Source organism: Mytilus edulis, chromosome 6, assembly GCF_963676685.1.
Source record: "Mytilus edulis chromosome 6, xbMytEdul2.2, whole genome shotgun sequence".
In the NCBI taxonomy this organism is placed as follows: Eukaryota; Metazoa; Mollusca; class Bivalvia; order Mytilida; family Mytilidae; genus Mytilus; species Mytilus edulis.
This window is the reverse complement of record NC_092349.1, coordinates 82,177,336-82,425,659: the sequence shown is the minus strand read 5'-3', so window position 1 is coordinate 82,425,659 and position 248,324 is coordinate 82,177,336. Positions and strand designations below refer to the sequence as shown.

Genomic DNA, 248,324 nt, shown 5'->3' with positions numbered 1-248,324 from the left:
TTGAATTCCCTTAAAAATCATAAGATATTGAATTGGTTACTTCTGGTCACCCCGGCAACCCTTCACAGATATTGAATTTCGTTAGATCTTGTCACTTTTTTTATAATTAATTGTGGTAACCTCTGATCACCCTTTACATATGTTGAATTTACCTACAATTAATAAGATACTGAATTTTGTAACCTCTGGTCATGATCAACCTTGCCACCCTAAACAGATATTGAATTTTGTTACATCCTGTCACGTTTCAGATATTAACTGTGGTGACCTCTGGTCACCCTACACATATATTGAAATTGGTTACCTGTGGTCACCCAACACATGTATTAAATTCTCTAAACATTAAAAGATATTGAATTTGGTAACTTCTGGTCACCCCGGCAAGCCTTCTCATATATTGATTTTTTTTACATCCTTGTCACCTTTTGCATAAATAATGGTGGTGACCTTTGGTCACCCTACACATATATTCAGTTTTTTATCTTTAGACACTATGCATAAATATTGAATTAAGTTACCTTTAATAACCCTACTTAGATGTTTAATTTGGTAATATATGGTGACGCTACCAAGATGTTGAATATGGTTAACCCTAGTCACCATACAATGATGTTGAATATGGTTACGCCTGGTCTCCTTACATAGATATTGAATATGGTTACGCCTGGTCTCCTTACATAGATATTGAATATGGTGACCTCTGGTCACCCTGCCAAAACGTTGAATATGGTTATTTCTGGTCACTCTACACAGATATTGAATAAAGTTACCTCTAGTCATCCTACAAAGATATTGCATATTGTTACCTCTGGTCACCCAACACATATATTGAATATGGAAACCTCTGTTCACCCTACACAGATTTTTGAATTAGTTATAAACTTGCCATTCTTCACAGATAATGATCACGGTTATAAATATCTGGACACCTTTCACATACTTTTAATTGAGTTACGTGAGGTAAAAAAAACCGTATATACTGGCTTTTACTACCGTTTGTCATAGGTCTTGATTTTGGTAATCTCTGGTCACCCTACTAAGACAAAAACAATCAAAACCAAGGAGTAAACAGATATACCAAAAGACATTTACAACAACATTAAAAGTAAGGAACAACAGGAATCTTCTTAATCATGTGAGTGAGTAAGATGCCTTGAACGCTCCTATCGTATGAGTTCTTTTGTAAGTCGGGTAATAATGAAAGTGTACTGATGACTGTGGAAGAGTTTTTATATAATTAATTATACATGTTTTACTAAAATATTGAATTTGTTGACCTCTGGTCACCCTATACATATATGAACTTTAAAAACCTCAAGTGACCCTACACATAAACTGAATGGGGTTACCTCTGGTCACCCTTCACATATGTTGAATTTGGTTTTCCTCTTATCATACACAAATTTAAAATTTGGTTATCTCTAGTCACCGTGCATACATATTGAATTTGGTAAACTATATTTAGCCTACTTAAATATTTAATTTTGTAAACGTCGGTCACCCTACTCATATATTGAACGTTGTAGCCTCTGATTAATCTACACAAATATTGAAAAAGGTAACATCTGGTAAACCATTACAGATATCGAATGTGCTTACCTCTGGTCATCCTATACATATATTGACTATGGTCACCCTACAAAGATATTGAATATGGTTACCTCTGGTCACCCTACAAAGATATTGAATATGGTGACCTCTGGTCACCCAACCAAAATTTTGAATATGGTTACCTCTGGTCACCCTTTTGAATCAGGTTACCTCTGGTCACCTTACAACTACTAACACAAAGGTTCCTGGTTCGATTCCCGTTTGGGATGAAAATTTCAGGAACTCAATTTTCGGCTCTCCCTTGACATCATTTGCGAGTATGGTCTTAAGGAAACGATGAAAGTCCGTCGGAAGGGGACGATAAATGGCTGACCCGTGTTAAGAGAGAGCCATATCTCTTGCACGTTAAAGACACCCTTGTAGATTTCGAAAAAGAGTAGGCTAATGCCGCTACAAGGCAGCACTCGCACCCGCAAAGTGGAAAGGGATTAATATAAGTTGCAAAACTTGTTTCCCAATCCACTATAAATAAATATGTTTAAACTAAACCTTACAACGATATTGCATATGGTTATCTTTGGTCACCTAAAAAGATATTGAATGTGATTATCTCTGGTCACTCTACACATATTTTGAAAATGGTTACCTCTGGTCACCCACACAGATATTGGCTATGGTTACCTCTGGTCATCCTACACATATCTTGAAAATGGTTACCTTTGGTCAACATTCAATAAATTGACTAATGTTACCTATGATAACAATTCACAAAAAATGAATTTTGTTAGCATCGGATATCTCGATTCACGCTTTTTGCGCTACTTTTATAATTGATATAGTAACTTTTGGTCGCTGTACACATATATCTAACATTGTCAACAAATATATAAAGCACTTGGCTTTTTTGGAATGTGGTTACCTCGGACCACAGATAAAAAATTATTTTTCTTTAGACACAATTCATGAATATTGAATGTAGGTACCTTTATTAACCCTACTTATATGTTTAATTTGGTAATCTCTGGTCACACTACCAAGATGTTGAATGTGGTTAGCTCTTGTAACCATACATAGATATTGAATATGGTTACCTCTGGTCACCCAACACATATATTGACTCTGGTCACCCTACCAAAATTGTGAATATGGTTACCTCTGGTCCCCCTACCAAAATTGTGAATATGGTTACCTCTGGTCCCCCTACACAGATATTGAATAAGGTTACCTATGGTCACCTTACACAGATATTGAATAAGGTTATCTTTGGTCATCTTTAAAGATATTGAATATGGTTACCTCTGGTCACCCTAAACAGATATTGACTATGGTTACCTCTGGTCACCCTACATATATTTTAAACATGGTAACCTCTGGTCACCCACATAAATATTGGCTATGGTGACCTCTGCTCATTTTACACAACATATTGAAAATGGTTACCTTTGGTCACCCTACAATAAATTGGCTTATGTTACATTTGGTTACAATTCATAAATAATGAATATCTTTGGTCAACTTAAAAGATATTGAATGTGGTTACCTCTGGTCACCCTACACAGATATCGAATTGGGTAACCCTTTCATATTATTGAATGAGATTACCTCCGGGCATCGTATACATATATTAACTTAAGTTGCTACTGGTCACCCTTTAGTGGAATGGGGTTACCTTTGGTCAGCATACACAGATATTAATTTTAGTAACCTCCGGTCACCGTTCAAAAATATTGGCTTTGGTAACCTCTGGTCACAATGCGTAATTAATAAATCTTTATTGGAATTGGTTATCTCGTTATAAGCATCATCTAATTATTATCTATTTGATAATAGTAACTAATTATATTTTATTTTGGGGATAAATTTCTGAACTGTCTCTGTTTTTATGACCTGAAGTATAAAAAGTGTTACACTTTGTCTAAATCCTACTTCTTCGTGGGTAACGTAAGACTTAAAATGATATAAACTATACAATTTTTTAACTATACGGAGAGATTATTGCCGTTCTTTCATGATAGGGATATGCAAATTTAATACAAGAATCATAATCGTCAATGCAAGTCGATAATTACATAAAAGCAGACAAAATGAAAAATGTAGTCTAGCAAAACCTGATGTGTATGAAAACATTAAAAGAAATATATAATTCTACTAATAACATTCAAATGTATGCACATTCAAATTTTATGTACCTTCTATTTGTTCATTCAAACATAAATCATAAATTCAAAGTCATTAACATTTTGTCATTTTCAGGTTTTTCTTGGGCATTAATTACCATTCCCTTGGTGGGTATGCCAATATCAGAGTGAGGACTTAATAATCCTACTCCATGGAAATGTAAATATGTTTTATGAGTAAGTAAGTTTAAATTTGTCACAATCCTGTTCTTCTTATCGTTCACTTGAATCGTCTGAAATTAGAAAGATAATTTTAATTAAAGATGCAATTACATTGAATATTAAATACTGTGAATTCAATTTTTTAAGAAATAATTTATTAATAGATCTTTGAATTATGTTTTCAAATAAAAAAAAAACATCGTTATTTTAGCTATCTAGATGAACTCGCAAAAATTAGTCGCCTGAAAAATATGGGAGGACAAAGGGAAGACAAAAGTAAATTGACAGCAGAGAATATGCTCAAGGCAGAACTTGAACAAACGGTGCAATGGACTTCATCCACAGAATGCACTGTTCCATCACAGACAGCATTTGGGACGATTTATAATGTGGACATTGTCAATGTAGTGTGCAATCGTCCAGCTGCAACAGCAAGAGGTATGTTTTTTTTTATCTGAAGTCAGTTCAACAATGTTTAAAAGTACACCATCAAGTAAGAATTGTTGGAATCAAGATTATTAATTTCGCGGGTGCCGTATATGGTCCCACAAATGCTTAGCCTTCTGGAGCATTTAATTCTACTTCAGGTTTTTAGTGGAATTCGTGTTGTTTATTATTTTATTTTTTTACTGTTGTTGTGAATGTCTTTTGGGATTAGAGTCTCCTCGGGTTTGATTGTTTTTGTCTTCCAACAAGGCGTTAATAACCGTCATCAGGTTATACAAGTGCAAATAATCATTTGACTCATCAATTTTTCTAAAACAATGCAATTTAATTTAAGTTAATCTTTACTGAATGTTCATTAGTGGTTTTGTTTGAAGTTTGTACAATTGAAAATAAACCATAAAGGTACAATGCAGTTATTTATGTTCCATTCTCTCCTATTTTTTAGGAATGTGTAAGCTTGTTCATTTAGCTGAATTGATTGCGTCTAAAAGGAACATCGACCTCACTGTAAGGCGCAGATCTAGAGGTTTTGTCCAGATTGGGAAATGTATAAGTGGTTTATTTGACCTCATTTAAATGTACATGTTTTGCCAATAGCCATGGTATACATTGTATTTGTGTGATGGTAGCAAAAAATGGTATTTTCATCACCTGACATAGAGTCTACCCTAATTGATGAAACAAGACAACAATAAAAGGAAGACAAAGAAACAACCGACCAGGCTATTAAAAGAAAAAATAAGGAAATCAATATATATGTAAACAATGATAATTTCCTGATAATTGACGTGAAAAAAAGAAGACTATGTTACAAGCAATCACAACGGCATAACATATTTGTAAGACAACCAACTTTTCCAAAACAACAAGAAAGCGAAAGCAACAACCGCTGTTTCCAAGCAGAAAATCCAAAAGTTCAAAAACTGATCATGACTCAAGGTCAAGGATTTTCCTTAGATTTGTTTGTAGATGATCATGAAAGATAATTTTCATTGTGTTAAGTTTTATAGGCATATCAAACTTCATGTAACAAATAGAGAATAATACATGGCAAAATCCGTATCATATGTCGTATCATCCCGAGGGCTGATATTGGTCGAGGGTGATACGGCATGTGATACGGATTTTGCCATGTATTATACGCTTTATCATATATTTCAACAGAAGAATATTATAGTATATGAACTGTTTTCTGATCCATAGCACTGGGTTACCTTCAGTTCTGCTTTTGTCTTGTTTCAAAGCTTTAAAATAACTGCTCAATTATTTATACGAAGCACCTAGGTTACCTTACAATCTGCTGTTTTGAAAATATTTTGTTTATTATTGTATACATTTAAGTGTTTTGTATTTTTTATAGTTGCATTGAGTGTGCCAAAAAATATGTTGTAAAAACTTGATATTCGTGACGTCACATACAATATGAAAACTTGATGTACGTGACGTTACATACCAAACAATGACGTAATTCCAAAAACTTACCTATTTTAGAAAAAAAATTCTTAAGCAAAAAAAACCCCTAAAAAACTGACTTTAGTTAAAAAAAAAAAAAAAAAAAAAGGTATGCGATACGGGTTTTACCATGCGATACGGGGTATGCGATTCGGGTTTAGCCATGCGATACGGGGTATGCGATACAGGGTAGGTGATACAGACTGGAAAAAAGAACCTTTATTAGATATACAAAATAGCTGTATTTTGTACTAAATATATGATAATATTCTATGACATAAGGTGACTAGATATACATTTGTAACCAAATCCAATATTAACATAAGGTGACCAGAGGTCACCAAATTTAATATTAACATAAGGTGACAAGAGGTTACCAAAGCCAGAATAAACATGAAGTGACCATCGGTAACCAAATCCAATATAAACAAAAAATCCAATATAAACAAAAGGTGACCAGAGATAACCAAATCCAATATAAACATATTAAGGTGACCAGAGATTACCAAATACAATATTGACATTAGGTGACCAGAAGTCACCAAATCTAATATAAACATAAGGTGACCAGAGGTAACCAAAGCTAGAATAAACATAAGGTGACCAGAGGTAACCAAATCCAATATAAACATAAGGTGACCAGAGATAACCAAATCCAATATAAACATATTAAGGTGACCAGAGATTACCAATTACAATATTGACATTAGGTGACCAGAAGTCACCAAATCTAATATAAACATAAGGTGACCAGAGGTAACCAAAGCTAGAATAAACATAAGGTGACCAGAGGTAACCAAATCCAATATAAACATAAGGTGACCAGAGGTTACCAAATCCAATATAACATACTAAGGTGACCAGAGATTACCAAATCCAATATTAACATTAGGTGACCAGAGGTCACCAAATCTAATATTTACATACGCTGACCAGAGGTAACCAAATCCAATATAAACATAAGGTGACCAGAGATAACCAAATCCAATATAAACATATTAAGGTGACCAGAGATTACCAAATCTAATATTAACATTAGGTGACGAGAGGTCACCAAATCTAATATATGAATAAGGTGACAAGAAGTAACCTAATCCAATATTAACATAAGGTGACCAGAGGTCACCAAAAATACTAGAGGTAACCAAAGCTAGAATTAACATAAGGTGACCAGAGGTTACCAAATCAAATATAAACAGAAGGTGACCAGAGATAACCAAATCCAATATTAACATAAGGTGACACCAGAGATCATCAAATCCAATATTAACATAAGGTGACCAGAGATAACCAAATCCAATATTAACATAAGGTGACACCAGAGATCATCAAATCCAATATTAACATAAGGTGACCAGAGATAACCAAATCCAATATTAACATAAGGTGACCAGAGGTCACCAAATCTTATATATGAATAAGGTGACCAGAGGTAACCAAATCCAATATTAACACAAGGTGACCAGAGGTCACCAAATCCAATATATGAATAAGGGGGCCAGAATTTTCTCCATTCTAGCATGCTAAGGCCACTAGAGGTTATCAAATCCCATTTCTGGTTAAGATGACCACATGTAATCAAAATAAATATCTGTGTAAGGTAATCAATAAACAAAAAATGATTCGTTCAATCAAGCCTGAGTGGCCATTTTACCAGAAACGATTGCAATTATTAAGTTCAAAATGAATAATAGTTGAATAGTTGCAGCATTATATAAACACTGTGTATGTTTCCATCATGTTAAAGGTTTAATACAATAAATTAAATGCATACATACCACTCCCGTCTACATTTTCTGACGACTTCTGAAAAAAAAAATTAAACATATGATAATTGTATAAGTAAATTCAATTTCATTTATCCAAAAGTGTCTGATGAGGATAAGTAGAAATTGACTAAATTATCAATTGTCCATGGCCTTGGCAATATTTGAAAGATCAAGGATTTTCCTTAGATTTGTTTGTAGATGATCATGAAAGATAATGTTCATTGTGTTAAGTTTTATAGGCATATTAAACTTCATGTAATAATATTCTATAACATAAGGTGACCAGAGATAACCAAATCAAATATTAACATAAGGTGACCAGAAGTCACCAACTCTAATATTAACATAAGGTGACCAGAGGTAACCAAAGCTAGAATAAACATAAGGTGACCAGAGGTAACCAAATCCAATACAAACATTAGATTGTAGCTATAGAACCAGGTTTTATCCACCATTTTTCTACATTTGAAAATGCCTGTACCAAGTCAGGAATATGACAGTTCACGTCATTCGTTTTTGATGCGTTTTGTTTTTTTGATTTTGCCATGTGATTATGGACTTTCCAAATTGATTTTCCTCTGAGTTCAGTATTTTTGTGATTTTACTTTTTCCAATACAAACATAAGGTGACCAGAAATAACCAAATCCAATATAAACATAAGGTGACCAGAGATTACCAAATCCAATATTAACATTAGGGGACCAGAGGTCACCAAATCTAATATATGAAAAAGGTCACAAAAAGTAACCAAATCCAATATTAACACAAAGTGACCAGAGGTCACCAAATCCAATATTATCAAAAGGTGACCAGAGGTCACCAAATCCAATATATGAAAAAGGGGGCCAGAAGTTTCCCCATTCTAGCATGCTAAGGCCACTAGAGGTTATCAAATCCCATTTCTGGTTAAGATGACCACATGTAATCAAAATACATATTTGTGTAAGGTAATCAATAAACAAAAAATGATTCGTTCAATCAAGCCTGAGTGGCCATTTTACCAGAAACGATTGCAATTATTAAGTTCAAAATGAATAATAGTTGAATAGTTGCAGCATTATATAAACACTGTGTATGTTTCCATCATGTTAAAGGTTTAATACAATAAATTAAATGCATACATACCACTCCCGTCTACATTTTCTGACGACTTCTGAAAAAAAATTAATAAACATATGATAATTGTATAAGTAAATTCAATTTCATTTATCCAAAAGTGTCTGATGAGGATAAGTAGAAATTGACTAAATTATCTACTGTCCATGGCCTTGGCAATATTTGAAAGATCAAGGATTTTCCTTAGATTTTTTTGTAGATGATCATGAAAGATAATGTTCATTGTGTTAAGTTTTGTAGGCATATTAAACTTCATGTAATAATATTCTATAACATAAGGTGACCAGAGATAACCAAATCAAATATTAACAAAAGGTGACCAGAAGTCACCAAATCTGTTATCAACATAAGGTGACCAGAGGTAACCAAAGCTAGAATAAACATAAGGTGACCAGAGGTAACCAAATCCAATACAAACATAAGGTGACCAGAGATAACCAAATCCAATATAAACATAAGGTGACCAGAGATTACCAAATCCAATATTAACATTAAGGGACCAGAGGTCACCAAATCTAATATATGAAAAAGGTGACAAGAAGTAACCAAATCCAATATTAACATAAGGTGACCAGAGGTCACCAAATCCAATATTATCAAAAGGTGACTAGAGGTCACCAAAGCCAATATTTGAATAAGGGGGCCAGAAGTTTCCCCATTCTAGCATGCTAAGGCCACTAGAGGTTATCAAATCCCATTTCTGGTTAAGATGACCACATGTAATCAAAATAAATATTTGTGTAAGGTAATCAATAAACAAAAAATGATTCGTTCAATCAAGCCTGAATGGCCATTTTACCAGAAACGATTGCAATTATTAAGTTCAAAAAGAATAATAGTTGAATAGTTGCAGCATTATATAAACACTGTGTATGTTTCCATTATATTAAAGGTTTAATACAATTAATTAAATGCATACATACCACTCCCATCTACATTTTCTGACGACTTCTGAAAAAAGAAGATAAACATATGATAATTGTATTAGAAAATTCAATTTTATTTTTCCAAAAGTGTCTGATGAGGATAAGTAGAAATTGTCTAAATTATCAACTGTCCATGGCCTTGGCAATATTTGAAAGATCAAGGATTTTTCTTAGATTTGTTTGTAGATGATCATCAAAGATAATGTTCATTGTGTTAAGTTTTATAGGCATATTAAACTCAATGTAATATTATTCTATATTCTTGTTGAACCAATAATGTATATTAAACCGGTTCTTCTTCATTTGTCTCTTTCTTTGATTGTCTCAAACTTTCTACAAATGATATGAAAAACATCAACTAGTTGTATGTAAATGTTTATTACCAGAGATAACCAAATCTGAAATCTACATAAGATGACCGGAGGTAACCAAATCCAATAGTAACATAAGGTGACCAGAGATCACCAAATCTAATATTTACATAAGGTGACCAGAGGTCACCAAATCCTATATATGAATAAGGTGACCAGATGTTACCCCATTCTAGCATATTAAGGCCAACAGAGGTTAACAAATCCCATTTCTGGTTAAGATGACCACATGTAATCAAATTAAATATTTGTGTAAGGTAATCATGAAACAAAAAATTGATTTGTTCAATCAAGCCTAAGAATCCATTTTACCAGAAACGATTGCAAGTTTAATGTTCAAAATAATTAATAGTTGCAGCTTTATATAAACATAGTGCATGTTGCCATCATATTAAATGTTTGATACAATACGTTAAATGCATACATACCACTCTTATCTACATTTTCCGTTGACTTCTGAAAAAAAAAGATTTCCTTCTAGTCTGTGATTCGAACATTTAAAAAACGTGTCATAACAAATGACAAATAATGCAAAATGGATGATACAAATATTTTGCTTTAATTGACTTAATTAAACTGAAGTTTGTGTTATTAATTGTACTCAATTGCTCAGTATGTTAATTTTACTTACAGATAATACAGACGATGAGAGGCTCTAGATATATGGTGTATTGCTAAAAAGAAAGAAGAATTGTCTATTTTTAGTTTTCTATTTTTAGAACTACAATATTACTACACAGAAGAGTACTATTTATAGGGTGACCAGTGGGCACCGTTCAGCGTAACTATTATCCTTGTGCCAGGTCTGGCTATTACAATGATGCATCTGTGTCTAGTGCAAGGTCATAATGTACAGTATTTAACGTTTATTACAGACCCATAACAGTGCTACAGTTTTGTAGATATTTCTTTCCGAGCGTGAACTCGAGTATCACACGGTAAAACCAACGAATACCCGAATAATACTTTTCGAGCGACTTGACGTCTGTGTTGTCTTTTAACGAGAGGGGATTTCTATAAACGATTTGATCTTATCATAATTTTCACCATTATCAGTAATTTGACCTTGATTATTTTTGGACAGTACCCGGAAAAAGTTAAACGATTTTGTTCCTTACAAATGGTTTGAGAGTAAAATTAAATTTCTTAAACAATCTCTCCCACCCCACGAGTGTTTTGTGTTTCTACTGGAGGATGTTTATCAAAATCGTGTTTCACATAATACATAAAACATGCTTGTATATAAGTGTATTATTGTGAACGAGAGATAAGATGTATTGAAAAGTAAAAATACTTTATCAATGAGGACATTACTTAGATTGAAGGACTGATATGGCGACATCTGTGTTTATGTTAATTTTTGGCTTGACTTTATCGATTGCAGGTGACAGCAGCCACGAGGTTTCTTCTAATGGTAATATATAATGCGCTATGTTAATTATATATAATCGATTAATAACTAATAGAAGAATTCAAATAGAGAAACATATTATGTTGTCTGCTTTTTGGTCGGGTTGTTGTCTCGTTGACATATTCCCCTTTTCCATTCTCAATTTTAGAATATTCAACGAGTGACTGAACAATATTTTAATTCACGAATGCGCGTAACGCATCAGTTAATATATCAGTTGTTTTTGGTTACGAGTTGATTATTTTTCGAAATGAATTCTTTGATTAGTTTTCTTAATGTAATTGGTAAATGTTTTTATTATGGAATTGAAGTAAAATATGAGTGGAATATATATTTTTCTACGCACTCACAATTTGTTTTGATCCGACGTCATCGACGTTTTGGCAACGTCTATTGTTGTATGACGTCAGAGGCGTGAAATATAAACTTGTTTATTTCACATGTGAAATTAGTATAGAATTAAACGCCCTTTTTAAGGAATTAATTTGTGTATAAACTCGACCAACTCGAAGGACTTTTATGATATGTTTGTGAGTGACTTGGTCCAGTTTTTACACCAATAAGTTCCTTTAAAAATGCGTTTAATCTTTTAAAATTGGAGATGCAGTTGGAAAGCAAGTCATTCGATACGGCCGTTGTCGTCAAGCTCTATCAGCAACAATAGCAGGGGGAATTAATTAGGTGGCGCTACAGTCGCCTGTAACGTCAAAAAGTCCGCCAAATCAATCGGCTAAAAGATTGACGTTTAAAGTATTTTTTACAACTTGTCATGCTTTTATTATAATTAAATTTTAAAATTTGTAGGTTTTGTGACCAATATAATTTCTTTACGACATACAAACATTACAAAAAATAGCTTGTTATTGCTATTCCTTCATCCTGTCAGTTCTAAAAAAAATAGCCATCTTTTTTGTTCGCCAAAAAAAATCGATTTTTCCTAATTTGACGTTTGCGTATCCAAATACAGAAAAGAACGGTTATAATCTTAAATGAAACCGGGAAACCTATTTCAAATTTATACACTGTTTTGAAGCCATCATTTTTTACTTTTATACATCAATTTTAGTGACCACCAGCCATGTCAATTTGTATCTGGTTTTAGCTACGTTTCTACTTCAAACAGTGAAGTTTAGCTTCTTGTCATTGTAACTGTTTCAAAGTGCTCTAAAATACTGATTTTATTAAAGACATGAATGAAATTTTGATTAAAAGTTGTGGATTTTCACAATTTCATACAATACTTGTATTTTAAAGTAACTAAAACCCCTTTTGATCCCCTACACAAATTGACGGTGACATTGTTTTTCTTTTTTCAACATACGTCATGCAACGTTTATAACAAAATATGTGTCAGGGTCATGTGCATAGTAAAAATTTACACATTGGAAAAGTGAAACAACAAACAAAGATCTTCTTTACTGCGTTTAAAGCTAAACGTCTTGGAAAATTCTAAAAGATCTGACAAATTATTGATAGCTAGCTACTGTATGGATGGACTAAGCACAAAAATAGCTGCATTGCACAGGAAATTCTGTAGGGAAAAAACATATGAAAAAAGGAAATGAAGGTCAGTTTACAGTTAATAAAATCTTGCTTATATTATTATCTCTTTACTTAGTAAGCTATATTTCCATTCTCAATTTTATAGTAATAAGAGCAAAAACTAGCTTATCAAGCCAAGTCAGCCAAACAAGAAGTTAATTCATAGAGATGTGTTCTTACAAAATTGAATTTATTCAAATGGCAAATTCTTGTCAAATTTAAGCATCATTGATCATTATTGAAGTAACATGCACAAAATTTGTCCCACCAGTTTCATTTCAATTCCTATTACTAGTATTCAGGTAAAGTATATATACAATACTTTGTTTATAATTTTTTTATATGTAATTGAACAGCTGATACAGCAACCTGTTCAAGAGAAGAAGACCCATTTTTTCCAAAAAGTTTACTTTCATAATCTATAAAATACACTGAGAAATAAGACAAAGGGCTACTGTGCAAGCTAATCTAATAGTTAAATTTTACAATAATAATGATTCTGAAATTAAAAATTGTGTCACTTTCACTTATAATTTAAAGCATATTTTTTTACAGAATTTCTGTCAATATTTTTGGTATAAAACTTATAAATCCCTTTTCTGTATTTTACTGTTCAACTAAGAAACATAGGCTTGAGTTTAAAGGCTCTCTTAATTTGAAGAAATTTGTTGTGACTCTTGGTCACACTTATAGAATATAAAATATATATATGATCAGTACTATTTATTTAATAATTATATCAATTTTCAGAAAGATTATTCAAATTGTATAAACTATGTTTTATTGCATTAAATATTATCAGAAGTGTTTTAAAAAATTCTGCTAGGAATGATCCCACATACAAAAATTACATGTAGTATATTTCATCCGCCAGATCTAATTTCTTTTCAATATAGCTAGGTTTTTAGTTTTACATGTAGGTGTCATTATCCACACTTCTGAATTGTTTTTTTTTACTACAGTAATATTTTGTCTTTTAATTTTTTACATTTAGTCCTTCTCTGAAAAATAGGGAAGTATCTCTTTTTTATATTATCATAACATAGTTATAAATCGAGTTTCGTTTATTTTCTTTCTAATTTTTGTAAAGTAAACTCCTTTTTTAATTTTTATGCATTTTGCTGGGTTTTTATTTTTGACTGGTGATATAAGGGGAGATAACCACTTGCACAAATCGGCATAAAAACCACCGCTTCGTTTTGAAATCAATTTGACGTTTGCGTATCCAACATTCTATTGCCGAGATATTCATATCGAGTGTTTGTCTTAATAAGATGCTTTATTAAATTTAAATTCAGCCCATCATTTTTAGTTTCCTCGTAAATATTTAGATTTTTCGATCAGGAGACTTGACAATTTTCACCCAAACTCCAAGTTTGCAGATAAAATAAAGAATAAAGGACTTTGATTTGATGAGTGAGCTTTGACGAGAATAAACTATGGATACTCAAGATTAGTTAGGTCAATAAGTTTTTATTACGACAATAGTATTTAGTGAGTTAAAAGGAGGTTTGTCTCGTCCGTTTTTTTACTGAATTTTCACGGTCACGTGACTCTATTGTTGCTGATAAACTTGGGGTCAAACCGTGACCTGCTTTCCAACTGGATGAGGAATTCAATTTCCCCTCTTTCACACATTAATTATATATTTGTGTCGTTGAATTGGCCTGTTACAAAAATATATTTGTAAGTTACCGCAAAAAAACGTACTCCATGCATTTTGCTTTTTGATAAAAACTAAACTGCAAAATGACTTTATCATTCAAATGAAGGTTTATGAGTTAATTTAGAATCATATAAACAGTATGATAAAGCGCCACTAAAATTAGTTCAAAAATATTTTTTTTTATCTTTAAGGTTTTGTCCACCATATTTTGTCAAACGACAGGACTAAAGCCAAAAAAACTTAATCAAATGGTCCGAGAACACAATTAATTCGTAGTGCATTTCTTTTAGAACATAAATGAAAATAAAAAAAATCCCACCTGCGCTTTCTCAATGAAATTTTTACAGTGTGTTGTACTACTTTTGGGACAAATTATATCAAAATTATAGAAAACTTCATCGCCTCTAACTCAAAATATGGACAATTTTGAGTTTAGGGTGTCTTGAAATCTTTTGACAGCTTCCGAAGTGCTAATTTTTAACCTTTTTCAGCTGGACCAAATCGCTACTTTCCTGTAAAATTCTGGACCCAAACTTTTTTACAGTGTAATTTCACCCCCTACTTACAATTTGAGGCATTAAACATGGAGAAATAAATTTGGAAGGGGTATAAAAATTATTGGCAAGTAACCCACTGTTAACACTAGGGACTATATTCGTGAACAACGAAAATCAAGGGACGACAATTGTGGTCTCGGACCAAATTGAATTTTTTGTTTTTGTTCATCTTTAGATTGCAGGTCAGATATCGTTGTTATGAAGAGACAACTCTATAGCTTGCAAAGAGAGAACTCGGAAATACTAAGACAAAATGAAGAAATATTGACAAAATATGAAAAAATTATCAAACTTCTTGGAAATGAGGATGGGGAGGAAAAATTGTATGGAAAGCGTCTATTAGTTCCAGCCTCGAGTAAGTAAAAACTGGAATATAACCTCCTCTAAATAAATTTCTTGTAGTCCATGCCAGAAAACTACTTATCTGAGTCGCTTTTCTAATAACTGATACCGAAAGATATAATAGTTCTTTAATATAATACTAGTAGTTCGTAAAACATTTGATTTTGTAAATAAAAGCTTATGAGAAAAACGTTAAAAGTGTCAGACAAAAAATGTCTGGAAGTTTAAAGAAATCAAAATAATAATTTTTTTGTTTCAGTTCTAAGTAAACCGAGGAATAAATCGATCTTGTTTTTAACAGTTATAGATCAACAATGACATATGTCCTTTTTGTTAATTGCAATTGAAGGTTAACATTAAATTGAACAATGGAAGGACACTCAATTTACAATTATCATGTTTTGGGAATGAACTAAGATTAATTTAAAAAAAAAGGATTAAAAAGCCGGAAGAGCATTAGCCCAATAACAAAATAAGATAAACTGTTGATGGGTCATGGAGCTTTTTTTTTTCGAGATATTTTATATTTTAAATATGGCGGGAAAAAGCTGACTTGGACTTTTACCTTATATTGTAACTTGGGTCTCAAATAAAAAGAAGAGAAATCTAAGATCTGCTTGGTAAACGACCTTTTATGATGTGTTAAGTCTTAAACGAAGTCTTAAACGAAAAGACAAACAGACGTTACTGGGCAAAATATTTTACCTTGTATCGTAGGGAGAACACTTATAAGGATTGTGAACATATGACACACATTAAAAAAACATCACCCAAGTACATCCTTAAAACATCAATGTACTAAATACGTTGTTTTAACTAGAGATATATTATTCCAGCAATCGTACCTGCAACAGCAGTCGCCTTTTCTGCAGCACTAACACATAACATACAGCTTGGTCAGGATCAGATTGTAGAATTTGACAAAGTTATAACTAACACTAGAAATGCGTTTGATTCTCGCCACAGTCATTTCACTGCTCCGGTAAAAGGAATATATTTATTCTCTTGCTCACTTTTTGCCGAAGGTAGTAACTATGTCCACGTTGATATTGTAAAAAATGGAAATGCAATTGGTTATCTATATGCAAACAGCAATCACCACATAAGCACTGAAACAGTAGTTGTTGAGTTAAAGACTGGAGATATGGTTTGGATGAAACATAGAGGAGATACGATCGGCAAAGCAATAATTTATGGTAACCCAGTAGAACAGTTTAATACGTTTTCTGGGGTGCTCATACATCAGCTGGTATAGATGCTTTCTTCGAAACATTCCTTCTATTCCATTATTAAAAATATTAAAATTTGACGTCTTCTCAGCACTTTATCACATATAATAGATGAAATGAATAGTGAGCCTCTGGCCTTATGTAGTCTGGTTTTTCTTTTAATTTTAGCTTCTTGTGTACTATTTGGAGCTTAGTATGGCGTTCATTATCACTGAACTAGTATAAATATTTGTTAAGGGTTAGCTGAAGGACGCCTCCGGGTGCTGGAATTTCTATCTGCATTAAAGACCTGTTGGTGACCTTCTGCTGTTTTCTGTTCTATGGTCGGGTTGTTGTCTCATTGACAACCCCATTTCCATTCTTAATTTCATCTTAGATTAACAACACATACAATCAAATTAAATAAGTATCATTTACAATAATTTGACGGTGGTGAATGCACAATAAAATACCATTGTGGCTGCATTAATTATAATTAACAGTTCTCAGTCAGTAGTTTCCGAATTTTCTGATCGTAAAGACCTGTTCCTTAAATGTAATTTTTTTTTACCAAACTCAAAGGAAAATTCAAAATAGAAAGTTCCTTATCAAATGGCAAAATCAGCAATTCAAAAATATCAAAGGAAGGGATACAACTGTCATTATTATTAATGTCCTTATGTACAAAGCGTTCATAGGTAGCTGAACCTCTTACTTATATAACAGTTGCATAATATTTCATTATACTTACAACAATGTATACACAAAACAAATAGACATAATAGATAATAATGTCAAAAATAGGGGTACAACAATCGACATTGTGTTATAATCTTAATTACTATAAAATCAAACATATATGTACACAAGGAAATAAAAATGGTTTATAGACAAATCAACTAAAAAGAAGAAAAGTCTGGAATACAAAACGTAAACCATAGGACAACACAATGACGGGATGTGATGAAATATTACCAATAATTGACTCAACAGTAACTTGGTAGGTTAATAAGTTACAAATAAAATAACACATTAACGCTTAACTAAGTTGATAAACAACGACAGTACCAAGAATCTATACTTCGAGACATCATGAATTATTTGTGAAGTTGTTACTGAATATCTATCAACAAGATCTTGGTATATAACGATGATTTTTTTTTTAAAAAGAATATTAAATTATTTGACACAACCCTGTTGGTAAGACATTTTTGACGCTTTATAGAATCTGAGTACCACTGCAAGCTTTAGAATACAGAATGAGTCGAAAAATGTATATCCCATTTGCAGGTTTTACATTGCTTCTAAAGTGGGGAAACTGATAACTTAAATAATTTAGATAATATTTGGTTATCAAAGGTTACGATACTGTTGTCAAGTCATTAAGGATGGCATATTTTGGTACTAGTATTGATATCGATTCGCTCATATGGTCTTGTCTACGGAAATAAGCATATTTATTCTAAAACCAGTCATTGGCATGATGCTTGTTATGTTTTTCTCATATATTTTATGATGGAATGAAACTAAACCCCTAACATGAGGGATTTTGTTTGATTTTCATATGATTAAGACATAATATTTCAATTAGCTTAGGTGAGGTCTGGAGCTTGCATATCAGTAACTGCTAGTAGTTCTTTGGTTAATTTGTGTACTATTGTCATTTTGCTAAGTTTCTTATGTTACCTATTCTGACATTGGACTTGGACTACTATTAAACTGAGTTTTACTATGCATATTGCTTAAGTTTCTTTTTTCTATTGACTAGAGGTAAAGGAGAGGTTTGAGATGCTCACAGAATATTTTTAATCCCGCCGCAATTTTTAGGCCTGACCCAAGTCAGAAGCCTCTGGCTTTGTTAGTTTTGTAAGTTTATTTATATGTTTTTTAAGTTTAAGTATGAAGTCCATTATAAAGAACAACAAAGATTGTTCTCATGATTATAAAATATCCAACTTATAATAATTCTTTTAGTAGTTATAAGTCTTATTTATACCATTTCTTTTTTCAATTACATTGCTTCATTTTAACTTCCTTTAACTGCTACTACCACAGTTGCAATTAAATTAAAGAGAAAAACAACAATATTTTCAGATCCAAAGAGGAGACATAATGCAATAAAGTAGATGGTATCATAACATTATTTCGGAAATTATTGCGTGCATTTATAATTGCGATTTTGTCATTTAAGTCTAATGCAGGAATCTGATGAGTACAGTAGTTGTCGTTTGTATATCATCCAAATATCTAAAGGTTATCAAATTTTTGTATCAGGTGTTGTTTTGGTGACTCTTTGCTGATTTAAGGTTGAAAATTTGAAAATTTGATGTTCAGCTTATATGTATATATTTTGGAAAATATTCAAAATCAACGATTGTGTGATATATTGTCCATTTTGGTAATCAAATATTTTCATCATGTGAAAGAAAAAAGTCTACAAAAATTATCAAATTTACAAAATTTTTAAACGAAAAAAAGTCACCAATCAACTCATTTATCCAGATCAATTAAACTTTTTTACTAGGCCCATATTATGAATAAATATCAATAGGTAGATATCTACAATGTTAGAATATTCCAATGGTTAGTTATTGTACACTACGTCTATCCGACTTGTTTTTGTACTCATGTAAGTAGCACAATTCGTTCAGAACCTTATTAAAGTCAACAAGAAAGTGCACCTTGACAAATCCTTTAATCTAATTTGACTTTCATATAAATTGATCATCCACATTTCAGTCAGTACTTGCATCTCATATATCCCAGTAAATTTGAAAGTAAGGATACTATTGATACAAAAATGGCTACTTCATACCTTGACTTTCACTTAATATTGACACAGATAAACGACTTCACATTAAATATAGGACAAACAAGATGATTTCAAATATCTCAGCTGAAACATACACTCTGCCTCGTTGTATGGTGTTTACATGTTTTCAAATGTTACGTTATGCTCGTGCGTGTTTACACTTTACTGACTTAAAAAAACGGAGCGTACTGCTAACGCAAAACTGTACATTTAAAATAACACTCCATTAATTTTATGAACACCATCACATATGTTGTCATTTTAATGTTGTATGCCATCAAAGCGGGAGATTTAGCTTGCAAAAAAACAAACCAGGTTCAACCCACCATTTTTATCTTAAAATGCCCTGTACCAAGCTAGGGAATTGTTATATTATAGTTCGTTTCGGTGTGAGTTACATTTTAAACTTGTGTTTCTGTCTCGGTACATCCAACATTCCTGTATTTTATTTTTCATGATTCTGTTATGGTTTTGGTCGAATAATGTGTTATGTCTCATTGTTTGCTGTACATGTGTTGTACGTGTTATGTCAAATTGTTTGTTGTAAGTTGTTTTATCGGGTAGTGTTGTCTTTTTAGCGACAAATATCATTTTTTAAGATAACTTGGGAGGTTTGGCTAGCCGTGACACCAGGTTCAACCCACCATTTGTTTTCTTAACATGTTCTATTCCCAGTCAAGAATATCGCAGTTGTTATCAAATAGTTCGTTTTCTATGTACATTGCACTTCAGTATTCCTGTAGTTCATTTGTTATTCTCATATAGTTATGTATATTGATCTTGGCTTTATTTTTTATATGAACATGATTACTCATACAAGAGTCCCTCTTTCATACAACCTTATAATATGCTGAAATTTATAAAGATACACATGACAAACCGCGCAATACCGCTTCTTAGTTGACTCATAACTTAAAAAAGCTGCGTTTCTCTGAACAAGGTAAATCAGTCTTTAAGACGGATCGCTGAGTTTTCTTACTTTCGGATTTACGGTTTTAATATGTGTTATACCCGTACTAGTAACCATTTTATAACACTAACAATCCACATTGACGTTCTTCTTTTGCTCTTATATCATATTGATTTAATGACACTAAAAGATTTTAATTAGATACGAAAGGTACCAGGCTTATAATTTAAGACACCAGACGCGCGTTTCGTCTACATAATACTCATCAGTGACGCTCAGATCAAAATAGTTATAAAGCCAAACAGGTACAAAGTTGAAAAGCATTGAGGACGCAAAATTCCCCAAAAGATGTGACAAATACAGCTACGGTAATTTATATGCCCGGGATAAGAAAACAACTGACTGATTTCAATAGCTTCATGTACATAGGTCAAATTTGAAAATTGTAGTTTTGGGAATGTTTTGAGCAGGAAAGAATAATTTAGATAAATACCATTGAAAACAGAAATCAATTTTTCATGACAATAAATACATCAATTAAACAAGTCATCAACATGATAAAACTTTATCGAAGATCGGGAATCAAGTATCATCTAATACACGTGTTATAATTTCTTTCTTGTCAAAAACATTTGTATCGTACACGATAATGTTAATATAAAATGAGAGAAACATGCACATAACTGTTTTAGTTGTCTTTGCCAGCTCATACTACGAGCTGACCTTATGTGCCATAAAGAATTTGAACAAAGTATTATCTAAAAAAACCCAATCAGTTCATTGTAGAATGCTGTATGCAGACGTTGAAGATATATATGATATATTATACACACGTTAAATGAGTAAAAAATGTGACACTCTTTTTCTAACCCAACAAATACTGAGTGCTCTTCAAGGACTATTTTCATTTTGACTAGCTGAAAGATATAATATGTATGTTTTAGTCACATTAACAAGAAATAAATACCCATAGAAACATATATAACTATATAATTATTCATAAAGGCTGCTGGTCATATACGACAAAAAGAGATGTTTCATCAAGTAACAAAGAAAATTTCTTTTAGAATTGCGGTTTTGTTTTCAATACAAATGTTCTTGTAATTGTCAACATGTCCAGCTGAAACATGACTTCGGATGGGGGATTTTCGGGCTGTATTGAAGACTCATTGATGGCTTAGATTGTTTTCTGCTTTTTGGTCTGGTGCTTGTTTCGTTGACACATTCCGCATTTCAAATCTCAAATTTATTACACTTTAATGCAGTCAAAAATAGTACAATGTGATACCTTTCCATGAAGGTTTTTAATATGATGTTTATCCCACCTCTATAAAATTTATTTCTGTCCGTATCTAATTTTTGAATATCTGATGAACTTTTCATACGTATAACACGTATTTCTTATTACATTTAGCCGAAATCTATTAAATATAGGTCGAAGTATAGCGCTAAGCAGACATCTTACAATTTCTGTATATTCTAGACTAGTTTAATGTTTAACCTTGATTGTAGCTTTGCTTGTTTGTTCGTTTCTTGCGCTTGTTTCCTGACAAAAAAAGAACATAAACAATTTATACTATCTATATTTTGTCTTTGTACTGTATCATTTGTTATTGGACAACATAAGAATTCCAAAGGTCATAATAGAATAACTGATAGAACAGTTCAAACAAAAAAAAGTAAACAATTTAGAGTGATAATTAAAAATTTAAAAAGAGACAATTGTAAATATGCAAATGCAACGAATAAATAACTATAACAAATTGTACAGAGTTTTAAGAAACACGAGCTCAGAACACTCCGCATGTTTATTATTACTTTTGTGCCAAATGAACCCCATACATTTCGTTATTTTCATTCTAATGGACCTTATTATGATATTTTCACATGACGCTGTTATAATATCTTGTAAGACATGCGTCATTCGTTACGTCAGTCTAGAGAATGAACCTTTTAACCTCCTGTATCATATTTATAACCACTTTATTACAGGTAAATTGTAGTTGTAGCCTTTTCCAAAATTCCTTTGCTCATATCATGAACTTGGTAATGTATGATGGCTTGTTTAGCAGCTGAGACATTCTAAAAATATTGTTAAACATGCGGGCACATAGTGAGATTCATTTTCCGTAGATTACCACAGACCCGAATATCCTTTTGCGGATCCTCGAAGTTTAAAAGAACCTTTTATCACTCAATGCTATAAGCTCTTTTGAAAGTAAGTTCTTTGAATATATCAAATAATTCTATTGTTTATATAGATTATTCTATCGTCCTTAACTTTCCAAAAAACCGTTAAGTTCAGTGACTTGTTAAACAAGAAACATGTTCAATTACACTACACAGGTATATTTTGTTTACGCATACTTTTTTGTTCCTCAATTTCAGGCGCATTAGAAGTATTAACCCATATATGTGGTGCCGCTATAAAATCTTCTATGATGATAAGTGTTGTCTTTTTAAGTAAAAATAAAAGTGTTGTTAATATATTTAATGTATCGATGATAATATTCTAATATCCTTTATGCATTCATATAATAACCATCTAGACCAAAATGAGTTCATCATTTATAGTATTCAATTGAATTTAATGGTTTGTGTGATGTTCTAAGTCTTTTTAGACATGGTAGTGTTGCCCCCTCATTTCGTTTTCAAGATAATTGATGATATTTTTGATTCATTCATGGTATATATCAATTCGTGCACACCATGTTATCGTTTTTTAAAATTTATTATTATAATAATTCTAGTATAACTTACTGCATGTTATGACTCCTACAAATGCTCCTGCTAGAGTTGTTATTGAACCAAATAGTGAAGGAAGTAAAATATTCAAGTCTAAAAAAACGATGAAAACATAAGCAATGTATACCTAAAACGATTCAAAACCATGAACGGGTGATTGTTGTTTTTGTAATGTAATTTGCAAAGATAATACATTTCAGAGTTGATTAGTAAACATTAACTGCACCAGCAGTAAATTTCGACAATACCCAAAATGATTTCCAAAGGTGCAGGACATTATAGTTAAGCTAAATAAGATTTCGTATGACAGAACCGAAGAACACACAATGGACTTGGTAAAAAGTAAAATATCAAAAATACCGAACAAAAAATTTATTTGCCGGTCCCTTATTGAATATAAAAATAAAAACCTCAAAAACCTCAAACAAATGGAAAATGTCACAGTCCGGACTAAGTACAGGCATTTCCTTATGTTGAAAATTGGAGATTAAGCCGATATTTATATCTAACCAAACCGACTACGATTTGAATGTTATATCGTGTATTTATGTGCATGTAAAATCGTTGATTGAAGCAAATTATCTAGGATTCCACAATTCAATTTTCACAAAATTATCGGTTGCAATTTAGAACACAGACGCATGAATATTTTTGCTCTTTAATCTGTATTTAGTCAGAACAACTAAGTTTTTTGTTTATTTTACTACGCATTGTTAAATATTTAACGGACAGCTTGTGCAGTCATAAATATTGCACACTTGCATACTTGGAATGAAAAGTAAAATCACACAAATACTGAACTCCGAGAAAATAGTATATTGCTACTGAGGTAGGAGAAGTTGATAATTTCAAATCAAATATCATCTCGTTTGTCATAGTTTTACAAATATTCGTCCAGATATTTACATTTTTTTTTATTACTTTGCCAAATCATTTCAATGCTTTTAATGTTTTGTTATAATACTGTTTAAGTTGAACTATAGAAGTTGTAAAAGAATTAAAAAAACCACTCAAGATTTAGATTCCTAATTATGCAAATTACAAATTATGTTGTGAACAGTACAAGATTAGGTCAAACGGCACATGTTATGCATTTGGAAAACAAACCTGAAATACATTTTGTTAAGTTAAAGCTTACATTACAGCACTTACCAACAGAACTGCTTTCTTCCTCGATATTCTTCTTTTCGTCGTCATTATTATTAATATTTTTATAATTATAATTATTAATACTGCCGATCGCAATGATTCTATCAAGGAATTCCAGATACATATCGTGTGATGTTGGTATACATGGTCTACAGGTCGAATTGTCACAGCTACATTTACTCATCTGTATAGTCATTCTTTCCATAGCATGAGGACTTAATGCTGAAGTCTTCAGATTCTCAATTAACGCTTAAATAGTTTATACAATAGAATATAACTCGATAAAATGGTGCTCATCAAAAATATATACTAAACATTTACATCTATTTTTCTAATTCAAATTAGATACAAGAAAGAAGTTATTCGCTTATCATTTCCTGAATTCAAATCATGAGCAATTAGATTTATCATTTCAATATATAATGCGTTATATGAATTTTCTCTAAAGAATAATTTTTGTTTTCTTTTTTCTTTAAATTAACCATATAACACATTGTCATTTGCAGGAATCTTTCTCATAACTAGTTTGTAATACATGTATAAGTTTGGATTATCGTGCAACCTCAATTTATAATGCATTTATTTCGTAATCGATATTTGTACTGAAACATTTGAGTTTAAACTGTTTATCATGTAAAAATCAAATGCTTTGTCAGCAATTTGACCTCATTACGACATGCCAATTCGACTGTTTTGTTGAATTGAAAAGACAGAATTCTGGTGAAATAAGATGATATTGTAAATGTTTTTACTTAGTATTTCCTCATATAAATTCTTTAATTTCTCCATTTTTATCACCTCTTCCAACTTTGTCGCCTATTGCCATGTTAAATACTGTAAATATGGTCGAATATCTTCGTACACTCTTTCTAACAAGATAAACTTTATATATGTGCATTCCAAAGAATTTAAAAGGACACGTTAACCTCAATTTGTATTTTCTTAATTGATTCATTAAATTGAAACATTGGTTATCTTCTTTTGTCTCAAGCTTACGACGATAGAGATACATTTGTATATCGTTTTTCCTGTTTGATACTATTTGAAGTTAGTTTGCTCTGTTATGTATGATACCTCAGATGACGTTTCACTTTTAAACAGTTTTCATATGGATTGAGATATTTGGATGAGAGTTTAATACTTCTAAAGCATGTTTCGTTTTAATACTAGTAGATTCCGAGATTAACGAAGGGATGATTTCAGTTCGCTACTTCGAAATATTTGTACAAGATCTTCCCTATGACGAATTTAAACAATACAAACGGTAAACATGACGGCATAATTAAGGTTATGACGAAACAGGCGACCTAAACATGACTAATATCAAAATTCAGTGCTTAATCATGTTTAACCCCAAGACATGCTTCGTATAACTGTCAAATACAGGAGCCTTTGAATCTGTAAGCCGTTTTCTTAAACGTTGTAAACTGTTGAATATGTAAAATTTCTTACCATTTGTACGTACGGTAAGTGTTGTTAACCCTGACGATTGGTTGTATGGACTGTAAAATAATATCTCTAGCATAGATATTTTCTCCCAACAGAATTCATAGATCATTGAGAAGTCTTGTTTATTGTCACATCTTAGTGTTTTTTCTGTAATCAGCTGAAAAAAATCATTTAGGTTACTTATGGTACGATGCGTAGTAGTGATGTACTTATATCTGTATTAATTATCATAAAAATCCTTGGTATCCTCTTAGCTTCCTTTGTTTTTTTTAATAAATATATAGTTCACAAAATAATGCTATTCCTTTTAAGAATGACAAAATAAAAAGCTCAAACACATCTAACGAATGGAAAAGGACTGTCATATTACTGAATAAACAAGTGGATCAAACCTGGATTTATAGCTGGGGTTATATTCCTAATGCGCCTTGAAATGAGGAACTCAAACGTCACGTGTGAACAAAAAATCTCTGTGTAGTGATATTTGGAACTTTTCTATTACAAACAAGTGACTGATCTTAACCATTTGTGTTCATTTATAAAGCTGGGGAACACAGAATAAATGTTTAAATTCTATGAAATAATTAAATGTGTTACTCCAGGGGTAGATTACCTTAGCCGTATCTGGCACAACGTTTTGGAATTTTGGGTCCTCAATGCTCTTCATCTTTGTATTTGTTTGGCTTATTTACTCTTTTGATCTGAGCGTCACTAATGAGTCTTATGTAGACGAAACGCGCGTTTGGCGTTTAAATTATAATCCTGCTACTTTTCAAAGTATTAGATTTTCAAAGAACTTATTGTGTTAAAAATTGGATTTTTTACCACGAGGAGCCGCATCACAAAAAGATACTCCGGGTTTGCGCATTTACAGAAAAAGCAATCTCACTTCGTATCCCGAAAATTTAACCACATATGTGAAAATGTTTCAGCTTCGAAATGAGCAATGACAAATATCCAAGTTAACGATATGGATTGAGCAGCAGAAGAAAACGTTACCATTACCGCCTACGGAGACTAATACGCATCTTGACCCAGATGGCCGAACCTCCCATCTGTATGACAGACCCATTCATTTCCATTATATTGACAACAATATGTGACAAAAACAAACAGATATAAAAGTTCAAAACGTTAAAATTGAATGACTACATAGAGGAGGGTCGAAAGATACCAGAGGGAAGTAAATATCAAAGATAAAATATAAACTGACAACGCCATGGCTTAAAAATAAAAAGACAAACAGACAAATAAACACAAGACACAACATAGAAAAATAGACCAAGCAACATGAACCCATAAAAAAACCAAGTGGTAATCTCAGGTGCTCCGTAAGGGTAAGCAAATCCTGCTCCACATGTGGCATCCGTCATGTTGCTCATGTGATTGTAATCCTGGTAAATAGTCTAATTTGATAGGTTACATTCGTGGTGAAAAAGGAAGTGTATTGTAGTAACGACAATAGGAATAGACTGGATTTCATCTGTGAAACGGTTATTCCATAACGGTCAACCAACTCCTAATGGCGTCTGTAAAATTTACGAAAGGATGATTTCAATATCACCATTTGGAACTTTTGGTTTCATAGCTTCCTTGTCAGCAGCAACCCTGTATATAAAAAAATCATGATAGGAAATACAAGCCCAGGAATATCGTATCAATTGGAAGAAATGTATGTGCTGCTGGATTGATGCTAAATAGAAATGAAAATTCACAAACTGGAAGCTCTAATCATCTCTTCAGGGCAAAAAAAAACGAATGTAGAATTTTATTCATTCATGATCTTGATATAAATACTGAATGAATAACTGAATGACATGAATATGCACAGCACAAAGTTGTAACGAATTGAATTTTGCCTTTGTATTTTTATATCTATACGTTGTTTTTAAGACTTAAAAGTAGTGATTCATCGAATTAGTGCATCATGAATGTATACTACATATATTTCATCGTATGCATATAATAGACAGCACTGATCGATATTGATCTAAACCACAATTATTGCTGCTAAAAGCTACATAAGGGACAATTCATGTTGGATATAAAGTATTGTAAAGATGTTTTCGAGTTGTTGCCTGAGTGAAAACAATGACTTCCGATACTACAATTAAAAACAAAAAATAATAAATGCATCCGGATCTTAAAAGGAATGTGAGTAGATAGTAATACGAGTATAATAAAAATTACAATGAAGAGTTGTGATTGCTAAGCAGATAACTCTTAACAGCAGACAAAGCGATTTAGACTTTAGATGCTAAATGTCAACATTTGGTCTTTGACTGTGTTTTAAGCATGGCTGTAAGTTTTTCTATAGCAATATATTTTATTTCGTTTGAAATTGGGGTTTCCCCGTTGCTATTTGTAGTAATTATTTATAGATAAATAGTATAACTAGTTCTGATACTTGTTCTGTAACAGTATGTACTATTCATAAATTTGATGTTAGGTGCATAAGGCACGAGGAAAGTTTTTGCGGTTTCTACGGGTGGGGTTTAATGGTACTATATAAAGTTTGGCATTTAAATGTATTAATAGCGAAGGTGCTCGCAGTTACGTCGTATAGAAGTTGGTAAGATTGGTATACATGCAGTTGCTGCTATGTTTATTGTACGTACAGGCGTAGGAGGTTTTAGCAGAGGAAAACGAAACGATGTGAAAGAGGAACAATGTTATATGTCATGTATTTAAATGTTATTTCAATCGAAGAAATCTGTACAATGAAGTAAAATAGAATATTGTATCACAAGAGAAAATAATATGTTACGGCGAGTAACTAATCCTATATATGTGTCTGTCTTGTTTATAGTCTATTGAATTTGGAGATAAAATTCGGACGAGCAGGGCGAGGGAGAATTTAGTTTCCAATACCGCGTAGCAAGCATGATTTTACGCACACATGATTTTATTTTTATCATTAATACAGACGCTAGTGTCTGTTCCTTTATATAAACTGTTGAGTATTATTGTATAACCTACTGTAAACCAACTTATTTTAGCGAGCAATTTATTTTCTCGACTTTCGCAATTATAAAAATAACGCGAAGATAAATCGTCGCGAATATGTAAAACTTAGATCTTTCCTTATTAAACTATATCCAGAAATTAGAAAATCGCGAAATTAAATATCCGCGAAATATACTTGAAAGGGTAAAACGCGGAATAAAGTCTTCGCGAAAATAAGTTGGTTTACAGTATCATGTACGTACCATACTCTGAGTTGTATACAATGATATTGGCTTGGTTTTATTTAGGATATCTACAGCCCATCCTCTTATGACTATTGTATCATTTCTGCCGCATGGTATATCTATATCATACACGTTAAAGCACATGCCGAAAAAACGGTAAGTGTTGTTTATATTATTCACACCAATGAAATAAAGTGAGCACGGCGGGTCAATATGAAGCCTATCTGATATAACATTAAATTCTTGCTTGTCTTGTGCAAGTGCAAATATGTCACACATGCTGTTATTCGAAGACCTTCCAATAGAAACTGAAATAACAAAAATTATTCACTTTTAAATATGATTTCACCTAGATAAATTTATTCATCTTATCATTGTGTCAGAAATCTCATCCAAATCCCATTTAAAATCAGAACATGGAGTAGAGCTAAGGGTTAATATTGAATCTCAGATTTTAATAATTTACTTAATTGAGGACAAGAAATTGCTCATTCTACATTTAAACAGCTTTAATATTTACTTCTGATACAAAATAACTTCTTTTTGCATCTCATAATGAAAATAACAAAGAAGGGACCACTTAAATTTGCATATTCTAAAAGGGCTTTGAATGGATTGAATAACGTGCTGTTTTCATTGTTTACAGCACTTAGTTGATACCTCTGCAATTTCTCCAGGGTATCATTAGCTAAGCAGTCAATACATTTTGTACTTTGGTACTGAAATGATTTATTATGAAGCTTTTTTTCTCGAATACTTCATGGATTTTTAATATATCGAGTCTTTGTTTAATGGTTTTCATTGTAACTTTGTTGCTTCCTATTTTATATAATGATAATCTTGTAGTTACCGTTGTAATTGCATACAGGATATGGAGTCAATCGTAGATATTCATGAAGACTGCAAAGCATTATATACATATAATGTTATTAAAATATATTTGGATGAGCAATTCCAATTGAGTTGAATATATAAAAAAAATGTTCGTCCGCAGGTTTGCAATATAACATTTTACACTATTTATTTAAACGGATAATTTACCATGTCATACTTTTTTCCTAAGAATGTATCGTGTTCAACATTTGTAATTTTTTCTTACCATTTTTATGTGTAGTATATACAACGTCTTCGGCGATCATAACCACACCAGTCAACAAAGTTTTAAAGTAAAAACTTGCTACTGCTATTCTACAATGTTTCATTTCAAATAGATACATCAACTGTCCTATAAAGTAAAACATGTCTTTGGTATATTATTTTATCTTTATTGACAATTGATATAATACAGAGGAAGTGATAAAATAAACTAAGGAAACAGAGGGAAAAAGAAATCCATCATATGTGTACAGGAGTTAAACTAAAATTTTTCGTTCCATCAAACAGCCTATGAAAAAGAGAGGAGATAGAGTGAAAGCAAAACATTAATGAAACAAAGCATTACTTTTGTGATGAATCCTTTTCATGAACAACCCGCCCCGCATGAAACCAGTGACATAGCTTAAACGCTCTTCAAGTTTGTACTTGTTTGGCTTTATTTCTATTTTGATTTGAGCGTCGATGAAGACGAAACGCGCGCCTGTCGTTTACATTATAAACCTGGTACACTTGATAACAACACACATGTCGAAATGTACTATCGAACTGTTTACTTGTATATTTGTCTGTCCCGAATGTCCTTGAATTTATTGTCCTACTATAGAACATGGCCATTTGTGTGTTACTAGAATACACCCGTGAAATCTCGGGCATTTCGAGCATGGATGAAATTATGTAAACCGTTATAGGATAATCTTTTGTAAAATAATTTTCGCGTTTCTGTAAACTATGAACATACGTATATTATAATGAGGTTTATTTCCTTTTAGATATCTAACTAAGTTTCTTCTTTTTTCCACGGCGATCACTGCTATATTATATAGAGAGTCTCTTCATATTATAGAATTATAATAATAGTACACATGCTGAGAATAACGCAAAAATAATGTCCTGTCCCCGAGTATTTGTTTCGGATCATGGTGCGGAGCATTTATTTTCAGTCGATATACCCACTATCTTGAAATGGTTATTTATCAAAGATAGGTTTTGATTGGTTGGTTTATGATGCGGCTGAGATACAACAATATCTATTGGTTTAAATGGGATACATTTTGTTACATATTTTTCTGTCTCAGGATAAGACATCAAATGCCAGAAAATTAAATATGTTTTTTTCATGTTCGTTATGTTAAACATATATTCAAATAATACACGATGATATTGATGTATAGATTCTGCGTACTGATGTTGTTTATCATTTAACAACGTGTTTTATAGTTCTTTCATTTGTCTTTGTTCTATTAATAATATTACTTTTACTGTTAAATGGTTTTATTTGATATACGTTTGACGTGGCTCGGTACTTATACATCTCGTCAATGTGTTTGTATTGGCTTTCATTTTTGGTGGTTTGTTTTGAATATTCGACTTTTTGTATTTCTTTTGTTCTTTTAACGTGACATTACTTAAAAATATCCCGTCAGTATGATATTATTCTATTATATGCCATTATGATATTTTTCTATTATGAATTACAATATACATCGAACCACAAACGTCAAAATCATTCAATCGCGTAGTGGAATTCTCACATACTTTTGATTGTTTAACCCTGTATGCTAACATTGCCTATGTAAATTTAAAAATTGTTTTTATGCACATTGAACGACAAATTTATGTGACGTATAAAATTTTCTGACGTCAGACACTCAGCATAATGAATGTGTTCGTAGATAGTAGATGTTTTTGTGTTCTGTTAAATTGTTCCTTTAAAAATTGTTATACATTGTACGATGATGACTGATGTACCCATATTTTGACTATTTAATTTATTGTGTCTGTTTATTTAAAGCATCAATGTTGATAAGACTGTCATTAAAGTGAGAGGGTAAATCTACCATTTTCTACATTTGAAAATGCCTGTACCAAGTAAGGAATCATTTGTTTTTGATGCGTTTTGTTATTTGATTTTGCCATGTGATTTATGGACTTTCCGAATTGATTTTCTTCTAAGTTCATTATTTTTGTGATTTTACTTTTTGTTTGCACACTGAAATTCAATATTGAAAAATCAAGTATTATTGCATGTTTATTTGCCTTGCTATTCTACAATATACAAAATTTGTTTTGCTCAACAATGCTCCTATACAATTTTTACAGTATCTGTATTTTCAAAAAATTCTGCCAATCAAGGGACACTTCCAGAGTTGTGTCTAATTTGAATGCTTTGATTTTTATTACCACATTTCCTATTCTAAATCAACAACCACATGCACACATATTCCCTTAAATTATGATAGAGGTAAGCAGTCCGTTTACGAAAGCTCAAAGTTATTATGAAAATCATGTAAAAAGTCTAAAACTTGAAGTCTTGTTTACGACTTAAAAGTCGGTCTGATGACGGAAACAATACCCGGACTTTTTTTTTTCATTTTTCCCCAAATATAACCAAAACTGAATTATCATAAGATTGGATTATAAATGCGACTATGCATGGTAACTATAGGACACAGCTGCATGATGATCAATTCATTGCAGAAGGGAGGAAAGCGACACACACAATGATGTATTCTCATTTAATAGTTAAGATATTTAACATTGCCATAAAAGGTTTGGCTAGCCCCGAAACCAGGTTCAACTCACCATTTTTACTTAAAATGTTAAGTACTAAGTCAGGAAAACGGCAGTTGTTATCTTATAGTTCGTTTCTGCGTGTGTTGCATTGTCGTTATAATTTGTTCCACTTCAGTGTTTCTGATGTTTCGTTCTTTTCCTCTTATAGTTGACGTGTTTCCCTCGGTTTTAGTTTATAATTTTCTATCAATCGACTTTTGAACGGTTGTGTACTACAGTTGTCTTTACTCAAAGCTGAAAAAAGCTTTTCATTTTCGATTCGGAAACACTGATTATGTTCATTTCGACAATACATGTACAGTTTATCGTGGTTGTAGATATTTAAAATTTTGATACTGTGTTGTATATACATGTATTGCAGTAAATGACCAAGATAATATAAACAAAATATATTGCCATATTTTTTTTTTGGATTCGGATATCATAGTTTCAAACGATAAAACCAAAACAAAAATTAAAGACAAAAGACGATTTATCATTTTCTCGTTTACATTTTCCTTCATAGACAGATGAGAACATGTAGTCAGGAATTCTATGTAACCAAAATGTACATAAATCTCTCATAGATACAAAATATTTCATAGACATATTATTTACAAAGGCCTTTAACTAAGATATGAGTCATTTTATCTCATTGATCCCTTAAACCATTCATTTTAAACGGATATCAAGTCAATGCCGTAGTAAGATATTTAAACATTGTGTTAATAGGTACACCATTAAGAAATGATTTTTAAAAAAGATCAAAACATCGATAAAAGAGGGACGTAAGATACCAGAGGGACAAACTCATAGATTGAAAATAATCTGACAACGCCATGGCTGAAATAAGACAAACAGACAAATAAAAGTATAGAAAACACAACATAGAAAACTAAATATTAACAACACTTAACCTACCAAAAACTGGGGGTGATCTGAGGTTTTCAGGAAGGGTAAGCAGACCCTGCTCCACATGTGGCATATTATAAAGTGCAAATTTTTGAAATTAATAAACTTAATGGTCTTCATTCTGTTGATAATATGTACTTATCTTTTGGTATTGCGCAAATGATACTTTCTCGGACTGTTTTTGACGACTCTCTACTAAATCCTTGGTATACATAGACTATGTGGTATTGTTGCCAATGAGACAACTCTCCATTATATATAAATTGACACAGCATTAACGACTATACGTCACTGTACATCCTTCAATAATGAGCAAATCCCTAACCACGTAGTCTGCTATGCAAGGCCTCGAAAAAACAAATGCACAACAATCTACACGAGAAAACCGGCAAATATGTAAAAATATAAAAAAAGAAGATGTGGCCTGATTTTGCCAAGGAGACATCTCTGCACAAGAGACCAAAATGAAACAGAAATTAACAACTATAGGTCATCTGAAGGCCTTCAACAATGATTAAACCCATACCGCATAGTCAGCTATTGAAGGCCCCGAAATGACAATGTAAAACAATTCAAACGAGAAAACTAACGACCGTATTTGTATTAAAATAATAAACGAAAATCATATATGTAACACAGCAACAAAAGACGACCACTGAATAACAGGATCATGACTTGGGACAGGCATATCATAATGTGGTGGGTTTAACTATTTCAAGTTGCTAACATTCCCCATAACTTTGGGCAGTTGTGTAACAGTACAACATATACAAAACAGAATATAAAAATCAGTTGAGTCTGGCAGAATTTACGTAAAATAAACGATGTTCATTAGATACCTATATCATTCATTGAAATGTAAAAAAAACAAATATTTGACCGATCGAGATACACTTCTATGATATCAGGTGATCAGTATGTATGTTACTATCAATTGACGTTACAATAAACATTATGGTGACTAGGTCTTTAGATTTATACTGTTTAACCTAATTTTGAATGTATCAAGTGTCTTAACAAAAAATCAATAACAAAAGAAATTAGTGGTGTACTCTTGTGTATTTAAACACTGAGAATAAAACCAAAATACACTCTAACATTAGAAGCAATTCGTAAGATACGTCAGTTGATTGATTTCTATTGTAATAAGATTAACTTACGTTCAAGGAATTTTCTTTGCAGTTCAGTATTTTTCTGATTTTACTTTTTAATTCAATTAACTTGGTATTTATCTGCCAAGTGCGTAATTTTTCAGACAAAGTTGAACAAGAAATTGATTACGATGAAAATATATTCCTATGCATTCCTGGAAAAAAAATCTATGAAGTCGAGCGTCTTATCACGTACACAGGGATCAACAATCACACAACCAAGTTTTGAGAAGAATGTTTTGAAATATAAAAGATACAACAATGTGTTGAATGATATATATCTACCTTTTAGTAATCAGTTGGTTATATGAAAACACTATACGAAGAAGACTAAATAGATATACATTTATCTTACTAGATACAATGTATTTATTAGATAACATGCATTATGCAAGCATAGATTATTTAGGGTCGTCAAGCTTAAATACTTGAACGATAAATCTGAAATCTAAATTTATCTTATACTTAAAAATGTGTTGGTTCTGGTATGAATTATAAGCAGCTTTACTAACAATTTGACTGATTTCTATTGTAATAAGATTCACATAAATGTACTTGGTTTACATCTAGTTATTCATTGAAGACAAAGTAAAACGAAAAAAATAATTTATTACTTTAAAAATATATAATAACTATAAGTAATGATAGAAAAAATGATGAAGTCGCGCGTCTTATCAGATATACGGAGAGCGATGCTCACACAAACAAATTGTTCATAATATAAACAACACAACAATGTGTTATATAATTTGCATCCACTTCTTTTATTATTCAGTTGATTATATGAAATCATTATATGAATAAAACTTAATGGATATTATCTTACTAGATACTTTGTATTTACTAGATAATATATATTGGGTAATCATAGAGTATTTATTCCTTGGAAAAAAATTAGAAATCTGATTAATATTTGCCAAACTTAAAGAAATACTTTTGTTATTGTATCAGTTATCATATAGCAGTGGCAGATCCTTTGGGTTGGGTCCTTTTTTTTTCTGGACGATCAATGCATTTGAATGGGGACATATGATTTACACTCCCCCTTATTCTGGGACTGTGTGCCTCATATGTTTACCGATATCTGGATATTGACAATAAGCGTTGGTCATAATCAAAAGTACATATCAAAGAGATTATTTCTATTATGAATTTTCAATTTTTGTGAATCTATATTTCAGCAACGCTTGCATACAAGGTAAAAGATAAATCCATGTCATATTTCTGAGCTTCAGTTTCATGTGATGATTGTTATGATAGAAGATAGAAGCTTACCGATTACAAGAAACGTATTGAACCAATTATTTGACATGTCCAATGTTAAGTTATACAATCGGAAGTTCAAATGCACAACTACATGATTTGATTGCTGTTATGGAATATCTTTGCCTTAGATAAAAAAAAGATTTGCTTCAATTTTAGTTTCACCTCTGTAATTTCTTCATCGACTGTGTTATCATACGAACTACTATACTGATTGAATTACATGTAACATAGCATACGCGAACGTAAAACAAACTAACACAACTACAAATGCATCGTACAAAAATAAGATTTTATCGTGAGATGACGTATTAATATATTTCATACCTAGTGTTCAAAAGGTAATAGAAAAATCAAAGGTTTAATATCTGGTAGGATCGTAGATCCTTTTATCAAGTAAAACACTGCGTGCAAATTAAGTATGATTACTGTATTTGAAAGGTGAGGTTGATCCCTTATTACTGCAAAATAGTTCTGATTTTTAATATCAATGTACAAAAAGGGGTGGCAGATACCGAAAGGATATCCAAACTCATAAGTCGATAACAAACTGACAATGCCATAACAAAAAAGATAAGAAAATAGTATCGATTAAAATAACAGTATACAAAATACAGCACAGACAACTAAAAGCTAAATTACAGGTGATGATCTCGAGTTTTTTTTTGTAGAGTAAGCAGATCCTGCTTCCCAATTATAACCCGGTGAAAATTTTAATTTGGCTATCCTTTTCGAGTTAATCAGACCAGGAATAATATACCGACAATCGAAACATGTCTGTCATCGTCTGTCCAACCCCTTAATGGTCAACCAACCGATTATTAAAGGTATGTGTAGTCATGTATGATCACTTTAAATTCCACACGGGTGCGTTAAAGGTAAGAATTGGAACAACATTTAATTCAGTATTGCAAATTAAAATCATGGGAATAAATTTTACATTTTTAATATTGTAGAATCGAACATCACTGGAGAGATATTAATTGTCGAAATGTACCTATTTAGCATAACAAGTAGTACTGGTAATTTTATTTTGAGGCATATATTTATATTGTTTTACTTCAAAGTAAACGATGCATGATTTTAATGAAACTCTTATGTGACTTATGTACAAATAGAATATAAAAGACATGAAAAGTGTATTTAAGAAACAATTAATATACAATGTTGGTCAACAGTAATCGATAAATATTGCATGTACATCACTTGTGTTTTCACTACGTTCTTTGAAAAATAACATGCACATCATCTTCAGACTTTCTCTGAAATAGAACATATGTATTATCAAAACAATAAAAATAGAACTAAACATAAAATATTGCAGATGCATGGGAAAGTATAAAAACATCTTAAAAGAAAAATAATCTAACTTTCATATGTTCTATCAAATTTGAGTGTTATTGATTAAGCAATCCAGAAAAGCGCGTCTGACAAACATAGTATATAAAATTTAATTTTATTTAATAGCAAAGCTAACAAAGGAAGGAGTTCTTGACAGAACGACGTTAATATCATTAAAGTCATAAATGCATACATAATGTTGTGTTTGTATTTGATACAATGCATACTTTTAAAAACTTACAGTGTCTTCGTTAATCAATTGAAACATAGAATGACTATTGAGCAACAAACGACATGCGTCCATAAAAAAATGTACAGAGATGAACTGGTTCTGAGGTCTGATTGACTTTTTGCGAGTTGCTGCAGGAGTGAGATGTAGGAGCACAATCCGTATTAAATCATTTAAACCGTCAATCAAGTGTTATAATAGATCTATTTTTTAAATAAATCAATTTTGGATGTAACGCGTCTTCTGATTGGCCGATGTTGTTTTGTTTATCAGCTCATAGACATTATTTGGTCATGTGACCGTGACGACATCAACGTTATTTCATGGTTTGCTACGGTTCAAAATGGGATATAGAATTAAATTATAAGAAATGACTGTCATATTATGTCGGTCAATTTGAAATAGCACAAACAAAGTGGTGCACACTTTTAAATAATCCGCTACACGGGTTATTCAGTGTGCGCCACAATGTTGATGTTATTTTTTCATAGACAAAAAAATTATTACATCATTTGTTAAGTCGATAACTCAATCATATTTTTACTTCAGTAACTATCACAAATTAGCACAAGCTTAAGCCCCCTATTCGTCAATTCCTTATATTCAGAAAAAAACACCTTCGTTTTGTTCTACTTCATTGTCTTTTCTGATAGAACATGAAAACGTAGGTGCTTATCATACAGGTTGGTTTGCATACGTTCCGTTTCGTTACGAGAGACAAGAGGAAAACATTATATCATTCTTTGCGGATTGTTTATACTATGATTTAAATTTTTGCTCTGTTTGGGAATATTTTGTTTTCGAATTATCTCTATTGTTAGTTTGTATCATATGGAAAAATTTCGAATGAACATCTCTATAATCTCTCTCTGAGGAAAGTTGCTCACCTTTAAGATTTTTACTTTTGACTTCTTTCTTCTTGTTCCTTTTTTCCTGAAGATTGGCTTTTAATGTATCTATAATACAAATTTAGTTGATTACAAATAAACAGACAGGTAGCTGTAAAACGTCATCATTTCAATAAAAGCGAAACATTATTAAATCTAATTTGCAAATCATATTGTACTTTATTCTCATAATAAATTATCATATAGATATATAAATCAACAAAATTACAAAAAATTAGCGCCAATAAGACAGCCAGCGTGTACAGATAACTACATATAAATAAAACTGCGCAATACGATACAAAATCGGGGTGCAATTGCATGTGCCTTTGGAAGGGTCAGCAGATTCTTTCATTGATAAAGAGTCGATCTAAGTAAGGGTTTTGCCAAGTTGATGATAAACACTTTCAGATCTTCAGTACATTATTATAAGTTATATCAAGGGATAATATTTGTTTGATCTGTTGATCAGCTTCAAATACAAAGATAATGCCATTAACTAGTAGATATATTAACATATCAAATAAATGAGTACTAGTATTCTTGATAATTACAAAACATTGTGTTGTCAGCGTTTTTTTATGGAAAATCAGTAGCAGCCCGGTTTTGATTTTTAGCATATCGAATTGTTTTGCTTCAACTGCTTTGTAATGAATTAGTTCGTTAGTTTACTAAACTGAATTGTTCCATATTTTTCTGTTCGGGATACACGAAAGCCAACTTAATGGTATGGTTTTTTTAAAATTTATTTTTGAAAGTGGTACGGTTGCATATAAATGCTTACGTTCACTTTATGCGCACTTTAATGAATATTTTATTTCATTGGCATCCAAACCTTATACCTCTTCTTTTCATTTTTATATAGTTATACAGATGGCATATTTTCTTATTATCAGCTTGTTTTTTATTGTTAGCAAGTAAGAAATATTTAAAACAATCTGAATCAACCATTAGCTACTATCATCTTTGATTGCAGCCTCAAGGTCTAATTAATTTTATAAATGAATGACTCTATCGTTTATGAAGTCCAGTTCATACATTCAAAAAATTACGTTTAATATTTTAACATTGGTGCTAGATATAATACATCTCCGTGGATAGTCGTAGAATACCAGACGGGATTAAAACATTAAGTGGAAACCATTTGAATGTAACAAAATTCTCCATACAAAAATCGATAATAAAATCATACAACAAACAATCAAACCCTAATAATAATTATAATAACAATCCGAATTAAATAAATGAATCAGCTTTACAATATATGTTCATATTTCATTGATGAAAAAAAAACTTCGTAAAAATAATCAAATTATCTAACGAAAACTGTATTTGACTTAGATGAAGGTATTGACAAAAAATATCTTAATGTATTGAAATTGTATAAAAAAACATTGGGTTTACACAAAATCTCCTTCTACTTTACTACACATTGAGCAACCGGTTATGTAAGTAGCTTAAATTAGATGCTGTACATTAGTGGATTCTCTTTGCGTTCAGGGTTCTAATTAAATCCGTTTCTTCTAAATTTCTGAGACAACTCTTCTAATTTAAGCATCTAAACATTTGTTTGTGTCTTTTAAAATTTATAAATGATTGACGCACAGCAGTAACACTATGACAATGGGGTTTAATTGTGATACCAAATATATTCAACATTTCAAAAGCTACGTCTAAAAATCTAAACCAAATACAACAGCTGAGATGATCCATGAAATAACAAAAAGCCCTCTAAAAATATAAGAAGCAAATATAATTGAGATACTTAGCTCGTTGTTGAAGGCCGTACGGTGACCTATTATTGTTAATGTTTGTGTCATTTTGGTCTTTTTGGATAGTTGTCTCATTGGCAATCATACCACATCTTCTTTTTTATATTAGCCTTATGTCAAAAGATTTATAACAGCCAATTTAAAAAAAAAAAAATGTTATCAGTATTGCTATAAAAGTGCTGGAATTCTAAGTCCCATGACAAATGATGCATCCGTGAACAAACAGTTCAACAGTGATAATAATTACGTTAAACTACGTTAAATGATTGCCAGGTTAAAAAAGCCATGAACATAGTCCTTCTCAAACTTTAGTGAAACATAATGTTTGAATGTATATGACAATGTGTCAATATTTACTTGGTAATTTTGTTGTATTATCGTTGTCATCAATTTTTGAAGTATTACCATTTTCTGAAACAAATAATAACGATTATTAGTAATAACAATGTCAAATTTAATGGTGTGTGACACTGTTTCAATATAGTTTTTATGCATATACATGTATCAAAAAATATAAGAAATATATTCATATAACTATATTAAAACATTCCATGTTTATAAGTAATTTAATACCAATTGACAATCATTCAAATAAGAGATCATATTTAAACATGTAACACAAAAAATATGTTGTTATACTAAAGCAATATTTGATTGTAAAAAAGCCTTATCACAGAAAATGACTAAATGGAAATGATTGCAAATCAGATTTGCTTAAACTTTATCTTTTATACTTGTATTACAAAAAGTAGACAATAAAAACACATCAGGAAATATTATTGTAATGCTAATCGTATGCTTGTGACATCTCTCTTCCTACATTGTTATTAATCAAATAGATTTTAATTCTATCAGTTCCTGTACTACACACATTTAAAGTTACAATTCCTGCACCAGATTTGCGTTCCGACAAATTTTGATCTTTCAGAGAGTCTCGATACCATATACATGTTTCAAATACTCCGGAAAGAGTCATACATTAAGTCTTACCGGATGCGAGAGTATGAGCTTGGTTGATACTATTGTAAATCTCATAACATGTTTCATAATGTTTTACTTCATCATAAAGCATCACAATATTTCTTTAATTTCATAACATTATTGCGTTAATGTGCTACAAGGTAGATAGTTATCATTTGGACTCCAGCTATGTTATCGACATTGTGGTACTAATAAAATATGCATTACCAAACTAGTATGTCAAACTTGTAGTACAGAAAGGCAACAGAAGAATACTAGTGTTAAAAATTCAAACGTCGTTTGAGAGAAAACAAACCTGGGCCACAAACTGAAACCGAGAGAAACATATTAACAAAATGGTGAAAACAAAGGAACAATAGGAACACTGAAGAGCATCAAAAACAAACAATAACTTATATAAATACGTACAAGACATATTCCTGAATTTTTGACATGAAAAGACTTTGTGACATGGTTGCAGGACAAACACATACAAGAAAATCTTTCACAAAAAACGCGCACAAATAAATCATATTATATGATTATTGAAACAACGTGCACACTGCAGAACAATATTGGCAATAGAACGTTTAAAAGTATTGATAAATATAAAAAAAAAAGCAAGTGACAAAATCAAAAGCTCAAACACACCAAATGAAAGGATAATAACTATAATTTTTCTGACTTGGTACAGGTATCATCTTATGTAGAAAATGGAGGATTAAATCTGGTTATATAGCTAGCTAACCATGTCACTTGTATGACTATCGCATACCATTTAATTATATTGATGATGCTGTGTGAACAAAGTAAACAAAAATAAAATACTAGTCAATAAAAGTAACGATACACGACTTTCTTTTTCAAATTAAAGATGAAGTTTTCCGTTTAAAGGACCAATATTGAAGGTAGTAATATTTAATGACCATTGAAATATGAATCTTGTTAAAATAATAATTTTGCTTTCATGAGGTCATTTGGTTAAATTTAAATTTTTTGAAGAAATTTACATAAAAAGACAATTTCAAGAACAGAAGTTTCAACAAATGATGCCAACCTCTCATTTAAATATGAAGACAATGATTGCCATCAATTCTTTTTTAAAAATCAAACAGTTTCTATGTTTATTTGTAAAGCAAAGTTCGGCCCCTCAAGAAATCGTTAAAATGTAAACATTATCAAGATCAAGTGATTCACCATTGACAGTATGTGTAAAGTTAAATTAAAACAACCCGTTAACAATCGTAAAACTAATCCGAAAGGTTCCAACTTTACTTTGTATTGTTTGCATATCTAAAACATTGAATTAAGACGATAACATTTTTTTCTTTTTTTGCATTTTTTGGAGATTTCAAAAAACAAAAACCCCAATATTAAGTACTTAGGAAATTGTGTGTTGATTTAATGTCCAACTTTCCGCAAAAATAGTTTGCACCCTTTGACCGTTTCACAAAATTTAGTTACTTTCCGACAGGTTTTGATTTTCAATATCATATGTGCATACATTGCAAAAAATAGTGTATCTAATTTTGTTTTAGTCCTATTACTTTTTGACAAATTTTATTATAAAGCCGTGTATCGTTTCTTTTGTTGACTAGTATAGGTTAACATGTAAAAAAGGGGTACAGCTATCAACTTTGTCTTATAATGTTAATCACTATAAAACAAACAAATATGTCAACAATAAAAACAAAAATAAAATGTCTGCCAATAACAGATTCAGAAATATTATGATATGCCATATATTTTAACAGCAAAATTATATCTAAGGTATATTTTAAATAAAATATCGAAATACCTATCAGAGAATGTGTTGAATCATTCGATTGACCTGAAGCATCGTCTTCAGTATTTTCTTCAGTATTTGCTGAAAATATTTAAAAGGTAAAACTGATTATTAGTTGTAATCATCTACGTTTAGCAATGGCGTTGTCAGTTTATTTTCAATCCATGAGTTAAGACTGTCCCTCCCTTATATATTTCATGATGGTATAATATTCAACCCCTAACGGAAGGGATTGAACTAGATATTCATATGATGAAAACATAATCTTTCCATCAGTTTGATTAAGGTCCAGTGCTTGCATGTAAGTAATTGAAAGTAGTCCTTTGTTAATGTATGTATCATTGTCATTTGCTTGGTTTCTTTTGTTACCTTTTCAGAACATCGGACTCAGACTTTTTTTAACCGTGTTTAAATGTTGATATTATCATGTGATTCTTTATTCTACATTGACTAAAGGTAAAGGGGAGGGTTGAGATCTTACAAAACCTGTAAACCTCGCGGCTTATTGCGCCTGTCTAAAATCAGGATCCGCTGGTCTTTGTTTAGTCCTGTATGTTTTTTTTTGATTGACTTCATTAATATGTTTTTGAGTTTAGTGTGACTTTCATTTTCAATTAATACACACTGATGACCACCTTCGGGTGCAGGATTTTCTCTCTGCGTTGAAGAGACAGTAGTGGCCTTTGGCTGCTATCTGCTCCTTGGTCGGGTTGTTGTTCCTTTGACATATTTTTTATTTCTATTTCCATTCTTAACTCTGAATTCTTATTATGACAATAGATTATTACCAATATCTCTGCATAATGAAAAAATCTTATTCAAATTGTAATGTTATTAATATGATATTTATTTGTTTTACCTTTTTTACCTTTTCTACCTTTTCTAACCTTGAAGCATTTCCAAGCTCCAACGATTGCTGTTGCTACAGTTGCAAGAGAACCAAACAGAGAAGGTAGCAAAATATTGAGATCTTAAAAAGAAAAGGATACAACTTATGTAATATAGAAGATAAAAAGCCTCAACAAGCATTAATATCATTTTTTAAAATACGAACGAATTAACCTCTCCGGTATGAAAGTTAATACACTACACATAAACACATTGATACGACTTTTATAACATACATATGAAATTCCATACAAGTTCTTTATGTAACTTATTAAAAGAGAAAGGGTAACATGTATTTATAAAAATAAAAATAATGAATACAAACAGTCGGAAACCAGGTTGAAATATAACAAAAGAATCGAAGCTCTTTGTTAGAAAAGGCGATAAATGTGTAATGTAATTTTCTTCTCAATTACGAGGTGTTATATATTTAAAACACTATTTGAATAAGTTTTTAATTGATCTATTACATAGTTAAGCAGAACAATTAGATATCAAGTCGACGACATGGGGTTTCAAGTTGGATGAAGAAAATGCATAACCTCCGATTTTTTGGAAAAAAATACCACGGACGGAAAACATATCAATCTATTAGTTCAGTAATTTTCGTGCCTGCCCTTTCATTATGTGACTGAAGACAAAATTCCAAAAATGGATAACAATTGTATCGAAAAGAGAAAATCGAGTGCACCTTTTTATGTAAGGGCGTTTTTGAGTTGAGTATTTTGTCTTGCTATCGTACAAAGTAAGAATATTTCAAACATCGTCTGGCTTCCGATTCTATCATTTTTATATATTAAAGCTACATGTTGACTTTATCACACAAAAACAATCACAGTACTAAAAGATGAAATATATAGGTCAAGTGAAATACCTATCTTATGAGTCACAAAAACAGAGAAGGTGTGTTCGAATAGCTATGTTTGTACTGAAAGTACTTGACGACAGTCTTTCAAGTTGGATGATGAAAATGCATATTTTCGAAAAATTCTAATTTTGTGTGTGTGATAACTAGGGTTTATAGTCTCTTCAAACACTAAAAAAATCTAGTCTGCCCTTCAACAAAATACAAATACAACTGACATATAAGGATCGTAATGGAGCAATATTGGAAGCGCGTCATCCCTACAATGGCTTCCATTTCTACGATTGTAAAAATGAACTGGCGTAATGGGAAGATAATTTTGACGAAGTAGTATCCTGTCTGCAAAGGCAATTATCTGTTAAGTTTATTTTTGTTCTCTTTAACGACGCATCATTATTGATATGTTACCCGACCTGTTGCAAATCAGATATAGGTCCGGAATCTGAGATAGTTTTTCTCATCGGTAAATTTCCTCAACTGTAGTTGACATCTGCAAATACTATCACATAACTTTTATCTTAATCCACAAGGGGGTACTTTGTGCATCACGTACTATTACTACCTCTCCACGAACATTTACTGGTCGTTAATGTAAAAACTTTATTCGACAGATGCTTAATGAAATAAAGGGTTCATTCGGTTGGAGTTTATCTCTTTCTTTTTTCTACATATTATATCCAAAATTATATATATTCGATTACAAAATAGACATTTCTCTTAAAAATATGGATACATTTGAATTTTCAACAAATCAAAAAAGACGTTCGATTGATACTAGAAACAAAAATATTCACAAAAATACAAGCTATTATCTGACAAATCTTCGACCTATGTTCTATTTTTAAAAAGCATTGTTTTTTTTGAAGCAATACAAATTAAAATTAAAAACTAATTGTTCAGAGAACAATTGAAGGTCTTTCCATTGAAAACAATGTATTTTAATATGAAAGTTGTAAAATTAAGTTTAAAATGTCATTTCAATCGTCAGCTGATAGGTTATTGTACGCTGATTCCAGAAATATATGGTTTCTATACAATATTTTTTTTAAATAAGGGAGATAATTTGTTACTTCCGGTTTGAAAAATGTTACTTCCGATAATATTTGAATATTTAATTGACACTGATTCCAAAATGATCTGGTTCTATATACTTTTTTTATTAATAAAGTACAAAAAATAGCTACTTCCGGCTTACACAAGGTCACTTCCGGTTGTTTTTTTCAAGGTTAAATGGTTTGATACCTTTTGCCAAAAGTCTCATGGCTATATCATGTATACATATGAGCTGAAAGCAAAGGTCAAAAACTAGAACGTCAAATTAATCTATGACCTTGAGATCAATTTCAAGGTCATAAACCAAGGACCTCAAATCAAAAGACCATAGGTCTTAATAATATTTGGTTAATCAGTTATATCACCATACGCGTATTTTTAAATACAAGAGGGGAGAAAACTCACTTTTACGTTTAACGTACCCTTGCAATCAAAATTTATGTGTTACGACATGTCGCAACTAACAATTTATAAAAAAATAATATGTCGATATCTTATACGGTTTCTGGAAATTAGTGGAAATAAGCCAAATTCAAAAATTAGAATATGACCTTGACCTTTGACCTTGACCTAATTTTTATATTTTTGGACCAAGGACCTCAAATCAAAAGATCCTTGGTCTCTAGCACTTATGGTTTACAAGATAGAAATGCATATCACTTATATCAAATGCATAAGGGGAAATAACTCTCATATGGAGCGTTCATATCACTTCGGTCAAAATAGGACAAATCATGCGAAGGATATAACGAGCAATTTTGTAAAATAAATTTGTCATAATATTTTACAGTTGCGAAGGAGTTGCGCTAACAAGGAAAACAGTATTTGGGGAGATAACTCCTACAAAGAAAAGTATTCGTTTACGCAGGGTAAATTTCAAAAGCGCATAAACTGTTCGATATCATATACCAAATATCTAAGCGACATATTGCGAAACAAATGTTTATCGCAAGAAGAAAATTAGGCGGAAGAAAAAAAAAAAAAAAAAAATAATCAGAAGAAAAACAATAGGTCTTTCCACAGAAAAGTGGAAAGATCTAATTATTTCAATGTTTACACTTGTGACGTTTTGTATAAATAACAACGTATTTAATTGGTATATCACTAGAAATAATATCCAATCGTGTTACATGTAGTTTCAGGTTAAAATCATTGTAAAAAAATACCGATGTGTATAGAAACACGACAATGGTCAGTTTTGTCAACAAAACAGTAAAGTGATATCAAAATACTCCTAAATATAAAACGCATTATTTAGAAAATTGGGGTCGGTTACGAGAAATGACTGTACCAGAAACATGAACATCCCAAAATTTTGTTTTTCTTTTTACATTTCTTAGATATTTATATCATTTTAGAATCGTTATGATGAGATGTAAACAGTTAATCGGATTCAAATGCTAAATTAACTGCCCTTCATGCCTTCAGTTCAATTTTCACGATTTAAAAAAAAATAAGATAACTTTTAGGAATTTCTGGTCCTCAAGGCTGGTCAACGTCGTACTTTATTTGTCTTTATCAATTTTTTTTAATTCGAGTTTCACTTATGAGGCTATCATAGGTGAAACGCGTGTCTGACGCAAATACGAAATGTCGATCCTGGTATCTTTGAATTTATTTGACGATGTAAACACCTAATTAATTGAACATCTCTTGAATTAGAATTAGTAAATGACTCAAAACAGATTTATGTTTTGCTTTACTTTGATATACATTTGGGCAAACTAAGATCCGGGAATAATTAGCTGTGTTCGACCCATTTTTGTGTGGTGTCTATTTTGTAGTGCTCTATAACTTTGTATTGTATGTAACATTCTTTCAGTTTTGAGTCATGTAATGTTGGTTAAACACCATTTACAAAGATTTGTTTAAGTTTAAAACCTATTTCTGACAATTGTTAAGGTTCACACATATCAGGCAGACATAATATGAATGTGCAAATGCATAAAACAGTACTGACTTACCAACACTAGCAGAGCTGCTTTTTTCCTTGATATCTTGTTTATCAGCACCATTATTATTATCATTATCATCATCATTATTTCTGCCAATCGCAATTACTCTATCAAGAAATTCGATATACATATCATGTGCCGTTGGTTTACATGTCCTACAGTTGGGATCATTACAATTGCAGTGACTCATCTGTATGCTCATTGTGTCCATAGCTTGCAAACTTAATGCCGGGTACTTTATCATCATAATTGCTAAAAAAAGTGCAAAATACATGCGTGTATACCAAATTAACATACAAATCGATTAAATATACAGTACGAAGAATTTAGTGAAAAAACAAATATGTTTAGAGCTTTTTCAATCAAATCTTAAATGTAATGACAAAAAATAAAAGGTCAATAACAATTCATTGAATGAATACAATCGGCGACAGGGCTACACGTATCTGTTCAATATAGTATGCTATCAATCCTTTTAACAAAGCTACATGCGTTATGGTTAGTAAAAATCTGTGTTTTTGGTTTTATTCAAGTCTCTTTTATTATTTCACCATTATGATATAATTTTAGTAGAACATGCTCTTATTTTAAAATTTACAAATGAACATTTGTTGAGTATATATAATTTAAAAGTCTTACCACGCGTATGAACAGTAAGTGTTGGTAACACTGACGATGGCTTTTTTGGACTGTAAAATAAGATCTCTAACATCGATACTTTCTCCCAACAAAATTCATAGTTCATTGTAAAATCTTGTTTATAGTCACATCTTAAGGTTTTTTCTGTGATCAACTGAAAAAAAAATGAAACTTAAGGTTCAGTTGAGGAAAGTTATCAGTTTTCGAAGTACGAAAACATACGCTCCATAATTCTAAAAACATGATAAAAGCATTGAAAAATCAAATAAATAAGACTGACAAATTCGAGCATTTATTAATATGAAATGTCATGGAACTGTTATTTATTCTTTGGCAGGCTGTTGAGGCATACGATACATGTTTTTTCCCTTTTTTCAATATATTGAAATATGAAACCTTCGTGTTTCTTGCCCAACTTGAAGAACAAATACTTATATTTTTATACTTTTCTTAAAAAATAACACAACGTTCAAAAGGAAAGAGACAATTTCATTGAGTTTTCGGCAAACAGTATACTATTGTAAAGCTTTGCTCTAAACATTTATCTTTCTAGTCGGCATACATATATATATATATATATATATATATATATAACGCATTAAAAACGATTCCTTGCTCAAAGGCAACCTTAAAGTTGCCTCATGTACACTCGTACTTTGATTTATTCAAGATCAATGGTTAATTTGGAATAAATGTCAATAATCTCCAATTAAGAAAAGTTGTTGTGATTTTTTAATTAATTTTGAGCTTTATTGTTTGTATCAAAAATGACTTGACGTGAACGGCTTGTCATAGAAATATAATTACTAGTATATACCTACCATGCTTCGGTTAGTAAACAAAGATACTGACTGATCTGTATATCGGATATCCAACGACCATCCTCTTATAATAAATGTATCGTTTTTGCCACATGGTAATGCAATATCTGACATTTTAAAGCACATGCCAGAAAATCTGTAGGAGCTATTAATTTTATTAACACCGGCGAGATAAATGGAACACGGAGGGTCAATATAATACCCATCGGAATGGATATGGAATGTTTGCTTGTCTGCTGCAAGGGCATATACGCCACACATGCTAGTATTTATTGCTCTTCCTACAGAAACTGCAAAACAGATGATAATGATAAACTCATTTTTTTATTTAATCTAATTGTATTGAATGTTATACAGGCTGTAGGTATGATTCGGTTTTACGACTACAGTCAATTGCAGTTGTCGTTATGAGAGTTGTTCAAATAGATTGCCAAAACCAATTAGTATATAAGACTATATCGAAAAAAAAAAACCTACAAAGAGAGCATACTTCGTAATTATACCATTTTTGTTCAACTTTGATATATAAAGTGGCTTTATAACTATTTTGATATGAGCCTTAAGTAGAATAACGCGCGTCTGGCGTACTAAATTATAATCCTGGTACCATTTACATAGATCGTTTTCAATAATTTTTTTAAACAATACAAGTAATGCCCATCATGCTTAAAAGAATCCTAGTCAATACCAAGAAAAGAACATCCCTATATCTGTACGTTCAAGGATTTGTTTTTCAAAAGTCAAAAATGCAATATATCCTATTTGTTTACATTGTAGTTGATTTGTTTTAGAGTTCAAACATGGCAAACGATAGCATGTTATCTCCTTACTGTATCAAATAATGAGGTATTATGACTGCTGTTGATATTCGCCAAAGTCATTTTCCTTGGAGTTCGTTTTTTTTGTTATTTCTTTTGGTCTTGTTGTTACTATATAGCTAAGTGTTTTCTACAGAAATGAATTCCCATACCAAATAAATGTTCTGCATTTTGGGCATTTTGTTAGCTTTTCATGTTGCCTGCGATTTGTTTTGGGTAACAATAGGACAGACAATAGCGTATTTTCTCTTAACTATATCAAACAACGAACTATAAGGGTATGATGACTTCTATTGACACTCGGCAAAGTCATTTTCAAGATTTGAATATCGTAAACGGATTACAACAATTTTTATATGATCAGGATTAACTCATTCGTTTCATATTTTGCATTCACGTATGTCAGGGTTACAAGATATTTAATACTTAACGGCAATTAAAAAAAAATGTCTTAAAATTTATCTTACTAAGTTCGGAATAATGAAAGGATTGTTACCTATACTGTATTCAAGTTTTAAATACTGATGGTATCTTATCGCTATACCATAGGACAGAGGTGATGTGACGTTTGGGCCAGGACAGATACTGTTTACTCCTACGCTTTGATAGTTATCAAAAGTACAAGGAATATAATTTTATACGCCAGACGCGCGTATATTTGAAGTTTTATCACAATTTTGTTTTAATGAATCACGTTGCTTTGATATTAAGGTTTCTAAGCAGTTTTGTTTTGCCCGTCTAATTTTATATTTTGCTTTTAAAAAGCTTGTGTGTTTTTATTAAACAGTCTTTCAGTATTTTTTCAATCATTCTTTTTTGAAATGTTTTCTTAAGTCACCATATCAGTAAGAGGGATATGAATTTACCTTAGAATGTAATATTCCTATAAAATAAGACATAACAATTTAAACCAGAGCGTTTTTTTTTTTTTTTTATCAAATATACATTGAGATGAGCATTTCAAATCGAACTCTGTGTACATGTATATATTCCTAATTTATTTTTATAAAATGTCATACTTGTAAAAAAATACTTACCATGTTGAACAAATTTTCTACATGACTTACTGTTTTTATGTGTTGTATATCTAAATTCGTTGGTACCGCCAACCATACCAGTCAAGTAACCAGTGAAGTAGAAACTTGTGATAACTGTAATGAGGTATTCCATTGAAATATTGCGACGAATCTTGAAAGATAAAAAGTATAACAATTATTGCATTTTTTATTTAGCTATATTTTTGTCGTTAATTTAACAACAAATTATTCTGAACATGCACAAACAGACTAGGAAGTAAAAATGGTAAGAAATGAGGAAGAGGAAAATAGGTAGGAATTGCACAATAGTTAAATCATAAGAATAGTAAAATTGGTCCGGGAGACGAAACAATGAGCCAGGAAGTAACCAAGTCGCTAAAATTGTCTATGGTTCACGAACGAGAAAAGACATAATTGCACTTCATGCAAGGAATGCTATACAATATGACTTCTTCATCAGATTATCTATTGAACAAGTTGTAGATCGAATTGTTTGTTACTATCGTACAAACCATGATAAATATTTACAAATTTTCATAATGAACATTTTTTGCTATGAACTTTTAACTAATAATTTGTCAAAAGTGTAAAGTCCACAGTGCATATAATGTTAGAATCTTTTAGTCCAATTTCCTTTTAAAATAACAGTCTAATGATGCATACATAATAAAAAGCCAAGCAGTGTGAGTAATGATGAGTACATAAAGGAATATAATAACCAATGTTGATCTCATTTTCATGAATACATCCGATTATATCAATGATATACATGTGTTTGATAATTAGATGGTGTCACGAGTAATTTATCGTCTATCTTGTTAACAAGACATAGATTAACGAGATAGATTATTGTCACGATACTTCTTTCAAAAATTGTTCAACTGATGAAACCTATCAAATCGTTTATCTGTTCATGATTAAATAAACACTAACGGGGTATAATAAGCTAAATGTAAATGTTTGTCCCTAATATTTTATTAGTTCTGTTTTTGCATTCAGGTATCGCAGATCAAATTTATTCGTTCATAGTGTGTGAATTTACGTGTTTTATTTGAGTTCAGCCTTTCAATCGATATTTTATCGTGTGCTTTTCTATGTTGTGATGTCATACTATTGTTCCAGAAAACGGGGGAAGGTTTGGTACCATTAAAACGTTTAATCCCGCAGCAAATGTTGGCACCTGTCCTAAGTCAGGAATCTAATGTATAGCACTTGTCGTTTATCTATGAAGTTCATACCCGTTTTTCGTTTTTCGTTTTTATATAGATTATACCGTTAGTTTTCCCGTTTAAATGATTTACACTAGTTATTGTGGGACCCTTCATAGCTTGGCGTTCGGTGTAAGCCAATGCTCCGTGTTGAAGGCCGTACATTGGACTATAATGGTTTACTTTTTTAAATTGTTATTAGCATGGAGAGTTGTCTAATTGGCACTCATACCACATCTTCCTTTATCTAAATATGACAACATGTATAAAATATTAAGTAAATTTGTCTGTACGGGATTTTGTGGGCTTGTTAGTAAATTCGTCGACTTTTGTTTTTCCGTCATGCTGTTGTCAGTTATACAGCGATTTCTGAGGTTCCGTTGAAATCCAAAGCCTATACAATTACAAATCTTCCTTTGATACATTAGGAATCTATTGAGAAACAAGGTTTTATTTTTCTTAGGAAAAGATGACATAATATTGATTTGGTTCATCCGATTGTACCGGTTGACACTGACAGTCTCATATCTTTGGAGTAATTTCAACTTATCGAATGTTCGATTTGTATTGAGAGTTGCATTTCATGACTTCTACTTCACTAGTATTCTATTGTGAAAACGAAAGTAGACCTTACAGTATGCTTTAGAGATGAACCCTTTTCAAGTTTATTTACAAAAGAGCAAAAGAACTTTCAGTAAATTAGACAACAGTAAAATGAACAAGTACAAAGATACAGAATAATTTGAAATCATTACAGTAAAAATGCGTGGACTACAACACATATGTATATCTTGTAAGCCATTAATTGGAAATTAAAACACAACATATATGAAAAGATGACAGCTGTGTTGATGTTTCTCAGAACTTCAAATATGTCACCAAGACGTCACCATTATTAGGGACAGAAGGGCAATTATTTTACAATGATGATTTTACCTATTCGTGTTTTGCATGGGTAGATCCCACCTATGCAATCGACATATGATATCTAGATAAAAATTCAACATGCCATATAGAAAAAATAATTAAACTACTTGACAATTCATTGACGTGTTAACAATTAACACTTCGCAGTAATTAGATACCTTCATATTTAAATGCTTTTTGTTGAATTGTAATTAGATCATCCAAACGGTTTCTGTCGATAACTATAACAATTAATGTTATTTATGTCAGAAAGGATTTAATCAGTTCAATCAGTTACGCCTTTCAATTGATATTTTATCGTGTGCTTTTCTATGTTGTGATGTTATACTATTGTTTCAGAAAAAGGGGGAAGGTTTGGTACCATTAAAACGTTATCGAATGTTCGATTTGTATTGAGATGGTCATTGCAATGTAAACAATTACCACTTCGCAGTAATTAGATACCTTCATATTTAAATGCTTTTTGTTGAATTGTAATTAGATCATCCAAACAGTTTCTGTCGATAACTATTCATGCTATTTATGGAAGAACGGATTTAATCAATTCTATTTAATCTGATTTTCAACCTATTTATAATTTGCACCACGATATTAAAAAATCGATTCTCTATTTGCATAGTATACCTATCTTAGATAATAGGATTACAATTTTGTATGTCAGAACCGCGTTTCCAAGAAAACTGATTCATCCACGAATCTCGAATTATTTAAAAAAGAAGAACGCCAAATAGATTATTTATTTTTAAAATCACCAGCATTATCATAACAAAACATTCATTGCATGTTTGAATGTGATGACAAATACAATGTAATATTATTCAAACAGACTGCATATATCATACGATATATTATATTATGGAGAAAAACACTAAATTAATATATGTCCTTGTGCTTAAAAAAATCGTTAAACAAATTATTTACATTGCATGTCCTCTGTGTGTTCATGTTATGAGACTTATAAAAAAAGTAGTAAATGATATATAAGTAATAAAAAAAAATCCGGAATACCATGATATACGATTAAACGAATTGTTCCTGTATACATCTTGTACATATATACTTTTTAATCGTGGACTCCTCTTTTCTGGTTAACACAATTTTCATTTATGAGGTATTTGTTCTTACAAAAAATGGTGCAATTATCACTGTATTATTGGTTTGAATATTTTTACTAATTTTATCGTTCAGGAATAGTCATATGTTAAACTATATTTTCAAAGGTCGATTAAAAACGCTGGAAAAGTGATATTGCATGTTTTTGATAGAATATATTAAGTTCACATTATTTGTGAAAGTTTGTTAAAAGTGTAAATTTATGAACGATAACTTAAAAACATATTTTAGAATACATATGCTAGACTGGAAACACAGTTATCGTCTTTTGATTTTTGTTGACTACGAATATAGTCTCTAGTATGTGTTTCTTGCTTTTTTTTTTACACAGATTCCTTATGTTTTTATATTGTATGCCCCAATAATAGCATGAAGGGGTGAAATTACACTGTAAAACTATTTGTGTCATCAAAATTTAAGTAAACTAGTGATTTGGTCTAGCTGAAAAAAGGTTAAAATCGTCCTCTCACAATTTACCTCATTATTTCAATATAACCTGTATCGACTCCGGTCAAAGGTTATAGTTGTATATTTATCACGACGGCTCTTTATCAATTTCATGGTACCCACCTTCTTAGCACGGACCATTAAGTTTTTCTCTTTCCTTTCATTTTTATTTCTTCATTCAGCATTCCATCTTTTTATCATTCCGCTATTCCGTCATTCTTTAACTCCGTCATTTCATCACTCTGTCATTCAGTCATTCTGCTACGGACAGAATTTTTGTTTTTAAACGCTTTCTCATATAATTTGAGCTGATTTGAATCATGAAGTATGTGAGTCTATAACGATGAGTGATAGACCAAGTTAACGTTTTGTCCCTCTCTGCTGATTTGTGCCAAAATTAAGAACTTTGGTCTTTGAATATTCAACTTCTAAAAATACAAAGCTCAAGGCTTGTTTTGCCAGTGGGATCATTTGAATCGTTCTATCACATCCAGTTTATATTGGTGTAAACGTGTTGTGTTTAGTGTTCTCCACATGAAGATGTGTATTTGAAATTCAACAAAATACGATGTTGATAAGAGTTTCGAAAAGGACTGAAGATGAATTTGACATTGATTACCGGCGTAAATAGTTATTAAAGGTACCAGGATTATATTAAAGTACGCCAGACGCGCGTATCGTCTTCATAAGACTTATCAGTGACGCTCATATCAATATATTGATAAACCCAAACAAGTACAATGTTGAAGAGCACTGAGAGTCCAAAATTTCCAAAACGTTGTGCCAAATACGGCTGAGATAATCTATGCTTCGGATAAGAAAATCCTTAGTTTTTCGTAAAATTCAAAGTTTTGTAACAGAAAAGGAGAAGGTCCAGTAAGACCCGTTTTTGGCCCAAAATATAGAAGTTTTACAAAATTGTTAAAATGTACACTTTTAGTTATTTATTGGACCGTAGAATGCTTCTACAACATAAATATGGGCTGATTTTGACAATACAATGCACATTTATCGAGTACTAGCACCATTCAGTCATGCTAAATTACTGAAATCGTCCCAATTCTAGCATTTTAGAAATTTTAGACGGTTTTCGAGTAAAACGAAAGTGGCCGCATTCATGTTCATCCTCAACATTGAAATGCAAGTTGTATTTTATGATAATAAATAACAAATACAAAGGTTTAGGATGAACACGGATGCGGCAACTTTCAATTTTGACAATAACCATCTGAAAAGTGACATTTTTTGGCATAATTGGTAAATTTTTCATATTTGAGCTAGAATCGGATAGTTTTAAATACTAAATCAGTTAAAATCGTTCACATAAACTAATTGATTAAAATGAAATAGACACTTAAGTGTTTAAAAAGTGTTCAAAATCTTTCAACAGATGAACCTGAAATTTGAGGCCAAAATTGGTCCTTATCGCTCCTACTCCATTATAAAAATGACCACATTATTGATATTCATGTCAACACCTAAATTTTGACTACTGGGCGGGATAGTAAACCAAGTATATTCATGCAATTCTATATTTAGGTCTTATTTTCAATTTTTAGAATTTGATTAAATTTTAGATGTTTTATGATTTATTTTGTTGCATTTTATAGATAGATGTTCCTGTCAAACGGACCCAGATGTTAATGTCAAAACATCTATACATTAAACATGTTAAACGAAAATAAAGAAAATTAAATGTCTACAATTTATTTTACTTGTGTACAACAAGGCAAGTTTTAAACAGGTCGATCCACTCTATATATACCTAAATTATATAATATTTAACTATTTTAGGTTGTAAAAAAACACCGTCTTTTTTTAAATTTCAAACACGCAATGTTTAATGAAAATTTCAAAGATCATTTTTCTGTAGTACAATTGCATCCTATCATTTATGCTTATCTATGCATTAACCAGACACTTTTGTTCATATCATTGAAATAAATCAGAACTTATAAAACTATTCTTTTGTCCTTACATTGTTATCTAACTTTTATAAGAAAAGCAAGACAAGATCAAGAAGAAAGAGTTGCATAAATTGCATTATCATATGAGAACAAGTTTGATTAAATACATTTAAAAAATGGGATACTTCAAAGGCTATAATTGTATATTAATCCAGACGGCTATATGCCAATTTCATAGCCCCGCCTACTAAGCACGGACCATATAAATATAGGTGTACCCTTGACTCTCAATTTAATTTCTTCATTCGGCATTCCAGCACTCTACCATTCTGTTATTCTGCAATTCCGTCATTTAATAACTCTGTCATACTGCCACTCTGTCACTCTGTCATTCCGCCATTCAACAATGGACATTCACATATTGAGCTGATTTAAAGTATGAAGTATGTGAGTCTACAATGATGAGTAACAGACCAAGTTTTCGTTCGTCCAGCTCAGCTATTTTTGTCAACATAAGGGACTTTGATTCACCTTTTCACTTAAAAATATAGCTTAAGGCTTGTTTTGCCAACGGGAACATTTTTGTCGTTCTGTAACATCTAGTTTATATAGATGTAAACATTTACGTTACGTGTTCTCCAAATGAAGATGTGTATTTGTATTTTACCAGACCACGATGTTCATGAGCGTTTAGAAAAGTATTATAGCTCAATTTGACATTGTTTACAGGTGCATATACCATGTATTCTTATGTAACTTTATTTTGTAGGTCTAATGGTCATTTTTGGAATTTGATAGGAATCTAGATATAACATGATTTTAGTCTTGCATTTATAAGACAGATTTTTCTGTCAAATGGGCTAAGATGGTTATGTCGAACATCTATATATTAAATGTAAATAAAGAAAACTAAATGTCTACAATGTATATGTTTCACTTAGTTATTTGTTATACCGGTGTGTAACAATGAATTTTTTAAATAGGTCGAACCTCTCTATATCTACCTATTATACAACTGTTTAACACACAGGTTGTAACACATTATGTATACTTCAGACACGTCAGGTTGGATACCAATTTCATTTGATCCGTTTACTGTAATACAATGTCGTCCTAATATTTATGATAATCTATGCATTAACCAGACACCTTTTATTCATATTAATGAAATAAATCAGTACTTGTATACTCTACTTTTATTCTTACATTGTCAGCCAACTCTACATATAAAACAATTAAAAAAATACAAAGTAGACAGAGATGCATAAATTACATTGACATATTTGAACGAATCAAATTTAATACATTGGAACAATAAGGATACTTTTATTGGATAATTGATATTCAACATGTTAAATACCAGACCATTGTTTTTTTAAATTAGTCTTACTTACATCTAGTTCTGTTTACTCAGTTGATCTCTCTCAAATATTTTCCAATACTTCGATCTTTCAATTTTTTTTAAATTTACATTTCAAAATATCTTGTTACGAAGAAATTATATTTTTAGCATTCCACGAAACATAGTGTGGAAAATCTTAGCGGGTAAAGGTAAACAGGGAAGAATAATCACACAAAAGAATAACATGTGACTTAGTCTTTAAATATCAATACACACAGGTATGTGTTTTATATAATGAGTGTATTATATAACTGATCTATCATAACGTTATAAACATTCTTTATATACGAACATGTACCAAGTCAGAAATATAACAGTTGTTATCCATTTGTTTTATGTGTTTGAGCTTTTGATTTTGCAATTTGATTAGGAACTTTCCTTTTTGAATATTCCTCGGAATAAAATGACAAGATAAATATTGACTTGTTAAAATATTATTTCTTTGTACGATAATTAAGTGAATATGGGTCGGAATCAAAAGAAAGCAAAGTTGGTATATATAACAAATGTTATGCGATATTATCATATTGTCTGCAGAAGTTCAATTGAAATATTCCACCATGTTTTGTTTTCTACAAGACTGTTTAATATGTGTAACTAATATTCTATTTTGGGTTTAAGGTTAAGGTTAGATATGTTATTTGGCAAACATTGTGGTTAACAGACAATCATGGAAACTAAATTTGGTTTTCGGCTTTCCGAATGTTTCCTTTCCTACAGAATAGATATAAGATGATTGGTATGATTGACAACTACAAACCCTGTATACCTACATAACCCATGTGAAATTGATCAATCGACTAAAAGAAACATTTCATAATGCTTTTCAATGTACAAATGGTTAATTTAAGTGACATCAAACACAACTTCCTCTGCCTCATTTGTAGACGTATACCTCAAATTTGACTGAAGCGGTAATTTCAAACCAAACCATGACACATGACGCAATTGTTTTTTATTTATAAATTTCCCCGAAATTAGTAGCAATATACCAACTTCATCTGGATATGGGGTATATATTTCCCCATAACTGATGACTCTTATGTAGACAAAACACGCGTCTGGTGTACTTAATTATAATCCTGGTACCTTTGATAACTATTTACACCACTGGGTCCATGCCACTGCTGGTGGACTTTTCTTCCCCAAAGGGTATCACCAGCCCAGTAGTCAACACTTCGGTGTTGACATGAATATAAATAATGTGGTCATTTTTATAAATTTCTAGTATGCAAAACTTTGAATATTTAAAAAAAACTAAGGATGTTCTTATCCCAGGCATATATTACCTTAGCTGTATTTGGCACATTTTTTTGTAAGTTTGGATTCTCACTGCTCTTCAACTTGTACTTGTTTGGCTTTATGAATATTTTTATTAGAGCGTCACTGATTAGTCTTATGTAGACGAAACGCGCGTCTGGCATACTTAATTATAATTCTGGTACCTTTGATAACTATCATTAGGTTTGCAGGTTCTGCGCAAATATCATTAGGTTTGCAGGTTTTGCGCAAATATCATTAATAGTTATCAAAAGTACCAGGATTATAATTTTATACGCCAGACGCGCGTTTCGTCTACATAAGACTCATCAGTGACGTAACGTCACCAGAGTTTAGCATCATGTTGATGAGCGAAGCTTATGTCATACAAACGTCTCGTCCTTTTTAAAAAAAAAAATCCTTGGATGATACTATAATAAAAACAAAAGGTGTTGTATAATTAAAATGTTACATTTTCCCAAATAGACCATATGAAACAAAATCATCAACTATGAACGAAGCCCATTACGCATAGTCAGCTATACAAGCCCCGAAATAACGAATGTTAAACAAATTTAAACGAGATAACTAACGGCCAATTTAATGTTTAATAGAAAACGAACAAAAACAAATATGTAACACAGCAACAAGGTGTAATACCATCACATAATAGAATGTTACATCCGGTTCCATACGAAACAAGTTGATTCTAAATCTAACGTATCTGCAAAAGAATTAATAATATCATTCGTTGTAGTGGGAGATATTATGGACATAATTGTGCAAATCGTGATACAAGCATGAAATTTGGTATAAAGGTTAACTATTGAATTATTCACATGTAAAGAAGGTAGCTACCAAACCTGACAGCTGTTTTTCACCAAAAGAAGGTAAACGAAAAGTTTTCCAGAAAAAATCAGTATTTTCAAACTGAAAAAAAACCAGCCATTTTAGAAAACGGCGGTGGCCATCTTGAAAAAATGATTTTTTTTAATGGCCAGCAGTTGTTTCTTTAAAAGTATATAATAATGATGCTTGGTGGTAATTTTCATGCTTGTATCATCATTTGCACAATTCCCTCGATTTTGCCTGCTAATATCTTCCACTATTGCTGTATCAGAGCTTTATATATTAACTAGGCATGTCATTCAATGGAAGCTAATGGTATAACAAAGCAGTTAAAAATCCTTTAAAACATGTTTTTGGAATCATGAAATGATTAAAACAAAAATCAACATAATGCTTTCCAAACGTCATTCTTCATTCTTATGTACAGGTTGACCGTTCTCCTATTGATTCCTTGTGTCTCTAAATTTCTACAATAAATATGAAACGAATTTGAAGTATATAGATCGATGGCTAAACACAGAAGCTTTCATCCGGGTACTACCGAGCTTTTCTTATGGTTAAAAGACTTGAGAATGGAAATGGAGACAAAGAGATAACATTACGACCAAATTTAAAGAGCAGACAACAGCCGAAGTCAAGCAATGGGTTTTATACGCATGAGAAAATTCCCAACCCGGAGATGGTCTCAGCTGGCCCCTGAATTAAATTATGTACTCGTTTAGTAAAAATGGACGTCACAATTAACTCCAAAACATCTAATGAAAAGTTTATATATGATGAAGACAATAACCTTTTATACCAAGCATTACATTTATTTGCAAATACGTATACTTTTCGACGCATATAAATTACACATATTATTATTTTTTTAACATCGTTTTTAAAAGCTAGATGCATCCAAGTTTTGATGAAGGGACTGTTTTTCCTTGAGTAAATATTTTTGAAGAAACTGAAATCAAAACTTTTTTGCAACTGTCATAACACATTTTCAAACTGGTATCTCGTATTTATATATAAAAAAACATTCACAGAAACATGTGGACGTTAGGCACGAAGGATATCAACAATCAAGTCGCATTTATTCACAGTTAAAGAATTTATAAGCTCGATTGTGAAGAACTTTGTCCGATTTTGTGGATTTGAGTTCACTTCAACTTATCTAATTTGAGTGCAACAGATGAATTGCGCAAATATGAAAATAGAATGTCTGACTGATAAAGGTAAAGATTAAAACACATGCACTATACATGCTATATGAGGTAGTTCTTTTAACACACAAATAAATGATTTTTTTTAACAGATTTGAACTGGACTGACACGCTTACATAAAGTTAATTTGTAGTGACGAAATAGTTTTTGTAAAATACAGCACCACCTAATCGGATGCGGTCACAAAAGCAAATACTTGACAGTAGTATATATTTAAAAAAAATAATAGTTCCTACGTGTAGGTGTAAATCCTAAACTAAGTAACATACATTTTAATAATTGAGGTATCATATGAAAGTCGAATGACATGTAAGTCTTAGAAGAACAGCATTTACCAATAGTTTTGAATAATACAAAAATGTATGAATGAATTTTAAAATTAAGGGCATATTCTTTTTTGTTTCTCAGATATAAAGTGCCTGATTTGGTGAAACAAAAGTTTAAGTAACCAATACCGTACCGTCTAATGTATAAATGCAGGAGTATTGATCCCGCTTCAATAAAATATTTTAAAGTGAAAATGTTAACGTAGATAGAAATTATGAAAAAGAAAAGGTGTTGTTAGTTAAATTTTGTTTTTTAGAATACAATATAAACTGTCCCTAAATTGAACGAATGAAGTAGCACACAAAAGATAAGTTTCCTCAAGAATGAATACGTCATAACTTACAGGAGAGCATGCATATCAAATAATTATTTCTTAAACACGATAAACTTCAGTCTTAGATGCATGATTTTATTATAAGTGGTTAGGGGCTTTGAACTAGCTGTAAGTAACTGCCAGTAATTTCAGATCAGTCTTTATTGTCTTTTTGTTGTTTGGATATACAAGTACCTTGCCACGTCCATATTAGTTGTATTTCTATGTGTGTCAATCTGATGAGTAAAGCATTTTTCAAATGAATTTTATATTTCGTTCTTATGTTGTTTTGTTACACCACTGTCCCATTCAATATGTATGTACCTGTTCCAAATCATGAGCCTGTATTTCAGTTGTTGTCGTTTGTTGAAGTGTTACATAATTGTTAACGTTAATTTTTTGTACATAAAATAGACTGTTAGTTTTCTCGTTGAAATTGTCCTAAGTATGTCATTTCGGGGCCTTTTATAGCTGACTATTCCGTATGGGCTTTGTTCATTGTTAAAGGCCTTTCGGTGATTTAAAGTTGTTAATGTCTATATCACACGGTCTCTTGTGGATAGTTGGGGAATTTGCCATCATACCACATCTTCTTTTTTTATATTTACAGTATAATCATCCAACAATGAAGTTATAAATATCAAATTCTTGTACAGATTTATTAATTGATTTCGTTTGTCAGATATATTTTGCAATGTCTGGAATACACACATACAACATCCTTAAACAAGAACGTCTCTTAATTCGCCCATAATAACTAAACAGATCTAATTTTCTGAAAACAGTAAGCAAGTTTATGTCAACGCTGACTCACAGTAGTTTAAAAAAAAAATACACAGTTATTCTTTTGATGCTGATTACGGCGCTTGACTTCCGATATTTGCTGAAGAAAAAAATGTTGTAGTGTGATACCATATTCAACCAGTTAACGTTATATCAATTCAAAACGCTCTGAAATTAACAGATCATGTATACATATTATGTTTTTCGAATATCTTAATGAATTTAACTTTTTCAAATATTTCAATATTGGTTTCAACATAAGTAATAACACTACTTTGTCTTGAATTCATCAAATGAGGATTTTATTTCCATTACAATTATTTTTAAAGGAAGGACAACCTCAAAAGTATTTATTTCTGTGCTGTATAATTAAAAGAATGACATTTTAAAATAATGTTATTGCTCTTTTATCAAGCAAAAAGTAGGAAAATCATCATTTTATACCTACCAATTAAAACATTGGTATTCTTCGAATTGCTCTCCTGAAAAATAAATTTAGGTCAATGTCCTATAATCTATGACTACTAATTTATCAACCAACGGATCTTTATTTTATTTTGTTGCATAGTTAAAACTTCGAGTATATTGTCTCGTGTCGATGGCTTTTATATAGTTGATGATATTGCTAACAGTAAGTTCAAACCAAGTCCTTGCAAATATTTATATACGTTCAAATAATTTATCAATGTACCCTGCGATATTGCTTTTAACACAGGAGGAAACTTCCATAAAGATAAACAGAAAAAAAATAAAATAAATGAAAACCTGGAAGACAAACAATAAAGGTGATGGCCGGTTTGAAATGTTAGAAGTGTTAAATCTTTCAAATAATATTTTAAACTCATTCCTATAAATCAATACCTTTATATAAAAAATACTTAACTAAAGAAATCATTTAACAAATTAAAAACTGTTCAGCCTGTGCACGTGGATTTACAATCAATTTATACAAGAAAAGCCGGTTTTTCAATTAAAATAAATATTACAAAATCTTCCGTGCATTAAAGCTATTAAGGGGGGTCATGAATGGGAGTCTTTCGCAATCTTGGATTGTAAAAAAAAGAACCTTTGGTCCAGATTTTTATTCAAATTAGCAAAATTTGATGCTGATATGCAGATAATAATGTGAACTTTCATTTAAAAGAACAAATTTATTAGATTCTAACTTCTATTTATTAATATTTTTACAAAGGTAGATTATTTTTGGTTGATTTTTAATGTTTTTAATTGGCATTGTTAAGGGGGGGGGGGGGGTTAACTATGACACAGTGCATTTTCTGAAGGAATATACATGGAATTTTCCTATTTTATAATTTTAGCCGGAGAAAAACGTATGGTGACCCCATCTTTTCTTTTGATATTCTCAAAGTATTCATTAACAGCTATATTTTCGTATTTCATTTGACAATTCTATCGTTTAGATTGGTTTCTAATAATATTATCCTTTCTGTTCCTGTATAAGCCAAACACAATATGTCATTCTGTTACAACCTTAAGATTCCCATACCACCTTAACATCAAAATTTAATTAAACTATTTGTGCCATTGCATTTGCTTGCAAAACTACAAACGTTTGCGCGCAGATTTTGGTTACATTTGTGCACACTATTTGACAGATACACTAAGGTAAATACAGGTAATAATGCTTATTTGTTTGTTTAGTCATTCAATTATTTACAAGTACAAGTACGTGCCGAAAGTTTGAGGTCATATGCTTGAAGATTTTAAAGTGTGTTTACTTCTAATCCTGGTATTCTATGAATTGAATTTTGCCCTTCGAAACTATCATCAAAACATGTTCAGAACTATTAGTTTATAATTAACATTTATCACGAAATTAAACAAACGAATTATAATCGTTTATATTCATCTTTATTCTTATCTGAAATAACCTGTAAAATAATAGCGAGCAAAAATAATCAAAAGCTATGCACAAACGTACAAAAAATATAATCCCCAAATTCGCGCAAACGTAATGCGCCCAAAACATTCCAACATAGTTAAAAGATCTATTTAAAAGTACACTGATTTTTAGCAATAAGAAAATTTTTACTCTTATCCTAAGATATGTAAACAATTGCTTGAAAACAATGTTTTCGATGTTCAAAAATGCAAATACAAGTTGACGGTATAATGTTTTTCAGTAACGGGTCTCTAGTTGGTGATGCATTCATCTTTATCAGTACCATTGCACGCAACATACAAATGTTTTTCCTTTGTGTGTGGAATAAAATTAACGGTACCAATTTTCTTGCACCAGATGCGCATTTCGACAATTCATGTCTCTTCAGTGATGCTCGTGGCCAAAATATTTGAAATCCAAAGCTTATATAAATGATGAAGAGCTATAATCCAAAAGGTCCAAAAAGTATAGCCAAATCCGTGAAAGGAATCAGAGCTTTGCATGAGGGAGATACATTCCTTAATTTATAATAATTTCTAATATTTCGTAACAGCAAATTTAAATAACAAAAAAATCCGTATGTTCATGCCAGTACCGAAGTGCTGGCTACTGGGCTGGTGATACCCTCGGGGACTAATAGTCCACCAGCAGAGGCATCGACCCAGTGGTAGTAATAAAATTAACGGTACCAATTTTCTTGCACCAGTCTTGAAAGACAACCTAGTACGTACTAATTATGCTGATTGGTTGATTTATATAATCTCTTTTATATACATAAATAAAGGCAACCGTAGTATACCGCTGTTCGCAATTTAATAATCAATAGAGCAAAAAAAACAAATCCGGGTTACAAACTCAATCTGAGGGAAATGTAACACATAAAAGAGGAGAACTACGGAACAACAGAAACACAACATTAAAAAGTAACACACACAGAAACGAACTATTATATAACAATGGCCATTTTCCTGACTTGGTATAAAACATTTTAAGAAAAAAAGGTGGGTTGAACCTGGTTTTGTAGCATGCCAGTATATTAAAAAATGCAAACGCTAATTCGGGTTTTAAATTCAAGTTTGCCTACAGCATTGAACTATCTTGCGACTTGTCAAGACATGGAATCATCGGAAAATTATTTCTTCAGAGTAAACTTTTGCGGCAAATATTTTTATAAATTGTTCATGTATCTATATTCTATACTCCTGTGGTTATATTTGACACTTTAAAACGTGAAGAATTCAAATTTTTAGTTACATTTTTCTGTACACTATTAATCTATACACTGTTTCTACAAAATGTTCTATACAAGCTGTTATCTTTACATTTAAAATAAGACTTTACAAAGTCGTTGAGATTTTACCGCATTTCTGAATTTATCTTTAACAGAAAAGTGCATACTAATACATTTGAAATTTCGAAATAAATAAGCTTCTTTAAAAGTCAAAAAGTGCTTTGTGTAATTTAAAAATATTTTGCTTCAGATCGGTAATCAATCTTCATATAATGATTAAATTTAATACGCGAAGCAGATCAACAAAACTATGAAAATTGTTAAGCAGCTGAGGTACAAAGATGTAGGAACACGGCTTAACCAAGTGCTACATGTAAGAGTTCCATTTTATTTTACCAATTATATAAATGGCATTTTTTGAAGCTGCATTAACAATGAATGTTTCATAGTTCCTTATAATATTGACACAAAGAAAAATCTCACTGATTGATTCCTGTTCGATTACAACTATTAAGAAAAGTAATGTTTTCTTAACAGTAGACCGACGGAAAAAGGACCTCATTACTATATGAGTTTTTTTTCTCTCTCAGAAATCACAAATATCAATTGACATAAACATGTAAAGAATACAATATAATCATTTAACAGTAAAATTAAATATTTACTTTGTGTAAAGTTGCATTTTGTGATATCGATCGTCAGATATATTTTTCAATGCCTTAAATATACAAATGCAAAATACTTTAATAAGAATGAAGTTGTATCCCCCCAAAAAATGGAAAAGATCTATATTTCTGAAACAATTAGCAAATAATTTCATAGCTGATTTTGATTGAAACATAGTACTTTTTAACGTTACCTTTGTACTGTCTGGGTTTGCATTTCTGTCTGAAAATAATAATAAATTAAATGACCTAATGCGATACTTAATACAACCACTTAGTTTCTTATGCAAAGCTGTCTGAAATGATTAAATTATAGTATATCGAATTTATACGAATATCTCATTGAATTTATCTGTGACAAATATTTCAATATTTCAATGTTAGATTCAATATTAATGTTAAAACTTTCATTTGTCTTCGTATTCACAAATCAATAATTTCTGCTAACAGTATCCTTGTGTTCAATGTATTCATTTTTTTCCACACGGGTTTTGTCATCCTCTGATAGGTTAGCATATCCATGAAAAGAACCAATAACCAGTACAAAAGACCTGTTTGTCTAAATAGATGTATCGTCACAAGGAGACCGGATGTTTTAATTTATTTTTTGTTGCAAAATAAAAAAAAAAAAAAAAAAAAAAAAAAAAAACGAGGAAAATTCAGAACGGAAAATTCCTAATCAAATTGCAAAATCAAAAGCTCTAACACATCAAACGGGTTGAAGACAACTGTCATATTTCTGACTTGTTACAGGCAATTTCTTTTGTAGCAAAATGGTGAATAAGAGCCGGCGCCATAAAACCTTTTTTTTATTTTACTCAGCTAAGAATGAGAACTTTTTCATCCGCCATAAAAAATATTCTCAACGTTGAGAATATTCTTAGCTGAGAATTATTTTTAATTGCTGAGAATTTTTTTTTTAGTGATGTAAGCGGTAAAATAGATGTTTGAAAACTTAAAAGTATACCAAACTTCGCTAAAACTCAGTTTTTTCTCTTCAGCAATATTGTAAAACATAAAAAAGAATCTATGATAGACAAAATGACAAGTAGCTTTTTGTAAGCATCGGTAAATAGAAAGTTTGTAAACATCTGTTAATGGGCAAAAAGTCACAGCTTGAATACTGTGTATAAATTCAGGATGTACTTAGGTGAGGTTTTGGAATTTGTGTCAAATGTTTGGACTCCTTGGTGTTTTGCCATACAATACAATGTAAAATATGTTGCCCCATGACACCCATTTATTTTTTCATATTAGACTTAATAGCTCATGAAAGGTCATTTACCAAAATTTTAGAAGATTCTTGATTTTCTTTCTTTTGTTTTGAGACCCATTACTACCAATGCAAATATAAGGTAAAAGGCCGAGTTAGCCTTTTCCCGCCATATTATAAATCTCAAATATCTCGAAAAGAAGTTCCATGACCTATCAATATTTATATCTTATTTTTATCCTCAAATGTTGATCTACCAGATTAAAGTATCAATTTTAACTTCTTAATTTATTAATTTTCACCTAACCTCACCTTAGTTCATGCCTAATGAGTTCCTAAGGTGGCAATTGTTTAAAATTATAAGAGATAATTCCTGAAATATTTTGAGTTATTTACCCGTACCTTCTTATAAATATATATATTTTTAATAATCATTTATTGATTCATATTGGTTTTTTTACAGATTAAATGTTGTCTTCGTTGACTTTTATGTGAAGAGTGTTTTCTTTCACGTCCGCACTTCTATCTACATAAGTAATAACACTAGTTTGTCTTGAATTCATCAAATAAGGATTTTATTTCCATTACAATTGTTTTTAAAGGAAGGACAACCTCAAAAGGATTTATCTATGTGCTGTATAATTAAAAGAATGACATTTAAAAAATAATGTTATTGCTCTTTTATACACGCAAAAAGTAGGAAAATCATCGTTTTATACCTACCAATTAAACTATCGGTATTCTTCGAATTGCTCTCCTGAAAAACAAATTTAGCTCAATGTCCTGAAATCTATGATTACTAATTTATCAACCAACGGATCTTTATTTTATTTTGTTGCATAGTTAAAACTTCGAGTATATTGTCTCGTGTCGATGGCTTTTATATAGTTGATGATATTGCTAACAGTAAGTTCAAACCAAGTCCTTGCAAATATTTATATACGTTCAAATAATTTATCAATGTACCCTGCGATATTGCTTTTAATACAGGAGGAAACTTCCATAAAGATAAACAGTAAACAGAAAAGAAAATAAAATAAATGAAAACCTGGAAGACAAACAATAAAGGTGATGGCCGGTTTGAAATGTTAGAAGTGTTAAATCTTTCAAATAATATTTTAAACTCATTCCTATAATTCAAAACTTTATATACAAAATACTTAACTAAAGAAATCATTTAACAAATTAAAAACTGTTCAGCCTGTGCACGTGGATTTACAATCAATTTATACAAGTAAAGCCGGTTTTTCAATTAAAATAAATATAAAAAAATCTTTATTGCATTAAAGCTATTAAGAGGGGGTCATGAATGGGAGTCTTTTGAAATCTTGGATTGTAAAAAAAAAAAAGAACCTTTTGTCCAGATTTTTATTAAAATTAGCAAAATTTGATGCTGGGATGCAGATAATAAGGTGAACTTTCATTTAAAAGAACAAATTTATTAGATTCTAACTTCTACTTTTTAATATTTTTACAAAGGTAGATTATTTTTGGTTGATTTATAATGTTTTTAATTGGCATTGTTAAGGGGGGGGGGGGGGGGGTGTAACTATGACACAGTGCATTTTCTAAAGGAATATACATGGAATTTTCCTATTTTTTAATTTTAGCCGGAGAAAAGCGTATGGTGACCAAATTTTTTCTTTTGATATTCTCAAAGTATTCATTAACAGCTATATTTTCGTATTTCATTTGACAATTCTATCGTTTAGATTGGTTTCTAATAATATTATCCTTTCTGTTCCTGTATAAGCCAAACACAATATGTCATTCTGTTACAACCTTAAGATTCCCATACCACCTTAACATCAGAATTTAATTAAACTATTTGGACCATTGCATTTGCTTGCAAAACTACAAACGTTTGCGCGCAGATTTTGGTTACATTTGTGCACAATATTTGACAGATACACTAAGGTAAATACAGGTAATAATGCTTATTTGTTTGTTTAGTCATTCAATTATTTACAAGTACAAGTACGTGCCGAAAGTTTGAGGTCATATGCTTGAAGATTCTAAAGTGTGCTTACTTCTAATCCTGGTATTCTATGAATTGCATTTTGCCCTTCAAAACTATCATCAAAACATGTTCAGAATTATTAGTTTATAATTAACATTTATCACGAAGTTAAACAAACGAATTATAATCGTTCATATTTGTTCCGGACCATATGAGTATTTGGACCATACGCGTATGGTCATGACCATATGGGTATACTCATATGGTCCGACCAAACGCGTATGGTCCGACCGTACGCGTATGGTCGGACCGTATGACTATAATAATCGTTTGGTTATTAACAGGCCGGACCATATGAGTATTTTGACCATATATGTATATAAATTACCTATATATGAATATGATAGCGTCTTTTTAATGATCGGTCATACCATATATGAAGAGATTAGAAGTATTAAAAGTAAACTGTTACAGAGTGTTAATTACCCCGACCATACGCGTACGGTCGGACCATACGCGTACGGTCGGACCATACGCGTATGGTCGGACCATATGAGTATATACCCATATGGTCATGACCATACGCGTATGGTCCAAATACTTATATGGTCCGGAACATATTCATCTTTATTTTTATCTGAAATTACCTGTAAAATAATAGCGAGCAAAAATAACCAAAAGCTATGCGCAAACGTACAAAAAATGTTATCCCCAAATGCGCACAAACGTAATGCGCCCAAAACATTCCAACATAGTTTAAAGATCTATTCAAAAGTATACTGATTTTTTGCAATAAGAAAATTTTTACTCTTATCCTAAGATATGTAAAAAATTGCTTGAAAACAATGTTTTCGATGTTCAAAAATGCAAATACAAGTTGACGGTATAATGTTTTTCAGTAACGGGTCTCTAGTTGGTGATGCATTTATCTTTATCAGTACCATTGCACGCAACATACAAATGTTTTTCCTTTGTGAGTGGAAAAGTCGCAAGACAACCCAGTACTTATTAATTATGCTGATTGGTTGAATTATATTATCTCTTTTATATACACAAATAAAGGCAACCGTAGTATACCGCTGTTCGCAATTCAATAATCAATTGAGAAAAAACAAAACAAATCCCGGTTACAAACTAAATCTGAGGGAAATGTAACACATAAAAGAGGAGAACTACGAAACAACAGAAACACAACATTAAAACGTAACACACACAGAAACAAACTATGATATAACAATGGCCATTTTCCTGACTTGGTATAAGACATTTTAAGAAAAAAAGGTGGGTTGAAACTGGTTTTGTAGCATGCAGGTATATTAACAAATGCAAACGCTAATTCGGGTTTTACATTCAAGTTTGCCTACAGCTTTGAACTATCTTGCAACTTGTCAAGACATGGAATCATCGGAAAATTATTTCCTCAGAGTAAACTTTTGCGGCAAATATTTTTAAAAATTGTTCATGTATCTATATTTTATACTCCTGTGGTTATTTTTGACAATTGAAAACGTGAAGAATTCAAATTTTTAGTTACATTATTCTGTACACTGTATTAATCTATACACTGTTTCTACAAAATGTTCTATAAAAGCTGTTATCTTTACATTTAAAATAACACTTTACAAAGTCGTTGAGATTTTACTGCATTTCTGAATTTATCTTTAACAGAAAAGTGCATACTAATACATTTGAAATTTCGAAATAAATAAGCTTCTTTAAAAGTCAAAAAGTGCTTTGTGTAATTTAAAAATATTTTGCTTCAGATCGGTAATCAATCTTCATATAATGATTAAATTTAATACGCGAAGCAGATCAACAAAACTATGAAAATTGTTAAGCAGCTGAGGTACAAAGATGTAGGAACACGGCTTAACCAAGTGCTACATGTAAGAGTTCCATTTTATTTTACCAATTATATAAATGGCATTTTTTGAAGCTGCATTAACAATGAATGTTTCATAGTTCCTTATAATATTGACACAAAGAAAAATCTCACTGATTGATTCCTGTTCGATTACAACTATTAAGAAAAGTAATGTTTTCTTAACAGTAGACCGACGGAAAAAGGACCTCATTACTATATGAGTTTTTTTTCTCTCTCAGAAATCACAAATATCAATTGACATAAACATGTAAAGAATACAATATAATCATTTAACAGTAAAATTAAATATTTACTTTGTGTAAAGTTGCATTTTGTGATATCGATCGTCAGATATATTTTTCAATGCCTTAAATATACAAATGCAAAATACTTTAATAAGAATGAAGTTGTATCCCCCCAAAAAATGGAAAAGATCTATATTTCTGAAACAATTAGCAAATAATTTCATAGCTGATTTTGATTGAAACATTGTACTTTTTAACCGTACCTTTGTACTGTCTGGGTTTGCATTTCTGTCTGAAAATAATAATAAATTAAATGACCTAATGTGATACTTAATACAACCACTTAGTTTCTTATGCAAAGCTGTCTGAAATGATTAAATTATAGTATATCTAATTTATACGAATATCTCATTGAATTTATCTGTGACAAATATTTCAATATTTCAATGTTAGATTCAATATTAATGTTTAAACTTTCATTTGTCTTCGTATTCACAAATCAATAATTTCTGTTAACAGTATCCTTGTGTTCAATGTATTCATTTTTTTCCACACGGGTTTTGTCATCCTCTGATAGGTTAACATATCCATGAAAAGAACCAATAACCAGTACAAAAGATCTGTTTGTCTAAATAGATGTATCGTCACAAGGAGACCCGATGTTTTAATTTATTTTTTGTTGCAAAATAAAAAAAACAAAAAAACCAAAAAAAAAAACGAGGAAAATTCAGAACGGAAAATTCCTAATCAAATTGCAAAATCAAAAGCTCTAACACATCAAACGGTTTGAAGACAACTGTCATATTTCTGACTTGTTACAGGCATTTTCTTTTGTAGCAAGATGGTGAATAAGAGCCGGCGCCATAAAACCTTTTTTTTAATTTTACTCAGCTAAGAATGAGAACTTTTTCATCCGCCATAAAAAATATTCTCAACGTTGAGAATATTCTTAGCTGAGAATTTTTTTTCTTTGCTGAGATTTTTTTTCTCAGTGATGTTAGCGGTAAAAAACATAAAAAAGAATCTATGATAGACAAAATGACAAGTAGCTTTTTGTAAGCATCGGTAAATAGAAAGTTTGTAAGCATCTGTTTATGGACAAAAAGTCACAGCTAGAATACTGTGTATAAATTCAGGATGTACTTAGGTGAGGTTTTGGAATTTGTGTCAAATGTTTGGACTCCTTGGTGTTTTTCCATACAATACAATGTAAAATATGTTGCCCCATGACACCCATTTATTTTTTCATATTAGACCTAATAGCTCATGAAAGGTCATTTACCAAAATTTTAGAAGATTCTTGATTTTCTTTCTTTTGTTTTGAGACCCATTACTACCAATGCAAATATAAGGTAAAAGGCCGAGTTAGCCTTTTCCCGCCATATTTTAAATCTCAAATATCTCGAAAAGAAGTTCCATGACCTATCAATATTTTTATCTTATTTTTATCCTCAAATGTTGATCTACCAGATTAAAGTATCAATTTTAACTTCTTAATATATTAATTTTCACCTAACCTCACCTTAGTTCCAGCCTAATGAGTTCCTAAGGTGGCAATTGTTTAAAATTATAAGAGAAAATTCCTGAAATTTTTTGAGTTATTTACCCGTACCTTCTTATAAATATATATATTTTTAATAATCATTTATTGATTCATATTGTTTTTTTATACAGATTAAATGTTGTCTTCGTTGACTTTTATGTGAAGAGTGTTTTCTTTCACGTCCGCACTTCTATCTACATAAGTAATAACACTAGTTTGTCTTGAATTCACCAAATAAGGATTTTATTTCCATTACAATTGTTTTAAAGGAAGGACAACCTCAAAAGGATTTATTTCTGTGCTGTATAATTAAAAGAATGACATTTAAAAAATAATGTTATTGCTCTTTTATACACGCAAAAAGTAGGAAAATCATCGTTTTATACCTACCAATTGAACCATCGGTATTCTGCGAATTGGTCTCCTGAAAAACAAATTTAGGTCAATGTCCTGAAATCTATGATTACTAATTTATCAACCAACGGATCTTTATTTTATTTTGTTGCATAGTTAAAACTCCGAGTATCGATCGTGTCGATGGCTTTTATATAGTTGATGATATTGCTAACAGTAAGTTCAAACCAAGTCCTTGCAAATATTTATATACGTTCAAATAATTTATCAATGTACCCTGCGATATTGCTTTTAACACAGAAGGCTCCATAAAGATAAACAGTAAACAGAAAAGAAAATAAAATAAATGAAAACCTGGAAGACAAACAATAAAGGTGATGGCCGGTTTGAAATGTTAGAAGTGTTAAATCTTTCAAATAATATTTTAAACTCATTCCTATAATTCAAAACTTTATATACAAAATACTTAACTAAAGAAATCATTTAACAAATTAAAAAGTGTTCAGCCTGTGCACGTGGATTTACAATCAATTTATACAAGTAAAGCCGGTTTTTCAATTAAAATAAATAAAAAAAAATCTCTCTTGCATTAAAGCTATTAAGAGGGGGTCATTAATTGGGAGTCTTTTGAAATCTTGGATTGTAAAAAAAAAAAGGAACCTTTTGTCCAGATTTTTATTAAAATTAGCAAAATTTGATGCTGGGATGCAGATAATAAGGTGAACTTTCATTTAAAAGAACAAATTTATTAGATTCTAACTTCTACTTTTTAATATTTTTACAAAGGTAGATTGTTTTTGGTTGATTTTTAATGTTTTTAATTGGCATTGTTAAGGGGGGGTAACTATGACACAGTGCATTTTCTGAAGGAATATACATGGAATTTTCCTATTTTTTATTTTAGCCGGAGAAAAGCGTATGGTGACCAAATCTTTTCTTTTGATATTCTCAAAGTATTCATTAACAGCTATATTTTCGTATTTCATTTGACAATTCTATCGTTTAGATTGGTTTCTAATAATATTATCCTTTCTATTCCTGTATAAGCCAAACACAATATGTCATTCTGTTACAACCTTAAGATTCCCATACCACCTTAACATCAGAATTTAATTAAACTATTTGGACCATTGCATTTGCTTGCAAAACTACAAACATTTGCGCGCAGATTTTGGTTACATTTGTGCACACTATTTGACAGATACACTAAGGTAAATACAGGTAATAATGCTTATTTGTTTGTTTAGTCATTCAATTATTTACAAGTACAAGTACGTGCCGAAAGTTTGAGGTCATATGCTTGAAGATTTTAAAGTGTGCTTACTTCTAATCCTGGTATTCTATGAATTGCATTTTGCCCTTCAAAACTATCATCAAAACATGTTCAGAATTATTAGTTTATAATTAACATTTATCACGAAGTTAAACAAACGAATTATAATCGTTCATATTTGTTCCGGACCATATGAGTATTTGGACCATACGCGTGTGGTCATGACCATATGGGTATACTCATATGGTCCGACCATACGCGTATGGTCCGACCGTACGCGTATGGTTGGACCGTATGACTATAATAATCGTTTGGTTATTAACAGGCCGGACCATCTTAGTATTTTGACCATATATGTATATAAATTACCTATATATGAATATGATAGCGTCTTTTTAATGAACGGTCATACCATATATGAAGAGATAAGAAGAATTAAAAGAAAACTGTTACAGAGTGTTAATTACCCCGACCATACGCGTACGGTCGGACCATACGCGTATGGTCGGACCATATGAGTATATACCCATATGGTCATGACCATACGCGTATGGTCCAAATACTTATATGGTCCGGAACATATTCATCTTTATTTTTATCTGAAATTACCTGTAAAATAATAGCGAGCAAAAATAACCAAAAGCTATGCGCAAACGTACAAAAAATGTTATTCCCAAATGCGCACAAACGTAATGCGCCCAAAACATTCCAACATAGTTTAAAGATCTATTCAAAAGTATACTGATTTTTTGCAATAAGAAAATTTTTACACTTATCCTAAGATATGTAAAAAATTGCTTGAAAACAATGTTTTCGATGTTCAAAAATGCAAATACAAGTTGACGGTATAATGTTTTTTCAGTAACAGGTCTCTAGTTGGTGATGCATTCATCTTTATCAGTACCATTGCACGCAACATACAAATGTTTTTCCTTTGTGAGTGGAAAAGTCGCAAGACAACCTAGTACGTACTAATTATGCTGATTGGTTGAATTATATTATCTCTTTTATATACATAAATAAAGGCAACCGTAGTATACCGCTGTTCGCAATTCAAAAATCAATTGAGAAAAAACAAAACAAATCCCGGTTACAAACTAAATCTGAGGGAAATGTAACACATAAAAGAGGAGAACTACGAAACAACAGAAACACAACATTAAAACGTAACACACACAGAAACAAACTATGATATAACAATGGCCATTTTCCTGACTTGGTATAAGACATTTTAAGAAAAAAAGGTGGGTTGAAACTGGTTTTGTAGCATGCAGGTATATTAAAAAATGCAAACGCTAATTCGGGTTTTACATTCAAGTTTGCCTACAGCTTTGAACTATCTTGCAACTTGTCAAGACATGGAATCATCGGAAAATTATTTCCTCAGAGTAAACTTTTGCGGCAAATATTTTTATAAATTGTTCATGTATCTATATTCTATACTCCTGTGGTTATTTTTGACACTTGAAAACGTGAAGAATTCAAATGTTTAGTTACATTATTCTATACACTGTATTAATCTATACACTGTTTCTACAAAATGTTCTATACAAGCTGTTATCTTTACATTTAAAATAAGACTTTACAAAGTCGTTGAGATTTTACCGCATTTCTGAATTTATCTTTAACAGAAAAGTGCATACTAATAGATTTGAAATTTCGAAATAAATAAGCTTCTTTAAAAGTCAAAAAGTGCTTTGTGTAATTTAAAAATATTTTGCTTCAGATCGGTAATCAATCTTCATATAATGATTAAATTTAATACGCGAAGCAGATCAACAAAACTATGAAAATTGTTAAGCAGCTGAGGTACAAAGATGTAGGAACACGGCTTAACCAAGTGCTACATGTAAGAGTTCCATTTTATTTTACCAATTATATAAATGGCATTTTTTGAAGCTGCATTAACAATGAATGTTTCATAGTTCCTTATAATATTGACACAAAGAAAAATCTCACTGATTGATTCCTGTTCGATTACAACTATTAAGAAAAGTAATGTTTTCTTAACAGTAGACCGACGGAAAAAGGACCTCATTACTATATGAGTTTTTTTTCTCTCTCAGAAATCACAAATATCAATTGACATAAACATGTAAAGAATACAATATAATCATTTAACAGTAAAATTAAATATTTACTTTGTGTAAAGTTGCATTTTGTGATATCGATCGTCAGATATATTTTTCAATCCATTAAATATACAAATGCAAAATACTTTAATAAAAATAAAGTTGTATCCCCCCCAAAAAATGGAAAAGATCTATATTTCTGAAACAATTAGCAATTAATTTCATAGCTGATTTTGATTGAAACATAGTACTTTTTAACCGTACCTTTGTACTGTCTGGGTTTGCATTTCTGTCTGAAAATAATAATAAATTAAATGACCTAATGTGATACTTAATACAACCACTTAGTTTCTTATGCAAAGCTGTCTGAAATGATTAAATTATAGTATATCTAATTTATACGAATATCTCATTGAATTTATCTGTGACAAATATTTCAATATTTCAATGTTAGATTCAATATTAATGTTAAAACTTTCATTTGTCTTCGTATTCACAAATCAATAATTTCTGTTAACAGTATCCTTGTGTTCAATGTATTCATTTTTTTCCACACGGGTTTTGTCATCCTCTGATAGGTTAACATATCCATTAAAAAACCAATAACCAGTACAAAAGAGCTGTTTGTCTAAATAGATGTATCGTCACTAGGAGACCCGATGTTGTTGCAAAAAAAAAAAAAATAAAAAAAAAAGAACGGAAAATTCCTAATCAAATTGCAAAATCAAAAGCTCTAACACATCAAACGCTTGAAAGACAACTGTCATATTTCTGACTTGTTACAGGCATTTTCTTTTGTAGCAAAATGGTGAATAAGACCCGGCGCCATAAATTTTTTTTTTATTTTACTCAGCTAAGAATGAGAACTTTTTCATCCGCCATAAAAAAAATTCTCAACGTTGAGAATATTCTTAGCTGAGAATTTTTTTTATTTGCTGAGAATTTTTTTCTCAGTGATGTAAGCGGTAAAATAGATGTTTGAAAACTTAAAAGTATACCAAACTTCGCTAAAACTCAGTTTTTTTCTCTTTAGCAATATTGTAAAACATAAAAAAGAATCTATGATAGACAAAATGACAAGTAGCATTTTGTAAGCATCGGTAAATGGAAAGTTTGTAAGCATCTGTTAATGGGCAAAAAGTCACAGCTTGAATACTGTATATAAATTAAGGATGTACTTAGGTGAGGTTTTGGAATTTGTGTCAAATGTTTGGACTCCTTGGTGTTTTTCCATACAATATAATGTAAAATATGTTACCCCATGACACCCATTTATTTTTTCATATAAGACCTAATAGCTCATGAAAGGTCATTTACCAAAATTTTAGAAATTCTTGATTTTCTTTCTTTTGTTTTGAGACCCATTACTACCAATGCAAATATAAGGTAAAAGGCCGAGTTAGCCTTTTCCCGCCATATTTTAAATCTCAAATATCTCGAAAAGAAGTTCCATGACCTATCAATATTTTTATCTTATTTTTATCCTCAAATGTTGATCTACCAGATTAAAGTATCAATTTTAACTTCTTAATATATTAATTTTCACCTAACCTCACCTTAGTACATCCCTAAGGAGTTCCTAAGGTGGCAATTGTTTAAAATTATAAGAGAAAATTCTTGAAATATTTTGAGTTGTTTACCCGTACCTTCTTATAAATATATATATTTTTAATAATTATTTACTTATTCATATGTTTTTTTATACAGATTAAATGTAGTCTTCGTTGACGTTTAAGTGAAGAGTGTTTTCTTTCACGTCAGGACTTCTATCGTGTATGGCATGCCAAATAAACATTTATTACGGATTAATAACATTGATAATGTATCCAGACGACATAAGAAGACACCATGTGACAATTTAAAGTCATTTGTTTATAAGAGTGAAACTACCAACACACAACCAAAAATATATATAAAACCAGATGTTTTTAGGCAGCAATCACCTGATTTTTGTGGGGGGGGGGGGGGGGGGGCGATTTTTGAAATTTTTTTCAGTTTTAGGAGAGAGAAAAAATAAATTTTACCCTGAGAAAAAAAAATGTTTGTTTCACCCTCAGCTGCCACTATATTTAAGGCTAAAAGTTTTCGACAAAAAATTTAATTCGTTTTCAATATTCGAGATATTGATACAGAATTTAATAATTTTAATACAATTTAACAATTATGCAAGTAGTAAAATTGCTCTCTGAGTAAAATATCATATTGCCCTGTCAGAAAGAGAAAATGGAAATACGACATCGTGTGAGAAGGCCTTTGTTAATATAAAAAAGAAGATATGGTATGATTGCCAATGAAACAATTATCCACAAAAGACCAAAATAACACAAACATTAACAACTATAGGTCACTGTACGGCCTTCAACAATGAGCAAAGCGCATAGTCTGGTATTATTTTAATTTTATTTTCTTGTGTACAATTTGGTATGTCATTCATCATCACTGAACTAGTATATTATATTTGTTTAGGGGCCAGCTCAAGGAAGCCTCTGGGTGCAGTAAAATATAAATTCTCGTTACATTGAAGACCTGTTGGTGACCTTCTGCTGATGTTTTTTCTCTGGTTGGGTTACTATCTCTTTGACACATTCCCCATTTCCATTCTCATTTTTATTGCATATCATATTGGTCATTTCATTTATCACCTAGTGAAAATATTTTTTTCGAAAATAAAAACTTAAATTTATTTAACAAAACTATCAGTCACAATGATATAAGAGGGTCTTGATACCGGGAAAAGGGGAGTGGGGTGGTTCCATTTTTCCGTATTCTGTAAATCTATTGGCCCTTTTTTCTTTATTCAGTAAGGAAATGTTTTCTGTAAAATTCTTGCGTTCTGATCGTCTTTTTTGTCTGTATCAACGACATATATATGACATATGACGACACTACCCAGATTACCCCCCCCGAACACACACACATACTTTTCCCCTTCCCCCGAATCTGTCACTATGCTGCACAAATGATAAATTAATCAATTTTGACTATGATCTGTTTAAAACCAAACAGGGGGGAGGAGGAATTATTTAACTTTATTCCTAATAATTTAGTATCTGAGATATTTGATGATTTTCAATGCATTTGGTAAATGGACATCAAGTTTAGCACCTATTTATTCAGTCTTTTTCTTTTTTCTGTTTTCAACTCATTTCTTTCTTTCTTTCTTTTTTTCAGTTGGGGGGGGGGGGGGATTTCTATTCTCAAAATCACCTTGTATATCTTAGGTAATTTCAAGTAAAGATCTGATATACAAGCGGGATATATAATGCATATATATAATGCATAATACTCCCAGTGAAGGAGTATCTACAATGAGAAGCTGTTTAATTGGTTGGTTTTTTTTTGTGGTCTCTTTTAAAATTCGGTAAGATTAATATGCTACAACCTACTAACAAAAATGGGGTTATCAACTCAAGTTTTTGATTCTCATATGCTACCACAGAATTATAAGACATTATGATTTTTCGTATACAATTTTATTTAAAGTAGAAATTTTAAGATTTGAAATGTGAAAATGTCTACTTTGAAAACAAAATTTAAGACCCAATTTATGTTTACTATATATCTCTTATACGCTTCGAGATCCTTAAAAACCTTATTGACATTTAATTCTTTATCAAAATACCCTCAAAAGCAACACGATTATTTCTTTACTTAAGTATGGTATTGGCTATACTCAAATATTTAAGAATTCTTAACTTTGAGTAAAAAAATATCTGAGAATTGTTTTATGGCTGTGTATTTTGCTGAGAATAAAAAAGTTGAGAAAATTCTCAGGCTGAGTATAAAAACTTTACTCAAATAGTTTTATGGCGCCGGGTCTTATAGCTAACTTATCCTTTAACTTGTATGACAGTCGCACAAAAGTCCATTATATTGACAACAATGTGTGAACAAAACAAACATACATTATGAATGCATGTGTCTGTCCCAATTCAGGAGCCTGTCATTCAGTGGTTGTCGTTTGTTTTGATTACATATTCATTTTCGTTATTTTTTTATTCATAAATAGGGCCGTTAGTTTCCTCGTTTGAATTGTTTTACATTGTCATTTATGGGCTTTTTATAGCTAAATATGCGATATTGGTTTTGCTCATTGTTGAAGGCTATATGGATAATATATTTTTTTATTTCTGTATCATTTGGTCTTTTGCAATCTTACCACATCTTTATATACATATATAAAGGTGTAAAACATAATTTTTACATGTGTAGATATATATATTCATTAGATAAAATAGTAAAATAAGTAAAAATTGAACAGTTCCATTCTATCCATTTCATCCTCCCATTGGGACTCTTCAGGATAACTGAATCGGTATGAGCGACGTCGTTAAGGCGGTTTGTGATGTTCCGGCATTGTTTGTTATTAAACATTCTCTGGATTTAATGTCTATCGGGACGTTATTATGAAATAACGTTCCATCTCTTTTCTGTATGATTCATCCCGTATACCTTTAAAAATAGGCATTATTTGAAAATGCTTTTTACCACACGTGTCAAGTTGCGTACTAATTGGCGAATTTCTGTATTGTGGGTGTTTTATTTGTTCTTTGTTAATTCGCACCCGTTCACAGAAGCTGTTTCCGGTCTGTATATAATGATTATCGTGACAACCCGGATATGTGACGCAGTAAATAAGATTTGTTGTCTCACAAGTCATATTGGTATTCACATGAAATGTTTTGCCATCTTTAAATGATAATGATTTTATTTTATCCGTTTTTAAATTTTTTATATGTTGATCGCAAACACCGCATCTTGAATCTCCGCAAGAATTTATTTCAAAGACTCTAACCTTCAATTCGAACCAAGCTCTGGTAAAGTGTTTCTTTAAGTTTTTAGGTTGTCTTTGGCTGTAGATTAAGTTTCTTCCGGTATCAATTTTTTCATAGTTTCGCTTTCATTTAGAATCGGAAGGTTTGCTTTTATTGTATTAAAAACGTTCTGGTTAATACGGATCATGTGTACTTACAAACGGTATTTTCTTTAAGTTTTTATCCGTGTCTTGTACTTCCGGGGTTCGTAATTCTTGAAGTGTCAGTAGTTTAGATTTTTGAATTCCATTTTCGATTAGACCCTTTGGGTATAAGTGTTGTGTCAAAAAGCCTTTTAATTTATTCAAACGTACTTCTCGAATGACATTGTCCGATACTATTGCACAAATCCGCCTGGCCATACAGTAAGGTATATTTCTTTTTGTGTGGGATGGATGACACGACAACAAATTTAAGTATTGATGGATGTCTGTTGATTTATAATAAATATCCGTTGTTATATGTCTACCTGATTTTAAGATGAGGATATCGAAAAATGGTAGTGTGTGTCATTGGTTTCCATGGTGAATTTAATAGACGGATGTAAGGAGTTGATAAGATCTGTAAATTTATTTGAATCCTTTTCTGATCTGCTCCAAAATATTATGCAGTCATCTAAACATCTTTTCCAAAACTGACTGTTTTAATTTAGGTCCTATAGATATAGTATTCACATAACTTTTTTGTATCCTGCTTTCATTAGAAGCGAACGGATGCATTTGAATCAATATTTATGTTTGCAGTTCATTTTGCGGTCTCCGTAAACATGTTGTCGCTTTATTTAAAAGTAACGTCGGCAAAATAAAGGAACATATTTCCATGCGTAAATTATAAATTGTCGGATAAAACATGATTAGATGGTACATTACAGGAAAATATAACATGGAGGTGTAGTCGCTACAAAAAAGGCGAAAGGGTATCACCAGCCCAGTAGCCAGTACTTCGGTTCTGGCATGAAAATACGGATTTTTTGTGTTATTAAAATTTGCTGTTACAAAATGATAGAAATTATTATAAATTAAGGAATGTATCTTTCTCGTGCAAAGCTCTGATGTCTTTCACGGATTTGGCTATACTTTTTGGACCTTTTGGGTTATAGCTCTTCATCTTTTATATAAGCTTCGGATTTCAAATATTTTGGTCACGAGCATCACTGAAGAGACATGTCTTGTCGAAATGCGCATCTGGTGCAAGAAAATTAGTACCGTTTACTTATATTTTCTACCACTGGGTCGATGCCTCTGCTGGTGGACTATTAGTCCCCGAGGGTATCACCAGCCCAGTAGCCAGTACTTCGGTACTGGCATAAAAATACGGATTTTTTGTGTTATTAAAATTTGCTGTTACAAAATGATAGAAATTATTATAAATTAAGGAATGTATCTCCCTCGTGCAAAGCTCTGATGTCTTTCACGGATTTGGCTATACTTTTTGGACCTTTTGGGTTATAGCTCTTCATCTTTTATATAAGCTTTGGATTTCAAATATTTTGGCAACGAGCATCACTGAAGAGACATGTATTGTCGAAATGCGCATCTGGTGCAAGAAAATTTGTACCGTTAATTTTATTTACTACCACTGGGTCGATGCCTCTGCTGGTGGACTATTAGTCCCCGAGGGTATCACCAGCCCAGTAGCCAGTACTTCGGTACTGGCATGAAAATACGGATTTTTTGTGTTATTAAAATTTGCTGTTACAAAATGATAGAAATTATTATAAATTAAGGAATGTATCTCCCTCGTGCAAAGCTCTGATTTCTTTCAAGGATTTGGCTATACTTTTTGGACCTTTTGGGTTATAACTCTTCATCTTTTATATAAGCTTTGGATTTCAAATATTTTGGCCACGAGCATCACTGAAGAGACATGTATTGTCGAAATGCGCATCTGTTGCAAGAAAATTAGAACCGTTAATTTTATTTACTACCACTGGGTCGATGCCTCTGCTGGTGGACTATTAGTCCCCGATGGTATCACCAGCCCAGTAGCCAGTACTTCGGTACTGGCATGAAAATACGGATTTTTTGTGTTATTAAAATTTGCTGTTACAATGTGTTACAAAATGATAGAAATTATTATAAATTAAGGAATGTATCTCCCTCGTGCAAAGCTCTGATTTCTTTCACGGATTTGGCTATACTTTTTGGACCTTTTGGGTTATAGCTCTTCATCTTTTATATAAGCTTTGGATTTCAAATATTTTGGTCAAGAGCATCACTGAAGAGACATGTATTGTCGAAATGCGCATCTGGTGCAAGAAAATTAGTACCGTTAATTTTATCTAAGCTCGGCAAAATAAACAACGCCTTTCTCTCTCATTTAAATCAAACAAATAAATCAATTTAACATATTCCAACCATACATGTAATCGAATTTTGTATCTTTTAATTTTAAAAGGACGATTGTAAGGGGAGTTGTTACCATAAGCAATAGACTGTGTACGGCAAGCTACATCAATTATAACAATATTTATTACGCACGAGTTGTCAAAAATTAGTTTACAAGAAATATACAGTCTTCTGTGACATCTAAATTACCTTTTTAACAATTATTACATGGTCGGTCTTTGAGTTTGAGAATCATTCACTTCAGAATGCTGTTAAATTATACTGCCTTTTACATATGGTATAAACCTTATAACGCTATAGTATACAAAAGGATCGTTTTACATTGAGTGTTATTTAACGTTTTTTTTATGACCTCGAACCTTACCCTTTTGGTCCATCGCACTTAAGCGTTATATACAATCGTACTTTAGCGAAGTAACAACCATCGCACTTTAGCGTGATACACCATCGTACTTTAGCGTGAGACACCATCGTACTTTAGCGTATACCCTCGCACTTTAGCGTGACCATCGCACTTTAGAGTCCTACATATATATATACATATATATAAACAACTCGTCTAAACCTCAACCCAACAATATTCGATCTGCAAATTTGCTTTCGCAAATGTTTTGTTTTTCCCTCGACGAGATTCGAACCCATGCTACTGAGATATATCGTGACACCAAATCGCTTGCACTGTAGCCGGCGAGCTTAACCACACGGTCACGTGGGCTTCATTAAAATGAATCTTTCGGTGACCGGGTGTTAGCTTTCCACGTCAGTTTTTATCTAGCGTCGTATTTCAGTACATGATATATAAGACATGCAGATTTTATTTTTACAGATCAGCTAAAGTATCTGTAGAAAAAGATCCTACAAATTAATGTAAGAAACTGTCACAGAAAGAATTATATTTATAAGTACGTCTGAACCAGTGACAACTCTACAACAGATTTGTCCATCGGAGCACCAGCAGTGATGGTGATACATGGCTGTGTATACGTACATTCTGTATATAAAACTCGTCTAGACAATTTGTTTTGGCAACTTTTTTGTTCTTCCCTCGCCGGGATTCGAACACATGCTACCGAGATTTTGTGACACCAAATCGCCTGCACTGTGGCCGGCACGCTAGACCACACGACCACATGGACTTCATTGAAATGAAGCTTTCGTATATTTATACAAGTCTAAATTGATAAATACGTTCAAACCTATGGTTGCGTTGGATAAAAACCGCATTTTTATACGTGTACATGTAAAACAAATTTCGTTGTAGAAGGGTCTAAATACAGAACAAACAACATTATCTAAATGACCAAGAAAGTAAAAAAAGAATATTTAAACAAAACGCATTTGACTAACAGGTCGAACAACTGATGTTCTTTAACACTACCATTGGCGATTGCCAAATAAAATTGATCACAAGATGTAACAAAAGGGATCTTAATATAGATTTAATACTAAACAGAAAACAATAAATTTGTGGCCAAGATGTTATGTCACAAAGTTAAGGTGTCAATTGTTTTTGGTACATTAGATCCTGATTTCGACAATAGTTGTCTGTTCAGTGATGTTAGAGATCGAAACGATATTTAGAAGGCCATATAATTTACCCGCAATTTAAGATAGACTCTTGAATTTTAAGATTCCATATAAGATGAACGGATCTTATAAACCGGAGAGAAAATATGATACAAATGAAAAAATATAACTCTAAATTGAAATCTACGTTCAAACCTATGATTGCGTTGGATTAAAACCTCAATTTTTATACGTGTGAATGTAAACCAAATTTTGTTGTAGATGGGTCTGAATATATATATATATACCAAGTACGTCTGAACCAGTGAGAACTCTTCAACATATTTATTCATCAGATCATCAGCAGTGATGGTGATACATGGCTGTGCACATTTTGCATATACAACTCGTCTAAACATCAGATCTAACATTGTTGGGTTGATGTTGAGACGAGTTGTAAATACAGAATATACACAGCCATGTATAGGGGTACAGCAGTCAACATGTGTTTTAATCTTATTCACTATGTAACAAAATATGTAACCGAGAAGCACTTAAAGGCATATAGAAAAAGGAAAGACAAGTTTACAAACAAAGACCTCAATAACTCAATGGCGGGATGTATAAGTACAGAGCCACGCCAACATGGATCACCAAAGACAACAAGCGCGCATGGAGTTAAGATTTTGAATCCTGGTATATATGATGAGTTTATTAATATGCAGCTGATATTAAAAATAACTGTTAACCTTTTTCCTTCTTTTTAGTAGTATAAGCAATCTTACTTTTTTTCCACCAAACGCCTATAATTGTTAACACTGGTACTGCCGCAGTTGCTAAAGAACCAAACAGTGCGGGTAATAATATATTTAAATCTAAAAAAAGAAAAATCAAAAATTAAGATTACGCTGGCAAAAACCAACATATTCGCAAGAAGGTAAACTATATCAACCAGGTAACATTTTTATCTATAAAAAATCAACAAAGTCGCAAAAGAAATAAGAATATGCGTAATTAGTGTCGTTGTCAGTTTGTTTTAGATTTATTAGTTTGACTGTCCCTTTGGTATCTTTCGTCTTTCTTTTAGTGCTAATAAGACAACTGTCCATTCAAGTTACAATTGAAAAAGTAAATAGCAACTATAAGGTCTAAAATATGACTAGTTGAAATCAATTCGAACAGGAACAACAACATCCAAATCTATATTAAAATGAAGTTACGGAAATTACTTATGAACCACATAAAACAACAACCACTTAACAACAGGTTACTGATTTAGGACAGGTGCAAACAATCAGCGGTTTAAATCGTTTGAACAAGCGCCAATCTTCAATCAAAATAGGTGCAAAACATTACAACATAGAAAGACATATATCTGTGAAGAGGTGATTCTCGCACTGAATTAACGATTGTTAGTAAAAATCAACATGGTGTTACCCTTTTTATGTGTATTTTTTTTTATGAAAATGTAATTTTGTCAATTAAATAAAAGGAATGTTCATAAAATTGCTTGGTACTAAAGTTGACCATTATCAAACGTGTGAAAGGGCTATTACATCAAATTTGTACGGGGTAAACTAAGTTTAAAACCAAATAAGACATTCTATTGACAATAACATTTCTACACGAGTACAGCGTGTACAGTTTGATGCAGACCAAGCATGATGTGCAATCATTAACACGACGTAAACTTCACGTGCATTTATGAGAAAAGTAAAATCACTAAAATACTGAACTAGGGGAAAATCCATTCGGAAAGTCCATACTCACATGGCAAAATCAAATGACAAAACGCATCAAAAACTAATGGACAAGAACTGTCATTTTCCTGACTTGGTACATGCATTTTCAAATGTAGAAAATGGTAAACGTCACGCTTAATATTCATTTATTTCCATTTCGAGTTTTAATGATTCTTTGTTTACACTCTATGATAAAACCGTTTCGAATGATATACATGATACACTGACTTGGCATATCGCATGATATGTTACATGTGTTTGAAAATTATTGACTTTTTTAGGTATTGGATAGCCTGGAAACTTTTTGCCAAATCTATTGTATATCATTTGTTAAATTTTAAACTGTTTATGAGAGTTCAACCAAGAAAAAAACATATGTACATACGTTCTTGCAGTCTTTTGTTTTGGATAATATTTGTGTGATTTTTGATTAATTGCAACAACGCACATGCAATTGAAAGACATGCATGCTTTGTAATTAAGTGTAAATTTCTTGCAAATCAAGTAAACTAATACTTTTAATAATAAGAATTCAATTATGCTAAATTTTAAATAAACATTCAATTCAACGAGAAATATACTTTATTTTCATTTTGACAGCTTATGGTTAACCCGAATAAGTAAACGCTTTAGGAAACATACTAAATTTACATTTACAATGAGTAAACGTAATTAATTAATGTAATGCACGTTCATTGAGTGGACATTAACCGATTTTCATTGTGACAGCTTACTTCGAACTTTATTTGGCATTTTTAACTTTTTTGGATTCGAGCGTCACTGATGAGTCTTTTGTAGTCGAAACGCGCCTCTGACGTATAGACTTAATTTAGTCCTGGTATCTATGATTTGTTTATTTACACATTAATTTTAGCAAACGAAAATTATAAAAAAAAACTAGTTTGCGTTATTCCTGGTGTACATCTAACTGTAAATAAATTTTTCATGTATAACATCTTATATGAATTAGAAGATGTGATATGAGTGTCAATAGAAAAACTCTTCATCCCAGTTTTAATGTATAAATTTTTTTATAGATCACAGTACAGCCTTAAACATGGACCCTTGTCTCAAATCAAACGGAAAGCTATAAAGAGCCCCAAAATGAGTACATGACTAATTTTAACCTATTTACACCACCAGGATTGAACATAAGAACCGTTATGTCATTTGCTCAATATTTAGCGTTCGTATTTGCCCTTTAATCCCTTTTTTCCTTTCGTGGTTTTATTTAGAGTTTTGTGTGTCTGAATGTCATATATCCAGGTATATTTAAAATTCAGGATATTCCAGAAACCTGACAGTCTGGAGTCGCTGTTTCACAAGAAAAACCCTTACGACTCAGATTTATCTTAAGTTATAACAATTCAGTATACTAACGATCGATCTAAGTCCTTCTTTTTTTTTGGTGAAACTGACTCCTGGTTTTTTTGGACATAGGAGGATACATACAAATGGAAATGTACGACTAATGATATGAGTGTTCCCTTCCAATTATCAACTTCTTATTTCTCAACAGTAGGAAACCCTCACGATGTTCAAATATATTGGCCTCCAACATCCCTGAGAAGCATTGCTTAATTATAATAAGCGCATCTACTGCTTTGACAATAGTACCACTAATTCTATTAATGAATTATAAAGTTTAAACATCGTCTGAAGGATATTGCTATTTATTTTTCCACGATGTTCTAGAACACTCTTCCACTAATGAGTAAAATACCAAGAATACCGAACTATGAATACACTTTTCGCTAATATGTAGTGATACGAAAATATCCAATCGATGGAACTATATGATAAACTTACCAACACTAGCTGAACTTTTTTCTTCCTCTTTGTTTTTCTCGTCCTTATTGTTTTTGTTACCATTATTGGCAATCAAAATAACTCTGTCAAGGAAATCTAGATACATTTGGTGTCTTGTCACTTTACATGACTTACATTCATCCATCTGTATTTTCATTGTTTCCATGTCCTGTAAACTTAAGGGAGGATATGTTGGGCCAATAACTGTTAAAAGAGTAAAAAAAATTGTGTTGGTGCATATATAAACGATATAATATAAAGTATTACATATCTCTTAAGTATTTTTATTGACATTCTAGATCATTCAAAAACTAAAATCCAAAGTGCATGCAATAATATATATCTTTTGATTCATACCTTGGAGTTTTTTTTTAAAACTTTTCTTTGATTTCAGGTTTGTGTTCGACACAGGTTTTTTGAATAACAGTTTTTTGGTGTTTATCCCTTTTGGCTGTATAGACATATTATCTACAGAGAACAATTGACATTTGGGAGGTTTACTGGCAATCCTAGTTAATAAAGATCGGAATTTGTAACCATACGGTGGTACCCAAAAAAAAATATAAATTTCAAAACAAATGAACCAATCACTTTCTCGGAAAAAAATGGTTGGATACATAGCAGTTTGACAATCACTAATTTTGTTCAAACTTCCTGTGTTTTCAGTTTTAGTATATGTAAGATAAAAATCTTACCACGCGACTGTACCGTTATCTTTGATAACATTGTAGATGGCTTTTTTGGACTGTAGAATAAGATCTCTAACATAGATACTTTCTCCCGACAGAATTCATAGTTCATTGTGAAATCTACTTTATTGTCACATCTTAAATTTTTCTCTGTAACAAGCTGAAAAAAGTAAACTTTACATTATAGGGCAAGTGCACAAGTGACAAGATGTGTATTGTATAAACATCATATAATATGAAAAACATCACATATCTACATAATCAAACACAAATGCAAAGATAGACTGTTTCTCGATAAGGACTCCATGGCTGCACAAAAATATATTGTAAAAGAAGATATCATGTTCTTTCCGGAATCAGACTTCCTCCGCCTCAACAAATGGCCGCTTCAAAATAGCTAACTTGTGCAAAGAGTTGAGTTAAACACTGACACAGCAGTCAATCAATCCGATTCTTATTATATAGAGGTATGGTGAACAGTTAGTCTAATGCAGGACAACACAAAAAAAGATAACAACCACCTGTTATTTAATAGTTATGATACATGTGAAAAAGTGAAATACATTAACAACAAACCAGAAAATTCATTTCTAAAAGTCTTAAATTCGTAGTTGCTTTGGTTTGAATAGAATCAAATAGTTCAGACTTGAACAGAGATAAAAAAAAATATACATATAAATGGCCTTTTCGCCTATACATTCTGACACTGTCAACGTCTTCAAACATTCTTATCGTCGGGGGAATTTGTTTTCATAGAAAAAAGAAAAGTACCAGGTCAAAACATTTGTTAAGCATTACCTGCTAAGTAGTAGGTGGTTTGGTACTGCCAAGATAACTATCATGATGCTTTAATTATCGCCTGATCAATTGTTCAAATGTTAGAATACTGAGATGCTAAGTCCCTTAAGCAAATATTACCCAACCCTCTCCCAAGTAAGGGAGGGTTGGAATCCCGCTAACATATTTAACCCTTCCACATTATGTAAGATTGTATATGTTCTGTTAAATTATTCCTTTTACATTGATACACGATGATGACTGTTGTTCCCATATTTTATTTATTAAGTCTGTTTAGTTCACGTAGCATTGTAAATATAACGGAATTTGATTACACTAACATCAAGGTGAGAGGTTAAGTGCTTTTAAACAAGGTTTAATCAACCATTTTCTACTTTTGAAAATGCCTGTACTAAGCCAGGAGTATGACAGTTCTTGTCCATTCGTTTTTGAAGTGTTTTGTCATTTGATTTTGCCATGTGATGAGTTTTTCGTTCATTTTCTGTTTACAAACTAGGCTGTTAGTTTTCTCGTTTGAATTGTTTCACCATTGTCATTTCGGAGAATTTTGTAGCTGTATGTGCGTATTGGCTTTGAACATTGTTGAAGGCCGTACGTTGTTCTAGCTATAGTTGATGATTTATTCTCTTGGGAATAGTTGTATCATTGACAATCATCCCACACCCTTTTTTCAATATATAATAATTTGGTCTTTAAATTTTTCGGTATGAGCAAAACTGGTAAACGCATTCGTTTGTATTCAAAATTAAAATATTTTTTTTACCTATCCAATTGTATTTATATTACTAACAATATCATATACATTCCAGAATACTTTTCCTTTCATCTGATGTTAAATAAAAGGATGCATTCCGAAGCATTCTAAAAGAAAGCACTTGTAGGATATAAAATTGGAGCAAAATTATTGTGTTCAATTTATAATTCCTGTCGGAAATGATCCAAAAACAACAAAATTGGAAATAAACGGTTTAAACCAAAATAAATAATAAATATAAAGACCAAAACAATATTAAAGAAATTTGATTTAAGTCATATCTCACATAAAACGTTTCGATCTAATATCTAATACGTTGATATAATCGGACAAAAGAACTCCCGGTAGTTGATCTTGACGTTGGTTATTTCGGACATTTTATTTGTTTGTGAGTAAATTGGTCAAGTTTATGCACTAATAAAGTCCTTTAAAAAGGCGTTTAATCCTATAATAACACAGCATAATTACAGAATGTCTTCCATATTCATAACAAAAACTTTTAAATTATAAATTAGTATATTATTTCTTTTTCTTTTTATATACATAGATCTATATAGATTAAACACTCATTGACTTACCATACTTTGATTTGCATACAGTAATATTGACTGGTCTTTGTGACGAATATCCAAAGCCCATCCTCTTAGAATAAGTGTATCATTTCTGTCACAAGGTAGTGCTATATCAGACATTTTAAAGCACATGCCGGATAAACTGTAATTGTTGTTTATAATATTTACACCAATGAGGTAAAGTGAGCAGGGAGGGTCTATCTGATACGCATCGGATGTGATGTGGAATGTTTTCTCATCTTGGGTAAGTGCAAATACTCCACACATGCTGGTATTATGAAATCTTCCTACAGAAACTGCAATAAAAGTAAAATGTTTTATAGTACAACATGTTTCGTTGAATTGTGAAACATTTGAAACATTATGTGTTATTATTACGATGACGACCACACAAGCTCTTTTTGTACTAGGTAACTGGTTTTACCGACCAACCTCATTTATATGTTACTCTAACAGATCAGTAAACTTTCAACATGTTCAGATTTTAGCTTGTCAGTTAAAGGAAAACTACAAGGATCAAACGGTAGAGTAGGAATAATCTTTATGAAATCATTAAGGACATAATCCTGAATAGGTTGACCTGTCTTTTGTGTTTTTATTTAGTTTTATAGCTTTTTTAAGATCCCCATACATCTTTTTTCGAGTTTGTTATTATGTTGTTCTGTTACCACATTGTTCAAGATTAGGCAGAGAGCCCCCTGCAAACACGCGTTACTCCTCTAACCTCTTAGTGTGCTCTTTATAAGTCAGGAGATTGAGTTCTGTGGTTGTCGCTTGTGGTTTTGTTTTCATTTGTTTTGCAATAATAGTATGGTACATAAATCAATTACTCGTTTGAATTATTGTGTGGCTGTTTAATAACGTACTATGTGGTAATAGTTGATGTTAAAGGCGTATGTCGACCTGAAGTTGTTTATTTCTACTACGTCATTGAGTACCGTTTTGACAGCTGTCTCATTGGCAAATCATATCACATTTTCTTTGCGTTTAAAAAATTAGGAATGGAAATGGGGAATGTGTCAGAGAGACAACAACCCGACCATAGGGAAGACAACAGCAGAAGGTCGCCAACAGGTTTGTAATGCAGTGATAAATTCCCGCACCCGGAGGCGTCCTTCAGCTGGCCCCTTTACAAATAGTATGCATAAAAATCATACACTACAAATACTAATTTACAAGAAAATGAAAAGAGGTGAATTTCATTAGAAACTAAAAAACATTGCCTGACTATAATCAAACATACAGACGATATGATACCAACTGAACTATTTCTGACATTCGCAAATCTGCTTATAAAATAATTATTTTAATCGGAGCGGTCGATACAAATAACCCACATTTAGCTTGCGTGTTTAAAGTTTGTTCATTGAGGAATGACTGTAAGATTTTGTTCTGTCTATGACGGAATAACATAAAAAATGTGGTGGATACTGAATGACCAGCGTAGCGGGTTATTGTAAAGTGTGCACCACATAGTTTATGTACAGAAAACTGTATTACAGTCATTCCTCATAATTCAATTCTAAATTCTAAAGCGGAGTAAATCATGAAAAAACGTTGATGATGTCACGGTCGAATGACTAAATTGTGTCTATATGCTGACAGCCAATAAGAAGAAGCGTTACAACCAAAATTAAACTATTGTACAATATCAAACTATTATTAAGTATAATTTACCGATGTATTCTATGTTCTATGTAACGTACTATATCTAGTAATTTTATAGTATGACTTACCATTTGCATGTGTAGAATATTTAGATTCTGTAGTGCCAATAAACATACAAATCAACAGCGCGTTAAAGCAAACGCCTGTGCAAACCATTTTGGAGTTTTTAATAAAATAAACTCCTGTTCTACAAAATAAAGGTTTTTTGTTAGTTAATTTTGTAAATTTCTGTAATATTATACATTCTATACTGACTAACTTTATAAAACGAAACACAAATGTTTTCTATTTTTTTCATCAAACCATGACATGTTATTTTAATAGAATACGTAAGAGAAAGTGATACAATTGAATATTGGTGAAGAAGAAAAACAAGACTCGACGAGATTTGAAAATAATGTTTAACCAAATGAAAAATTTAGATCTTTAAACAGAAGAAACACAAAAAACAAAGAAAATGATCAAGTTATCAATTAAATACCCACACTGAAAAACAAATTACAACACAATAACTAAAGAGAAGCGACGAAAAGACAGATTATTAAAAATCATATCCAAACTACCCTACGACTAGGATTATTGTGGTTATTGTCATATTTTCGTTAGTCGTGAATGAGAGGACATGTGAAATATGCAAGTCACATAAAAAATGTAAAACATTCACTATAATCGTTCTTTATTAACTTCTAATCACATGAATCAGGTATAAAGTTATGCAATATTAAGTAACTTAGTTGGCAAAGAAATCTGATGATATTAATTATATAGATATACAAAAGCGTCATAGTAAACTGATCTTTTTTAAATTTTCACAAGGTTAATATTTTTTAATGTCATGTTAATAAGATATTTGGATGACAATTGGCTTTCAATAATGACAACTTAAACGTGATTTATCCTGTCGAACTGACTTTTAATACCAGGAATTCTAAAACTAGCAAACAACACTGTCCTTTCCTGGATCTTAATATCCATATTGTTAACGGGAAACTTAATACAAAAATGTACGATTCAAGAGATGATTTTCTTTTCTCCATTTTCAGTGAGAGACGTTTCCTTGTCACCATCTTAGGAGATTTATATATTTTGTTCGAGTATGTCGTATATGCTACAACGTTTATGATTTTAACGCAAGAAATCATAAACTAGTAAAAACATGTAATTAATTTTATCATCGGTACAAGGATATTTTTGATAAATATAAACCAACATGCAGATGTCATACATTTATGTATTCCACATCATATATTTTATGGTAATCTTCTTTACAAAGCACAAAAATGTCGGCAATAACCCCATTGGCTAACCAAACCTTTAAACATACTTATTCAAAAGGGATATAGTTACGATATTGTTGTCAGGTCATCAAGGATTGCATATTTTGGGATATATATATTGATTCAATCATAGGGTCTTTGCCTTGGAAATATACACATTTATTATAAAACTAGTAATTGGTATTTCGTATGATGAAGACACAATCTTTCACTCAGTTTAATTGAGGTCTCGAGCTGGCATGTCAGTAACTGTTAGTAGTCCTTCGTTAATTTATGTGTAATTTTTATTTTGCTTATCTTCATATGTTACCTTTTATGAAATCGTACTCGGACTTCTTTTAAACTGAGTTTTACTGTGCGTTTTTGCTCTGTGTTTCTCTATTCTACATTGGCTAGTTGTTAATGGGGAGGGATGATATCTCCCAAAACATATTTATCCCTGCAGCATGTGTGCGCATATCCGAAGTCAGAAGCCTCTAGCCTTTGTAAGTCTTGATCTAATATGTTTTGTAAATTTCGTTTGACGTTCATTTTCACTGAACAAGTACACAATTTTATTAAGGCTCCAGCCTAGGCACACCTCCTGGTGCTGGCATTTCCAATTCAATTTTATTTCACTAATTTTCACGATTGAATAAAAAAAATCATAGATTATTTTTCTTATATTTTTAACTAATCTGCTAAAAAGTAAAAACACAAAAAAAATGAACTCCGAGGAAAATTCAAAAAGGAAAGTCCAAAATCAAAAGGCAAAATCAAAAGTCTAAACACATCAAACGAATGGATAACAACTATCTTATTCCTGACTTTGTACAGGCATTTTCTTATGTAGAAAATGTTGGATTGAACCTGGTTTTATAGCTTTTCCTAAAATAATATACTCAAAAATAAATACTCCATATTCACAGTACTCACGTTCGATACGTTCACTTGGAATACCTCTCAGATTAATAACAACAAATACTAATGCTTGACTTCTTAAATTCTAATAATGCTTTTGTAAAAAAAAATTAATAGAAAAAATAATACTTGTTACGAGGAAGTTATAAATTTAGCTTTCAATGAAGATGTATTTCTTACCAAGTAAAGTATTAACATTTATCACATAACAAAGGTATTTTAAATATTGAAAGACACCCTGTGTGTTTTATTATATACTGCAGCTGTGCTTTTTGCGCAGTGAAATTGCATTGACCTTGTATTCATATGTGAGAATGGTTACTAACTGTATATCGCCTTGTGACGGTACATTGCGTTTCCGAAGAAATTTAATTATGAATTATTTTGTGAAATGTTTTATTTATTCTTCATGTACATAAATCCAACATATAGTTTTTATTTTTTCAAAGTAAAAACAAGGTTCAATAAAATGATTTTTTGTATATTTGACTAAATGTATATTTACATCGTACATTTCAACTTACTTAATACAAATCAGTAATTGTAAATGTTAACCTGGTTCTACATTTGCACAAAATCTGTCATAGATTAGGAAACTACAAAACTTGCCATAGATTATGATTGTTAAAACGTTTGCCGTAGATTTCGGATATGTTGACGTAACATTTGCCATAGATGAGGAACCCATCATTGCTTTGAATTGTCTATTCGAAATTGTTTTTTTTTATATTCCTAAGTTTCAATTATACATGCAATATGTTTGTATATATATTTATAAAAATAAAAATAAAATATATGCAATATCTTCTATAGGTGTAATATCACCATTGATTTCTCCTATTAGTCTTTGTTGAATTTGCAGTTTTCAAAAAAATGTGCAGAAACTTATCTTTGTTTTAGATAAAGAAATACTTAGCATGAATTAAATTTTATCCTGTCCAGAACTATAGAATGTATTTTCACATAACATTTTATCGCATATAAGAAAATAACCATAATTGGAAGTTAACTAATCAGACTTCTCCCCTTCTTTTATCTGTATACAAGGTTTAGTCACCTTGTTACCTGAAGATTGCAAAATTTTGTATAGAAATCCCAAATAAAACATAATGGTGTTTTGAAATACCAAAGACATATGTTTATGACACAAAAATGCTTTTACTGCAATAAAATGTAGGATTAATAACATACAACTGTCAAATTCAGGGGAATATTTTTTTCGACCTACTTGTGACAACCGGATGTGACGTACCATGATTTGGTGGTATTACACATACAGAAGACATTATTTCCTTTGAAATATTGGTTATTTCAAGCATTTCCGTCAAGTTCTGTCATAATCAGTTCAAGAGTTTGAGACAAATCTAGTATAATGAAAGACGACATCTACAGCGATTCGAGCAAAATTTTTCGACAAATCCAAACCAAGCCGCACCAAAATAGAATAGAGTATGGACCAATAAATAATCAAATATCTATCTTACCTGCCTACAAACAGTTGAATAGGATAGAGAAGATGATTTCAGGAAGATAAATACCACTTATGGGCCTCTTTGTCGTTTTATAAGGCATTTTTTGGTATTTTTTTTCCTCTCATTTTAGCAAAATTGAAACTTTTCAGGCCATTGAATAAAAACAATGGCATAAAAAAAAAAAAAAAAAATAGTATGGCTTGTTTTGTCACATGATTATTCATGATAGTCCTATTTCAACAAAATTTTCTCATAGAATGTGTTTTGAAGACTCAAACTATACCACTGTCCCCGATTAGTGGGATGGTTGCGATCCCGCTAACATGTTACACCGCCATATTAATTATGTATGTGCCTGTCCCAAGTCAGGAGCCTTTAATCCAGTGGTTGTCATTTGTTTATGCGTTACATATTTGTTTTTCGTTCATTTTTTTCAAATATAAATAAGGCCGTAAGTTTTTCTCGTTTGACTTGTTTTACATTATCTTATCGGACACTTTTTATAGCTGACTATGCGGTATAGGCCTTGCTCATTGTTGAAGGCCGTATGGTGACCTATGGTTGTTAATGTCTTTTTATTTTATTTTTATTCAACAACAAATTGCACATAGTTGTTAATTTCTGTGTAATTTTGGTCTCTTGTGGACAGTTGTCTCATTGGCAATCTTACCACATCTTCTTTTTTATACAATCAACTTAACATATTTTAAGTTTTGTAATATTTCACTCAAATTACAAGAAACTTTAACAAATGATATTACTCTCAAGGTCAAAGGTGCATGTACAGCTTCCCTCATTAGGTGTAATACCACCATTGATTTCACCCTATTAGTCTTTGTTGAAATACAACCGGATGTGACGTACCATGATTTGGTGGTATTACACCTATTTAAATGTGAAAAAAAATATATATTCAATAATATTGCATTCTGAATAAATATGTAATTACGGATTGTTATTTGTATTGTTATCTAAGAAAGTCTTGCTGATTAAAATACTACAATAGGGAACAATTTGATAATGATTGAATTAAGTAGTGCCAACCCTTTGATTATGACCCGTGTATATAGGAAAATCTTTATATACCGGTGGTGAGCCTGTCAAATGTAGAACGTACAGATAAGGTAATTGGTGACAAGTGAATATACTATTGGTATCGGTATCAGATTCGACCCGGAACTTATTAGTTATTGGCAATAATAATTATGTGGAAAACATAAGGGTCTGGGGAGGTGTAATTTTTAATCTACACTATTGTCCTATATTAGCTATATATAAAGTTGAATTCTTTGATTGTCGTTTTTATTCGATGACGGCAGACAAATAGGACCTCGTTATTTTAGTGTTATAGATAGAATATCATGTATATTCGTAAGTATTGCACATTAATAGAAAATTATTGCTTATAGATTTGAAAGTTTTGAATATATATATATATATATAAAAAAACTTTGCATATATATTTGTAAGTTTTGAGAAAAATATTTTAATCGCTATTTTTTTAAATATTGTAATGTGTGAAGTGCTATTGTATGACGTCCATTTTCACTGAACTATCACACGTTTTTGTTTAAGGAAAAGTCGATGCCCACCTCTGGGTGTGGAATTTCTCGCTGCGTTTCAGACTAATTGGTGGCCTTCGCCTATTATCTTCTCTTTGAACGTGTTGATGTATCTTTGACATATTCCCCATTTCCATTCTCAATTCTATTTTGTTGTACAAAACACTTAATGAATTGTTGAAGACTAGATGTGTTTTTATCAATCATATGCCTCGTTGAAAAGGTATCACCCTATCCGAGTTTTGACGATTCGAAGAGAGAGGGAGAGAGAGAGAGAGAGAGCAAATACAGGATCATATTCAAACTTAAATAGTAACATCATTATACTGACTCACTAACAAAACCCTTAGAGCACACGGTAATTGGGTGAATGATTACCTATGAATATATATAAATATATATATAAACAAAAAATAAAATATCAAATTTTGGAAATCGAATATCAAATACGTTACACATATTTCATAAATTTATGATTAAATGAAACGCATTGAACATCATCGCCGCGTGTATCATTAAATGACGTTGCTGTTTTAAACTTAAAATGTAGTTTACCTTTAGTTTTGTATTGCATTTCCTGTTTATTGTATGTTTTTATGTACGTTTTCTCAATTTGATGATCTAGTACAAAACGGAAAGTATTTAGATTTAAAAAAAACAAAAAACCAATCCCACTGCATCTTCACCGGACTGGTCTTTTCAAAAGCCTTTTTGGTGAGTGACATTTTTCAGATTGTCGAGATGTGTATCAGTGCATGTTAATGGTAGATTATAGTTGATTTTAATCCCTTTATTAAACTGAGCCAATCAAGAGATTGGCGTAGTGTTATGACACCTGTCAAAAAAACTTATATTCTGTGCAATACTATATGTTCGTGGAAAGTGAATTATGAACAAACTTAATTACTAGAAAAAAACAAAGTTCAGTATTAAATATTTTTTAATAATAAAAAAGTTATAAATAGTATGAAATTGATTAATTGTTAGTTGTTTAACGACTACGTTATATACTAATGACAAATGGAAGGTGTATAATTTGTTCCGTTCTGTCGTTCACACACACTCTAGAAATACAGTATCGTTTTCTGGGAATTCATTTGCATTCATTAGGTATCAGTTTGTTTGTTAATTTCACGTTGAGAGGAAATCAATCATCTCACACTTTTTAGATAATCATATGTAATTCAATTGGAGAAAAATAGTATACAAAAAAGCATCCCTTGAAAAAACAGTTGTTTTTTAACAATGAAAAATGATCAATCCACAGAAGGCTTCAAAACCGTAAAAGGTCTATCTTTTTCTAATGGTATACATTTCCCCTGTCAATTCGTAAAGGTCTATCTTTTTCTGAAGGTATACATTTCCCCTGTTAATTCGTTTTGCTGGTGGATGGTTCCTTTGGAATCTACAAGTGAATGAAAGTCATTTGAAGTATACAGACATTGTTAACATTTCAGTGTTGTGTCGTTGTTCTCCTCTTATATTTAATAAGTTTCCCTCGGTTTAAGTTTGTTACCCCGATTTTGTTTGTTGTCCATGGATTTATGAGTTTTGAACAGCAGTATATACCGGGAACCATCAACCAGAAAAACGAATTAATAGATGAAATGTATACCTTCAGAAAAAGATAGACCTTTACGAGAAACCCCAGAAACTCTTAAATACACAATGTACAAAAGAAAAACAAAAAGCTTAACTAAGTAAATATGTTGAAACAAGGAATCAACTGCTTGTTAAAAGATGATAATTGAAAGGTCATTACTAATCATAAATATTTCACATTAAAAAAACAATAAAATGAAAATGTTTTTGTCGGAGAAAAAAAAATCCACCAAAAAAAAAAAAAAAAAAAAAACAATAATAAGATTACCATAAATAATAATATTAATCATTGAAATAATAAAAAAATTGATGGATAGTTTCCATTAATACTAGTATATTTTGTGTGCAAGTAAGATATTATATATTAAGATAATTAAATGTAAGTTGAAATGTATCTGTCATACAAAAATATGTTCTTCAATTAGTTACCAACTATTTCAATCGCTTATCAATGTCATCAAAAACATCAAATTTCAAACGTCTACCTGCTTAAGTTTTTGTCCTATACAGCACAATTAAAGTACCAAGCACTATCAAGTTGATCACTTTCACGAAGTATAGTAATCAGTTCCATGTTGGATTTGTAACTTCATCAACTAATCTAAAAGTGTATTGTTTAGCCATGTTTTTCTTTTCTCTCATAATGCGGTATTTTACCTCAGAGTTGAGGAGGTTTACAATGACTGTTCTCCTTGTTTACCTGGTATCCTATGAAAAAAAATTAACGTGGTTGTTAAATTTGATATATATAAAAAAGAAGATGAGGTATGATTGCCAATGAGACAACTATCCACAAAAGACCAAAATGACACAAACATAAACAGTTATAGGTCACCGTACGGCCTTCAACAATGAGCAAAGCCCATACCGCATGTAGTCAGCTATAAAAGGCCCCGATAAGACAATGTAGAACAATTCAAGCGGGAAAACCAACAGCCTTACTTATGTAAAAAAATGAACGAAAAACAAATATGTAAAACATAAACAAACGAAAACCACCGAATTACAAGCTCCTGACTTGGGACAGGCACATGCATAAATAATGTGGCAGGGTTAAACATGTTAACGGGATCCCAACCCTCCTCCTAACCTGGGACAGTGGTATAACAGTACAACATAAGAACGAACTATAAAAATCAGTTGAAAAAAGCTTAACTCATCAAATAGACAACAAATAAAAATGTTATTTTGTGCTGATTGAGATTGTGACAAGGTGATGACTGATGTACCCCTATTTTGACAATTTTACCTATGATGTCGGTTATGTTCACGCATCGTTGTGAATATGATGGAATTTGATACGACTGTCATACAATTCAGAAGTTCGGCGCTATAAAATCAGGTTCAATCCATTATTTTCTACAAACGAAAATGTTTGTACCAAGTCAGGAATATGACAGTCATTGTTCATTTGATTGATGTGTTTATATTTTGTTTTGCGTTTTGAAATTGCCTCAGAGTTTATGTTTTTTTTTGTGATTTTACCTTTTTCTGATACAAGTTCAATATTCTAGGCAAAGTTGACCTCCGTTTAACATGGTAGTTATGTAGCTCGTCAACTGTTTCGTTTTTTTTATACATCTTTAACTCGAAATATTTACCGCCCTCTGGCGGGTCGATAGCCTATCGAGCAATTAAAGTAGCAATCGGAGATAAGACGAAGATCGACAGATAATAACGACTGACATTATTCGGGTTAATACATCTTTGGCTTTCAAATACACGTCTTTGAGCGTTCCTTATGAAAGTAAATTAAAAAAATACTTTGAATGGATGAAAATATTTAATGTTATTTTTATCATTATCATCATTATTTACCTCCTTTTAAACAGCATTTTTTTTTGCGCTTGCCAGGCTGCTACAACAGCTGCTGCAACAGTTACAAGAGAACCAAACAGTGACGGTAACAAAATATTGAGATCTTAAAAAAGATAAAAGATAAATGAAGAAAATCGCCACACAAAAGGTTTTGAGATGGAATAAACATTGCAGAACTAACTAACTATTGTTTTATTGCTTTTGTATTATCTTTGTTGTGACCGAAATCTTTTTTCTGATATGTATCATTTGTAAAATTGCATGAGGATTGGTAGCACGTAAAACATGGTATACACTAGTTATGCAGTATTTTGCCTTGCATAATGTCGACCCTAGCTACGAAATGTGAAAATGAAAGAGAAAATGATTTTATTTTTGTTAAATCATAAACAAAAGTGAGTTAATGAAAAATAATAGGAGTTTAGCATGCATTTTGTTTCACATTAGATAATATAACCCAAAAAAGACATATTTTACTTGCAAGTAAATAATGCAACATCATTGTTTCCTTATTCATCCGATTATCAATTTAAACCACTAGCTCGTTAGTGATTGGTTACGCATTTTTTTTTCGTGTTCTGGTATTTAAAATAAAATAATGACATCGAAAGTAAAAAAAAACCCACTTACCTACACTAGTAGAACTGGTTTCATCGTCCTTATTGTTTTTGTTACCATTATTGACAATCACAATAACTATATCAAGGAAATCTAGATCCATTTGGTGAGCTATTACTTTACATGTCTTACATCCAACCATCTGTATTTTCATTGTTTCCATGTCATGTAAACTTAGTGCTGGATATGTTGAGCCCACTAACGCTAAACAAAGTAAAATAAATGTTTTATTGCTTATATTAACGATAAATTGTAAATTTACACATATTTATTTTCTTTTGTCTTGATTTATCTTTATGTGGATATTTTTAATCTTTGTTTGCTTGTATATCCAGCCTATTGTCATATTGTTTGTTGATAAGTATAAAAGGAGATGTAACAGCAATCGCTCAGAGACCAGACAACATTGATGAAAAAAATTTAAGGTGACCGTACTGTATGTTTATCGACAATACAAAACACCCATATCCGTAAGATATAAGATGTCTCGTATTAAAAATATGCTGAACGAGAAAACATACGGAATGATTTATGCAGCAACAACAAATTTAGTGAAAACAATTAGCACAATAAAAAGCAAAACTCTGCAATCTAAGGAATGATTGTAGGTCCTACCAATAACACGCAAATGATAAATAAATAATGTTTATTATGCTATAATATCAATCAGTACACATTCAATGGATTCAGTGTTTTGAGGTCATTAACAACTCTAGAAGGGATTGTCGTTAATGTATCCAACTTCCTTGTATCTATATAATGAGATATGAGAACATGTGATAAAAGTGTCAATGAGACATCTCTCCATTCAAGTCACAATTTAAAAAAATAAACCATTCTATTCTAGGTCTTCACAACGGAGCCTTTTCTCCAACCGACCAGCAATCAATAAAGAGCGTGTATTGTATCATTTTCATCGGGTGGGGACGTAGTCGGTAAAACCTCTGTAGTCATTTGAGTGCACTGATATTGTCGTCTTTTGTTATTTTCATAGTTGCAACGTTGGCATATGATTAAATCATATGTACTCTTTGCATATGATTTGCACCACGCGACCTAGAACATTTTGATTGAATTACTACCCTTAAATATAATTGAAAATAAAAATTATATCAAATTTACGGATATTCCAGTACTTCACCTACATGGATCTAGGATTAAAATATCGTTGAAAACGGATTTTTACAAATATATCGTCTAATTCTTAGAAAACTGCGAGCATTTTCACTGTAGAATCAATAATCAAGTTTTTAAAAACATTTTGTCTAAAATTTAAGAAATGAGGTAAGATATTAGATGTTTGTTGATAAATTAAACGTGCAAGTTGTTACCCTAGATACAAACAAGTTATGAACAACATTTTCTTTAATTTATCATGTTTATATTTCTAATTTGGATTATACCGTAGAGTTTAATAACTTGTAAAACACTCTTTGATTTCAGGTATGTGTGTGATATATTTTAGTTTAATGACAGAGTGTGGGTGTTTAACGCTCTTTTTAGCACTATGGGATATATATACAGATTATCTACAGAGAACCATTGTCATTGTTGTAGAATATGTAAGTTGAAAACCGCGCGAATGTACAGTAATCTTCGGTAACACTGAAGATGGATGATTTGGACTGTAGAATAAGATCTCTAACATAGATACTTTCTCCTGACAAAATTCATAGTTCATTGAGAAATCTTGTTTATCGTCACATCTTAATATTTTCTCTGTAACAAGCTGAAAAAGTAAACTTAACATTATAAGACAAATACACAGTCCAGTGACATGATGTGTATTGAATTAACATCAAATAATGTTTTCCTATGTTACCAATGTGACGACCAATTCACCGAAGAAATTAGAATTAATAAAGAAAATATGTTTATACGAAAGTACAAACCAAGCCTAAACAGTAAAACAAATTTCGTTGTAGAAGGGTCTAAATACAACACAAACAAAAGACCACAAAAAGTGAAAAAAGTATATTTAAACAAAACGCATTTGACTAACAGTTCGAACAACTGATGTTCTTAAACCCTGATATAGAGAGATATTTTAAAAATACTCATTGACTTACCATACTTTGATTTGCATACAGTAATATTGACTGGTCTTTGTGACGAATATCCAAATTCCATCCTCTTAGAATAAGTGTATCATTTCTGCCACAATGTAATGCTATATCAGACATTTTAAAGCACATGCCGGATAAACTGTAATTGTTGTTTATAAAGTTCACACCAATGAGATAAAGTGAACAGGGAGGGTTGACATGCTGACCATTGGATCTGATTTGGAATGTTTTCTGATCTTGTGTAAGTGCAAAGACGCCACACATGCTCGTATTGTCAAATCTACCTACAGAAACTGAAATTAGAGTAAAATGTTATATAATGCAATATGTTTCGTGCAATTGTGAACCATTTAAAACATGATACTTTTCTTACTACGATGTCGGATAAACAAGCTACTTGACGCTAGGTAGAACCAGGTTTTACCGACCATCCTCATTTATATGTTACTCTAACAAATCATCAAACTTTAAACGTGTTCAGATTTGATCTTGCCGGCTGAAGGAAAAATACAAGGGTCGAACGGTAGAGTCGGGAAGATTTCTATGAAATCTTAATTCACATACTCCTGAAAAGGTTGACCTACTTTTTTGATTTTATTTGTTTTATAGCTTTTAATGTTCTATTGATCCCCTTTCATTTGATATTGATAGTTTGCTTCCTTGTTGTACTGATATCACACTGTACCGGTTGAGGGAGATATTTTTTCTCCAGGAATCATGTGTAATTCAGCAAAATTCTTAGTGTGTTCTTTCTAAGTCAGGAGCATGTAGTGTGGTGCTTGTCGCTTGCTTTGTGTTCTCATATATTTTGCATTATCTGTATAGTACATCAACCAATTTTGTATCAATTCTTTTACATTATTCAGTTTGTGGCCGTTATATAGCGTACTATACTGTAATGATGCAATGTTGATGTTAAAAGTCGTATTATGATCAAAAGTTTTTAACTTATACGTCATTCAGTATCTTGTGGGAGGCCGTCTCATTTGTCTGTCGTATCAAATGTTTTTTTCGTTTTATAGTATACATAAAAAACATCAAACAAAAATACTAATTTAAATAAAAATAAAATTGGTGATTTTTATAAGAGACATATAAGAGACATATACAAACGCCTGACTATAACAACCATACAGACGGTTTGAAACCAACTGAACTATTTCTGACATGGCACAGATATGTTTCGAAAAGAGTTAAATATTAGTTTTCAGTGAATTATGTGTATACATTTTTATTTATTTATCGGAGCATGTGATACCAATAACACAAATTTAGCGTGCGTGTCTAAAGTTTGTTAATTAAGGGCATATGTTACAGTTACAGGGGAGGTAATGACGTTGCTAACGTAAAATGTTTTGCTCGCGACCTCAAACTGTGATAAATCAGGAAAAGATGCATTTAACGACTGATTTTTATCATTCAAACTTAGTTAACTTTTTAACGAATTCATGGACCCCTCTTTTTTTAAAATGACATTCATTTTGATTAATATTAAACTTATATAAAAGTGAACATATAAATAATTGACATAAAACAGCTTGTGTTATCCTTTAAAATAAAAAAGTTGTGCATTTCTTTCGTCCAAAAATTTGAGTATTGAGCAAATATCTGAAATTTTGACCTCATTTAACTAAACACATGTAGCACATGAAGGTATCATTTTTATTAAATATTTGAGTTAAGCAAGTAAAAAAAGCCTACATGTTTTGAAAGGAAATGACGAAATAATATACAAAAAGTGGTGCACACTGAATAACAAGCGAAGCGAGTTATTTCAAAGTGTGCACCACATTTTTTATTATTTTGATGATTCCTCATAATTTAATTCTAATTCTATTTTAAACCGGGGTAAAACATAAATGATGACATCACGGTCGAATGACTAAATTATGTCTATAAGCTGATAGAAAAAACACTGTCAGCCAATCATAAGAAGAGATTAATTATTGTTAAATAACATTTTATTGTTAAGGAAAATTTACCGATTCATTCTATGTTCTTATTGACTTACTGTGTCATGCAAATTTTCAGTATGACTTACCATTTGTATGTGTAGAATATATAGCTTCTGTGAGGCCAAGGGTTGTACTAATCCACAACACATTAAAACAAAAACCTGTGAACACCATTTTCGAATCTTTAATAAAATAAACCTAAGTTCTACAAAATAAAGGTGCTTTTGTTAGTTATTTTTGTAACTTCATGTAATATTATCCTTTTTTTATTTTTTCATCAAACCATGACATTACATATTTATAGAATACGGAAAAGACAGTGATACACTTGCATATTGGGGAAGAGGAAAGACGATATTCAAAATAATGTTTCAACAAAAGAAAAATTTAGTTTTTCAAACAGAAAAAAACCCCAAAAAACAAGGAAAATGATCAAGTTATCAATCAAATGCCCTTACTCAAAACAAATCGCAACACAATAACTAAAGAGAAGCGACGAAAAGACAAATAGGAGTATTAAAATAACTTCAAAGATGATTAAAAATTGTATCCTAACTACCCTATTACTAGGATTATTGTGGTTATTGTCATATTTTCGTTAGTCGTGAATGAGAGGAAATGTAAAATCTGCAAGTCACACAAAAAATATGTAACATTCACTATAATCAGTCTTTGTTAACTTTTAATCCAATGACTCAGGTATAAAATTATGCAATTTTAAGTTACTCAGTTGGCCGAAAAATCTAATGATATTAATTATACATATATATAAAAGCGTTATAGTAAACTGATCTTTTTAAATTTTCACAATGTTTATACTTTTTCTTGTCATGTTAATAAGATATTTGGATTAAAATTGGCTTTCAATAATGACAACTTAAACGTGATTTAACTTGTCGAACTGACTTTAAATACTACGAAAGCTAATACTATCAAACAACACTGTCCTTTCCTGGATCTTAATATTCATATCGTCAACTGGAAGCTCAATACCAAAATGTATGATTCAATAGATAAATTTTCTTTTCCTTTTGTTAATTATCCATTTTTAGTTGGAAACGTTTCCTTGTCACCATTTTATGGCGTTGATATATCTTGTTCGATTAGGTCGTATATGCTACAACGTGTTTTGATTTTAACGAAAGAAGTCATAAACTAGTAAAAACATGTAATTAATTTTATCATCGTTCCAAGGATATTTTTGGTAAATATAAATCAACATGCAGATCTTATACGTTCAGGTATTTCTTTTATGATAACCTTCTTTACAAAGCACAAAAATGTCGTCACTCATCCCAAAAGTTAACCAAACATTTGAACATACTTATTCAGAAGGAATAAAGTTGTTTGGTCATTAAGGATTGCATATTTTGGTATATAAATATTGATTCCATTATAGAGTCTTTGCATCGGAAATAGACACATCTATTATAAAACTAAATGTTGCAATGACAACATTTAGTTTTATGAGTTTATGTTTTTCTTATATAAGTTATGATAATACTAAACCCTGCATGGATGGGATTGTCTTTGATTTTCGTACGATGGAGACACAATCTTTCAATCAGTTTAATTGAGGTATCGAGCTGGCAGGTCAGTAACTGCTAGTAGTCCTTTGTTGATTTATGTATAATTTTCATTTTTTTATGTTGCCTTTTTTGAAATCGTGCACGGACATTTTAAAACTGAGTTTACTGTGCGTTTTTGCTCTGTGTTTCTTTATTCTTCATTGGCTTGTTGTATAGGGGAGAAGTGAGATCACACACACATCCCTGCTGCACGTGTGCATATGTCAGAAGTCAGAAGCATATGACCTATATCTGTATGTTTTTTAATTAAAGTTCATTTATATGTTTTGGAATTAAGTATGACGTTAATTTTTACTGAACGAATACACATTTTTATTAAGGCTCCAGCCTAGTCCCACCTCCTGGTGGGAAAATGTCTCGCTGCGATGCAGACCCATTAGTGGCCTTTGTTTTGTTATCTGCTCTTTGGTCGGGATGTTGTGTCTTTTGCATATTCCCCATTTGGAATCTCAATTTTATTTCACAAATTTCACTTTCACGATTGAACAAAAACACATAGATTACTTTCTATATAGTTTTAACGAATGCCCCTTTTAAAATGTAATAAAAATAAAAAAATCCAAAATTAACAGTACTTACGTTTGATACGTTCACTTGTGATACTGTAGCTCTCAGATTAATAATAACACATACTAATGTTTAACTACTTAAATCTCAATGCTTTTGAAAAGAATAATTTAATAGAAAAACATTTGTTACGAGGAAGATATAAATATAGCATTCTCAGGAAAAAAACAATGTAAATGTTTTTTTTACCAGGTAAATCATTACATTAATCACATAAAAAAGGTATTTTAAATGTTGAAAGACACCTTGTGTATCATATACTGCAGCTGGGCTATTTGCGCAGTGAAATTGCATTGACCTTGTATTTATATGCGAGAAATGTTTACTAACTGTATATCGCCTTGTGACGGGACAATGAGTTTCCGAAGAAATTTAATTATGACGCCACTAAAACATACAGGTTCGCGGCAATTTTACGTTGTCCACTTCAAGTTAAAAAAAAATATGTGTTGTACTCTATATATGTCATTGGAACAGTTTTAGCAGTTGCAGTATATGCAGAATAACCATATATAGCTCCGATAAAATGCATTTTATTTGTACTGGGCTCAAAAGAGGTAGAAATGATAGACAGAGATTCTCTTGCTATCAGTTTCCAAGTCTTGTTCAAATACAAAAATATTTTGATAATGTTTTTATTTATTCTTTATAAACATAAATCTAACTTATAGTTTCACTTTTTCAGAGTAAAAACAAGGTTCAATAAAATGAACGGGTATGCATTTTTTGACTATGCTTTTATATGTACTAGATCAAATGAATTTGTTTTCCAAAAGATAACTGATTATCTGGACAAGAAGCAGAAATGTCATTCATACTAAAATTTCTTTAAGAGTTACATGTTTTGAACGTTAATTAATTAAAAATTACACACATCTATATTGTACATTGATGACTAAAGGAGAATGTTCACAAATAGTAGAGGTGGTCGTAAAAACAAAGTGTTATCCCATTTTTGTGAAAATAAAGTCGAAATCATATTAAAACAATACGTTTTGCACTTCTTATATGTATGATTAACCTTTAGATTTTGTTTTCCATTTACATATATGACATTGATATAAACCATTTATGATTCTACCTTTCAAAAACATATGCTCTGGCACGAAATGCTAGTTTTTTTTTATTCTGCAAAGTATGTCTTGTCTAATAGATAATCCAAATCATTGATGTAATCAAGACGGTCTTTCAAAATATATATAAAAATAATATTATATGTTATACAGGTCTCAGACAGGGTATATACTGTGACATTCTCTCGGCTTAAGGCGAAGGCGAAGGGGATATAAGACCTAAGCCGGGAATGTCACACACAGTATATACCCTTTCTGAGACCTGAATTACACATATATTACGGATTACCCCTGACTTAATGTTATTTTCCAGTGCAAGTATTTGTTGACAACACATATATGTTGAAAAAAACTAGCTGATATGTTCGGCATACGTGACGGATTTTCTTATTTGCTGTGAACATAATTTTATCGTGTATGTAATAATTTATACTAACACTTTCAGCATTAAATTTAAGTATTAAAAGTATAAATTGCGTGATTTTGTATTAAAAATGTATTATTTACTGACGCACGTCATTATTTTCCCTCTGACAGTCCCAAAGCTTTTGACAACGTCACATAGTAACCAGTGTTATGATGACGTTTTTGAGGTTCCAATAGGGAATAAAAACGTCGTATATACCCCGGCAGTTTCCCGAATACATACTGACATCTCTGTGTTGTTATCCAATCACAAACCTCGACACATTTGTAATCCGCAATATATTCCATTCCGACCTTTGACACATTCTGTTAAAGCATGAGCATTAGTTGACAGGTCATAACACACTGCAAATTTCATATTCATTAACGAACTTTGTTCAATTTACAAATTATCCTCTCTGTAATTTATTAGAAAGATCAATTGTCCAGCATATTTATTAATCGCTGTTGTTAATCCAAAAAAAAAAAAAATATTTGGAACTTGGTTTTATTTACAAATTATCGTCGTGGTAATTTATTAGACAGATTAATTGTCCTGCATAATGATTGCTATTGTTAATAAAAAAAATATAGAATATTTTCGAATTTGGTTTTATTTACAAATTATCGACGTGAAAGTTTATTAGACAGATTAAATGTACTGCATATTGATTGCTATTGTTAATCCAAAAATATAAAACTAATAAGAACTTGGTTTGATTGACAAATTATAGTCGAAATAATTTATATGACAGGAAAATTGTCTTACATATTGATCGCTATTGTTAATCCAAAAAGCATAAACTTAACAAGAACTTAGGCAAAGTGTATATCAGCTCGGGGTAAGATATTCAGTAGATATAATTAGTAAACATGTTTTTAAGGAGTAGGTCCGGTAAGGACTCATTTTAGCCTCACATTTCAGTTTCATCTGACGAAAGATTTTTGACCACTTTTTAAACACTAAAGTGTCTATTTCACTTGATTCAATTAGTTTTTGTGAAAGATTTTAACAAATTTAGTCATTAAAAACGATCCGTTTCAAGCTCAAATATGAAAAATCTCTCAAATATGCCACAAAACGTAACTTTTCAGATGGTTTTTGTCAAAAATGAAAGTGGCCGCATCCGTGTTCATCCACAACCTTTATATATGTTATGTTTTATTATAAAATACAACTTACATTTCAATATGAAGAATGAACACGAATGCGGCCACTTTCGTTTTTCACGGAAACCGTCTAAATTTTGACTAAAATGATAGAATTTTGAAGATTTCAGTAATTTCAGTAAACAACCCGATAGATGTGCATTGTTTTGTCTAAAACAGCCCATATTTATGTAGCAGAAGCATTCAACTGTCCAATAAATAACTAAAAGTTCACATTTTAACAATTTTGTAAAACTGCCATATTTTGGGGCCAAAAAGGGGTCTTACCGTACCTACTCCTTTTACGATTTTCTTCGTTATTTTATGTTATATCTAATATTGCGTAGACCTACATCTAAATATGCAACCTCCATCATCGTGCAAGGCTCTGTCAGACTTAAAACGAAATACCAACTAAAAATTGTTAAATGTAGATCAACGTGTCCGGTTTAATCATTTCAAAATGAAACACAATTTTTTTCGTAGACGTGAAGAGAAATTAGATTAATCATTGATTGCAGACAATTTAAATTCATCGATATAATGGATTTGTTTTAATTTTTCAATTTAAGTTATTACAAACGCCATATTAGATACGATGTTTTTGATTATTGGAAATAAAACTTCGCAAGGAATCCTCAGTGACAAGCCTTATAATGCCGACAGACAAACTTCAATTTATCGCATTATTTACATGTACATTTGTAGGGTACATGTATTTTAATAGATCAGGCCTTCAAACCTAAACTTAAACTACCGGTTAACCAAATAATTGGTCGAACGATTTTCCGAGTAACTTGTTAGACAAAACTGTACGATTCGACAACACTTATCCTAACAAATTCAACACGAACAACTCCGAAAGCTGACATCTCTTGTTTCTTAATTCTTAACTTTTAAATAATTATGTTTTCCAAAGAGGAGTACGCCAGAGCATGGGCAAAACGAGAAATTGAACATGTTCTACAAATGAATTATCCCTAAATTGACAAAAAATGTCTCGACAGTGAAAGGGGTTTTTCAGAAATACTGTGAAACTGTTTAATTGCGGAGTGGTGAAAACCCTGTATACCACCTTTTGTGTGTGAAATAAAAAAAAATCGTTTACAAAAAATAGTCAATATAAAAATGCAAGCATACGATATAAATGAATTGAATAAGAAATTTATCTGGAATATGAAATAAACGGTAATTTCGGAACTAGAAGATATGACGCATGAGACGATCTATTTTTTTAATTATAAACTTCCCCAAACTTAATTTGCAGCAATAATGAAATTGAGAATGGAAATGGGGAATGTGTCAAGCAGACAACAACCCGATCTTAGAGCAGACAACACCTTCAGCTGGCCCATAAACAAATATGTATCTTACTTATAAAAACATTTCCCATTCATTCGGGTTTCAACCCTCAGATTCTACTCAGGAATTATAAAACGTCAATAGATGTATATAAACGTCCTGTTCTTGTCATAAAAAGTTTTTTTGAAAGATCAAAAGATCCTTTTTGTAGATAGTCCTTGTCAACGTCCCGAATTAAATGTGATGGTCTTGAAGTATAGAATCTAGGCAATTATATTGTGTATTATCCTAATTACTTGTGTTATCATTATTTGTGTTTGTCATCGTATATTTGTAACCTTTAAGGTTTAGTCCATATTTGATAATATACCTTTCGGGTGTCTCAGTACTTGTATCTCCCACCATTGTGTAGTTGTGCTATGGTCAAGTTTGTATTTTTGTCATTCATTTCTCCTATGCAATTTGTCTATAGAGTTTCTATATAACGCTTGTTTGTTTTATGATTAAATTACAATTGTGTCTGCTGTCATGAATATAAGAAGGATATTTATTAACTAAATTACACATTTTTTTACACTGCAAAAGTACCTAAATTCCATTATTTGCAAAAGGTTTCTTTGGACAAGTCATTATCAGGTTATAAGTGTTACAAAGTGTTGTAGTACATAGAACATATAGTTTAGTAGTGAAACAATGGCTTGAAGACGAAATAAATCTACACTCAAAAAAAGTTCTGTTCAGCTTCGAAAACCAGTACATGCTAATCAGCGCTCCCTGTAAAGAAATAGCTAAAAGTACGTAAAGATGGTTTTAAATTCAACTAAATATGACATAAATATAAAAGTTATAAAAACTTTAAAGTTTCAATAAATACCCCACAAAAAAGTCTTTAAATTGAGCATGTGTAGTCTCTGCATACGTAATTCAATATGCCAAAACATAAATTATGTCATTACAAAAAAGTTGACCCTTAGTCTTAAACATGAAAACATAACTAAAAACCGTAAGCTTAGAAAAATGTGATTACAAATCCCCCTTATAATTTTTTTTTTTCTGAATGAGCCTATGATTTCGATTTGATGCATACTCTCTCAGGGCACCGTCACTGTTGAACCATCATCACTGGATATACCATGAAGCATAGAAACAATGATAACATGAAGCATAGTTTCTAATCCACGTTCAATAAACAATAATTCGCCGCTATTCGCCGTACAGTTTTTGTGCTTTATATACATAAAGCTTTCTGTATACAAAGTAGTTTATTTCGAAGTGAGTGTTGTATAAGCTTAAATATAATATACCTTTGATACCTTTGATATGGGTTATGTTCTTCTCGTATATTTTATGATGGTATGATAATAAACTTCTAACGAGAAGAATTGTGTTTGATTTTTATATAATGAAGACATAATGTTTCAAACATTTTAATTGAGGTCTGGAGTTGGCATGAACGTAAATGCTAGTAGTCTTTTGTTAATGTATGTATCGTTGTCATGTGGACTACTTTCTTTTTTCACCTATTCTGACATCGGACTCGGACTTCTTTTAAAAGAGGGACGAAAGATACCAAAGGGACAGTCAAACTCGTAAATCTAAAACAAACTGACAACGCCATGGCTAAAAATGAAAAAAGACAAACAGAAAAAACAATAGTACACATGAAACAACATAGAAAACTAAAGAATAAACAACACGAACCCCACCAAAAACTAGGGGTGATCTCAGGTGCTCCGGAAAGGTAAGCAGATCCTGCTCCACATGCGGCACCCGTCGTGTTGCTTATGTGATTACAAATCCGATAAATAGTCTAATTTGGTAGGTCAAATTCATGAAAGGGAAGGGGATTGTAGTTACGACGTAAGGAACATATCCGATATCATTTGTAAAACGGTTATTCCATAACGGTCAACCAACTCGTGATGGCGTCCGTAAAATTTACGAAGGGATGATTTCAACTTCACCATTTGGAACTCTTGGTTTAATAGCTTCCTTGTGAGCAGTAATCCTCTATCAAGAAAATCATGATAGGAAATGCAAGCACGGGAATATCGTATCAATTGGGAGATATATACCCCGTATGCAGGTGCTGCTGGAATGTGCTACTTAGAAATGGAAAGTTCACAATTTGAAAGCTGAAATCATCTCTTTTGTCGTAAAGTTTTGTCTTCAACCGACCCTCATTGTCAATTTCTAGATGTAAGTCAAGATATGAAGCCGACTTAACTGTATCTGTAGTATCCTTTATCTCCAATTCGATGGGATAGATGCGATCCACATAGTCACCAAATTTTGAATTGTTTAGTGAAAGAACGCAATCTGAATTTGTCTGTGCGTATTACTGTGGGTTTCCTTATTATACATGGGCTAGAATTAAAGACGAGGGTTGAGATCTCATAAAACAATTTCAAACCCCGCCTCATGTTTTAGCCTAACCCAAGTCGGGATCATTTGTAAGTCTTGTATGTTTATTAAATTTAGTTTAGTTATATGTTTTGTTGTTGAGCATGCTATGGCACATCAAACGTTTCAATAATTATACTAGTATTCAAAACTTTCAAATATTTATGTAATATTTTTCTATGTATGTACAGAAGGCCTCTAATCTATAACGGGTCCAAAATCTATTGCAGGTTCATAATCTGTTGCAAATATAACGATACAAACGCCAAATTTATAGCAGATTTTTGTTTTCTTCTAATTTATTTCAGATTTACGTTGATTTCCAGGAAAAGAGTAAATTATGTCTTCACCGTGAATAAAATAAAGCCATATAAGTTGCCGACATAAGCAACGTTTGCTCGCCAACTTGCTTAAAGTCCTGTGTTTAAAATACTTAGGAAATCACTTTCCCCTTTCTCTCTAGAACAACTTCCCGATGGTTTAAAAGAAGATGTGCTCTTTAATCCACATGAGGGACAATGATTTTGTAATGTACCTTCAGAATCCCTTGATCACGAAAAGCACAGCTGTTTTTATTGGTAGATATTTGGCCAGTTTAAAAATGTCGAATATAAAGCTGAAATAGATATTACTACTATGTGAAAAGTAAAACTGTTTACTTGTTTTTTTTATATAATATAAAACTGCTTTCTAGGATGTTAAAGGATTAATTGATTAAACAGGTACCATTTACAAATAAGAAATGCTTGTTTTTGTTTGAAATAACATTTTAATCCTGGTTTCTGTATTATTGTATATCACTTCTACACTTTTTTTTAGGTTTGACATTTCGATTTGGCTGACCTTATGGATTTTTTTCATTTCACAAATGTTTAAAAAAAAATGCTCCCATTATCGAACATTTTAACTTACTTAAGACAAGTCAGTAATTGTATATGTATTGCCTTCTTCTATATTTGCACAAAACTTGCCCTAGATTTGGAAACAACAAAATTCCGCAATAGATTAGGAAATTACAAAACCTGCCATAGATTAGGTTTGTTTAATATCTCCCACAGAAATTTGGGATAACATGACTTCACATTTCCCATAGATTAGGAATCTGTCATAGATTTAGAACCCACCAGAGATTTGATTTTTACACATATATTCGAAAGAAAAAAAATATATACATGCAATAATTTTAAATATATTTATTTAGAAAATAAAAAAAATAAATATATATGCAATATTTTATATATAAATGCGGTACAAAATATATATTAAATAATATTGCATTATGGGTAATATCTAATTTTTTTTCGAATTTCATTGACTGCTTAATTTCTTTTTTAAATATATATATGACATATCGTGTATATTTTTAAGTATTGTATAGATAATATAAGTGTATTCTAATGTGTGTTTTACAGTTTCTTATAACTCACTTAAGAGTGGCTCTTTTATAAATTGATCTATTATCATTATATTGTGTTTTATATCAAATGTGTTAAAGAGGTTAGACTCTAATAAATTATTCGTTGTTGTTGTTGTTTTGTGTTTTTATTAATCACATTCTGTGTTGGACAGATAAAACCCTATCCGAATTTGATCAATATCACACTTCTTAGAGCGCACGGTAGTTGGATGAATGGTTATATATAATTATATATATATATATAAACAAAAAATAAGATATCAAACATTGGAAATAGGGTATTAATTACGTTACACATATTACATTAATGTATAATAAGGTGTAATGAATTGAACATATCATCGACGCGTGTATCATTTTTGACGTTGCTGTTTTTAATTTACAATTCGTTTTATATATTAAACTTTTAGTTTTGTGTTGCATTTCCTGTTGTGTTTTTTATTGTTTATATCTTATGAACGTTTTCTTAATTTGATGATTGAGTACAAAACAGAGAATAATTAAGATATTAAAAAAACAGTTTATTCCCACTGCATCTCCTTTCAGAAGAAGCCATTTTGGTAAGTGGCATCTTTCAGATTGGCGTTGTGTGTAGCAGTGCGTGTTAACGGTGGATTTCGTTTGATTTTAATCCATTGATTAAACTGAGGTCAATCAAGAATTTGGAATATTGTTATGTCACCTTAAAAAAAATTCTGTGCAATACGTAAACAATAATAATATAAAGCTATTAAATAATAAGCAATCGATTAATTGTTGGTTTCAATACAACTAAATTATTTACTAATTGCAAATGTTAGGTGTATAATTTGTTTTGGTCTGTCGTTCACACAAACTCTATATACAGTTTCGTTGTCTGGTAATTCATTTGCATTCATTATGTACCAGTTTGTTTGTTAATTTCACGTGGAGAGGAAACCAATCATCTTAGATAACCATTTGTAATGAACTTGGAGTCAATGTTGCAACATATTTTGAAAAAGAATTCCTCGAAAAAAACTTTTGTTTTTTTGAACTATGAAAATGATAAATCCACAGAAGGTTTCCAAACCGTTAACGGTCTATCTTTTTCTGAAGGTATACGTCTCCCCTGTCAATTCGTCTTGCTAGTTGAAGGTACATGTACCATTGGAATCTGAAATCATATAAAGTAATTTGAAGTATTGACATTTTTTTACATAATAAATGCCGTTTTTGTCTGGTTTGAATTGTTTTACATTGTCATTTCGGGACCTTTTATAGTTGACTATGCGGTATGGGCTTTGCTCATTGCTAAAGGCCGTACGATGACCTATAGGTGTTAATATCTGTGTCATTGTTGGTCTTTTGTTGAGAGTTTTCTTATTGGCAATCATACCACATCTTCTTTTTTATACATAGATACATATAGGAGATGACATCATGACATTTCCTAGCTTTCATTATAAAAACTGTTATACATGATTAATTAAATACAAAACTACATGAAGCGGATATTGTAAGGTTTTTTAAACACGTAATTGCGAATCATCTAACTCTTTAAAACAATGTATCTAACTTCTTATAACAACCTAGTTACGAAGTCGTGATAATGTCATGAATATGTATAAACTAAATAAAGGAAACAGAATTATACTGCTATTAAAAACTAAGTTGTTATAACGAGTAAAAAAATTCATATGACTCGTATCGGCTTCCGTATAATACCTCGTTTTAACCCTAATGCAGTTCAAGATAAATTTTGTTGGACATTTCTTTTCTATGATATAGTGGTACTAATAGATTACAAGAAAGATTTTAAATTACAGTTAGACCAGACATCCACATTGTAATAAAGTAACTGTTTTCTCTTGATTTTGAGAAAATGTTTTAATAGAAACAGAAACAAAATTGTGAAATCAAACTGAAAATGCAACAGTACACAAAACACAATATAAAAACATAAAGACTGAGCAATAATGAACCCCAAGAAAAGCAAAAGTGGTTTAATTTCAGTTGTCCATTACGGGTAAACTTTGCTTCATATATGGCACCCTTCTTCGTGTTACTCTTGTGTTAAGAAAACCGTGATAAGTTTAATTATGGCGTTAATATTTGACAAAACGAACACGGGATAGTGAATCCGACGATTGGAAAAGATGTTTTATAAAGGTAGACTCATTACGACATACGTTATATGTTAAAAAGGATGATTTCAATTTCACAACTTGGAACAATTGGTTTTAAATACCTTCTTCGTAAGCAGCAACCTTAAGTTTCTATCTACGGAACCGTGATATGGAATATGAAAAGATATCAACGATAGGAAGTATTAATATAAGTAACTTAAATCTGCTTTTCAAGATGTTTTGATATGAGAGGCAAAAAAAGGCTTATATATATCAAACGCAGGTTTAATATATCAATTATCTGTCATTATATGAGTTTACAACCACCTGATGATAACAAGACATTATTTATTTATCCAGTATAGATGGTACAAACAAGATGTGCATGTTGGGCCAAGTGTCGATAAAATGTGCATCTTTTAATACACACATTACTGATATTATATATAGAATTTTGAAATGAAGCAAAATATTTGTCAGTACGATTTAATTCCTTTTTATTCATGTATTCAGCTCTTTTATTAGTACCCTGACACAATTCGTAGGACTCTTTGTATTGAATAGTTGCTTATTTACCACAAGTTTAACTCGCTACGAATTCAGGTTTTAAATTCCTACGCTGCCTATATATTAGTTCTTCAAACATTTTGTTTGAGATCGGTAGTCTATCTTCAAACTATGATTTTATTGAATAGAGATATTGACTCATTGCAGATCATCAAAAGCGTGCACAATATTCTGCAGATTAGGTTTGAACTCTACTTAACTAATAAGTGCTTACACTTTTAAGCTTATATTTTGATTATATGAATAGCATTTATACTATATCTTATGTCTATTAGACATCACACACATATATTGACTTGAACATGTAAAAAATCAGTATAATCCTGAAACAGAAAATTTAACATTACATTTTTTAAAGTTGCATTTATTGATATCGTTTGTCAGATATAATTTGCCATGTCTTTAATATGCAAAACAACATACTTGATGAAAATGTGATATGATATTCAAAAAATTGTCAAAAAGATCGGTATTTCCGAAACTATATGTAGTTTAATTTCAGCGATTATTTTCATTGAATTGTAGTTATTTTAAACCATACCTGTTCATCTGTTACAGTTGCACCATTTTCTGCAAAAACATAGAATAAAGCAGTTTGAATCTTAATAAAAACCACTTTACGAGATAGATTTTTATATGTCTGATGTAAAACTCGCAGTAATGAACAGATATTTACGAATATCTGCTTATTTCAGTTCGATTATTATTTCAATACTTGTATAGAAAAGGGACAAAAGATACCAAAAAAACAGTCAAACTCATAAATCTAAAACAAACTGACAGCGCCATGGCTAAAAATGAAAAATATGTTTCACTATCACACATCTATCAATTCTGATATTGCAATTCACATATCAACCGACGAAAAAAAAAGAATGTTTCTTCAAATTTCCTAAGCCAATAAGGGTCCCATTTGCGTCAATGTTGGCAATATCCTTCATTCTTAAATACCTCCTTAATTTAAAGATCAGTCTGTACCCAATCATTTTTATACATATAACAAGTCAATTGCAACCACAATTTTTTAATTACAAACACGTTTTTCAAGATCTCAATATTGACGACTTAAAGTTTTAACCTCCTTATTGCACATGTGCTAGTTTCCAATACAAATTTAATCCGACTGACTGCTAATGAGTTGAGCAAAGCCATCTTCAATCCTATGGAAAGACCAATTTGTTATCAAAAATAAAGAAAAAAGTAAACAAAATATTAAAGATTAGCAAATTCATAAAATAAAACCCCATTTTACATTGAAGAATATTTATCTTCAATGTTGTTTTTCTTTTCAAATTACAGAAAGCAACCATTGATTATATAACGAGTACTTTATGTTTGAATATATATTCAGAATCATTAGTCGAGAAAAACTTACACCTACTTGGCAAAAAATTAAAACAAACGACTAAAACGCAAACAAAAGTTTACAAAACAAAACATAAATTCAAGGAATGAGTAACACGAACTCCACCAAAAACATCTAGTAATATGTTGTGCTCTGTAAGAGTAAGATAGTCTTACTCATCTGATTATTTCCGATGCTTGCAGATTTTGCATCCGCTGGTATGCCTTCAGGAAAAAGAATTGATACGCATACCAATACCTTTTACACGCTGTTTCGATATAAAGTCATAGACTACGTATTTCTTGAGGTTGAAGCAACACATTTTGATTCCTCATACATGTAGATGTGTGCTGATATAAAAAGGAGGTTCTACAAAATATTGTTTTGAAATATTAAAACCCAACTTAAGCTATGAACTATAGCCGATAATAAATATTCTTCGTGAATTTAATTTCAAACATTCTATTCACTTCTAGACAACTTTATTTCATTAAATTTCATACCATTAATTGAGAAAAAAATGACATCAACACAGCTTAAAACGGAAAACGATCAATAGAGATATAACAGTTTACATTACACAAAATCAAAAACGAAAAAAATGGGCAACACGATCCCCTTAAAAAATCGGGTACATCTCAGGTAGTCTGTCAGATAATCTTGCTTACCTGAATTTGCAACACCGTTTTCTGTCTGTTTTTCAGGTGTTGCTTTGAGTTGTTTTCCTAAAAAATAGAGCCGATACTCAGTATTGTTTTAATAATTTTAACACACGCTCTATCTATTCTTTACGGCTATTTAAATATAGGTTCTATAAGTTTAAAATTATAAGCAGATTACCAGACACGAATCATCAACCTAACAAAATGTTTAAAACAACACGTTTCATAATTCAATTCGTCTCAAGCGCTTTCTGGATATACCCTCATCAGGAACGCTCAAACATGTCAAAGCCAATCATTTGAAATAAGAAGATGTATAAGTATCGAAACCGTTGAAGAACAATTGGACAAATTATCTGAAATAAATAGCCAATTTCATCTAAAGTGAACTTTGCCTCAGGGATACATAATTCTTGGTTCCATTCTGAGTACATATTGAATTATAGTCTTATGAAGTTCTGAACTAGCATAACATAATTGAACTAGCTATGTAACAAACTGAACACAACAATAATAAACAGTGTCTTATGAAGATTGCTGAGGGATACTTAAAACAGTTATTGAGATACAAACTCTCTTAGGCAAAGATGAACTAAAATTTGGCTAGAGTTTTTTGTGTCCATTTTTGTCATTTAGCTCTATTTAATATAAAAAAGTATACCATGCCCAAAGAGAAAGTGACATATCCTTAACATATCGGAATACATTGTTCCTGTATTGGAGTATGAATACCATATACCAATAAATCAACCTGGGACACAATTAATCCTTATTAAGCCTTATTATAACAGTAATGATTACAGAAATTAATATCTGAGAAAGATGCTATAATGGTGACAGGCACTAGGTGTTTAAAAAGTAAACCAAGTCTGTTCTGTCAATATAAAAGGTAAATACAACCAAATCATAGTACGTCACATCCAGTTACACACGTAAAAGGTGGAACATGTGATTGGATTACCTCTGGTAATTGCAATTATCTTATATGAAATGAAAAAAATTAACTGTATTAATAGACAGGATAAATCTGTGTTCATGTTAAGTTGGCAAAAAAATAAATAAATTGAAAGTGGCTATATAGTTATTGTTTTGGTGAAAGAGGTGGTATAAAAAAAGGATAATTGACCCAAGGGAAATACTGAAGAGTCAAATTTATCCTTTATCAGGAAAACAATTTTGAGAGTCAAAGATTATAAGTCATTGAAAAATATTTGAATGAAGATCGAATAACAATAACATGAAAAACTATCATATAAACTTCACTTTGTCTGAGGGACATGTAACCGAAGTGTCCCAAAATGTAATATTGATCTAAAGAGAAATGAATGATTAAAACTATGTGAGTACAAGGCACTGATTTTTGAGTTTCCGAGTATCCCTTTAAGAAGCAGTCCACATTCAGAATTTTCGAGTCAGTGACAAATATTGATTATATTCCACCATTCCCTTTTCTGTGGATTCATTTGTTTTCGCCCGGGGTATCAATTTGCATGGATTGGTGTACATTTGCATATATGTGTATATTTTGATTCTTGGTTTTGTCAATCTCTATATACAATTATATTGAAAACATGTCATTTTTTTAATATTTGAATTCAGTTTTAATCTGTACCAACGAATCACACGAAAATTGATATATAACGAAAAATGATGAATACACAGTAATTGATACTTGTTTGCATTGCATCTCCAACCAGCATATATTGCTCTATGATATTTGCATATTATATAAGTTTATCACTTAAAGCTTAAACCACTTCAAATCATTCTGCAAGTACTAGTCAAGAAGCGTAGTAATGCAACCATTTCATCACGAATTTCGTCAACATTTTATTGCAGATTAGTCAATCTTTAAACTTGTTATTACCGTACACTAATATATATCTATTTAAAACTATATATTAGAATTTACATTTGGGGGAGGGGGGTAATCGAGTATTTAGCTAAATGCACATGATAAACATGTGAAAACAATTTAAAACTACAACAATAATCATATGTTTCTAATATGACGAAAAAGCGATATCATTAGTTATTTACAAGATAAGGACAACAGATTTTTCATGATTTTCAATTATTTGGTACTTGTACTGGAATCAAATAACTTAACCTTAACTTCGCATTTGAATTGATTTTAGCACCTTACAATCAACTTTTAATTTTTGGTTTTACGGATCAATGTTTTGAAGATCTAAAGCGCACTAGGAGTTAAAGTTGTCAATTCCTGTATATAAGATCAGTTTATTTGTATGACTTGATAAGACCATAAAAACATAATGTCTTGGTTATAATCTTTCACTCAGTCGATTCTTAAAAGGATTTTATCTAATCATTATTTCGACTGTTAAATAAACATTATAACGTCCAATTCTTGTTATATAACAATCTTACCTCTTTTTCTACGGTATTGGTCCAATCCTATGACTGCTACTGTAACAGTTGTTAGAGAACCAAAGAGAGTAGGCAGCAATATATTTAGATCTAAAAGGCGAGAATTAAAAGTCATGATTAAACTGGCAATAATCAGCATTATGAGCAAAAAGATCAACTTCATCCACAAGGTTACATTGTTACCTATACAAATCAATGTAGTAGCCATATCAATAAGAAGATGTGGTATGAGACAATTCTCCATTGAATTCACAATGTGTAAAATGTAAACAAGTAAAGGTCCGGCCTTCAAGACGGAACCTTGACTCACACAAAACAGCGAGCTATAAAGGGCCCCAAAATTACTAATGTAAAACAGTTAGTGGAAAACCAAAGGTATAATTTACAAAAAAAAATACATAAATCGAGAAACGGGAAACACTTTTTAACCACATTGACAAACGACAACATTATTTCATGTTTTTGAAAATTACTGTGTTTTTGAAGTAATGGTTTGGCCTGGACACATTGTGCCGATTCTATTGTATGCCCATACTGTGATTTGATCATTTTTATTAGGGTAAGCAACATGAAAAACATATTAACATACGATTTAGCGTATCTTTTTTTGAATATATGTATATATGTTTGTGTAAAGCGATAATTATTAAGTTTATCATTTGCATTATAAAGTTTGAACTTCGTCTGACGTCTGACGTCGTTTGCTTTTAATTGTTATGTATGTTCTTGTATTGGTCTCTGTTGGACCCGTTAGGAAAAAAGGTAAAATAACAAACAAAAAAGTACTTCTATGTAAAATATAAATTAGATTTTAGTGACCCTTTGGTATCTTTCTCCAACTTTTCAATGCGTTCATTTGCCTTTTGAATGGCAAGAGGCATTGGATCACAGGTAAGAACTATAAGAATATTAACGGCATTAATTTTGAAAATATGAAGAGATTAAAAATGTAGTTCCTGTAGTGTTGCGAAACAAACCCAATCCATGATACAATATGATTAACTTACCAACATTATGAACACCAGGAGAACTAGACGGTTCCTCTTTGCTATTCTCGTCCTTGTTTTTGTTATTATTATTATTTGCAATCAAAATGACTCTATCCAGAAAATCCAGGTACATTTGGTGTGCTGTTACTTTACATGTCTTACATCCAACCATCTGTATTTTCATTGATTCCATGTCATGTAAACTGAGTGCCGGATATCGTGGGCCAATAATCACTGAAAAGTAGAGGATAAGTATTTATGCGGATGTAAAAGATATTATGATATAATATAGTATACTTTTTGAAAACTGAAGTATAGTGAATGATATTCTTACACTTCCAAATATATTATGCGTCATTTAATGCTATTTCATTTCAACTTAAAATCTATGACAATAAAATACAATTGAGAATGGAAATGTGGATGTGTCAAAGAGAACAATCTGACCATAAAAAAAACCCATGATATTTCAACTTTTCTAATTGTCAACTAGCCATTCCACGTCATAGTAGATGTGCTTTCACATCTCAATTGATTTATTTTCAATTTCAAACGGAAATTTGAAGGGCATTCTCCTCATACAAAAAAAATGCTCAAATAGAGTTATCGGGGAAAATGAATGAAATTGAACATTCATAAGCTTTATGATAAATAGCACAACTTTGTTACGGTACAACATGTATGTATCTCAAGTCACTTGCGACAGAATGCTGCAGTCTTACATGTTTAGATTGATCATATAATCTGTAGTTTTACCGATTGTGTCCTATCTCAGATTGTTACATGTTGACTAAGTGTGGATTTGTATTGTGGGTTATGCATGTATAATGTATCTGAAGATACTTTTAGTAATATATGCGTTACCCTCATATTTTGACTTTTGCCTGAATCAATTAATATTGTTCGTTAATAAAGAGTTATATCCCTGTAGTGTTAGCTACTACCTTAATTAGTTTCAATTGATTTATGAGTTCTTGATATAGTTTAACTACTATTGTCTATGTATCCACTCTTAAGAAAATATTTGTTGATCTTCTCAGTGGAAAGTTATTGAGGTGGTTTTTACATGGGACAACAATCAACAAGAGACAAACAGACGTTGACGTCAAGTATTTTAGGTGACTGTACGGCCTCGAACAATGAGCAATATCTTTATTGTATAGAAAGCTATAAAATGCCTATGAATGAAAAATGCTTAACGAAAATCATATACATTATGATTTATGCAGCAACAAAAACATTCTGCTTGTTGCATAGGAATTACATAAACTCTGATTAATGAGATTGTACGGACAAATATCATTTTTTATTGTTACAATTGCTCTTTATAATTGCTCTACGACTTCTTACATAATTACAACATAGTCTGCCTATTCGGGTAAACAAGTTTTAAGTGGGCTTATGGTTAGTAGAAGTCAGTTATAGGAAACTGTTTTATGTGGTTTAGTCCTATTCATACTGACAACGTCTGCTCTGATTTTCATTTGCTCAGTAGAATGTTTTAGTTGTCTTTTTGTCAGATTAAATGGAATTCCTCTCTTTTTGAATTTACATTGGTGTTTTATCGTTTATGTTAAAAACCACTTCCAGCACGATTGGCAAGTTTTTGTAGTTTGACATTGGGGAGATAACCATTGACATCGGGGAGCGAAACTGTTAGTCAATAAGGATCGTAATTTGCAACCTTGAGTTCACACTTAATTTATAAGGTTTTGTGATTTGTAAATTTAAAGTCTTACCGCGTGACTGTACAGTTATATTTGGTAACACTAAAGATGGCTTGTTTGGACTGTAGAACAGAATCTCTAGCATAAATAATTTTTCCCGACAAAATTCATAGTTCATTGTGAAATCTTTATTATTGTCACATCGTAAGATTTTCTCTGTAACAAGCTGAAAAAAGGTTTACTTTATTACACAAGCGCAGAAGTGATATGATGTATATAGATATTACACGATGTGGTATGAGTGTCAATGTGCCAAGTCATTATTTATAAGAGTGAACCATTATATGTAAAAGTAACGAATTCAACACAGAGCCTTGACTCACAACAAAAATTGTTAAAAAAAAACTTTAAACAATATTAACATTACAATTTTACAGAATCAAAAACGTAAAGTAGGATTACTATTGTTTCGCAACAAAGATTACATAATAGCCTCAAACCGTATTATTGAAACGATACCATGTTCCTTTTTGTAATTTCATGTGTTAGCTAATTTTATCGCATTTGTATATATTGCATTATTTTATACTTAATCTAAGATGCTTATTTACAAGCAAATAACACTTCCACTGGTTTAATTTGCATGGTTTCTTTATATCAAAATACCATAATATTACAAAAATAGTAAAGTAGCGATCATGACTTGAACTTTATTTAAAGTTAACAAGGTTATCCTGTAGAGTTTTAGTAATTCGTCAAAACGAATGATTTCAGTTTCTATATTCTATGAAACCTCATATCAACGCTTGTAGTCGCAGTACACATTTCCAAAATGAACGATATTGCTGAGCATAAAAGTATCATTGTAAAAAGCCCTCCAATTCTGAAAGTAGGGTTTAAGACTAATAAAACAATAAAACAATCCTATACTCAGTATGTAGACCGGATGTTGTTAGTTTGTTTAGGTGTCAGACCACCAATTACTCCCTCCAATTTAGAACGTATGTAAAAGTAGACCTACTCTGACACAAAATAGTGCTTTTGATGTCCTTGTTTACTTAAACTAACAAACAAATTTGCAGAAATGAAACTTTTGGTGAAAGACAAATATATATAGATCATTTTGAGCCAAAATTTACTTGTCTATGAGTTTGCATTAAAAATTGAGGATTAATGCGCTCCATAGTATGCTAATTTTAGATTTCCAGGAAAACCAGTTTTTTTTTTGGAGTACTTCTATTTAAAGGTCAGTTATTTTGTTAGAAGGCTTTAAAGGTATGCTGAAAATTGGCATGTAGAAAGCTGAAACATGTACAATTCAGGATATACCTGGTTTCTATGAAGTTAAACTTAAGGTAAAAAATTTAGAAAGCTGTGAAAATTGCAAAATTTGGTTGAACAGATAGGGATTTATAATTGGTGGTCTGACACCTTTAATACTGGGTAGTACAAAGGAAGATAACCGAAAACTGTTATATAATAATGATGTGTTACACAGATCAAACAGGGCAACTCATCATAAATAAACCAACAAATGCATATCTGGAAGTGGAGAATTCGTTTGTTCGCTATATTCACCAAATAAATGACACTTGTTATAGAACATGAATATAAGAACAGAAAAGACATATAATATATAGCCTTTTCGCCTATATATATTGACACTGTCGAAATTGGATGATAACAAACCAAACACGCCTTTTGTCACTCTTTTGTATCGTCAGGGGGATGAGTTATCATAGAACGGGGTAAATCCATAAATATTCTTTAAACGCAACAAAGCGTGTTTTTTTTCTAGCACAGGGTAACTGATAAACGTAAATCCTTATCTGTCGTGCGGTTGCAAGACATTTGTTTTTTAGTTAATAAAAAAAATATCTCATTGTATTCCTAATACTTACAATACCATATAGGTTTCGAAACATCTTAATCAACTTTCAAACAAACAGATTTATTCCAAGCATCCACAAGGATAGCAATTGTACTTATAACTCATATTTACAATTGAATGGAACAACACAATTGCAGAATGTCTTTCACATGCATAACAACTCCTTTAAATAAATTAGTGATGCATTGATAGCATTGACTTACCATACTTTGATTTGCATACAGTAATATAGACTGGTCTTTGTGACGAATATTCAAAGCCCATTCTCTTAGAATAAGTGTATCGTTTCTGCCACAAGGTAATGTTATATCTGACACTTTGTAACACATGCCGGAAAAACTGTAATTGTTGTTTATATAATTCACACCAATGAGATAAGTGAACAGGGAGGGTTGATATGATGTCCATCAGACTTGATTTGGAATGTTTTCTTATCTTGTGTAAGTGCAAATACGCCACACATGCTTGTATTTTTAAATCTTCCTACAGAAACTAAAATAAAAAAAGTAAAATATTTTATAGTTGTTTTGTAAAATTGCGCAACATTTGAAACATAATATATTTTTGATCACAATGTCAAAAGAGCAAGCTATTTAAAACATGGTTTTATCGACCGTCTTCATTTATAATTACTGGTACAAATCATAGAACTTTCATCATGTTCAGGTTAAAACTTAAGGTAAACTACAGGGGTCGAATGGACAAGTCAAAAGTGATCCCTGACAAATCCTTATAGACCTTGTCATGAATTTTGTGTTTCTGTTTATATTTAAAGCTTTGTATCGATCTAATAATCTCCTTACAACTGGTTTTTGAAAGTTTGTCCCCTGGTGTAGTGTTTCTATTCTGTGCCAAGTAAGGGAGGATGTTTGGCCCAGTCAAAATGCAAACCGAACCAAATTCTAGATGTGCTTATACTAAGACAGGAGCATGTAGGTCAGTGTTAGTCGCTCGTTGTTGTTTTATAATTGATTCTTTTTTAATTGTATGATACATAAAGACATTTCTCGTTCGCATTGTTTTACATAAATCATGTTGTGGCCGTTTTATAGCGTACTATGCGATAATGGTTCAACGTTGATATTTAAGATCGTAAGATGAACACAAGTTGATAACTTCTACGCCATTGAGTATATGACTTATTGACAATTCATTTCACATCTTTTTTCGTGACATAGTATGCATTAAAAAATCATAAGATCTGTAAAATACTAAATTTCAAGAAAAACAAAAAAGTTGAAGTTCATCAAAAAATAAAATGCCAACGACTGACTATATAAACCAACCACACATTCTTGACATATTGGAGTTTTTTTCTGACGAAAGTTAAATATAAAAGGATAATGAATTACGTTTATACAATGTTTTTGATTTTCAATTGGAGCGTGTCTTTAGTTTTTCATGTTAAAATTCATATTATTATTATAAAAAGTAATTTACCAATGCATTCTATGATCTCAGTAAATAATTGTGTAATGCAATATGTTGACTTACCGTTTTCATGTGTAGAATATATATCTTCAGTTGTGCCGATAGCAAAACCAATCAGCAGCACGCAAAAGCAAAAACAAATCAAAGCCATTTTGGAGTCTTCAATAAAATAAACCACTGTTCTACAAAGTAAAGTTTTCCCTTAGTTATTTAGTGACTACCTGTAATATTAGACATACTATATATACTGACTAACTTTAAAAACGAAACACATATTTTGTCTATTTTGTTCATCAGATCATGACTACTTTTCATTTCCTTTCTTAGTATGCCTCCCTTACCTCTCTTTAAATGTAAACAATTCGATACCTGAATTATCTCAGACAATCAAATATCTCAAAACTTCTACGTCGCACGAATTTTATGACGCGTATTCAGAAACGAATATGTGAATTTTTTTTAATTTTCTATCTGAAACATTTTCTTTGATTTCTTTGCCAAGTTTTAATCAATAAAAGTTCTTGATTTTCCTTTTCGTGACAACTATAAAAGGAAAATTTGAAATAAAGTCAGATGAAATTTACAGACAAAATGTATTGCCCTTTCTTTTATTTATTGCACTTTCTTTTGAGAATAATTTCACGTTTTAAAAAATACTTTTAAGTCCCTGAAACTTCAGAGCAGGAAGTCAGAACTTCCAATTGACCCCCTTTAGACCCGCACAACCTGTAGTTGCACGATGCCTCATTTTAATCAAATTATGCAACGTCATTTGAAGCAGAGCAACTGACTTCAACGTCAGTTTTAACAAGTCGTTAAATTTCCTGCCAGGTAGATTTACATTAGCCTTGTTTCGTGTTTGCGTATATACCACATAAATTCACATGGTTGTTGTTATCAAGGTTTCAGTGTACACCACGCTTCTGCAAAAACAGACTTTAGTTGGTGGGAATGGACATGATCAGAAGGGTAAACACTCGATTTTAAACATTCCTAACCGTGTTGGCCAACCTTTTTGTCTTTCAGCTACGGATTTGTAACAACTGTCTTTGACATGACCGATAATTAAGAGACAAAATTTTAAAAATCTGACCTTTGGTGAATATAACATGATTTCAACGTTAAGCGTGACTTAATCAATTCATCGTTGAACTTTTTAAACTTATGAATCAACTTTATGTGTTTCTTATGTCGGTCAGTATATTTTGATAAACTATATAAAAGGACGTGATCAAATTTAAAGAGGTTGAAGAAGAAAACCGCAGACTCGGCGACATTTAAATAAAATGTTTAACCTTAAGAAACAAGTGAGTAATGATAAACTATTAAGTTATACAAAAGCATACTAGTACGTTGATATCATATTAGTTATAAAAAGCCGATGATAGTAATTTTATCTACTTTAATTCTATACGTCAAGGTCAATATATTATTGTCACGATACTTCTATTGAAAAAAAATACACACTTTAAAAATCTATCTCCATTTATATTGTCAAATTATGAACGCACTATGCATTATAATGATATATACTTTTTCAACTCACAAGTGTACTCTTAAGTTTCGGATGTTATTTTTATGAAAAGTAAAATCACAAAAATACTGAACTCAGAGGAAAATCAAAGCGGAAAGTCCCTAATCAAATAGCCAAATCAAAATACAAAACACATTAAAAACGAATGACAAGAACTGTTATATTCCTGACTTGGTACAGGCATTTTCAAATGTAAAAAAATGGTTTTATAGCACTAACTCTCTAACTTTGATGACAGTCTCATCAAATTCCGTTATATTTACAATAATGCGTGAACTAAACAGACATTATACATTAAACAGTCAAATATGGATAGAGCAGTCATCAACGTGTAACAATTTTAAAAGGAACAATTTAACAGAACACAAAAACATCTATCTACAAACACATTCATTGCCTGGCATGTCTGACGTCAGAAAATTTTATACGTCACATGTTTTTGTCGTTCAATGTTTAATGATCAAAACTACTTATGTCATCAAGATGTATCTAAATCTTTGAAATTATAAAGGGTGAATAATTTAATTGATCACAAGGTTAAACGTCACACATAACGCGTCAATATCAAAATTTGTTTTTCAGATAACCTTTCACCTGATTGCGCATGTTTCTCGTTTCCTAAATTAACTGAGTTCTGAGTATATTAGTTAAATGATATTTGTTTGACTACCCGATAGAGAAATAAGTCTTATTTTTAAAAAAGTAGCTTTCATAACTTTTTGTGTACACATTAAATAATATCAACAGTACCAGTTTTGTTGCACAAGATGCACGTATCGGCAATTGATGAGTCTCCACTGATGCTACAAAACAAACTATTTGATTAATTCTTATCATTCATCATGAAATTATGAGTATATGCAAAATTAAACAAGACAGGTGGACAAAGATGGACAAAGAAGAAATAAAATTGGTGGTTTACTTCTAAGCTAAAGAGTCAAGTAATTTTTGAACGTTTTCATCACTTTAAAAAGAAACGATGAACATGTCAACATCTTCTAGAATCAATATGATAATCAATGGAATGTGGTTGTGTCATTATGTGATGTGGTTCTAATATTACTTTATGGGTAAATGGATGAATATGATAAGTGACTTAGCGTTTTACATTCTCTTTTTTAATTTTCTTCGGAGTTCAGTATTTTTGTGATTTTACTTTTTATTCTATAGTTTTTTTCAATACAAACTTAGGTTTTGTAATTTGTTTATTGTAATTTGTTAATTCTTTATATGAAATAAACATAACACAATGTCGTTACACACTAAGACGATTTTACTCTGAATGATGTGTTCTTTTTAGTACTTGATATGGCCCTGACATTCGTTGGTGTGGTTACTAGTTTCATATTTTTTGTTTAGGTAATGCCACATGACTGCTTCCGTCATGTTTAAGTGTAAACTTGACTATAGAAAATATATTTATCAGTGCAAACTAAATTAAAAAGATTTTTATTTCCCTTGTTATTGCATAATTTGAGCGCTGACAAAGCTTGTAGTTCATTGTTGAGCGTTGGTTCATGTGTGTCATATTTCTTTTTCGTAAATAATTTTGTTAGAAATAGGCCGTTACTATTCTCTATTCACATTTTTCCGTACGTGTGGAAGGCCGTACGGTTGCCAATGTTTGATATCACTGCATTTTAACTATCGTGGAGATTTGTCTCACTGGCAATCACACCACATCTACTAACTGTATGTAGGTATCTTTTTTGTGTTTCATTTGTTTTATGTTTGTACGCATGCCCTTATCCCTCTTTTCGAAAGCTCGACCAAAATCCCTAGATCCGAAATAGAAAAATCAAATACGAACTCATATTTGAACTTCAACTCGAAACCTATAGAGACCCTTATATCTGGTTTATATATACGAATCAAAACAATTGAAGAGCTTTATGATAAAAAAGAACCTAAACATACCCAAATTCGTCTAAGGCCAACTTTTTGTTATAAAAAACGAAACATGTGAATAGACTGAATATACCCTGTAAGATTTGTTATACAAAACCAACGACCTCTAAAGTAAGCGTAAGGGGAGAAAGAAACTATATATCTATTGTTTATGTTAATGTTGATGCAACTTAATACAAGGATACATTTAAAGTATATAATTCAATAGTTTATATGAATGAATACAAAACGATACCGGAGTAAGATAAATTTAATGCGTTCACGATTCAGCTTAATATGAATAACTGACGATTGACTCATATCATAAACCTTGATTTTTAAATGATATCTTGTTCGATTGAAAACTAAATAGCTGATCAGTTTCAGCCACTGTTAAATGAAGTTTAATAACACATTGTGTATCATAAAGAAGATGGGATTAAAAAGCCAATGTGTTAATGCTATTAAACCTTATAAGAATCTTATAACTAATATGAGCAGGTAATCTAAATTAACAGTGCCTCGGCTCTGACAGGATTTTAATAATTACTTTCCTTACATAAATTCAGAAATTATTAAGTACGTTTCTTCTCCCGAACTCGTATTTATAATTCAAGTATATAGCTTCTTACGATTCTGTATTTAAAATCATCCTTGACAGTACAAAGGTTAAGGTTGTAGATTTGAAACTGAAAGTGGTTCAGAAAGTTTTTTCTAAAGTGTTATCATGGAGTTTGTTTTCAGTGCATTGAATGCGCGTATATAGCGAAATGGCGAACACTACTAAAGATAAAAAATATACTCAGTGCATAAAAAAAAAATTACTTATAAAACTAAGAATTTATATGTTTTAAAACATAGTAAAATATTAATGACATGCATATGGATCGCCCAGCTCTGTAAAAGTTTCATTCTCCTTGTATCTTGCATTGGGTAGAATACATTAATGCATGTCTTCACCATGCATGCTATAAGTTTATTTTGATATAAGAATATATTATGAATTGTTGTATATAAAAGGAAATTTTCATGCCATTGGTTTATATTTTAAATCTGGTTCAAATTTAAAAATTCGATGTCAAGCTCTTTGAAAGCATACACAATTAAATAGTTTTTTTTTCTTCAGTCAACGATTAGGTTAATACAAATTAGGCAAAAAGTTCCATTGATCTGATGATGATTTACATCATACTATTAAAAACGTATATCAAATTTATAAAACAGTCTAAAATAAACTTTTACAATGCATGGGCAAGATAATATTTACTCTAATTTGGTGTGTATGCTAGCGTAGAAGCCATCTTAACATATAAAGACTGTCGACGGTCATTGAAATGCTTTTTGTATCTAGCTCTTAGCTATTGTCCCTTTACAAAAAATACTAAAGAAATTTAAAACTATTAGTTGGCAGTACTTACGTTTTATGTATTCACTTGATATAGTTCTCTAGTTATTAACAACACATACTTTTGGTTGATAGTTTAAATCTGAGGATTTACAAAGTTTAATTCAATAGCAAAAATACTTGTCACGAGGAGAGTATAAATTTAGTATAATAAATGAAGATGCATTTCTTACCAGGTAAACCGGTAAAACTGATCACGCAACAAGGGTATCTTAATATTTTAAGTCAACCTGCGCGTTATATAACACAACTGTACTTATTGCATTTGAATTGCATTGATTATGTTTGTATACTCATATGTGATATACAGTCACTGTCGGCCTATCGCCTTGTTTTTGACGTTGACAATACGTTTCCGTAGAGATCTAATAATAACATAGAAAAACATAGATTTTTCGTCGTACCCTGCAAATTAAAAATGATGTATCTTACCCAAAATAAGTCATTTGGAACAGTTACAGTAATTGCAGTATATAGAGAATGACAATACGCTGGCTTCAAATATGAACTTAATTAGTACTCAGCTCAAAACAGGGAGACATACGCTTTCTACCTGTTTTCTACGCCATGTACTGATAAACTAATATTTCGAGAGGTACCGAAATGGATCTTAATATTAATTCAATACCAAACAGAAAACAATAAACTTGCGACAAAGGTGTAAAACCACAAACATGAAGTGCAAAAACTAGTACATCATATCCAGATATCGACAATTAATGTCTTTTCAGTCATCTTAGGGTTCAAAACGGTATTTCGAAGGCCATATTATTGATTTCAATTTAGGATAAAATTTTTAATAACAAATCGTTGGAGAGGGGTGTCAATACAGCAAAAAAAAAACATTTTCCAAATAGACCAGAAATGTGAAAAAATATATTTTAACAAATCACATTTTACAAAAAGGTCGAACAACTGATGTACTTAAACTTTCCTGACTGCCATTGGCGTTTACAAAATAAATTACTCACAAGTTGTATTAAAATGGATCTTAATTCCCTAATTGATACCAAATGCAAACAGAAAACAATAAACTTGCGGAGATGTAATACCGCATACATAGGGAACGAAACACTATAAGGAAGGCCATATAATTTATATACATTGTATCAGTTATATCACCATACGCATTATTCTGAATTTAAGAGGAGAGGAAACTTCAATTTAATGCAAGCGAACCCTTTCAACCAAAATGTATGTGTTACGACATGTGGCACCTAATAAGACTATGTTTTCGATATCTCATTCAATCTTTGAAAAGCAGTCAAAATAAGACAATTTTTTGTTTGGACAAAGGACCTCAAATTTAAAGACCCTAGATCACTATCACTTGTGGTTTGTCCCCAATTACGGTAGAAAAATCAATAAAAAAAAAAAAAAAAAAAAAAAATCGGGAAAATTTCCCGAATTTTTCATTGTACTAATGAACTCAAAATCGTTAACTTTTTTTTTCAGATCTACTTCCTGTTCCGGTTTTCCCCGCAATTGCGCATATATCTGTCTTGTTTGCATGAGACTTTGAAATAAAAATTATATTTATCAGTCTAGTAAAATATAAGATTGGATCTCAATACAAATTCAAATTTAATAATTGTTTGATATGATAAAAACGTTACCTGATGAAAGCGTTTCTTTTGTTTACATCGAATATGACGTCATAAATTAAAGAACGTCACAGCTAATTCCCTAACAACAGAACCAAAATCGGGAACGTTACGTACGGTATTTCGGTTTCTTTTATCAACATGATAAAAAAAATACATACAGACTTCGACCCCATTTACAGGTTATGCCTGCCTCATATTATAAAATATCCTACCGTAGTCTAAAATCGGTCATCTTGTCAGTTCGTTAGGTATTTGTGTTTAAACTTAACACACGGGGAAACTCCGCATTAACGTCACTACACTACTTCCGGCGTAGAAAAAAGTACAGAATACGTTTTGTCTGCTCTTTTGAATAAAAAAAACATTTCTTAAGGGAAGTTTTCATTGTTGTTCTCAATTTTTGCTACAAAAAGTTAATTTTCTAATGCCCGTTTCAATTCCGACTTCCGAATGTCTAAAAAAATTCTAGAACTTCACAAAATCCCACTTCCGGCCTCCATTGCTTTGTGTACATTCCATTCAGCGTCATCAATCTTGTGGCAAGCAATACAGGTCAAGCTAATCGTATTTTTAGGAATTTTAAAATGACATGCTCCTTACGTATTTTCCCTTAAAATAAGCCCAACCAAAATGAAAGGAAAAATATATGAAAAAACAATGCCCATGCCATAATTTTGTACAGGAATATAAAGTAGGTTAATAAAAAACAATTTACATTTATTTTTTCATAGAATTTTCTTTTTATTCATTATAAAAAGATCGATATTCTGACCATCATGACTGTAGGTAAATATTTATACAAAATTCCATTGATGTCAAAAGGGATGGCTCAAATGAGATTTCCAAAATTATTGCAAGCTATTTGGAAGCAATATCTCACAAAGAAATAACGTAATAGCCGTCGACTGAAAAATCCCCTAATTGACAGTAGAGCAATTTGATTGGATAGAACGAATTGACATCATGTGATTTTGACGCCATTGAAATTTTAATGTAAACAAGCAAGGTCAGAAGGTTCAGTATGGGAGAGCATCGCACATTTAGTTACTGACAAACAATTATGAGTTACCAAGCTTGACAATGCATGGTAATAAAAAATGGAAGCTTAGTCTACAGAAAAATAAGAAAAAATAGGATAACGACTTATCAACACACCTGGATATATGAGGGGAAGTAACTCTTATATTGAATCTCTTTACCGCTTCGCTCAAATTTATTCAAAACATCCTGAGGATATAACGATCGATTTGGTAAAACAAATGTATCGTTATGTTATACAGTTGTGGAATAGTGTTTTTGTTACGCGGCGTTAGTTTTATTAACCGTACGATATTAAAAACGATACATCTTAGCGACATATTTAACTTGTAAATAACACTACAGCGTAGGAAAAAAAAATAGGCGGAAGACCAAACAATAATAAAAACACAATTAAATGGTCTTTCCACTTAAAAGGGGATGGACCTAATAATCAGAACAAATACAATAGGTCTCTCCCAAGAAAAGTTATTAAAAGACATAATTGAGAAATGTATTGATAGAAAGGAGACAGAAGAAACTGTATCTGTGGTTTCTTTGATCTCAAGTCCAGGAGGATATATAAATGGAATCTTACCATATAAGCGATTTGCTAGCACAATAATCAGGTTCGACTCACATGTGTGTCTTAAAATGTCCTGTACCAAGTCAGAAATATAGCAGCTGTTAACAAATAGTTCCTTTCTATGTATATAAGTATTTGTTTTTGTTGCAGTTTAGTGCTTCTATTGTTCGTTGTTTTCCTCTTAAAGTTCTTTCCCTCGATTTTAGTTTTTATAGTTGGTTTGTTTATTTCCGTGCAGATAATATGGCTCTGTACCTTAAGTCATGGTTAATTTATTCAGAATATTTTGCACAGTGACAAGTAAAGGTAGCACAATGTTTATACCCCCAATCAGACAACTTTAAAATGATGTAATTTCTTTCATCCAATCTTAATCTTATATATGAGGTTTCAAAAGAAAAAAGATAGATCAATCTTTCAAATGGTGTTAATTTCATTATGACAAAATTATTACATAAATAATTGTTATGTAATAAGTAGCTATATTGTGATGTTCACAATTAAATGAAATTAGTTTCTTTGTTGTTCACAGCATCCCAACAAGTTTTATAGATTCTTGTATAACACAGTTTTACCTCCAAAATGGTGTCTCAAATTTTGCCTATGTATTTCATTCTCTCATAAATCTTCAATGAAATTTGCAACCTCATTTCATAAAAGATCATTAGATTTAATTGGGTATAACATTTGTTCTATTCAAGTCTTTTTTTGGAATCTGAGACACCCTTTAGAAGATAACTGGTCAAGAAACAACATTTGTGAAAATCAGGCACATAGGGTCACCCATCAAGGAGCTAAATTCATTTAAAACTAAATTTTCATGACAAAAACGAATGTGTTACAACTAAATAAATAAAAGTTTTCCTACTAGTACCCCATAAACTTCAATATATTCCACACATGTACTATGAGGATAATTCAGGATTGGTCTTTAATCATATATCAATTAGGTTTTGACAGTAAGAAATCATTACATTTCAGCAATTCTAAATATATTAAAGGGGCACTAGCTGTCAAATTCATGGTCACCAATTTGACTCAAATTCTAATATTTGATTAATAACAATGTAAAACATTTATCCAATCTATCAAACGTTTAAAATAAACAGTTTACAGAGCATGGGGTAGATGATATGTAGGTTCGTTTCGTGTGTATTTAAATCCAAACGCCATCTAATTAACTATCGATTTGACCTCAGATGACCATATAAGCGATGTAAACACAAATAAAGATATGAATAGGTTAAACCAGCACGTGCAATTGGATTTTTATAGGTCTGTTTGATTTGAATTTATAGATTAAAAATATAAGTTTCTCATTGTTTTTAACCGTATAAGAATGAATTATGTTGATCGAATTAGTAATCAAATGATTTACCGTAGTTTCACTTTCATTGTTGACATTTTTTTTCTTTAAATAACCAGTTCACGTACAATGCATGCGTTGTCAGTCTTTAGCTAGGGGGTTAAATTAAGTTCACATGAATACCGGTTAGAATGATGATGACGTTTTCACTTGCAAGTGAATCAGTCAAAAATTATGTATAATCGCTTATTTCAACAAAATTAAAGCAAATTGATTGCTAAAAGCAAATTATTATTTCATTATTCCAATCTAATTAATGATTAATCTAAAAAAAATATACTTTATTTTTTTATATATATCGTAGCTAGTGCTCCTTTAAGAAAATGCACACCCTATGCATCACAAATCAGATCTGGCGGGAAATGTTATATCATTATTGACCTTGCTGTAAGTCAGTTGCTACTGATATGGTCAAACCTCCGCACACCATGGTAAACCTTTAATACTAATGATCTCAGAAGTTTATTTACACATTGCATTTACTTTTTTCGATATGGATTTTATTCATTTAGTACATAGAATAGTATATTTTGGTTTTTTTATTGTTACAAAAAGTAAGTTATGCATGTGTACACTTAATGATCTGTTGGTCAGTTTAGAGGTTCATTATAGAGAATTTCTAGAACTATTATTGTATACATAGAACATATGGTCATTTACACAAAGTAGATTTTTATTTCATTTTTGCAGTTGGAAGTGAAATGCTGTATTCAATTTGTTTTTTCTTTTAAAAAGAATCCAAATTTAAACAATCTCCCAAACAAACTCTAGAATTCAAATCAGACACATTAATTATTATACGGTTACAGTTGTTTAATATCTGTACATTTATATTTTAATTCTCTCTAATCCCCGAAATGGTTGTTATGTTTATTTCACCTAGCATCTCCAGTACAGAATGTATTTTTATGTGGAATTAAGTATCTTACTTCTTTCATTAATCCCTAATCCACCTCTTTTTCATAACTTTTATTTGACTTGCTGGTCAGTGGTCACAAAGCTATCAATGATTCTATTGCTTAACAACAAAGTACTTATCTTGTATCAGTCAGAAACATTCATTTGTTTATAAACTAATTATCAACATAACTCATTGACAGTTCAAGATATGTAAATATCAGCTGAAAATGAAATTTTGATAAAATTCAGTTACTTTTGTATTGTTCTATCTTAAAGAATTGCTTTTTAATTTAATTGTGTTAGCTTTAAAATGACAAACAGACTAGATATATCTAATGGAATGTCAATGTCAACTTTTTTTATTCGAGCGTCACTGATCAAATCGCGCGTCTGGCGGAAATACAAAATTTCAATGCTGGTATCTGTGAAAAGTTTATTTTCAATTAAAGAAGAGTTTTATAAAGATTTTATTATGTGATAAATTCAGTGGCTATAAGTATTTACATCTTAAACAGTCTTGTGGTAGCATGCTGACCTTGAGATGAAGGGGTCATGAACTTGAACCTGACAAAATACTGCCCCTCCAAAAATGAGTAAAACAGATTGGTTGACTCAGATTGAAAACTAGATATGGACAATGCCCCCCTCTTCTGCTCTGCCATATGCCTGAGTATAGTTCAACATATTTTAGGTTTGACCAACAGTGATGTTGGCACACAACTTGAAATTGTATCGCTGTCTGTAAGACTTAAATGATGTCCCGCCAGATCATAGGAAATTACAATTAACACTACATATGATGATATAACTGTAGGATGAGATAGCCGGACAATCCATGATCTCTTAAGCAGCTAGCGCACACAAAACCTAAAGTCCAACTATCTGTCATTTTCAGAATACTTAATAGAAATCAAAATCCTGTAGCAATGCACACCTCCATTATGTATATAAACATCCTATAAAATAATTTAGCTGTTCCTCCCAAAATGAGGAGATAGTAGGACAAACAGTGTATCCTTATACGGATGGAAGGATTGACAAACTATCAGACGGGTATGGGTAAATTAATAAGCCCCACCCCATTTTTTTGTTGCGGGGGCATACAAAGTGTGCCTAAATAAGCTGACTTGTTTTAGGTGGTAAGTTTTCTTGGGAGTACACCCTAGTCATCCATTCAGTGTGTATAAAAACTCATTTCAGACACCAGGATTAAAGATAAGCTTATGCGCAAGACGCACGTTTATTTTTTTCGAAGACTCATCAGTAACGCTAGAATAAAAAAAAATATGAAAAGGCCAAGTGCAGGTTATCAGGGTATATAAAAAAACGCAGTTATGATACAACTCGTATACGTTTGTATGTCAGACGAACAAATCGGCTTTATTAGATTCATCAATGATGTCCGAATTAAAAGAAGATCAATCGCCAAATAAAGTACAAAGTTGATGACTATGAGGATGATGAATTTAGAAAAGGTTTGTCAAGAACCGCTTAGCTAAAATATATAAAACAAATATTCAAACTCTAAGATCGAAAACAAACCGACCATGACATGGCGACAAAACGAAAATCGATCAGAAGAAACACAGTATATACAAAATAAGTAATAGAAAAATAAAGACTGAGCAACAGAAATTTGAAGTGATACCAGGTGCTCACGAAGAATAATAAAATATTGCCCGACACGTGGACCAGTCGTGTTGCTCATATACGTACACAACCGGTGTTACGCCTTATTTAGTATGTCACTTTCGAGGAAAAAAAGATGTTTAGCACAATACACATAAACGTCACTGTCTGTGAAATAGATATTTCAAAGCGGTCAGCAATCAATCGAGATTGCGTCCATAAAAATTTCGAATATATTATTTTGATTTTCAAACTTGGAACGTTTGAGTAAAAACTACCTTGTTAGCAGCATTTCTATATCAATGAAGTCATGACAGAAAATGTAAGCTTTTGAATATCATATAAATTCTTTTTTTTAGGTAAAAAAACAAGTTTTTCTTTGGAAAATTCGGAAAAAACCCAGTTTGGACAGTTAGTTTTATCAGTTTATCATATCATAATTCATCAATATTATCATAGAATTATACATTTCAACATATTAACTGTATATTCGTGTTTTGACTAGTATTTTAATATTTGTAATATAATATGGCAATGAATATGTATGTATTATGTATTGTAAGCTGCTCTTCACCAATAATCAAGCGAACATTTGTTATAAGATGAGGATTTTTTTTCCATTCCTAATCAATTGTTAAAATTCTATAAGGAACGTAATAAACATTGGAATACTCGAGTATCACTCTATAATACTGAGGTTATACAAGAATAATACTAAACGACTTAAACGGTTTCCTGTTTGAATATTGACTTCGTTTATACACAAAATTATTTTTCTTTGTGTGTTTTTGCTTAATCGTCAATTTATACAAACTCGTTCACGATCTCAATACCATTAAGTAATGGGCTACACACGAAATCAGCCTCCCTATCCATAGACTATCGGCTGAACTGGTCTTTTCTAATTTTCACCATGCATATGTTTGCCTTAAGAGCGAAAATTCAAGACAAGATGCATAGTACGAAAGTTATATAACTTAAATACCGAATTGCTAGGAAACTAAAAAATGAAAAATCCCTTATCAAATGTCATAATAAACAGTTTACATACACCACATGAATGGATATTTAATTTTCCTGACTTGGTATTGGCGTTTATTTACGAAAATGTTGGATTGAACCTGGTTTATAGCTAGATAAACCACCGTCTTTTATGACAGTAGTATGTAATTCCACTATATTGACAACAAAGTATGATGTAACACAAACAGATATGTCAGGTTAAAATGTCAATATGTGTATCATATAGGTCAACATTTTGTTATAAACTACTTTTATTCAAATTATTGTTGAAACTTTTTGAAACACGAATTCATTAAACACCAGTTACTGTAAAGCCAAAGTTATATTAATAAATAAAAAAACGCATAGAGAATATATACAATGAGGAAGATTGCTTTATCATCTCACTTAATTTTCACGTACTCCATTGTTCAGTGTTGATATATCATTGAGGTCACGATCAGTAACCTTTGGCAAAACCCAGAAGATTATATTGCAGCAAAAGGTACAGGCGTTTGTTTGAATATAAAATGATGGATTTAATCTGGTTATATAGCTAGCTTAACCTCTCACTTGTTTGACAGTCGCAGAAAATTCCATTATGTTGTGAACAAAACAAGCAGACATAATAGGTAAAAATGTCAAAATTGGGGTACAGCACTCAAAATTGTGTTAGAATCTAATAACTATAAAACAATCAAAAATGTAAACAAACATTGACACAATAGCACAATGACGGGTTGAATAAAGACAAAACCACGTCATATGTACCTTAGAAACACAAACTTACATATAAGCAAAAATGAAGTATAACAATACAAGAATTATCATAGAACAATAATACAATAACGGGATGTATTAGTACAGAGCCATTTCATATGTAAAAAAAGAAATATAAAAGGTATATAGATAAGGCATATTAGCAAAAATGGAAAGACAAGAATACGAAAATTATCATAAAATGATACCAAAATGACTGGATTTATAAGTACAGAGCCACGTCGAATGGGTACCACCAAAACAGGATAAACAGTAAAAGTAACATTCATAAGGACACATAAAAGAATACTTTAACACGTTTCAAATATTAAGATGATAAACAAAGTCAGTTCAACAAATTTATATTTCAGGACCATCCTGTATTATGTGAGAAGTTGATACGGAATATATCAACAAGATTTTGATACTTTCCGATGAACTTTCCTTTGTCAACCAACAGAAAGATATTAAAGTTCCATATCAATCAGAGATGGAGAATATCATAGACAAACTGTCTATTAATAAACCCGTGGGAAACATGTGTCAATCGTTTCGAAACCTGTGGGAAACATGCGTCTATCGTTTTAAAACATGTACTTAATAGACTTGGTCAGAATGTGCAGGATTAAAAATGGAAATGGGGAATGTGTCAATAGTTAGCAAAGGTACCAGGATTATAAATTAGTACGCCAGACGCGCCTTTCGTCAACACAATACTCATTTGTGACGCTCATATCAAAATATTTATAAAGCCAACAAGTACAAAGTTGAAGAGTATTGATGAGGATCCAAAATTCCAAAAAGTTGTGCCAAATACGGCTAAGGTAGTCTATGCCTGGGATAAGAAAATTATTAGTTGTCAAGAGAGAACAACCCGAACAAAGAACAGACGACAGCTGAAGGCCACCAATGGGTCTTCACTGAAGCGAGAAACTCCCGCACCCGGAGGCGTGATACAGCTGACCCCTTAAACAATGAATACTAGTTTAGTGATAATGGACTTCATACTCAACAACGAAATATACACAAGAATCTAATATTAAAAAATCGTACAAGACTAACAAAGGTAAGAAGCTCATGACTTAAGCTTGGGAAATGGGCAAAAATGCGGGTGTTAAATATGTTTCTTGAGATCTTAACCCTCACTTATACCTACATAGCTAATGTAGAAAAAAAAACACACAGTAAAAGTCAGTTCAAATCATACTTATAAATAAATGTTATAAAGAAAAATAATACGCTTCAAATAAAATAATCCTAAATGGAAAGTCGCATCTACTTCTTGTAATTGAAAAGCAATTACTAGTTGAAATTTTACAACTTCACAACCAAGAATTCCAAAGATAACTACAATCAAAATATCACACAAGACGCAAAATATTATATTAAGAACCGTTTGATGAAAAGTAATTGTAGGATATGTATGTATTACTCTTTATAATAATACATGCACAAACAAATATACTAAACCTTTAAAAGTCACTTTAAGTTTTGTAAATGTAAAGGCCTCCACCTCGTCAAAAATACAAATGCAATTCTTTATAATAATACATGCACAAACAAATATACTAGACCTTTAAAAGTCACTTTAAGTTTTGTAAATGGAAAGGCCTCCACCTCGTCAAAAATACAAATACAATTCTTTATTATATTACTAGTAACTAATCAACATTAAACTAAACAAAAAAACATATAAAAAAAAACAATACGCACAAGCTAATCAAATCATCTAAACTAACCATATAGTCAACATTTAATAAAATCTAGGTTGGAAACGTTCTCAAAAATTAAAAGTTTGTTTAGCAGAAGGTTAGGGAACCAACTATGATATATCCAGTGTTAATACACTGAGAAGTGTGCTAGACAAAAACCAACAACACAACAAAATCTTTTAAGGATTATTTCGTTGAATTTTTTTAACCTGAACATACTATACTTTTATACCATTATATTAACAAATAGATAAAACATTTCTTAAACAAATGCCCATGGACAACATTTGTAAGCAATATGAAAAGGCGAATGATAATGATTTCGAACTTATTATAATTGTTTTCTTTCGAATACCACTTATTCTGTTCCAGTAACTTATTCGCTATCACTGAAATTAGATAATATTAAAAATGAAGTTATTAATTTTAAAAATTGTCTGTCTGTTAATGTTTATCGTTATGCATATTGCAGGCTTATTAAAGTACAGATGTCACTTTGCTTTTGAATGATTGAAATTACCATAATATAGTACATATCCCAAAATAAATATTCCAGAGGTTTGGTTTCCTATTATGATTTCCGGGATGCCTAGTGTTGAGCAGTACTCTCCAAAAACTCAAGAGCTTATGGAGTGTGTGTTACTTAATCATTAGTTTCCATAATTATTGTATATAGAAAGTTTATTTTCGTTTTGTAATGGTTTTTCATGGTTTCGCTTTAACATAACACAAAAATTTGGCTTTGTCTTCACCGGAAGTAATGTCATAACGTTTCATATTCAGTTTATCTACATAGTTTTCGGAACGCGGGAAAATGTATCACTTCAATGACCTGTATATTACATGAGAGTAAAGCATGTTATGAAATTAAGGATACTGCATAGGTTAACGATGGTGGATATACAATGAGAAACGTTTATTATAATTTGAATGTCAGAATAATACAGTGCAATAACAATAACAGTGGTGGGTTTGGGAAACATTTTAGGTTCGGCGATTATAATCTATACACAGCCCCTGACGGCTTTAAAAAATAACAACTAAATCAGCTGTTAGCCCCGAAACGTCAAATTTTGTAGCGGATTAACTAGAAAAAGAAGCTCTTCCTGGTAATGAACGCAGTGAAAAAAATTAGAAAATAAATGAAACGCTAGCCCAATAATCAACCCAAACTTGACAGTCATACTTTATCTCAATTGATCAACGCTAAATATGTTCACCCTGTTAGAGTACTGTGAATGTGTTCGTTCTCTTATCTGTAAGTCACATGATTAATGTGTTTGTTTTGAATATATTTGTTGGATCTGAAGATCATCATGTTGCTCATGTTATTACAAACCCGGTAAATTGTTTAGTTCAGTAGGTCACATTCGTGACTTTTATAAAATGTGATGTGTTAACCCTGCTTATTATATGAATTTTGTGGTTTTCGCGTTGAATTAAATCGAAATATTCATGTAATCGTGCTGATTGTACTATTAAGTGATTATCACTGCATTTGATTATTGAAACTTTTGCATTTATCAAATAAATGTTTGTTTTTTGGACGTGCTAAACATTGACACTTTTATTTAAGGCACTACATGCAAATAGACCAACATATGACTACAGCCAAGTCTTCCCTATGTGCTAAAAAATGTACAATGAAATTCTACAGAAGTGAATTTGTTAATTGATTACACCTTATATTAGAATACCGGAATTTGATTTGTTGGTTGCGAGTGAATTTTATGTTTGTTGTAACCTGTTTTCCTCATTTTAAACGATTTTTTTCCATTACTACCGGTGATTATGTCTCAATTTTCCTTATATGCCCTATTATTTGCCATGTTGAATATTCCTGTTTAACCATCGCGAGCCTCATCTCGAATTATTCATTTGGAAACTTTCTCACCTTAACCCGATTATCAAGGTAACATGATTTGATTGATAGAGTTAATCCGACAAAAGGTTTAAACGAAACGACTGCACGGCACCAATCTCGTGGTCGTATATTGAAAATGCCTTGTGTGGAAAAGGACGTCTTTCCAAATGAACAATTGAATGATGGAATGACAATGACGTTAACACATAAATACCATGACGTTACAAAAAGACAGCGCTTACACGGTGGGTATGGTTGTCCTGCGAGAGAACGTTCTGTGCTGGTGATTCGGTCCTGACGGGTGCTGGTGATCAATGAAAAAAATGTAAACAAAGACGAAAATGATAATTTTTGACGTTTTCACTCATAAAAAAAGGAAGAAAAAAGTTGAGATTTTTCAAATTTGTTTCTTATGGGTTCATATGTAAAGGATAAAAAAGTTGACCCTCTAAACTGTTTTAGTAAGCGTAACACAAAAATGCTCATTTTCAGAAAATCTAGAACTGATAAAATAAAACAAAAATGCTCATAGAGTCCGCTTTCTATACCGCAATCCACACGACAAAACTATTTTGTGAAAAAACATTGCAATTTATTAAAATTTAGCATTTTCTCAATTTATTCATGTCCTGATACTGTGCTGGTGGGTCCTGATACGGTGCTGGTGATTTTGGATAAGAAATTTGTCATATTTGAAACAAATGTTACAAAATCAATAAAATTGGGCAGATAATTGTTGTCAATAGGATCTATGTCTACTATTTTAGCTCTTGTGCATCCATTTTGCTGTTTAATATGTGTTTTCAAATGATCTTAACTGGTATTGCATAATTACATAAAAGTGCAACATCTTTCGTCCAATATCAGATAACAATATATAGTATCTAATTAGAAAAGTTTAATTTAGATATTAAATGCCCCTTACATTGATGCTTCAACAATGGTCAAAGCCCATGCCGCATAGACATGTTTGTTAGCGCTCCGCATACCCCTCCCCACTTCCACCCAACCAACCCTCCTCATTTGCTCCTTCATTGTAACAGCTGTGTACCAACACAACAATTAATCACATAGAATAATAACACAAAGACACACATTATTGAACAACGAATGCTCGCAGGTACTGAAAGCTAGTTCAAAGCCGCATGTTCAACTAATAGATAAACCATGTTCTCATATTCAAAATTCCCAATCGTGTCGATTAATAAAGTCTCAAAACTTAAGTTCACATTTTAATGTTTGATGAAGTAGAACTTTAAAAGTGTGCAGTGAATCTTGTGCTCACAACAGTTATTGTCATAATTATATTTACATAAGATTATTAAAGGAATTAAGAAGGTACCAAGAAATATTTTAAAGTTCAATTTAAGGATCATGAATGCATGAAGGAAATGGTACGGAAGATTACATAGGACAAAAAGAAATTGATATTATTTTTTGGCGAAAGACTTAAACGCTTCTTTGCATTATATAGTACAGCTCTTCTATAAAAGCATGAAGAAAAAAAAAACTTTGATTGACTTGCTTGCTATGTTTGCTTGGATGTTTTCAAACAATAGGTAGGCGGAGTTTCAATACATACTGGGATTTGATTGAACAAATACAAACTGACAGGAATTGAAGTTAATGTTTATATATTGTCCAAACAAATTCTAGTATATAGTAAACAGACTACTTACCTGTGGTTTACAAACATCCAAACAATCATAGCAAGCAATTTGATCAATGGTTTCCTTTGCATATATATAAAAAGAAGAGCTGTAAATTCTAAAAAAAAAAATTCTTGTTGTCGTAGATGGTTAAATCCTCAACAAAATCTCAATAATTTTGTTGGAACGAAAAATTTTAAATCAAATTTTCGTGGACTTTTTAGCTTCCACCCTGACGAGGTTATCTTGCTTGCTGAACAGAAAAGTCATTGTTAGGTTATGTAAACTACCCTACTTTAAGAGTAGACTAGTCAGACAAATGACACATCTTTCTGTCTGTAGGACCAGGCAACTTCGAAAGGAGGGTAGTATACCTTACCTAACAATGACTTCACGGTTTAGCTAACAAGCAAGCTAACCAAAGATATTACCTTTGCCTACATACTCAATGGAATCGGCTGTAACTAAAAACTCGAATACATTTTAACAGACATTGGTCATGTTTGTTGATGAATATTGTTTATCCTAGATTCACTCTTGAAAAATCATTTGGTAACATTTGGTCAAGTAATTTCAGAAAAGATCGTTTTGTAATTGCGGACGCCAAGACAATACATGAACCTCACACGACCCCTCAACACAGGTGAGCTTATATATGATATTATAGCGATTCGGGTTGATAACCAGTTGAAATTCAGCAGGTTTTTTGTATGTGTAGATTTGTATTGTTTTAAACTGTTATGACCTTTCACTGTAACCTCGCTCTAACTTATCCCCCCCCCCAAAAAAAAACAAAAAAAAAACCAAACAAACAAACCCGCAATATTATTGTCATTCTTATAGTCAGCACTTAATTGTTCACAAACAAATGTGTTTTAAGCTGCTAAAGACATATGATTCAAACGCTCAGAAAGTCCTTTGTTATTTTTGCTCTCCATTTTTATGCAAAACCTTTTACATTTTTATTTTATGGGTTATTGTTGAAGGTCGTACGATGACGTATGGTTGTTAACACATACTTCCTTTGGTTTCTTATGGAAATTTGTCCATTGACAACAAACATACCACATCATCTACTTTATATAAGTATTGTATATGTTACAGGGAATTTGTGAAATCAGTGATTTCGTAAAATCACTGAAATTTCAGGGAATTTGTAAAATCACTGAACTGATTAGTGATTTTACAAAATCCCTGAAATAATTAAGATTTTTTTTTTTTTGCAGATTTTAAAAATTCCCTGAAACATCAGTGCTATCTCGTAGCGTTTATTAACGAAAATATAACATTACAACGTATTATGGTGATCTTGCAAAATGATCCTAATCCCGAAAATCGTTAAAAATATTTTCTTATCTTAAAAGGGGGCAAGAAGGGTTCCATTAACAGGCCAATAAATAAGATAACAGTTAATTTAAAAAAAAAAAATAAAAAAATAGGGATATTTTTTCTCTCATAATAACAGTAAACAGATTCACAACAATGTCAATTTCAAGAAAGCAGACAACAGTTAATTAGTCAATAACAGTACAGCATCAATGATCTTGAATATATGCCACTTTTAACTAAAATATAAAGGCACAGAACCAGGACATAGGAGCACAGAACCAGAACCGTTTTTCTTATCACCAGCACAGCGTCAGGACAATTTCGTTTAACGAACTTACATGACTTTTGCAATATAATATTGTTGTAATATACTTTGCATGGTACTTATGACGCATCAGAGAAAAATTAAGCAACACAATAGTCGTTTTATTGCCGATCTGATACAATGTAAACAAACCCACCAGCACAGAATCAGGACCCACCAGCACCTGACAGGACCAAATCACCAGCACAGAACGTTCTCTCGCAGGACAACCATACCCACCATGGCTTACGAATATAAGTACATGTAAAGTTCCCGCGGTACTATGAAAGTCTATTTATATTCAAGATTATGAATAATCATGTTTACCCATAATAGCATGCTAGTAGATTTCCCTTCACCTGTACAAAGAGTTTCAATCAAAATCTATTCACTGAGATTTAACAGATATATCATTTTTGGGGGAGTATTTGCGAAAAATATCAGCATCAGGACAAAATTTCACAGTCCTTTAACTGTTTGTTGTTTTGCAAATACAAAACGGTTTAGTAAGCGTTAAAAGGTCATAGGATGATCAAATGAGAAACACTTCAAAAGAGAAATTCTGACTGATGAATAGTAAAACAATAAAAGAATTATATATTAGATTGATAAGAATGGGTTGTCATTCCAAACACCAGTAAAAATAAAGCCCAAGGACAAAATTTCACAGTCCTCTAATTGTTTGTTGTTTTGCAAATACCCATCCAAATTATCGTATATCTATTCAAAATCATATGATTTTTTTTCCAGGAATAACAAACAATATCACGACTTTGTCAATATCTTTAAATTTGGATGGAAGATACTTTTATAGAATATCTTAACAAAATACATTTGTTTTACACTGTTGTGTAATCCGTGAATGTCCGAAACAAAACAAAAACTTAGACCTGAATATATTTACAAATTATTTCGATGTGATATTGAACAGATATATCATGTTATGGAGGGGTATTTGCGAAATATTTTGAAATTTGGTCCCAAGACAGGTATTTTCGCAAATACCCCTCCATAACATGGAGTATCTGTTTAATTACACCGAATATTTTTGGAATGAAACTCTTTGTACAGGTGAAGATATATTTTTCTTTACTTGAACGCTGTAATTTATTAACATGTTAATGCATAATTTTGAGGTTAAGAGGATATTATCATAGAACCACGGACATTATAAATGCACTCATACTACTAATACGCGTTAGCTCGCTTTTTTATGTTACGGCATATCAGAATTTTGTGGGCGGGAAGATGCTCGAGAGGGTCAAAAAGGAATATCCAAAATGGCAAATAACATGGTATTTGAGGCAAATTCACCGGCAGTGGTGAAAAACAGTGAGATTCGTTTGAAACGCGGAAAAAATATAAGAATATGCGATGAATACACTGGCTATCAACCAATCAAAATCTGGCTTTCTCATATAAGGTGAAATTATATGACAAATTTACTAACCATACATTTCCTTACAAAAAGGGATCAGTTTCACGAGTTTCATCTGAAAAATAAATAAATTTCCCAATTAGTTTTATATATTTTATTCCAAAAACAGGGTAAAATACAAAGAACACGAAATTAAAAAGTTTAGTGGTATATGCATTATTAGCCTATTTCGCTGGCTGAAATTTACTAGTATATTTAAATGTTATTGTTTGTTATAATTCAGGTTGCACTTTGATATTAAAATATCATTTATTCATTAATGAAGATAAGTCAGCAATCCATATATACAAGTAATAAAGAAATATATTGAAATCATCTTTTCATTGTCAGCAATAGGCATGATTATATAGTTTACCACCACGTTACCCTAAGTTTCATTTTTTATAAATACATGGTTGTGCATAATCGGCACATTATTAGATGTCTGCCTATATCTCAATGAATTTAATGCGAAAACTCTTTTAAATACATTGAATGTGCATAAACAAATATTTTTTATATCAAATTTGAACGGAAAACATTGTTATTAAATTAATCTTTTATCTGACGTCCAACCGTCGGGTCAATTTCATCTATCGATGTGTTTGTATTTCTGGTAGAATAATCGGAGTAAAACATAACAATATTTAACAATCGCTTTACAATATTTCTCTTAAAAATTGCACTACAGAAAGAAAAACGACCACAACGAATACAAACAACAATCATAACTAGAATTGCCATTGCAAGCAATAGCGGATGTCACCCTTCCCCCTATTGCCACTAAGCGGCAGCCATTTCAAAATGGTTTAACTTTGAATGCACATATATTCATGGCAATACATCTTTCTGTACATTTTCAGTACATTCAGAGCATTTTATAAAAATTCACATTTCTGCTGTTTCCATGGCAACGGCAGCCATTTTGAAAATTCCAAAGTCAAAAATCTCATCTTTACATGCCAGCTAACGATAATATTAAGTTTGATTAAGTTTGGAGCATTTCGAAAATATTTAACATTTTTGCAGTTTCCATGTCAACGGTGGCCATTTTGGAAATTCCAACTTCAAAAGTCTGATGCAGTCTTGACAGTCAACAATCATATTAAGTTTCATTTATTTTGGAGCATTTTGAAATTTTTGAAATATTTGATCCTGTATCCATGGTAACATAGTAGTTCCAATGATTGTCAAAATCATTCAAAACCTGGATATAGTGGACAACTTTATTGCATTAAAAGTTGATGATTTTAAGTTCAAGCATATCAAAGTTATTCACCAAACCCGGAAGTTTTTGGAGCATTTTGACCATTTTGCATTGTTTCCACGGAAACGGCAGACATTTTGGAAATTCCAACGCCAAATTCCACATCTACCAAAGTTGCTCATCGTTATGCTACAGTTTCAAAAAAATTAGAGCATTTTCATATTTTTGAAATGTTTGGTGTAGTATCCATGGCAACATAGCAAAAATAATAATAATAATACGGAAAAAGAAACAGAGGAAAAGCAATATGTCACCCGACATTGTCGATCGGGTGACATACATTAATAGAAGATCCGATTGGAGTAAACTTATCTATTCTTTAAAAAAGAAAATATTCTTAAAGGTAACCAATTTAGCACTGTAATTATGTCTTTAAATAGTAATCAAAGGTGCCAGACTTATGATTTAATACGTCAGACGCGCGTTTCGTCAACATGATAATCAGCAGTGACGCTCCGATCACAATAGTTATAAAGCCAAACAAGTACAAAGTTCAATTAAAAATATATGTTTTTCGATACAAATATCAATTTTGATACCAATCAATTAAAATTGAGCTGAATACTTTTGGAAACACATTTCACAGTTTTCTCATTCTTCACTTGGGTCAATTTTACCCATCGCCAAAACAGTATTATGTTCGCCTCTCTCAATTCGTTTTTCACCGATTCATTAAAAAAAAAATTATGTTTCGAACTTGTATGTTTTCCTTCTTGTAAACGAAACAAATCAGTTTGCAGCATTGTTGTCTCATTTTCGTAATAAAGACCCTCAATTACAGCATAATATGGAACGCCGCAGCTGTCTCGTATGGTACTCTGATATGACGTTGTTTTGTACTATTTTTACATGATATTTTGATTTTACATAATATGGTTTTGACATTACGTATTGATACTTTGATATAACTCAATATTGAATAGTCATTACTAAATGGTATTTCGATATTACATGATATAGTTTCGTATGGACTTGGTATAGCTTTGTCATTACTTAATATGGTTTTTTCATTACTCGATAAAGTTTCATCATTATTTAATGTGGTTGTTTTATGAGGCAATGTGGTATTTACATTACTTGATGTGTATGTGGCTTAACGTTCTGCAGTTGTTTCATTACATGATGTGGTTTTATTATTTGGTAATGATGATTTGCAAATTCCTTATATGGCTTTAAAATTACGCAATGATGTTTCAAAATATGACGATTTCATAATGTGTTTTGGAATTGTAAAATACTTTTAAAATACCTGACTGTGTGTTTTGAGATCCATTAACATTTGCAATGTTCGTGCTTGGTCCTGTCACTGTAGGTCCTAAAAATTCATCATCATTTTACTCTCCATTATTGCATGTAATTATTTTACTAGAGATATTGCATGTTTATAATTCTGATATAGAAAAAAAAGTGACTGCATGCACTTGAAATGACTCCTACTTTCATATTAGATGTAGTGTCTGTATTGTACAAGTCTTCGAGTTTTAGAAATAGTAGTGATTCAAACTGATCTTATTGGAACAAATACATTGTGTATTTATAAGTTTCGATATAATCTTTACCGAAGGCTGACATTAATATAACGGTTTGTTTGTTTCGAGACATTATCAATGAAAATTAAAGCAAACCTTAATTTACTTTATCGGTAACACAACATCATGATAATCATGTAAAACATATATAACTGATGTATGCTATCTTAGTCAACAAACGTAAAAAACAGTAATTGCGTGTGACATAAGCGCCTTCCTATGTATACCTCATCATGAACGCCCCAAATCATGTATTTCAACTCCGTGAACATGTGTTAGCTTCATAAATCCAGCAGGAGCTTGATGACCGAATGGCTCTAAAAAAACGACTTTGCATAATGGAGTTTTGAAATTTTGTTTAAAAATACCTTTGTGTGGAGTTCCAGCTCCATTATTCTTGTTTTTGGTTGTCACCTTTCCAGAAAAAAACCTTTTATTTCTAGTAAACGTTGTACCTTGCACCTATTTTTCTAAACTTGTTAGATTTAATATATAAATGTTATGAGAAGAAATGAGACTGTACTTGATGTGTCTCTCAATTTTAAAAGGTAGTCATTCTGAACAAGGTTTATATCGGATGAAATGTATGATTTTACAAGTTAGTATTATATATTCAATAATAACTCAACTGAAAGTACAATATCACCTTTAGGTGAATATAGATTACCCATCAAAATAAAATTATAAATTTATCTTTTCCTAAAGACACAAAACGGAAAAAAAGAAAAAAAAAGAAATTTGCCTTGTATTCTATCGTTCAACTGTTTATGATCTTGGATGCACATTTTACATTGATAACGCAATATATGCAGACTAATACAAGGACTAATTAAAGTAGAGCATTTCTTGCTGCAGCTTAATACGGTTTTGTCTGCGCCCAGAATGTGATGTATTATTTGTCGATCTTATCACTAGTTCGACTAGCGATAAGAACAGACAAAAATGATGAACAAATGGCCCTGTATTCTTATGCTTAACTGTTGAAATAAACAATTTGCTTGTTGTTGCCGATATATTGCAGTCTGCAGTCTTAGAAAAGGACCGAAAAAAGGCATTTCTTGCTGTATCCATTCGCTTGCTAATACGGATTCTTGAAATAGTTGTATTAGTGACTATAATTTGATCAATCATTTGTGGATCATATAACTGATTCCACCAGCAAAAAATTGTGCCAAATACGGCTAAAGTAATCTATACCTTGGATAAGAAATACCTTATTTTTTTCGAAAATTTAAATGTTTTGTAACAGGAAATTTATAAAAAGTACCATATTATTGATATTCATGTCAACATCAAGTGCTGACTACTGGGCTGCTAATATCATAGGAGACGAAACGTCCACCAGCAGTGGCATCGACCCAGTGGTGTAAATTGTTATCAAAGGTACATTACCAGGATTATAATTCAATAGTCAGACGCGCGTTTCGTCTACATAAAACTCATCAGTGACGCTCAGATTAAAATAATTATAAAGCCAAACAGGTACAAAGTTGAAGACCATTTAGAACCCACAATTCCCAAAAAAATGTTCTAAATACGGCTTAGTTAATTTATTCCTTGGATAAGAAAATCCTTAGTTTTTCGAAAAATTAAAAGTTTTGTAACAAAAAATTTGCAAAAATGACTACATAATCGATATCCATGTCAACACCGAAGTGCTAACTACTGAGCTGGTGATAAGCTCTTACGTAAGATGTACCTATGATGTAACTTAATCTAACTATATGTGGAACTATTGTTTGTGAAGAGGGTACAGTTAGAAGGTGTAATTTCCAAATTGTACGATTGACAAAAAAACAGAGTTTTTACGCTACGGAAGCAGGCAAACACTATGATATACAGAATCTAAAATGAACTAGGGACACCAAAGGTTGGTCAAACAGTGGCCGTACCAATAGCAGTTAATTTCCTACGGACAAAGATTTTTCAAATGTGCATGTAAATCCAAATGTTTAATTAATGAATGCAACTGCAAAAAAAAAAACAACCCCGAAACAGTCGATATTACAGTTCAACACCTTGTGATAACACATCATTTTAACACACATTTCTATCAAGTTTCATTTTTATATAATAGTATTTGATAAGTTTTAGTATGTTCAAATAATTTATTTCATCAGTGATTTGATTTCCGGTAGATGACATTTAATTTTCATAATGTTATAATGTAACAAGTATGTTTTTATTAAAATGAATTTATGTCGTTTATTTACTAGCAATTATATTTGAGGCATTAAGCTAAATGTCTGCACACATATTTCAGGATTTAAGACTAATGGCTTTAGGCAATATACTTAATGCGTTAACTTATTGCCTAAGTTTCAAGCCTAATGTCTAATTTCTCTTATTGCTGCTTACATATACATCCCGTTTCAAAATAATTCAAATTAAGTTATGTTTTAATATGATGATGGCAAACTCGATATTAGTGCCAATGTAAATTATATTAAAAGTTCTAATTACAACGTTGGCAATCTTAACTAATCAGTGTGTTTAAAAGTTAGATGCGTTTACACGGATCACATGGTGATTTACGCGCTTTAAGTACAATATTATCATAAAGGTAAGGATACGAAATACCGTAATAAGAACAATTTCACCTAAATCAGATTTGACCTAAATAAGTTTAGTTTTTGAGTTATAAGCCAAAAACTGCATTTTACCACTATGTTCTATTTTTTGCCATGGCGGCAAATTTATTGGTTGCCGAAACAGAAAATAAAACACAAACTTTATACTAGCAACATAAAATTAAATAGAGATAAAACAACATGTTATTAATTTTCGTTACCTCCATCTACTTTTAAATCGATTTTCAAACTGGATCCCATTCCAATTTCATTGGTGACACTACAAAAATATGTAGCTACATCACTCTGACTAGCTGACTTTATCGTAAGTGAAGGGGGACTTTCGGATATGGAATATTTTGCAGTGTTAGATGCAACATTTTCTGGTCTGCCACCTGCTATTTTTTTCATCCAACTGACATCAGTGATTCCAGTATCAGGCACTACCGTACAGTCCAATTTGATAGGCTTGCCATATTCAACAGTATAGCTTTTTTCACCTCTCGTTACAACTGGCTTACCTGAAATTTTCAAATAGAAAAATTTCTAATGAACCAATCAAAATATAAATAAATTAAATTAAACAAGTCTTAAATGAATAAAACCTTTTTTTAAATTGTTTTATACGTGTGCTTGTAAACAAATTTCGTTGTAGAGGGGGCCTAAATACAGCACAAACAACATTTGAATATATATAGTATATATAATCTGTTGTAGAATTGTCACTGGCTCAGACGTACTTATAAATATAATTATTTTCTGTGACTGTATCTTACATTAATGTGTAGGTTCCTTTACTGTAGATAATTTAGCTTACATTACAAGTGGCGTGGAAAGGTAACACCTGGCCAGCGAAAGCTTCATTTTTATGAAGCCCAGGTGGTCGTGTGGTCTCGCGGGACGGCTTCAGTTCAGGCGATTTGGTGTCACGATTTCTCAGTAGTATGGGTTCGAATCCCAGCGAGGGAAGAACAAAAAATTTGCGAAAGCAAATTTACAGATATAACATTGTTGGGTTAATGTTTAGACGAGTTGTATATAAATATATATATATACATATATATATATCAAGATATGGTGTTGGTGTAAACAGTTATACTTTTCATGTTTACTCTCATTGACATGTTCAATCTATTAGCGTAAAACTACATCAGGAGTTTTATGACCAAAATGTCAAAAACATGTCTAGTTAAATATACCATAGGTCAACTTTGCATAATGGATTTCTGGAATTGTAAATTACATAAACAATACCTGTTATTTGTCATCTAAAAAAAAAGAGACTGCACTTTGTGTTCCGCTAATTTTATTATAAAATTCGAAAAAAACTTCTTTCATTAGCATATTTAATATTATGACTTAACTGGAAATGCAAATTTTATTTATGGTTGAAAACAGAATATTATTAAAAAAAACCAAAAACACTATCTATTCTAAAAGGAAAAAAAGGAGAACAAGAATGTCCCTTGTATTCCAACGTTCAACAGTTAAAATAAACCATTCGCTAGTTTGTATGTTTCTTGTATGATCCTGTGTACGAATTTTGCCAGAAATATCGCAATTACGCATGTTAATGTTAACATTTGCTGATAGCGCTAAACAAAGGATTCTGTTCTGCTATACACATATCAACTTGGTAATACGGATTCTGTGAAACACTTTTGTTGGTGACCAGAATGTCATATATCCAGGGATGGGGTAATCGTAATCTGTAATCGTAATCGATTGTAATTGATTACATTTTTTCAAGTAATCGACAGTTATCTGTAATCGAAGACATTTTCGATTACATGCAATCGTAATTTAATCGAATACAGCAAAAATTTGGATGTAATCATCGATTACATTTCGATTACTTTAGTAAAATAGTTTGATGAAAAATAACCTATTTCAGAGGAAAATATGTATGTTATCACTTTGAGGTACAGATAAAATATTATGCATCAACAATACTAGAGAGTTAAGCAATTGCAACTGCCTTATTTCGATCTATTGTCTCAAGCTGCATTATGAGCAACCAGATCCCCTGCCTAAGTTTACTTTATATCTAGCTTTTGTGGATCACATCACTGGTACCACTAGATAACGCATGCAAGTATGCTTGATGAACCTCATATCATCCACTAATTTTATCCGTAATAACTTAAGTTGTACAGCTTTCATGTTTAACTAAATAATGCTTCAAACAAAATGATGTTATTTAACATATACATTGTGTCTAAAAGGTCGTTTTGCATAGTTACACATCGTGTATTCCGAAAATTACGATATACGGCAAATAAACCCGAGCCCTTAAAATTGTCGACTATGAAGCTTTCTAAACTTATTTCCATCATCCCTCCTACATACAAAATGGCCTTACGTCATACTGTGATGAGGTCTATACAAGCAGCGCTGTCGACAATTCTACTGCAAATGTTCAATCTATATAAGTTTGCAGTAACATCTAAACATTTCATTGTTTAACGCTATTAGTATCTGTAGTCAATTAAAAGATCGAATAAAAAATTGTTTTATATGAAGAGTCTTTAAAACAAAAAAATACACCGATGATGATATAATCTGAACTATTGCTATCGTCAATATATTTGTTGATTTACATGTATATCGTTTGATATTTCTAGAGATATTCAGTTTTCCATTTCAGGTAATTACTGCGTAACATCCTTGGTTGTCAAGTTTTTGTTGTCTTTATTTTCGATAATATGCTCTGTCTATATGCCGTTTTGTGTGTCTTTACATATGACATGGCTTCGTGCTCATATATCTTTTCACTGTGTAATTGTGCCAAAGTTTGTTGAAACATTTGTTTGTTTTATAACGATTTGATAATAACTTCATGTTGACTGCTCTACCCTTACTTTTGACAATTTTATTTATTATGTCTGTATGTTTTGTTCACACATCGTTGTCAATAGAATAGAATTTAATGCGAATGTCATACAAATGAGAGGTTTAGCTAGCTTTAATAAATGTTTAATCCACCATTTTCTACTTTAAAAAAACGTGTTTTAAGTCAGGAGTATAGCAGTTGTTGTCCATTCGTTTGATGTGTTCGAGCTTTCAATTTTGCAATTTCATTAAGGACTTTCCGTTTTGACCTTTGCACGGAGTTCATAATTTTTGTGATAACTTAAGAGTGCCCATATAAAGCACAATACATGCTATGCATTTTGAAAAATCTAAAACAATTTTGTAACATTCATTTATTTCTTTTCAGAGATATCGATGATATTCTGTCACTCAATAAGCCTCATGCATCTCATATAGCCCAGTGAAATAAATATTAAAATAAATACCGTATCATTAAGGTCGGCTTCATATCTTGATCTTATACTCGACATTGACACAAATAAACGACTTCAAAGTAAAAATATAAGCGGAAGTATTTCAGTTTTTCAACAATCAACTTCCTATTTTTAGGCAGTAGTATATCATCTGCCCAATCGTATGTCTTTTCCATTTTTTAATTGATACGTTATTCTCAATTGTGATTACACTATACGAACATCTTCTTGTTATATATTGCCAGGGATTTCCTCTTACCCTAAAACTGCTCCCACAGAGAAATACGTAAGAACGACTGAATGACATAATTAGTTTTACGGTTATCCTCACAAATTTGTTAACTGATACAATATGTATGTGTCTCAACTTACTTGCGACCTGTTTTTCTAGTCTCAGTCATTTAGATACAAAAATAGTAGTTTTATCTATATTTTAATCGATTGTGCCTTATCAAGATTTAAATAATTTGACAGATTGTTGATTTGCACGACAAGTGATATATGCATATCAGGAGACGCTTACCATGTCGACGCATCTGGTCTCGCTTCTCATGGAGTTGATGACATTACCTCCGTTTTTGTTTGGTTCCTGAATTTTATCTTTTTAATTGTCTGATGAGAGTTGAACAAGTATTGCCTTACAGGGGAAACTCTATAGGAAATGTAGGACAAAAAGACTATTTTTCTTACATATTGTAGTTTTTCTTTTTAAACATGTTAAACGTTATGATATTTGCCACCATCAACAGTTTATAATACATCAAAACTCGATCGATATGGTCGTGTCTGCAGAGACCTTTTGGAATGAACCTTATATATGTTTACTGGTAATTTATAAAGTCCTGAATTTCGTTACCACACATTACTTAAAACCTTTACTAAATTCGTCTATAGATATAAAGATTTATTTTTAAGTTTGGTTGCAGAAAACTTATTTCAAACTGATAGCAGATCGTTATTTTTGCGTAGGTTTTGTTTACCGAGCCCAGAAATTTAAAAACGACCCAGTTCAACGAATCGATTCCGTTAATAAAATTATTCTAAAAGGTTACCAATACAACACTATACATTGACGGAAATAACTGTCACAAGTCATGGGCCTATAATTTAGTGGTTTCGTTGTATCTTTATAATTATCATTTTTTTTTAATTGATTGTTTTTTTTCATGAATCAGGCTATTAGTCTTTTCATTTGAATTGTGTTACATTTGTGATTTCGAGGCATTTTATAGCTGAATATGCGGTATTGGTTTCTATATCATTGTTGAAGACTGTGCGGTATGGGTTTCTATATCGTTGTTGAAGACTGTACGGTGACCAGTAGTTGTTAACTTCTATGTCATTGGGTCTCAGTTAGAGAGTTGACTCATAAGCAATTATACCATTTTAATATAAGCAGCATTGTTAGACTTTTTTTAAAAACTCTTTTGTTTTTTTTATCAAATGTTCAAAGCTGAAGGAATAAAACTGGGTGTTTTGCATAAATTCATGACATTTAATACTTGTAAGCTATTGATAAATCAAAACTAAAGGAACATCGCAATTATTGATAGACTTCACATGAATTCAATATTGAGATCTTTGACCATTGCCATTTTATCTTAGAGACTTTTAATGAGTTTAAATATCCGTTATAGTATCTTCTGTCTGTGTTTAACATCCCAATGCAAAAATGCAGATGAATTTAAGCTGAATGACTTACTTCTTATGTACCCAAAGGTACCTCCAAACATTCTTTTAAAACAGATAGAATACAATGGGAAATGATTCCATAATCATAAAAAGAATTCAACTCAGTCCAAATGCTTGTAATTTACATATTTTGTTTCATTCATTTGTGGGGAGATATTTTGTTGTTGGTCCTCATTAAAACTGGACATTTATAGTTTAATTCGAGGAGTACTCTTTATTGCATTGTATTCCTATCTAATGATAAAATATTTAATTATACTAAATATATTTATAACGTTTCTTATAAAAGTTCACGAGGGTATTATCACCTCGGTAATCAGTATTTCGGAATGTTTCATTACAAACGCTTCACAAATTTTCTGCTTATCAATTTAGAAATTATGCAGACACTAAGGTTTGTATTCCATCAGGCAACGTTGCCCTCAGCTGAAATTAGCTATTTATTTAAGGTTCTTGCTTGGTATATAGCTCTTCAACTGTTTCGTTTCATATGCATTTTTGGCATTCAAATACTTGAAATTCGGTTTGAGCGTGCCTGATGAAGATAAATTAAAAAAAATGCTTCGAACTAACACAATTCATAAAAAGTAATTGTTATTATCTGTATCCTTATTTACCTCTATCTTTACAGACTTTTATGCCTTTCCAGGCTCCTACAACAGCTACTGCAACAGTTGCAAGAGAACCAAACAGGGAAGGTAACAAGATATTGAGATCTTAAAAAGAAATATAAGATAAATGAAAAAAATCATCTAGCAAGCATTTCTGATGAGGAAAACCAATTCAAAACTTACTAAATATTATTTTACTGACTTTGAAAAAAATATTGTTTGTTTTTGAACAATTTTATGACCTATTTCATGTCATTTGTTCAATCGATTTCATGCATGGTTTGCTGTTTATATCAGCCTTAAGGTAATTTATATGTCTTTTTTCAATTTGCAAGGTTTCATTTGCATGTTATTTTTTCATACTTATTTCTTTCGTCTTAATTTGGAATATTTTCCAATTGACATATACATAGTCGCTGGCTCAATGGTTAGAAATATTAGAACAACATATCAAAATAATTTTACAGTATAGAGTTAGAAAGTGTCGCAAGAGTTGTTTCCGCTAGATTTATTTCTTGTTGTGTTCAAGGCAATAACATAAATACTTACCAACGCTAGCAGAACTAGTATCTTCTTCGTTTTTATCCTCGTTCTTATTGTTTTTGTTATTATTGTTATTGGCAATCAAAATAACTCTATCCAGGAAATCAATATACATTTGGTGTGCTGTTACTTTACATGTCTTACATTCATCCATCTGTATTTTCATTGTTTCCATGTCATATAAACTAAGGGGCGGATATGTTGGGCCAATCAACACTAAAAAAATCAAAAATATACATTAATGCTGATAGAAACGATATACTATCAAATAAAACATTTTTATGATGCTGTTATTCACATTGTCTGTTTTTAAAATGAAGTGTATATATATAGAATTTATTTGCAAAGTACAAACAATGAGATTCTTACGCTTTCAAATATATCATGCGGCATGCAGTGCTTTACATTTCAACTCAGAATATACGAACACTAAAGTCACAGTAAAGGGAAACAGTAGTATACACTGTTGAAAAGTCATATATCGATTGAGATGAGAAAAACAAAGGAAGAACAGAAATACTGAAGTGCAACAAAAACAAACGCAAACAGAAACGAATTATTTGATAACAACTGCAATATTTCTTACTTGTTATAGGACATTTTAAGAAAAATGGTGGGTCTAAAGCTGTTTTTTATTATCATTATCACCGAACTAGTATATATATTTATTTAGGGGCAAGCTGAAGGACGCCTCCGGGTGCGGGAATTTTTCGCTGCTTTGAAGACCTGTTGGTGACCCTTCTTCTGTTGTTTGTTCTCTGGTCGGGTTGTTGTCTCTTTGACATATTCCTCATTTCCATTCTCATTTTTTTTTAGATCTAGCTAAACCTCCCGCTCATATTGCAATATTAAAAATATTGATAAAATGACAACTTTAACAATATGTAAACTGCAGAATAAAAACGAACGTGTTTAATTAACGACAGCGCAGGTCGTACTTATGGTCACGACAACTAACTTATCCGTTGTGATATTTGAAACATAAGATGTATCATGGCCAACTAAGTTTTTGTTTCATTGAACTTTTCCGACAACTCTGAGTGTAGAACATAGCGTGTTTTTGTCATCTTACATAGGTCAAAAATACAGAAAAGACTTTATAAAAAAAATGTGACGAATATATAATCTTGAAATTATGTTCATAACACTCGTCCAAACAGTAATCATGATAATGGACAAACACATTACTTTATCCATGGTAAATGAAAATTTACTCGACTATACTGACAAACAAGACACATGTTAAATGCACCAAAAATATAGAACTTAAACCACAAATGATAACACATAACACATTAATCAATGTCTGTCTGAAACCACAACAAAAACAATCGTAAGTAAATACATGAATGATGGATGTAGAAATACCGAGATACGTCGTATATATATGCAAATCCACACTCGCAAAACAGTAATATTCAAGATAATCATATATTTCTCATAACTGTTGGGAAAGTATCTGCGTAAGGAGCACACTTTTGAATATGATGTCCGTGTAGTGTAAACATGATAAACACGCACGAGCATAACGTATCAATTGAGATAGGTTAACAATCTATGTCGGCTCAGTAATAGGAAATTGATAATTTGAAAGTTGCAATTTACCCGTTTGTCGTAGATTTAAGTTGATCATTTTTTGGCATTGGTTAGAAGTTAACATGTCTAACTTTATGCATTCTGCTGGCGAGAATTTACTGACTGCATTTGTGGGGTATACTCTTTACATAAAACATCTGCAACCGTATATGTTTTCGCCGTCTTATATGCTTAGATTTGTCGCGTTATTTGTAACTTTACTGATTGTGTCCTATCCTGGACTGTCATATTTAAATTTAACAAGGATTCGCATGGCAGGCTATGCATGCATAACGGAGAATAAGTCGCTAATCATGTTGAAGTACCGGTGTTGTTCCTTTTGGGAGAATATGCGTTTATCCCAGGTTTTTTTTTGCATTGTTTTGTCTTCATCGATTAATGAGTTTGTTAAATTTCTATTGCTTATATATCTACCCTATTGGCAAATATTTTTTGTTCTTTTACCTACTTAAATAAAGTTATATGAAAAGCTTAACCATTGAACAATATTCCAACAGAGACCAAAAGGGGCTGATGAATTGAAGGTTATGTGAACTTGGTTATTGGTTATTAACAACGGATAAAGTTACAACACATTATATCCATAATGATTGCATATGAATACATCCGGTAATCAAAAATTTGCGGTAAATCTTTTACATTGCCCAATTCGTTAATAGTATATTATCTAGAGCATGGGGTTGGCTGTTGAAATACGACAAATACGCAATGGCAAATAAAAGTTGAAAAAGGCTCAAATAAACATGAAGAAGATGCAAAAAACATTGCACGAAACATAACTCAGACAAATACTAATAAAGAATTATTTAAAACATAAACTAATATTAACATATATCAACCTTTAAAAAGCTATAATATATCGCTTGAGTTGATTTGTTTAACATTAGGTAATTGTTTGGCAATTGGTTGGAGTGAAATGAACTGTAAATTAAATTTATGTCTTGTCGGGCAAATTTCGGATGACCATGTTTTTATATGCATCAATTGGTTACTGAGTGTCTAATACGAACAGAGAATTGTGTCACAAGATGTTGAAAAAAATTATGAGTATCATTCTTAACGTAAAATTATATTAAAGAAGTGTATGTCACTGAGTTAGTCGTTGCCTTTAAAATCGTCTTTGATGAAAATTGGTGATTTAGATAATAACACAATGTTTACTGTACATGTTATACCCCTATTATAGACATTTTTACCTTGTATGTCTGTTTCTTTTGTTCACACATCGTTGTCCATATAAAGGAATTTGATGCAAAAAGGAGAAGGTTTGGTACCATTTAAACGTGTAATCCCGCTGCAAATGTTTGCACCTGTCCTAAATCAGGAATCTGATGTACAGTAGTTGTCTTTTGTTTACATAATTTATAAGTGTTTCTCGTTTCTCGTTTTTAATATAGATTAGACCGTTGGTTTTCCCATTTGAATGGTTTTACACTAGTAATGTTGGGGCCCTTAATAGCCCTTAATAGCTTTTTGTTCGGTGTGCGCCAAGGCTCTGTGTTGAAGGCCGTATATTGACCTATAATGGTTTGCTTTTATAAATTGTCATTTGGATGCAGAGTTGTATCATTGGCACTCACACCAAACCTTCCTATATCTATTTCATTAGGGACTTTCCTTTTTGAATTTTCAACGGATTTCAATGTTTTTGTGATTTTACTCTTTAAGATCTGAAGCAGTACACATACATGGGATTGCGTAAAATGATAAGATGCATGCACATACATGAATAATTTCTTTAATATTCCCTTTAGCAAGGTCCCGTATGGCGGCTTCATTTACTAAACCTATGATTTTCTTTTGAAAATTATTTCAGAACTTACCGCCATTAATTCACGGGAGGATATATTTTTGCGATGCAATATTCACTTAGAAAAAAGAGAGTTTCAGGTTATTACTTTTCAAGCGGTTGAATGGTTGATCTAAATCACATGCAAGCTAATTTTGCAACGCATTGGATAACAGTTTGACTAAGAAAATAAGTAAATTTCAAACACGGACATACAGAACTATAGATACCATTAACAAGACTAGAATAAAAAAAAAATGAAATAAAAAGGTTAATAAGAGCAACATGTACAAGACGAAATGTGTAAGTTTTATCGACCGAATAGCAAGAGGCTAGAGTTAGCAATTTGCATAATGTTTCATCATATAATTGAACCAATCTAGTTGCATAGGTCAAGGAGTTATGATAACGACAATGTTCTAAATTCCAACAAACTTGGAATAATGATAAACTAGATGTAGTAAGGTCTTCAAAACTTAAACACAGCTGTAGTTAACAAATGTTCAACCAAGAAATAAACAGTAAGGGTAAATAAAAGCAACAGTAGTATACCGCTGTTCAAAACTCATAAATCCATGGACACAGGTTATTTTTGACAGTCCAGTTTAAACAGCATCGTAGGTTTTACTCGGGCGTCCTTTTTATTTGCACTAACAAAAGAAGCTATTGAACCTGGGGTTTACGATTTGGTTAATTGTTATGTAGTATGTTTATCAAAGATGACTTTCTATAAGTCAAGTTTGTCGTCCTTTAAATGATTTCTCCGAAAAGATACACACACAAAAGAAAGAACGGTCGTTGATCGAGATCGAATATTGTCTATTCTTCGTAAGTATACATGTACATTTATTGATATAGGAAGATGTGGTATGAGTGACAATGAGACAACTCTCCAATCAAATCACAATTTATAAAAGTAAACCATTAAAGGTCAAGATACGGTACGATATATCTAGTTCTGATTGAGTTGTAGTAAGTTGAATCTGTATAGTCATTGTACCGTTAATTTTATTACTACCACTTGATCGATGTCTCTTGCTGGTGGACTGTTAGTCTCCGAGGGTATCACCAGCCCTGTAGCCAGTACTTCGGTACTGGCATGAAAATACGGATTTTTTGTGTTATTAAAGTTTGCTGTTAAAAAATGTTAGAAATTATTATAAATTAAGGAATGTATCTCCCTCATGCAAAGCTCTGATTCCTTTCACGGATTGGGCTATACTTTTTGAACCTTTTGGATTATAGCTCTTCATCATTTATATAAGCTTTGGATTTTTAATTGTTTGGCCACGAGCATCACTGAAGACACATGTATTGTCGAAATGGGCATCTGGTGCAGGAAAATTAGTACCGTTAATGTAATTAATGGGAACTGTGTTTTTTTTATATTTATACTATCAATGTCGATGTTTGCCTCTTATGACTGTTTTTTTTCCAGTTGGTCTGCTTAGATTGATAAAGTATAACGTTTTCTTTTTATCAATTTTTTTGGACTTTTTTTAATTTAACTTGGAGCTTGGATTTTTTTCAAACAATCATGTGCCTTCAGTGTTTTGTGCACTACCGTCTAATTGAATGAATGATTGTTTGTGTTTTACACCATTAACAGCACTTTTCATATCATCCAGTTTTATAGCGAGGTGAAAACAAAGAACCTACAGAGAACAAACTATATTTGGTTGGGAAACTGTTGATCCTAGTCAATTAAGATGGAAACTTAATAATAAACTACCTGTGTTCGTAGTTGTTGAACTAATTTGGGGATATGTAAGTTCTTACCACGTGACTGTACAGTAATCTTGGGTAACACTGAAGATGGGTTATTTGGACTGTAGAATAAAATCTCTATCATAGATAATTTCTTCCGACAAAATTCATAGTTCATTGTGAAATCTTGATTACTGTCACATCTTAAGGTTTTCTCTGTAACCAGCTGGAAAAAATAAAAAATAATCTTATCAAGGAAGTTTTTTGTGACATGATGTGTCATTGAATAAACATTGATTAACGATTTAGACATTACTTTTCTACAAAACCTGAACAAGTATAGACTATGTTTCTCAATCAAGACTACGTCACAGCCTAAATTCTTAATATAAAAAAGTTACCAATTGTTAATTTGATCGCATTTGTATCATTATATTAACTAAAACTTCTATGATTCAATATGCTTATTCACAAGCGATTATATATATATATATATCATTGCCTAGCTATAGTTCTTCTGACGTTTTCTTAAAATAACTACAATATTGTTAAAATAAACAACCTTTTAGACAAAAGGGGGATATAGGCTTCCCCAATCCTCAAAGCAACGCTTGCATACGGAGTGGTATTCCATCTTGCTGCAAGATTATTTTTTTCTGTTTGGTATTTAATTATTATAAAGAATCATTTTGTTACATTTTGTGATCAATTTATGTGACAATCGCCAATGGCAGTCAGCAGGGTTTAAGAGCATCAGTTGTTCTACCTAAAAATGCGTTTTGTTTGAGTATATGTTTTTCATATTTTTTTGCCTTGTAAGAATTGTTTCTGCTGTATACTGACCCCTGTACAACGAAATATGTCTTACATGCACATGCATTAAAATTGCAGTTTTTATCCAACACCATCATAGATTTGAACCTTGTTTTCCGAAACTCCCTTACGATAAACTAATATTTATTTAGCTATTTTTGTGCCCGTTTAGATTATAAAGCTTTTTGGTAGTTCTTAAATATTGGCTTCATTTGTTTTGGTACGAACGTTAGTGTTGAATGTAAATCTATACCAACCGTGCAGCTGCAATAACTTTGCATTTTCATCAACATTTTTATATTCCATTTTATTCCTTTGACAGATACTACCGTATTCCAAAGTAACTTTACTTTTAATAATTTAAAAAAAAAGATATGGCACATTCAGAAGACACCTTAAGAATGCTTGTGAACGATATTAAATTATAGTTTTAATGAGTATTTTTTCTCAGATTTTTTTTTATCGAAAAACAACTATTGGAAACTCAAGGTAAAATCAAACTAAATTGATAAAGAATAAAGACCAAATCAACATTTTAGAGATTTTAAAATAGTTTTATCTCATATAAAAAGTTTTGAAATGATACTTGATATAAACCAAATAGTTTACTTTTTTCTTTTTGTAAATTTTACCTTTAAAATAATAATTTGGTAAATTAATGATATATCTTTTTTCAGATTTCACTATTACTGACTTACCATACTTTGATTTGCATACAGTAATATTGACTGATCTTTGTGGCCAATATCCAAATCCCATTCTCTTAGGATAAGTGTATCATTTCTGCCACAAGGTAATGCTATATCAGACATTTTATAACACATGCCGGATAAACTGTAATTGTTGTTTATAATATTCACACCAATAAGATAAAGTGAGCATGGAGGGTCAATGAGATGCGCATCTGATGAGATGTGGAATGTTTTCTCATCTTGTGTAAGTGCAAATACTCCACACATGCTAGTATTTTTAAATCTCCCAACAGAAACTGGAAGTAAAATGTGATAAAGTACAATATTTCATGCAATGACGTTAGATTTGTATCAATATATAAATATATTTTTAGAATTTAAAAAAAAGCTACGTAAAACCTTGTTTTACCAACTGTCTTCATTTCTATGTTACTGTAACAAATCATAGAACTTTCATCATGTTTGGGATTAAGTTTTATGACTGAAGGTAAACTAAGGGAATCGAATGGTTAGGTCAAGGTTATCCTTTAGAAATCTTTATGGACTTATTCATGAATAAATTGACCTTATTTTTGTGTTATTTGCTTATTATTATTATTATTTTTTTTTTTACTTTTTATCGATCTAAAGAGTCGATTACAACTGATTCTTAGAGTTTGTTCTGATGTTGTAGTGTTACCACATTGGGCTAGGTATGCGCGAAAGTTTAGAGTATGCAATTATGTATAATTCCGTCTCTTGATGCATTTCCCAAGTCAAGAGCCTGTAGTTCAGTGGTTCTCGCGTGTTGCTGTTTATCACATTTGTTTCTGATAAATTGTATTATACATAAATCAATTACGCATTTAAATTGTTTTAGGTAAACCATGGTGTGGTCGTGTTGGTGGGGTTCATGTTGCTTAGTCTTTAGTTTTCCATGTTTTGTCTTCTGTACTATTTTTTGTTTGTTTGTCTATTTATTCTTAGCCATGACGTTGTTAGTGTATTTTCAATCTATGAGTTTGACTCTCCCTCTGGTATCTTTCGAATACTATATGCGGTATTGGATCAATGTTGATTTTGGAGGTGGTACGGTGACCTATAGTTGTTAATTTTTACGTCATTGAGTATCTGGCGGAAAGTTGTCTCATTGGCAAATAATATCAAATCATCGTTTCGTTACATAGTATGCATAAATACATTGGATCGGAAAATACTGAATATTTAGAAATGAAGGTGAAGTTCATTAAAAAACTAAAAATCAACAGAAAAATCCTGATATGGCAAAAACATTTTTTCTAAGAGAGTAAGATATACAGTAAATGAAACTAAATCACGATTTGAGTCTTTTTAAATTTCAATGAGATAGTTCGATATAAAAACACAAACTTGGCGTATGTGTATTTAGTTCATTCATGCTGAATAGCATACTATTATTACGAATAATTTACAAATGCATTCTATGTTCTAAGTAATATTGTACAGGTATATTTTTTATGTAGAAAATGCCTGCACAATGTTACTTTTGTACAAGTCGGGAATATGTCAGTTTTTGTCAATTCCAATGATTTTGCCATTTGATTAAGGACTTTCCGTTTACTATTTTCCACGGAGTTCAGTATTTTTGGGATTTTACTTTTTACTGTGTCCTACAATTTTTTTGTTTGACTTACCATTTTGATGGGTAGAATATATAGCTTCAGTGGTGCTAATAGCCATACCAATCAATAACACGTTTAAAAAAAAGCCTGTGACAACCATTTTTGAGTATTCCATCAAATTATTATTTTCCTGTAATATAATATAAGACATAATATTTTGATGAAATAATAATAAAAGAGGAAGTAATATAATTAAATATGGCGGAAGAGGTAAATCTAAATTCGTCGAGATTTGTAGTTGTTAGCCCAAATATAATAATATTTTTCAGAAGACTAAACACAGATGAAAGAAAAAAATTTACGAGGGAGCAATAAAAAATCCTTGGTAATAAAAAAAAAAAACCCACAGAAGCTAAGATGAAAAAGACGAAAAGTCACATAGGCGTTAACAAATTATCATAAAGCATAACAAACACATGTAAAATATAACCAAACAATTCTATAATGTGTTTTTGGTTCCAACGATACATCAAAACTGCACTCATTAGTCAGTGCTTCGGTACTGACATGAGTTAACAAACTTTACTAAAATTGTCCGTTTATAAATTTATAAATTGTTATAAAACTCATGTTTCAACTCCCTCAGTCAAAGTTGGCTTTAGATGAATGTGGCTGTTTATTTTAGGTATTTTTGACATATAGCTTTTCAACGATTTTCGGTACTTATACATCTTCGTATTTTAAATGTTTGGCTTTGAGCGTTTCTGATGAAGGTAAATCCAGAAAAGCGCTTCGGACGCAATAAATTATTAAACGTGTTGTTTTCCAATTTTTAAATCACTGGATCAATACCTCTGCTGGTGGACTATCAGTCCCTGAAGGTATCATCAGCTCAGTAGTCAGTGCTTCGGTACTGACATGCTTTAACAAACTTTAGTCAAATTGTCCGTTTATAAATTTAGATATTATTATAAAACTAAGATTTCAACTCTCTCAGGTAAAGTTGGCTTTAGATGAATTTGGCTATTTATTTTAGATAATTTTGACATATAGCTCTTCAACGATTTTCGGTACTTATACATCTTCGTATTTCAAATGTTGGGTTTGAGCGTTCCTGATGAAGGTACATCCAAAAAAGCGCTTCGGACGCATTAAATTAATAAACTTGTTAGTTTAAACATATTTATTTATAGTGGATTGGTAAATAAGTTTTGCAACTTATATTAATCCCGTTCCACTTTGTGGATGCGAGTGCTGCCTTGTAGCGGCATTAGTCTGCTCTTTTTCGAAATCTACAAGGGTGTCTTTAACGTGCAAGAGATATGGCTCTCTCTTAACACGGGTCAGCCATTTATCGTCCCCTTCCAACGGACTTTTATCGTTTCCTCAAGACCGCACTCGCAAATGGTGTCAAGGGAGAGCCGAAAATTTAGTCCCTAAAATTGTCATCCCAGACGGGAATCGAACCAGGAACCTTTGTGTTAGTAGTCCGATGCACTAATCACTACACCACGGCTCTCATAATTTTTATAAACTTGTTGTTTTTCCAATTTTTATAATCATTTTACTTATTGGAGATTGTTTCTAGACTACCGTAGAAATTAATATATACTTTAAAGTAATACAATTCCAAACGTTTATATTGTATTCGTTAAAAAAATCTGATTAAAATAATTAAACAGATAAACATTATGTTGAAATATAAAATAGCGTGACAGTAACATGATCTCCTTTTATTTATTTAAAAGGTCAGCAGATTCTTGTCAAACTATTTCTGTTCAACATAATTTAAATGTGTACTTCCTAACATGAATCTACCGTTATATCAATTGTCGAATTCTTACAGTCCTAGGTTATAATATTGATCTCCTCTCTTTGGTGTTCAATAATACCCTTTAATTTCGAATGTTATCGTTACAAATGCTACTTCATTCTTCAGATATTATTATCTTTCTTATGTCATCAAGTTGAAGATATCTTCTTGAAGTTATGAAGGGTGTATAATTTAAAAGATCACTGAGTTTAACATTACACATATATTGTTAAGAACAAATGTTGATGAAATTGATTTCATAGCACTTTTCGCCTGAATGCTAATGTGTTTTCTCTTTTTCTAAGCAACTTATTAGTTTTTACTTGGGCTATTTCTTTCTGTTAAAGAGATATGCGTTTTTTTAAATAAATACATTTTATGTGCCTGATTCAGTCGCATTTTAAAAGTAGCCTTCTAATCTTAAGTTGTAAAAATGAAATAACATTTATTGTACCAATTATTACCGCTCCAGATACAAACTTCGGAAATAGGTGCCTCATCGATGATGCTAAAGAAAATATTTCAAACTTAAAACCATCCACAAACGTTGAATTGTAGCTGAACACAAAAAAGGCAGGTAGTCAAAGATAGACAAAGAATATTTTACTACTTAACCTAAATGTCAAGGAGTATTCCGTAAATTTGACAATAGACAACAAAAGATATGCAATTAACATCTTTATCACTACAAAGAGAATCTACATACGTATCTACATCATCTAGAGACAACACGACAAGGCTATTTTATTGACAAAAGAAATATGTGGATCGTAATAATCTACAAAGCGACAAATAGAACATTTCGAATTTACCATGAGGAGGGATACAGTCGTCAATATATATTTCAATTTAACATGTTCAGTTGTTATGCAACCACAAAGCAGGATAGTTTTACTAATGTTACATGAATTATATGGATGAAAAAATATAATACGATAGAGGAACAATGTATATTTTATACCTGAACGATTCATTATAATATGAATAATAGACAATTGACCTTGATAACACCCTTGATATTTAAATGTTATCTTTAGTGGATTGTTAACAGAGCAGCTGATCGTTGTCTTTAAACTTCATGATCAATTCATATAACGTTACACAATATGTATGAACAAGTGATGTGGTACGATTTGCAGTGATTTTGGACTATTTGACCTTATGTGATAGGTATATATCACTTAAGTCAAAATTTAACAACAATAGTACTACGGTTATTACATTATTTATAACGTACTATTTTTTTCATAAATTCAAAAATTATAACGAAACTACTGTTGCCGCTCCCTTGTCTTATGTTGACGGTTGATGTATTTGGTTATTATGTCTAGGTATTTTTAAATTATATAAATAACTCCTAACGTTTCAGTATATTAACGCATTCGTGACTCACACATGTTTTGGTTGCAGCGATTTTGAAGATAGTAAAAAAGACAAAAAGCTTCCAAAGTGCGAAATCAATAACTCAATGTTTTTTTTGGAAAAAGGTTTAGATTCAATGTATTTAAACACATACTGTGAAAAAAGAAATATACCTCACAACAAAATTATTTTTAGATTTTTCAAAAAGCGTAATTCGTTTTCCATAGTTGATGTTTTTCTGAAATTGTTGAGCATTTCACAGCGGTACAATATTTTACATTAATCATTCATCCTTTATTTTTATTAACCTTGTATTTACATCGTACCAAAAATCACGTTCATTTGTTCAGTGTATGTTCAATTGTGTTACTATGTCTTTTGGTTGAGTTAAGCTATTCTAATTGATATTTTATAGTATGACTTTCTATGGTGTGATGTTACACTATTGGTTTCAGATAAGGGTGAAGGTTTGATACCTTTTAAACGTGTTAACTCGCTGCAACTATTTGCACCTGTCGTAAATCAGGAATCGGATGTTCATTAGTTGTCGTTTGTTGATGTAGTTCATAAGTGTTTCTCGTTTCTCGTCTTTTTTATCTATAGATTAGACCTTTGGTTTCCTGTTTGAACGGTTTTATACTAGTATTTTTAGGGGCCCTTTATGGCTTGCTGCTTGCATTTGGTGTGAGCCAATGCTCCGAGATGAAGAACGTACCTTGACCTATAATGGTTTACTTTTATAAATTGTGACTTGGATTGAGAGTCGTTTCATTGGCACTCATACCACATCTTCTTATATCTATTTGATTATTGACTTTCATTTTTGAATTTTCCTCGTATTTTTGTGATTTTACTTTTAAGATAAACGAATATGATAACTTGAATGTTTGAATGTGAATACTTATAAAACTGAAACCGACTATATCTATTATACTACATGCAGAAAAGACATATTTAGATATCGGTATACCTAATTTTTTATCATTTTATTCTTAATTTATCTAGGAGTGGGTAAAAGATTCAATTTGTCGTTGAGCCTTTATATTAAGTATCTCGTATCTGCTATGTTCTAACTATACATTGCGCTATGCAGGAAGACCTTCATTGGTCTAGGTCTTCGGTGTGCTTTAGCTAACCTATATACATTGAAAGACATCTTTGATTATGATCATCACCTTTTATAGAAGTTCAATCACCATTCTTTAGTTCACTCAAATCCCTTGTATTTTAAACTTTTAAAGATTTCGAACAAATACTTTAAAATACTAGTATACATTTGCCTTGCTATAGATCTATTTTAAATGTGTATAGAATTAGGTCACTTCCATTTTTACCTGTTTTTTGTTTTTAATTCATGCACTTTATCATATAAAAGGAAACTTGAACGCATTCTTCGGGTTATTATAAGATCTGTGTTCATGCTCAATGAACACAAAAAAAAGACGGTAGTCCTTTCCGGTGAACAATAATAAGATATACAATTTTTCAAAAATGGGTTTTATTTTCCTCTCTGTTGTAAAAAACGATGAAATAGTTTCAATCTTGAAAGAAAATTTAAAGTTAGTTCAGGGTTCTACCGCCATCTTGAATTGTACAATCACAGTTAATAATCGGTCTAGTTCTTTGCCCAAATCTGCAAATTTGGAGACCGATTTGCAATTTATTGGTTACACTGATTGTTTTTATGACGAAAGCTTAATCCATTGTATTATCAAAAATGTTTTAACAAAGGATCGAAATTAGCTAAAAATATTGATAGTTCATAGAGTTTTCGAATTATCTGATTCATAAAATATGGCGGTAAAAGGCTGACTCAGACTTTTACCTATAAAAGGTAGGTCAGTAGTGTTTTTCTTTTGACGATTAATGAATTGAATGTAAAGAACTATATCTCGAGTGAACGAGTGAATAATCGATGAACAAAGATATATAAGAAAAAAATCGCAAATACTTGATTTTTCATTCGTAATTGACAATTTTGACAATAAAATACGAGTATTTAAAAAATATTCATCAAATACGAAACTAGCCTTACTTACATTTAATATCGTCACTCTGTATAATTCTCGGAGTGTAATCGACAAATACTATAGCTTCATATCTTTAATCTGAATGATATTGCAAAGTCAAATTTTAAAAAAATAAGTTAGTTGTTTCGAGGAAAATATAAATTTAGTATTCCCAGTAAAATCAATGTAGATGTTTGTCTTACCTGGTAAACCGGGTAACAAAGGTATGAGAAGAAGTATTTTAAAATAAAAAAACACCCGATGTGTTATATTTAACTTTTGTATACAGTTTTGTTAAAGGTATACACTAGTTTAGTCAGATGCATGGGTAGATGTTCTTACTATGTATTGTGCATTTAATACATTAAATGGATTGCATTATGGTAGAAAATTGAATACTTGACATGAATCAAATATAGCATTTAAAATAGCATTCATACTTTTAATGCTGTATATTTCATATAAAGAGTTTTAATTTTGGTTAAATTTCTTAACATTAAAAATGTTCCGAGACACTTCCGCTTCTAATATGTACGATTCTGATAATCATATCATTTTTTTTCTTTACTATTATAAATTTGTTTCGATTAGAATAACACACTGTTTGTTTTCATTCTCCAAATATTGAGTCATGAATTTTTATATGTTGTAGTAATACGATGAACATAAAAAAACGTACAAGATTAACAAGATAACATATAAAATCTAAAATTGCCCAATTACAAATAGTTTTCAAAGGTACCAGGATTATAATTTAGTACGCCAGACGCGCGTTTCGTCTACATTAGACTCATCAGCAACGCTCATATCAAAATATTTATAAAGCCAAACAAGTACGAAGTTTAAGAGCATTATGAATCAAAAATTCCAAAAAGTTGTGCCAAATATGGCTACGGTAATCTATGCCTGGGATAAGAATATCCTTAGTTTTTCGAAAAATTCAAAATTATAAAAATTACTACATTATTGATATTAATGTCAACACCGAAGTGTTGACTACTGGGCTGGTGATACCATCGGGGACGAAACGTCCACCAGCGGCATCGACTTAGTGGTGTAAATAGATATCAAAGGTACCAGCATTATAATTTAGTACGCTAAACGCGCGTTTCGTCTACATAAGACTCATCAGTGACGCTCATATCAAAATATTTATAAAGCCATTGTTGCAAATTTAACACTGTGACGTCAAACAATTTTTGCATACAAATAAATATTACTAAACATTGCAAAGTCAAGTTAAAACGACAAATATACATATTGAATAAAAATATTGCATTTGAATGGCAAATTATACCATTTGAAAGAAAAAAATACATTTAAATGAAAAAAAAATACATTTAAATGAAAAAAATATACCATTGAAACAAAAAAAATTATTGCATTTAATTAAAAAAAAAAAAAACCAATTGAATACGAAATATTGTATTTAAATGAAAAAATACACCAATTAAATAAAATATTGCCTTAACTGAAAATTATCAAATGTTTGCAACTAATACCATGCTATAGTCTAGGACATCAATTTAGTTTCGGAGCGTATTGCTTTCGACTTTGTTTTCTACGTGTATGTAGTGTTTTGTTAACTTGGAGGAGTGTAATTACACTCATGTAGTCAAAGGCAGTATCATCAGGGCACTGTCAATGAGTCGGTTCTGACATGATTTATAATTTACCTTTATAAGGATATAGTTTCATAAGCTCGTATTTCCATATCTAACAGTGTTGCTAGACAAAACACTAATGAAAATTTCGAGAATGATGATGATAATACAATGTGGATGATGCCTGTGTTTTAATTTCTCATATTATGCATATTTTGGCTATTAAAATTTGTTCAGAAAGATTCAAATGTTCGAATGTAACTTTAAAAGTAGAATTAAAATGACAGATATATAAGCAAACATCCACAGTTAATTTTCAATTTTACATTGGGAGCCTTCAAATATCAATACTCTGCGACTCATTCGTATCTTCTGAATCCTGGAGTATTGATAATAATAATAAAAAAAATGTCTAGACTTTCTATGATCTCGATACGAGCCCCCTTTTTTGGAATTGATGCTTATGGTGTCAAAAATCAAATTTATTTCAGTGTATGTTTATTTTATTTTGTTTCTATGACTTTTTTTTTTTATCAATAAGCAATTTTAATTGATATTTTATAGTTTGTCTTTTTATGTCATTTATGTTGTGATGTTACACTATTGTTTCAGGTTGGATGAAAGTTGATATCGATTAAAACTTGTAATCCCGCTGCATTTGTTTGCACCGGTACTATTTCAGGAACCTGTTGTTCAGTGATTGTCATTTCTTGATGTGGTTTATATGTGATGTCGTTTCTCGTTTTGAAATTGATTAGACCGTTAGTTTTCCTGTTTAAATTATATAACACATGTCATTTTGAGGACTTTAATAGCTTTCTGTTCTGTGCGAACCAAGTATTAGTGTTGAAGGCCATACTTTGTCATATATCTGTATACTTTTTTTCACAAAGTGACTTTGATGAAGAGTTGTCTCAATAATTGGTACTCATACCACATCTTCTTATTCCTAATTCCATGTCAAGCCATTCTCCTTTTTATAACTATATGATAATGTTAACAACCTGATCTTGACCAACATCATTAAAATCTTAACAAAAATGTTAAAAATCATTACGCGATGTTTATTTTATGCACGTATATATACATACAATTCTTCATATCATTTTTGGGTTATTCGGGACTATTGCATATTGCGTGTTTTCTATCGAATAATTAATTTTATCCTTTAATTTGCAGTGCTTTAACATTTATTTTAAAGGACAATTTTACATGAAAACATATGTATCATATTGTCAAGCTTTATTATGTTTAACATTTATGTTCCAGATATTTAATTTAAAATTATCCTAGAAGATTATCCCTCAAGGAGTAGTGGGATATCACTTAATATATAACCATATCGTTGTCCAATAAATGGGCACCCTTAAATATCCAGGGTTGTACACCTTCCTAGTTTAAACGCTAAATCTTACAAAATCACACAAAAAAACTAGGGTATAAAGTTGTGTAACGATCTCCGTGTAAGTTTATATCAAGTACTATTACAAAATTCAATGTTATATATTCAGCATGAAATGCAAAACAGGTTACTTTATGTCACGTCGTGCCTTTCATCGCATACTATATAGATTGAATGTTGCTATTATTGAAGTCCATACGATGACCTGTTGATATACTATATTTATCCTTTAGTTTCAGGAGAATAGTTGTCTCATCTGCAAAAAAAGCATATAGCCTAATTCTTTATTTATCGATATTGTGTTGTGTTGTGTCTATCTACATTTGGTATTTGTTAGCTGCTGAAAAAATCAGACTGCAGATTTTTAGAAAAACAAATGCTTTCTTTTTTACTTTATTGAGTAATGTATGCATGCGCCTGTCTAAAGTCAGGAGCATTTGATTCGGTGGTAGTCTTTGGTTGGTGTGTGACATATATTTTTACCGTTTATGTTTTGTTAGTCTGTTAGTTTTCTCATTTGAATTGTTTTTCATTTGTCATTTCGGGACCTTTTATAGCTGATCTGTAGTATTAACTATGCTTATTGTTGAAGGCCGTCCGATGACCGTAACTTGTTAATTTCTGTGTCATTTGGTCTCTTATGGAGAGTTGTCTCATTGACAATCATACCATATTCCTTTTTTATATAAATACATACAACTGGGGACACACATACATTTTTGTCATTACCTCAAATGTCTGAAATGTGACAATTTAAAAAAAAAATAAAATAGAACAGTCGATTGCATTGAGTGTGTAGATAAAGGTTATATGTTATATGTTATATACTCCCTTACATTATAATGACTCCACAGTTCAGCTAGCAGGCAAGCTAACGAAACATATTGCCTTAACCTACACACACACGCATTACAATCGGTTGTAATATTTGATTTATGATCGTTAAAGTCTCCCTTTCTACCAAATACGAAACAGCCCATTCTCCTGTATTGATATCCATTTACCTTGAATAGTATGTAAGACGTTCTAGAAATACTAGAATGTTTTATCAGCACCAGACACATTCCATATCACTTTGACAAAACTCTGTTTCCAGTAACCTTATAATGAAGATGGTATAGATAAGTTCAACGGACAAATTATATATATCAAATTGAGAATGGAAATGGGGAATGTGTGAAAGAGACAACAACCCGACCAAATAAATAACAACAGCAGAGGGTTACCAACAGGTCCTCAATGCAGCGAGACACTCCCGTCCCCGGAGGCGTCCTTCAGTTGGCCCCTAAACAAATATATACTAGTCCAGTCAAGATATTTCTGTTCTTGTTCAAAATATGAAGTTTCCCCTTACGAAATTACCATATTGATATAAAATGAGAACTTGAAAAAATAAGATATTCGAAATATTTATGGGGTTCGTTTTTCTCGGTTTTTAGTTTTCTATGTTGTGTATTGTTTACCGTTGTTTGTCTTCTGAAAGTTTTTTTTTTGCCATGCCACTGTTAGTTTTATTTTCCAGTACTCAGCCACTATAGTAAAGTTTTAGATAAAATCATTTTATATGTCAAAACCTTTTGCACTGTCTTCTTCTTAACTTTCAAAATTGTAACTTCCTCTATCACAACTACAACTAAACTTAAAAGAGGGACGAAAGATACCAAAGGGACAGTCAAACTCAGGTTAAGTTTCAGGTGAATATTTAGTTGTATACAAATGTAGAATAAAGAGTGTTTAAGACAGAAATTACCATATGTTTCAAATTATTACTTTAATGCACTTTAATGGAAGTAAAGATGGAAAAAACAAAAAAGGGCGGGCGCTGAGCCCTGTTGAAATGTTGTAGCTAGAACAATGAACATGTACATGTAGTATACTGAATAGTAATATATATGGAATTATAATTATTGTCAGTAAAAATATGTATATGGTATATTTTAAAGTTCATTTGTGAATGTACAAGTACGGGAGCTAGGTGTTGATCTAATTAAATTTGGATCGTAAAAAACAAGGGTACATGTCAGAGCCTATAGGAGAATCACCATTTTCTATATAATTGGTTGTAAACAAATAAACGATCATGTTAAGTCGAGCTCATTTTGTTGCATTCTGTTAAGAATTTGTCTTTAATTTATAGCCTAATTTGAACCAAAAGTCAAAATAAAATTCGATTCTGGGAGTTGACATTCCAAAAATGATATCATGACCCCCCCAAATGCTTGTACACAGCTGCGCTATGAGGCTGCATGATAAGTCCTTTGGATTTTTTAAGCATGAAGGTTCAATAACTTCTTAATTTTATATCCTGGTATCTATGATGTGTTTATTCTTAATCTCATATCAAATGTAAACAACTCACAAAAGTTTAATGAAAATTTCTCAAAGCACTTTAAACGTATCGTCAAAAAACAGGAATACTCACATATTTTTATGAATTAAATCCCATAACTCAGAAGTGTAAAATCTCATATCTATGAAAATTCAAAGGGAGCCTCTTTTTAATGAATAAACCCGATTGGAGCTAAGATCAAAAGATATAAGCAATTCACCAAAGTTTTGTTCAAATTGGATGAAGCTTTTTTTGAGTTCATGCATGGCAGGCATGTTGACTATTTAAAGACGTACAGACACAAACAACAGTATACCATAATACATCACGCAAACAAGCGTATAAAAAAGTAGGATCAGGGACAGTTCTAAAAACTTGCAAGGACTCATTCTTTAGCTTTTTTTTAATTATAAACATGAAGCTTGTATTCGTATTAATATTCATGTCATGCTTACATTACATAACAAGTATCACTATGATCAATATACACCAACAAACAACAATAACAATCATACACACTGTATTTCAAGATTTGTTTTTTACTATTTGCGGACCAATTGATTTTAAAAGTTTTTTTTGGTTGTTTTTTCTTATAAATTTAAATACGCTTAACACTCTATGGTATGCGTATAGTAAAAAAAAATAGCATAAGAACCAAAGAGCTTTTACTGCACTGCTTATTGAAACAATGCATTTTCAAAAAGATAAATGCTGAAGCAAGAAAATCTAACAAATAGATGTAGGCAGATGTGGTACATGTATGAGACAACTCAGTTACTCTCCATCCAAATAACAATTTATAAAAGTAAACCATTATAGGTCTAGGTACGGCCTTCAAAACGGAGCCTTGGCTTACACCGAAACAACAATCTATAAAGGGCCCCAAAAGTTACTAGTGTTATTGCATGTGGAATGTACTGTAGTTTTCTCTTTTGGGATCATTTTTTCTGTGTGATGTGCAATCTGTGCATCTGAAGTTAATATCTTTCCACAACAGCAAAATGACCTACTGTCTAATGAGTACACCTTCATTTAGGGACACCCTCATTAGGGGGTTGTTTCCAACCTGATCTATGTTTGACCCTCCCCCTTTTTAGTTCAAGTCTAATTTCCCGTATTTTCAATGTAGAGGAATCGGAGGGCTAGCATGGATACAAAAAGTTGTAAGCCAAGTCTTCATCTTTTTGTTTCATATCGTAAGAAATAAATACACGCAACGATTGAAGGCAATCACGTATGCGTCTTTTCACATTTGAATCTTTTCGCCTTTCAGATCCTGTAACGCACAAATCACCGAACATGGAATAATTGTGCTTCAAAACTGTACGAATCAAATTATAATATATATAAGCAAACAATTAATAAACAGTATACTTACTTTGCACTGCTCAGAACAACTGATATCTTAAAAAATATGTTTCACACGTAGGAGAAGTATTGCTGTATACTGGCGCGAAGGGTTGCCAACGCATGCGCAACTTATCAAATTTACGGTGCGCTAAATGGAAATATTTGACCGCGAATATTTAAAAAGTTATATTTCAATAAATTATGACAACCATTTGATATTCTGGGGGATGGGTTTTTTACCGGAAAAGTTTGTTTCCAGTTTTTCGAGAAAAAAATGTTTGTTTCGCCCTCAGCTGCCACAATATATTATGCTAAAATTGAAAAAAATAGTTTTCAACATGTTGACAAAAAATAGATTGTTTTTGCCAAAGGCAAAAAATAAAGTTTTTCCGAGAAAAAAATCCATACCCCGAAAAATCTAATGGTCGCTTGCTTGGGAGAAGAAAATGAGGTAGGTGTTCTGTGTCCAACAATGACTATTAATACATGTATCTGCAAGTGGTTTCATAATATATATCTATAAAATTGAGAATGGAAATGGGGAATGTGTCAAAGAGACAACAACCCGACTATAGAAAAAAACCAGCAGAAGGTCACAACAGGTCTTCAATGTAGCGAGAAATTCCCGTACCCGGAGGCGTCCTTCATCTGGCCCCTAAACAAAGATATAATAGACCAGTAATAATGTACGCCATACTAATTTCCAAACTGTACACAAGAAACTAAAATTAAACTAATACAAGACTAACAAAGGCCAGAGGCTCCTGACTTGGGACAGGCGCAAAAATGCGGCCGGGTTAAACATGTTTGTGATATCTCAACCCTTCCCCTATGCCTCTAGCCAATGTAGAAAATTAAACGCATAACAATACGCACATTAAAATTCAGTTCAAGAGAAGTCTGATGTCAGAAGATGTAACCAAAGAAAATAAACAAAATGACAATAATCCGTAAATAACAACAGACTACTAGCAGTAAACTGACATGCCAGCTCCAGACTTTAATTAAACTGACTGAAATATTATGATTTCATCATATGAACATCAGGCACAAACCTTCCCGTTCGGGGTTTAGTATCATACCATCATAACATATATGAGAAGAACATAACCCGTGTCATGCCAACAACTGGTTTTTGAATAAATGTGTTTAGTTCCGATGCAAAGACCCTATAAGTGAATCAATATTAACGCCAAAATATGCAATCTTTAATGAACTGACAACAGTATCGTAACTATATCCCTTCTTAATCACTGGTATTAAAGAGATAGTAGTAACTGCAATTACGATTATCCCAATATGGCGACGGTAGATATAGGTAAAATCTTTACACTCATTTTTCTTAAATGTAGCATGCTTTTGTCAATAGTTACTCAGCTGCAAGGTTTATTTATACCATTACATCATATTTGAATCGTAAACGGTGCACTGGAATCGTCTGAGCGCTTTGAAAATTGCCGTTGAAAAATTCGGTATGATAATCGTAACTCTATGGTATTTTTCTTCTTTGATAATCGTAATTTTCTTTATCGGATAATAGTAACTGAAACATAATAAATGTGTCTTTCAGCATTTCAATGGTATTTTGTGTGTTAAAAATGCAAATGTCAAGTTTAACGATGACATAAACGCATATAAAAATAAATGAAGAAACTTACAGGTTAATATCTAGGACAAATTTACCTATATATATACAGTCATGGGAACTAAAGTGAGTTCCCAGTAAAAAAAAGTCCTATCATTTCAACTTGTATATCTATTTATAATTGACAACAATATGCATAACCTTTTAGTTTAAACATATTTTACTTGCAAAAGTAGCAAAAGGGATTGGACACAAGTTATAACAACATTTGAGACGTCCTCTCCCAATATAAATATAAACACAAAGTACATTAGATAATGGCGAAAAAAAACCACAACGTAGTAGTAATGCATGTAATACATACTTCAAACAAAAATTAGAAATAAAAAGAAAAAAGAAAAAAAAATACAATATTATAAGGAATAATAATGAAACAACTAGACTGAAGTGAAAGGTTGTAAAGTAGAAATTTAGAATGTTAATTGACTGCTTTAAATCTTTGTGTTATTCTGATATAAGATTGTACGGACTCAAAATGTCTTTGTTTTGCTGAAAAGAAAGGTCACCGTCACCAGCTAAAAGAAGCTCAATGGATATAACATAACTTTCTAATTTTGAAAACAGTATTTCTCTGGCTTCGTTGTGAAGAGCGCACTGTAAAACATAGTGTATACTATCCTCAACAGGGTGGCCACAGCTGCATGCGGGACTGGGTTTAATATTAACACGATGTAATCTGAATTTAAAGAACTGCACATATTTCTCAAACGTGTATGAATGATATTAATTTTCTATCCCCACAACTAAAATAGGAAGGTGGCTGTATCAATTTGGACTTCATCTTTCGTTAAAAAATATTTATGTTTTGGACGTACGTATGTCGGGGGGAAGGCTATTCCATTCAAAAGTAGTGGATGGGAAAAAGGATTTTCTAGTTATGTCTAGTCTATAACCGGGTACTACATAATTATTACTGTTTCGCAAATCGTAGTTAGATACTTGACCAACAAGCGGGGGCATTAAATCACAGAGATAATCAGGGGCAGTCTCATTATGTATAGAATAGAACATATTGAGCATTCTGGATTTTCTTCTGTTCACAAGCAATTGCCAGCCAGTTTCAAAATATATAGCTTCCCGACTAGCAAACACGGGCAACCTAGTTACTAACCTCCCTGCTTCTAACTGAACATGTTCTAAATTGTCGGCTTCTTGTTGAGTACAACCATCCCATAACTCATATGCATATTCCATAACGGGTCTTATAAAAGTTAAATATATACGAGCAAGATAATTTCTATTCAATACATATTTCAATTTTTTAAGAACATTTAATCTCGTGCTTGCACACTTTAAAATATTTTCTATATGTGTATGGAATTTATCATTGGAATCAAAAGTAATCCCTAAGTGTTTATGACAGGAGACAAATTCTACTAATTGGTTTTGAAATTCTATTTCAATATCATCTGGGGAAGTATGGCAGGAGAATATCATAGCCTTTGTCTTATTAGGGTTAAAGTTAATAAGCCAATCTTTAGACCATACTGAAATTTGTTCTAAATCGCTGTTTAAGACATCCTCTATAGTGTAAGGGTTATTGCTGGAATAAGAAAGAGATGTATCATCAGCAAACAATCGAGTTAGACTTGTAAAATTATCAGCTATGTCATTTACATAAATAAGAAATAGTAGGGGCCCTAATACAGAGCCTTGCGGAACTCCTGCATTAGTATTATCAAAAGGCGAATAGGCATTTGAAACGAAAACGCTTTGTTTTCTATTTGAAATATAACTTTCAAACCATTTATACAGATTTCCATCAATACCATACGCTTTTAGTTTTATTAAGAGGCCACTATGCCATACCCTATCAAAAGCTTTCGAGGTATCACATAATATAAGAGATGTTATACAGCGATCATCAAGTGACATGCATATCCTATAATAAATTTCTATTAGCTGGTGAACCTTTTGATATATACATGTACCTGTTAAAGATACGGAAAATGAAGCAGCTGTCGAGACAGCTATTGTGGTAAGTAGATATTTTGATTTTTTTCAAAGTTTCAATGTTGTGTGCGCGTTTAAGTCCGTTTTTGTTTGGTTTTTTTTTAGGGGGGAGGGGGAGGGGGGATTAGCTATATCCCATATCCCAAAAGTGCAATCCTTTCAATTCATTGCTCAAAATGAAAGTCACGTATACCACATTTTCATATGTCATATATATGTTTTGCCTCCAATATCACGTTTATATTAAAATTCTGCGCGAAATGAACAAAAGTTTCCGTCAATAACTTTATAACTGCATTATCGGATTTAACAGTTGATACCTTTATCGGTAGATATGAGTGTTCATATTTCCCTTTTCCTTATAATTCAATAAATATAGCCGTCCAGTTTTTCCCCTTTGATTCCCTTTTTTCAAGTTTATCCTGATATAATATATGATTTTAAAAATGTACTTCAAATGTTTTGATCAAATACCCATGTATTTTAGGACGTTTCTTTAAACAAAGATCTAAAATAGTTACATTTTATTGTTACTATTGTTTATTGTTACTTTTGTTTATTGTTACTATTGTTTATTGTTACTATTGTTTATTGTTACTATTGTTTTATTGTTTATTGTTACTATTGTTTATTGTTACTTTTGTTTATTGTTACTTTTGTTTATAGTTACTTTTGTTTTTTGTTTTTTTTAGCCTTAGCTATAGTCTTAATACGAAGCACTTGACGCACTGAAAAAAACACACACAAATATGTATATTGATAAATTACATCAGAAGGCATAACATGTACATCATCACAGTCGGAACTTGTTTAATTACAAAGATTTTTATAGATTTTACAACAAATATTTTGTGCTTCAGAAAAATACATGACAATTAGGTTAGGCTAATTTTTGTTTTCATTTAATAGAAAATAACTTATTGTATGGCAAGTATGCAAATACAAAAATGTTCCTATTTTAGTACCTTCAATATTTGTCTCTACAATATCTTCCATGCATATGTATGCATCATACTTTTCATATACCGAGTATTTATGAATTTTTGAATTAGTTTGTTTCTAATATTGCGGAATATGCGTTATTTTATTTTCCACTTTGCAGTCATTCTTTGAATAAGTATTCCTTGTAAGACAATTTAAAGCCACATCAACTTCAATTCTTCATTTTCGGGCTTTTGGCCAAACTATTAGAGAACACAAATCCATGTTTGTCAAAGAACTCCACGTTACTTAATTTCATAATACACAAAAAATCCCAACCTTTCTCTATTCTTATATAGCATTAACTGTTTAAAGGATGTCATATTGTTATAATTCAAAATTAAATTTGTGTTGTTTATAGTTATTTTCTGAGATATCAAAATTTCAATGACAGTCATGAAGTAGCTAAAATGCGAAAAAAATATGGTATGATTAACAACGAGCAACTTTCCAAAAGAGACCAACATGACTCAGATATTAACAAAAATAGGTCACCGTACGGCCTTCAACTATGAGCAAAGCCCATACGGCATAGACAGCTATAAAAGGCTCCGAAATGACAATGTAAAACACTTTAGACGAGAAAAACTTACGGCATTATTTATTAAAAAAACTAAATTTTATGATATACTAGTATGTAGATATAGGAAGATGTGGTGTGAGTGCCAATGAGACATGCAACTCTCTATCCAAATAACAATTTATAAAAAGGTAAACCATTATAGGTCAATGTACGGCCTTCAACACGGAGCCTTGGCTCACACCGAACAACAAGCTATAAAGGGCCCCAAAATTACTAGTGTAAAAAAAAAAATAGCATAACATCACAACATAGAAAAACACACGTTAAAATATCAATTGGCAGACTTAACTCAATCAAAAAAACATAAATTAATACACATATGTAGCTGTTTTCCTAAGAACTGTTAATAATATATGCATAAAAAGAAATGTCATAAGATGTTGGAACGTTTCGTAAATAATTCATCGACATAACTTCATTATATGCTATTAGATATATATGTTTTAAGTGTCAATATCAATAAAACACTTTCCAGTTACGATTATCTTTCCATTTTTAAATACCATAATTACGATTATCTTTTTTTCCGAGTTACGATTATCATCCCGAATTTTTCGACGGCAATTTTCAAAGCGCTTAGACTAATCCAGTGCACCTTTACGATTCAAATATGATGTACTGGTATAGATAAACCTTGCAGCTGAGTAACTATTGACAAAAGCATGCTACATTTAAGAAAAATGAGTGTAAAGATTTTACCTATATCTACCGTCGCCATATTGGGATAATCGTAATTGCAGTTACTATTATCTCTTTAATACCAGTGTTAATAAGTCTATTCAAAGGTTTTATTAGTTCCTGAGGTGAATACTGACACCTTTGTGCTTCATAAAAAATATTTCCATAAACAATTGGATGTAAAATACCTGAACGTATAAGAAGTCTGCATGTTGAGCTATAGTTACGAATGATGTCCTTATGCCGATGATAAAATTAAGTAAATGTTTTGACTAGTTTGTGATATCGAAAACCCTGGTGTAATAATTTTTCAGTTATACATAAATTTATCTCATTAAAATCTAAAACATTGTTACAAACACGAGCGAATTGTACAAGTTGAGATACAGAAACACCGTAAGATGGTGACAAGCGAACGTCACGATCTAAAAATGGATAATTAACGCTAGGGATGAAAAATCATCTCTTTTATCATAAATTTTAGTATTCAACTTTCCGTTAGTGATATAGATATCAAGATCGAGGAAAGGGCAGTGGTCATTGTTAGTATTAGCTTTATTTAAAGTAAGTTCAACAGGATAAATTTCCTTAACATACATACTGAAGTCGTCATTATTGAGAGCCAAAATATCATTCAAATATCTAAAGGTATTATCAATTTTGTTTATCAGATGTTGTTTAGATGGGTCTTTGCTTATTTTTGTCATAAATTGTAACTCATAGCAATAGAAAAACAGGTCCGCAATAAGTAGTGCACAGTTAGTCCCTATTGGAATTCCGATAACCTGACGATATACGGAATCCCCAAAGCGAACAAAAATGTTATCTAGGAAAAATTTAAGAGCACATATAGTATCAAAGCATGTCCAATTGACATAGTTTTTTTGTTTATTGCTAATAAAAAATGACCGAAAAGAGTTTGAACATATATATTCACATTCTGACTTTTTAAATGCCCATTTAATTAGGTGTATAATTTTTTTTAATGAGAATGTGAGGCAATGTGGTATACAGGGTAGAAAAATCAAAACTTTGAACAGATTCAAAATCACCAATATAAGTATGCAATTTATCAAGTACTTCCAACGAGTTGTTGACACTCCAAAAGTAACTAATTCCACCATTTTCGAAGGCCTTATTTGAACAATTTATTTTCAGGTTTGTAATTGTACCAAGTGTGCTGGTAAGAAGAATAGACAATTTAGTAGTGCAGCAATGGCTTGAAGACGAAATAAATCTATATTTGTAAGGTGTTTTATGTAGCTTCGGAAGCCAATACATAGTTGGGACTTTCATTGTATTTGACTCTGCTTGTAAAGCGGTAGCTAAAAGTTTATGTTTGTTACATATGGTGTTTTCTGAAAATGGAGTCAGTTGGAATGTTGGTGAATTGGTGATTTCGTTTTTCAGAACCTCAATGTAAAATTTACGTCAAACAATAATAATATTATTTGCAGCTTTATCGGCCGGGACAAAAACAAATTCCTTGGCAAGTTCTTTTAGTTTATGTTTGATACGAGAAATAGGTTTATTGTGGTTATTCTTATTAGTTTTTATGTTCTTTAAAATGTTGAATACGTATATCAAATATCTTCATTACTGAATTAAAAAAAGAGTCCAAAGATTTTTTGTCAGCTATTTCCCGTCTTATCAATTTCATACAGTAAGTATGAAGTGAGTTGTGGATAATATTACGACACTTATTCCAATTAATAATTGACGGGGGACGATATTTAGGTACTTTGCCGGGGAATCATTTAAACTCTCAGTCTTGAACGATGTTAAGATCTCCTGTTTTAACATGGGAAATGGGTCCATAAATATATTCGGAATTACTACAATTACATGAAGTAGGTGTATTTTCACTGATATTAACATCTTTACACAATTGACTATAATTAAACACATATTTCCGGGTAGATTTCTTTTAAATATAACAAATAAGAGGTAGCTCAGTATTGTCAAAATATCCAGGAATTTGTTCTTTAACAGATGGTCGTTAGATATGCCGGCAATATTTACAAAATCAAAACCTTTATTGATATACTTTATTTTAATAAAATGTTTTTTATGATCTTCAGGGCGATCAATTTTGGGATATAGTTTAAAATAACAATATGCCATAATAATTTGAACAATTTCATACTTAAGACTGCTATATGAAATTTTGTTGCAATCCTCCAAAAATTTATTCAACTTATTAACCGGTAATGAACAGAGTTTTGTTAACAGATAATGTCTGCCGTTGTTTTTTGAAATAGAAATTAGTTCCGAAATGTTGGTATGATTGGTCCGAAATTTTCTTTGATTGCGATTTGTTGTACGACCGTGAGAACGGTTTTTACGAACAGTTTTAGAAACTATATCCAAAATGTTAACGGAATCGGTTCTAGATATATTACCAATTCCCATGATATTATCATTAAGACCGAGAGGGTAGACTGTCTGTACTTTTTTAATCCAGTTTAATTCAATTATTTTCCGTGATCGTACAAACTTTGAATGAGATTCACAAGGCTGCTTATTTACTACTTCTAAAGGTATATATATATATATATATATATATATATAAATATGCAAAAATAAGCCTCCCGGGACCTTACATATATATACAATATATATAGAATAAAGGACTTTTTGTTTTTGATACTGACTAAGTCAGTATCAAAAACAAAAAGTCCTTTATTCTGTTTATCGGTAATTTAAAAAAAATAAAAATTACTACAATAATAGAGAAAATAACAAACGAACTTCTTTTTTGCCTCGAATCACGGCAAATCACACTTGACGTCACAGGCTGCATTACGTCATTTGAAATTTTGTCACAGTGCAGTAAACATGGCGTTCTCACTTGCACAAAGTATTGAAAAGGAATTATTGCATGTGTTTCATTAATATTCTGCTTTGGACATGACTCTAACTATGGCAAATATAATGGTAGCATACCGGTTAGTCAGATTTCTTTATTTTTCACAAAGCATCAACATAGAGGGGGGATAGGAGGGTCTAGCTGCGGAACCGTAGCTCTTAGGTCTTATGTTGTTTTTTGACTTTTTGCGGACCATAAGAGCTACGGTTCCGCAGCTAAGGAGGGTCCTGATCCCTAAATCCCGGGTTTAAAAAGACGAAATCACGGGGTCCCGAATTTAAATCACAGGAGTTTGAAATCCTATCAATAAGGGGTTAAAAATATACCAAAGTCGACTATCCCAGTAGAGCATCTGTCGAGTAGGAGCTTCTCTCGAGTTAGAAATCCTATCCATAAGGGGTTAAAAATATACTTTGAGAGAAGCTCTACTGTGATAGTCGACTTTGGTATATGTTTAACCACCGCTAACATTTATGCGGATCCGACTTGTAAAGTTACGTGATTGTTAACCATTGTGGTAGTCGACTTTGTTGGTAAATATACCAAAGTCGACTATCACAGTAGAGCTTCTCTCGGAGAGTCAGAACATTAGAATGATACGATATGAATCAGCAGATTTTTCATCCATCATCATTTTTAAGTTCAACGACGTCAAGTTATAATTATATTTCAAAAATTTTAATAGATGGTGCCCCGGTTACCCCTTTTTTTAAAATTTATCCTACTAGATCCGCATATGTTTTTGTTCTTTGTTGTATGAATATCTGTCTTTAAATTGACAATGAAACCACACCATCTTTTAAAATTGTATATGATGGTCCTACAAAAATGTCGAAAATGCGTAAATTTCATTTTTTTCTAGCTTCTCTCATGCGATATATAGCGGTACCTTTTTGGTCACTATTTATGTGTTGCGTTTAAACATAACTTGTAACACTTAATAGTGACTGAACAGGTAAAACAAATACTTCTCAAGAAACAGAAAAAAGAAAACTACTTGGAACGGCACCAGGCTATGTATTGGTATTGTATGAATAAAAACATGGATTGGAACACTATAGACGATGTGTTAGTTGTACTTCATATATCAATTATAGATAACGCCTCTTTTTTTAATTTTGGCTTTTTCATGCATTTTTTGTACACATTTTTACAACACAAAAGGCTAAACTAACTTTGTGAAAGTTATAATCAATGTTAAGTGTTTCATTCGCCAAAAATCTCGTGCTTTTCTGCGATAAAAATCTCGCGCAATTTTGTGAATGAAAGGGGAAAGTAGATCCTTACGCGTTGCATTCGCGCATGTCATTTGCGTACTAACCCAATAGTTTTTATATCGCGACCAGTCCACTGATACAGACATTATCATCGAGTACACATCAAAGGAAAAATGTACAAATTACCGATAATAGGTCATTGTCAGTAAAATCTAAACTTTTTTGTATCATGATGAGAAACGTGGACAGGTCAAGGTTCCACCGAGTCCTTCCCAGCCCAGTTTTTGGTCGAGTACAAAAAAGTTTATATTTAAATGACATTGACCTAATACTGTTTTTATACTGCAACTTTTAATTAATTAGAACACTAATTAAAACATTGATATATAGCTTTTTTAAATGGTAACACAAATGTCAAACTTATTTTCATTTTGCCCCAGACGACCCCTGATTGTGGAGAAAGTGTTCCATAATGACATTGACATTATACAAATATAGCTAATTTGTTAATGTAAGTTTAGGTAATGAATTCAACTATATAGTTGCATCATTAGTAAGATTTAATCATTCAGCATTAAATCAATTTAATAAATTGAGAATATCGTGTGCTAAACTAGAGTTAACTTTTCTTTAATTTTGACGGACTTAAGCGTCTTTTGTTAACCTACATTTTTCATTAGCGGTTTTCCCGCTTTTATTTGGTATAAAATTGCATGCTTTTCGTGATTTGTTCATTGCGTGATTTGAACTCTGAAGGAACACAAAAAGGACAGGTAGATTCGGACATAAGATAAGTACATAATGTTTTATTGATAGTTAGATTAGTTACTGCAATTGTATTTTCCGAATTATTATTATTTCTGTAATTTGTAAAAGAAATTATTTGATTTTAAATGAAAGTTATTTCTTGCAAAAAGTTCGATTCATTAATTCAAAATTTCTTTCACTTGAATAGCATATTACACGGAACAAACTATATTTTAATAATAATAGTTATGTTATAGTGTGCACACTTATATTTCATTGACTAGCATTAAAATTAAATGCTTTACTACAGGTGATATATTTTGTTTTAAATGTATTAGCGATACACTTTGAACAGGTAATTACAATGTATGTTGTGTATGCCGTGTTATCATTAACATGACCGGAAAAGTTTAATTTTATTAAACGTTACATGATTTATACATGTGTGTTTAATTTGCGGAAACATAGTTTAATTAAGTTAAGCTTGGTAATAGAAGCTATCAAACGTTTTTAAAACGATGTTTATTTTGTTAAGAAAGCACACATCGTAGCTGTTTTGAGTTATGTTTTTATAATCAACTTCATTTGTTTTGATGCAAAAAAAAATAAAAAATGTATCAAAAGTTCAGTTAAGACTACGCAGTGTAAACATTTTGGTATTTCAATTTATTTAAAATTGAGTAATTTATCATATGTTAAATTCATACATGTTTAAATATGATCTGGACTTTAAAGACTTGATGTATGTATCTTATCTGTATTTATGATTATAATAGTTATAACAATGCCAAGAGGTAGAGGTAGACGTCGCCGACAGGACCAGGTTAGAGGTCCGGAGCTTCGGGTTAGGAGGGCTCCCAGGGAAGTACAACAGCCACAACCAGTTGTGAGAAATGTGGGAAGGCTTCCGCCAGCTGATGTAGAGCAAGAAGCATATATAGAAAGAAGACTGCGGGTTGATGAACCCGAATTAGTTGCCATGCGACCTGTTGACATTTGAGTGAATGAGCCGCAATTAGCTGCATTAGGTGAGGTAAATGAAGTTTATGATGAACCTCTACTGTTACCTGGCTTTAATGAAGTTGACATATTTATTAGCCATAAACTTAAGGACAAAATTTGGAATTTTGAATACATTGATTTGTCTCTTATGCACCGTAAGAATTTTAACAGCCAAACAAATAATGAAAACACAATTGGCATCAATGAGGGTATGCTAGTTATTCAAAACAAAGTTAAAAAAACCCATACTGTTAGTTCTGTTGAAGATTGGACTGATTCATTTATTGCCTATGCCCAGGTCCTTATCGAAAGGTATCCTGGAAAGGCAAGTGAACTTTTTTCGTATATGTCCATAATAAGGGGTGCAGCAGCTGATCATTCTTTTGAAAAATGCTATTCTTATGACCAACAATTCCGTTTAAGGGTATCAAGGGATCATACAAAGACATGGTCATCCATAGATGGTTTTTTGTGGTTACGTATTTTAACTGCCAGTACTCCAAAACAACAACACGCTGATGTTAGTAATAAATGCTACGATTTTAATTTTAAAGGTTTTTGCAATAAACGCAATTGCCAATACAGACATGCATGTCTCAAATGTAGTTTAGATCACTCTTCCTTGAGATGTCGTCGATTTATGGACAATGAAATTGATAATGATCCATCTAGGTATAATAGGAATGACATTGCACCTTTCCTTAACAACTCTGCTAATAGACAAAACCCAAAAGGAAGTTTTAACAAAAAGATAATTTACATATAATGTAAATGAACTCTTTTCTAATGCTGATTTACATTTGTATGCTGACAGTGCAGGTGGTTTTTTCTTGGGTTGTGCAGTTTATTTAAATGGGTCATGATCATTTTCAAAATAGCCATATAATTGGGACAAAGTTTTATTAGTTGACATCACTTATTTAAAAATAATACCTATGCTTTAGTCATCTTTTTATGCATTTAAATGAATTTCATTGTGGTAATTTGGCTATTGTTGCAATTTGAAATATAAAAATTATAAGCTTCAAACAGCATGTAACTTCGTATGTGCTGCAATTTTACGTGCGAGTGAACTTGCCACTCCATCACATGTTGAACATAGGCGAGATATATATATTGATCATGTAAAGTCAGCTTTTTATTACTATAGTTTTTTTCTGAACTGATAAAAAAAGGGAGATCCATTACTTTAAAGTTTGTTGATAAAAATAAACAAATGAGATTTGTCCTCTACATTTACGTAATTTGATAACTTTTTTGCAAATAAGACCTGGAAATAATGGTTCGCTTTTATACCATAATAATGGGAAATCCTTTATAAGAGTTCAGTTTCAAATTGGTTTGAACATAGGACTCCGGTCAAGCGAATAAATGTTGAGTTGTACACGTTGCTTATATTTGTATTGTTGTATAGTATGGTTGTTATACTACCTTGAACTGTTGTATAGTATGGTTGATATACTACGTTGAACTGTTGTTTAGTATGGTTGATATACTACGTTGAACTGTTGTATAGTATGGTTGATATACAACGTTGAACTGTTGTATAGTATGGTTGATATAATACGTTGAACTGTGGTATAGTATAGTTCATAAACATGTACTACGTTGAACTGTTGTAAGTATGGTTGATCTACTACGTTCAATTGATATGGTTGAATTTAAAAACCTATGTAATTTCAGAGTTTGTTTAAGTGTGAATTTTTTGTCATGGATTGATAAATTTTGTTTGGCGATGCTCACAAACGGAGTTTGCTAGCATTTGGCTGAATTTATCACAGTTGGCGTCTGGTAGCCCAGTTGCCATTTGGAGAAAACATATGATGGTTGCCCTTCAATGTTTTTATCTTGGACATTAATGAGAAATTGTCGATGAATGCAAATTCGTTGGCCGGTTGATACATAGTTGAACTGTCCTAATAAATCCATGACAAAAAATTGCCAAAATTCAAACTTACTATTTGTTGTTTTTTATTATGATCATATATTAGTTAGTCTTACAATTTGTTCACATTTGTATAACGAAGGTAATCTGGAGTCGTTGGAAATATTGCGAGGGATTTCAACAAATTTGGGTTATCTTTTATCTGGTATATCGTATTCCTAAATTGACTTCTGTTGGTTTCTTTCGAATATTTAATAATAAGATTTAATCATTCAGCATTAAATCAATTTAATAAATTGAGAATATCGTCTGCTAAACTAGAGTTAATTTTTCTTTAATTTTGACGGACTTAAGCGTCTTTTGTTAACCTACATTTTTCATAAGCGGTTTTCCCGCTTTTATTTGGTATAAAATTGCATGCTTTTCGTGATTTGTTCATTGCGTGATTTGAACTCTAAAGGAACACAAAAACTCACCCTATCCCTCCCTTTAGAATATTTTTTCCGCTGTTTGTTGTATATTTTCAGATATTGCCAAAAGAAGCGTCATGGATTGGACAGAATGTTTACTGAATACATAGTTTTACTGAAGGGCTGAATTTATCACAGTTGGCGTCTGGTAGCCAAGTTGCCATTTGGAGAAAACATATGATGGTTGCCCTTCAATGTTTTTATCTTGGACATTAATGAGAAATTGTCGATGAATGCAAATTTGTTGGCCGGTTGATACATAGTTGAACTGTCCTAATAAATCCATGAAAAAAAATTGCCAAAAATTCAAACTTACTATTTGTTGTTTTTTATTATGATCATATATTAGTTTGTCTTACACTTTGTTCACATTTGTATAACGAAGGTAATCTGGAGTCGTTGGAAATATTGCGAGGGATTTCAACGAATTTGGGTTATCTTTTATCTGGTATATCGTATTCCTAAATTGACTTCTGTTGGTTTCTTTCGAATATTTAATAATTATATATATATATAAGCAATTACCAAAACATAAGGCGGTTTAAAAAAAGGGGGGAGGGGGGTTCTTCTTTCATTTGAAACAATTGGTTGATTTGATAGGGAATCACTTAATCGTGACTGGAATGCCCCCCCCCGTTTTTAGGTCAGTCCGCCACTGCAAAGGTATCAGGAAAATGAATATGCAATTCTATCATAGTCTAACTTCCAGGCTCATATTGAACATACATAACCTCATTATCAAAAATGTGGTTCATTCTCATTAATAGATCGACACAAGAGTCACCAACCTTAAATAAAACTGTAAATCAACGTTATATTTTCAACTTAATTAAACAACGTTGATATCTTTAACCAACATTCAACGTTGATTAAACGATGTAATTTCAACGTTTATTTGGTCGACGTTGATACAACGTTGTATTTACGTTGATCAACGTTACAACTAAATTTCAACATATTTTTGACGTTGGTTCAACGTTGAGTTGCTGCTGGGTACCGTGTGTATCGTTTGTCTCTATTTTTTTTTTAAAACTTTTGGCATAAAGAGTTGACATACTAATACTCGCTTAAAAAGAAATTAATTAAGAAGGGCTAACGATTATGATTAATTGTTGGTCTCCAAATATTTTCAATTTCAATCAAACCAATGTATCTAAGATATCAATCAGTACACATTCAAGCCTATAAAGTCTAGTTATTTCAAACCTTGGCAATTGCAATATTTAGTTATTTTGTAGACGTATTTGTTTTATTATTTCAATCATCCATGCGTTTGATAGAGCAGTACAATCATTCATAACTAAATAAACAGATACATAATTGAATAGTAAACATAATAGAACACACCAAAAAAACCTGTCAAATTTAGTACAATATAACTTTTTTCTGGTTTATGAATATCGCTTTCTGGGGAAAGGGAGACAACTACATCAATGAAAAAGCTTTTGTTATTAATTGTTAAAATTTAGTAAGTTACACACATTACGTAATCCATGATATGTCCTCTCTTCATTGAGCAAAGTTTGCAACATACAATTTCCTTTTAATAAAAAAATATTATCTGCACATTCTAATTAATTTATCATCCGAGGACTAATGATTACGGGTGCTTAATTCTGCATCGTTTTATGAACTGCTAGTTTTATGTTTATACTGACAATAATAAACTGTATCTATACTATAGGGATTAAGATATCGAGTATACAGCATAAACTATTGGACATTTAGGATGTTTGCCCCTTCTTATGGTGTTTACATATCTCAGTCGATACGTTATGCTCATACATGTTCATACTTTAAAGACTTCATATGCATGAGTGTGTTCCTAACGCAGAAACTACTCTAACAAAATTATTAACTGCTATTTTATCAGCAATGAAAGACGGGCTTCAAAGTTATTGTGAAACTACCTATTCCAAAGGTGGCGTGAATCAGATGTGGATACTTAAAAATTCCAAAGATCTTTAAGAGTACATACAATCTAACTCTCTTTCGTCTTGTAATAGTTTTAAAACATTGACTTTTCTACACTTTATACAAGTATTCAACATTCCAAACTAAAAGACAAATTGAAAGAGTTGGTATTGCTTTGTTTCATAAAAAATTATGGCCAACGAAGATACAAATATCTTGTTTTAGGAAGGGATAAATCCTACTTTGTAAAGGATTACTCTGATTCAAACAAAAAATTCTCTGAAACTGACATTATCAAGATGACTGATTTCTTGATTGACAACATATTTGGTACGTTCGGAGGACGTGTTTTTCAACAGACTATCGGCATTCCAATGGGAACGAATTGTGCCCCTCTTCTTGTTTCTTTATTATTATGAGGCTGACTTCATACAGGAACTTCTGAGGAAGAAAGATAAGAAGTCAGCAATATCCTTTAACTCTTAGATAAGAGATAAAGGATACAACAGATACAGTTAAGTCGGCCTCAAATCTTGACTTACATCTAGAAATTGACAATGAGGGTCGATTGAAAACAAAGCTTTACGACAAACGAGATGATTTCAGCTTTCCAGTTGTGAACTTTCCATGTCTAAGTAGCAACATTCCAGCAGCACCTGCATACGGTGTATATATCTCCCAATTGATACGATATTCTCGTGCTTGAATTTCCTATCATAATTATCTTGATAGAGGATTGTTGCTCGCAAGGAAGCTATGAAATCAAGAGTTCCAAATATGCAATAAAGATATTATTACGTTTAAAAAAAAATTGAAAAAAATAGATCTATGTAAACAAATCACAAAAGTTTAATGAAAATTTCTCAAAGCACTTTAAACGTATCGTCAAAAAAACAGGAATACTCACATATTTTTATGAATTAAATCCCATAACTCAGAAGTGTAAAATCTCATATCTATGAAAATTCAAAGGGAGCCTCTTTTTAATTAATAAACCCGATTGGAGCTAAGATCAATATATATAAGCAATTCACCGAAGTTTTGTTCAAATTGGATGAAGCATTTTTTGAGTTCATGCATGGCAGGCATGTTGACTACTGACAGACGTACAGACACAAACAACAGTATACCATAATACATCCCGTAAACAAGCGTATAAAAAAGTAGGATCAGGGACAGTTCTAAAACTTGCAAGGACTCATTCTTTAGCTTTTTTTAAATTATAAACATGAAGCTTGTATTCGTATTAATATTCATGTCATGCTTACATTACATAACAAGTATCACTATGATCAATAAACAACAATAACAATCACACACACTGTATTTCAAGAATTTGTTTTGACTATTTGCGGACCAATTGATTTTAAAAGTTTTTTTCTGTTGTTTTTTCTTATAAATTTAAATACGCTTAACACTCTATGGTCTGCGTATAGTAAAAAATAGCATAAGAACCAAAGAGCTTTGACTGCACTGCTTATTGAAACAATGCATTTTCAAAAAGATTAATGCTGAAGCAAGAAAATCCTACATATAAATGTAGGAAGATATGGTACATGTATGAGACAACTCAGTTACTCTTCATCCAAATAACAATTTATAAAAGTAAACCATTATAGGCCAAGGTACTGCCTTCAATACGGAGCCTTGTCTCACACCGAAACAACAATCTATATAGGGCCCCAAAAGTTACTAGTGTTATTGCATGTGGAATGTACTGCAGTTTTCTCTTTTGGGATCATTTTTTCTGTGTAATGTGCAATCTGTGCATCTGAAATTAATATCATTCCACAACAGCAAAATGACATATTATCTTAGGAGTACACCCTCATTTAGGGATACCATCATTAGGAGGTTGTTTCCAACCTGATCTATGTTTGACCCTCCCCCTTTTTAGTTCAAGTTTAATTTCCCTTATTTTCAATGTACAGGAATCGGAGGACTATTACTACCATGGATACAAAAAGTTGTAAGCCAAGTCTTCATATCTTTTTGTTTCATATCGTAAGAAATAAATACAAGCAACGATTGAAGGCAATCACGTATGCGTCTTTTCACAGTTGAATCTTTTCGCCTTTCGGATCCTGTAACGCACAAACCACTGGACATGGAATAATTGTGCTTCAAAACTGTACGCGTCAAATTATAATATATATAAGCAAACAATTCATAAACATTATACTTACTTTGCACTACGCAGAACAACTGATATCTTAAAATATATGTTTCACACGTGGGAGAAGTATTGTTGTTGTATAATGGCGCGAAAGGTTGCCAACGCATGCGCAACTTGATCAAATTTCCGGTGCGCTGAATGGAAATATTTGACCGCGAATATTTAAAAAGTTATATTTCAATAAATTGTGTTTAATCGTATCAAATACGGATGTAGTAATTCAATAAGGCAACAACCATTTGATTTTCTGGGTGGTGAGGGCTATGTATTTTTTACGGGAAAAGTTTGTTTCCAGTTTTTCGAGAAAAAACATGTTTGTTTCACCCTCAGCTGCCACAATATGTAATGTTAAAATTGAAAACAAAATGGTTTTCAACATGTTGACAAAAAATAGATTGTTTTTGCCAAAGGCAAAAAAATAATGTTTTTCCGAGATAAAAATCCATACCCTGAAAAATCAAATGGTCGCTTGCTAGGGAGAAGAAAATCAGGTAGGTGTTCTGTGTCCATCAATGACTATTAATACATTAATCTGCAAGTTGTTCATAATATATATATATAAAATTGGGAATTGAAATGGGGAATGTGTCAAAGAGACAACAACCCGACTATAGAAAAAAACCAGCAGAAGGTCACCAACAGTTCTTCAATGTAGCGAGAAATTCCCGTACCCGGAGGCGTCCTTCAGCTGGCAAAGTTCCACCGAGTCCTTCCCAGCCCAGTTTTTGGTCTAGTACAAAAAAGTTTATATTTTAATGACATTGACCTTATACTGTTTTTATAACTTTTAATTAATTAGAATAATAATTAATACATTGATATATAGTTTTTTAAATGGTAACACAAATGTCAAACTTATTTTCATTTTACCTTAGACGACCCCTGATTGTGGAGAAAGTGTTCCATAATGAAATTGACATTATACAAATATAGCTAATTTGTTAATGTAAATTTAGGTAATGAATACAACTATATATAGTTTCATAAATAGTTATATATATATTTATAAGCAATTACCAAAACATAAGGCGGTTTAAAAAAGGGGGAGGGGTGTTCTTCTTTCATTGGAAACAATTGGTTGATTTGATAGGGAATCACTTAAGCGTGACTGGAATGCTCCCCCTTTTTAAGGTCAGTCAGCGGGCTCCTCTTTACAAACATTTCTGGATCCGCCACTGCAAAGGTATCAGGAAAATGAATTCTCAATTCTATCATAGTCTAACTTTCAGGCTCATATTGAATATACATAACCTCATTATCAAACATTTGGTTCATTCTCATTAATAGATCGACACAAGAGTCACCAACCTTAAAAAAAAACCAGTAAATCAACGTTATATTTTCAACTTAATTAAAACGTTGAAAACACCAACCTACATTTAATGTTGATTCAAAGTTGACAATACAACGTTGATATATTTAACCAACATTCAACGTTGATTAAACGATGTAGTTTCAACGTTTATTTGGTCGACGTTGATACAACGTTGTATTTACGTTGATCAACGTTACAACTAAATTTCAACATATTTTTAACGTTGGTTCAACGTTGAGTGCCTGCTGGGTACCGTCTGTATCTTTTGTCTCTATTTTTTTTTTAACCTTTGGCATGAAGAGTTGACATACTAATACTCGCTTAAAAAGAAATTAATTAAAAAGTGCTAACGATGATGATTAATTGTTGGTCTCCAAAATATTGTCAATTTTAATTTCAATCAAATCAATGTATCTAAGATATCAATCAGTACACATTCAATTTTATAAAGTCTAGGTATTTCGAACCTTGGCACCTGCAATATTAAGTTTCTTTGTAGACATATTTGTTTTATTATTTCAATCATAATGCCTTTGATAGAGCAGTGCAATCATTAATAACTAAATAAACAGATTCATAATTGAATAGTAAACATAATAGAACTACAAAAAAACGTCAAATTTAGTACAATATAATTATTTTTTTCTGGTTTATGAATATAGCTTTCTGGGGAAAGGGAGACAACTACAGCAATGAAATAGCTTTTGTTATTAACTGTTAAATTAAGTAAGTTGCACACATTAATAAATCTGTAAAATTTCCTCTCTTTTTATCAGAGGTCAAATGAATAACGTGCTTAACTCTGCATCTTTTTATGAACTGCTAGTTTTATGTTTACACTGACAATAATAAGATTTAACTTAACTATAGTAATTAAGATATACGAGTATATAGTATAAACTATAAGACATTTATGATGTTTACCCCTTCGTATTATGTCTACATATCTCAGTTGATACGTCATGCTGGTACATGTTCACATTGTACGAACTTTTTATACATGAGTGTGCTCCTTACGCAGAAACTGCTCTAACAAAGTTAGTTGACTCTCCCACTGGCATCTTTCGTCCTCTCTCTTTGATGTGGAGGAAAGATTAAAAATGACACTCCGTTAATTTTATGGACACAATACGGATTGGTTGATTCATACGATGCATCTGTGTCTAAACTAATCAAGGACAGGTTTTCCACGTTTTAGAGTATGGTTTACGTCGTCTTGCCTTTTAAAGTACCGAGCGTTACGTTGTATATCCTTTTAAGTACCGAGCGTAACCTATTCCCGAATATGACTGTTTTATAGAGTAATAATTCACATTGTCTCAGTTTTTGTTTATCCAGCGTTCATGTATTAAATTACAAAGTTTTATTTGTTGTTCTGATTGGATATTGTATTGTGTCTTATCGTTTGTAGTTGTGTTTCTATCTTTTATTTTCTGTTCGTATGTAAAATTAAAGATAATAAATCACCCAGTTTATTTGTATGATTTTAGTTTAAAGCAACTATGTGCACAGGATTTATTTGGTTTACACAGTTTGGTTTAGTAGAAAGGCCGACATAGTTAATTGCACTATTACTAACAAAATACTATATCAACATTCTTGTAATTGTAAAATAATCAAATAACATGATTATAAATATAACCTTGCTTTATAATAATTGTTTTGAAATTAACCTGGAACGTTATGTTTTGTGGCGTTGTTCCATTCATGTCACAGACACACACACTTCGTAATTCTATTAAGCTGTTTTGTGAACTGTCCTTAATTATTTAATTATTTGTAGTTATTCTGTGAGTAACATGTTGAAATGTACTTATGTACTATTTATTTATGTATTTCTTTGTTTTTGTTGTTTCTGCATTTATTTGTACTCTGTGCCCGTCATGGAATGTTATCATTTATGCGGTATATTTAACATTGACATCAAGTGCGGAGGTTTAGCTAGCCACAAAACAAGGTTTAGCTGACCATTTTTTCTTAAAATGTCCTGTACCAAGTCAGGAATATGGCAGTTGTTATCTAATAGTTCGTTTCTATGAATGTTGCATTGTTGTTTGCTTCTTGTTGCAATTCGGTGTTCTCTTATTGCGTTGTCTTGCTCTTTTTGTTGATGTGTTTCCCTCAGTTTTTGTTAGTAGCCCTTCCTTTTTATTTTGGAATATTTATGAACAATTCATGAACAAAGTATTTTAAAACTTGTAAAACTGTAACTCAGAGGGTAAGAGTTCAAATTCAAACAATCAACAGGTTGAATAAACTATTATGAGACTTTAAATTAAAAAACATGATAAATCTATCTTGCCTTATAAATATATATTAAATCACCTTATTAGTGACTGTGTTTATAATAACTCAGCTATACAAGTAACTTGTTGAATTGAAAAACATATCACAGAGAATAAATCATTCGATAAGACCTTTGCTAATACTAGAAGGTACACAAACTTTAACGATTGAAATTCTAAATGACAACAAAAGGATGTACATATTTTTTTTTTGAATTCTTTATTGAATGTGAACAAAAAATATCAAGGCAGATTAATAACTGAATACTTAGCAACATATGTAGACTACATGGTAATTTAGAGTTACTTCACTTATAACATAACGTACAACTAACTAAATAGATGCCATTTTATTAATTCAAATAGACAATATATAAATCTATAAAGTGTTTAAGATAAACCAAACATACTTTAACGTCATAAACGGTCAATAAAGAGTTATTGTCAAGAAATTATTAGCTACAATCTTCATTATTATGTAAAACAAAGTATATTTCTCGTTTCTCGTTTTTTTATATAGATTAGACCGTTAGTTTTCCTGTTTGAAAGGTTTTACACTAATAATTTTGGGGCCCTTTATAGCTTGTTGTTCGGTGTGAGCAGAGGATCCGTGTTGAAGGCCGTACATTGACCTTCAATGGTTTAATTTTTTTAAATTGTTATTTAGATGGAGAGTTGTCTCATTGGCTCTCACACCACATCTTCCTATATCTATATAACACGGATAAGAATCTGCTCAATGTGAAAGGTCACACAAGGCTTTTGCTTTTATTATAATTAATATGTGTGTCCTAGCTGGATGTTGTCTAGTTCCTACACAATGTATGTGCCCGTATAACTTGTGCCTTGGGAAGGGGTATCTCTATGAAATATATATGAGTAACGCTTTCAAGTTAAAAAAAAGGTTGAATGGTCAAAATGACCCAGCCTTTTAACTGATTATTCAAGTATTAAAACATATTATTAGAATTTATTATTGTGCTCGTCTACAAAATGAATGCCAACTAAGTTTTGCACCAGAACCTTAAACTAAACATGTTAATGGTCAGAACAAGCTTTGGAATATGCGTAAAGAATACCAGAAATCATCGCCTGCCCACATAAACGATTATTCAATTGAAGGTACGATTTAAGTTCTCATTGTATCAACTATGAACGTACCTTGAAATGCAACAATATTTATGTCCGAGGAACGACTGGTATAAGGACAATTATTGTTCGCAGATAAGGTCATATTTTAAATGTAAACAAGCATAAGACAAATTCCCTTTGCTACCCTTTTTCCAATCTCAAGATTTTTACCCCAATGAAGCAGGATTTAGTTCAACGGAATTAATAATTAACCAGTAATACATGAATTGCGTTCATTGAAATGACAAACATAACTACAAACAAGAAAAACACCTAACAAAATATAATATATTAACACCGTAGATTCAGCCAAAGCTATATAACATTACAAAACAGCTTAGTGGCAGAGTAAATACCAACAGTACTCACATCAAAGATAAAGATGGTCAGACAATATGCAAATTTGAGAAACAACTGGAAAGATGGAAAGAGCATTTTGAAGAGGTATTGAATAGGCCTGAACCAGAAATCTCAGTTGACAGGACAGAGGAAGCTCCACCACCAATAGAAATAGAAATGGGACCCATAACAGATGATGAGATCAAAGCAGCCATTAAAAAACTTAAAAACAACAAAGCTCCTGGGGTAGATGGCATACCAGCAGAAGTACTAAAATCAGACATAAATCTCAACGTGAACATCCTACGTGATTTGCTGAATGAAATATGGGAAAAAGAAATACTACCTACCCAGTGGAAAGATGGTATCATCATAAAACTACCAAAGAAAGGTAACCTTACAGATTGTAACAACTGGCGTGGAATTACTTTACTATCAGTGCCTGGTAAGATACTTTGTAGAATAATTTTAGAACGAATCAAAGACAAAATCGATACCATTCTACGGGAAGAACAAAGTGGATTTAGAACAAACCGTGCATGTATAGATAACATCCTCATACTGAGAAATATTATAGAACAGGCACTAGAATGGAGGTCACCCATATATATAAATTATGTGGATTTCGAAAAAGCCTTTGATAGCGTCCATAGAGAGTCACTCTGGTACATCATGAGTATGTATGGAATTCCACAAAAAATAATTAACATCATTATGGAAATGTATGATGGTTTTAGATGTGCAGTCAGACATGATGGAAAACTATCAGATTGGTTTTTAATAACATCTGGAGTAAGACAGGGATGCATAATATCTCCTTTTCTCTTTATATTGGTGGTTGACTGGGTAATGAAGAAGACAACAACTGAAAATCATGGTATACAGTGGGGACTAACAACATTTTTGGAGGACATGGACTTTGCTGATGATATCAGCCTCTTTTCTCATACACATGAACACATGCAGAAAAAGACAGATAAAGTAACATCAGAGGCAGCAAAAGTAGGACTGAAGATAAATGCAAAGAAAACTAAGGTGATGAAGATAGGTACAAAGAACAATAAAGCAATAACAGTGAATGGAAAAGAACTGGAACAAGTAAACTCATTTAATTATCTTGGTAGTAGAGTAAATGCAGAAGGAAATATTGAAGAAGAAGTTAACATCCGTATTGGCAAAGCAGCTTCTGCATTCAAAAACCTGAATAACATATGGAAAAACAACAAAATATCCAGAAAGACAAAGATCAGATTGTATGTGAGCAATGTAAGATCAGCTCTGTTGTACGGTTCAGAAACATGGAAAACAACCAAAAAAGTAGAAAGTCGAATTAGAGGATTCGAAGGACGCTGTTTGAGACGAATAATTAACATCAGATGGCCAAGTGTAATTTCAAACAGTGAACTATCAGAAAGAACAGGTGTGAAGAATATAGTGAATGAAATCATGAGAAGGCGGTGGAAATATATTGGACATATACTGCGAATGGATAACAACCGGCATGTGAAAAAGGTATTGACATGGACACCGCAAGGGAAAAGAAAGCCTGGAAGACCGAAAGGCACATGGAGGAGAGATATAGCAGCAGAGATAAAAAGACATGGATACACCTGGAAACAAATAGAAAGAATCGCGAAAGATAGAACGAGTTGGAGGTCCCTTGTTGATGCCTTATGTGTTCAAGAACATGAAGAGGATTAAGTAAGTAAGTAAGATTCAGCCAGTGATACATCTTTACCAAAAATGACAAAAATTACAGATATGGAAAGAATATTATCCCGTTTGCCTATATTGACAACATTTTGGTCCATGTAACTTGTAATTAAGGTATCATCTCCCAGGGTATCAGAAGACCAGAAGTTAGCACTTCAATATTGACAAACAATATCATTGTTATATTTATAAAGAAACTGTTTGGCAAACATGCTCTTCATCTTCGTACCTTATGTGGAATTATATTATGTTAATGTAATGTCACTGAAAGTCCATTGTAGAATAAACGCGTGTTTGGCGTATATAATTATTAGCTTGATATCTTTGATGAGTTATCTTCGATTACAAGTTTTACCACTACATCTTAATTAGATATATGTGACGAATAAACAGCTAGCAACTTAAACAACAACATTCCTACAAATACAAACTAAGCATATATCCTTAATAGGCCATATTATCAACAATCAACAAATTATAAAACAAAAGTAAAAAATACTACAGTTTTCGACATGCAGAATTTGTAGCCACTCTGAACACGTAATTCGACTTGTCAAACCTAAATTCTGTCATAAAACAAATTCTACTATCACCCTACGATAAGAAACATTTGCTTAAAACCACAATGTTGTCAATGTTATGAAAATACAAATAAAAGTCCACCTCATTATTTGACTTCCTTTTACTGACTCAAGTCGATAGAGATATTGTCATATCATTATGCCACTTGTAAAAACAATTAGCTGCAAAACATACACACTATGTTACTGCAAAATGAATTTTAAAAAATGAAATACAAACTAAACTACTACAAAAGAAAATAGTTCATATCTAAATACCTCCTTTGTATTATAAATGATATACAAATTGCAAATGTTATTGAATCGTTTTTTAAGAATACCAAGCATTCTATGAATGGGGTATGTCTTTTTGGGGATTCATTACATCAGTCGGTTACCAATTTTCCTTTATTTTGCGTGTCGGGAAAATCAATAATTCATAAGAAAATGTAAACAACAGCTTTTAAAAGATTCCTTTGAAGTCAATATTGTAACAATAAAATTATCAACCCTCGGAACAACAATTGTGTCTGCAACCACGAAAAATGATATCAATGAAGCTGGTTAAATTTCTAGCATGCTTCTTAAACGGTCGACCTTTTGTCTTGTTCTTTAGTCTGGTTTTCATTTTCTATCAAATGTGTTGTCTGCAATAAATAAAATGTTAATTAAAAATATGAAAATATATGCGCAAGCTTTTATCCTGAGACTTGGATTTTTTATTGGAAGATCAAAATCAGTATATCTAAATAATCTATCGTCTTTGGTCTTCTAGAATTTTCAATAGTGTCTGACGAAACTCCGACCTGTATGAAAATAGCAAAAGGTCGGTCGGAAGAGGTACTCGGATGTTTCCCATAGCAAGGCCGACAATTAAATCCAAATTCAACAAATTTGTTGTCAAACTCCAGCATACTGATCATTGGTTCCATGATGTAGCATGTTTTATTTTTTGGGTAATTCTTTTTTTTTTAACTACATAATAATTTTATTCATCAAATATTGCTTGTTACATAAACCATCAAGATTCCAAGCTTCTCTTGACGTACCCTGTTACAATCCACTGACTACCCAGGGAATAATCAGCTGATTAAATAATTGACATACATTTTGTTCACAAAACTCTATATTAACAATATAAAAATTATTCATTGATTATGTTTCTTTTAATTGAAAGCAACATTGGACTTATTGTCTTATGTCCATTAATATTGGTATCTACTCTCTTGGTGTATTCATTTGGGTAATTCTTAATAAAAATATGCCGATTTATATCATAAAACAATAAATTTATTTCGTATGGTTCTATTTGAATAAAAGCATGCATTGTTGAATATTTTCTTACATATATACATATATATATATATAGATATGTTGTAAGAGTTATAAAAGACACATTTTGCGTAAGATTCTGATCATGGTCATAAATGATAGAATTATATCTCAATCATATTGTGCATATTGTTTTTGTAAAATGCATTTCGTTTAATAGATTTGTCATTATTTCATTCGCAATACAACACAAATAATCATAAACGTCTCCTTTAATTCTCTCCACCCACACAAAACTATCAAAAGACAATCTATCATTTCTGCCCCAAAATCATTTTTAGAAATCTTTTCAGCGTTTATTTTTATTGAAACGAAATAGGCGAAACCATGATATTCGTGTAAACAAAACCTTACCTGGTCACCATTCTCCTCATCTGGTTTTTGTTTTTTCTGTGTCGACTTGTCTGGAAAAAAACGAAAAAAATAGTGTGAAACATATTAGATACAACCACTATATACACGCTATATAACCTTTGGTTTAATTTCTGATGTTATACATATCTGAAATAGTCCGATTATTTATCAATAAAATTATCACGAATTTTGTTAAGATTTTTTCTTTTCACAAATATTTCAATAATATCAATATTGATTAAACACGTTTTATTTTAATACTTTGTCTTCAATTTCATCAATAAAATTCTTTATAGAATAAGCACACAACGTCAAAGAGTATCCATCTGCAGTGCTGTTTTTTTTTCAAAGTACGAAAAATAGAAAGTTTGGCTAAGTATCCGTCTAAGTTTGCTAATATTAGAAGGTACACAAACTTTAACGATTGAAATCCTAAATGACAACAAAGGGATTTTGATATATTTTTTTTTAATTCTTTATTAAATGTGAACATTATAACATTGTGGTTCTTATGCGTGTTACTTTGTTTTACATAATAATGAAAAATGTAGCAAATAATTACTTGACAATAAACCCTTTATAACGTTAAAGTATTTTTGGTTTATCTTAAACACTTGATAGATTTATATATTGTTTATTGTAATTAATAAGATGGCATCTATTCAGTTAGATGTTATAAGTGAAGTAACTCTAAATTACCATGTAGTCTACATATGTTGCTAAGTATTCAGTTATTGCCCTGCCTTGAAATTGATTATTTAAAAAGTGAGAATTCGAATATAGTGTTCCAAGTCTTTTATGTAATTTTTTAGTAAAAACAACAAACAACAGAACTGTGTCAATTGGACATGCTTTGATACTATATAACTGCCCTTAAATTTTACTTGATAACATTTTTGTTTGCTTTTGAGATTCCGTATATCGTCAGGTTTTTGGAATTCAAAAGGGGACTCAATGTGCATCAGTTATGTGGACCTGTTACCCCAGGAATAGATTACCTTAGCCGTATTTGGCACAACTTTTTGGAATTTTGGGTCCTCAATGCTCTTCAACTTTGTATTTATTTGGCTTTTTGAACTATTTTGATCTGAGCGTCACTGATGAATCTTATGTAGACGAAACGCGCGTCTGGCGTATAAAATTATAATCCTGGTACTTTTGATAACTATTTACACCACTGGGTCGATGCCACTGCTGGTGGACGTTTCGTCCCCGAGGGTATCACCAGCCCAGTAGTCAGCACTTCGGTGTTGACATGAATATCAATTATATGGTCATTTGTATAAATTTTCTGTTTACAAAACTAAGGATTTTCTTACCCCAGGAGTAGATTACCTTAGCCGTATTTGGCACAACTTTTTGGAATTTTGGGTCCTCAATGCTCTTCAACTTTGTATTTATTTGGCTTTTTGACCTATTTTGATCTGAGCGTCACTGATGAGTCTTATGTAGACGAAACGCGCGTCTGGCGTATAAAATTATAATCCTGGTACTTTCTGTATTGTCATGAGTTACAGTTTATGACTAAAATCAAAAAAGACCCAGTATGTACACTAAAGAGATTTATCCTCTTTAAACTTTAAATAAAGCTAAACTATCCTTTCCTGGATCTGGATATCTATATCATTAACGGAAAGCTTAATACCAAAATTTATGATTAAAGATATGTTTTTTCATTTCCTATTGTTAATTATCCATTTGTAGATGATGACGTTCTCTTGTCACCATCTTATGGTGTTTATATATCTCAACTATGTAACAACGTATTGGATTTAGCGAAAGAAATCTATGTATTACTGAAAACATATTACACCAGGGTTTTTCCATATCACAAACTAGTCAAAAATTTACTAAATTTTATCATCGGTACAAGGACATCATTCGTAAATATAATTCAACATGCAGCAGATTATACGTTAGGTATTTCACATCTAATATATTATGATAATATTCTTTATAAAGGCACAATCATCTCAAAACAAAACCTTTCAACAGGGATATAGTTACGATACTGTTTTCAGGTCAGTGAAAGATGGCATATTTTGGATTTATATGGTCTTTGCATCAGAAATAAACACATTTATTCTAAAACCGGTTGTTGGCATGATACGGGTTATGTTCTTCTCATATATTTTATGATGATTGATACTAAAACCCTAACGGGAGGGATTGTGCTTGATATTCATATGATGAAGACATAATCTTTCAATCAGTTTAATTGAGGTCTTCAGGCCAGCTGAGGAACGTCTCCGGGTACAGGATTTTCTCGCTGTATTGAAGATCCATTGGTTGCTTTCTGCTGTTTTTCACTCTTTGGTGGGGTTGTTGTGTCTTTGACGCATTCCCCATTTCCATTCTCCATTTGATTGACCATTTTAGATATACTACCAGCCAGTCAATATTTTTCTTGAATTACCTTCACCAGTAATGCTAAACACAAACATTTGAAAGACAAGGATGAAGATGCATCTATACACGACAGGTGCTGTTTGGTAAAAGAAAAACGAGAAAGTATAGTAATATTCAATGAGATCAACTGTAGCTGATGGAGTTTTATTTGAAGCTCTGTCTACAAACTAGTATAAAGAAGTATACCTGTGGCTACCGTTTCACTCTTATTTAAGTTTTTTGTTTCTGGCTCTGTTTCCGTATCAGTTTTTCCTGAGAAGAAAAAATATATGAATTACTTGAAGTATTCATTACAGCTTGCAGCTATCTTTCAAAAAATATATGTCATATTAAATAATTGAAGTTTCTTGACAAAAAAATCACTAGCGTGTTCATTCATTTTAGCCTTCATTAGGCAACTGTTTAACAAATTTGAGGACCCTGATGCTGGTGACGATACAATAGTAACAAGGGTTGATCAATCTAGCGTGTTCATGTAGTTCTGTCTTATGTCTGTTATATTTAATTTGTTTCCCTCAGTTTTTGTTTGTAACCCGGGTTTGTTTTATTCTTAATCGATTTATGAATTTCCAACAGCGGTATACTAATGTTGCCTTTATTTAAGAGCTTCTTTTGCCGGTCATTTCATTTCTTCTAGACGTGCATTTTATTAAATGGAAAGACTAAAACTTTTCATCTACTTTATTTTACTTTTTTACTGTTTGCTCGCTCGGGCCGATCTTTAATGCAGTGTCTTTCTTAACGGACTCTTCCACAAATGAATTTAACCGTCTGTTCGATTTTATAACTGTCATTCGGTATATGGAGAAAGAATACCTAACGGTGGTAAAGCATTGCGATCGGATCGTGAAAGAAATTTATTGTAATTCTACTTTAAAATTTGCAAAAAATATACTATGTTTTCGAAACGCGTAGAAAATCGGAAAAAATAAATGTCTGTAAAAATGATTTTCTCAATAATACTGTGCAATAAGATAAAGAAGCTATATAGTTCTTCAAGAGAAAAGTTATGGGATTCATTTTGAACTTACAATATATAATGATATATTTTAACTTGAATTTATCGCAAAAGAATACCTAACGGTGGTAAAGCATTGCGATCTGATCGTGAAAGCAATTTATTGTAATTCTACTTCAAAATTTGCAAAAAATATACTATGTTTTCGAAACGCGTAGAAAATCGGAAAAAATAAATGTCTGTAATAATGATTTTCTAAATAATACTGTGCAATAAGATAAAGAAGCTTTATAGTACTTCAAGAGAAAAGTTATGAGATTCATTTTGAACCTACAATATATAATGATATATTTTAATTTGAATAGTGTGTCAGATAGTACAATAAAGTTTTTGTTCTTCCTTTAAACCGTTCTTTTAGTTTTTGAAAACATCGAAGTCTGTTGATTTTTCAGCTAGTGGTTGTGGTATTATAAGATAATTCTATCCAATGGCAGTAAACAATAAAAGCCTTATTAACCAACAAAAGAGAACTAGAATGAGTCCCGCAAATCTAGTATTTTCTATAACAATTAGAACATTAAAATATTCTATACACAATCTTTCGCGATTCGAAAAAAAAATCCGTTTTTTGTAAATATTTCATTTTGTTTTTTGCAAAATGTCTGATTTGGCTAACACAAATTAACTTTTAAAGAACCATATATATATTATAGTTATTCGAAGTATGAACATTTTTTGTTTGTTTACATATTTATTGTCATTGAAATTTCGAGGAGCAATCTGCCTTTAACAGTTTTGTAAAAACGGTGTACTTTTAACTTTGAGTTTTCTCAGATAATGATCCTAGTTTTGAAGCATTTTGACAGATAGTTTTATTTTTTTGTAAATTTGTCCGTATAATTCATTAAAAAAGATAGGAATTTGACCTCGAGTATGTCTTCTCGATAAGATTTCATTCACGATCCTATACCAAACCTTTCACGATCCAAACGCAATACTTGACCACTGTTAAGTATTCTTTCACGATAATTTTTCTCGATTTCTCGAATGACACCCGTGGATTAACTTTTCCTTGCAAGTAATATATACAGTATAGTTCACAAGTATCGAAAAGATGATGTGGTAAGATTGCAAATGAGACAACTCTCCAAAAGAAACCAAATGACATAGAAATTAATAACTATAGGTCACCGTAGGGCCTTGAACAACGCGCAAAGCCCATACCGCATAGTCAGCTATAAAAAGCCCAGAAATAACAACTGTAAAAAAATTCAAACGAGAAAACTAACGGCCTAATTTTTGAACAAAAAATGAACGACAGACGTGGCCGGGTACTTGTATGTCCCAACAACAAAAAGACGGATCTGAGAGTACTCGCAGTTACTGACAGCTAGTTCAAAGCCACTAACCGCTAATAAAAAGAATCATGCATCTAAGACTAAATTATCAATCAGTACACATCCAACATCCAATGGATTTAGTGTAAACACATCATAAACAGAAAAACATGACCTTGTGGTTTCTTTTTGAAAATAATATATGTTAAATTGTTGCCAAAAACATATTTTGGGGTTAATTTTTAGGTGTAATACCACCAATCATGGTACGTCGAATCCGGTTGCATACGTATATAGGTCGAAAAAAATATTCCCTTGAATTTGACAGTTGTAGATAATTAATCCTACATTTTATTGCAATAACAAATTTCTTGATCATAAACATATATCTTGGGTATTTTAAAGCATTTATTTTGGGTTTCTATAAAATATTTTGAAAACTTGAGGTTACATGGTTACCAATGCTTGTACACAGGTTAAATACGGGGGACATTTTGATTGGTTAACTTCCAATGAGTTTTTTTTTTATATGCACTGAAATATTATGTGAATTTTTTCTATTGTACTAGACAGGTTAAACTTCACTCATGCCAAGCATTTCTTTATTTGAAACAAAGATAAATTTAGCACAATTGTTTAAAAAAATGCAAATTTAACAAAGACTAATAGGGGAACATTAATGGTGGTATTACACCTTCATCATCAATTGTATTATTGGCTTTCATATTGTTGCCTCAGCATAACAGTATCGAACCAGCATTGCGACCGTCCAAGAGCAACACTCTGTCCAAGGTCAAAGAGAAAAGAAGTAATAGAATTTAATTCAATAATAATTAAATTCAGTTAGTGTAAACTACGAAAATCCACCTTTTGTACATTTATCGATTTTAAGAAGGCGTATGATACGATTAAAAGGACATTGTTATGGAAAAAACTCACATCTCTGGGGGTTGATGTAAAAATGTGTATGGCTATTAAGTCCCTTTATAATGGGGTCGGGTGCTCGATCAGAGTCAATAGCTTCAATACAGATTGGTTTACTGTGAACTGTGGTTTAAAACAAGGTTGTCCACTTTCTCCTTTATTATTTAACATTTTTATAAATGAATTAGCTGTATACTTAAAGTCATTTGATTTTGGTGTTGACATTGGGGGAGAAAAAGTATGTACATTTTGTATTTTATTGTATGCTGATGATATCGTACTGTTAGCAAATACTGAGAATGAGTTACAAAACCTCTTAGATGAGTTATATCATTGGTGTACTGACAATACAATGACTATTAATTCATGTAAGAGTAATGTTGTCCATTTCAGATCGACCTCATTTGAACGATCAAGTCAAGTCTTTAAGTTTGGGGATATGAATATTGCTACTAGCAGCGAATATGCTTATCTAGGCCTTGTTTTAAATGAGTTTCTAGACTTTAGTATTACTGCAAAAGCAGTTGCTAGGTCAGCAAACAGAGCTCTAGGTCTGGTTATAGCTAAGTGTAAAGCTATTGGTGGCATGTCATATGACGTCTATAAAAAACTATTTGATGCACTTGTAAGTCCTATTGTTGAGTATGGTGCCGCGATTTGGGGATGCAAGAATTTCTCATTTATTAATGCGATTCAAATGAGAGCGTGTAGGTTCTTCCTTAGTGTTGGTAAATATACACCTAATCCAGCTAATATGGGAGACATGGGGTTGATTCCAATTTACCATACTCAATGGAAAATAATTGCAAGACACTGGCACAGATTAGTAAATATGGAGCCAGATCGTATTAATAGGAAAATATTCATATGGGCAGATGAGGTCAGTCTGAAACATAGAATTGTGAAAAATTGGAATTTCATTGTTAAAAAACATTTCACGGAACTTGAATTGGTTGACTTTTGTAATACAAACACTAATATTAATAAAAATATGTTTATTGATACAGTCATGTCAAGAATGTTTGATATTTATATTGAAGAATGGAAAAGTATTGTTAGTTCATCCTCTTCCAGACGGGGAAATGGGCATAATAAATTGAGAACCTATAATATTTTTAAGCAGGAGTATGTTGTAGAATACTACTGCAAACTGTTAATGCCTTTTTGTGAAAGAAGCGCCTTTGCAAAATTTAGATGTGGGGTGGCTCCTATTAAACTGGAAACTGGGAGGTATGAAAATTTGCCGCTGGAAGAGAGATGTTGTTTTAATTGTTTTAATACTGTCGAAGATGAATATCATGTTATTTTACATTGTCCTGTTTATAATGATCTAAGACAAGTGCTTTTTACTGAGTCTCTTAAAATTGATGAACATTTTAATAGTTTTACAGATTGTCAGAAAATGGTATTTTTATTTTCGAATCAAGATATTATAAGATTATGTCTCAAAACCTGTAATTTTATTCTTAAACGACGCCGAGAAGTTTTATATTGTAAATAATAATTAAATACTTTTGTTGTATAATTTTACCATTTAGGTTTAATATTTATTATGTACATATACATATTCTTTTAAGTGATTATCGTCTCTCATAAATCTGTACAGATTGGCTTATGTATACAAAACGTATCCTTTATAAATGTATCGTGTAATTTTATACATAAGGTGAGACGTAAATAAAATATTGAATTGAAATGATTGAATTGTAATAATATAACTTGGTATGCCTATTAATAATTTAAATTGACGGTGTGTTCGATTCATTTTATACTGGTCACTTTCATATGCTAATTAGTTTAGCCCGCGAAATGTTAGTCCGTGCAATTTACCTCGTGTGGTTTGGTCATTTGGATTCAAACCTTACACGGAGCTTGACCAAAGCTATAGAATTTAAAACACAGAAGAAAAGATGAGCCTTCCTTTTTAGTTTTAGAATTAAGCAACATTTTATATAAAAAAAAATTAGCTCAACAATTTAAACTGTTAATCTTGTTTTTCTTTGTTAAATGCTTTAAATAGTCGTTAATTTTTTTTGGGGTGTTATAACTGAATTAAAATTTTATCATTGCGTAAATTGTCAATCTTTTCTTGGATATTATTTTATATTTCTATTTGTAAATTTAGTAGATGCTTATACTTATAGTGCGAGTTGTTATATCTAATTGTTTAACTGTCTTAATACGCTAATGAACATTTACCATGTCATTTATCCAAATCCAAATCTTGCAGTGCGAAGTAACCGGTGAGAAAGCCACATGTTAATTTCAACATAAATGTATATATAAATTCTTTTAGTCCTCAATATGCATGAAATAGGTGCCACTGGACATAAAGATACAATCTATGAATCATACTTTTTGTAAACTTTTGCGAGTCATCAAGGATGTTAGTTGATTATTTTTATAGTCAATGGGAAAAATTGAATTATTTGTATTTCTATATTGATTCAATTGTTTAATTAAGGGGTGTAATATTGACAAATGATATTATATTTAACTAATGCATTGACTAACAATGTAATTATTTGTTTAAGCCAGTATGCCGAGAGGAAAAGGGAAGAGGGTGCTGCCAAACCGTGCTATACGTAGGCAAAATCAAGTACAGCTACCGGTTAACAGAAGGCTTCGCCCAAGGAGAGCCAAAATGTAGCCATTCCACAACAGCCGTTAATGCCACCACAACAGCCGTTAATACCACCACAACAGCCGTTAATACCACCACAACAGCCGTGAATACTACCACAACTGCCATTAATACCACCACAACTACCATTAATACCACCAGAACAGCCATTAATGCCACCACATCAGTTATTGCCACCACATCAGTTATTACAACCACAGCAGTTATTACCACAACAGCCGTTTGTACCACAACAGCCAATTCTACCACCACAATTGATTGGAACTTCAAACGTCCCTCAGCAGCCCGCTAAACAACAAGTTCCTGATCAGGGATGTGTACATTCAGGGCAAAAAGTCGAAAAGACTTCAATTCTATTCAAATAAATTGTCGAAATGCGCATCTGGTGCAAGAAAATTGGTACCGTTAATTTTATTACTACCACTGGGTCGATGCTTCTGCTGGTGGACTATTAGTCCCCGAGGGTATCACCAGCCCAGTAGCCAGTACTTCGGTACTGGCATGAAAATACGGATTTTTCGTGTTATTAAAATTTGCTGTTACAAAATATTAGAAATTATTTTAAATTAAGGAATGTATTTCCCTCATGCAAAGCTCTGATTCCTTTCACGGATTTGGCTATACTTTTTGGACCTTTTGGATTATAGCTCTTCATCTTTTATATAAGCTTTGGATTTCAAATATTTTGGCCACGAGCATCACTGAAGAGACATGTATTGTCGAAATGCGCATCTGGTGCAAGAAAATTGGTACTGTTAATTTTATTACTACCACTGGGTCGATGCCCTTGCTGGTGGACTATTAGTCCCCGAGGGTATCACCAGCCCAGTAGCCAGTACTTCGGTACTGGCATGAAAATACGGATTTTTTGTGTTATCAAAATTTGCTGTTACAAAATATTAGAAATTATTTTAAATTAAGGAATGTATCTCCCTCATGCAAAGCTCTGATTCCTTTCACGGATTTGGAGATACTTTTTGGACCTTTTGGATTATAGCTCGTCATCTTTTATATAAGCTTTGGATTTCAAATATTTTGGCCACGAGCATCACTGAAGAGACATGTCTTGTCTGCTCATCTGGTGCAAGAAAATTGGTACCGTTAATTTTATTATAGTCGCAACAATAGTTTTGATATCTACCGTCCTACAAAAGAACTATTTTGAAAGACCCCATACAAATTATGTCTTTATATTCACCTTTTACACAGTCAGTCGATTATCTAAAGGAAAGTTTAAAATGATAAAGACTTTTATTATACTAATTTCATAATAACTATCCATGTTTATCTAAAGTATCAAAACAATCTTACCCTTTGGTTTGTTTTCTTGTTTGTATCTGTGTACTATCAGTGCTACTGCAACAGTTGACAAAGCACCAAACAGAGAAGCTAGTATAACATTCACATCTAAAGGGAAAAAGATGGAAATTTATTGGAACAAAAATATATTGGCAATAAGAAAGACAATTTAGTGATCATATGGATTATAAAGTAATTATTTTTCTAGATTAACGTTTAAGTAATAGTAAAAGTTCAATGATAAGTTACTGACCTCCGAACAAAAAGGGGTGTTCAGAACCCCTAGCCCGAAGGACGAGTGGATTTTAACAGCCCTTTTTGTGAGGAGGTTTTTTAATGTCAATATTTTTACTTAATCATTGAACTTTTACCGACTTAAAAACCGTCAAAAATATAAGAAAAGTACATAAAAAGCACTTGCAGAAACCTAATTCCCCTGAACTGGACGGGTCTAAATATGTTCAACTTAAATGATAGTTCAACAGTACTTTGGCTGATATATACAATTAACAGTTACCAAAACGGACCGATTTAATGGCATTACATCATAAAATTATTTATTTATAATACAAAAAATTAGCATCTAAATAACACCAAATGATAGTTTTACAAAATTAGGGGGTAAATCTATATTTTTTTTAGCAAACTTTTCAAAATAACGATCTCTTATTTAATAAATCAGGTAATCAAAACCCCATACAGACCTCATTTATAGCTGACCAATGAATATTATGCCGAACAACTTCATGTTATAATATACTTGATGTTTTTGATCAGTCAGTAATCATGAAATAGATTATTAAAGATAAGACCTTAGAAAACAGTAAGTAAACTCTTCCAACAATTAGCTTTTTAAACAGCTTGTTTCAGAACTTCTAATCGGACAGACCTAGATGCATAAGGTCCTTCACAATACTCATCCGGTAAATAAAATTGAGAATGGAAATGGGGAATGTGTCAAAGAGACAACAACCCGACCATAGAAAAAACAACAGCAGAAAGTCACCAATAGGTCTTCAATGTAGCGAGAAATTCCCGCACCCGGAAATGTTCCTTTTGTTTCTGATTTGGTAATTTTTCTACATTACGTTACATGCGAATGCAAAATAATTAGTTTTGTCTATTCAGTCCAATCAATTAATAGATTTTGCTTTAATTGTGTTTTTTAAAAATAAAAACTATGCATGCAAACTTCAATGAATAAACCCGTATTAAACTAGGTTTCACTGGGCCGATCAAAACGTGTGAGGTGAGATATATTCGCAAGTTTAATGCAATATATGAAAACAACGCTTTACTTTAGTCGTGCGTTACTCCCTTTTCATGTCTAAATGAAGCAAAAACACTTGAAAAAACGTTTTTCTTTCATAGTTTTAACCTTGCCTGACAAACACAATCATATGTTATAAATCGTATGAAAACAGTAGATAACAACCATAGTAAAAAAATATTTAAAACTTTTTAATAAGCAGTCAGTTACATGTATGTGATAAACTGAAGAGACCCCTCAACAAAAACCAAAAAAAACCCCAAGAACATTAAAATTTAAATAGAAATTGTAAATTATAGCATTTTACAAGATTTTGTCCTTGTGTGCTTAGTACTATTACAACAAAATCAATTAAGTTGATTGATTGTTGTTTGCTTTACGTCCAGTAGCAAATATTTCATGCATGTTCATGACTATAACACATTAATTTTAAATACAATAGGTAGGTCGTACAATAGGAGGTCGACAGTGAGGTTGGACTTGAAACTTTAAAATACCACTGGAAAATGAGGGTATCTTGAATAAGGACAGAAATTTAGACTGGAAAAATTAGACTTGAAACAGTTGGCAATATTCGGACTAAAATCTACCCTGAAGTCGATCATCCATGTTGACGTGTAGTTTACAATATCATTTCACGCATCCAATTTTAGCTCGCTTTAGTAACTGTGAGAATTCTGTGAATATGTTTTGTATATTGTACTTTAGTTTTTGGTTTGATATTCTGTACTATCGATCACTGCGTTCTCCTGGTTGGTCTCGTGTGGGTGCGTTCGCCTTGAGAGCAAAGGGGGGGGGGGGGGGGGGTGGAGGGCATTTGTTCGAATCCCGAACGGGTCAAACAAAGACGTTAATTGAATTGGTATTATATTTCAACGCTTAACACCTGGCATCATAGAGTAAGAGCACACACTGGTCGGCTCAGAGTCGAAAATGTGTCAGGGTCGGGTGACTTTCTCCCTGCGAACTAATATCTTGTGAACTAACACGATAACAAAAAACCGACTCAGCTTGTCAGTCTAGTAAAAAACGGGGTTAATACTCTTATTATATTCACATGTAATCGTCCTGAATATTAATTTTATTTGCCGCTGGTCGTCATTCATTATCATTATTAATTTTACCGTTTTGTTATACAGTGAAGAGTTTTTTTCTTTTACTGGTTTATATACTGAGTGCCAATGGAAACGCAACACTTGGTTTTTCAAAAATAAAATTTATATAAGAAATGATAATCTTTCAAAACAAATTGTTCTTGAAAATTAACAATTTTAACAATAGATCGATATCAAACAAAAAATGTTTCATTATCAGCTTTAAGGCGCAATAGGTAAACGAGATATCAAATGTCGAATCATTAACTCACAGTCCCAACAAAAAATGTTACAACCCCGTGGTGCAGCGCAATCTCGACAACGCCGTCCAATTAATCATCCCGGACGTTTAATGCGATCCCGAATAATGTTATTCCACTTGTCCCGCAAAACAAACTTAAGCTGACTTTTTGATAGTGGTGGTGGTTTTCATCGTCTAAATCATGTCGAATCTGATGCAAAATTTGCTCGATTGGACCAAAGTCCGGCGAAAAGCAAGTCTTTTGGCCAAGGCGTGTGCCAAATGTCTATGTATCAACCACTGACCATTATTGGTACATAAAGAATGATTTTTGGTCTACAGAATTCGATGTTTACGCCAGACGGCCGTTAAGAAGTCACTAAGGAAAGACTGTGGTTCTCTTTAACCATTTCTGCGCAAATGCTCCAAAGGTTCTACCGTGGCCGCCATTGAACTCTCGTGACCTTTGGACAGACATCAAAGTCGATATCGAACATGTTAAAGACCAAATGTATCGTCTTGCTGAGCGTTTCTAGCTTTTTGTACCCCGGGATGTGGCTTATCATTAAATGATCCATTCTGGTTGAATTTGTGGATGATTTGGGTTATTGTAGAGGCTACAACTTCAGTCTTCTCGTAATTGTATGCTGTGAAAGGCTTCAATGGATCATGCCTAAAACTGCATGTCACTGGTTGTCAGAAAGTCCCGGCATTAACTCAGATGTTTATTGCAGTTTCTTAACAATAAGGGCGGGAAAATTCATGACATTAGCCAAGCTTTAAATGACAAAAACGTGAAACTGGTGCGTATGTTGAAAAGCGATGAATAGTCTACCCCAAAAATAGCTCAACCTTAAACAAATCGCAACAGACAGAAATTTGTTTTCATTTTAAAGGTTAATATGGCCTCTATCACATATCAAAAATCTAAAGTGCGGGAAAACGATATTTTTGGGGTAAAATACAGGTTTTTATAGAAAAATCGCTGAAAACTGGAAATAGACCAGAACAAGTTTATTTTGTAGTAAAATCATTCAAACAGTGTGTGATTCAATTAACAATGATATAAAAAGAAATTAGTTTTAGCAAGAAAGGACATATATAATGTCAAAAATGACATTGGGGGTAAAAATAGGTTTTTATGGAAAAATCCAGGACAACTGAAAATAGGCTTTAAATAATTAATTTGGCAGTACATCAATGAAACTTTTTGTGTTTTGGATTTGTATTGTTCATTTTTAATTGTGTTATAAATATAAAAGGCATTATATGATAAACTATAAAATTGTGGTCCATAATTTGAGTACGAAATGCAAATTTCATTGAACATTACAAATTTTCATTGAAAATTTCAAATTTTTCATCGAAAATAACAATTTTTTTCATTGAAAACTATAAATCAATGGAATGCTTAAATTAAGTACTAGTCAATAAAAATAATACTGTAATTTGTTACCTGTTAATTGAATTGCCTGCCTATAACAAAATTTCAAATAGTAAATCCATGACAAAAAAATATAACAAGTGTCAAAAATAAGATGTTCATTAAAACAAATCATGAAAAAATGTTAAATTAGTACTTTTAATTCTAGTTGCAAAAAAAAATAAACATATGCAATTACATATGTTTGAACGGCCAGTTATTCTAACGTTATATATATATTGAACAGAAGATGGAGAGGAAAAAAAAATATCAGCTTCACATTCATGAGACAATGTCCATACTATAACACTTTTTTTGTTGTTTAAAATCATAGTCATAGCCATTTCCCCCCATACACAATAAAAGAACTTCTAAACTTCGTCCAAATCACTTTGTGTGTTACTATGCTGGAATTTGAACAGTTACTGCCACGACCCTCGCCGCAACTAGCAGAACAGTCAATTCCATGTTTTCGACACGAACATCTTCTTGAATCACAGTTCTGTTTGCAGTTATCGGAATTCCAATGGGGACTAACTGTGCACCACTTATTGCGGACCTGTTTTTGTATTGTTATGAGTTACAATTTATGACAAAAATAAGCAAAGACCCATCGAAACAACATCTGATAAACAAATTTAATAATACTTTTAGATATTTGGATGATATTTTGGCTGTCAATAATGACGACTTCAGTATGTATATTAATGAAACTTATCCTGTTGAACTTACTTTAAATAAAGCTAATACTAACAATGACCACTGCCCTTTTCTCGATCTTGATATATATATCACTAATGGAAAGCTGAATACTAAAATTTATGATAAAAGGGATGATTTTTCATTTCCTATCGTTAATTATCCGTTTTTAGATGGTGACGTTTCCTTGTCACCATCTTACGGGGTTTATATATCTCAACTTGTACGATTCGCTCGTGTATGTAACAATGTTTTAGATTTTAACGAGAGAAATTTATGTATTACTAAAAAAATATTACACCAGGGTTTTCGATATCACAGACTAGTCAAAACATTTACTAAATTTTATCATCGGTATAAAGACATCATTCGTAAATATAGCTCAACATGCAGACTTCTAATACGTTCAGGTATTTCACATCCAATTTTTTATGGAAATATTCTTTATAAAGCACAAAGGTGTCAGTATTCACCTCAGAAACTTACAAAACCTTTGAATAGACTTATTAAGAAAGGATATAATTACGATACTGTTGTCAAGTCATTAAAGATTGCATATTTTGGCGTTAATATTGAGTCACTGATAAGGTCTTTGCATCGGAACTAAACACATTTATTGGCATGACACGGGTTATGTTCTTCTCATATATGTTATGATGGTATGATACTAAACCCCTAACGGGAAGGATTGTGCCTGATGTTCATATGATGAAATCATAATCTTTCAGTCAGTTTAATTGAAGTCTGGAGCTGGCATGTCAGTTAACTGTTAGTAGTCTGTTGTTATTTATGTATTATTGTCATTTTGTTTATTTTCTTTGGTTACATCTTCTGACATCAGACTCGGACTTCTCTTGAACTGAATTTTAATGTGCGTATTGTTATGCGTTTACTTTTCTACATTGGTTAGAGGTATAGGGGGAGGGTTGAGATCTCACAAACATGTTTAACCCCGCCGCATTTTTGCGCCTGTCCCAAGTCAGGAGCCTCTGGCCTTTGTTAGTCTTGTATTATTTTAATTTTAGTTTCTTGTGTACAATTTGGAAATTAGTATGGCGTTCATTATCACTGGACTAGTATATATTTGTTTAGGGGCCAGCTGAGGGACGCCTCCGGTGCGGGAAATTGAAGACCTGTTGGTGACCCTCTGCTGTTGTTTTTTATTTGGTCGGGTTGTTGTCTCTTTGACAAATTCCCCATTTCCATTCTCAATTTTATTTTTTTACATCGTATTACATTCAGCAGTTTTTGCGGTGCCGGTGGTAATAAACATCTAACAGGCATACGTTTATTCTCTGATGTTTACCAACCCCATTGGTTAGGATCTAAATCATGTCCTTCTCCAATCCAAATATGTGTTTGATTGAAGGTTCTCATGATATGTGGTTTAGCTGCATCCGATGTTGGCGGCATAATGTGTACGTTCCCTACAACGACCTTTGACGCAAATTTCCTGTATCGAAGTAAAATATAAGCCTTCTACTGACTGAACACCGCCGTACAAATCAACTAAAACTTCTTCTCCAGCTTTGACAGCCTAACAAATAACCCTTACTTCGCATTTGTTCCAAAAATCACTCAACCGTAAATTTGTCGACAATTATCTTAAAAGTCATTTTCAACCAGCTATACACAGTTTTTATATAAAAAAATATTTTTGAAAAACAAAAGTGTTGCGTTTTCTTTGGCACTCAGTATATTACAACTTCTTAAATTTTCACCGATCAAAATTTAAATATGGCAGGTGAAATTTTTCAACTTAACACTTGTGATTGTTGGGATATCTTTGACGGTAAATAAAATTAAATCAAATGTGCCTTTTCGAATATGTAATATTTGCCGGAAAACATTATTGAATTAACTCCGTATAACTATTATTTAGTCATGGGTCGGTTTTGAGCTTATTATTCTGTATACGCATCTTTCTATAAAAGAAGACCGAATGTTGACTCTAAATATTTTTATTTATCTGTGTCTTTGGGTTGCTCTCACATAAATGTATATACCTTTATCTCCTTTTATTCAAAACCAAATGATTCGCTTGGGTATAGAAATATTGACATCTCTGGAACCTTCCCGTCCCACAGTATACCTTTGCTAAATGGGTGCGTTTGTTTGGCTTATTGGTTATATAAATACGCAGCTTTGTCCGATCAAAATATAATAGTAATGTATATCCGGTGCCTGGTGCAGTGAGAATTTCACGTTATCTTTACCTTAAAAAACTTTAGAGGGAAAGACGATCTCCGCACGAGTTATATGATTGAAATGTGTAAACAGCAAGAAAGGTCAGCCATTTACGGATCGAGAACTTTTTCTAAGGGTGGGGGGGGGGGGGGGGGGGGTGGGGGGCGCTGACTGTCCTAAGGGGGCCCTCTCCAGTCATTCCCTATATAATCAACCACATTTTTCCCACGAAAGGGGGGCGCCCCCCCCCCCCCCCCGGATCCGCTTATGTCAGCTAAATCTTTTCAAATAAGTCGTATCGCTGATTTTAACAAAATTTTTGTGACTTTTGCTAGAACAATAGTAGATGAAAAAAAAATATATAACAAAACCGATCGGTAAGACAATATGAAAAAATGAAACGCCCAAAATAAGTTGAATCTTTTTATAAATTGTTGTCAACCTTTTTTAAATTTTTGTTTTCTTTTATGACAACTAATATACCAGTCTGAGATACAAAATAAACTTCTTGAAACAGCAAATGTTGTCACACAGAGGAGACAGCCGTCATTGTACACTTCAATATATGAGGTATTGCCACTCAATGAAGATTGTTTTTTTGTTCTAGTCCCTCCCCTATTAGTTTTGCTGGAAATTATACAATGTAACCCCGAATGTGTACTACGACAACGTTTCTTTAATGTTAAAAAAAAATTAAATGCAAGGAGAAAAATGTTTGAGGAAATGCTAAGATTTACGCATAAAAATGCAAATGTAAATAATAATGAAATATATGAAAATTGGAAAACTGTTTGAGACTATAATCAACTGAGGACAAATGATAACACATCACTAAATGAAGCTGATAAATTTATTGCTCCTTTATGTCCAGTGGCAAATATGTTATTGCATATTCACGACTAGATTCAAAGTTGATGGACGATAGACGAATGCCATAAACAAAACCTCATGAATATACAATCAATAACGGCCACTAAAAGTAAATGAGATATGGATTTTTTTATAAATAAATTCCAATTGCAACCAACATCTCCCGGTTTATTTCCACAAAATACCGCCTGATTATTGATTGGTGATATTTAAGCAACCAAAATCACTTTGTATCAAACAAATTCTTAAATTGTGGATTAAAATATTTTGATGAGTGTTTTTCCCGATCCTATTTCGGACCTCCAGATTTTAAGAGGGCGTATCTAATTAGTCATGCCTGATTTACTTTAACTAAATTTAACCTCAACTTAAAGACCTACATCGGGTAAATAAGTTCGAGGTACAATAAGTAAACAAAAGAAATCCTTTGTGAAATGAGATCGTCCCAGGTTTCTTAGATAATTATTTTGCGTTGAAAACAATGAAAAATGCACGATCAGGTTTGTAATGATTGTCATATTGATTTATTTCATTTCTTTATATTCTTTTGAACACACATGTTTGTGATCTCAATAAAAAATATTTTTTACAATTACTGATTGATTGATTGTTGGTTGCTTTACGCCGCATTAGCACAATTACTGTATCATATATCTAACCAGTTGTCAACATAATAAAAATGACAATCATGTCACAACTTCAAGAGTCAAACTAAAATCTATACTGAATGACCAGTTATGTTTTTGATACAAAAAAGTAACTGGCGTAAAAGAGGGGTGAACGATTCCAGAGGGACAGTCAAACTCATAGATAGAAAATAACAACGCCATTGCTAAAAAAGACAAACAGACCATTATAGTTAGGAAGACACAACATAGAACACAAAAGACTAAGCAACACGAACCCAACTGAACACTGAGGGTGATATCAGGTGCTCCGGAAGGGTAAGCAGATCCTGTGTAAGCTTCATGAGTATTTGGTTAAACGTCAAGGTAAATTCTAATTTCATGAGATATAACAAATAAATGTAGGTTTCCTTTTATCTGTAACTCCGTATGGGTGTTCTATGTTTGGTGCCTTTTTGTAAGAAAAATACGCTGAAACAGTGTTGTATAACTTTCCTAGACATGCTAGATGCACCGACACGTCATTATAATAAACGTTCGTTTACTTAAAAAATGGAACAGTTAATTTTGTAAACAAATTATAAGATTTAAACGTTGGATAACTACTGTTACTAATTACTGTGGATTCATTTATTTTCGTGGGTACCAATTTTCGTGGTTTGAGGAAAACTTGCATATTCGTGGGTATCTAATTTCGTGGTTTTGACAAAGTATGCATATATTCCTTTAGAAAATTTGCAATTCGTTGAATATTTAAATTCGTGGTTTCCCGATACCCACGACATCCACGAAAATTGGTATCCAACGAATAATAATGAATCCACAGTAGCCACGATATTGTATTATATTCGATTGATAAGGTTTGAGTATCTTTTTGATATCTTTGTCATTTTTCAATTTTTTATGTATTTGCCTTTTTTACGATTTAAACTCTTGTTTTTCGACCTATTTTGGAATTTCTGTTGAAATCCTTTTCAGTTGACATACTTAAATATTACTGGTTCAAATGTTTGAAATATCAAAACAGGTATAAAAATTGCGTCATAGCATTTGAGAAAATAAACTTTCAAAATAACAATACCGTCAAGATGGAAATTGTTCAGAGATGTATTCCGACTAGTTTAAGTAGGAAAACGAAAATAAGTTTATATTTATTTGATTTGTGTACAGAACTTGTTTGTTGTTGTGTACAGGATTTGTGTGTGGTTGTTTACAGGTCAATAAGATATTTACTTACCAATACTTGTTTCTTCCTTGATGTTGTACTCGTCCTTATTGAGTTTATTGTTATTTGTGTTGCTTTTATTACCACTCAAAATATCTCTATCAAGGAAATCAAGATGTATTTGTTGTGCGTTTGCTTTACATGACTTATTAGTTTGTACATCAATCTGTATTGCCATTGCTTCCATGGCATCTAAACTTAGTGCAGGATATGTTTGTCCAACTAATACTGTTAAAAGTAGAATATATAATTTGTTTGACTGATCTTCACGATACGATGTAAAATATAACATATCTGTAAGTAGTCTTATTCAAATGCTAGATTTGAAAATATGGTAAGAACATAACATCAATTTACATTGAAATAGTTCAATCAAAGCAAAGGACAGAAATATTTCGAAAGCACTATATTTGATATTTATAACTCTAATTTTTCTAACCTTTGAGTCTAAGAAAGGAATATACATTTGGAAAAAAACGGTACACTCTGTAGACGGACTTATTATTATGATGCTTTATGTTGGTCTTTGAATATATTTATTCATTTTGTTGCAAACTGGAATAACTTTATAATTGAGAGTATTTTGTTGACGAGCAAAAACCTGATTTCCATGCCGTTTCCTTGTTCTGAGGATTAGTATGTAAGGAATATATGACATTTGTTCTCCATTCGTTTGATGTTGTTTGAACTTTTGATTTTATCCTTCAATTTGAATTCACCTTATAGTAAATATTTCTAATATGTCGAATTATAAGTGGCTGTTATAAATTTCGACGAATTCTGAATTTTGGTACATCGTATGTACTTAGGTCTGCATAACTTAATTATACACAACAGTAGTTAACACACATTCAACTAAGAGAAGGGATGTATAAAAAGCAGATTTCAACTTCATGTCTTCAGATTTCCTATTGTGAATAACGTGTTTAAGGACCAAACATTCCTAAAAGTGTTGCCAAATATTATTAAAGTAATCCATTCCTGAGGTAAAAAAGCATTAATATTTAAAATATTTCAAGTTTTGTTGATAGTTTATTTCTAACTATCACCATATAAATAAACGAGCGTGCCATGGACTTTGCCTTTTTTGTTTTAACTTGGAATTGGGTATATTAGTAAACGATTTTGTTGAGCAATACCTTTTAGGTGATTTACTGAGTGTTGCTGATTGCAACTATCGGCATTATTAGTTATTTCATATCATTCAGTATTTTCCATAGGGTGAGTACCCACAGTAAAACATTGGGCAGGAAAACTGACAATCATGTATAATAATCATGCGATTAACTTTTAAAGACTCGTTATAATTCATCATAGGGTTAGTTTAATCACAAGTTGAACAACAGACCCTGTTCATTAAAGATTGATTTTTTTAATCTTCAGTGTAAATTTCTTATTATTGTTGAAATTGAACAAGTCATCATATGTAAGTTTAAAATCTTACCGCGCGTCTGTACAGTTATCTTTGGTAACACTGAAGATGGATTGTTTGGACTGTAGAATAAAATCTCTAACATCGATATTTTCTCCCAACAGAATTCATAGTTCATTGAGATATCTTGATTATTGTCGCACCTTAATGTTTTCTCTGTAACTAACTGAAAAAATAAAAATCTATGTAAAAAAGCATCTGGGTTGATAATACCGAATACAAATATTAACATCACAGAACTTCAGAATAAAAAAACATAAGAAAGACATATTATTTCTAATTTCATATACGTACTCAAGAGCGATCATCACTTCCTTTCCAGTTCAGTTTCATGCTTTTAACATTGTCTTGAAATAAAATTATAAAAATACAAGAATACCACACATACAGTTAAGTCTGGCTCACATTCCGACCTAAAAAGAAAAATTGACCAGGAAGGTCGGTTAATAACTATTTTGTACGACCAAAGGAATAATGATTTAGGCTTCCAAATTGTGAACATTTATATATTTGAAGAAAACACTCATTAGCACTTTTAGAAAAAAACATATATTTCCGAATGATAAACTATTTCGCAATATACATTCCTTACAAGTATCATAGTATATTTGATGTTTGCAAGGTAGCTACTGCACCAACAGTTTCAAGCAGAAGAGTTGTAGTTGTTCCTTCAAAACGAACACCATCAGTAGTTGAAGACCATTTAAAATGTCCTAGTAAAGATGATCACATATACGATCCTGTCGTCGTTACCCCAATCACGTGCTCAGATTATTTATGGCTATTCATAAGTGCCTTTTTTTCAAATATATCTTCGCATGTCTAGATAATTATATATGTTTCATTCAATTATTATGGCATTAGAGTTCGGATGAAGGACAATCTACATAAGTGCTTCGGTTGCAACACATATGTATTTTCATTAAAATAAATTATATATGAATGTCTCATTTTATTCATATACAGATAAAGCAAAATATATTCCAAAAAATATTAATAAAAAATATTCTGTACAATGGGTATATCATGTCTCATTTTACAATAAAATAAAATCTAAATGAATAGCATGAATAAAAAATTAAAGCTCTAAAACAATCATTAAATATCCGAATTTTGGTATATCTAGTTTAAATATTAGAAACTAATATTTGATGAAATAAAAGCATACATATCGCATAATTACACATTTGTTCCACATTCATAAATATAACCTAGATTAAAATAACAAATTGAAACATATAGCATTTACTAACCATACTTTGATTGGCATACAGCAACAGTGACTGCTTTTGGTGACGAATATCTAAAGCCCATCCTCTAATAATAAGTGTATCATTTCTGCCACAAGGCAAAGCAATACCAGACATTTTGTAACACATGCCAGAAAAACTGTAATTGTTGTTTATATAATTCACACCAATGAGATAAAATGAGCATGGAGGATCAATATGATGTCCATCGGATATAATGTTGAATGTTTTCTTATCTTGTGTAAGTACATATTTGCTACAAATACTGGTAATTTTAAATCTTCCTACAGAGACTGTAAAGTAAAATAAAGTACATGTGTATCATTATATTTTACGATTACAATGTCGAACAAACAAAAGTTTATAGCGTGGTGAAATCGTGGTTGTCTTAATTCATACGTTACTGTTACAAATCACATAACTTTCCACATGTTTGGATCTGAGCGTGTCGGTTGTAGGTAAACTAAGGAGGTCCAACGGTAAAATGGAAGTAATCATGATTAAATTGACTGCGTTTTGAATATTTTCACACAGACAGCTACTGAAATGTGCCACGTGCAAAACCCCGATTACATTATCCTTTTGTGAAAATAGATTAAGTAAAATATTTGGTTTCCACAAAATACGTAAGACCTTTTAACTGTTTTTGGATTCTTATAAATTCTATATATAACTTTTTGACTCGTTTAAATCTCGGTCTATTTCTTAAATTTATTCTTACATACTTTTGATTTTTTAACCCTGTATGCTAACATTCCCATGAAAATTTTAAAATTGTTTGTACGCACATTGAACGACAAATTTATGTGACGTATAAAATTTTCTGACGTCAGACACTCAATAAATGTGTTCGTAGATAGTAGATGTTTTTGTGATCTGTTAAATTGTTCCTTTTAAAATTGTTAAACGATGATGACTGATGTACCCATATTTTGACTATTATATTTATTGTGTCTGTTTATTTAACGCATCAATGTAAAAATATCGGAAATTGATGAGACTGTCATTACAAAAGTGAGAGGGTTAGCGCTATAGAACCAGGTTTAATCCACCATTTTCTACATTTGAAAATGCCTGTACCAAGTCAGGAATATGACAGTTCTTGTCCATTCGTTTTTGATGCGTTTTGTTATTTGATTTTGCCATGTGATTATGGACTTTCCCAATTGATCTTCCTCTAAGTTCAGTATTTTTGTGATTTTACTTTTTATCTAATTCATTAGATACAAAATATATGGCTTATCTTTACAAGTAGAAAATTACTTCAAACGGGATAGCATGAATCTTCAGATGTCGTTTTTTACTGTTTATTATATTTGTTTATCATTTATTGTATTGTACATAAATCAACATCTAGTTAGAATTATTTTTCACTCATCATGACTGTTCTATTTTCTATGTAGTAAAGGTTTTGCTCGTTTTTGAAATACCCGTACGGTAACCCACAGTTAAAAATCACTACGTCATTTCGTTTCTGTTGGAGAGTTGTTTCATTTTCAATCTTACCACCACCTTTTTCTAATCAAAAGTACTAAATCATAGGTTAATACAAAGGTGAAGTCATATTCTTGGCTTGGTAAAGATATTACGAATAGAATGATGTGTTAGATATAAGATCGAAAACTTATTTTTATGCATACGAAATCTCTATTGTTATTACATGTGTAGAAAGGAGGGGCGAAAGATACCAGTGGAATAGAAGCGTTTGATTACAAAACAAATTTGGCATGCTTGTCTTTATTTCTTTTATCTAAGAAGCGTACTGTTTAAAATAATTTACCAATGCCATTTATGTTCTAAATAACTTACTTTAAAATTTGTATGTATAACTTACCATTTTTATGTGAAGCATATATCTCTTCAGTGGTGCCGATTGCCATACATGTACCAATCAACAACACGTTAAAAGAAAAAGAAATCACAACCAATCTGTAGAACTCCATTGAAATATATCAGCTGTACTACAAAGTAAAATGAAGTTGATCGTTATTTTTTTGTAATTCCCTGTAATATTAGGCATAACACTGAAAATACGAACAAAGAGGAAGTGATGAGATTTAATAAGGAGGAGGAGGAAAACCCAATTAGTTTTTAAACTTAACAAACATGTAATGCTTCCAGCGCAAGTAACAAAAACATCTAAAGATAAAGGAAAAGTTACCAAGGGAGCAATCAAATAACATCGCTCCCCAAAACACCGAAATCATGTACAATATCTAAAAAAAGGTATATGTCATATGTCATAAAGATGTGTCTATTTTCATAGAACAATTAAGGGAGAATAATTTCATTGATCGCTGGGTTTAACATAACAAATATGGTTAAAGTATTGATTAAATTTATTTATAAGAATCGTTCGCCTAATTGGTGGTGTTTTTTTCCTTTTCGAAAGCAATGTACTTGTTCCTATTTGGGTCATATGTTTAAACTTTATAGATCTGCGTATATTTGTTTAGAAGATATATATATTTTTTAAATCAGATTAACAAAGATGGAATAAGAGCTAAATAAAAAAAGGTTGTTGGACTATTTAATTTCAGAGTTCTGAAAATTTGAATAAAAAATGTCCAAATCACTACTGCGATAACTTAAAACATGTATACATGTTCTAGGGACAACTAGATAAGGCAATTTCATAGAGAAACGAAAGACGTGTCTAGCTCGATATTCACCTATTTGATCTCAAAAACAACAAATGGTATAAATAAAAGTCTCCGTAAGGAGAGTCATAACCTTCAACATTTATCAAACTCACATGTTCATAATGCAACTTCAATCAAGGACATATTTTACTTATGTTATATAGACTGTATGTATGAATATATAATACGACATCAAAAGAAGTAATATTAAATAAATTGTACCTGTAAGATTCATTGAAATATGAATTACAAAAAAAAAATGACAAAGACTCACACCCTTGATATTCAAATGATATCTTGTTAGACTGTTAACTGTAAAAGCTTATCAATGTCTGTTCTTGTCGATTCATGTTTGAGTACACAAAATGCATGAAAAGAAGATGCATTACGATTGTCATTGGTATGGTTCATGCTCATCATCAAGCTATATATATATATATATATATATATATATATATTTATTTAGGGTGTTGCATGTTGGACCTTCATCTTTTTTTTTAAACGTGAATAGGAAAATTCCACGACAATTTTGACGTTCATATTGTTCAAGTTTCTGCACTAACAATATAAAAAGGAATTACCAGGCCCTTTTTTGTTATTTTAAATCTGATTAAGTAAAACCCGTATTCGTGTCCATGTTTTAAACGGCAATTTGCAGATTTAAGATTGGTGTACTGATATTTGAGAGTGTTTATGTACACATATATATATATATATATATATATATATATATATATAACTCGTCTGAACATCAACCCAACAATGTTAGATCTGTAAATTTGCTTTCGCAAATTTTTGGTTCTTCCCTCGCTGGGATTCGAACCCATGCTACTGTGATATCGTGACACCAAATCGCCTGCACTGCAGCCGTCCCGCTAGACCACACGACCACCTGGGCTCTCAAAAAAAGAGCTTTCGCTGGCCGTGTGTTACCTTTCCACGTCAGTTTTAATCTAGCGGCGTACTGCAGTACATGATATATAAGGCATGAAGATGTTATTGTTACAGATCAGCTAAATTATCTATAGTAAAGGATCCTACAAATTAATGTAAGATACAGTCACAGAAAATAATTATATTTATAAGTACGTCTGAGTCAGTGACAACCCTACAACAGATGTATCCATCGGATCGCCATCAATGATGGTGATACATGGCTGTGTACATAATGTATATACAACTCGTCTAAACATCAACCCAACAATGTTAGATCTGTAAATTTGCTTTCGCAAATTTTTGGTTCTTCCCTCGCCGGGATTCGAACCCATGCTACTGTGATATCGTGACACCATATTGCCTGCACTGCAGCCGTCCCGCTAGACCACACGACCACCTGGGCTCTCAAAAAAAGAGCTTTCGCTGGCCGTGTGTTACCTTTCCACGTCAGTTTTATTCTAGCGGCGTACTGCAGTACATGATATATAAGGCATGAAGATGTTATTGTTACAGATCAGCTAAATTATCTATAGTAAAGGATCCTACAAATTAATGTAAGATACAGTCACAGAAAATAATTATATTTATAAGTACGTCTGAGTCAGAGACAACCCTACAACAGATGTATCCATCGGATCGCCATCAATGATGGTGATACATGGCTGTGTACATAATGTATATACAACTCGTCTAAACATCAACCCAACAATGTTAGATCTGTAAATTTGCTTTCGCAAATTTTTGGTTCTTCCCTCGCCGGGATTCGAACCCATGCTACTGTGATATCGTGACACAAAATCGCCTGTACTGCAGCTGTCCCGCTAGACCACACGACCACCTGGGCTCTCAAAAAAGAGCTTTCGCTGGCCGTGTGTTACCTTTCCACGTCAGTTTTAATCTAGCGGCGTACTGCAGTACATTATATATAAGGCATGAAGATGTTATTGTTACAGATCAGCTAAATTATCTATAGTAAAGGATCCTACAAATTAATGTAAGATACAGTCACAGAAAATAATTATATTTATAAGTACGTCTGAGTCAGTGACAACCCTACAACAGATGTATCCATCGGATCGCCATCAATGATGGTGATACATGGCTGTGTACATAATGTATATACAACTCGTCTAAACATCAACCCAACAATGTTAGATCTGTAAATTTGCTTTCGCAAATTTTTGGTTCTTCCCTCGCCGGGATTCGAACCCATGCTACTGTGATATCGTGACACCAAATCGCCTGCACTGCAGCCGTCCCGCTAGACCACACGACCACCTGGGCTCTCAAAAAAGAGCTTTCGCTGGCCGTGTGTTACCTTTCCACGTCAGTTTTAATCTAGCGGCGTACTGCAGTACATGATATATAAGGCATGAAGATGTTATTGTTACAGATCAGCTAAATTATCTATAGTAAAGGATCCTACAAATTAATGTAAGATACAGTCACAGAAAATAATTATATTTATAAGTACGTCTGAGTCAGTGACAACCCTACAACAGAAATGTATCCATCGGATCGCCATAAATGATGGTGATACATGGCTGTGTACATAATGTATATACAACTCGTCTAAACATCAACCCAACAATGTTAGATCTGTAAATTTGCTTTCGCAAATTTTTGGTTCTTCCCTCGCCGGGATTCGAACCCATGCTACTGTGATATCGTGACACCAAATCGCCTGCACTGCAGCCGTCCCGCTAGACCACACGACCACCTGGGCTCTCAAATAGAGCTTTCGCTGGCCGTGTGTTACCTTTCCACGTCAGTTTTAATCTGTTAAAAAAATTTTGAAAATGTTCATTACACTTTTGACTTTTCACAATATGTAAACTTGCCACATTCGTCTCAACAAGTTGGAGCTCTTTACTTTTTAACACCTCGAAAGGTTCAAATATTTGCAGTTTGCGATGAAAACTTTCCAATGCAAACTAATTATTTGATTGATGAGCAACAAACAATCGGAGAAAATGGAAGTCGCACACATGGACCCAATGCTTTTTTAAGTATGCTCCACCATTGACTGCATGGTGAAAAGGCGTGTCATTTTCATGCTGATAATTCCTTGGGACAAAACAAAATTAAACTACTTTACATTATCTGTTGTGGAGGTGCGCAAAGGGTTTTCACAAAACTATTAATTTGCATTTTATGATTGCTGGGCACACAAAATGTTTATGTGACGCATGATTTGGCATGTTGAAATTTTTTTTTAGAAAGTCGGACGTAAATACTGTATCGCAACCAGTTAAAATTGTTGACAATTCTGCCAAATGCAATAGGTCAGAATTTTACAATGAAAATGACGATGACGAAAACAGCTTAAAGTGGTACAGATGGGATAATTTCTTCACTAAATATTTTAAACCACTCAGAGGTATAGGAAAATTCCATCACTTCAGATTTACGAGTGACGAAGTAGGAGTCGTATTTGCGAGAGAAACTCTTGATCAACCGGAGAAAAGACCGGTCCTCCTAAAGGAAAGCGCATACCTACCGGAGTTGCTCACGACACTTCCAGAAGTTATTCAGCCAGCAGGGCTGACAGAGGAGAGAAGGCGTTATCTGTACAATGAAGTCCGTCCTTTTGTTCAGTTTATTTTCCGTAACGAATTTTGTCCTCGTGCTTCAGAGGAGTAACATTTTACACATACTGGTTAAAGTTGGATTGAAAACTTGAGAATCATGTATTGCTTCATTGTAACAATCTTATAAATTAAATTAAATATTGTATACAAATGTATGTTTTCATATATCTCTTTATTACGAGAAAAGGACCGATACAGAATCAAATTAATGCACGATAACGTTAATTTCACGACGTTGTCGTGAGATCTGATGTTAAATAAATCCGTCAAAACTTTGAAATGGCGAAACTTTTTAAAAAAGAAAGTTAGTCTAAGAGTAAAACGTTTTTTTTTTTTATTCAAATTGTATGACTATCAGCAAAGTTAATATGAACAAAACTCAAATTGAGATTTTTTTTGCATAAGGTCGATTTCTATTCGACGCGTCTAAAATGTTGATGAAATTTATTTCATAGAACTTTTTGCCTGAATGCTAATGTTTTTCCCCTTCTCTACAGCAACTTATAAGTTTTACCTCGGGCTATTTTTTTCACTTTCAGAGATATGCATATTTTTCTTTAGTTTATACATTTTATATGCCTGAGACAGTCTCATTTTAAAGGTAGCCTTCTAATCTTATGTTGTACAAATAAAATAACATTTATTGTACCAGTTATTACCGTTCCAGATACAAACTTCGGAAATAAGTGATGCTACAGAAAATATTTCAAAATAAAAAAAAACCCACAAAACATTGCTTTGTAGCTGAACACAAAAAAGGCAGGTAGTCAAGGATGGACAAAGATCTCACAAAAAAATATTTTACTACTTAACTTAAGAGTCAAGGATTATTCCGTAAATTTGACAATAGACAACAAAAGATATGCAATTAATATCTTCATTACTACAGAAAGAATCTACGTACGTGTCCACATCTTCTAGAGACAACACGATAAGGCAATTTTATTGACAAAAGAAATATGTGGATCGAAATCATCTACAAAACGACAAATAGAACACCTCGAATGTACCATAAGGAGGAATAAAGTCGTCAATATATTTTTCTATTTAACATGTGCAGTTGTTATGCAACCACATAGCAGGATATTTTTACAATGTTATATGAATTATATGGATGAATAAATATAATACGATAGAGAAACAAAGTATGTTTAATACCTGCACGACTCATTGAAATATGAATAATAGACAATTGACCTAGCTAGATAACACCCTTAATATTTAAATGATATTATAAGCGAATTGTTAACAGAACAGCTGTCTGTAAACTTCAATTCATGTTACATTACACAATATGTAGTACGATTTCAAATGATTGTGTACTATTCAACCGTATATGAACTTATTAATTACTTAAGTTAATATCCAACTACAACAGTACTGCGGTTATGCCATGATTTAAAATATATACCTATTGGAATACCTATTTCATAAACTCGTAAATTATTAAGAAAAAATAGTTCCCGATCCTTGGCCTTGGTTGACAATAGATGTATTTGGTTATCATGTTTCTTTCTAAGTCATATATTGTTTTATTATATTTTCGCATTCTTAGCTTTCACAAGTTTTGGCTGCAGTTTTTTTTTTTATATTAAAGTAAATAAAGACAAAAAGCATCGAAAGCTCGATATTAATAAAGTGTTATTTGTGAAAGGTTATATTTAGTGTATTTAAACACATACTGTGGAAAAACACATTAAGTGTTTGTAAGTAAAGTACATAAAAAAATGAAGCGGACTATATCTATTATACAACATGCATGATATAATGATAATTAAAAGGTTCGACCTGTACTTGTTCTCGTATCATCCTATTTTGAATTTATCTAGGAGTGGGTAAAAGATTCAATTTGTCGTTTAGCCTTTATATTAACTAACTCGCATCTCCTTTGTTTTAACTTTATATCGCACTGTGCAGGAAGACCTTCGTCGGTCTAGGTCTTCTGTATGCTTTAGCTTACATATATACCGTTAAAGACATCTATGATTATGTTTATAAACTTTTATAGAAGTTCAATCACCATTCTTTAGTTCACTCCAATCCCTTTTATTCTAAACTTTTAAAGATTTTGCACAAATACTTTAAAATACTAGTATACATTTGCCTTGCTATAGATCTATTTTAAATGTGAATAGAATTAGGTCACTTCCATTTTTAACTCTTTGTTTTTAATTCATGCACTTAATCACAAAAAAAGGAAACTTAAACGCATTGTTCGGGTTATTATAAGTATGATGTAAAGCACCAGATCAGTTAAGATCTGTGCTCATGCTCAATGCACACAAACATAAACGGTAATCTTTTCCGATGAATAGTAAGATAATTATACAATTTTTCAACAATGGGTTTCATTTTCTATATTGTAAAACACGATAGAATAGTTTCGATCTTGAAAGAAAATTAAAAGTTAATTCAGGGTGATACCGTCATCTTGAATTGAACAATCACAGTAAATAATCGGTCTAGTTGTTTGCACAAATCTGCAATTTTTGAGACCGACTTGCAATTTATTGGTTACACTGTTTGTTTTTATAAAGAACACTTAATCCCTTGCATTATCGCAAATGCTTTAACAAAGGATCAAAATTAGCTAAAAAAATTGACAGGTTATGGAGTTCCTTTTCGAGATATTTGATTATAAAATATGGCGGGAAAAGGCTGACTCAGATTTTAACCTTATATTTGCATTATTTGGGTCTCAAATCAAAAGTAAGAAATCCAGGAATCTGCTTAAAGTTTGACAAATGACCTTTTTTATGTGCTATAAAACTTTATTTTAAAAGATAAATAGGTGTTATGGGGCATAATATTACCTTGTGTCGTATGGAAAAACACCAAGGAGTCCAAACACTTATTCCAAAACCTCACCTTAGTACATCTTTATGACTTAAGTTTTGAAATAAGCAATTTAAAGGGAGATAACTCTTTTAGTACAAAAATTATACTGGACATATAGGGAAATTTTATTGTTTACTTCTAGCAAGAAAACAAGTTCAAAAAGACCCTTTTTCTTTTTCAATATATATTTTAACCAGGTGCTCCGCAGGGCGCAGCTTTATACGACCGCAGAGGTCGAACCCTGAACAGTTGGGGCAAGTATGGACAAAACATTCAAGCGTGATACAGCTCTGAATTTGGATTGTGATCAAATTTTTGACATTATATGTTTTTTTTTTACACAAAACAAATGTCAAGATTTTACAAATCAATTAAAGATTTCTTCAAACTTTTTAAATCTAAAATTAAATAGTTGACACAGCATAGGTTTCTGACACAGAATGAATGTGGTCTAATGAACTTAAAAGTTTTTTTTTGCCTTTGAGCAATTCACTATGCTGTTGAATATTAATCCTCTCAAAAAAATGTTTGAAGAAATTTTCTTTTTATTTATGAAATCTGAAATGAGAAAAATTTAAACCCCCCCCCTTTTTTTTCACATCCCCGTTTTTCTTTTTCCAAAACTGATATCAATTCAAATTTCTAATGGAGTTTGCAACAATAACTACTCTTTTAAATACATCATAAGATATTAAAATGTACAATAAAGTGCTTGTTATCACTGAATGGTAAAGATTGGTTGGTAGTAAAAGTGAATATACATTGTTTATTGTATAAAACAATAAAAAAAACTTCATCAGCAACATTTTATATTGGCAAATTTCCAATGAAGTTATTTACATAAAGTTATTGGCAAATAAAAATAGAAAATGACATCATAGTCATGTCTGGCAAATGTCCATCATACATTATCTAAAAACATTTTAGATAAGATAAGGAAAAAAAGCTTCATCAGCAACATTTTATATTGGCAAATTTCCAATGAAGTTATTTACATAAAGTTATTGGCAAATAAAAATAGAAAATGACATCATAGTCATGTCTGGTAAATTTCCAACATATATTATCAACTACTATTCTATACAAAGAAAGATCTCCAATTAAAAATTAATTGCTATTGCACAATATTGTGCAATTAGATATTTCTTGCTATTGTGCAATACTGTGCAATTGAAAATTTCTTGCTATTGCACAATACTTGATATGGAATCCTGATTTGGACCAACTTGAAAACTGGGCCCATAATCAAAAATCAAAGTACATATTTAGATAAAGCATATCAAATAAGCCCAAGAATTTAATTTTTGTTAAAATCAAACTTAGTTTAATTTTGGACCCTTTGGACGTTAATGTAAACCAATTTGAAAACGGGACCAAAAATTAAGAATCTACATACACAGTTAGATTTGGCATATCAAAGAACCCCAATTATTCAATTTTTGATGAAATCAAACAAAGTTTAATTTTGGACCCCGATTTGGACCAACTTGAAAACTGGGCCAATAATAAAAAATCTAAGTACATTTTTAGATTCAGCATATCAAAGAACCCCAAGGATTCAATTTTTGTTAAAATCAAACTAAGTTTAATTTTGGACCCTTTGGACCTTAATCATGTTAATGTAGACCAATTTGAAAACGGGACCAAAAATTAAGAATCTACATACACAGTTAGATTCGGCATATCAAAGAACCCCAATTATTCAATTTTTGATAAAATCAAACAAAGTTTAAATCTGGACCCTTTGGGCCCTTTATTCCTAAACTGTTGGGACCAAAACTCCCAAAATCAATACCAACCTTCCTTTTATGGTCATAAACCTTGTGTTTAAATTTCATAGATTTCTATTTACTTATACTAACGTTATGGTGCGAAAACCAAGAAAAATGCTTATTTGGGTCCCTTTTTGGCCCCTAATTCCTAAACTGTTGGGACCTAAACTCCCAAAATCAATACCAACCTTCCTTTTGTAGTCATTAACATTGTGTTTAAATTTCATTGATTTCTATTTACTTAAACTAAAGTTATTGTGCGAAAACCAAGAATAATGCTTATGTGGGCCCTTTTTTGGCCCCTAATTCCTAAACTGTTGAAACCTAAACTCCCAAAATCAATCCCAACCGTTCTTTTGTGGTCATAAACCTTGTGTCAAAATTTCATAGATTTCTATTAAAGGGAAACTTCGCAAAAAAATGAAAATTTTATATTATGTTTATTTGATATAAATAATCATATATTCATTAAAATTATTGTTTAATTCTTTAGATAGGTGATTAAAATAAAAATTAAAATCCCACTATCACTTCTCGACTTATCGCCATTTTGACGGCATCTCCGATACAAATTGTCACGTGATGAGTATATTTGAATAAAATATCTGAATACCACAAAGCCAAAAAACAAGCATGGCATATCGTATATTCAGTATCAAAATTACTTGTCAAGCGTACGGATGTTCAACTCGGAGTTCACATGGCATAAGCTTACACACTTTCCCAGATCCTGCAAAAAAGACAGAGTTGTACCAGACGTGGATGATTAACCTTAACATAACACCAACCAGCTTCACTCGCAACAAGTTCAAGAAAGTGTGTGCAGACCATTTTGAAGCATCTTGTTTCGATGGAAATTTGATAGTAAATATGATTTTTTTCTCATGAATGTTTTTTTTGCTCTTTCGTTCCAAGCCTGGTTGAAAGGAAATTGTCAGATTAATATAGTTCAGTATTTCTGCGTTCATGCATTAGTAACAGATTTTGTTGTTTACATGTAGAAGTTTAGTACACGGATAAAAAGTCACAGACAAAAAAGTCACAACAAATTTGTTGATAATTGTTGAATATATACAGGATAAAAATCTTCAAATATTATATTATTTATTACATTTATTACATTTTAAGTTTATGAACTTGTTTACAAGCCTTAAAAATAAAAAGATATTTGATTTCAATCATGTAAAGGATATATATTTCTAGGGACATTGAAGCCATTTAAGGTACCTAGCCACTTTGGCATTTTGATTTTATAACAATTATTTGATGTCATTGATATTTATTTAATAAATTCTATTTAAAACTTGCTTTAAAAATAATATTTCAAGAACAAACCAAAAAAGAATTAATTAATTAACGTTTTCTCGTTTAAAGAAAAATAAACTCGAAACTGAATTATGACGTTTTGTTCTGTGACTTTCTGTCGTAAATTCACAAGTTCAATGAAGTATATATTTTTTAGGTGCAAAAAACTTATGTATACATAAAAAATTACGTAAAACATTTAAAGGGTCATTTGTTTAATATAATAATGGTTTAAAAATAAGACTTTATTTACATGTAGTATAATTACAGATGCTGTTTACCCCCCCCCCCCCCCCTCCTTTTCCATATTGTGCCATATAAAAGGTTGAAGAGGTGATAGGTAGATGGGAGCATATGTCTTCCCCGATTCGTGTGGAAACTTCATAGATCTTACCGCCCCCTTGTTATGCTTTATAGCTGTCTACTAGGTCAACGCAGTTGTGTAGTCCTACAAGTTAAGGCTGAGCAGTTTCGGGATATAAAATGTCGACAGCTAGGCTAGCGAAGTTTGTAATGATTTATGGTCAATCGTAAGAGTATTTTTTCTTCCTAAATTTATGATAACAAGATAATAGATAGGAATACATCTAGTGGGGCGGACACTAATTTGGAAGTTGTAAAAGCAAAAATATATTCTTAATGAGATTAAAAGGTATCTGTAGCGGCTTTAGACTTTTCGAAATGCTTGACAAAAAAAAACACTTTTATATGTAATAGATTTTATTCATTTCGGGTACTTCTAATATGAAAACCGACGATCTTTTGAATTATTGCCAGAGGTCATGTAATAGGGTCACATTCAGGTATTCTGGTGACTTCCTGCGGGCTAATAAACTGGTGACATTACGCAATTCAGGTACATGCATCGCTTCCCAGCTGTTTGACCCAGGTGTGCACAGGTAAAAGTGCCATCGAAAATGCTGTCAGGTGTATTATACATCCTGTTAACCATGTATGTCCCTAACCTGATTGAAATACACAAAGCCGTCCAAACATGAAATTAAGAGTTACAGGCTGATTAATTCTGACATTTGCAAAGACAGAAATAATAAGACCGTAAATTATTAATTTTGACTTCGGTTTCAAAATCCATGTGTAGAAGATTATCTAGTACTGTACCATGTAAAATGGTTTTTTTCAAATTTCAATTTTACTTTTCGGGGGCGGATCCAGCCATATTAAAAAAGGGGGGGGGGGGGGTTCCAACTATATGTCCCACTTCAAATGCATTGATCGGCCAAAAAAAAAAACGGGGGTTACAACACCCGGAACCACTCCCCCTGGATCCGCCAATGCTTTTGTACACAATAACTTACATAATGTTTTGTCAGCTTGTTTTATTTGCTTATCAAATGTTTAATTTACGTTATGCGGTCTTGAGTTGTGATGAATAATTTAAGAAAGAAAAAAACATACTGCATCATTTTACACTATTGTTTGGAGTAAATCCTAGAGAATTTAACCGAGAGATTACAGATGACTATCGTTCATACTTTCTTGTCCTATTTCCGATATGAGCGGGCGCATAGCCATTTACGAAATATTTTGCCTATTTGAAAATTTGCTTGGTTCTCGGCACGTCTCTAGAACGTGCGGTAATCGTTTTTCTTCCTGTACATGTACGTTCAATTATTTAAAGGAGTTGTCATTTTTATCAATATAAGATTTAGAGAACACTAAAACACTCCCGCGAAATCGCTGGCATTTCAAGCTTTTAAGCTGTTGTAGGATGATTTATTGTAAAAAAATTTATGTCTGGAGAAAAGGAATCAAAAGCCCTCTCCATTTTTGCCAAAGTCCGTTATTTGTTTCCTTTTCTGTTAAATTCCATTATTTTCGAGTAGACACTAGACCACAATTACTCCTCCCCTTTGCTACCATGTATTTCTTGGTAAAAGTCTAATTAAATTTTAAAAAATGCACCGCTTCAAACATGAAATAAATGTAACTGCTTATAGACCATTATTATTCTCATAAAATATGCTTCTAGGACAATCCATCAGTGCTTTTTCTTTTGTAGTAGCATGATACATTTCCAATATTCAGTTTCATGGTCTTGTTTGTAAAAAGGCAGAAGGTACCAAAACGGATAGTCATATTCAGTATTAAAAAACACACTGACAACGTCATAGCAAAAAATAACCAATAAACGATCAAAAGACAAACAAAGAGATAAAAAACACATCATATAGAAAACTGGTTTATGTTGCACAACAAGAACCCCACCAACATCTCGGGAGGATCTCGGGTCAAATCATATCAACGCTCCGTGGTACTGTGGTATACGAAACCTTCATGTTAATACAACATGCAATCTATAAAATTAGACCTCAAAGTGAAATAATTCATAAATAGGTTTATTAATACACAAATAATGAAATGAATCTGAAACATTCGGTGAGAAATTGTATTGATAAATCATTTAAATGATTTTAGAACTACTCAGAGTCTGAAGTGTCACTTTCACATTCTTTGAATCCTTCGTATACCCCATCCAATGATGGAAATACTTCTAATTATGTTTACTACACAAGCCGGTAGGATCAATCTAATTAAAATATTGATCACTGATTACGTTATACTTCATATGTAGTATAACGTAATCAGAGATCAATATTTTAATTAGATTGCGGTAGGATTACTCTGTGTTTCTTGCCAAGTGGTTGACCTTTCCTTACCCAGCACACAAACTTGACGATAAGCCATAAGCCTGCTTTGTCTGTTAGTAAATACGTCTGGAGCTTTCCCTCTATGGCGTTTGTACCTCAGGAAACTTATGTAGCTTGTTTCAAGAACAACGGGGTTTAGACAAACTATTCTAAAATCTGTATTTTCAGTGACACATTCACCCAATTTCATTTTTTCATCAAATAGCGTAAATTCGTGGCAGCAGAAACATTCCGCCGGCAATGGCATGACTATGCAGTTTGTACATGAACACCAACTGGTGTCAAACTTGCGAGGGTTATTTATAATATCTGTTGTCTAGAATTTTCTTCAGCTTAAATTTGTTGGAGTTCTTTTTCAGTGTACTCCGCCCAAACAAAAAAAATTGAGGAACAAATCATGGTAACAAATGATAAACAAATCGTATGATTTCTTTGTGATTTGAAAGTGATAAAATTTCACATGCAAATGAGCTAACAAATCACAATAACAAATCACGAACAAATTGCTTACAAATCATAAGCAAATCAGAGTAACAAATGATAAACAAATCGTATGATTTCTTTGTGATTTGAAAGTGATAAAATTTCACATGCAAATGAGCTAACAAATCACAATAACAAATCACGAACAAATTGCTTACAAATCATAAGCAAATCATAAACAAATTGCCAAGAAATTGTTTTGAAATCATTTACAAATCAGAAGCAAATTGTTTTCAAATCGTTAAGAAATTGTTATCAAATCTTTAACAAATCAGAAGTAAATCATATTCCTATCTCAAGCAAATCACAAGCAAATCGTAAATAAATTGGCATCAATCATCAATTCACAGATTATATCATTAACATCCAAATCAAAAATAAGTTCTGCCCCTGAAACCCCAAAACTTTGAAGCGCAAGTGTCAGTCTTCATTTTACCTTTAATAGCTACTACACTAATTGTAAAAAGAAGTACTATCTTTGGTTGCGATGAGGGACAAATTGTTCTTTGTGAAGTTTCTCTTACTTTTTACCTGAAATTTGAAAAAAAAAACAAGGGCAACTACGTGTACTTAGTAGAATAATGTCG

At 31.6% G+C, this 248,324-nt stretch overlaps 7 protein-coding genes and 3 long non-coding RNA genes across 12 annotated transcripts; 1 reads left to right on the top strand and 9 right to left on the bottom strand.

The window, feature by feature from the left end:
* Positions 1 to 23,151: 23,151 nt before the first annotated feature.
* LOC139526840 (uncharacterized) lies at positions 23,152 to 29,251 on the bottom strand. The gene is made up of 4 exons (XM_071321986.1): positions 28,973 to 29,251; positions 25,767 to 25,920; positions 24,318 to 24,563; positions 23,152 to 23,258 (listed from the first exon to the last, which is right to left on the bottom strand). The coding sequence occupies exons 1-4, from the start codon at positions 29,231 to 29,233 to the stop codon at positions 23,167 to 23,169; spliced, it is 753 nt and encodes a 250-aa protein (XP_071178087.1). The 5' UTR covers positions 29,234 to 29,251; the 3' UTR covers positions 23,152 to 23,166.
* Positions 29,252 to 36,524: 7,273 nt separating this feature from the next.
* On the bottom strand, positions 36,525 to 38,456 carry LOC139528655 (uncharacterized). The gene is made up of 2 exons (XR_011665659.1): positions 38,386 to 38,456; positions 36,525 to 37,190 (listed from the first exon to the last, which is right to left on the bottom strand). It is a non-coding gene; the product is annotated as an uncharacterized lncRNA (long non-coding RNA).
* Positions 38,457 to 40,503: 2,047 nt separating this feature from the next.
* Positions 40,504 to 58,115, bottom strand: LOC139526676 (uncharacterized). The gene is made up of 8 exons (XM_071321838.1): positions 57,976 to 58,115; positions 51,010 to 51,130; positions 49,125 to 49,414; positions 48,304 to 48,457; positions 47,674 to 47,916; positions 43,763 to 43,873; positions 42,916 to 42,984; positions 40,504 to 40,568 (listed from the first exon to the last, which is right to left on the bottom strand). The coding sequence occupies exons 2-8, from the start codon at positions 51,110 to 51,112 to the stop codon at positions 40,504 to 40,506; spliced, it is 1,035 nt and encodes a 344-aa protein (XP_071177939.1). The 5' UTR covers positions 51,113 to 51,130; positions 57,976 to 58,115.
* A 1,722-nt stretch (positions 58,116 to 59,837) lies between these two features.
* Positions 59,838 to 66,747, bottom strand: LOC139526839 (uncharacterized). Its single transcript, XR_011665197.1, has 3 exons — positions 66,718 to 66,747; positions 63,173 to 63,206; positions 59,838 to 60,559 (listed from the first exon to the last, which is right to left on the bottom strand). It is a non-coding gene; the product is annotated as an uncharacterized lncRNA (long non-coding RNA).
* A 2,718-nt stretch (positions 66,748 to 69,465) lies between these two features.
* LOC139526675 (uncharacterized) lies at positions 69,466 to 93,997 on the bottom strand. The gene is made up of 9 exons (XM_071321837.1): positions 93,816 to 93,997; positions 92,086 to 92,375; positions 89,962 to 90,115; positions 89,267 to 89,470; positions 86,501 to 86,590; positions 77,312 to 77,340; positions 73,739 to 73,772; positions 72,069 to 72,097; positions 69,466 to 69,480 (listed from the first exon to the last, which is right to left on the bottom strand). Exons 1-9 carry the CDS (start codon positions 93,901 to 93,903, stop codon positions 69,466 to 69,468), a joined length of 933 nt encoding a protein of 310 aa, XP_071177938.1. The 5' UTR covers positions 93,904 to 93,997.
* Positions 93,998 to 95,820: 1,823 nt separating this feature from the next.
* LOC139526674 (uncharacterized) lies at positions 95,821 to 109,208 on the bottom strand. The gene is made up of 6 exons (XM_071321836.1): positions 109,186 to 109,208; positions 107,104 to 107,222; positions 105,066 to 105,355; positions 104,572 to 104,725; positions 103,009 to 103,200; positions 95,821 to 95,891 (listed from the first exon to the last, which is right to left on the bottom strand). Exons 2-6 carry the CDS (start codon positions 107,189 to 107,191, stop codon positions 95,821 to 95,823), a joined length of 795 nt encoding a protein of 264 aa, XP_071177937.1. The 5' UTR covers positions 107,192 to 107,222; positions 109,186 to 109,208.
* Positions 109,209 to 116,692: 7,484 nt separating this feature from the next.
* LOC139528654 (uncharacterized) lies at positions 116,693 to 134,901 on the bottom strand. Its single transcript, XM_071324748.1, has 9 exons — positions 134,792 to 134,901; positions 130,016 to 130,134; positions 128,725 to 129,013; positions 126,703 to 126,856; positions 124,982 to 125,197; positions 123,975 to 124,064; positions 121,590 to 121,646; positions 120,118 to 120,146; positions 116,693 to 118,057 (listed from the first exon to the last, which is right to left on the bottom strand). The coding sequence occupies exons 3-9, from the start codon at positions 128,848 to 128,850 to the stop codon at positions 118,016 to 118,018; spliced, it is 714 nt and encodes a 237-aa protein (XP_071180849.1). The 5' UTR covers positions 128,851 to 129,013; positions 130,016 to 130,134; positions 134,792 to 134,901; the 3' UTR covers positions 116,693 to 118,015.
* Positions 134,902 to 145,122: 10,221 nt separating this feature from the next.
* Positions 145,123 to 177,057, bottom strand: LOC139528653 (uncharacterized). Of its 3 annotated transcripts, XR_011665658.1 has the most exons (12): positions 176,810 to 176,999; positions 171,668 to 171,785; positions 170,022 to 170,311; positions 168,583 to 168,736; positions 163,425 to 163,634; positions 162,882 to 162,980; positions 157,507 to 157,806; positions 155,084 to 155,129; positions 154,436 to 154,492; positions 151,953 to 151,995; positions 145,282 to 145,745; positions 145,123 to 145,181 (listed from the first exon to the last, which is right to left on the bottom strand). XR_011665658.1 is itself a non-coding variant. In XM_071324747.1 (10 exons), exons 2-9 carry the CDS (start codon positions 171,768 to 171,770, stop codon positions 151,964 to 151,966), a joined length of 1,254 nt encoding a protein of 417 aa, XP_071180848.1. In that variant the 5' UTR covers positions 171,771 to 171,785; positions 176,983 to 177,057; the 3' UTR covers positions 145,123 to 145,745; positions 151,953 to 151,963. The 3 variants fall into 3 exon arrangements, 2 of the variants coding, with proteins under 2 accessions (XP_071180848.1, XP_071180846.1); XM_071324747.1 differs by lacking the exon at positions 155,084 to 155,129 and having other exon boundaries at positions 145,123 to 145,745; positions 154,436 to 154,501; positions 176,983 to 177,057; XM_071324745.1 differs by lacking the exon at positions 155,084 to 155,129 and having other exon boundaries at positions 145,123 to 145,745; positions 154,436 to 154,501; positions 176,810 to 176,970.
* Positions 177,058 to 194,019: 16,962 nt separating this feature from the next.
* Positions 194,020 to 197,809, top strand: LOC139528652 (uncharacterized). The gene is made up of 2 exons (XR_011665657.1): positions 194,020 to 195,170; positions 197,552 to 197,809. It is a non-coding gene; the product is annotated as an uncharacterized lncRNA (long non-coding RNA).
* A 22,364-nt stretch (positions 197,810 to 220,173) lies between these two features.
* Positions 220,174 to 234,464, bottom strand: LOC139526673 (uncharacterized). The gene is made up of 5 exons (XM_071321835.1): positions 234,336 to 234,464; positions 232,505 to 232,794; positions 231,264 to 231,417; positions 229,832 to 230,047; positions 220,174 to 220,292 (listed from the first exon to the last, which is right to left on the bottom strand). Exons 1-5 carry the CDS (start codon positions 234,442 to 234,444, stop codon positions 220,174 to 220,176), a joined length of 888 nt encoding a protein of 295 aa, XP_071177936.1. The 5' UTR covers positions 234,445 to 234,464.
* Between the last annotated feature and the right edge of the window lie 13,860 nt (positions 234,465 to 248,324).

Excerpts from the sequence above, each read along its gene's own strand:
- LOC139526840 (XM_071321986.1), bottom strand. The coding sequence starts at position 29,233 with ATGTGTGACATATTTGCACTTGCACAAGACAAGCAAGAATTTAATGTT. Across the intron at positions 24,564-25,766 it reads ACTTACCGTACGTACAAATG|CGTTAATTGAGAATCTGAAG; the intron begins GTAAGAAATTTT and ends AAACTATTTAAG. Across the intron at positions 23,259-24,317 it reads GGAAGAAAGCAGTTCTGTTG|ACTTGAATATTTTACTTCCT; the intron begins GTAAGTGCTGTA and ends TCGTTTTTTTAG.
- LOC139526676 (XM_071321838.1), bottom strand. The coding sequence starts at position 51,112 with ATGGAATACCTCATTACAGTTATCACAAGTTTCTACTTCACTGGTTAC. Across the intron at positions 48,458-49,124 it reads TGTTTACTAACCGAAGCATG|TTGATCACAGAAAAAACCTT; the intron begins GTAGGTATATAC and ends TTTTTTTTTCAG. Across the intron at positions 47,917-48,303 it reads ACTTACTGTTCATACGCGTG|CAATTATGATGATAAAGTAC; the intron begins GTAAGACTTTTA and ends CACTTTTTTTAG.
- LOC139526675 (XM_071321837.1), bottom strand. The coding sequence starts at position 93,903 with ATGGTTTGCACAGGCGTTTGCTTTAACGCGCTGTTGATTTGTATGTTT. Across the intron at positions 77,341-86,500 it reads AGGCGTTTGGTGGAAAAAAA|ACAGAAATGCAAACCCAGAC; the intron begins GTAAGATTGCTT and ends TATTATTTTCAG. Across the intron at positions 73,773-77,311 it reads CAAACCCAGACAGTACAAAG|GAGACCAATTCGCAGAATAC; the intron begins GTACGGTTAAAA and ends TTTGTTTTTCAG.
- LOC139526674 (XM_071321836.1), bottom strand. The coding sequence starts at position 107,191 with ATGGTGTTCACAGGTTTTTGTTTTAATGTGTTGTGGATTAGTACAACC. Across the intron at positions 104,726-105,065 it reads TGTATGCAAATCAAAGTATG|CTTGTTACAGAGAAAATATT; the intron begins GTAAGTCAATGA and ends TTACTTTTTCAG. Across the intron at positions 103,201-104,571 it reads GATTACTGTACATTCGCGCG|CGTTAGTGGGCTCAACATAT; the intron begins GTTTTCAACTTA and ends TACTTTGTTTAG.
- LOC139528654 (XM_071324748.1), bottom strand. The coding sequence starts at position 128,850 with ATGTGTTACAAAGTGTCAGATATAACATTACCTTGTGGCAGAAACGAT. Across the intron at positions 125,198-126,702 it reads TATAACTGTACAGTCACGCG|TGATTATTGGCCCACGATAT; the intron begins GTAAGACTTTAA and ends TCTACTTTTCAG. Across the intron at positions 124,065-124,981 it reads TCCTGGTGTTCATAATGTTG|ATCTAAATATATTGCTGCCT; the intron begins GTAAGTTAATCA and ends CTCGCCTTTTAG.
- LOC139528653 (XM_071324747.1), bottom strand. The coding sequence starts at position 171,770 with ATGGAATACTCAAAAATGGTTGTCACAGGCTTTTTTTTAAACGTGTTA. Across the intron at positions 170,312-171,667 it reads ATATTCTACCCATCAAAATG|TTTCTGTTGGGAGATTTAAA; the intron begins GTAAGTCAAACA and ends TTTTACTTCCAG. Across the intron at positions 151,996-154,435 it reads ATCTCAAAACACACAGTCAG|ATGAAACTCGTGAAACTGAT; the intron begins GTATTTTAAAAG and ends TTTATTTTTCAG.
- LOC139526673 (XM_071321835.1), bottom strand. The coding sequence starts at position 234,444 with ATGGAGTTCTACAGATTGGTTGTGATTTCTTTTTCTTTTAACGTGTTG. Across the intron at positions 230,048-231,263 it reads GATAACTGTACAGACGCGCG|TATTAGTTGGACAAACATAT; the intron begins GTAAGATTTTAA and ends TACTTTTAACAG. Across the intron at positions 220,293-229,831 it reads CAAGGAAGAAACAAGTATTG|ATGTGAATGTTATACTAGCT; the intron begins GTAAGTAAATAT and ends TTTTCCCTTTAG.